A 288,358-nucleotide genomic window follows, 5' to 3' on the forward strand; every position below is an offset into this window, starting at 1 on the left:
TTCTTGTAGGCACGCCAGGAGCGCATTCTCACGCTGCGCAGCTTGCTCCTCCATCTGGATGTGTTTTTGGCGGTAGTGCTGTTACCCTTGCATCTGTTTATCTATAATGAGGCGTAGCTGCCGCTGCTCCTCAACGATCTGCGCAAGCAGGTTGCTGTTCGATTATTGCCTCTTTCACCTTTGCCGGGGCCCTGTTAAGCTCTGGCTTCTAGCATTTTCTCGACAACTCTGCATTGTGTCACTCTCCATTGTGTCACAGGTTGACAGCAGAGCGTCACAGGCATCAATGCCTGCTGAGGCACCCATGGCAATGTGTGCAATATCTTCATCCACGGTGGTGGTTGCACGCGGTCCCTAGTTTCCACTTGTGTGGCCACTCTCCATCCGATGAATTACTTGAAATGAAAATAAAGTTTACTCACAGCCTTCCTTTGTGGCAGCAAGCTTGATCTTAATTATATACTGTCGAAAGGCCGAGATGTAGAAAGATAAAGTTTACACCCGAATGCGTTTCGAACACAGGCCGGCGCAAAGAGGTCCGTTTCAGTGGCAACTTCATTAGAGCACTGCGCCGTCGCAGCAGCACAAAACAGCGCGCGTCTAACTGCCAATCTCTCACATGCTGGGTTTGGATATCGTCGTCTTCATCAAATTCCATTCGGGCGGCGCGAGCAGAACAGCTTGGCTGGCGACTGCATTAGATTAGCCAATGCCGAAGCCGAACGGCTTTCCTGCACAGTTTCGCATTCACAACACGTAAGTAGTCTTAGGTGCCCTTCGTGATTTTTATGTGCATTGCCTAGGAGGGAGCCCATAAAACAAACAACCGTGTACTTCTGTTGTATTCTCTTCTGTTGACAATTTCTCTTATCACAGTGGTCCGGAAACTGTGTGAAGAGGGCAGGCTTTGTTAGGTTCGAAGCCTTTCGCGTTCCCTTCTATTTTAACTTTATCTGTAAGCAGGAAAGGAACCATTAAAGAATCAAAGCTTCATTACAAGCTTAAAAAGTTGGGAGCACTCAAGACTACTTATTAATGTCAGTATTATCGTCTCATGTCAGTTCAATTCAATTAATTTATTTTCAACTAGTGGTTGAAGGCCCCCAGGCGAAAGAGCTGTTTTACGATAGCTTGAAAAGTTCCTGCGGGCCCATACAAGGCAGTAGTGGTTCCTGACTAAATTACAGTGTGAGTACAGATCTTCAAACAATCATTCAAACAAATATAGAGTACAATAATTAACAAGACAATTGTTATTCATGAAAATTTCAGGGAATCGGCGTTCTGCTTCAATCAACCCGGAACATTGGAAGACATTGCGGAATTCATATATATCAATCGGACTCTAATACGATGTTATTACAATTATTGTACATAGGTTGTTTAATGGGTTACAATATATTGTCGCAGTTGTTTTTTACTGAAGCTCTCGAAATATACATCCCTCTTTTCATCATCATTCAGAAGAAATGGAAGCAGGTACTGTAGGGGCTGACAGAGATAATCGGTTTGGTTTGGTTTGGTTTATGGGATCTAACGACCCAAAGCGATAATCGGTACGCCGGTGTGGTACAAACCATTTGTCACAACTGCGAGTACGACCGCCGCTTTTTGTTTACTTAAACTTGCGGTACTCTTTTAAAATGTTTGAAGGGCATTATTTGCAAAAAAAAGGTACTCAGTACGCGAAATTCTAAATAATATTCTGCTTTTATTGTTTATACCTTAGAAACAGTTCTTCTGTGAGATGTTTGTTGGTTGTTATATTACGAAGAGTTTTTTTTCTGTGGAAGGACAATTTCGTTAAAGTTGCTGATCGCTGTTGCTGCCCAAACAAGCAAGCAATAGTTTATTTAGCAATATTAATATCGTCAGTTGAAAGTCAGCCCTCGTGTTGTCGTGTTTGTTCCGTCCTCGTGTTTTTTCCGCGCTGTTTTACCATGGATAGTAATAACCAACTTGCCCACCTTTCTGTACTTCTCAATAGTTTAAATTTGAGGTGAATAATGCGGGATAAATGTGAACCTTTATTTTTTCCGCGAGATAATATCGGCCCCTGTCAAGTGCACCCGGAGTTGATGCGCATCTAACACCAAAAAAAGTGTGGCTTGTGAAAACGTTTATTTGGGGCCTGCAGTAGAACGCGCGCTCGCGCGCGCGCGCTCCGGACGGGGCCTACGTCGTCCTCTGGGCGCCGGCCGCGCGGCCTGGGTCCCCGCTCGCCGTTGCCGGCTCGCCGGGTCTCTGCCGGGCCAGCGCCTCGATGACCTGCTAAAAGGCCCAAAAAATTATTCCGCAATGCTTACTGTAATTTTCTGAATCCCAGACCATTATGCTGCGCTTTCCTACTATTCTGGCAGTTTCCAAGTAACTTTGTATATGGGCGTAAAACGTTTAGCATGTGTGTTAGCCTTTGGAAATGTAATTACCAGCTTTCTTAACACCTGCATATACTACTTGAGCTGGAAGTATTAGTTCGAATTTAATTCACGAATTGTGCCTCGATGGGGCGTGCGTTATTCTGTCTTAAACATTTTTGGTGTTCTAGGTAAGTTATCTCCAATGTTCCTTGTTACCTTTATATTGATGGCACCCGAGAGCGAGAAGCGATTCTTATAATTATCTTCGACGTCTGCCGAGTACGGTTGCTGCCGAGTGAACTCGTTTCTACCGCTACTGCGATGTGCTTTTTTTATTTGTGGGCACAAGTGCCCCAACAGCCTGCAGTTTTTTGTACATGGCATCGTTCTGGCCTCTGCATACTTTATACGCCTCGTCTCACCTCCCAACCTCGCTAAAGCCCTATGGCATCCCATTCATTACCGGTTAGTTCCACTAACAGCGCTGCCCGGCTAGCCTCACTGGATGAGGTTCTGGCGTCAAATGTTGCCAGGTTCAGCAGCCAGTGCCGGCCTGTCCGGCGCCAGAGACAGTAGACACACACCTTTAGCTTGCCGTGTATCGTGTTACTCTTACCGTTACCGGAGTACCGGTAGCTCGCCAGCTGCCAATGCGCACGCGCAAATCACCCAGACGGCGCCAGATGGCGCCAGGTGCCCGGCAGCATCGGTCAGAGCGTGCTCACGGGTGGTGGACGGGCTCCCGGTACTGCGGTAACGGTAGCGGTAACACGGTACACGGTATGCTAAAGGTGTCTACTTAGGATCCTCCGCTGCGTGACAGATCTGACCGCTGCCTTGGCCAGTTGCTCCGCAGCCGTACCCGCAGGGCTGTGTTACGTGTCTTGAAAGCCCGTTCTCCGCCATCGGCATGGCAAGAAAGAGACCGGGCCGCTCGCAGTTCACGCAGCAGGCGCTAACAGAAACGACTGGGAAAGGCCTCCCGCACGAACGTGGCCCAAGATGCGTCTACACGAGTTGTGTAAATCGCACTCGCTGTAATAAAGCTCTTTTATGGCGTCTTTCTTCCTTCCAATCTAACTTGAGTTTTTATCCAGTGTAAGAAGAGAACATAAAACGGGAAGAGTTGCACAGCTGCGCTCCCAATTACAACAGCATCGCTTTCTGTTTCCGTATAGCCTCTGGTGCGAGCCTGAGACTTTGTGGACACAACCTCGCCTGAAACTGAGTAAATTACCCGTTTTTACTTTCTGTCCCTCAGTGCCATCGCATCAAGAATAGCAATTCAGCGGGCCACCTAATCTGCGTTGTGGGTGAGTACATATGAAGAGCACTGCAGAAAATGCAAAGACATGCCGCGTTGGCTCAGTATATTTGGCATTCGGCTGCTGATGCGAAAGTGGCGGGTTCAAAATCGGCCGTGTGGCCGTATTTCTATTGAGGCGAAATACGAAAACACCCTTGCGTTGTGCGATGTCAGCGTGACTTGAGTGAACCCCAGGCGACTTGAGGGAAATCCATCCGCAGCCCCCCACTACGGCGCCCGTCGTCGCTTCGGGCAGATTAGCCTCACAATTTCAATTGATGCATATTTGTTTCTTTTAAAGAGTTTAGCACTTGTAAAGGGTTTAGCCACTTGGAGTCAAAATAACCAGCTGGTAACGAATACAAAAGAACTTTTATTATTTTTCATTTCCATCATAGAAAAGCCATTAATGCCACTCCTCTTTGCTTGAATAAGCACATAATGCGCTTTGAAATATACTCCATTTCTTGGCATAATACCAGACGAACATGTGAAATTTAAGTTGCAGCATCATTATGGAAAAACGTTGCATTCGTTTTTCTTCTTCTAGAAACTAGAGTTCTTGTTGCATTCGGTATTAGGTTTCTTCTCAGGACACGTCATTAATTTCAGCCACAGGTTTCTCGTGCCCTTTATTTTGCATTTATACACAGTCACCTAACTTATTGCATGTATTTCGGGGGATGACGTATGCTACACATGCCTGAGGCATCCGCCATTAAAAAAAAATCGTACAATTCGATTAATTACATTTTCCACATTCACTATTTCAGCTGCACCGTTGTACCTAAATTTTAATATACCTCCTTTATTGAGTCTACTTCAATTTATTTATTTTTATTCAAATACCTCACGGGCTCTGACTGGAGCATTATGTGAGGGGGGTTACATAACTGGGGTGCGAAAAAGAAGCAAGGAGTACATGGTTATTTTAAAATCGTTATGCAATAGCTAGCAACCAACCAGAAACCAGAACTACATTGAAAAACACACTACAGATCACACTTCAGAAAAAACACATTACAGAACAAAATACTGCTTACTTTTTCTTTGAAAATAACATAATCTGAGATGTGAACAATGTTGTCAGGAAGACTATTTCAATAAATGATTGCACGGGGCAGGGCTGACGAGTTGAATGCAGTGGTCCTTCCCGAAAGGTGTTCAAATCTGAGGTTATTATGCAAACGGTGAGATCTGCGGGCCGGTTTTGTAAGAGGTAGTCGGAAGGAATGATGGCTGTAAACAATTTCATGGAAGATGCAGTTAAGTGCTATTGTTCTGCGAGATTCTAAGGATGGAAGGGATAGCGAAGCCTTAATGTCAGTTATACTTGAATGTCGGCAATAGTTGCGAGAATTGAAGCGAGCGGTGCGATTCTGTACGCGCTCTAGGGAATGAATTAAGTACTGTTTGTGGGGTGACCAAATGGAAGATGCGTATTCAAGTTCAGGGCGCACAAATGTCTGATATGCCAGCTGCCGTGTGGAAGAAGGTGTACTCTGAGGTTGCGTTTTAAATACCCTAATGTACGTCTAGCTTTGGCAGTAATTTTTTCTATGTGGGTTTTCTATGAGAGATTAGGTAAAAAGTGGGAAAGGTAAAATTACCTTAGTTCGTTTTCAATGCTCGTAAGGTATACATTGCTATTACCGCACTCTCATTATCTTGCCTCAAAACAGTCTGATGTGGCCAATGGGCCAAGGTGCGTTCAGGAGCCCCGGCCAGTAAACAGGCCGCATTCACCATCACGGTACTTTTTTCCCCTTGAGCGACGAGGACAAGCCACGACACACCTTACACACTAGTAGGCTAACACACGCACGTACATACGCTAAGTGCACTCAAACAATTTAAGGCGGTTAAGCAAGAGGAACACCAACGTCCTACTGCCGGTTCCGGTGCGCGCTGCTCCGTCGCACTGCCTCTGCGTGCTGCAGGCGCACGACTGTTGACGGTTGTTGCCGGCAACGAGACACACGACGGGGCGGGTACGGCTCGGTCAACGGGGATGGTATCCGCAGGCAATAGGCTCGCGGTAACGTCCTTGCTACCAGGAGGCCGCCATCAGCAGGCAGGAGCGCGTCGGGAGACCGCCTGGCCACGTAAAGGTAGCCGTGAGCCTGCAGCATGATAGCGTGATGTTGCGCGCCAAGCCAGACCCCGGACCTCGCTGCCCATCCGGTGCTGGCTAGCTGGCGGCCTTACGAAACGCAGAGCGCCGAAATGGACGTCCCGCCACTCAGCCACACACTGCCATGAGTGTCCGGATGCCGAGCTTCGGCGTTCAATCTTTCAAGTGCACCGGCTCGCCCCGCACGCGGCCAAACTTTTTTCGTTGTCCGCCCAGAACCGCCTAGTCGCACAATCCACATCATCGCGAACAGTAACCCGGGCAGATTTTCTCAGAGTCCTATTTGCTGCTTCGAGTAGTTAACACCAATGATGGCAAGCAAACCCTTATGTTCTCAGCACTGACATTTTGGAATTTACTACCTCCAGGCTTTAAAACAGTTTAGCCATTAGGGATTTTATTAGTAGAGTCAAAACGTTTTTGTCACAAAACTTGTAACTACATTGTGCTGATCTTTGTTTACTAATTTTATGTATTCCTCATTCCTGTTCTGAAAAGTGTGTTGTTTATGTATTGCAACAGAATTATCGTCGCGAATCATTGTAGTGTTTGTGCATTCCTTAAAGCTGCTGCTACACCGCTATATCGCCTTGTTTACGATGCAAGACGCGAATAGATTTATCTCGATTGGTCGCATCAAGGCGGATCCGATTCTGCCTTGTTCCAGAACGTGCACGTGTATCTGGAAAGATCGTCATAAGCTTTAAATTGTGTGTTGCTCATAGGGGCAGGGATTCTTTTTGATGACCGCCGCGTACGCTTGTTGCTACGCCGCTGCCGACTGATTCAGTTCTTTGTGGACGCAAGTCAGCCTAATAGAGAGTTTCGTTTGGGAACACTTTTCGATCTTTTCCTGCACGCCTGACTGCCACGACTACTGCGCGACATGTGGTGAAGGGGCGAGGCAACCGTTTGTGTACCGGACACCCGCTCTAAGCCTTGACGCCAGCCCTGTGCTTTTCGCGCCGGAGGTCGTTTCACCCGTTCACCGAGCCACCCGACGTCTCCAAAGCGCGCAACCTGAGTTCGGCACTCTGCCAGGCCGCACCCGGCAGTGAAAAGACGCTGCTTCGTGCACCACAACCTCGCCACATATGTCGACCTCGATCATCCTGCATCGGCTGCGGGTGCCGCTAATTCTAATGGATCCCTAGGCGAAGACCTGGTGAATGGTTGTACCAAATAGAGCGCGTGGCATTATTCAACAATTGGGATGAAACGGCGAAAATTGGACACGTAATTTGCTCTCTGGAGGGCTCAGCACGTCCGTCGTACGAACACCACGAGTCGTTCATGAAGGTATGGAGGATATTCGACAGGGAACTTTCAAAGGTATTCACCAGTTTTGTGAGGAAATCTAGCCGAACGACTCCTCGAGTCCAAGATCCAGCTACCGAACGAGCCCGTCCGCGGTTATGTCAGAGAGGTGAAGCGCCTCTTCCTTTGCGCCGACACTTAAATGACCGAGGGAAAAAAAGTTCACTTTCGCAGCGAAAGCTACGCTAGGCTTGCAGAAGCACATTTCGTGGTGCCTGCAAAGGCCACAACTGCGCATGCGCCGTTACCGTGGCAACCAATACCCTGACAACCATGGCGCCGCTCCAACTGCCAATCATAAGAGAAGAAAAGAAGAAAATTGGGCAATCGAACCCGTGCCGCTGTCGTTCGAGACGGGGACGCTGCCACTCTGCGACGACATTTCGACGTTTGAAGCTGAATAGAGGCGCGCCGAGTGAATTCACATTGCTTAAAACACATATCTTCGAGATATATATTAAGGCCTAGAACAAAAATTATCATCATGCTATTTACAGATGTCGCAATCGAACCAGTCCCAAATTTCCTCCGTTTCCGGGAAATTTCCTCCGTGCACGGTGTGTAGCAGAAGTGCCAGAATGCGTCACCCACTGAAAACCCTTCTCGCAATGTATGGCACCGGCCCAGCAATGGCGCAGGTGCCGGACCGTGCACAACATCCGCGCCGCGTTAAAACGAGGCGAGGAAGGCTAAGCGAGCGCCCGAGACGCACGAAGAACGAGAGCAACGTTTCTCAAACAGACGCCGCCAAGCTGCTGAACGACAACGACGGCGTGTCGCTACCGAAATGTCAGTAGACGAAACTGCTTTCGATAGTATGTCCTAGCCTAGCTGAGCTAAGTCATTTCCAAGTTTTTAATGCGCGGCGTAAAAGAACAACTCTTTGTCAGCCTCGTCCACCAGCCACGGGAAACCGTCGAGAAATGCATGCAATAAGCCTGCACAGTCGAGGAGACGCTCGACGTCCGGATTCGACAGTACAACTGCCCTTTCCACCCTTGCAAGCTGTTTATATCGGTGCAATTGTTCCGGACACTTCGACCACCACCAGCGACAACTTGCGCGAAGTTATCCGCGAAATCATCGGCGAAGAGCTATTATGACTGCTGCCAACTTACCCACAGTCTCAAGAAGCGACTCTCGCGGGTGTGGCGCGAGAAATGCAACAGGTACTTGGCCCTGCGACTCCAACTGCCACAACTCCCCAGGCCGTCATCTAGCCGTCTCTCCCGCTCACCAGCACCGTCCACGCCACGGATTGCGTCGCTGGGCCGCAGCTACGCAGCGGTTTTTCGCACATGGTTCCCTAGCCCTCGCAGAGTAAACTACAGAAAGCAACTTTTGGATTTGGGGTTGCTCACCAGCTAAACCATGAAGGTCCTCCACCGACCACTCCCCATCAGGGCGCCGAATCCACTGCGTTGAAGCGGCACACAAACACATGCTTGACCGCAAAGCAAGAGGAATTCAGAATTACGACCCCACCAAGAAAAGCCTCGACGCCACGCCGTACCAACGATCCACAAACCCGGCGAAGCCGTGACCCGACGCCGAGGACAACCTGCAAAGCAAAAGTCAGCACATCTGACTTAGAGGTGGCTGCCAACAGATCGAAAGTTACCGCGATAGTCGAAGAACTGAGGATTGGGCGAGTTGGTGGTGATCCATCGTACAAAAACCAGCGCTTACGAACACGGACAGAGGACAAGTTGTAAGTTGAGCGCCGTCAGTCTATTTCACCTTGTTCTCTGTCCGTGTTCGTAAGCGCTGGTTTTTGTACGATGGCTATAGTCGACATAGGGGCCGATTATTCAGTGATGAATGGAACATTCGCTGCGCAATTCAGGTAAGTCATTACGATTTGAAAGCGCCCACAAGATCTCACCGCAGGGGGACACCTCGCTGCGTCATCAGAAAGATGCGCAGCGCGAGTGATTATCATCGGCCATATCTATCCGGCGACCCTCGTAGTTTCACAGCAATGCTCCCGCGGAGTAATATCGGGCATGGATTTTATAGCTTTGTTCTCGTGTCTCGAAATTTTCAGCTTTATAATTCAGTGCTGCTGACAGCGGCAGGGATTCTTTTCGACGACCGCCGAGCATACTTGTTGCTACTCCGCCTTCGAGTCATTCAGTGCACGTGGGCGCGTTCGCCTAAGAGAGAGTTTTGTTTGGAAATACATTTAGCTCTCTTCCTGCACACGCCGGACTGCCATCACTACAGCGACATTGTAACGTTGTATTTCTGGCAGTTTTCTCGTGTTTGTATTAGGCATTTTGTACAGGAGGTCTCCCTGACAGCTTCGCTTTGGGACCTCCTACTGCACCAGTATACCAAACCACTCATTTCTGTAACAAATTTCTGTCAACAAAAAAAACCTGAAACCTGAAGGCGACTCAGGTTTAGAGGGACAACATAGTGGAAGCCTCCGGGTAATTTCGACTGCCTGTGTTCTTTAACGTTCACAAGTGTGGCACATAACATGGGCGTCTACTATTTCGCTTCTATCGAAATGCGACCGCCGCGCCCGGGATTGAACCCCAATTTTTCGAATCAGCAGCCGAGCACCACAACCACTGAGCCAACTCGGTGGCTCGTTTTTGCAAAATAAAAAGAAGAGCTCAAGTCCACATGGCGATGTTCTGCGGGTACGAGGCTTGGCAGGGATGCGGTCTTCGACGTCACCCGTATTATCTCCCATACGTAACAGTTACTCTTTATCTGATGAGTGTTGAAAACAGACGGATCCACACGACTATTTAGAGCACACGCTCCGTCGAACTGGGTGCTATTTTCACGCGTTACTAGTTGCTAGTTTTGACCCGATAGTCAAGCCTGTTTAACTACACATATTTGTCTGAAAGAATGCTTGACTAACGCGTCAAAACTAGCAACATCCGACCCATCGCTTCCAACACAGGCCCATGCCGACACATTATAGACAGCAAAACGATTACAAAGAGTCTGGGCTCGCCACAGCAAGACATATGAAACGTTACACGAGTACAAGCCCTCGGCACAGTACAAAACCGTCACCTGAACGCAACGAGCAGCAAAGAATCCCAAAAAGACTTCAGACGACACCGGAGATTCCCCACTACGTTCAAGAAAACCTCCAAAACGTCTCGAGGAATATGTCATCGAGTAACGCAACGTGAATGCACCGCATTGGTAGGACGGACGCAATGTTTTCGAGGCCGGTCGTGTTAGACTGAGCGCGGGCACTGTTCCGCCGCTTCGTGTAGAACTATGGCCGGCTAGGAAGGTACGCCCAAGCGAGGAGCGGACGATAAAGACATGATGCGAGAGGGCTATCAGGAGACGGGACGCTCAAGGGGTTCTTTAGATTACGCGGGCGCCGAAGCGAAGGCGGTCGCTGTGTCGCGTATCGTGATATCGATAACAATGTAACCCAGTTTCTTTAACTGAAATTCTTATCTATGTAATTGTGTCTTTGCACGACCACTGACGACTCGCATACGCCGATTGCTAAGAAAACACTAAGGAGAACGAAAAGATGGCGACGGGACACGCTAGACAACAACTGAAGTTTATTTACTCGTAAGCGAAAGGCTTAAAATGTGCATGAACGCATGCGGGAGTAACACGGCTTTTTGCTTCTTATACAAGACAGTTCGAGATTGTTGATATACAGAAAAAAAAAAACTGAACACAGTTGACACCACGTTGGGGTGCGTGATTATTGCCAGGTAAGGAAATTCTTCTGTTTCGAGGGCTTTTGTAGGGGTGCTCACGCAGCAGGAGACAAGCGTACTCTTTAGTGTCTTGTGCTTTTTTTTCTGTACGTATATCTGCAATTGCGCGTTAACTTGTATAGAAAGAAAAACCTGAGCTTCTCGAGCATATGCGCTGATGCGCATTGTGAATCTCTTACTTACGTGGCCAATGAACTTACTTGATGTCTAGAGTGCGTCGCGTTCATATCTTTTCGTTGTCCTTCCTCTTTCTTTAGCGCTAGTTACCATGTCGCCGCGGGTTTGTCCCGAGCATCAACTAGCGCGACTTTTTTTTAAGCACAAAACTTCTTTGTGCCTGCCGACAACTGGTGAGCAAATTCTAAATTTTAAGGGAGATTGTCGTTTCGGAAGTTGGGTTTTTGGATGGTAGGTGTATGAATTTAATTAGCTGCAGTGATTATACAAAAACTAATAAACGTAGTAAAAAGTGTGTATTTGAGCCGTAACCAGAGTACTAAGACTTGCTTCCCATACAGGGGCAGATGTAAGGTTTTTCTTATGGTGGCGGATGTCTGACAAGCGAGGACGTTTATTTATTTATTTATTTATTTATTTATAAAAAACTGCGAACCTTAAGATGGGTTCAAGCAGGAGAGGCAAAAAATACTGAAAAAGAAGCGCCGCAAATTACATAGCAGAAAACTAACATATGAGGCGATATCAACATTGACACCCATCGTACCACTACACGTTTAACATGCCAATATCTAGACGTGCTGTCGAAATGGGGTATCCAAAATACCATCCACGAAGTCACGCGTGAAGAGATATTATCTAACCGTCTGGTTGTCTCGTGTATTGACCATATCAATGTTCGTGCTCACAATCTTGCAACGCGTTGTTGTCCGTCAAAAACTTGCTGATCACTACTTCATTTGCTGGGACTTCGCCCAACCGTCTTGCCTGGCGTCTACTATGAATTGCAGAAAAGAAATTACTATCACAGACCCTAAAATATTGGACGAGCACAATACGACTGGTACAATTTCTTAAAAATCGTTTGTGACGGAACAGCGCAAAACACCGGGACAAGAGACAAGCGCTGACTTACAACTGGTTTTTATTTCGAAGAAACACTGCTTCTTATACCTCCTTCCCCCTAAAAAAAAACACAACAAATGCGTCACAACCATATCGTTCAAGCGTCCAAAAAAAAACATAAGATAAATAATCACAGAGATTTATAATCAGATTTTTAACATTTCAAATTCTTTCTTAGTCAAAGCAACAGACGGCGTGCTGACACAATCGTCGCGCAGACTCGCTATCGAAGCTGCCTCGATTATTTCCCTGACTAACTGGTCTTTGTGATTAGCCAAAGCTTTGCATTTCTGGAAAACAGGTGCGCAACTTGTTGAAGGGCAATCTCTGCAATGAATTCCCACGTTCCGGCAAGCTTGCTCGAAATTAGTTTTGTGTTCTAGTAGCCTTTCGTTCATGCACCTACCAGTCTGCCCTATGTATTGTTTACCACATGCCACTGGCAACGAATAAACAAGGCCTTCGGTGCACTCGACAAAGGGGGTTCGATGCTTTATCGTGCATCCCTGCTTCTTTTTGGTCGGGTCGGAATTGACTCGTCTCTTAATTGAATCGTGCCTCCTGGTGATATGTATGAAGAATTCGTTAAATTGCTCAAAAAATTTAAACCGGCCGCCACGCGGTGTCTCCATATTAAGCAGCGCAGTGTTGATAGCGGGTGGATGTCAGCGGAAATATTGACCGTAATTAAAGAAAAAGAGTTACTGTGGACGCAAGTAAGGCGTGCGCCTTCTTGCGATGAGTTGCGACTCAGGTTTAAGATATGCAGAAACAGAGTCAATGCGATGGTTAGGCTTGCCAAGCGGATACACTGCCGGAAAACATTTTTCGATGCACGTTCTGATAGCAGATGAACGTGGAGGCTTGTCAACGACTTACGAGGTGAGAACTCTGCCATGTGCAAGGACAGGTCTATTCTGGGACATTTTTCGAGCGATGCTGAAACGGTTGTGCAAGAATTTAACAGTTACTTTTCGCGTGTAGTTGGCGTAGCAAGGCCACATCCGAACACATGTTCCTTGAAGCACTCTTTGGCAGAATCCGCCTACCTGCCTCTTATTTCCGAACATGACCTTCAATGTCTGCTGGCAAGCCTAAAACCCAATAAATCTCCTGGCATCGATGGAATCTTAATTGCTGGTTTATGCAGAAATTTTCATGTACTTAAATGTGTGTTACTGACAATACTGAATCATATTATTTCAACAGCCGAAATACCAGTCCTAATGAAAACCGCCATCTTCCATGTTTCAAAAATGGAGCACGCAATGGGGTAGAAAATTATCGACCCATCTAAATTTTGCCAGCGATATCCAAAATACTTGAAAAACACTTGCTTCAGAGTATGCAGGGTTTCTTGGATAGACATGGTGTCATTTCTTCTGCCCAGTACGGATATGAGCAGAGCAAAGGCACCCAGGTTGTTCTTGAAGATTTCGCTGATACTTTGAATTTGGCTTTCGAGTCTAACCAGGTTGCATGTGCATTGTTTCTAGACGTGAGTAAAGCTTTTGACAGTGTTTGTCATAGCCTGCTCTTAACTAAACTTCATATGTTAGGATATAGAGGCTTGTTTTTGTTACTGCTTACTAATTTCTTACAGAACAGACGACAGCTAGTCTCAGTCGCCAATTTTCGCAGCAGTTGTAGTGATATCAACACGGGTGTCCCCCAAGGGTCCATTCTGAGCTCTTTGCTATTTAATCTCTTTGTAAATGATATTGTTGACACAGTTCCCGGTCGTTTGTTTCAATATGCTGATGATACCGTTATCATTTCCTGTGCAAAGAACTTTTCTGATGCTATCAATGATCTTCAAAGTACTTCAACAAAAGTTATGGACTGGTTCGCCCACAATCTTATCAACGTTAACGTATCCAAAACAAATCTGATATGCTTCTGTAACCCTTTAAAGAAGTTGACGCTTGACCGGTCTTTACTTTTACATACTTCTGATTGTGCCCCTTGCTCCTGTACACCTCTGGTTTATGCTTCCCGTGTAAAATATCTCGGTTTGCTGTTTGATAGTGACTTATCTTGGAATTCTTACCTTCACCATGTTTGTCAGAAATTACGGGCTCTTTCTTGCCTGCTGTTCAATATTAGATACTGCATGCCTTTTTCCGTTAGAAAAGTAATAATTCATGCCTTGGTTTACAGTGTTTTAAGGTATGGCATAACAGTTTATGGGCATTGTGCGCTTCGTTGGCAAAACAGACTGAACTCCATATTGCGCTCAATCTCAAAAAACAGGGTTTACGATTTACAGCTTCCAAATAATGTGATGTTTTTAGTTTTCTAAGGCTCCCAAACTTTAATGCTGTCTTATTTGAAACGGTTGTACTCAAACATTTTTGGGAAAGTGCGTATAAAGTTGAGTATGTTCCGAGTAGAACTCTCAGACCAAAAGAGAGATATAGTATTCCCCGCTGCTCCACTCGCTATGGTAAAAGAACTCGTGCATTCTATGTTCCTTCGTCACTAAATGTGTTGCCGTCAAGCGCATTTTCTGTGAGTACAAATTATAAACTAAAAAAACTATTGCGTTCATCCGTTTTCATCTGACCTTTAACTTCGTTTTTTGGTATTATTTATCGCCTGTTTTGTCTCGTCGTCCCTTTCATGGTCATATTCCTGGACTTTCATCGCCTACATTGCCTGATATGCATTTGTTGTTCGTGTAGTTTAGTGGATTCAGCGTTTTTTCCAGTTAACTGTGAAGTGTGATGTGTTTCAACGTTTTTTTTTGCTGTTCCTATTTTTCTGTTGCTTTCTGTTAATCTTAGTTTGTAAAGCGCCGCACGCGACTTGCCGCTACCTGCCAGGCGCTGCCATACAAACCCAATGAGGCTTCGGCAGGCCTGAATCTGTAAAATGTCTTTGCAGTGCAGAATAAACTGATTGATTGATTGATTGATTGAGTAATAGAACATAGTAAAGAACAATAAAAAACAACTCAGCAATTATCAATAAGCAATTTTCTTAAAGGCATCGATGCTGTTTACAACCTCAGGCGGGAGTTCATTGCATTCAGTTATTGTGTGAGGGAAAAATGAGTATTTTGTAGTGTAGCAGCCGTGCTCTCTCACTGTGGTGAACTGTGGTAGTGAAAGACGACGACGATCCATAGGTGTGAAGCTCGCTCGCAGCCCGAACGTCTGGTTGAACCTTTGCTGAACGTTGCAGAGCGACCTAGGTTCTGCTGAGTCACAACCCCATCCTACATTTGGTGGAGGCTGCTGTAAGTTCCCCCTCTCGTCCTCATCCTGGAGCTCCGTAGCCGCACCTTACCTTTGCCGCCCGTTATGCCTGAAGTCCCCAGCTAGACAGCCCCCATCGCGTCGCCTACTATCCTCTGTTCTGGCGGGCTCCGGCAGCGAGATCCCAGCGTCTTCAGCGGCGCCGACGACCACGATGTTGACGACTGGTTGGTGACTTACGAGCGCGTCAGCGCCCACAACAAGTGGGACGATACCACCAACCTTGGTAACGTGCTATTCTATCTCAGCGACGTTGCCAACTTGTAGTTCCGCAACCACGAGGCCGACTTGCCTACCTGGTCGTCCTTTAAGACCAGCTTCCTTGGAGGTATTCGGCCGCCCAGCTGTGCGCAAACTGCGCGCCGAACAACGCCTCCGCGCTCGCACTCAGCACGCCACTGAAACCTTCACCAGTTACATAGAAGATGTTATGAAGATGTTAGATGATATACCTGTGCAAACGCATCAATCCATCCATGCCGGAGGCCGAGAAAATTAGTAACATCTTGAAGGGCATCTCAGATGACGCGTTCCAAATGTTGCTCGCCAGGAATCCACAAACAGTGGTGGATGTCATCCAGCTTTGTCAGAGCTATGACGTCCTCAGGAAGCAGAGGAATTCTACTCACCGACCCGGCGTGCTCGACGACTCCCTTCCTGCGCCGGCAGTCTGCAGTCTGGTCTCTGACTCGGCCTCACTGCTTCCCCAGATCAAGGCCTTCATACGGGAAGAGGTGGCCCATCAACTGTCCCTCCTGCCTGTGTCTCGCGACCATGCGCCAGCCCTCGATCCAGCACTGCGACGCATCATCCAAGAGCAGGTCGCCGACGTTTTGCCCTCTAGCTCTCGGCTTCCGCCTGTGGCTGCCCCCCTCACCTGCGCTGAGGTTTCCACCAGACCCCGGCGCCACGACGCCTATGTTTCACAACCATCTGTCGTGCCGCTGCCACTTCCGCCGGCACCTATCCGTCGTCGTCTGCCGCCTCGCCGTGCCGTCATGAACCCATGGCGGACCCATTACAACCGCCCCATATGTTACGCCTGTGGCTTGCCGGGCCACATCACCCGACTTTGTCGCCAACGCACGCCGAGTTTCCGGAACGAGGCAAGCCCATTAGTGACTGCGACATTGCAACTAGCGAGGAAAGCACAAGGACAGCGACAAACGGAACCGACGGGACAGCACGCTAGTTTACTTCATAGTTTACTTCAACTGACGTTTTAATGCACACATAACACATTTTTAAGCATGAAATGCTTTTAGCCCCCGTTGTCGGCAGTGTGGTGACGTCACGCCTAGACCGAGAGCCATCATCCGGGCACTGAAATCCACTCATCCGGGCACTGAATTCCAGTCATCCGGGCACTGAATTCCAGTCATCCGGGCACTGAATTCCAGTCATCCGGGCTCTGAAACGAGAACATTCGGGCACCGTACGAGACTTAACGAGATTTAACGAGACTCTCTAAGCCATCCTACGCGACCGGCATGCAAGCGCCGGTTGGTCTCCAAAGGAGTCACAAAAAATAACTGCTGCCAGTGCCTTCTCAATGTTTATCAAGATATCACTCGAGCTGTGCGTTTGACAATGCACGGAATTATAATTTCCGATTTCTACGTGCAAAAAGCACATAAATGTTACGATACACTTCGTTGTCATACGTGATCTCTTAGGGGCTTCGCGCATCGAAGCAAAGCCGCGCAGGCACACAGGGGCCCGGGTGAGAAGCGCTGCGTTCAAAGGGCAAGGCATCGCGCCGAACGGGTGGTGGCGTTCCTCCCTTCCATTACGGTGCGGTTCGGGTGTCCACCGAGATGGCAGAGAATTACTGCGCCATTTTCTTTCGTCAAAAAACCTTGCGTTCAAATGGCAAGGCATCGCGCTGAGCGGGTGGTGGCGTTCCTCCCTTCCTGTACGGTGCGCGTCCACCGAGATGACATTAGGCCCGTAAACATTTCATGCTTACTCTACTCTCGGTTACGGGAGAGGCAGAGATTTTTTTACACTTGGCGCATGCTCAGGAGACTGTACCACCGCCCTCTTCTCTTTATCACGAAGCAGGTTGTCATAACAAAGAGTAAACATTTAAACCAAATTGACGCGCAAGGTTTTTGATGGATAGATTATCTCTTTTTTCGTGAGGGCTACTGAGGGTGTGCTCACGCGCTTGTCCCCTGCCTTATGAATGCAAAATGCTTCAAATATCTCCCTATCACCCTGCCTATGAAGCCGCCTCAGCACTCTCGTGTGGCTAAAAAGTGGAACGCATTTTTCTTCATTACCGCCTGTTGTTTTTACTTTGCATTTGCGGCAATGTGCGGCCAAATGGCCCCCCGCCATCAGAGCTGCCACTGTAGTCCGGTGTTCTCGTAGCCCTTCGTTCAGGCACTGGCCTGTTTGGCCAATAGAACATTTACCACAAGTCAGTGGGATAAGATACACCACACCGATGGTGCAGTTCACAAACCGCGTGGCGTGTTTTGTTGCGCAGGTTTTTGCCTGGTAAGCATTGTTGACCATTCGGCACATCCTAGACAGCTTTTTTGGGGCTGTCAAAATGACAGGGATGCCGCACTTTCCCGCGGCCTTTTTGAGGCGATGGGACAAGTTGTGCATGTAGGGCACAGACACCGGACGTCCCCCCGGGCCGTCATTGCAGCAGCCTGCTGTCTTGCGTCCCTGTCGGAGCTCTTTAATGAGGCTCTCAGCGACAGACGCGAGTATGCTGTCAGGGAAGCCAGCGCTACGCAGACGGAGGACCTGCTGCTCAACACTCACGTTCACTTTGTGTTCACAAGACTTCTGAAGACTTCTGTCCACAAGACTTCGTCGGTTCCTTTTGTCGCTGTCCTAGTGCTTTCCACGCTAGTTGCAATGTCGCAGTCACTAACGAATTCACACCAACTAGCCCAACTGTCTTCCATGATCAAGCCCATTCCACTACGACCCTGCGCCTCCTTCGCTACCAGTTCCCTCCGGTACCACTGCGGACTCCTTCCATCATGACCGCTCTTCATACTCTTCACGCCGATCTATCTCTCCCATGCGCCGGCGATCATCGTCTCGTCCGGAGGAAAACTAGAAGGACGTTAAGTTGGGCGAGTTGGTATGGGTTCATGGTTGAAAAACCGCGCACAAAAGACTACAGACAAGAGTGAAGGCGTATAAAGAGAAGTTTATTTTTTCTAATGTCAACAAAAGTACAAAACAAAACGGCTGAACTCAATGCTCTGATCAGTCAAGCACATGCGCAGTGACGCAGCACTGAGCACGTCAATAAGGCAGTAAGAAAGCCGACACTCGACCGCCGCGCAGGACGATGAAATATGTCGACCATTTGCGCAAGAACTCTGCCTCACTCATTGACAGTGCGTCCACGCATGCTTGCTCAAAGAGCCGCGTGCGGAGGCGCTGCAACATTGGAAACATTGCTCTTTGCGGACGCCCATTTAAGGAAGCCGCTCCACGCTGCCGCCACAAAACGAACATGCCGACACACAAGAGCATATTTGTGAACAGTTCGCGTGAACTAGTGCGCGCTTCGAGGCGGGTTAAAAACATGCGTGACACCAGTATCCAAAAGGTGCGCGCAACTAAACACTCAAACACAGCGTGCCGCAATGTTTCTAAGAGACCGCATTGCGGGCATCGGGCGGAGGGCGCCACGCCCCAAGCCGCAAGGCGGTCTCTAGTGGGCAGGACCCGCCAGCCTCGCAACCAGCCGAAGTCCCTGATATCTGCAGGAAGTGCAGGTGAGGTCAGTTGGCGCCAGCGCGCCCGTCTCGATTTCTGGAGTTGTTCGCGGGTGAGCTCTGCTACCGTTAGTGCCTCACACACCCTGGAGGGCGGGGTTTCATCAACATCCAGATCGGGCACGCTGGCAGACAACGACGCCAGTGTGCGACGCACATTAACGAAGAATGCCGGCGGCTGCTCGGCTGTAGGGCCAACCACGTGTTGTGTAAAAAACACGTTACGCGCTGTACCCAGAAAGTATGCGATGAGTGTTCTCCCGGGATAGTCTGGGTTGCGCACAAGATCGCGTACTCCTCGCAAGGCGAGCACATTACACATGGTGCGGATGCAAGGTATACCAAACCCACCCATGTACGATGGAAGGCGCATGAACATTCGTGACACAAGTTCTGTTTTGCCCGCCCAAACGAAAGAGCCACAGGCCGAGGTTAGCCTGCGAGCAAACGTGCGCGGTGGGTTTGCGACGCGGGCGACAAAAAAACATGCGGCTAGGATTGTAGACAAGAGTAAAGGCAACGACAGGACAAGCGCTGAGCTCACAACTAAGGCTTTATTGCGAAAACCTGGGTATATAAGGAAGGCATAATGCATGAAAACAAAATTAAACATACAAAACTAGGGCAATGATAAAACTAGCGTGAGCCCGAAGCCCAAAATCTGCCAAGAAACGTGATCTCGTTATCACTTAAAGCAACCGAAGGTTTTCTAACGCAGCCCCGTTGCTCCGTTGGGATGAAGTATGCTGCTGCTACTTCCCGCGTGGTTTAGTCTCTGTGAGTATACAACACCTTTGCTTGACTTAACGAAGCAGCGCACTTTTTCTTCTTGTTTTTCATCACTGCGCACTCCTTACATTGAGTAACAAGATAAGATTGGTCATTGCCTTTATCTAAATTGTTATTGTGTTCTTGCAAACGCTTTAGAAGAACTTCTTGTTGGGCAAGTTCCTTCATTGCAAACGCTTGCTCAAGCAACGGCCGGTCTGTCCGATGTAGCGGGCTCCGCAGGAAAGGGGAAAGCTGTAGACCACACGTGCGGCAGTTGACGAACAGATCTGTGTGCGCGGCACCGCAACCTTTTTTCTTTTTCGACACTTTCTTCCTTTCTATCGCAGCACAAACTTGTTTAAGCTTGACAGGAGCAGACAGCAATACATCAACGTTGAACCTTTTTCCTACATTTTTCAGTCCGTGGGAGACCTGGTGCAAATAGGGCACAACTGAGGTGCTTTTCTTTTCTTTTTCCGGACTGTTGAGTGGTGCATTCAGGGCCATCTGTTGCTTGAAGCACTTAAGTAATCTTGAGCAAGCCTCGTTCACCATTGCATCATGGTAGCCGGCATTCTTTATCCTCATGAGTGGTGATCGGAAACTCAGCAACACCGTGGTGGCAGGATTTTATCAATGCATACCTCAGGCAAGAACTTACAATGCAATTCTTCACCAATTTTAAGTGCCCCGATTGGGAACTCAGCAACGGCTTTACAGACCTTGGGTTGTATTGGTTGGTTTATTGGGGTTTAACGTTCCAAAGCAACTGAGGCTATGAGAGACGCCGTAGTGAAGGGCTCCGGAAATTACAACCACCTGGGGTTCTTTAACGTGCACTGACATCGCACAGTACACGGGCCTCTAGAATTTCGCCTTCATCGAAATTCAGCCGCCGCGGCCGGGATCGAACCCGCGTCTTTCGGGTCAGCAGCCGAGCGCCGTAGCCACTTAGCCACCGCGGCGGGGCCCTTGGGTTGTATTTCCAGCAGACATGCTCACGGGCGAACCGCAGTTGCAAATCTAAAAACTGTAGTTCATCGCTTATGGGCAACTCGAAAGTGAACAGCAATCCAGACCCGCACTTTTTTAAATACTTCGACGATGTCAACCACACTCGCATCGAACCGGCCGCGTTGTGGACGATTATCTGGTTTTCACTGAACGCGGTCGGTTCGATGCGAGTGTGGTTGACATCGTCAAAGTGTTTAAAGTGTGCGGGTCTGGATTGCTGTTCACTTTCGAGTTGCCCGTAAGCGGTGAACTACAGTATTTAGATTTGCAACTCCGGTTTGCCCTTGAGCATGTCTGCTGGAAATACAATCCAAGGTCTGTAAAGCCGTTGCTGAGTTCTCAATCGGGGCACTCAAAATTGGTGAAGAATTGCATTTTAAGTTCTTGCCGGAGGTATGCATTGATAAAATCCTGCCACCACGGTGTTGGTGACAGTTTCCGATCACAACTCATGAGGATAAAGAATGCCGGCTACCATGATGCAATGGTGAACGAGGCTTGCTCAAGATTACTTAAGTGCTTCAAGCGACAGATGGCCCTGAATGCACCACTCAACAGTCCGGAAAAAGAAAAGAAAAGCACATCAGTTGTGCCATATTTGCGCCAGGTCTCCCACGGACTTCAAAATGTAGGCAAAAGGTTCAACGTTGATGTATTGCTGTCTGCTCCTGTCAAGCTTAAACAAGTGTGTGCTGCGATAGAAAGGAAGAAAGGGTCGAAAAAGAAAAAAGGGTTGCGGTGTCGCGCACACGGATCCCTTCGTCAACTGGCGCACGTGTGTCGTCTACAGCTTTCCCCTTTCCTGCGGAGCCCGCTACATCGGACAGACCGGCCGTTGCTTGAACAAGCGTTTGCAAGAACACAATAACAATTTAGATAAAGGCAATGACCAATCTTATCTTGTTACTCATTGTAAGGGGTGCGCAGTGATGAAAAACAAGAGGAAAGAGTGCACTGATTCGTTAAGTCAAGCAAAGGTGTTGTATACTCCCAGAGACCAAACCACGCGGGAAGTAGCAGAAGGATACTTCATCGCAACTGAGCAACTGGGCTGCGTTAGCAAACCTTCGGTTGCTTTAAGTGATAACGAGATCACGTTTCTTGGCAGATTTTGGGCTTCGGGCGCACGCTAGTTTTATCATTGCCCTAGTGTTGTATGTTTAATTTTGTTTTCATGTATTATGCCTTCCTTATATACCTAGGTTTTCGCAATAAAGCCTTAGTTGTGAGTTCAGCGCTTGTCCTGTCGTTGCCTTTGCTCTTGTCTCTACTCTTTTGTGCGCTGTTTTTCAACCATGAGGAAAAATAACAGACAGTTACGGAGGCAAGAACTGCGATTCCATCGAACTGCCCAAGTCCTCCGTCTTCACCAGCCAATGTTATTGAAGTATTTGTTGATGGCGTCGCCGTTGCCGCCCTTGTAGACACGGGCGCTGCTGTATCCGTTAGTGCAGCCCTTTGCCGTAGACTCCGTAAAGTGACGACGCCTGTTTCGAACTTTTGCCTCCGCATTGCAAGCTCGCACCGCAGTCAACCTCTAGCGTCATGTACAGCTCGCCTTGTTATCCGGGATGTTATGTATATCGCCGAGTTTTTCGTGCTGTCCTGCTGTTCTCATGACGTCATTGTGGGCTGCGACTTTCTAACCCTTCATCATGCGATCATGTACTGTGCCCGTACCAGCGTTGAACTGTCTCCGCTCTGCGCTACTCTGCCGTGCGACATCTCTCCCCGACTCGATAAAATGCTGGTCGCTGCAGATACTGACATCCCTGCCTTCTCTGCAGCACTGGTTCCCCTCTCTTGCGCCTGCAGTCCTGATTCGACTGTTCTCTTTACTCCGACTGATGCTGCGGTCCGTCGCCACTGTTTCCTCCTTCCGTTCGCTCTTCTGACTGTCTGCGATGGCCACAGCGCAATCTATGTCACGAACCCTTTTGCTTGTCCATCAACGATTCTCCGCGCCGAATGCCTGGGACATGTCGAATCAGTCGATCGCGCTCTTCCACACTCCGTCTCTGAAGAACCTGCCCCTCTCCAGATAGATGCCATTGGTTCGCCTCCTGCTGCGCCAAACCAAGACACCGTTTCTGTTTTTTCCCGATCTAACGATGCCAGCCTTTCGCCGCACCAACGTGATCAGCTCGTCGCATTACTTCAACGTGTCCGTCCGTCCTTCGACTTCCCGCACAGTCTCTTGGCCGCACATCCGTCTTCACACACAGCATTGACACCGGAACGCATGCCACTTTGCGCCAGCGTCCTTATCGCGTGTTGGCCCCTGAACGCACCGACATTACCAAAGAAGTGGACGACATGCTTCAGCGCGGCGTCATCCAGCCTTCTCACAGCCCCTGGGCCTCTCCCGTTGTTCTCGTGCGGAAGAAGGACGGATCCATCCGCTTTTGCGTTGATTACCGTCGCCTCAACAAGATTACGCGCAAGGATGTGTATCCTCTTCCCCGTATTGACGATGCCCTCGACAGCCTGCAAGGCACGGAATTCTTTTCCTCATTGGATCTCCGCTCCGGCTACTGGCAGGTGCCCATGGCTGCCGCTGATCGGCCAAAGATGGCCTTTGTTACGCCCGACGGCCTCTACGAATTTAACGTCATGCCGTTCGGCTTGTGCAATGCGCTGGCCACATTCGAGCGCATGATGTACACAGTTCTCAGCGGACGCAAGCGGCACACGTGTCTCCGCTACCTGGACGATATCGTCGTCTTTTCTCGAGACTTTTCGTCCCACCTGGTCCGCCTCGAGCGTGTCCTGCAATGTTTGACCGACGCCGGCCTGCAACTGAATTTGAAGAAATGCTGCTTCGCAGCCCGGCGGCTTACCATCTTGGGCCACGTCGTCTCCGAACAAGGCGTCCTTCCCGATCCTGTAAAACTGCGCGCAGTCGCCGAGTTTCCCCAACCAACTTCCCTGAAAGCTGCGGAGCTTCATCGGGCTGTGCTTATATTTTCGCCGCTTCGTGCGCAATTTCGCTTCCATCCTGTCTCCCCTGACTGATCTGCTTGCCGGCGACACCAGCCTCTCGTCTTGGACACCAGACTGTGACGTGGCGTGCACCACGCTTCGGCGCCTCCTTGTGTCCCCTCCGATCCTCCGCCATTTCGACCCCAGCCTGCACATTGAAATTCACACTGACGCCAGCGGCGTGGGCCTCGGCGCCGTGCTGGCTCAGCGGAAGCCCGGCTGCGCCGACCATGTTGTCACGTATGCCAGCCGCACTTTGACGAAGGCCGAGCGCAATTATTCCGTGAGAGAAAAGGAGTGCTTGGCAATAATTTGGGACATTGAAAAGTTCCGACCATACCTATACGGTCGCCCATTCTCTGTCGTTACCGACCACCATGCTCTCTGCTGGCTGTCCCTCAAAGACCCCTCAGGCCGTCTTGCTCGTTGGGCGTTGCGCTTACAATAATACGACATTGAAGTCATCTATCGATCTGGACGTAAGCATTCTGATGCCGACGCACTATCACGGTCCCCTCTGCCTCGTGACTTAGACTCCACATCTTCCACCACCAGTGATGCCTCCTCCCTTGATATTTTCGACATGCCATTTGAACAACAACAGGACCCCTGGATCGTTTCCCTCCTCGCTCTCCTGTCTACACCATCTCAGCGACCTGCGACCCGCACTCTCCGCCGTCAAGCCCGCCACTTCGCAATACGGGAGGGCCTCCTTTACCGCCGCAACTACCTTCTTGACGGGCGCAAATGGATCCTTGTCATTCCTCGGCACCTACGTTCCGACATATGCGCCTCTTTCCACGCCGACCTCCAGTGTGCTCACGCCGGAGTGGTGAAGACCTACACGCGCCTTCGACTCCGCTTCTACAGGCGGGGAATGTACCATTTCATCCGACAGTACGTTCGCTCCTGCCCGAAATGCCAACGCTACAAAACCCCTTATCGCCGTTTTATTCCTCCGATGCAGCCTTTGCCTTGCCCCACGCGCCCATTCGACCGCGTTGGCATCGATCTCTACGGGCCCCTTCCTATCACTCCGGCTGGACACCGCTGGGTCATAGTGGCAGTCGATCACTTTACCCGCTACGTCGAAACGTCATCCTTGCCATCCGCGTGGGCGCCCGACGTTGCATCTTTGATCCTGCATCATCTCGTTCTACGCCATGGTTCCCCTAAGGAGCTTCTCAGCTTTTCTTTTATGCGCACAGAAAGACGACACAATAAGGCAAGGTAGACAGGACGGAGCGCAACCGTCCTGTCTACCTTATCTTATTGTGTCATCTTTCTGTGCGCATAAAAGAAATCTGAGTATGAACCAACTAGCCCCACAACGTATGTTACTGGATTAGCTTCTCAGCGACCGCGGCCGTGTCTTCCTCTCAGACACCGCCGAAGTCCTACTTCGCCAATGCCGCATTGTTCACCGCTCTACAACGGCCTACCACCCTCAAACGAACGGCATTACTGAACCTTTCAATCGAACATTGACCGACATAATCGCCAAGTATGTTGCCTCGGACCACTCAAACTGGGACCGCATTATCCCATTTGTGACATACGTATGCGTACAACACTGCCACACAGAGCACAACTGGCTTCTCTCCGTTCTTTCTTCTTTACGGCCCCGAGCCTACCTGTACCATGGATACCGTGCTTCCGTATTGCCCTGATGTTTCCGAGTCTCCTACCCTTTCTCAAGCAGCGACCTATGCTGAAGAATGCCGCCAGCTTGCCCGCTCTTTTACAACGTCAGATCAGAATCGCCAGAAGCACCTTAGCGCCTCTACCAGTCCGCTTCCGTCCTATACCCCAGACTCGCTCGTGTGGCTTTGGGTTCCCTCAACCAGTCCCGGTCTCTCCACTAAACTCATTTCAAAGTACCACGGCCCGTACCGCGTCGTCTGCCAGTCCTCTCCAGTCTTGAGTATTGAACCGTATTGAACAGTATTGAACCGCTTTCGCCACCCCAAGATGCACGCAGTCGTGGCCGTGAAACAGTGCACGTTGACCGTCTCAAGCCGTACTACGACCCGCCTACCGTGTGTGCGCCCTAAGTCGGCAGGATGCCTCCTTTTTCGCCGGGAGGTAATTAATAGGCGAGGAGGAGGTGTACTAATAGGTGTTCATCATTCTTATCCTTGTTCCGAGATTAAACTTGATTCCCCTCTCGAACTCCTTTTCATTAAGTGTCATGCCTCGTTCCCTCCTGTTATCATTGGTGTTTGCTATCGGCCCCCTGATCTAACTGATTCCTTTGTTGCCCACTTACACGAAGCACTCCGCGTGATAACTACGTCCTATCAGCACATACCCATTCCTTTTTATGGTGACTTCAATTTTCCTGACATTACCTGGTCCGATCTTCCCACCATTACATCAAAAAATAACATTGTAAGTGACTTTGTTAACACGTGCCTAACCTTTGGCTTGTCTCAAGTCGTATCTGAACCTACTAGGCAAACTGATCATTCCTCCAACATTCTCGATCTCATTCTCACTTCCCACCCTGATAAAGTTTCTACGCCACTTCATTTACCCGGACTTAGTGACCACTCCATTATGCTAAGCACATTTTCATTCCAAGTCCCAAGTTTGAAGAAAACCAAAAAAACACTTACATTATACGACAAAGGTAACTACGCTGCCATGAACACAGAACTAACCGATTTTGGGGCGTGGTTCGTCCATGACTTTTCAAACCGGTCAGTAGAAACTAACTGGTCCCTTTTCATACACAAAATGCATCAACTAATAGATAAGCACATCCCTACTATCACGATCACAGAAAAATCATCGTCACCGTGGTTTAACAACGATCTGAAGCGCCTTAATAACAAGAAGAAACGGCTTTTCCGTACAGCCAGACGTGTGAACACTGACTGCTCATGGAAAAAGTACCATTGTGCTGAAAAACATTCCAATCTCTGGTAAACCAAACTAAACGTTCCTTTTTTCATCAGTATTACCTTCTATGCTTCTCACTAATCCTAACAAGTTTTGGAAATCCATTAATCCTTCACGCAACACACCTATTACTTTACATGATGAGGACCATAATCTCATTCCGGAACATGATGTCTGTCGCGTTCTAAATTCTTTTTTCTGTTCAGTTTTTACTAACGAACCGGACGGCGAATTACCGCACTTCCCTGTCTTCGATCATCCAGCTATGCCAGACATTTTGTTCGATAGCAATGGTATTAGGAAACTAATTGAATCATTGAAAGTGTCATCCTCATCTGGCATTGATGGCTTGAACTCTAAAGTGCTAAAAAATACTAAAAACGTGGTTAGTGTCATTTTGTGCCATCTTTTTCAACAGTCATTATCATCAGGCGTGCTACCGCAAGACTGGAAAATCGGTAAGATCGTTTCAGTCCCCAAGAAAGGTTCATCGTTTTCATTTAAAAACTACCGCCCTATTTCTCTTACGAGCATCTGTTCAAAACTAATGGAACATATTATTTATTCTCACATCGTTAAATTTTTAGTTTCGCTCAAGTTTTTTCATCCTAACCAACACGGCTTTCTAAAAGGACTTTCCTGTGACACCCAACTATCCCTTTTTGTTAATGATCTTAGCTCTCATCTTGACCTAAACATTCCCGTTGACACGCTCTTCCTTGACTTCGAAAAAGCTTTTGATAAGGTACCCCACAAAAGATTACTACTAAAACTTTCACGTCTTAACCTTACCCCCTTGGTGTTAAAATGGCTACAAAATTTTTTGACCAACAGAGAGCAATTTGTCTACGCCAACAAATCATCGTCACCTCTTTCCCCCGTTACTTCAGGTGTACCACAAGGCACAGTGCTTGGACCCTTGCTTTTTCTAATCTACATTAACGATCTTCCCTCTAACGTCAACTCGAACATCCGATTATTTGCCGACGACTGTGTAATCTACCGCCCTATTACCAGCAGAACTGACTCTGACACCCTCCAAACTGATCTAACCCAAATCGAAACTTGGTGCAAGCATTGGCTAATGTCCCTTAATATTACTAAAACATGCATGCTTTCTTTTCATCGCAGGCAATCCCATATTCCCTCAAAATATGTTCTTTTCGGTTCTGAAGTATCATCAGTTCTTTCCTGTAAGTATCTTGGCATCACCTTAACTCATACCCTAACATGGTCTTCGCAAATCACGAACATCGCCAATGACGCTAACCGCACCCTTGGCTTCCTACGTCGAAATCTTCGTTTTACTACCTCTTCTATCAAATTATTAGCTTATAAAACATTCGTCCGACCTAAACTAGAATTCGCGTCAGCAGTATGGGATCCTCATCAATCTAACCTTTCTATAATCCTTGAAAAAGTTCAAAACCGCGCTATCCGTTTTATTTATTGTGACCACTCTTACTACACTAGCGTGTCCTCTTTAAAATCCAGAGCATCCTTGCCTAACCTTGAAACTAGAAAAAAAATCTCTCCACTATGCCTATTCCACAAGTTCTATCATTCACCTTTAGGATCATCTATCATATCAACAGCTCATCGTCCTTCTAGCCGCAACAACCACATCAAGACCGTATACCCACCCGCTGCAAGAACAACATCTCATTTCCGTTCTTTTTTTGTCATATCATCTCGGGACTGGAACGATCTGCCGCTGGAAGCCGTACTCATCGTCAACTGCATCGACTTCAAGAAAAAGATTGAGGCCATCCTTATGTAATCAGTAATCTTTTTGTATCCTGTAATCTTTATGTATCGTGTAATCTTTATGTATCCTGATTTTTATGTACTCTGTAATCTTTATATAATCTGCATGTAATCCGCCCATCCCTCATGTAATGCCCCACAACCGGGGCCTTTGAGGTAATAAATAAATAAATAAATAAATAAATAGTGTAGCACCCGCGCTCTCTCACTGTGATGAACTGTGGTAGTGAAAGACGACGACGATCCTTAGGTGTGAAGCTCGCTCGCAGCCCAAACGTTTGGCTGAACCTTTGCTGAACGTTGCAGAGCGACCTAGGGTTGAGTCACAACCCCCTCCTACAATTTAAAAGCATTGATTCTAGCGCTTTACGGTGTTAGTGATTCCGTTTGACGATGTCGTGTTGGATTGTAAAACATTTTATTCGCCGGAAAGAGCTTGGCAAGAGGTCGCGTCAAGTGGTCGGGAGTACATGGCCCTCGACGACTTTGTCAGCCCACTCCACCGCCAAAACTTGCGTTCTGGGGTCAGAGCTAGCCAGCACGGTCTCCCACCGCTCGAGAGAAGGAGCTGTAACTAGATCACCCGGAGGTGGCGTGTTAGTCGCGTTGTGATCGGTTTAAGAAATAAATCAGAGCACGTGGAGAGTTTATTTTTGAGTAGGAAAAGAAATTTCAATCGTTGAATTTTCCTTCGTGTTTGAAATGTCTGTATGTTGTTTTGTGCCATAAGAGTGGTTGGAGAGCCAGTTGAACGATATTTATTAAAGATGAATCTAACACACTTTCGCTGGATCATTTCCAGTGCCTCAATGTTATGTTTGGTGTAAGGGTCCCAGACGGTGAATGCGGACTCAAGTTTCGGTCTGATGATGGATGGCTAGAAGCTTTGCACTAGAAGGGGCACCTTTTAATCTATGCCTAAGAAAGCACTGTTGCCGAAAGGATGACGTACGCATGTTGGTTATATATTTATTCCAGCTAAGTTTATTGGTTATAGTAACTCCTAAGTATTTGCATTCGTTAACTTCCTGAAGCGGATGATTTGGAAGGGCATACAGAAATGTTAGGCTACTTTGTTTATTGGTCACTTTTATAAAGACTGTTTCGTCATTGTTAAGCTCCATCTCCCATCGACTGCACCATGAATGAATGTTGTGAAGGTTAGAATTAAGAAATGACTTAGTCTTCGTACGATCTGACTTCATGAAGCAATACACAATCACCGGCAAAAAGCCTGATTTGCACTGGTTCACTAATTACATTCACAATGTCGTTGATGTAGGTCAAAAACAGTAATGTTCCAAGCACACTTCCTTGCGGCATGCCAGAGGTGACCGGAAGGTAGTTTAAACAATGGCCATCAATACTAACCAACTGGGCGTGGTTAGCAAGGTAAGCAGAAACCAAGGTAATTATGAAAGAAGGAAGACCGATATTTTCAAGCTTATATATTAATTTGGCACGTGAAACAAGGTCAAAAGCTTTCTTAAAATGTAGAAAAATGACGTTCATCTGCCCTGACTTGTTTCGAATGTCAGCAAAGCTATGTAGAACAGATGTTAATTGAGTGACGGTCGAAAAGCCCTTTCTCAATCCATGCTGGTGTGAGGACAGAATGTCTCTGTCAATCAGAAACGAAGTTATATAAGTGGCTACAATGTGTTCGATAAGTTTGCAAGAAGATGTAAGTGTTATTGGACGAAAATTAGTAACAGATGAGGCTGTACATTTTTTCAGTATTGGCACAATCCGCGCAACTCTCCAATCCGAGGGAACAGTGCCGGTTGATAGGCTGGCATGAAACATTATGGCTACGAATTGGGATAAATGTTCACTATAACTGCGCAAGAACATATTTGGAATTCCGTCTTATTAATCCTGCTTGAAACGTCTACAAAAGGGTGTTGAATATGGGAACTCAGCCCAGTTCTGCAGGCTTACTCACGCCCCCATTGTTCAAAATAGTTATGGGAATGAAGAGTCAGCTCGGCTTCATTCAGCAAATATGCATTAAAGGCACTTTCATGGTTGCTGACTAAAAACTGGAAGGAGCCTAGGGCCAACATCCTGACCCCTCAACCCTGTATCAGCATCTGTTCCCAGTAAAACATTCTGAGAGGTGCCAGCGCTCTGTTTGCTAAAACCGCCCTGAGTACTGCTTGCTACATCTGGAGAATGTCGATGTTTCAGACGCTACCGGGTTACCGCAAACCAGGAACGCGTACTGTGGCTATTGCGTTAACTCGAAAAAAATAATGAACGTCCACTCCCTTCCAGCATTTTAAAAGCCACTAGGGGAAGATTTGCAGCAGGTATTCATGCCAGATTTTATAACGCCGATATTTGAAGATAAAATGCATTTGCTTACTTGGCCCTTGTTGATCCTGCAACTTATGAAGCAGTAATCGCTACGGTTCTGTGTACAATGAAAGCCCCCCACAATTAGTAAACACTGTAGCACTGCAATACCTCATACCTCATTGTTGCTTCCAATGCCTCAGAGATCTTGCATATTCTTTGCAAACACTGGCTTAGCTTGCCCACAATTCACGTAGAATACTTTTATTTGTAATTCAGCTGCTGTGAGTGATGGAACTTCGAAAGTGCCAGAAAAAACTCGCAACAAAATTTTTGAGAATTCCAGCACTCTGCTGATGCATGGAAGAAAGTGTCTGCATGTTATTGAAGGAGAAGTCACAAGTATACGGCCTTATTGTTTACTCAAGGTGTCAAGCTCCTGCGCACATCACAAAATTTAAGTCTGCGGTTTTTTTAAGTGCTATACAAAGCAAGAGCAGATGAAATACGTTTCCATTGCAATATCTCAAAATCACCCTGTTTTTTAGAGGTTTCATCACCTTTTCGCAACATAAAGTACATCTTTATTCTGATTTTAACCCTAAGATGAAATGCAAAACGATGTATTCTACGCCCACTGCAGTGCACAGTCCTCTCGCATATCTCTCTAACTCACCCTGTCTTATGCTAGTGGCGACCAACCTATCTCAGCGAAGTTTTTTTGTCTCATACGCCAACCCAACTTTCTGCCGCCTCCCGCCATGCTTATCCACTCCGTTACCCTTAACGACCAGCGGTTATCTTGCCTTCGCATTACATGCCCTGCCCAAGCCCGCTTTTTAGTTTCGACTAGAATATCACTACGGGTGGTCTGTTCCCTCCTGCCCAGTTACTCTCGCTTAACGTTACACCTATCATTTTCCTTTACATAACTCGCTGCGTTGTCTTGATTTTAAGTGGAAACTTTTTCTTTAGACTCCATCTTTCTAGGTCACATATCAATACCTTTAAGATGCAGATGTCAAACATTTCAAGCGACATTCACGATCTGAGAGAACCTGCTAAATGCGCTGCACCTCATTCTTAGTGTTCCATCTATTTAACACTCGTGAGACGGATGAGAGGCCACTGCCTGCCCTAAATAGACGTATTTCATTACAACTTACAGTGCGTCGTTATCCAATGCAAACTGCGGTTAGCTTCCGAGATTGTAGGACACTGGTTTGATTTTCTGCCTAGTAATCTTAGACCCACCGTTCTTCTCTGCCTGTCTAAGCCACTGATCTTGCTTTGCAGTTCATTCATTGAGTGACTTCTACACAAAAGTGCACCTTCTTCACCAAATCAGACGCGTCCTAACATGCCAGACAATATAATTAGGATGAAAAGAACCGCCGCTGGAACTCGCCAAGTCATCAATACCCCTTCCTTCGTTAAATCGACCCACAGCTCAAATCAAGACTACCAATCGGATTTCCGCGCCATCTATGAACAGTTTATCAACGTCTTAATGTTACATTTACGAATAGTCTACGATGCCGTTTCAAGCAGGCAGACATTCCGTATTGGCGCAACTGCAGCTCAATTGAGAATGTACCGTATTTCCCGGTGTATAACACGCAGGTTTTTTTCAAAAATCTTGCTGGTGCGTCCTATACAAGGGTGCGTCTTATATGCGAATTTAACGTTTTTTATTGCGAGTTCAGAAATTATTCAGCTTCATGTTCAAGCTTTTTTTCACCGAAAAAATATTACAACCAATAATGCGATTGTAACATGGTTAATACTTGAATACGGGGACCGCCGTGCGCAACTTTTTTAGGTGAACTTTATCAGGAAACGGCGGAGTTGACCACTTCCGGGATCTTAAACACGCGGCCGTTTCGGAGGCCCCAAGCAAGGGTAATCTGAAATGCCAAACGGTGGCGACAGTCGCGCTTCTCGCCATTGTCAAGACAAGCCAAGAGAAGCCGATGTTTTTTTTAGTCACCCTTTGCAAGTACGTAGTGCAAAGAGAATGCTTCAGCCGCGTTGCCTTTTCAATAGCGCATCCGAAGATGAAGACTTTGAAGGTTTTATGTAAAAATAAATTGTTATGGACATAAAGAGAGTTCTTTCGCCTTTTTTTGCTTTTGTGCTAAAACGTGGGCAGGTATGGCCTGAGTGTTGCCTTTTTCGATCACTTAGCGTTACTTAAGAACTTCTCACACGTGCGGTGCATTTTGCGATGGTAAGCATGTTTAATTAAGCCTCACTAGCATAACTGGGTAAATTGGGGTGCGTCTTATACACGGGTGCGTCTTATATACCAATTTTTTCAATGACAGCCTGCATATATGGCGGGTGCGTCTTATACATTTTCCGTACTTCGTATTCTCTTCGAATGCCTAGCGTACGCCAACGAATGTGTGCACTAAGAACAATGTATGCAGTCCGTCACCCAAGTGCCACTCACCGTAGACGCTATATTGTGTCCTTGAGGCTGCTACAGACATCAGGCACGTACAATGATATTCTCATTTGCCTACTTAGATGCTATTGGAGTTTCAGACAAGCTAAATTGCCTGAACAATTGATCACCCCAGTGTACACGCATAGAACCCGACTTCGGTATCAACCAAAGAAGCTATCATAAAGTGAACTATTGCGTTGCAACCCTCTTCAATAACCGCACCATTTTTTACCATACTTCTCCTATATTTACTCCCCTATTCTCTCCCTTATGCAGAGTAGAATGCAGCTAATCTTAGTTTTTCATTAAGGAACTCCCTCTCTCTCTCTTACATTCGCGACTGCACATATTTGTGTAGAACTCTCTGGTTAGGTTATACAGGGTGCCCAGGCTAACTTTAGCCAAGGGTTAAAAATAAGGTAGGCCAGGGAAACCACTTACATACAACCACCAGCCGGCTTGCGTATCTAGGCAATTTTTTGTATTGCTGTTAATTAAGGAGTAATTAAGAGAACTTTTCTAAATGCGCAAATATTGACTTTATATCGCAGGTGTGAAGAGCGAAGTTGGAGGGCACCTTCAGAAGCTCCCACTGTATTTATTTGCGATTAAGAAAGCCTCGCGTGTATATTTTTTCCAAGCTCCAAAGAAAGTGCGCGAAATACCAAAAAAAAAATTACATGACTAGCGCATTCGTGCGCCACGATTGTGCTGCTCTCAATGCTGGCTTGAGTAAACGAAATCACCTGCTGGCAAGGCGCGACGACCCCACTGCTCCAGTGCAGACTGAATCAGCAAAGTATACAGGGTGTCCCAGCTAAATGTAACCAAGCTTGTAAAAAAGAGGATGTTCCTTACCCCAGTGAGACCAACTGAGGGTTGTTGACAGTCGCGTGTCCTAGTGTAGGGTAGTTTTTCATTACGCAAAAGTAATTAATTAGCAGAGACTAATCAGCTAACTTTTTAATTATTGCCTTCAGGAAGAAGGTGTCAATGCAGGAGTTGTAGATCCGATAGGAAAATAACCATATGCCGTATTCGCAACCAAGTACCACAGCTACAGCTTCTTTTATTTGCCTTAAAAGAAAGCCCGCGAAAAACAAAAAAACAACCACGTGATAGGGAAGCAGTTTCAGCGCTGCCAAACGACCGGTCAAGCAACGACATCCGCTTATGTTTGCAACGCTGTCCCGAACAGGGTTCGGCGTTTTGAGGTGGTGGCGAGATATGCGCCAGGTACTTCTTATGAGTCATGGGAAGTAAGTGGACGCTGCTTTTCAAGGAAGTGAAGCGCGGCTCGCATGGAGCGTTTTTCACTTGAAACCTCGCCTCGAGTGATAAGCATGTGGCCGTGCCGCCGAACTTTCACCGTCACGCGCTGAAGAAGCGGTCGCCCTAGCGCCCATGCGAGAGTTGCTGGCGTATATCTCGCTATCATCGCAAAACGCCGAACCCGCGTTCGGCACAGCGTTGGAAAGATAAGCGAACGTCGTTGCTTGATCGATCGTCTTTGAGCGCTGAAACTGCTTCCCTATCTCGAGATTCTTTCTTTTTGTATTTCGCGGGCTTTCTTTTAAGCCAAATAAAAGAAGCTGTATCAGTGATACTTCGTTGCAAACCCGGCAACCGGTTATTTTTCTATGGGATTTACAATTTCTGCATTGACCCTTTCTTCCTGAAGGCAATAATTAAAAAAGTTAGCTAATTAGTCTCTGCTAATTAATTACGTTTGCATAACAACAAAACTACCCCAGACTAGGAGACGCGACTGGCAACAACCCTCAGTTGGTCTCACTGGGCTAGGGCACTTCGTCTTTTTTAAAAGCTTCGTTACATTTAGCTGGGACACCCTGTATAAGACACAAAGGCAGCACAATCGACTCTTCCGGTCTCTACAAGGGAAGTCCAAGAACAGGTGCAAAGAGCCTATACAAGCGAGAGTTATCCTTCAGCATTCCAAACTACATACATAAAATGCTGAGCACACAAGTGATACGATCAGAGGCTTCGATGCATGCAAGAAAGCAACAGTAAACACCGAAAACAACCTATCAATACAGCAGTGACGCAGGTGTCAGTAAGTAGAGTTACTGGGCATTTGGTCAGAAAAGTGCTTCTTTTAGAAGCTGAGTGAACATTTCAGGTGTGCTTTGTTTAGTAATTCGTGGGTCCAGTTTGTTCCGCTTAAGTACTGCGAGTGGAAAAAATGAAAAGAGAAAGGTATTGTTCTTGAACGAGAATTCCTGAAGTATGACAGCCTGTTTGTGACGTGTAGGTCTAGAGCGGTTGACGGTAATGAAGGCTGAGGGATTATTCTTAAAGGAATAGCGAAGTAGTAAGAACAAAAAATGGCAGTGGTTTAGCTCTGGTTAAACCTGGTTCTGTTAAGCAACGGCTACCTGGCTACTCCTAGGATTCGCTTGTGGTTAGGCGTTTCGGCGTTCTGGCATACCTCTACTTTTTATACACGAAGAAGACACATAGTTCAGCATTGGTTACTACGCACAACTGACGAAGCGAGCGGCGGCAGCGGCGGCAGCTGCTGCGACGGTTCAAGGTCATTCGTGGAGTAGCCGCCACGGCAAAAGTGCGGCCCCGCTGAAGAGGCGAAACGGTGGGCGTAGTGTTGCTTTCGCAACAAAAACTTAAACCGATGTACCTTTGCTCGATTTGTCAGCGTCGGTAGGCCTGCGCGGCACAGTAGTTCAGATGGGGAATCAGTGCGGTGGTATCTGTTGAATATAAACCGAACACACTTGCGCTGCACGCTTTCTAACGTGGTCACATCGCTTTTGACGTATGGAAACCAGGTTATGTTAGAGTATTCAAGAACAGGGTGAATAATGGTTACGTATGTGAGTTTCTTTGTGCTGGGGTAGAATGACGTAATGCTCGTTTGAGAAAAAATATTTTGTTTGTAGCATAGTGATGTTTCGAACGTGCGCTGACTAGCTAAGATCTGGTTTTATCGATACACCCAAGTACCGATATTCATGCACTTTACATAATGCGATATTGCTGAGCCGATATTCAAAATTTAACGGTGTCTTCTTCATTGTAATTGAAATGGTAATGGTTTTATCTGTATTCATAATCATCTTCCATTATTGCACATCTGCGCGACAAGGTTCAAGTCGTTGTTGAGGCTTACTTGGTGACCGCGGCTTTTTATTTCACGATAAATCACGCAGTCGCCTGCGAATAGGCGCGTATTGATATTGATGTAAAGTAGCAATAAGAGCGGAGCAAATACTGAGACCTGCGGAACAGCGGATAGTACACGAACCGTGTCCGAAATGCAGTCGCCAAGCTGTACGAACTGGTAGCGATTGGTAAGCTAACCTTCAATCCAACAAAGAATCGGTCCGTCTCCCAATAAGTTCTCTAGTTTACAAAACACTTTGGTGCTAGACACGCGGTCAAAGGCCTTACAGAGCGTGGCTTTTTGGGCGTGTTGGTATATAGTTTCAATACGCTGTAGCGCAGCAACAGACGAGGACACAAGAGACGAGAGACTGACACCGCGAGCACTCTGTGTCGTCTCTTGTGTCCTCATCTTTTGCTGCGCTACAGTGTATTGGAACTATGTACCATGACAACAAGCCCAAAAAGCCACGCTACTGAACTAGGTTTCTAGTACAACGGGCCCGGTTTTTAATGTTCGCCATAGCGCTCGTGGTGTTCGTATCTCGTCTCGTGTGTCCTCGTATTTTGCTGCGCTACAGTGTATTGGAACTATGTACCATACCAACAAGCCCAAAAAGCCACGCTACTGAACTAGATTTCTAGTACAACGGGCCCGCTTTTTAATGTTCGTCATAGCGCTCGTGGTGTTCGTCTCTCGTCTCTTGTGTCCTCGTCTTTTGCTGCGCTGCAGTGTATTGGATTTACAGAGGTATAAAAAATTACATCAATTTGCGATTGGTTGTTTATGCCTAATGTGAAGTCATAAAGGGTTTCAATCAGCTGTGTAAGGGTAGATAAGCCGGATCGAAAACAATGTTAATTGGGATTGAGCAGGCTGGGTCTTTATACAAACTCTGTGATGTAATTTAAAACTATATCCTCTAGTAATTTACAACACGTGCTGGTTAGGAAAATAGGACGAATGTTGGCCGGCGTGAATGAGTTGCCTGATTTGTGCGCGGGGACTACTTTAACGATTTTTCATTCCGATGGTAGGCGGCCTTGACGGAGTGATTTTGAAAATACAAGGGAAACAAATTTACTGACCGGCTCAGCATAACTTTTCAAAAAACAATTCGGAATTCCGCCTGGTCCTTTGCTTTTCTTCTGGTCTAGGTTTAGCTGTAGCGATAACAGTCCTGCTTCAGATATAGCAGGTACACCCGACAGCTTGGCAAGGCGAGTTTTGCTGGAACTGCATTCAGTAAGCTGACCATTGTCTGGCGTAAAAATTGACTGGGAGTACCGTTTGAATGAATTCGTTTTTTCTCTACCTTCCTGGGGAGATAGTGGCGGTTGAGGGTTAGGATGCTCATTTATGCACAGCCAAAACTTATCCGGGGTGGTATTGATAGCGCTCGTCCCTGTCTACTTCCATGTCCGTGTGTTGTATTGCGCAGCTGTGTCCTCCTGGAAAGGTTTTGATAAAATTGTTCAAAGTAGTGCTGCTGAAGAGTTCTTTCGCGCTTCGAATTTTATTCTTGAGTGAATGTGTTAATTCATTTATCTGCGAGTGGTTAGCTGGGATAGCTCTAGTCTTGGTAGATTTGCGTACCCTTTTTATTTTGCGATTCATATGCTTTATATGCCGCGTAATTCACGGATTCTGCTTCCAGAAGACCTTTGGTATTAACGGTATGAAACTGCCGATGTAATATTTAATATGAGCCTTGAATTGCACCTAGGCCTCATCTATGCTGTTTGTTCATTCTTACATAGATCACAGAAATTAGGCCATTCGTGTGCAAGGTATGTGAGTATGGCTGCGTCATCTGCTCTGCCGAATACTTGTTCAGTTTTGTTTGGACGTTGAGAGCGATGGATATTTGGAAAATGTAAAGCACACGTCACCATTGCATGGTCAGAAAGGCCTTCCTCTGCATGATTGTCAAAAGTACCGCGAAGAAAGTGGTCAGAAACAAATATTAGATCGAGAACTGTACTGGACGCACTCTGGACACGACTGGGGGCAGAAACAAGCCGTCCTACATTAAACCTGACTAAGAAGACAAGCATTACGCTTCATGACACAGTTCCTGCATCCAGACAGCTCCAGTCTATTTGGTTAAAGTCTCCTGCGATTAGTATCCTGCCGCCAGACATATGCTATAACTTGCAATCAAATAAGGCGGTCGAGGCACGTATTTTCTGCGCTTAGTGGCCGATAAACAGCGCCAACGTGCGCGATGTTATTTGTCAGATAAATATTACACCAAACTGCTTCAACTGTCGCGACGTCCGGCATGACTGAGTTTCTAATGTCCCTTTTAAGAAGCAGAGCAACACTTCAAAGGGGTGGAAATTTAGGCTGGTTGGTGCATGATCTGAGGCTAAAAACAACGCAAACGGGGACGAAGCAGAGAGAGGGACACGACGCTGACTAACAACCAAGTTTTATTGCACGTTCACCGGTTAAATACCTCTCGTTCGTGCAAAAAAGGAAGGAAAAAGAAGAAAAAAAAGAGAAAACGTCATGTTTTAGACACTCATGTTTGTTGGCGGTACGGACCACGAAGCAAAAAGGGACTGCTTCCTTACACCTCAGCCCACTCCAAGATCATCAAACGGGGAATAGTGAAAGCAGCAATGAAAGCCGCATTGACAAGATCTTGCCATCATGATGTACAAGCTAGTTTCGACGCCCAAATTTGTCGGCTGGAAGCAGCAGGTTACCCGACGCAGCTACTGTCCAGTGTCGCAGAAGGAGCACTGCAAGAGCTTAGAGGCAGGAAAAAGATCAAGGCCACAACACAAGAAAGGAAGCCGTATGCAGTAATTCCGTACATTCATGGCTTTTCACACAACTTCAAGAAGGTAGGCGAAAACGTTGGCGTAAAAGTGCTGATGTCAGCACCTAACAAGTTAAGGAGCATGTGTGCCAAGGTAAATAGTGAGCGAACGGGAAGGAAGCAGTGCCAAAAGAAGCACAGGAACATGCACGTGAAATGTATTAAAAACGTCGTCTATCAGATACCGAAATTAAATCTAACGTTCGACGAAAACTCGACGGACCACAAGTCACCGGACCACCGGACCACAAGTCACTTTATTTCAAGCTTCTCTGCCACAATGGATCCGCTCCCGCCTTGTATGGTCTCCGGAAGATCCATAAGCCTAATGTCCCGATGCGACCGATAGTTGACTTTACACGGTCGCCCTTATATCGCTTGTCGGGCTACCTGCACAAGGTTTTGGCGCCACTCGCTGTTAAGAGCTCGGCTTTCATACGTGACTCTTTCGATTTCATTGAAAAAGTACGTGACGTCACGGTGGAGGACGACGAGGTCATGGTGTCCTTTGATGTAAAGTCGCTGTTCACCAGCGTACCCGTGGATCTGGCTGTGGATGTGTGCCGTTCAGCGCTGCAGAATGACGACGGATTGTGTGATAGAACCCCTATCGAAGCATCAGATCTCCTGAAGCTGTTGCAGTTCTGCCTTGAGAACACTTACTTTGTTTTCCGGGATGCAGTCTACAAACAAGTTCACGGAACCGCTATGGGCGCATCTATATCGGTGACAACCGCAAACCTTACCATGGAAGCAATAGAAGCCCGTGCACTGACCACCTTCGAACCGCACCCAAAAGTTTTTGTACGTTACGTAGATGACTGTTTCTGCATTATCAAAAAGGACGCATTAGGTGCCTTCACAGATCACATCAATAGCATGGAAGACTCCATTCAATTCACGGTTGAGGAGGAGGCTGCTTGCCGTCTACCTTTTCTGGACGTTTTGGTCGAACGCCGTAACCACCGCCTTTCTTTCAAAGTTTATAGAAAGGACACCCACACAAGCCGGTACCTTCATTTTAATTCCGTGCACCCGGTATGCCACAAACGCTCCGTCGTGGCTTCCCTCGTCCGACGTGCCAAAAACATCTGCCCAAGACCAGAAGATCGGGCTGATGACCTACGCCAAGTGCGCCGAGAACTGAGTGAATGCGGCTACCCGAAGCACTTCGTAGATTCCGTTCTTCAACGGTCATCACGCCCGTCAGAACCAGTTGGTCCCCCGCGCCGAGCCCGAGCCGCTATCCCATATGTACCGGGCGTGAGCGAGTCTCGGGCTCGCGTTTTACGCACTTAGGAGTACACGTCGCTCACGTTCCGGCGTGCAAGCTGAGGCACGAGCTGGTGTCTGTCAAAGACAAGATAAAGAAAGAGAAGTTTCCTGGCGTCATCTACAAGATTCCCTGCGCAGATTGCGACTACTGCTATATCGGCGAGAGCGGGAATTTCGAAAGACGATTGAGGGACCACAAAAACGACGTCAGGAACAAGAGGATTGCTTCTAATGCACTTGCGGAACACGTGGAAGCCGCGACGCACAAAATAGCCTGGGAAGAAGCTTCAGTCATCGCAAGAGAGAAGAATTGGCTGTCACGTCGATATCTGGAATCCCTAATAATTCAATCAACAGAAAAAACCCTCAACCACAACGCAGGCAATCTCCCGCCTACGTATGCAAGATGCCTGGGGCGATTACTGTGGCGCACTTAAGCGATGTGCTTTGGGCTTTCCGCCCAGTGATCAAGGCTTCCGTATGGAAGCCGAAACGTCTTCGTCTTCATATTAAACAACAACCTTTTGGTCGGCGTTCCTTCTATTCAGGCCATTCTTCTAAAGTTCCTTCTATTGACTATCAGATACCACTGTCATGCGGGCACACCTACATCGGCCAAACAGGGCGCTGTTTAAATGAAAGGCTGCAAGAGCATCAAAGATCTTTGAAAGGCGCCATCAGCAGTGAACTGGCAAGACATTGCCGAGAGCATGAATGTGCTCCCCAACTTGGCAACACCACAATCATATCTACCTACCCAGACCAACGGACGAGAGAAATTGAAGAAGCCATCAACATTCCGCAAAATGGTGAAAAGAGTGCGTCAGCATCCCTTCCATTTCACTTCGCGACAGCGAAATTAACTATCTATGTATGAACGCATAATCTCATGCCACGTGGTTTTTCGTCTATCACGCCTTCCCTCTTTCTCTTTTTTTTTCTTCTTTTTCCTTCCTTTTTGCACGACGAGAGGTATTTAACCGGTGAACGTGCAATATAACTTGGTTGTTAGTCAGCGTCGTGTCCCTCTCTCTGCTTCGTCCCCGTTTGCGCTGTTTTTTAGCCTCAGAGCAACACCCCTACGCCTTGATTCTCTGTCTTTTCTGACAATTTTGTAGCCCGGCGGCACCATTTCATGGTCTGAAATGTTTTTGTGCAACCGTGTTTCCGTGATCACGACAATGTCGAGTTTGAAAGGCCGCTGAATAGGTTGAAGTTCATGCTGTTTATTTATAATACTGCGCGCATTTAAAATGAGAGGAATTAGTGGCACTGACTCCTGTTGACTCGTTTTTCGATACGTTCCGCACCTTCGTTTTTTGACTTAACTTCCCCAATGTCACCGCAGTCCATGTGAGCAGCTGACCATTTATTTTTACTTTGTCATATACTAGACAGACTTTTTCTTTCCTGTCAGGAAGCTCTTCAATTGGGTCTCATAATTTTTTTCTAACATACGTGACAGTAAGTGATGAGACCACGAGCGCAACAAATGGAACCTTGAACGTCAGTTTCATCGCGTATTCTTGTAAGTTCTGCCAGCTAGAACAGATCAATGTTTATAAAAAAAAAATTTCTTCGACTTTGAAATGAAGTGAGAAAATCTTAAGGAAGGGAGAAAAACCATTGAAAACAAACGCAAGACCTGGAGAAGACACAGAGGCTGTCGCCGGAGTTAATTAAAACTAATTTATTGCCGGGAATCTTTGTAATGTCTGTTTGTTCATTCTTCTAAGCCGCCGGCACACCGCTTTAAGGCGCGCCTATATTATCTCGATTGATCGCATACAGGCCAATCCCATTCTATGTTGTTCCAGAATGTTCTAGTAATTTCCAAGCTTTATCTCCGATGATTGCTATCAGCTTTAAAAAGGGCACGGCGTTGACCGGCTGCCATTCTGTTCGACGACCGCAGAGCACGCTTGTTGCTACGGCGGAGCTCGTCCAGACCCAGCGAATTTTTTTTTCGGCGCTGGCTTCCTGAGAAGTTTCAACAACAGGTGCAGGCGGGCCCCGGATCCACTGCGACCCGGAGCTACCGCAACCAGCCTCCCAGCACAGGCGCCGTGCCTTTACAGGTGCTCGGGAAAACTATGTGAAGTTCGTGCAAGCATCAGCCTTGCCGGCCGCCCGTGACGTCATGAGAGGCCCGGGACCTGCTGCTGCTCCGGTGTTCCGTGCGCCGCCCCGAAGGCGCACTCTTTTGCGTTTACAGTTACTTCCGACGCGACAGCTGACGACATCGTCGACGGCATCGAGTCGGTTGTGGGCCCGAAAGGGCTAGAGAGCCTCCAGCACCATGGAGGCATGAAGTTCTGCGTCGCCATGGCCTCGGCTGCCGCGGCGGAGAAGATGCTCGTGGAAGGCGCCTTCAACGTGAACGGCACTTTCGTCCCAGTAGCATGCGTGGGTCCCGCCGTGGTCCACTTGACGGCTTTTCGAGTGCCGTTGTTCATGGGAGACGCGGCGCTGGCGGTGGCACTGAGCTCCTACGGCAAGGTGCTCGACATCACCCATCTCGTCCTCAAGGGCCGTCGACACGTCGCCAACGGGACGCGCGCGGTCCGGATCGAGATGAAGCAGGCGGTGCCGAACTTCCGACCGCCCAGGGCCATCGCCTCATATTTGACTACCCAGGCGTCCGGAAGATGTGTTCCCGCTGCGGGCAGGACGGCCACATTGGCGCGGCGTGTCGAACGCTGCGGACCGGCTTGGAAGCGCTTCGGTGGAAGCCACGCCACAGCGGACTGGCTGCGGCCAGGCTCCTTTGCGGCGGCCGCCGCCTCGTGAAAAGCCCCGAGCAAGGATAACGTGGCCGCAGAAACGTGGAGCACACCAGCCGTCCGGACGTCGGTTGCCGACGAGGACCCTACGACCAGTCGCCCGAGGGATCCCGAATCCGCCCCCGCGACGGAGGTGCCCGGGAAGGAGCAGAACCACGAAGTGTCACCTTCAAACGACGTGGAGCCGTTCGCTGCAGTTTTCGCCGAATCCTTGCCGCCGCTTCCCGGCACAGACACCTACGACACCGTGAGCAGCAGCGACGAGTCGAGCGCGACGTCTGACGAGCTGGAGGAGGTAGCGGACAAAGGCACGCCGCTTCGCCTGACAGGCGACCTGACGTGCGGGCAGGCGTCAGGGCCGACGACTCCTCATGGTGCGGACGACGCGCGCTTTCCATCACCAGCTGGCCACAATCTCCCGTCGGCGACCCTGGCATCGGCATCCGCTCCAGCTGCGAGCGTCGCCAAGATCACGCAGCAACCGCTGAGCGAGGCCACAAGCGCCGACGACCCCGAAAAAATGGACATTTCCAGACCCGACTACAAACGTGCCCACCCTCAATAAAAAAAATCCGAAGGACCCGTTAAAGGGCAACTCCGGCGATTTTTCGATGTGCATCGATTGAAATGAAATTTTAAGTCTGTATTCTTTATGATAGTCTGATACCTGGTGTAAAATTTCGCACCTGAAAACGGCGTAGTTTTTCCGCAAGCGAATTTTGAGGACAAGCGCTCATAGACGCGAGCGGCATCCACTGATCGAGAAACTTCTACAGGCCACCCTGTTCTGTGACGTCACTGGCGGGGCGGCGTGTCAAGGTTGGGCGCGCGCTGGCGCTCGCAGTGTATGGTAAAACTGAAAATTGGTTTTGAGGAAAGTAAATGACGCTGTAACAGACACCCGAACCGCGACGTAAGTGAGGAGTGAAAGAAGAAAGGAAGAAAGAGGTGCTGTAGTGCAGGTCTCCGGATTTATTTCGACCACTGTGCTATTTCGCGCCATCTCAATTAACGTGCCTGATGTCATGTGTACGCCAGAGTGATGGGTCAAGGCAACTTCTGATGTGCTGTGGGCTGCACAAATTCTTCACCTGTGACAACGAGCGTGATCTACCATATATGTCCTAGCGATAAGAACCTTCGCGACAATTGGTTTAGAGCTGTCCGCCGTGTCAACTGGTCTCTGAGGAATCATTCCCGCTTGTGCTCGGAACATTTCGCGCCAGATTGCTATGAAGACAGCGTGTACTAGAGCTTTGGACTCGCTAAGGCTTCGTTCACTGGCGCTTGAAGGAATATTCTGTGCCAACGTTATTCTAGTACAACCGCGGTATGTTGGATTGTAGAACTGTAGCTGGCGTGAACTCACTTCCAAAATCTCGCCGTCGAGACAAAGCTTCGCAAAGAGGACTGTTGGTGATGCATGCCCCTGTAAGGACGTTGTGCACCGCGGAAACGTTCCGGCAGCAGATTTTTTCTTTTTTTTAATAATAATATTTTTATTCATTCATTCCAACACAAATGCGGGCCTGCCAAAGCCTTAGAAGGCTTGAGTGGGAACGCCCGGCAGCAGACGGCACACAACTCATGCACCGAACACACAAAGTGCCAAAAAACAGAAAGAAAAAGTGGGGGATAAGAAAAGTAAAATAAATTCAAAGAGCGGAGTAAAAAATGCAACACACGGAAAAATAAAGAACACGTAAAATCATAGAATCATAACAGAATGCTGGAACTAACAACGAAGTTTCATCAGGCTGGCCGGCCGGCACTGGCCACACGAACAGCTGTCGGCGGGAGCATCTCATTAACTTTTGTTCTGACGACTCTGTCATAAATGCATGCTCGAGAAATGACTCAAGTAATCACTCCTCCGAGCTCAGACCGTCTCCGTGCTGCAAGTGACGCGGCCTGTGGTGTGACTCGGCTGGCTCGCGCGGCGGTGGATCATACCTGAAAGGAGACTCATCCAGCCCAAAATCGTCGAATGAGTCGTCTTCTAAAGACTCGCTGGTCTCGGAAAAGCTGTCCTCCGCGCTTTCAGTCATGTCGACAGCGCGGCTCAGGGTAGTTGGATATCTTCGGGGTCTTCATAGCGCGGCGAACCCGCTCGTGACGTCCCAGTCAATACCGCACGAAGGCACCTCCCCGGTTTCGGTTTTGCGGTTTCGGTTTCGAGTTTTGAGCTTTTTGTTGTTTAAAAATTATTTTACGGTTGCTTTTGAAAACCTTGTATAATACACATTACAGCAGGTTCTTAGGAACACAAAACAGCCATTAACTTAAAATGGCTGAAAAATCGCCGGAGTTGCCCTTTCACGAACGTTCTAGTAAAAAAGACCGTGCGCGTCAAGCGCCGCCCATGGCAGCGCTCTTTGCGTTGCATGTCATGCCGTCGGTGCTCGTGGCAGTCATGGTGGTTGTGCATCTCCTCTCCCTGAATGTCCGGGGATTTCAATCCGTAGACACAGAGAGAGGTGATGCACTTTGCCAGGGCTAGTGGCGTCGACATCCTGTTTTTACAGGAATGCAATTTCAGTACTTCACTTGATGTGCTGAATTTCACCACCCGGTTTTCTGTTTTTGGTTACTTTTCGTTGACTGATTCTCATATGTGCGGTGTTGGTGTCTTTTTTGTAAACTCCTGCCTGCGCGCGGGTGCTCATTGCACTTTCGGGCTGGATGGCCGCACTCGTGCGGTCGATTTCACACTAAACCAGCGGCGGGTACGTGCGTTGGTTGTATACGTGCCAGCATGGTAGTATAGTAGTTCCTATTTTTTTCAGCGCCTCGACTCATTCCTCCTTGATCCCTTCCCCACTTTCATCATCGGTGACTTCAATTGTGTTCTCAACATCGACCGTGACGTCTGCGCTCAGGGTCACGGTCGCCGTTATTCCGGTGCCCCCGCCCTCCGCGATCTCGTGACTCAGTTCCGCTTGCCAGACGCCTGAGTGCAGCTTCACGGGGATGGCTTCGGAGCGACGTGGGAGAGAGCACAGTCCGTCAGTCGGATAGCCAAATTCTTGGAGCTCGCTTCTTTTGTTGTTAGCTGCGAGGTTCTCGCGTTCCCTGCAGGCACGCCGGTGATTTCCGATCACCACCCCTTGTCAGTCAGGCTCGACTTTGGTGAGGACACCCCACGTTCTGTTACGTCGCGTATGGACACGAGCCTACTGGCAGACCCGGAAATCGTGGCTTCGCTGCGTACGGCGTCGGCCGCATTTTGCAAGAGCTTCGTTCGCACTGATTCATGGGACACACTCAACAGTCGTTGGCAGGCAAGTCTGGTGGCGGCCGGTCAAGAGCGCGGACACCGGGTAACGCATGCACTGTAGACACCCTCAAGCGCATCCGTATAGTGCAATCTTTGCTTGCTATGAGCGATTACCTCAGCCTACTTAAAGCACGCTACCACGTGTCACTCCGCCAGTCATCACGGGCAGTTTGTCCCGCACACCAGCTCGGGCGGCCGATATCAGACCCGGCTGTGCTACGACAGGTATGCGCAGGCACTGTAGAGGAATTTGTTCCCGCTACTGTGCCTTTCGTGACACTTCGATCGCGAAAGCAGTCGATCGGGTGAAACACTCGTATCTGTTCGGGGCCCTCGAAGCATTCGGATTCCCACTGCTAATTGTCAACAGGCTGCGCTTACTATACGCAGACCTGAACGCTCGTCTATCCGTAAGCGGCCACCAGAGCGCTCCCTTCTCAGTCACCCGGGCCTTAGGCAAGGATGCCCTCTCTCCCCAACGCTTTTCGTGCTATGCCTGGATCCACTGATCCGGCGTATTATCGACAGCACATTTATACGCGGCTTCCCTTTGCCTGGCCAGGGCCAAATCAAAGTTTCGGCCTACGCCGACGATGTGTCGCTTTTTCTCAAGGACTAGGATTGCCACGCCGCTTTTTCGCGGCTGTTTCACGAGTATAGCAAGACACCGAGGGCCCTATTGAGCAGGGGAAATAGCAAGGCGCTAAGGTTTGGCACCTTCACACAGAACCTTGCGGGCGAGGTGGAGTGAGTGCAGGGAGTGAAAGTCCTGGGAGTAGTATTCCTCGCCAGCGGAGAAGTAGCCCGCGAAACCTGGACTACCCTCCCCGCAGGGGCACCTTGTGTAACGAAGTGCTGGTACTTGGCGCCACCACGGACCCTTAGCCCCCATACCGAAGCTGTCATCCGTACCGTGGCGATAGGTTGAGAGGTGGAGGGTAGAAACCATGAACGGTGGCGGTCGAGGAAGTAGTCAACACTCGGCCGATGGGCTCCTCGTCTGTCTACCAGGCTGGGAGTCCCGGGACCTTCCTCTGTGTATAAGGGTGAATCAGAGGCGACAAAGTATAAGGAACCCTTAGTCAGTACATGCCGTATGGATAAGTCTGCAAAAAAATCTGATCGGCCCCCAAAAAGGGGTCGCACCGATGTGAAGAAATTGAATCCACATAAGCCAGAAACGTTTGCGAAATTTTTTATGGTTCACTCAAACACTGATGAACCGGTAGCCAACCTGTTTGCATTTGTCATCGCCAACACCCTAAAAAGCTGTGTAGGCAAAGACTACAAAGCCAAAAAGCAGAATCTTGGAGAAATGAGTGTGCAGGTAACCCCGCACCGCACCCTGAACCACTCAAAGGGCGTCATATCTGAATATGATCTCCTGCAGAGTACCGATGCGGAAATGGGAGAACTAGCTGAACGAGGAGTAATAGTAGCCCGACGAATAACCATCCGGAGAAACAATGCTGAAATCAAGACCAAACACATTGTCCTCACTTTCAATAGCACAACTCTGCCTGATTCCATCCACGCCGCATACCTCCATTGTAAAGTCCGCCCATACATACCGAATTCGAGACGATGTTTGAAGTGCCAGCGCTTTGGACGCAGCATGTTGGCTTGACGGGGTAAACTCACTTGTGTCACACGCGCAGAAAACGTACATACAAAGGAAAGATGCGAACGCACACCAAAATGCATCAACTGCAATGGCGCATATGGCGCGTACTCCATGTCGTGCCCAGTCTGGAAAACAGAAAAACAACTCATAACTTTGAAGACCACAGAAAACCTTTCCTACCTTGAAGCAAAAAAAACGCGTCTCTTTCCAATAGAAAGGGACATACTCATAAGCGGTGACGCGGGGACCGCCGCCGCCTTCGGCTTCTGTCGGCACACAGGTCGATCCGATGGACCTGGTGTCGACTCCCAAGTCCCCACCACAGAAGTCGGTGACACAGTTCACAGGGCTAAAAATTTCGCGAGAAGACCACGCGATCCTTGCCGGAGGCCCTCAGGCCCCACTTTCAGCAGCGGCATCCTCGGCGACAGACACCCAGAACAGCTCTGCTGAACTCGGAGACATGTTACACAACCGATCACTTTGTTCGCTTTGAGAACACAGTCCGGGAAGCGTTCGTCCACAACCAACACTGTATCGGGGTCTTCTTCGACCTGGAGAAGGCTTACGATACCACGTGGAGGTTCGGTATCCTCCGTGACCTAGCTGACCTAGGTATCCGCGGCAGGATGCTGGGCTGTTTGAGCGACTTCCTAAGCAACCGCACGTTCAGAGTCCGCCTAGGCGCAACCTTCTCCTACACTTTTATTCAAGAAACTGGCGTACCCCCGGACTGCATCCTCAGCATGACCTTATTCATCATCAAAATGAGCTCCATAGGAAAAGTAATCCCAAAATCCATAATGTACTCAGTTTAAGTAGACGACCTCCAAATGGCATGCACGTCTTCCAGCATAGCTACCTGTGAGCGACAGATACAAATAACAATAAATAAACTGGCTATCTGGGCAGATAGAAACGGATTTAGATTTTCCGCTCAGAAAACAGTAGCGGTTCTGTTCTCCTTGAGACGAGGCCTACAGGCCCACCCCACACTATATCTAAACCAAACCCCATTACCTGTCAAACAAGAGCATAAATTTCTAGGGATAACTTTCGATAAAAAGCTCACTTTCTTGCCACATATAAACAGCTTAAAGAAAAAAGCTTCCCAGGCCCTCAATGTGTTGAAACTACTGTCAAGGAAACGCTGGGGGTCTGATAGGGCATGCCTGTTACATATATATCGTTCTCTGGTTCGCTCTAAGTTAGACTATGGGTCCATCGTATATGGCTCAGCAAGACCGTCCTAGATAAAACGACTGGATCATATCCACAATCTTGGTTTAAGGTTGTCTTCCGGTGCTTATAGAACTTCCCCAATAGCAAGTCTGTATGTGGAAACTAATGAACCTTCCTTAAAAGATAGAAGAACTGCGCTAACTTTTACATACATCCTCAAAATCCTTTCTCAGCCCAAACATCTCTGCTACCCAATTGTCATGAAATGCCCATACCGAATACTCTTCAACAACAAGCCTCACGCGATTAAGCCGTTGCTCTCGCGCTTCGAAGAAAAATGCCAAGCCGTGAACATACTAAATGAAATTAAAAGTATTACCCCAAGACACGAAGCGCTACCACCATGCTACACTCTCCCCACACTGTGTGACGTCACACTAACACGACTCAGGAAAACCTGTACACCACACGACCATATAATACAAGAATATATAACACTACAAGAAAAAAATATACTGGAAGAAATTCTACTGCATTTTATACTGATGGGTCAAAAACTCATTCTCATGTAGGAAGCGCAGTAATACAAGGAAAAAACAAAAATGTAGTAAGACTGCCCTCATGTGCAACAGTTTTCACCGCTGAGTGTTATGCCATTTGTGTTGCTGTACAGAAAATAACAAATGAAAACATCAAAAACAGCATCATATATACAGATTCACTGAGCGTCCTTACAGCATTAAACTCCAAAAATGCCACGGAGCCACTGATAGGAAGCATCATACACAATATAATAAAGGTCACAACACAAAAACATGTTATAAAATTCTGCTGGGTTCCCAGTCACGCTGGCATTAGGGACATTGAGAGAGCCGACATGTGTGCTGCACAAGCCAGAACCATGGAAATAAAACATGCGAATTTGCCTCCTAGGGATTACATGAAGTTAGTACATAGCAAACTAAGAGCCAAGTGGCAAGCTTCCTGGGGAAATAAAGGAGACAAGTTGCATACTGTAAAGCCCATTTTAAAAGAATGGAAATCAAGCCGCCATAAAGAGCGTTTTTTCGAAGTTATTTTAGGTCGTTTACGCCTAGGTCACACACACATCACCCATAGATTCTTATTAACAAAAAAAGACAAACCTGTGTGTGAAACGTGTGGTGAGGAGCTCACAGTTAATCACATTTTAATTTCTTGTTCGCATCTCGAAGAAAATAGAAAAAAAAATTACTGTATTTTATAATGAACACATCCCATCTCATCCCGCATTGGTTTTAGGCGAGCAAACACTCGTGAAGTTTTCACTTGTTTGCAAGTTTCTAAAGAAAGCCAATGTTTTAAATCTAATATTAAGCAACACCTATACACTTAATATTACATCATCTAACCTTGTTTTTGGCGCACGATAGCCACAGTTGCTTAAGCGCCATAAAACCCCATATAACTAACTAACTGGACTAACCTCCGCACGAACGCTGAGAAACGCTTTCGCCTTCTTCAACGCCTTCTTCAATGGCACAGCGCAGCTACATAGTGAAGTCCACAGTCCTAGCCGCATGTTTTTTTTTTTGTCGCCCGCGTCGCAAACCCACCGCGCACGTCTGCACGCAGGCTAACCATGGCTTGTGGCTCTTTCGTTTGGGCAGACAAAACCAAACTTGTGTCACGGTTGTTCATTCGCCTTCCGTCGTACATGGGTGGGTTCAGTATCCGTTGCATCCGTACCATGTGTAATGTGCTCGCCTTGCGAGGAGTATGCGATCTTGTGCGCAACCCAGACTATCCCGGGAGAACATTCCTCGCATACTTCCTGGGTACAGAGCGTAACGTGTTTTTTTCACAACACGTGGTTGGCCCTACAGCCGAGTAGCTGCCGGAATTTTTCGTTAACGTGCGTCGCACACTGGCGTCGTTGACTGCCAGCGTGCCCGACTTGGCTGTTGATGAAACCCCGCCCTCCAGGATGTGTGAGGCACTAACGGTCCCTCAGCTGACCCGAGAACAACTCCAGAAAATGAGACGGGCGCACTGGCGCCAACTGACCTCAGCTGCGCTTCCTTAAGATATCAGGGACTTCGGCTGGTTGAGAGGCTGGCGGGTCCTGCCCACAAGAGACCGCCTTGCGGCGTGGGGCGTGGCGCCCTCCGGCCGGTGCCCACAATGCGGTTTCTTTGAAACATTGCAGCACGCAGTGTTCGACTGTGCAGTGGCGCGCACCTTTTGGATACTAGTGTCACGCATGTTTGTAAGCCGCCTGGAAGCGCGCACTAGTTCGCCCGAAGTGTTTGCAAATATGCTCTTGTCTGTCGGCATGTTCGTTTTGTGGCGGCAGCGTGGAGTGGCTTCCTTAAATGGCCGTCCACAAAGAGCGATGTTTCCAACGTTGTAGCACCTCTGCACGCGCCTCTTTGAGCAAGCAAGCGTGGACGCACTGTCATTGAGCGAGGCTGAGTTTTTTCGCAAATGGTCGACACACTTCATCGTCTTGCGCGGCGGTCGAGTGTCTTCCTCATTGCTGCCCTACTGGCGTGCTCAGTGCTGCGTCACGGCGCATGTGCTTGAATTTTGAGGCCATTGAGTTCAGCAGTTTTGTTTTACATTTCTGGGTACATCGAACAAAATAAACTCCTCTTTCCACGCCACCGCCGAGACATTCAGTTCTTTGCGAGCGCAAGTCAGCCCACATAAAGATTTCCGTTTCGAAGACATCCTCGCTGTTTTCCTGTTCGCCGGAATGCAGTCACCACTACATAACATCTGGTGGAGGTGCTAACGGATGTCCCTGTCGTCCTCACCCCATGGGAGCCGCCAAAGCAGCCCGAGACGTCTTGAAGAAGCACAACGAAAGGAAACTTCAGACGCCGTCCCAGCCGAAGACAAAGGGTGAAGCAACCGTCGTCTCCAGAGGCGTTCACCCAAATACTACTACTACCGGACCGTACGCGAGCAAAGAAGATTCCGACGTCAGCCATGGCTACGCCATCAGCCCGCATTATTTTACGCCAGGCCCGACTGCTGCACACGTTCAACTATCCACCGGACGAAGATCCCGAAGAATGGTTGGAACAGTATGAGCGTGTCACCGTGTTCAACAGTTGTGACGACCAGAATAAAATGAGCCATGTTTTCTTCTTCTTGGAAGGACCAGCGAGAATTTCGTTCGAAAACATCGAAGCTTCTCTAGCGACGTGAGAATCATTCAAGCAGGAGTTCCTGAAGACAATCAAAGCATTGTCAGGAAAGAAATAGGTCTGCTGCTTCTACACCCATGCATCCAGCACCCGAACGAGACAGTGACCGCATACGTAGAAGACATGAAGCGCCTTTTTAGACGCCTAGATCCTGACATGACGGAAGAGAAGGTGGAGCTTCTGATGCGTGCTGCTAAAGACGTACTTTTCGTGGTCTGGCCCGCAGTTCATCGAGACCCATCGTTGAATTCACCGGCGAAGCAGCCACTATTGATAAAACTTTGGAAGCACAAGCGCGCCATTTCCCCCGGCAGCTCCAAGTGGCCTCCACAACCTTCTCGGATGACACAGCATTCGGAGGCAACCTGCGGTATGTCATCCGAGAAATTGTACGGGAAGGATTGCGTCGCCTATTACCATCTTCCGACCACCTTCAAGTTGCGATCCTTGAAGAAGTCATCTCTAAAGCCCAGCATTGTGCTTGGCTCCCCGCCATCTTCGCCTCCAGCTGCAGCTCCAGCCTTAACCTACGCAGCTCAGTACGTAGTCCTCAGCCCCAACGACACAGCCGAATCCTCCTTTTGGTTGTGAACCTGCTCTTCTCGAACGCCGCTCCCCTGCCCGCGCCAGTCCAATCTACGGACGACGCTCAAGCCCCAGGAAATGCGACGCCTGGGGGACTTCCGACAACTGCCCGGTGTGCTTCCATTGCTGTGAAGCGGCTCATCTTTGTGACTGGTCGTACCGCCTCATCGGTATTCGTGGCTCTGCCTTTGACGCGCCATGAACACAATTCAGCCAACGTCCGCAAGCGTTCGACGAGTACGTACGTCGAGAGGAGTATGGGGTGAACTGCCCTTCGCGCTAACCATCGCCGACAGCTTCACGTTTTGCGTCGCCACGCAGCAGCTATTCAGCTGCGGTACGAGGAAGGTCCCACAGCCCTCGTAGGGGAAACTAAAGGCAGCCACCTCTGGAGGTGAGGTTGCTCCGCTTACAATGACATCCTCGAACACAATGCGAACCGTCTTCAAAACGACGCCGCCACCCAGGAAAGCTGCGACGACACGCCCTACCCACGATTCACGCACTCGACGAAGCCGTGACCCGACGCCGAGGTCGGCGTGGCGTGCAACGCAAGGCTAAGGACATCCGACTTGGAAGTGGTATTGACGGCCTGAAAGTTACCGCTTTAGTCGACACAGGGGCCGATTACTCGGCGATGAATGGAACATTCGCTGCGCAGCTGAGAAAATTCACGACCGCTGTGGACAGCCCACAAATTCGCACTGCAGTGGGCCACCTCATAATGCCATCAGGGCGATACACAGCGCGAGTGACTGTAAAGGGACGTGCCTACGCCACGACCTTCATTGTGCTACGGCAGTGTTCCCGCGAAGGGATCTTGGGCACGGATTTCCTTAATGAGCATCAGGCCATCATCGACCTGCGATCCAAGCTGATCACGGTTTCAATGGACGAGGCCAGGCGTTCGATGAGAACTCCTGATTATCATGCTGCGCTGAGTGTCCTGGAGGAACAAGTGAGCGTCCCACCCCGCTTAAGCGTCACGGCCAGTGTAGGCGCCACGAAAGCCGATAACACTGAAGGAAGGAGGGGAAGATGCAGTTGCTTCTAGACCGAGGAATTAGCATCGCAAGAGGCATCGCACGTTTCCGCAATGGCCAAGCTGAAGTACTGCTGACAAACTTCATTGAAGAATACCGGCACGTTAACAGAAGAACGACGATTGCTTTCTTCGATGAAATGTCCGACTCATTCGTAGAAAAGCCGTACCAAGAGAATTCTCCCACTTTCGACATCAACCCAGCTCTTCCCCAGGAGAAACAAGGCCATATCTGCAATCTGCTAATAAGCTACAGTGAGTGCTTCTGGTCATCGCCGAAGGTCCGACGAATGCCGATTGCCAAATCAGGCATTATAGCGGACCAGCACGCCCTACCTCTCCGCCAAAGCCCCTACCGAGCGTCGCCGCGAGAACGACAAGCCGTCCGGAACCAAGTGGAAGAAATGCTTCGCGACGACATCATGCAGCCTTGAAAGAGCCCCTGCGGGGCACCGGATGTTGTAGTCAAGAAGACTGAGCACTTCGATTGTGCGTTGATTGCCGCCGCTTCAACAACATAGCGAAGAAGGACGTCTACCCCCTCCGCCGCATCAATGACACACTGGACCGACTCTACAACCCCAAGTATTTCTCATCAGCAAACCTCAAGACCGGCTACTGGCAATTTCAGGCCGATGCAAGAGATCGCTAGAAGACCGCATTCATCACTGCGAATGGCCTCTTCGAGTTGAAGGTGATGCCGTTTGGTCTCTGTTGCGCACCAGCGGCATTTGAGCGAGTAATAGGTACAGTGCTGGCAAGCCTGAAGTGGCAGATTTGTCTGGTATATTTAGAGGACGCCGTTTTCTCCGCCTGGAAGTTTGAAGAGCACATAAAAAGGCTTCGAACAGTACTAGACGCAATCATGTCGTCCGGCCTAAGCTTGAAAGGAGAGAAGTGCCACTTTGCATACGAAGAGCTGCTGTTTCTGGGCAACATCGTTAGCAAGGAAGGAGTGCGCCCAGACACGAAAAAAAAAGCTGCTATCGCAGTATTTCCTTCGCCGGCCGATAAGATAAGATCGCAGATTCCTCGGCCTGTACGCGTATTACCGACGATTTTTCAAGAACTTTGCGCGCATCGCCGAGCCACTGACCCAACTGAGAAAGGCAGAGGCGCCATTTAAATTTGAAGGCCCCAAGTAGAAGCCTTCAAGTAACTGCAGCGTCGTTTACAGTCCCCACCGATCCTCGCGAACTTTTGTGAAATAGCCGGGACTGAAATTCATACCGACGCAAGTAGCGTGGGCCGAGGCGCTGTCCTGGCTAACAAACTTGACAGACGCGAGAAGGTAATTGCATACGCTAGTCATTCCCTGTCCAAGGCCGAGCCTAATTATTCGACAACTCAGAAGGAGTGCCTTGCCATCGTCTGGGCTACGTCGAAATTCCGCCCCTACCTGTAAGGACGACCGTTCAAGGTGGTCAGCGGTCACCACGCACTGTTCTGGCTTGCCAGTTTTGAAGGACCCATCCGGACACCTCGCTCGACGGAGCCTGCGCCTCCAGAAGTTTGACCTCACCGTCGTTTACAAGTCCGGACGCAAGCACTTTGACACCGACTGTCACAAGCCCTATAGGTGCACCGGCGTCGGACGACTATGAGGACGCCTTCCTGGGACCCATCAGCTCCAGCTCTTTTGCAGAGCAGCAACGCATGGACCCCGACCTTAAACACCTCATCGAGTACTTGTAAGGGAAAGTTTCTTTACCCCTCGCCTCGTTCGAGCGAGGATTTTTATTGCGAAAGCAATACTGCTTGCAGTTTGAGCCCTTCAGCGTCGTCCCGGCGGTGTTACTACGTTTGACCTTAGCATGACCTCCGCTGTGACGTGACGCCAGACGGAGAGAGACAGAGCCCCAACTCGTCTCTTCGCGGTCGTCCCAGCGTAACAATGGTGCGCCGATCAGCAGCTGCGCGCCGCTGCCGCGAAGAGGCGCTCGCTATGATGACGTCACGCCAGACGGAGATATATCGGGCTTCCTGTGTTTGTTTGTTTGTTTGTGTGCGCAACGCCATCCCAAGAAAGGATGAAGTTGCTTTCGCAGTTTCCGGGCTTAACCAAACTTCGTTCTGTGTACAGATTGATGTCCCCGTGAAGAACTTTGCAGGGAAGAAAACAGGCTACCTCCTTGTTGCTCCTGCAAGTCTGCGCCAATAATTTCTTCAGGCCGACAGCTGGACAACTTGGGCTCTCTCCCACACTCCACCGCATTCAAGACAAGCATTACTGGCCCCGACTGTCTGCCGGTGTCGCAAATTATTGGGAAACCCCCGAGATTTTCACAGACGAAAGGCTCCTTCCCACCGACCAACAGGATTTCTGAACCCCATGTAACCTCCGTCAAGGCTCTTTCAGCAGATTGGCATGGACGTGATCGGCCCTTTCGCGAAGTCAACGTCAGGAAATAAGTGCATCATCGTAGCGACCAACTACCTAACCCGCTACGCCGAGGCGAAAGCGCTACCGGACGGAGCAGCACCAGAAGTCGCCAAATTTTTCGTGAAGTGCATTCTTGTCTGACATGGCGCCACCGATGTGCTCATCACGGACAGAGGAACAACAGTCACGGCGGAACTGACGCAAGCCATCCTGCGATACAGGAGAACCAGCCACCGGAGGACAACTGCATACCATCCGTACATCAACGGACTGAGCGAGCGGCTGAACATAACCATCGCCTCTATGCTCGCCATGCATGTCGATGCCGAAAACAAGACCTGCAACATCATCCTGCCTTACATCGTCTTCGCCTACAATACCGCAGTGCAGGACACCACCCAGTTGACGCCTTCCAGGCTCGTCCATGGCAGGGAAGCCACGACCACGCTAGACGCCATGCTGCGCAGCGTTACCGAAGAAGATGACGTCGACGTCGACGCCTACCTTCAACGCGCAGAAGCCGGAAGACTTGCCCAATTACGGATCAAAGATCAGCAGCTGACCGACGCCAGACGCTTCAACCTACGAAGAAGCAACGTGGAATACACGCCAGGCGACGAAGTCTGGGTCTGTACGCCCATTCGCCCCCACGGATTGAATGTAAAGCTTTTGCGCCGCTATTTCGGCCGGTACAAGGTTCTACATCGGCTAGGTGAATTATGAAGTCGTCCCTGACCAAATGATTGCATCCCAGTGACGATGCGTACGACTAGAAGTGGTCCATGTCGCCCCATGAAGCCCTATCATGCGCGCTAAAACACGCTGTTTCCACGCTCGGTGTTGATTTTTATTTATTTATTTGTGATGCTGAGTGTGCCGCGCGGCATAAAACGTGGTGTTAGTGATGAACGGTATAATAAGTTACAAAAACGCATGAAGCCCGGTTGCGTGTAAAAAGTCACATAAGCTTCGGGCGTAAATGTTTTTCCTTATCCACACGTGCAAAGTAGAGTCATTGTTTGCAGACAGGCCTGCCTCTTGAAGAACTCGAGCGCGCACCAGTGAAGTTCCTGGACGTGCCTAGAGTAGGTGGTGGACATTGGTGTCGGAAGCCGGTGCTTCGCAGTGAGGGCATTTTTGCGGCGCAGGAATCTTGTCACTTTGCAACTGGTTACTGCAGGCGTAAGGCTCCGACACGCAGCCGCCTCAAAGAGACCTCCTCCACCTGTGATAGGTTGGGGGGAAGGGGGTAGGTACACGGGGGAATAAGAGCACGTGTACGCTGCCTGAGGGAGGCTGAAGATGTTAGATGTGTCAGAAGTGGATGTGGTGGCAAAGAGGCAGGTGGGGTTGGTGGAATGACAGTTACACGAGATATCATTTCAGGTGCGATGCTCTGGACATCTGTGCGAGCTTGAACCCACTGAACGAGTACAGGAACCGGGTAAGATTTACACAGCAGCATGTATCGCCTGGGAAGCCCGAAGGGTACTGTGGACTTTTTTTAGACGCTTCACGGCTTCTTGCGAATGGGTACATAAGTGCATTGGGTTATAGGGAGGATTGTCAGGTAAAGCCGCTATGGCATTTAATATCGCTTGCAGCTCCAAAGAAGGAGATGATGAAGTGTGAGTAGAGTAGGTTTGTCGGCCGTAGAGTTGAGGGTGTGTCGGGCTTAGAAAAACAGTTGATCCTCCTTTTGGGGCTATGGCGACATCTGTGTTAAGAGTGTAGCTGTCATATTGCGTAGAAAAAGCTTGTGGTAACGGCGGTGAGAAGAACTCCGACTTCTTATGACGAGCAGGCTTGTTTGATGTAATGTGACAGTAGTCCCATGGAGGTGGTTGAGGCGCGAACATCGGACGAAGAAAAACTTTCCGTGCTCTATTGGTTTGTCGCTGAGTAACTAAATCTTTCAGTGTGTTGATCTGCGCATACTCCTGCAGCAGACAAATAGGAGTTGCTCGGGGTAGGCCATTAATGACTCGCCTGGATTCGTGGTTGAGTGCTTCAAGTGTGGACAACTGTCGTTTAGTAAGTTGTTGGAACTGAGCCTGGTATAGGAGCCGAGGTTGAAAGACAGTACGAACAAGTCGACGAGCTGTATCTGAACGGGCACCTCCAGAGCGATTCGCTATCCTGCGGATGAGGCCAAGTGTGTTTATAGCACTCTTGCGCATAGTTGACAACCAAGCCGTGCCCTTGCCTGAAGTATGAACGTGCAGGCCTAAAACATTGGTATGTTCCACCTCAGGAAGTGGGGCATTGTCAATAGTGAGCACGAAAGTACGGCGGCCAGCTTTATTTCCCACGGGGACATAGCAGGATTTGTAGAGGTTGAGAGAGAGGCCAGTGTCGACAAGAAAGTGGTGGAGGATATTGTCACGTTGTAGTGACGGCAGTCCAGCGGTCAGGAAGACACCAGAAAGACTTGTAAACGAAGCTCTTTATTTGGGCTGACTTGCGCCCTCAAAAGAACTGAATCACTCGGCGGCGGCGTAAGCAACAGGCGTGCTCGGCGGTCGTCGAACTACGAATGTCCGCCGCTCGCGGCATCGCTCAATTTAAAGCCGGCAAGAAAACTTCCAGATAACAGGTCAAGATCATCTACGGTAATCTGGAAAAACCTAGATGCAGCCTTTCATGGCTGCGAACAATCGAGATTAGTCTGGTCGCTTCTCGCGCCACGAACAAAAGTGTTAACAACCCTTTCCTGCTGCCTTGAGCGTGAACGAACAAACACTGCAATGATACGTGGCATTACCCCCCTTCCAAAGAAGCATCGTCTCGATGCTTTAAAATGAAAATAATCACGGAGAATGAAAACTTCCAGTCCTTTAGCGTTCATAATAAGGTTTAAGGGCAGCGGTAAAGCTTCAAGTCTGGCCGTGTCGTCGTCGTCGGTGTCATCGTAGTTTTCGTCGTCGTAGTTGTCGTCGTCGTCGTAGTTGTCGTCGTCGTCGTAGTTGTCGTCGTCGTCGTCGTAGGGATCGTCGTAGGGTCGTCATAGTTCTCGCCGTAGTTCTCGTCGTAGTTGAGGCATAGTCCTGTGTTTTCGTCGATGGAGGACCTTAGTTCATGCGCTCAGGCGGCTTGGCGATGAGCATTCTTCCCGACGCAAAAAACTCTTCTGTTTCGGCTGGTCGCTGGCCGGGTCGGGGTCGTGGGGCGCCGTAAGAGAACCCTCGGATGCCCATTCTCCTGTATGGGCAGTACCGGAGAATGTGACCGGCTTCGCCACAGTGGAAGCATAGTGGGCGGCGCTGGTCGGGACTTCTCCACTTGTCGCATTTCCTCGGCTGCGCGCGTCGCTCGTAGGACGGGCGGGTTGGGGCGAGTGGGCGGCGGTCCAACGCAGCTGGCTGAGGGTGATAGGGGCTTGGGTCCCGTCGTTGAGGTGCAGGATGGCGCACAGCTGCGGCGTAAGTCATGGCTGGGGGCGGCAGAGGCTGCGTGGGTGTCGATTGGGGGCGGCAGAGGCTGCGTGGGTGTCGGCATCACACCCAAGGCCTGTTGAACCTCGTCCCGGATGACGTCAGTGAGAGATGAAAGTTGCGGCTGCGTTCCCGTTGGCAGCAACCGCCGGAGCTCCTCTCGCACAACTTCACGTATAACCTCCCGCAGGTTATCGTTGTTAGCGGTGTCCATGCAGCTTGCTGACATAAAGCGCTGCTGGCGGTCATACTGGCGAGCTCGGGCGTCAAGAGTTTTCTCCATTGTGGATGCCTCTTCTACGAATTCCGCGACGGTTTTCGGTGGGTTGCGAACGAGGCCGGCAAATAGTTGCTCTTTAACTCCTCGCATAAGCAACTTCATCTTCTCTTCTTCCTTCATGCTCGCGTCGGCACGCCGGAAGCGACGCTTCATTTCCTCAGTGTACACAGCAACGGTCTCGTCTGGGTGTTGTATGCGAGACTGTAGCAGCTGCTGGGCTCTCTCCTTTCGCACGACGTTCGTGAAGGTCTTTGGAAGCTGCTGTTTGAAGGTTTCCCAGTTCGTGAGGTTAGCTTCCTCATTCTCAAACCAGACTTTTGCTGGTCCCTCCAAGGCGAAGAAGACGTACCTAAGTTTCGTGGCATCGTCCCAGTTGTTGAAGATAGCCACACGGTCGAACTGCTCCAGCCATTCTTCGGGGTCGGCGCCAGGCGAAGCGTCGAAGGTTGGTGGCACCCGGGGCTGGTGAAGAATGATTGGAGTCCTCTGGGGCAAGCTCATGGTAGACGTTGCGGCTGGCTTCCGCTTCCGGGTATGGTCCGGCAGATTCCCGAACTCTGGTGCGTCCCCTTGCAGGCGTCGGCTAGCGCGGTGGACTGGACTCAGGTCCTGCGGTTGATGACTCAGAGGGCTGCCGTCACGGCTTGTAGAAGGTGTCCGGAACATGGAAGGCTACCCAGCACCTCCACCAGATGTCACGTTGTAGTGACGGCAGTCCAGCGGTCAGGAAGACACCAGAAAGACTTGTAAACGAAGCTCTTTATTTGGGCTGACTTGCGCCCTCAAAAGAACTGAATCACTCGGCGGCGGCGTAGAAAGAGAAGTTTATTTTATCTGTCATAGCATAGAAAATACAACAAAACAGATGAACTTAATTCTCTGATCATTCAAGCACATGCGCAGTGACGCAGCACTGAGCATGTCAGTAATGCAGTAAAAATGCCGATACTCGACCGCCGCGCAGGACGATAAAGTATGTCGACCATTTGCGCAAGAACTCAGCCTCGCTCATTGACAGAGCGTCCATGCATGCTTGTTCAAAGAGGCGCGTGCGCAGGAGATGCAACATTGGGAACATTGTTCTTTGCGGACGCCCATTTAAGGATGCCACTCCACGCTGCCGCCACAAAACGAACATGCCGACACACAAGAGCATATTTTGAAACACTTCGGGAGAACTAGTGCGCGCTTCCAGGCGGGTTAAAAACATGCGTGACACTAATGTCCAAAAAGTGCGCGCAACTACACACTCAAACATTGCGTGCTGCAAAGTTTCAAGCAGACCGCACTGCGGGCATCGGGCGGAGGGCGCCACGCCCCACGCCGCAAGGCGGTCTCTTGTGGGCAGGACCCGCCAGCCTCGCAGCCAGCCGAAGTCCCTGACATCTGCAGGAAGCGTAGCTGAGGTCAGTTGGCGCCAGCGTGCCCGTCTCGTTTTCTGGAGTTGTTCGCGGGTCAGCGCAGCGACCGTTAGTGCTTCACACATTCTGGAGGGTGGGGTTTCATCAACATCCAGATCGGGCACGCTGGCAGTCAACGACGTCAGTGTGCGACGCACATTAACGAAAAATGCCGGCGGCTGCTCGGCTGTAGGGCCAACCACGTGTTGTGAAAAAAACACGTTACGCGCTGTACCCAGAAAATATGTGAGGAGTGTTCTCCCGGGATAGTCTGGGTTGCGTACAAGATCTCGTACTCCTCGCAAGGCGAGCACATTGCACATGGTGCGGATACAAGGTATACCAAACCCACCCATGTACGATGGAAGGCGCATGAACATTCGTGACACAAGTTCGGTTTTGCCCGCCCAAACGAAAGAGCCACAGGCCGAGGTTAGCCTGCGCGCAAACGTGCGCGGTGGGTTTGCGACGCGGGCGACAAAAAAACATGCGGCTAGGATTGTGGACTTAACTATATAGCAGCGCTCTGCCATTGAAAGGCGGAAAGTTGACGCCACCGAGAGGCGTTTCTCAGCGTTCGTGCGGAGGTTAGTCCAGGTTTCGCGGGCTACTTCTCCGCTGGCGAGGAATACTACTCCCAGGACTTTCACTCCCTGCACCCACTCCACCTCGCCCGCAAGGTTCGGTGTGAAGGTGCCAAACCTTAGTGCCTTGCTTTTTCCCCTGTTCAATAGGGCCCCAGATATCTCGCTGTACTCGAGAAACAGCCGCGAAAAAGCGGCGTAGCTATCCTCGTCCTTGAGGAAAAGCGACACGTCATCGGCGTAGGCCGATACCTTGATTTGGCCCTGGCCAGGCAGAGGGAAGCCGCGTATGGATGGGCTGTCGTTAATGCGCCGGATGAGTGGATCCAGGCACAACACGAAGAATGTTGGGGAGAGAGGGCATCCTTGCCTTATGCCCCTGGTGACTGAGAAGGGAGCGCTCTGGTGGCCGTTTACGGAGAGACGAGCATTCAGGTCTGCGTAAAGTAAGCGCAGCCTGCTGACAATTTGCGGAGGGAATCCGAAGGCTTCAAGGACTCCGAACAGATACGAGTGTTCCACCCGATCGAATGCTTTCGCCTGGTCTAGTGAAACAAAGCACCCGCTGAAGCCCGTCCTGCTGGCAAATGTGAACAGTGAGTGCCAATGCTTCAAACACAGAGCGGTCAGGCACGCTGCTGGTTTGAGCCCGGTGGATTAGGTGAGGTAGGATCGTCCGCATTCTTGTGTTCAGTAAAGATGTGACTATTTTGTAATCTGCGTTTAAGAGGCTTATGGGCCGCCATGCTTGCGGGTCGGAGGGGTCACCGCCCGCTTTCGGAATGAGTATGATGCGACATTCGCGGAAAGAGTTTGGACGTAACCCATCCGCGAGGAAGCCGTTGACCATCTTCAGGAGCGCTCCTTGGATCTCGTAAAAAAAGTTTGAATAAAAACTTGTTGGAATGCCGTCTGGACCGGGGGCAGAGGCTGCATTCATACTCTGCAGGATGGCGTGCAGCTCTTGGCTTGTGGCTGGTGCGCAAAGGTTTTCATGGAACTCTTCAGCTACTCGTGGCAAGTTTCCAAAAAAACTTTGTAGAAGCCCGTCATAACCATCTTGAAGATGTAGCCAACTGTCCGTAGAGAACAGGTTCGAAAAGTGGCTTGCGAAGATCGTGCAGATATCGGCCGTGGTTTTGCTTTGGGTGCCGTCTGGGAGTGTCACAAAAGGCACAGTAGCGGGAGCGAATTCCTCTGCCGTGCCTGCGCGTACGTGTCGTAGCACAGCCGGGTCTGATATCGGCCGCCCGAGCTGGTGTGCACGACTAGCTGCCCGTGATGACTGGCAGAGCAACACGTGGTAACGTGCTTTAAGTAGACTCAGGTAATCGCTCATGGCAAAGGTTAAGGGTGCTCCCCTTTGCACTATACGGATGCGCTTGAGGGTGTCATTCAGTGCATGAGTTACCCGGCGTCTGCGGTCTTGACCGGCCGCCACCAGGGTTGCTTGCCAACGAGCCTTGAGTGTGTCCCATGAATCAGTCGCAACGAAGCTCCTGCACGATGCTGCCAACGCCGTACGCAGCGACGCCACGCTTTCCGGGTCCGCCAGTAGGCTCGTGTCCATGCGCCACGTAACAGTACGTGGGGTGTCCTCACCAAAGTCGAGCCTGACTGACAAGGGGTGGTGATCGGAAATCACCGGCGTGCCTGCAGGGAACGCGAGAACTTCGCAGCTAACGACAAAAGAAGCGAGCTCTGGTGGTAAATAGAATTTGTCTATCCGACTCGCTGACTGTGCTCTCTCAAACGTCGCTCCAAAGGCATCCCCGTGAAGCTGCACCCACGCGTCAGACAAGCGGAACTGAGTCACGAGATCGCGGAGCGCGGGGGCACCGCAATAACGGCGACCGTGACCCTGTCCGCGGACGTCACGGTCGATGTTAAGTACACAATTGAAGTCACCGACGATGAAAGTGGGGTAGGGATCAAGGAGGAATGAGTCGAGGCGCTCAAAAAAATCAGAACTATTAGTCCGCCGTGCTGGCGCATATACAACCAACGCACGTACCCGCCGCTGGTTTAGTGTGAAGTCGACCGCAAGAGTGCGGCCGTCCAGCCCGAAAGTGCAATGAGCACCCGCGCGCAGGCAGGGGTTTACAAAAACGACACCAACACCGCACATATGAAAATCAGTCAACGAAAAATAAGCAAAAACAGAAAACCGGGTGGTGAAATTCAGCACATCAAGTGAAGTACGGAAGTTGCATTCCTGTAAAAACAGGATGTCGACGCCCCTAGCCCTGGCAAAGTGCATCACCTCTCTCTGTCTGTCTACAGATTGAAATCCCCGAACATTCAGGGAGAGGAGATGCACAACCGCCATGACTGCCAAGAGCACCGACGGCATAGCATACAACCTAAAGAGCGCTGCCATGGGCGGCGCTTGGCGCGCGCGGCACTTTTTTGCTAGAACGTTCGTTAACAGTCCCTTCGGATTCCGATGACTGGGGGTGGGCACGTTTGAAGTCTGGTCGGGAAAAGTCCATGTCTTCGCGGCCGTCGGCGCTTGTGGCCTCGCTCACCGGTTGCTGCATGCGTGGTCTTGGCGACGCTCGCAGCTGAAGCCGATGCCGACGCCAGGGTCGCCGATGGGAGGGTGTGGCTGGCTGGTGACGGGAAGCGCGCGTCATCCGCACCTCCAGGAGTCGTCGTTCCTGACACCTGGCCGCACGTCAAGACGCCCGTCAGGCGAAGCGGCGTGACCTTGTCCGGTACGTCCACCAGGTCGCCCGACGCCACGCTCGACTCATCGCCGCTGCCGCTCTCGGTGTTGAAGGAAGCTGTGCGGGGTAGCGGCGGCAAGGGTTCCGCGAAAACCGCACCGAACGGCTCCACCTCGTTTGAAGGCGTCCCCTCGAGCTGCTCCTTCACGGGCACCTCCGTCGCGGGGGCGGGTTCGGGCTCCCTCGGGCGGCTGGTCGTTGGGTGCTCGTCCGCAACAGGCGTCCGGACGGTTGGTGGGCTCCGCGTTTCTGCGGCCACGTTGTCCTTACTCGGTTCCTTCCTCGAGGCGGCGGCCGCCGCATAGGACCGTGGCCGCAGGCAGTCCGCTGTGGCGTGGCTTCCACCGCAGCGCCTGCAAGCCGCTCCGCATCCGGCCGTGTCGTGGCCGAACACCTCGCAGCGAGCGCACCGCGGCGTTCGACACGCCGCGCCGATGTGGTCGTCCTGCCCGCAGCGGGAACACACCTTCCGGACGCCTCGGTAGTCAAACATGACGCGGTGGCCCTGGACGGTCAAGAAGTTCGGCACCGCCTGCTTCATCTCGATCCGGACCACGCGCGTCCCGTTGCCGACGTGACGACGGCCCTTGAGGACGGGGTGGGTGATGCCCAGCACCTTGCCGAAAGAGCTCAGTGCCGCTGCCAGCGCCGCGTCTCCCACGAACAGCGGCACACGAAAAGCCGTCACGTGGACCACGGCAGGACCCACGCAGGCTACTGGGACGGAAGTGCCGTTCACGTTGAAGGCGCCTTCCACGAGCATCTTCTCCGCCGCCGCAGCCGAGGCCATGGCGACGCAGAACTTCATGCCTCCATGGTGCTGGAGGCTCTCTAGCCCTTTCGGGCCGACAACCAACTCGATGCCGTCGACGATGTCGTCAGCTGTCGCGTCGGATGTAACTGTGAACGAAAAACAGTGCGCCTTTGGGGGCGGCGCACGGAACACCGGAGGGGCAGCAGGTCCCGGGCCTCCCATGACGTCACGGGCGGCCGACTGGGCTGCTGCTTGAAGGCCAGGAAGTTGCCCGAGCACCGGCAAAGGCACGGCGCCTGGGCTGGGAGGCTGGTTGCGGATCCTTGGGGTCGCAGTGGATCCGAGGCCCGCCTGCACTTGTCAAAACTTCTCAGCAAGCCAGCGCCGAAAAAACTTCGCTGGTTCTGGACGAGCTCGGGCAGCAACAGGCGTGCTCGGCGGTCGTCGAACTACGAATGTCCGCCGCTCGCGGCATCGCTCAATTTAAAGCCGGCAAGGAAACTTCCAGATAACAGGTCAAGATCATCTACGGTAATCTGGAAAAACCTAGATGCAGCCTTTCATGGCTGCGAACAATCGAGATTAGTCTGGTCGCTTCTCGCGCCACGAACAAAAGTGATAACGACCCTTTCCTGCAGCCTTGAGCGTGAACGAACAAACTCTGCAATGATACGTGGCAATATTGAGGGCATTTTGCAGGGAGTCTCGCTGCATCTGAGCTGAGCGATTTGTGGACCAGAGAGTGATATCGTCTGCATATGCTAGAATCTGAACATTATGAACGGTGGATAGACTGTGTTTCAGAGGAATGAATGCGATGTTAAATAGAACTGGGGCTAAAACTGTGCCCTGCGGTACACCCCGATTACAAATGAAGCGGCCTGTGGGTTTACCATTGACGCGGATAGCAAATGTTCGTTGCTAAAGAAAGGCATGAATTGCTCGACAAAGCTGCAAGGGCATGCCAAGTGATGCCATAGTGTTGAGAATGGCTGCGTGGAGAATTTTGTCGTAGGCCTTCGTGATGTCTGTTGCCAGGACTGTGCGAACGAGACGGCTGTGAGGTGAGCGACGTATCACGTCGTTGGCAAAGCTGTCAAGACCATCCTCAGCTCCGTACCCTGGTCGGAAACCAATTTGAGCAGACGAATATTTCTGATGATGGTCGAGCCACCAAGAGATTCGAGTGGCAAGCAGTTTTTCATAGAGTTTACAAATAGTTGGGGTAAACGAAATCGGTCGTAGGGCTCAAAGAGTTGTGGGTGGTTTTCCGGGCTTTGGTATCGGAACAACCACTGAATGTTTCCAATCGCATGGCATTTCACTGGATGTCCAGATTTGGTTAAAAATTCTGATAAGTGAAGTCAATGCTTCACCTTCCAGATTCCGGAATAGGGCATAAGGTGCAGTGTTAGGGCGGATGTCTTCAATGGCAGCTATAAGCTCCGCCATGGTGAACGGGCAGGTGATCTCATCCTCTGCCTCATGTTTGGGACTGACTGGAATAGGCGCAGGTGAACAATCATAATTTAGAAAGAACTGAAAGGCAGCTTGCGAAGCGAATTCATCTGGAGAAAGACGAAGGGCAAGGCGAATACTCTCGAAAGAGCAAGGTTCCGGGCTCGTTGGTAATGCATTTAAACGAAGAAACAGCGCGACGAAACACGGACACACGAAGAAATGATACACACACGAGCGCTGACTCACATCTGAAAAATTATTCTGGTGGAAAGACACTTAAATAGAAAACATGAGGGGGTGGGTAACCGGGCTGCTCAGCGATAACCGGCAGTCAGTGTGGTCGCGTCACAAGATGACATAAAAACACAACAGGGAACAAAAGAAAGTTATAAGCAATAACAAAACGGTGTAAAGGGCCGCGTAACAGTGGTCAGGTAGGTAACATTAACAAAAACTATGAAAAAGTAGCCAAAAGGGCGGGGAAAGGTAAAAACTATGAAGGACACAGGTGAAAATTATACAGGTGAAACCATAAAAATATAACAAACGTAAAAACGTGAATGAGGTAAAAGTTTTTAAAACACGTGCCCAAAAGGGGGTGTGGAACTAAAAGCGAGATAAAAGCGGCAGCAATGAAGATTCCGTGAATTAATAAGCTGTGTGTGGCGCACCAGAACCTTCGGCGTTAGTCAACGCACCCAGAGCTAGATTTTCTGGGTGCGTTGACTAATATTAGTAAGACCCCGACAGTTCCACTGTAGCACATGGGAAGTAGCGTTAGTGGCCATTCGCTTGCAAACCAGATGCAATCATCTGAGGCAGTTGCTGCAGCAGGATAAGCAGGGATGACACAGGGAGGGATTGCAAAATTCGTTTTGCTTGTTACCTGTCGCCTTATGATTTAAAGCATCCAGTCGATGCTTTTTTGAGAGGAGAATAATGCCGGGAATCTTTGTAGTGTTTGTTTGTTCTTTCTTCAAAGCTGCCGGTAGACCGCGTTATCACTTTTTTTTGTGTTGCAAGAGGCGCCTAGATTTATCTCGATCGATCGCATCCAGGCGGAGCCGATTCTACGTTGTTCCAGAGTGGTCTAGTAACTGTCCAAGCTTTATCTCGAAAGATCGCTGTCAGCTTTAAAAACAGCACGGCCCTGAGCGGCGGACATTCTGTTGGACGACCGCCGAGTTCGCCTGTTGCTATGGCGCCACCTAGTCGTTCAGCTCTTTGCGGACGCAAGTCCGCAAAAATAAAGAGTTTCGTTTAGAAGCCATTCTCGCTGTTTCCCTGCTCGCCAGACTCCAGCCACCACTGGGAGACATTAATGTTGGTTAAACCACGTATTTAAAGCCACTTACTTGCGCACTTGCGCATACATGCCGCATTTTAGCAGCGATGTTGTTTAAGCCGAAGATTGTTCCGTTAGTCATGCGCAGCAGCATGTTTGTCATGCCCAGCTGTGGCTGTGTTGACAATAATGTGGAAGCCTTTGGAAATATAAGCACTTACCTCGGTTCGGTAAAGAGAACATGGACCCGAGGCCACCATCACTAAGGTCTCTGGTTGAAACGGGACCTCCTGGCTTGCACAAGCTCCTTATTTATTGAATGCGTTGTGAAAGCTGATGTGAGTACAGGAATAACCGCGAACTTGGACTAGATTTAAGAACGAGAAGAAGACAAGACGAGCGGTACCACTCGTCCAAGTTCGCGGTTATTCCTCCCCTCCGACATGTCAGACCAACTGGCCCAAAGCGTCCCCTTGCTGACGTAAGTGGTGCGGGAAAATAGCTTGTGCTGGCTTCTGATCCAATAGAAGAGGGATCGCCGGTGCTCGATGCTTCTCATAACGTCATTTACAAGCTTTTCGACGTTCTCAGAAAATAAGTCTCCAAGTGGTATTTCCTCGAAATGCTCCACATGCTTTATTCATTGCGGATGAAACGCCATAGTGGCTGTAAGGTGGAGGTGTTTTGATGCGACACACTCTGTGGTGGCCCTTCCGTGCCTTGGTAGTCTTCACCATGCAGTTTGCATTGGCTTCCTGTGTCAGAGCAATGCAGCGCTCTGCTTTTTCTTTATATTATAGGATGTCAAGTAGAGTCCTGAAAGTCGAGAACGTTATATGAAGTGCAACTCTTTGTAATGATCAGGAGGATGTGGATAGGGTTAGATGCTGACTCGTTAAATCGATGAACAATGCCTACTCAGAAATTCTCGTCGAGCGCATTTTTCGAATGTGAGGTTGTATTACGAACTCAGTTTGTTCGGATATTGTTAGGTTACACCATTAGAGAATGTATCCGCAGATCCCTTCTTGCGACACTTACAGATTTTTGCTAGCTATTTAGAAACACGCACTATATCGATTTTCTATGGCAGCCTTTGTTGTGTGAGCGCGAAACCAAGCACGCGTGTTGTTATCGCGTACTGCCTGCGCATGCTCCCTGCTCTGCTCTCTCTTATCCGGTAGTCCGTGCTGGATTTAAAAGACAGCTCGCACGGGCGCAGCGCGCTCGGTATGTAATCTATTGGCTTCCTGCCAAGTAGCAGGGATAAATGTTCCTTCGATGCTACGTCTACGCCGCCCAATTCTTATTTGCCAAACATGACATATTGGTGACGAGGATGGGATGACCGCCGCATGGAGTTCGCAGTGTAAAGAACCTGGCCTCTGTGTAAAAAAGCTTCCCGCCACGAAGATTTCCCTGCGGTGAAATTCCTGAAATTGGCATCACGGCGGCCGAAACTTCAAGTGAGTCATGGGTCACATTGGCCACATTGAACCTTTGGACGAGACCACGAGCGACTTGCGCTCGTGCTGTCCTCGAAAGGTTCAATGTGGTACAAGGAAAGGTTGAAGGCCTATCTTTTGGTCAACGATGTTCCAGTAGCAAAGAAGGCTCCTGCTTTTCTAAGTCTCTTCGGCGCGAAGACCTACACGCTGCTCAAGTCGCTGACGGCACCGGACGCACCGTCGTCACGAGAGTTTGACGATCTTGTGAAACTCCTGAGCGATCACCTGGCGCCGCAGTCGTCCGTCATCGCAGAGCGTGCGAAATTTTACAAGCGGTCACAGCAAAGCGGTGAGTCCATTGCCGAATTTGTCACGGAACTTCGAAGGCTGGTGCAGAGTTGCGAATTTGGAAGTTTCTTGGCTGAAGCGGTCCGGGACTGTTTCGTTTGCGGCCTGCTCCGCGAGGACATTCAGCGTGTGTTGTTCACGGAAGACAAAAAGCTAACCTTCCAGAAGGCCGTACATAGAGCTCTTGCCATGGAAACTGCAACGAAAAGCGCGGCGTTCACGCATAGCAGCGTATCCCCGGCGCACGAAATGAATAAGGTTCGCGGCGAAAAGCAGTCTGTGATGTCGCCAAGCTGCTTCCGTTGCGGGTCACCCAATCACTCTAGCTAAGCATGCCCTCATATCGGCGATACATGTTATAATTGTTACCGAAAAAGGCATATTCAATGCGCCTGCAGGAAAGGAAAGAAAGCTAGGGAGGCAAAGCCTCGGAACCGTGTGAAGGTGCTCACGTCCGTCCGAAATGAGTCGCCTGTCCCACTTCAATCAGTCAACCAAGACCCATTTACTGTACCCGTGAACGTTGGCGGTGTCCTACTGACGATGCAGCTTGACACCGGCGCCGCCGTATCCATCATATTGTGGCGAGAATTCGAGAGGCTGTTTCCACGCAAGCGACTTGAGCCAGCGTCGTTAAAGCTGCGCAAGTATACTGGGGCCAGGGTAAAACCGAAGGGCCTGCCGAAAGTCGTCGTGCACCACAACGTCCAGAGCGTGGAGCTTCCCCTGTACGTCTTGGACACTACAGGACCAGCACTCCTCGGCAGAGAATGGCTGCAAGATATTGGTCTGGATTGGAAGAGCCTAGTTTTTTGAAGCACCTTGGTTCCTCTCGAGAAATGTCAAAGCGCTGGCAAGAAAAACTGGGAGCCATGCTAGACAGCCATTCCGAACTTTTCAAGGATGAGCTAGGTACCATCGGGGAAGAGCAGGCCGAGCTTGTCGTTCGCGAAGGGTCACAGCCGAAGTTTGTAAAGGCAAGAAGCGTTCCCTTTGCTCTGCAAGGTGCAGTAGAAGTTGAACTTGTGAAAATGGAGAAGCTTGGCATCAGAACGCCTGTTGCTACAAGCGAATACGCGACGCCCTTGGTACCGGTAGTGAAGAGGGATGGAAGCCTCCGACTGTGTGGCGATCATAAAACCACCGTCAACACCTGTCTGGAAGTTGACCGCTACCCGCTACCTCGGATAGATGACCTTCTAGCAGCGCTTGCAGGAGGAGAGTAGTTTTCGAAGATCGACCTGAGGAGAGGCTACCAGCAGGTAGTTATGGTGGAAAGCTCCCGGAAACTACTTCGGTAAACACGCATAAGGGCTTGTATACTATGAACCGTCTGGCTTTCGGCATTTCGTCCGCCCCAAGCATATTTCAAAGAATTATGGACAACATGTTGAAAGAGTTGGAAGGAGTAAGTTGCTACCTTGAGAAAAAAACGTATTGGCACTGCTAAATGCGCCTCTTCCAAAAGACGAGCAGCAACTGCAGTCATTCTTTTGGGATGGTCAATTTTACGGCAAGTTTGTTCAGCGTCTCTAGACTTTGGCACATCCGTTGTACAGGATGCTAAAGCAAACAACGGAGTGGACGTGGGATGAGTCCTGCCAGCTTGCTATCACGGAGATAAAAGCAGCTATGGCTTCCCCTCCAGTTCTTGCCCATTATGAACCGAAGCGACCGCTGCAACTTGCCTGCGACGCATCTCAGTACGGCATAGGCGCAGTTCTTTCGCAGAAAATGACAAATGGCAGTTCGACCGGTTGCCTACACATCCCGCACATTGTCAAGTGCCGAAAAGAACTACAGTCAGATCAAGAAAGAAGCCCTTGCCCTCGTATTCGGCGCAAAAAAGTTTCACTTCTACGTCTACGGAAGGTTCTTCATGCTTGTAACTGACCATTAACCACTGCAAGCAATTTTTGGCCCGAAAACAGGCATTCCCGCGATGGCAGCTGCCCGCATGCAGCGTTGGGCGCCGACGCTGTAAGCCTGCAACTATGCTCTTCAGTTCAAAAATATGCCGATAATGCGGAAGCAGACTGTCTATCACGCTTGCCGCTCGACAGCAGCAAAAATCAATCGGCAGAAGAAAGCGAAACTTTTTATTCGCTTCGTTTTGAAACGCTGCCTGTCACAGGCCAAGACATCGCTCGTGGAACGAGGCGGGATCCTTTACTAAGCAAGATACTGAACTTCACAAGTGCTGGCTGGCCGTCTCATGTCGCTGAAAAGGAGTTGAACCTTTTCTTCGACAAGTGTTTGGAGCTCGCAGTTCATCAAGGGTGTTAATGTACAGCATGAGAGTAGTCATGCCTCCAAAACACCGAGCCTTCTTGCTTGAGGAACTGCATCAGGGTCACCCCGGTACCGCAAGATGCAAAGACCTCGCGAGGAGCTACATCTGATGGCAGGGTATCGACGCGTACCTAGAGGAACACGTGAAGAAATGTGAAGTGTCAGGAGCAAAGGAACGAACCAGCACCGTGCCGCTTCATCCATGGTCATGGCCGACTTCGCCGTGGCAAATAGTTCACTTTGACTTTGCTGGACCCATGAAAAACAAAATGTTCCTTCTTGCTGTGGATACATACTCAAAATGGCCGGAAGTTTAAGTCATGCAGAAGACTACGGCGTACCACACAATTCAGTGTCTCCAAGACAGGTTCTCTCGTTTTGGCGTACCCGAGACCATCGTGACCGACAACGGACCACAGTTCGTTTCCGAAGAATTCAAGAGCTTCGTCAAAGGCTTCGGTGGTCGTCATATAATGAGTGCAGCGTACCATCCAAGCACGAATGGCCTTTCGGAGAGATTTGTACAGACAATGAAATCTGCATTGCGGAAAGGACGACCCCAAGACTTCTTGCAGGCAACCTTACAGACGTTCTTGATGACGTACCGCAACACGCCGCATGCGACTACAAGAGAAACGCGAGCAAACCTTTTCATGGGTAGACGACTGCGCACGAGACTCGACGCAGCCAAGCCTGAAGTTGCAGTTGTAGTTCGCCGGGACATCGTTGCTGACAAACGCGATGCCACGAACGCCAGCATAGCTTCCGCGCCCAACGAACTGGCAGGAAGCCCCAAACTTCGTGGTGAACGCGGCTAGTATGTGCGCTGTGTTGTCCGCCGCTCACCGCGTGATTCCTGCGTCCCGGCATGGCCCCACTGCACCCTAACGAGACGAGTGGGAGGCGCTGTATCAAGGGGCTTTAGGAGGTGCTGCCGTCGCCCGTTATCTAAAGCCCCTGGAAATTTTTAAAGTAACGACAACCTTTACAGAGCGCCGCCTCTCCCTCTCCCGCGCCCTTCGCCTCTTCCCATTGGTCGATGGTTTCGCACTCAAAAGTCCTTTAATTCGCGGCCGCAGACGCCATATTGTCCGCTCCCACCGCGCACCGTAGGTTCGGCAGGCGTCGTGGCGGACACTGCGCTTTTGCTTGCTGTGAAGAACCGCGGCTTTTGTTTTGCTCGGAACGTGCGTCAGTCACCCAACTTCAAGCCGTCTATCTGTGCTGCATGACGGGCTGCTGCGCCTTCGGGTGCAAGAACCGTCACGACGGTGGAAAGCGGTTCTTCGCGATCCCATCATCGAAAACCAACGCGGGCCGGGGGAAGGTTTGGTTACACAGAATTGGCCGGGCGAATTTTAACGCAACGCCATCGACCAGACTTTGCGAGCTAAGTGACGTGCTTTCAATAGCTGCTGAGTTTTCCTTTTTTTTTTTTTCAAGCTACGCTGTGCAGTGGTTTGTTCGCGATCGAGCGTATGGCCGCAGTAAGCTCGACATAAGGGCGCTTGCGTTGAGCGCATCATGATTGTACGCACGCAAACGTGTAAGTGACGTGAGGCACACGTCTAACTCCAGAGTGACGTTCGTTAAATTTGAGCGCGTGCCGCAGTTAGACATACATGCGTACTATAAGCGCAGATCAAACTGCGCTCTGAAGTGGTGAAGCGTATAAATATATATATATATATATATATATATATATATATATATATATATATATATATATATATATATATATATAATTACAGAAAAAGACAAAGAGAATTATCGCTCCGATATGCATCGTCAAGGCACCGTAGGCACCACTGGTGGAAAGACCAGCTAGCGCGTGCTGGCTTGCGTTTACTCTCGAAATATGACCAGTAACTGTGGGTATGCGTGATAGTGCCCATCGTAAGTTGGTCGCGCGTTTCCTGTCACATACTTTGTAACATCAGTTCCGCGTTCTCGCTTCCCCTTAACGCCTAACTAGTTAGGAGGAGGCTACGAATTCGAGCAAATCTGTGATAATCTTTAATGCTAAAACGTTTTTTTTTTTGTTAACGTTGCCCACAGTGAGGCCTCCATTATCTCCATCTTAAAAGTTGTGTACCCGCTTTTTTTTAAATGAGATCAGCAGGCTTTGGCTTTACCGATGTGCATTTAGTACTCGGGCTGTTTACGAGCCTGAGCCGGGCATGTCTACCTCGCGGGCCGGGCCGGGTTCGGGCCTATATCGAAAACATCGGGTCCGGGCGATGGCGGGTAACGAAAAAGGTTGACGGGCTCGGGACGCGTGAATAATTAAGGCCCGTGCAGTGCTCTAATAGCGATTATACGAATATGGAAGATTGCCGGACAGATGTGTTATAAGCGAGGTAGGTTTTGCTTCTCACTAAATGACTGATGCCGAAGAAACATTTACGTAGAACTTTATTATCCCATTGCTGGCAGGCGAATGTTATTTGCAAGGTAGGTTTTCTCCTTACTAAGTAACTATTCCTAAGAAAATTTTAATGCGGGAGTCTATATCCTTACAGTTCATGCACGCGAGAGAAGATTATACGATGCACAGATAAGTACACACGTAGCGTGGCCTTCATACCGTATTTCGAGCACTCCCTCAAGCGTCTTACCTGGTCCGCGATACACTACACCAGACCAAAACCAAAAGCCACTAGAAGAGCGGATGAACTACGGGCATTTAGAATGCCTTCACTTGCAGGTGTCTTTTTGAATGTGAAACCTGTGCATCCGTTGTAGCACGTCCAGCGTTCCGGCGGGGACGGTCGTTCTGTTTGCGTACTCCTCTTCACCAAAAGCCGCCGCGGTTGCTCAGCGGTTACGGTGCTCGGCTGCTGACCCGAAAGACGCGGGTTCAATCCCGGCCGCGGCGGCTGGAATTTCTTTGGAGGAGAAATTCTAGAGGCCCGTGTACTGTGCGATGTCAGTGCACGTTAAAGAACCCCAGGTGGTCGAAATTTCCGGAGCCCTCCACTACGGCGTCTCTCATAGACTTAGTCGCTTTGAGACGTTAAACCCCATAAACCAAACTAAACCAATCCTCTTCACCAAAACAGATCACCACAAATTCATACTACGGCCTCGTGATTCACAGTCATGTTCAATGCACGCCCCACTTTCGATATCAAACTTGGCACGCCGCATAAAGCCCGGCGCACCCGGACACGGTGCGAGTGCGGCTCTATTAAAACAATCCATCTATGCGTGCTCATTATTGCCTTTAGGCGATTCAGTGAAGCATGCAAATGTTTCTCCTAAGTCACCGATGTATTTATGCAGCGCAACGCACGGTTAATGCGGAAACATAGAGAGCTCGGCAAGTACGGGAATCCAGCGCAACCAATTGTAAAGGGGCGTTAGTTCCTTCTGAGCGGGCTAGAGGTCGCCACCGCAGTCAAATGAAATCAGAAAGAAAACAAAAGTCGTTCGCCCTGCGCGCGGGGGAGGAGGAGAGGAGAAAGAGGGCATTTTGTCGCTACTTTAATTTTTTAGGGGCTTTAACGCTATCTGTTGGGGCCATGGAGGAAGGAAAAAGAGAGGAGAGGCCCTTTCCACACAACACCATGGGAGAAAAATGTGGAGGAAATCACGTGGTTTTTTTCGCGATCGGGAGGCCACCTAGTCCGGGCAGCTTAGCAACGGCGTCGTAGTTGCTGCTTGCAAGCCGGGCGGTAGCAGACGACCGCGGCGTAGCAGTTGCGGTGCGGCGTACTTTTCTCAACTGCTCGAGTTTGTTTTTGATCGTGCTCACAAGCTTACGTTGGCGCCGTTCACTCATATCTCAGGCGGAATTCGCTGCAAAACTCTCGTTGTTGCGTGCATTGATTTCATCGTGCTCGACCACGATCGCACGGGCAGTTCGTCAACTGCGTCACTGCTCGGAGCCGTCGGGAGACCGCCGCTGCTTACTGAGGAGCACTCGCGCTGTTCGTTTACCAGTGATTCAATACGCCGTGCGCTAGAGAGGTCGTCGGCGTATTGCGTGGACGTTTCGCGTCCTGTGCGTGCAGTGTGCGTGTGCCATTCGCGCTCCCGTTTTCATCGGCAGTGAAACCTCGTTGCTATTAGGCGTGCTCTTGCAACGCTCTAGCGATCGTCACTGGTGTTAGTGTAACTATTTTCGTTTTTCGCGATTGCGCTTGTGTGAGCAGCGGGGGCCATGACATCGGTGGAGGGCGATATTTTAAAGGAAGCCGCTGCGCTCGCTTTGCATATGCTTGCACGCCCCTGTTATACGCCGCCGGTAAAAATGAAAAGAAAGAGACCCTGCGCTTAAACAATACCTTAGAGTTTTTTTTCTTTAATAAAGGCGAAGGGTTAGTTTTGTTCACTGCAATATCTACATAAAGATACGAATGCACACAGGATGCCGAGAACTTCATTTGTAAAAAACATTTATTTTCTCACAAAAAACAACTCGCACGAAAAAACGTGGCTATTTAAAATATCTTCACATCATATACAACAACACAAAAGCTTCTGCTCTATAACAAAGTCATCAACTGCAAACAAATGACATTTGTCAAAACTTCAACCCCATACGCAAACCTGCGCTCGGCTGCAGGTCCTTTAAAAAAAAGCACTTTTTATTTTCGCGATACCTTCATTTGAGGAGAATGCAAAGGATTAAAAAGTAAACTGACGTAAAAAGGTCTGTTAATAATGGTGTGAGCTGTGCCTGGACGGGCGTTGCCAAAGGGGGGCCACCGCAGTAATTGAAAGCGAAGGTCACTTCCCGCGCTTGCAAGAGCTGAGATAAGCATTTTTCTCGGCTGCTACTAATTGTGACCAGGGCCGAGCAGTTGGAGACGGCGCGTAGACGACGCAGTACTAAACAGTAACTGAAAGTAGCCGCCTGTCTCACACGGGTATTTCCGCTTTATTAACTTTTCCGCTGACGAACACCGGCATAGGGCGCCCTAAACCGGCCGGTAAGCAGCCAAGCGCCACCAGCGCGGGGATCTGTGCCCCTGCGGTAGCACGCTCCTTCGTTGGCTTTGAAACGCGCGCGCAGTAGTCGAGGGCGGGACTTATGCGATGACGTCAGCCCGGACAAGATGGCGCCGAGCTGGTTTCCGGCTTCACAAAATGTCACGTGACGGCCTCTCCTCTCTTTTTCCTTCCTCCATGGTTGGGGCAGTGACGTACATTGCGGGGAGGAGGAGGAGGGAGTGGTTGTAGTGGGCGCCGCCTGATGGCGCTACGTGCGCTCCAAGCGGAGGATGCCTCCATGCCTGCCCGAACGGCGGCGCGGCGGGCAGGCATCGAGGCACCCTAGCCAAGCGAAGAGGAAACGTTGCGGAAACGTTCTTTCATACTCACTTGACTGCGACTTCTGTAATTTCCATGCTCATAATTACTATTATATACCACAGTACACGTCTCCAACGCACCCTTCTGAGACAACACCGTATTCACTAGACGAGCCTTTGTTCTTTCCAAATTGTCGAGTTGCCGTGGCAGAGTGGTTAGCGTGCTTGTCTCGTATTCCGGAGGCCTTGGTTCGGTTCTCCAACTCGACCAATTTCCTACTCGGCTTTATTAGTGCTTCTGGGACTTTTCGCTCACGGTCAACGCCACCGACGTTTCTGCGACACGGGGCCCCTTAACGCTATCGTGTTAAAATGAGAGCAAGTTCATATTAATTTACAACAGACGGGAAAGGAACGCAAAGGGAAGCGCCCATAAAAGGACAAACTTCAAAGACGAACTGAAAAGCGTTCGCGCCCGAACAACTGCTGCCATGTGAAGAGGGCATTGTTCTATTGGTTCTTTTATTGTGATACTGTCAACTTGCATAAGAACTCAAAATATCATGTCGTTTCGTTCGTTATACTGTATATGCCTCAGCATCAGGAGTTAACAGCGTCATGGCACAAGTTATTTGCATCGCAACGTGGGATCCAAGACCCATTTCCAGAGCATTTTACCGTAACTATGCCGAGCACCAGACCAAGCTCAAGCTTCTGCCCATTGTATCACAGATAGGTACCCGAAGGCACTGGGGATCGAAATCCGCACCTACCGCCTGCGAGGCGGATGCTCAGACCACTACGCCACCGCGGCGGTACCTTTCTGAAAAAGTGTTCGCCTACTTGTTCGATAATCCAAGAGAATGTTTTTGAATATTGGAACGCAGGAACTGCTTTATCTTCTTCCAGATTATATCAGTCTTGCAGATAGCGCCGTTGCGCAACATATGCAGCTCTTTGATAGTTTCCTTCAACTCCGCATTTTCTTCTTAAACTCGACTTTCAGAAGTCCTCAGTTCATTGTAGCCTTGGTTCATGAAAACCTGACTAAATTTATTATCCCTTGTGTCATATCTAAGATCTCTCTTTATGGTTTGACGCAAGTCACAAAACTCCTGTTGCAGCTGGCGCTTGAAGCCCTCAAATAACTTAGTTGATTAATTGAACATTTCTGAGGTACAGAGTTCTGACATCTAAACACAAAACCTTCGGAGCGGTACTGCGTACGTTAACTGCCAATCGCAAGTCAAGCAGTCGGATACTATTCAATACAAGTGCAGCAGGAGCAGCAGTTACAGAATTAGAATTCAAGTGCCTGAGTTCACATAAGTGCTGGCCGAAAACCTGTGTGGTAACAAAGTAAGCCCAGTGATGTCCGGATAGTGTAACTGCTGCTGCCAATTTTGAAGAGCCTTCTAGGAGTGCTGCTTTTGTGAAGCTTTTTCAGGAGTTTCGGCCGCGCAGACAGATTTGTTGCCGTCGTAGTCATGCTGTGGTCACGTACGGTGATTGGATGTGCACACCTTGCCCGGGCTTTGCCTTGATACTTCCGATGTACTGTGCTGCTCAACATGCGCGGGAAACACCTACGCTGTATCAGGGTACGCTCAGTCGATCTGCGGTGGCCGTAACTGCTGCTGCCTTCTGGTGAATAAATTAGTGCTTCATGTAAATGCCATAAAGACAAAAAACTTGGCCATACTTGGTTCCCAACGAGACCAAAAAAATTCTTAAAACCTTTGACAAGATTCCCGGCTGGCCTCATGTGATAGATGAACAGAAACTTTCCATCGTAGTGCCACGCGGATTTATAGCCAGCCTCACTGTCGCATATCTGTGGAGCATAATGGTTTTCTCTGATGCCATTGGTCACGTCACCTAAAATTTGCATCTAGGGTTCTCATGAATCTATTAGCCACGCTCATATCACTGGATCCCGATATGGTGCCCTGCTTTTCGCCTGCATTCAATGGTAGCCTAGGTAGAACACCACCAACCGAACTCGTAGTAAAGAGCCACAGATTGACTGCCCTTGTAATATCCTTCGCTTTCCTTTGTAGGTTACAGCTGTTGCTCACAGACCGCCCATTCAACGTTTCAGGGGCAGCAGAGACACGGTAAAGAATGGACGAAGTCATTGTCTTCACCCTTTACACCTTGGGGCTCTCAACGACGTTTTTTCAAGTTACTATTGCCTGCGTGCAGGTGAGTTTTGACGAATCGTAAGGAGCTTCCTTCTTAGAATTCATCGAGAAAAATATATTTGGTAATAGTTTCGAATGCCATATACGTTATAATTAAATATATTTTATTTGTTTACCTATTACGTAGTTGTGCAGTGTCCATAGTCAAACTAGCAGGGAGAGAATGACGAAAACATTTCTTAAGTTTGTAAAACCAAAAATACAACAACAAAAAGAAAAACTACAGAAGGTAACAACTCCCCGCTATAACACATATCTGATAAGAATGCACAGAAGCGATTTTCAGTGGACCCTTCAACGATGCCAGCACGCAAACTACTCTAGTCATCGATTTTCAGGGAAAAATTATATTGATGAATGATTGCATCCGTGCAACGTTTAATTACGAGCCTTAGGTTTCTGTTCAGCGTTTGAAATTGGATCCGATACGTCATTTCCAGCATGAAGTGTTTTCGGTGCTTATATAAAAAATTACAGCCAAAGTTGCGCTTAAGATATACAACGCGGGTTCAATAGCTTTTATTAAAATTGAAAAAGAAGGCATTTCATTGACTACAGCACAGCGCAGCAATATATGGGAAGGAAAAAGATAACATGACACAACGAAAAGTTAACGAAAACGGGGAATGGGCGTCGGAGAAGCATGCAGTGTGCCGAATTCAAAATTTCACCAGCGCTGCGACTAGGAACAAGAACAGGGAAGGAAGGACAAGGACAAGCGCTACTAACAACTGAAAGTTTATTTGAAAAAAACACAGATTATATGCACACAACTGACATCCCAAAGCGCCTGCGCTTCCCGCAAAAAGCACGCAAAAGACAGTTAAGAATCTAGATACAAAATTTCACACTCTTGTAAGTTTACAGATGGTGTGCTAACGCACGTGTCGCTGTTCTTGTGAATCTGATAGGCTTCACGCAGTTCCCTAGTGAAGCCTATCACATTCACAAGAACAGCGACACGTGCGTTCGCACACCATCTGTAAACTTACATGAGTGTGAAATTTTGTATCTAGATTCTTAACTTTCTTTTGCGTGCTTTTTGCGGGAAGCGCAGGCGCTTTGGGTTGTCAGTTGTGTGCATATAATCTGTGTTTTTTCAAATAAACTTCCAGTTGTTAGTAGCGCTTGTCCTTGTCCTTCCTTCTCTGCTCTTGTTCCTAGTCGCAGCGCTGGTGAAATTTTGAAGACGTACCAACTAGCTCAAACCACGATTTTGCTGCACTGAGCACAGCAGACGACCTGTCCCCATGTTTGCTGCCTAGGTCGGCTGAACATCCGCAAGGAGCAAAACAAGCGCAGCGTGACTCCCCGTAGAAGACGTCCATTCACGCATACCGTTCAAGATGCATCAGTTCAGTTCTAAACAGCGCCACACATGTATCGCTGAAACACTCGCTTCCTCTCTTTATTTATATGAAAGGCTTCCAACAGTCTCTTGTGATTTAGTATCACAGCTTCTGCCTGGAATATTTATCTTGTGCAACACTACCTCTATTTGCGGTGGGCGCAATACTCATAAAATTATTTTTTTTATTTATACATACTGTAATTCTTGTTGAAGACCTTAGCAGGGTAGGTACATGAACATAACTTCACATTCACAAAAGCAAAACAATATCAGTACATTGTTTCAGGTGCTCTCCAAAAGATTTTAATGATTTGTGCGTGACTGCGTCGTTAGTGAGGTTATTCCAATCAATTATAGTTCGTAGGAAGTAAGAATACTTAAAAGAATTAATTTTTGAATTTAGGGACAATATATTTCGGTCGTGTCGTGGTCTTGTTTTATAACCTGTCGAGAAAGTAAAGATACCAGAGGTGTTAATATTGTAATGTCCTGCCAGTAGCTGAAAAAGAATTTTAACCTACATATGCGATGTCTATCACTTATTCACGGGAAGTCACATTGCCGGATGAATTCAGTGATAGAAACACGACCATATTTATTGAATACGAACCTTGCTGCTTTCCACTGAATGCGTTCCAGTTTGTTTATGTTCGATGCGGTGAACAGGTCCCAAACTATGACTGCATATTCAAGTGCAGGGCGGATTATGGTCTTATATGCAAGATATCGTACAGTTGGTTTTGATGATTTTAAAGACCTTCTGAGAAAAAATCAGTTTCCGGAAAGCGGTAACTGTGGCAGTGTCGATGTGTTTTGTCCGTGACAAATTATTAGTGATCGATAGACCGAGGTACTTGTAATGCTTTACTTTTGGAAGAGTGAAGAGTGCGGCACAGGAACAAAAGGGGACTTTTCTTCGGCGTGATTCTCATGAATGCTGTCTTTTCAAAATTAACTGCCATCTGCCACTCTTCGCACCATGCTATCACTTTTGAAAAATCGTTATTTAATACTGTTTGGTCCTGAACAGTATTAATAGTTTTGTAGAGAACACAGTCATCTGCATACAATTTAATACAGACAGAAAGATTATCAGCAATATTATTTATGTAGAGCAAGAAAAGGAGGGGACCCAGTACGGACCCTTGGGGAACACCAGAATCAACAGGTACTGTATCAGAAGATGCGTTGTTTAACGAAAAAAACTGATGTCGGTCTCTTAAAAAAGCCGCGATCCAAGCGAATAGTTTAAAATTTCTTTTATATATCCCAATTTGTGAAGTAGTTTATTGTGTGACACTTTATCGAATGCCTTCGAAAAATCTATGAAAATTGCGTCTCTCTGCTTGCGTTCTTGTATTGATTTTGAGAAGTCATGAATAGTTTCAACTGCGTGGTTGTCGAATAACCGTGTCTGAAGGCATGCTGTGCTTTACAAGGAATGTTGTGTTCCTCAAGAAAAATGATGAAATGCTTATGAATTATGTGTTCGAGATTTTTCACGATGTTGAAGTGAGTGAAATCGGCCGGTAGTTTCGAACACGTCTTTTATCGCCAGCTTTGTGTATCGTTTTAATTCTGGTAGTTCTCCAGTCGTCCGGTAGGGAAGATTCACTGCGAGACTTATAATAAAGGACAAAGAAATATTTCGAGCACCATTCCGAGTAGCGTTTAAAAAAAAAAGCCTTAGGCATGTCATCTGGCCAAGGGCATTTTTTAACATCAATGTTCAGTAACAAGTTGCAAACATCAATCTCAGTAATCACTAAATCATGAATTAAAGGTAACGACATGCGAAATTGGGGCAGATGGTGATCATCTGTGGTAAAGACAGTTTTAATATGATTATTGGAAGCCAACCAAATTGCACTATAATCACATACATCCACACCATCTGCTGAAAACACATTCGGCGATCGGGAGCTTGGGGTTACAAGTCACCAGAATTTCTCGGGAGACGACTGAATCAAAGAAGGTAGTACCGTTATCCTTATCATGAGCAATATTAGATTTTAGTTGCTTAGTTAAATTTTCTTAGAGTGGTTTCAAATTGAGGCAACTAAAATTCTTTAACTTCTTTTTAAACCTTGTAAGCTAACGTTGGAACCGTAACGTGTCCCGAGTAATCCAGGGATTACGACACAGTGTTTTTTTTACAAATGTTGGTACAAATTGTTGCATGCATTCAAAAACAATGTCTTTGAACATGAGCCACATGCTTTTGACATTACAATAATTTATTCTGAACGCGTAGAAATGAAATGCCAGCAGATCAATAATTGATTCATCATCAGCACGTGAAAAATTTTGAAAGAACTGGGTGTTGTTGAAAGCATTGAAGGGTAAATGGTTCAAAGATTGTTTACGGCTTGAGTGAACCTGAGGAAGAATCCTCTGAAACGCTCCAGGAGGCAGTTGTAGATGGAATTCTAAAAGACATTCTTGACGTTGACATTGCGGGAATAGATAGAATTCATCGACTTGGTAGAGCAAAACCAGACGACGAGACTTACATTACACCGGCAATTTTTAAGCTGCATGACTACAGAGACAAAACGAAAATCCTTCAAAATTGCAAGAAGCTGAAAAATACCAGATACTCTATTGGTGAAGATTTTTCACGCAACGTTCGTGACATAAGGAAAAAGCTTTGGAATAAAACTAAAGAAAATCGGGACCGGAAAGAAAAGGTAATGTTAACTTATGATAAAGTTCGCATAGCTGGCCGTCTTTTTGCATGGGACGCAGAAAGCGACGCCATGGTTGAGGTAAAGCCAAGAAACGACGAAGTATCCAGCCCGGATCGCAAAATCACGCGATCTCGGCTAAAGTAACCGTTCTGAACTTAAACGCGCGAAGTCTTATCAACAAAGTGGAATGCCTGGAAGTTTTGTTGATGGCACTGAGCCCGGACGTGGTCACTATATCCGAAACGTGGCTTCACTAAAACGTCTCAGATAATGAAGTTGTTCCACCAGGCTATGCTATTCTGCGCAAAGATAGAGCATCGAGAGGCGGGGGTGTGGCCATTATCTTGAGGGATGATATATCTTTCATGCCTATGCCTGATGTACCGAATGTAGAAAGTATTTGGTGCAAACTAAACATAGAAGGATACGTCCTGCACGTTGGCGCGGTCTATAGGCCACCAAACGCTGATCCCGAGTACCTGGTTCCTTTACTTGACTATATGCACCGGCACATATCAGGTGACAAAATTATTTTGGCTGGGCACTTTAATATTTCAGAACCGGACTGGAGCTCTCAAATACCGAAATCACTTTATAATAATGCTCTCTCGGACATTATATTCGCATTTAACTTGATCCAACTTGTCCACACACCTACTCGCATTCAAGGGTCGTCCAGCTCGATACTCGATCTGGTTTTCGTTAGTGATTATTTTCCATCAACTGAAATAGACACTGAAATACTAGAAGGCTTGTCAGACCATAAGCTTGTGTTTTGCACTCGGCCTTTCCCTGTTCCTCTGGCTGTCAAAAAAGATAGATCGCCGATTTTAGCATTTGGAAAGGCAAATGACGCAGCCATTATGACATATCTCGTCCATGAATATGCCAATTTCCTTGAACTGTGTATGGATGGTTCGTCAACCAGTGATCAGGTCTGGGCATGTTTTAAGGTTCACGTCAGGCATTGCATTGACAATTTCATTCCCACTGTAACTAAATGCACAAAGAAAAAGAATCCATGGATGACACGCGATGCTATCCACCTCAAGCGTAAAATCAAACGACTGAGAAAATCAAACAAAATACGCCCGATTCCAAACTACCTTACTCGCCTTCACTCTCTAACTAACTTATTAAACAGCAAAATAAAATCTGCTAAACTGACTTATTGTAAAACCACACTTAATGGATTCATTAAAACAGCACCCAGCAAATTCTGGAGATATCTAAGTTCCCAACACACAAGCAGCAAGGCAAAATCCACCCAAGGACTTGACGCTGACACCTTTAGCATTCACTTTCAGTCAGTGTTCACACATGATAACAACTCCTCTGACCTAACCCCTGCATTCGAATGTAAGACCACGCTGTCAGGCACTCCTTCAATATTCGAGGCGGGAGTGCTTATGATGTTGTTAAACATGGATGATAAGAAATGTGATGGACCAGATGGAATCTCGAACAAATTTCTCAAGCGATATGCCGAGCCTATAAGTAAATACCTCTGCCTGATATATCAAAAATCAATCGACGAGTGTAGCCTTCCTGCAGAGTGGAAAGTAGGGAAAGTAATTCCGGTACATAAATCTGGCAATATTTCATCTGCTGCTAATTACCGACCCATATCACTGACATGTACACGCTGTAAATTACTGGAGCACATTATTTTGAAATTTCTGACAAATTTTGTTGAAGTCAATAACATACTCCACAGAAACAAACATGGATTTCGTAGTGGCTTGTCAACGACTACGCAACTAGTAGAAATTATGCATGATTTTGCGCAGAAGCCTCAACAATCAGTCACAAATCGATGCCCTTTTCCTGGATCTGTCGAAGGCTTTTGACCGAGTCTCTCATGCTAAACTCCATTTTAAACTTAGAATTACATTTGGTGATGGACCACTCGTACGATGGATTTATAATTACCACTCTGACCGTTATCAATTTGTACAATACGACCATCATGCCTCCAAGTTAGTACCTGTTCTTTGAGGAGTACCTCAGGGTACAGTTTTAGCCCCGCTGTTGTTTCTACTTTTTATTAACGACATATCAAATGAAACCGAAGTAAAAATGCGACTATTCGCGGATGACTGCGTGCTGTACCAAGAAATAAAGGACTCTAATGACCAGGAAAAACTTAACAATGCTCTAGGAAAAATTGCAGAGTGGTGTAATAAATGGCAGATTGTAATTAATTTCGAAAAAACGGTCTCTATGTCTATTACAAAGAAAAAGTGTAAATTAGATTATGTGTATTCTTGGAATAACATGAATATCCGTAGTGTGACCGAATATCGATACTTGGGTGTAGTCATCACTTCTGACTTAAACTGGACTACGCATGTTCAAACCATAGCCAGCAAAGCATTGAACAAGTTATTTTTCCTTAAAAGGGCCCTTCGTCATTCTACATCCGATACAAAACTTCTTGCTTACGTCACTTTTCTCCGTCCGGTCTCAGAATACGCCAACATAGCTTGGTTCCCCCACACTAAAAACAACATTAATACGCTCGAGATGGTGCAAAGGAAAGCCGTGCGCTTTATCTTCAACTGCTATGGCCGCATGCATTCAGCCACAGATCTTTTACGCACGGCAGGCCTTCACACGCTGACCAGCCGTGCCAAATTACACCGTTTAAACTTTTTGTATCTACTTCTTAAGAATGCGTTAAAGATGTCTCCCACAGATTTTGTTCGTATAAACACTACACTAGGAACACGTCACAAGCATGCACTCACCCTTGAAGAATATTTCTTTCGCAATAATACTTTCCAACATTCTTTTTTTCCACAAGTTGTTCGAGATTGGAATCAATTGTATCCATCAGTCACAGCCCAGCGCACCATAGACAAATTTATTACCCTCGCTGAGGGTTCTGTACTTTCATTCCTCTCATCATAACCTTGCTCGTATTCTTGTATTTCAGTACTCTTCTCAGTGTATTTATTGTAATCAAGTGACATCATCAGTTTGATGACGCGATTGCTTTATTTATTATTGCCATTTGTATTGCATGTTTTGCCTTTATTTTCTACTCTTAAAAAAATAGCACTGAACCTGTATTTGTATGTATTGCCCTCTCCTGTAAAAATCCCAAGATGGGATTGACAGTATTCCGAAATAAATAAATAAATAACATGACTGCTTCGTGATCCGAGATGCCACTCAGAACGTCGCAGGTGATCTCATCTCTTATTGCTCTGCTCACAAAGAAGAGATCAAGAATTGATTTTGTATTGCCTTGAGTTCTAGTAAAATTACAACCTGCAACAAGTGAAACGTGAAGGGAATATCTAACATTTCATTTTCAATGACGCTGTTTGAATATGATGTAAATGAGGGCCAGCTAGTGTTTTGTAGATTAAAATCGCCTGCTAGTATTAATGTACATTCTTGTTTCACATGTAGTTGTAGCTACGCTCTTAGATTATTTAGAACGGCAACACTATAGTTAGGAGTTCTATACACGGTAGCCAAAACGTATCGAACCATGTTTATATATACCTTGCAAAATATATTTTCTACGTCCTGAATGTCAGCCATTCTAAACAGTTTTACTGACAATTTGAAAACAATACTAACTCCTCCTCCCCTTCTGTCGCGATCCTTGCGAAACATTGCAATCTTTTGGTACAAACTCGCTGTAATAAATATCTGTGCTCAAGCACGTTTCGGTCAGGAGAGCGATATCCGCGTCTTGAGAAAATAGTAGACTCATATTGCGCATTTTAGCTGAAAACACTATGCAGTTAATGTTCAGAATTCTCAATGTCTGTGGGCACACTTTCCTCGTCATTCACTATTTCTAGAAATTTTTACTGCCTGTTTTCCTCTTGATTCTATGCACAGATGATGTTATCTACACTTATCGAAAATTAGTTTAACCTTGGCACCCTTTGCTGTTTCCTCAGACGAGCTCTGGCAAAGTTTCTTTCTGAGATCCCGAATTGTGCTAGAGAAGTCTTCCGTTACAGAAAAATGTGTTTCATTTAGGTTCTTGCATGTTTTTAATATCAAAATGTTCTCACTGTAGTACGAGGTCTGTTAGAAAAGTATCCGACTTTATTTTTTTTTGCGAACACCTGATGGATATGAGACAAGCGCGCTTGCATCAGGCGACCTTGAACCTTCATGCATATGCATGAATTTGTTCCCGCCTGCCGATAGCGTCAGTCGCTGGGAAGCAGCGTTTGAGTGAGGCAGTGTGCAGTGCTCTCGTCGGTTTTTTATTGCAAGGAAAATGGCGGAGTGAAAGGAGCAGCGCTACTGCAACAAATTTTGCCATAAACTTGGCGACAGCCAAGTGGAAACCATTCGAAATATTCAGACGGCTTTCGGTGAAGATGCTATGAGCAGCACACAGTTTAAGCAGTGTTACAATTGTTTTAAATATGACCGCACATCGGTAGAGAACGAGCCACGCTCCAATCGGCCATCAACATGCCAAAATGACCAGGTCATTGCCGAACTGAACGCTATGGTGATGCGGGACTGTCGCGTGACTATCCGAGAAATTGAGGAAGAGGTGGACATGAGCAATTTCTCCGCACATTCCATTATCACCGAAGATTTGGCCATGGAGAGAGTTGCGGCGAAATTCGTGCCGAAGCTGCTCACGGTGGAGCAAAAGCAGCTTCGTGTTGAAGTCTCACAGGACATGCTGGATTCCGCAAACAGTGACCCCGACTTCATCAACATCATAATCACTAATGACGAGTCTTGGGTGTACAGGTACGACCCGGAAACCAGATCCCAGTCGTCAGAGTGGAAGCATTCCACGTCACCAAGACTTAAGAAGGCCCGCCAATTGCGCAGCAATGTGAAAGTGATGCTGACTGCTTTCTTTGACACCCTCCGTGTGGCAGACCACGAGTACGCACTCTACAGGGTAAAACAATGACCAAAGAGTACTACAGGGATGTCCTCCGTTGCCTACATGATGTTGTGCGGCGCAAGAACCCGGAGCTGAGGTCAACAGGAAATTGGCGCACCCATCGCGCCAATGCTCCTGCACATTCCTCGCACTCGAATCAGATTTTTTGGTGAAAAACCAGACTCCTGTAGTTCAACAGACTCCTTACTGTCCTGATATGGCCCCTGCGATTTCTGGCTGGTTCCCAAAATCAAAAGGCCATTGAAAGGAGCGCGATTTCAGACAAGGAAGAACATTATGGCTGCAACGACAGCTGAGCTTCGGAATAGTTCCCACAATGGCAGCACCGCTGGGAGAAGTGTGTGGAGTCCCAAGTAGATTACTTTAAAGATGACTAGGTTTGCAACGCTCCAGTTATGCAAGTTTTTTTTCAACGGCCAAAGGTCGGATACTTTTCTAACAGACCTCGTATTTTAGTCTGATGTTAACTGGGCGGTCGTTAGCTTTCTTTTTTCCTAACCTGTCGCACCTTTAAATGCCGTTTTTTCTCGCTCGAAATTTTTCTTCAAATACTTATTTGTTGAGAGTTTCTGCAAGTTCTTCTATGTTTCCTCGCCCATTTCCTCCAACCCGTAAATGATCAAATTATTTCTTCGGCTTCGATTTTCTGGATGACCGACTTTGTGGAGCAGAAAAGAAACACTCTTTTCGAGTTTGTTCACCACCTGAGATCATTTACTTTTGTTTTCAATGCGTTTATAGCTGTAACTAGGACTTCCAACCGGGAAATGCATTCGGTAATGACAGTAAGTTTTTCATCAAGTACGCTTTGCTTCTACACAAGAGCATTTATAGAAGCAGTCATGGTGTTCTGGCCTTAAAGAAGCTGCCAGAGCATTTTGTCCTGTGTTGGGTCGTGGTCAGATTCAACATCTCCGATTATAAGTAGATTCTTTCTGAAGGATTGCACATGAGCTAGAAATTCACTGACACACTTTGGGCAGGGCAGCAGCAGCAAAAATCTGTTGTCACTGCGATAGCAGGGAGCAGGCAGGTAGGTACTATCTTGTACCATGAAGCAGAAGTGGTTCATGAACGAAGTGCCCATTGCGCTGCTGCCAAGCACACTCTTTCATCCCTTAAGGAGCGCAAATCTGCCCGTTTAATCGGAGAAACCGGGCAAACCATGAGTGCCAGATTAAACGGGCACCGGGCTGACACAACACGGAATGAACAGAAGGCAGTGTCGACCCATTTTAATCAACGCCATCACAAATTCGATGAACTCAAATTGTTCATTCTTCAGTCAGGCTTCAAATCGACTAGGGACAGAAAATACAGAGAAGCATTCCTAATCCACAAACTTAAAACACTGCAACCAACAGGGATTAACATGTCCAGAGGAAACCTGGAATCTCAGGTACATTTCAGGGTTAGCATAATTTTAAACTAACAAATGTCTTGCACGTGGTCAGACCATTTCCTAGAACCTCGCATAAGTATATTATCGCTCTTTGCACCCTTCCCACGTCATATCTTCCACCAGAATTCCGGCCTTCTCACCCTCTCCCTTTGTTCACTTTTTTTTCTCCCCTAATCCCCTACTATCAGTTCTCGGAAACCATGACATTCCTGTTACCCCATCCGCCCCCACCTTTTGGCTTTCTCTGAACTCGAGCCATCCCCCCCCCCTGCCTTGTCCTTCCTTAGAAATGGCCCCCCTTTCTTTCTCCTTCCAGTGCCAGCCTATCTTGTTTGCCTTGTTCTCATTTCCCTGTGCCACGCTGACTAATCCTCTTATCTGAGTTTTACAGGTCCACCCAGCGCCTCCCCCCCCCCCCCCCCCCCCCCCCCCCCCCCCGTCGCAGCCCCTTCAAAGCCTTTGTTCATTACACACCCCGCGGATATAAGTTTTTCCACTATAGCAGCTTAACGAATCAAGATTCACCTCCCTTCCCTTCCTGACACGCATCCCCTCTCACACCACTTTCCTTCCCACACCCGGGGCCTTCCTCCTCGGAGCGAAGGCCCTAACGCTTTGCCCAGACGAAGACAAGTCCTCTTGTCGAAACGTTGGCTCAAGCAACCTGAGGTTTTCCCCTCCCTTGTTCATTTTGTGATCGCCAAGGACCATCTACCACACCCTCTCTCTACCATGGACTCCAGTATTGGAGTCAGTAATTCGGAGAAGATACATTTTCTTCATAATGATTTTTTTGGTATCAAACCTGACTGGACGTTGTCTTATCCGGGTTCCAATCTATGAAGAAAGGTTGCATCAGCTTAATCTGCAAGCAGCACCAAACACTTCAGATTTAAATCGCAAAGAGGTGCAATAGGTGTAGGTATTTTGCTGCTAAACGGTTGGTGGCCATAGGCATCCGCTTAAATTTTTCTACGAAGATAGCAGCCCTGTATTTATCTGAGCATCTGATGACTAGCTTAAGGTGCAGAATTTAGTGAAGGCATTCATATCAAGAGCTTTAGCAATGTTTGGGCTATGTTGATTGTTTAATTATTAAAAAATGAGGCTCGCAGGAATGCCTGGCGTTTTGTTATCTTGCAAAGGGAGGTGGAGCGCAGACAGTGACACTAAGGAGTTGCCGATTTCCACGGGTATTTTTTAAAACTTAGGCATAGTTACTCGCGCAATTAAAAAAAGGCGCTATCAGGAATAAGGCGCCAATGCAACTGCGGTAACGATGCACAGTTATGAAAATAATGGAGTTATTTCATGACTAAGCCAGATGCAGCATACTGACACGCTGCTATTTGGTGCTTTGCATTGCTGCTGTCTCGTTTTCATGCGTGTTCCCTTCTGTTCTTTTCAAGTAGCAAATAATCCGCAAGTGGAGATGAATGTCGTTTATTTAGACTTGCAAGAAAGTAAACTTTCCAGCTTGGGGAGGGGAGACCACGCCGACATGAATTCATCCCTACGATAATGTAGTTATTATAAAGAGCATGGTACTGAAATGTGACAGCATGAAATGTGACTAGTGTCAGTAATCTCGATGGCATTTCGTGTTTAGTTTCGCAGGACCACGTACATACCCCATATCTGCTCTCCTATCAAGGTGCAGGTTTCATGTTCACTGGCCTGCTTTTGTAGTAAAACCCTCAGCGCTTCTCTGGGGTTTCCGCTGTTTCCAGCCTCCTGGGTGTTCCTTGCGGAAAATCTACATAAGGCACTATGTCTGCTGGGCTCTCTTGAGCGTGCTTTTATAGGCTTCGCTTAAAATAAGCCATGCTTAATTGGCTTTTAGCTCATCAGTTTTTAAAAACCAGTTCATCTTTCTTTCAATGCTGCGTGTTCTATCCGCCAGTACATGCTGCACATATATCTAGTTGTTTAGTATTGTTTGAAACACTGCTATTAGAACACAAACTCTGCTGCTATATCTTACCAGTGTTAACATGCTACATGATACAGTTGGTCAGAGTGCAGAAAAAGGAAAACTATATCAGCATGAATCTGTGAGAAGACTGCTGTATAGCCTTTGTCAAAAGTAGGAGCCAAATGGTTCGGCTTCTAAGCCATATAATAGGGCATGTGTAGTATCCATGGGCGTCCTAGCATTCACGCTGGTCAGGGCGAGAGTTTGTGTACCTTCGAGACCTGGAGTGCTAGCGATGCAGAAAAAGCCGCAGAAGCAAATTCCTTTGCTGTAAACTTTTGACAAATGCTTTAGTTGCATTATGTGGCAGAGTGGAAAGACACATGACTAACAGGAATAGCAGCATAGCGCTCGCCCGAGGAGCCATCACCCCACCGTGTTTCTCGTCTGCGCCTGGGCTAGTCATAATTTTTATCTTCTTGCTTCTAGTTCGGACAGCTTCCTGGAAACACTGTCAGAACTGTGTCATTTTTCTGTGTTGTAATAGTTTTCCTGTTCTGCTACAAGACACAGCGGCTGCAATTTATACAGTAAGAAAAAAATTCACAGGGATGACAGATTTGCTGAACAATTTATTTTTCAAATAAAAATGCCCTCAGACACAGGCGTTCAAAATTTAATTGTTTATTTATTCAACAAATTACCAGTTATTTAGTCTGATCAGTTGCCACTGGAACTTTTATCTAGAATTTTACTTCATTTCGTCATAAAGTGATTGTGATGAATGCCTTTCTTCCCATGATATAGAATGCCTGTACTCTTACTGGTTTGTTCTTTGGCCATGTGTTTTTCTTTGCTTCTAGTGCCGCCACTGAAAGTAATGCCACTTTGACTCGTTCCTTGTGTTTGAGCCTGTGTTGTTATTTGTTCGTTGGATTAAGACGCTAGTGTGCATGTTTCCATGTGTCTTCAGTCAAATTTTTTATTCCGGTTTTGGTATTGTAATTTTTTTGCATGTAAGTTATGAGTGCTGTACTTTATATTAGTGACAGACTCCTTGAAGTGGCTGGCTAAGATATGTTTCTGTGCTTAGAATCTTTCAGTAGAGCGTAGGCTTCCAAATATTGAGTGTAAAGGTTTGTTTTATTGCCGGTTTTTATGTGAATGTGTGTAAAATGAATGAATTGTACATGTAGACTTAACCAAAGCTTTCGACACAGTGGACCACGGCATTCTGTTGCAGAAATTAGAGAACATTGTATTTCGCGGACCTTACCTCATGTTTTCCTCAAACTACCTTTCAAATCGTGTTCAGGTTGTGCGATTCAAAGATAATTTCAGCGACTTCAAACCTCTTCTATATGGCGTGCCACATGGCTCCGTTTTAGGACCTTTCCTTTTCAATATTTATGTAAATGACTTGGCATATCTTAGACTGAATTCGGTACTTTACCAGTACGCTGATGACACAGCGCTCCTTGTTCCGAATGAGTCGTACAACAGGGCTGCAGAGCTGCTACAAACGGATGTTAAAAAAGTGTGTGATTGGTTTTCAGGTAACCACATTTACATCAACAAGCAGAAAACGGCTCTGGTTTGTTTTAGAAATCCGCACAAAAAGGTCATATTAAAGGAATCTGTTATGGTCCACGGTACTTTCTGCCCTAGATGTCAATGTGTTTCACTGCCCTTGTCTGAAAGAGTCAAATATCTAGGTATTCATCTCGACGCCAACATGTCTTGGTCTTCTCATGTTGAGCATCTCATCAAACGACTCCGTGTAACTTCTATGTATCTTTACAGAATGAAATTCAATACTTCTGTTAGGTTGCGTCAGCTTATGTTTAAGGCTATAGGAGAGTCTATATTAAGGTATGGTGTCACGGTTTATGGCTCATGTGCGTTGTCTAGAAGGAACCAAATCGATAGATTACTGCACAGAATTTCCGCAAACTTTTGTATGGGACGTCTAAGGAGACCTTAGATAGTGTTGAAAAAATGATTGCAGCTGATGTGTACTTCATTCAAGATTTATTTACACATGTAGTAATTAGTAGAAACTACTTCTCTAATAACTTTAAACTTCCTGTGAACAAACCTAAAATACTAAGAAAAGTAGAGCCGTTTAAACTTCCCAAGATATATACACACCATGGAAAAAGGTGCCGAATGTTCTACATCCCCTTCCTTTCTAACCAGTTTCCAAGAAAAATACTATCATTGCAGACGATCAAAGAGGTCAAATCAGAAGTAAAATCCTGGCTAGTTACGTCTAGAACCTTAAAAACGGTGGACTGACATAATGGTTCGAAACACTGTGAAGGTCTTGTTGATATGTGTTATGAAGCACGGTTGCTTTTTTTGTTGTTGTTGTTGCATCGTCGTAATCTATGTATTAAACCTACTTTTTCAGTGTGTACAAGTGTGATTGTTGTTCCTATCAATATATGTTTTTGTTTCTTTCTTTTTTGTCTTTTATATTGCAAACCATGTAATTTTGTCTGTACTGAGTCTGCACATTGTTTAATTGCCGTGGCCCGCCCAAAAGCGCCCTGTCTTGCGCTTCGGCGAGCACACAGACTTCCATGTGTAAATATGACAAAATAAATGTGTGTGTGTGTGTGTGTGTGTGTGTGTGTGTGTGTGGGGGGGGGGGGTGTTGTACAGGTGCGTCTTCGAAGCATACGTCGGAGGCTGTTGATCAAAGACGCGTCACGGCAGGCACACACCCAGGAGTCACACCGAAACCAGCACAGCACTTCGTTCTCCTCTTCGTCCCACCGCGTGAACGGCTGCCGGTCGTTCCCATTACAGTTACCTCCCCGGCGAAAAGAAGCCATCCTGGCGACTTACGGGGACGAAAGAATTGTCGGATCGTAGTAGGGCTTAAGACACTCGACGTGTACAGTTTCACGCCCCCGGCGACGATGATCCGGGGAAGGGTCAAGGGGCTCAACTACGTAATTCACGGGAGAAGTTTGTTGAAGAACGCGGTAAGGGCCGTGATAGCGGGAAAGCAGTTTAGTGGCGAGGCCGGGAGTGGAGGAAGGCACCCAGAGCCAAACGAGGGCGCCGGAGGGATATGACGCGGGAGGGTCCAAGGGGTCCCGACGGTGCTTCTGGTGCTGCTGGAGTTGTGTGGTGAAAGAGCGCGCAAGTTGTCGACATTCTTCGGCATACATGTGGGCTTCGGAGAAGGATGTTGTCTCGGAAGAATCAGGGCGATAGGGAAGGATAGTGTCCATTGTGGAGGTAGGCTCACGACCATATAAGAGGAAGAAAGGAAAGAATCCCGTCGTTGTCTGCGTAGCCGTATTATACGTGTAGGTTACGAAAGGAAGTACTTTATCCCAGTTGGAGTGGGCGGTATCAACGTACATGGCGAGCATGTCACTGAGAGTGCGGTTGAACCGTTCAGTCATGCCGTTGGTTTGGGGGTGATAGGCGCTGGTACAGCGATGAACGATTTTGCATTCCTTGAGCAGTGCCGCGACGACTTCCGAGAGAAAAACACGGCCACGGTCACTGAGCAATTCTCTCGGGGCGCCGTGACGAAGAACAAGACGGTGTAGGATGAAAGAAGCAACGTCCTGTGCGATCGCAGATTGGAGAGGCGACGTTTCTACGTAGCAGGTTAGGTGGTCAACGGCCACGATGACCCAGCGGTTGTTAGCCGAACTGGTGGGAAGCGGACCGTAAAGATCAATGCCGACGCGGTCAAAGGGGCGGGCAGGGCAGGGTAACGGCTGCAATGGGGCGGGGGTTTTTGCGGGGAGGGTTCTTGCGACGTTGGCAGGCTGTACACGACCGAATGTACTGTCGTACGAAGCGGTACATACCGCGCCAATAATATCGCAGACGCAGGTGAGCATACGTCTTCAATACGCCGGCATGGCCGTATTGTGGGTCTGCGTGGAAGGAGGCGCAGATCGCAGCACGGAGGTGGCGAGGAATCACCAACAGCCACTTCCGCCCTTCGGACAGGTAGTTACGCCTGTATAAGAGGCCATCACGAACGGCAAAATGGTGGGCTTGGCGACGAAGAGTACGGGATGAAGAAGGTGGCGAGGGATTATAGAGGAAGGTGAGGAGTGAGTTGATCCAAGGATCCTGCAGTTGTTCGGAGAGCATATCAGGGACACCGAACGACTAGAAATCATAGGCACAGACGAGGGCAGAGGCGGAATCGCAAGGGAGTGGTGAACGGGAAAGTGCGTCGGCGTCGGAGTGCTTGCGTCCAGAGCGATAAATGACGTGAACATCAAATTCCTGCAGACGTAAAGCCCAGCGGGCAAGTCGGCCAGAGGGATCTTTGAGGGAGGACAGCCAGCAAAGAGCATGATGGTCGGTGACGACATAGAACGGCCGGCCGTAGACGTAAGGGCCGAACTTGGCAATCACCCAAATGATGGCGAGACATTCTTTTTCTGTCACTGATTAGTTAGATTCCGCCTTGGTGAGAGTGCGGCTGGCGTAAGCGACAACATATTCTGGATACCCAGTCTTCCGTTGGGCAAGAACTGCGCCCAACCCCACACCGCTCGCGTCAGTGTGAATTTCGGTCGGACAGTCAGGATCAAAATGGCGCAGTATGGGGGGGGGGGGGGGGGGGGGAGACTAGGAGGCGACGTAAAGTGTCGAATGCGGCATCGCAGGCGGGTGACCAAAACGAGAGGTTCGGGCTGCCGGCAAGAAGCTGCGTTAAAGGGGCGATGATACAGGCGAAATTCCGGATGAAGCGGCGGAAGTAGGAACACAAGCCTATAAAACTGCGAAGTTCTTTTAAGGTGGTCGGTTTGGGAAAGTCAGCGACGGCGCGGAGTTTGGCAGGGTCAGGAAGAACACCATCTTTGGAGATGACATGACCTAATATCGTCAGCTTCGTGGCACCGAAGTGACATTTCTTTAGGTTTAGTTGTAGCCCGGCTGCAGTAAGGCACGTGAGAACACGCTGGAGGCGAAGTAAATGGGAAGAAAAATCTTTGGAAAAAACGACAATGTCATCCAGATAGCACAGACACGTTTCCCATTTGAGCCCGCTGAGAATATTATCCATCATTCTCTCGAATGTGGCTGGGGCATTGCATAGGCCGAATGGCATGACATTGAATTCATACAGGCCGTCTGGTGTGACGAAGGCGGTTTTTGGTCGGTCAGCAGCAGCCATCGGGACTTGCCAGTATCCAGAGCGTAAGTCTAAGGACGAAAAATACTCCGCTCCCTGCAAGCAATCCAGTGCGTCGTCGATTTGGGGTAGAGGGTAAACGTTCTTGCGAGTAATCTGGTTGAGACGACGGTAGTCCACGCAGAACCGGATGGAGCCATCTTTTTTCGTCACCAAGACAACAGGAGAGGCCCAAGGGCTGTGAGAAGGCTGTATGATGCCGCGCTGTAGCATATCGTCGACATTGTCACGGATGACGCGGCGCTCTGTGGGCGAGACGCGGTACGGTCGCTGGCGCAAGGGGGCGTGCGTACCTGTGTCAATTTCGTGAGAGACGGCGAACGCACGGCCCAAAGAAGGTTGGGAAAGGTCAAAAGACGTGCTGAAGCGTTGGAGAAGTTGCAGTAGCTGGTCACGTTGAGCGGGCGGAAGGTGGGTAGCGATGGCGCGATGAAAGACATCGGCGGGACGCGGATCGGACGTGGTCGCACAAATGTCCAGGAGAGCAACCTCGGAACATGCACGGTGATCAGAGAACTCGTAGGCAAGTGCAGGGTCCAGTTCTTCGATACGACCGAGGCATTCGCCGCGAAGGAGAGAGGACGGGCAAGCAAAAGGGTTGGAGACATAAATGGCACAGTGACCACCGGAAATCGTGAGAACGGCGAAAGGAATCAGAAGGTGGTGACGGCGGGTGGCAGCAGTAGTGGGTGTGAAGAGAACAGGGCTGCTGAAGGCAGAGTCAGGTAAGAGCGGGACGAGGACAGAAGAAAAGGGAGGTATGGTGGTGTCGGCGGCTACGAGAAGTTTAGCGGAGGGCACAGGCAGGTCGCACAGGGAAACGTTACACACGGAAGATAGCGCAAGTTCAGCACGAGCACAATCAATCACTGCATGGTGGGTTGACAGGAAGTCGCATCCTAGGATATCGTGAGAGCACGCACTCAGCACAACAAACTCAATGAGATATTCTACGTCGTTGATAGAAACTCGTACCGTGCAGGATGCGATGGGGTGGATGCGCTGCGAGCTGGCCGTACGGAGCGAAAAGTCAGACAGGGGCGTCGTCACCTTGCGAATTTTGCGGCGAAGAGAGTCACTAATCACAGACACGGCAGCGCCCGTGTCAACGAGCGCGAGAACAGGTACACCTTCGACAAACGCCTGAACCACATTAGCGGGAGCAAACGGTGAGTTCGCAAAAGACGCAGTTCTTGCCTCCGGAACTGCGGCATTCAGTTTTCCTCTCGGAGAGGTTCCGGGCGCCGAAGCATTGGGGAAATTGAACGGCGGCGAGGCGAAGGCGAGCGGCGAGTCGAGTACTGGGGGCGAGACATACACGAGCCAGAAGAGCCATTGGGCAAGGTCGGCTCGTGATCGTATCCGCGATCGTACGGGTGCACAGCATCCCCATAGCGAGGCAAGCGCTGACGGCAGAGAAGTGCGACGTGCCCTGGAAGCCCACAAGCGTAGCAGATGGGCCGATTATCGGCGGTGCGCCAAGGGTTCGTAGGATGTCGTCGTGTGCGAGGTAACGAGGCTGGAGGAAGTGGCATGGACGGGGTTGGAGCATAATAGGCAGGGCTGCTGCGGTACGTAGGAGAGGCAAGCGAGCACGGTGTCCGTCTGACGGCTTCCGCATAGGTGAGTGGTGCTGCGACAGGAGGAGGCGGGGGGCTGGACGGCAGGACTGCAGCGACCTGCTCCTGAACAACACGGCGGATAGTCGGCGCAAGGGAGGGCGCAAGGTCGGCAGTAGGGCAGACAGGGTCTGGAGCGTGATGGAGAAGAGAAAGCTGGCGGGCTATTTCCTCGCGTATAAAATCTTTCACGCGCTCCATGAAGAGGGTTTGGTCCGAAGACGAGGGACAAAGGGCCAAGCCAGCAAGACTCTCGGGAGGCGCACCAGACTGCCGCGTAGAAGCGCGTTGCTTGCGCAACTCGTCGAAGCTTTGGCACAGCTCGATGACGGCACTGACGGAGGTGGGGTTCTTCGCCAGGAGCATTTGGAAAGCGTCATCTGCTATCCATACTGGTGAACAGCGCAAAAAAGGCGGGACAACAACAAGACAAGCGCTGACTATCAACTGAGTTTATTGAAGGACGGAAGGGTATATATACAAAAACATAACACAAAGAAGTAAGAAGATAATGTGAAAAGGGCCGTGAAAATCAAAAGTTATGTCACATGTGAAGTGATGTAAGCCAATTCCTTGTGGCTAAGTGCCACGGAAGGACTGCTGATGCATTCGTCACCTTGCCTGTGGATGTGATGCGCTTCCATTATTTCGCGCGTGAGCTTATCTTTATGGCGGAACAGAACTTCGGTTTTCTTGTACTCCGGTGCGCACTTGCACTTTTTGCAGCGGAACTTTGTGCGCGGAAGCCCGCCGTCTTGTTCCGATTTCCTTTCTTGCTCCCTTTCATGATGGCATTTGCACGTTTGACAATGATCGGCAACGTGGCTAAGAGGGTCACTTTTCCTTGTGTTTTCATGCTCCATGAGCACCGGAGTACAAGAAAACCGAAGTTCTGTTCCGCCATAAAGATAAGCTCAAGCGCGAAATAATGGAAGCGTATCACATCCACAGGCAAGGTGACGAATGCATCAGCACTCCTTCCGTGGCACTTAGCAACAAGGAATTGGCTTACATCACTTCACATGTGACATAACTTTTGATTTTCACGGCCCTTTTCACACTATCTTCTTACTTCTTTGTGTTATGTTTTTGTATATATACCCTTCCGTCCTTCAATAAACTCAGTTGATAGTCAGCGCTTGTCTTGTTGTTGTCCCGCCGTTTTTCCGCTGTTCACCAGTATGAATGCATACCAACTCGCCCAGATCTCAGCCTTACTCATCTGCTATGCCTTTAAGAATGTTATTAGCTTTGTCAGCCTCGGACATCGAAGGGTTCACGCGCTTACATAAATCAACAATGTCGTCAATGTAGCCGGAGAATGTTTCGGTCGGTAGCTGTGCTCGAGCACGGAGACGTTGCTCGGCGCGGAGTTTCCGCACGGCGGGGCGGCCGAAAACGTCGGCGAAGCTTGTCTTGAATGAGGACCAGGTGGGAAGGTCCGCTTCATGGTTACGAAGCCATAAGTTGGCAACGTCTGTGAGATAGAAGAGCACGTTGCTCAGCTTGATAGAATCGTCCCACCGATTGTAAGTGCTGACGCGCTCGTAGGACGCAAACCAGTCGTCGACGTCCTGGTCGTTCGTACCGCTAAATGGGGAAGGGTCGCGCTGTCGGTGGACCCCGGAACAGAGGACGGTGGCAGGGGTGGCCGGCGACGACTGCGTCGAAGTGTTTGGCATTGTTGGCGGTGCAAGTAGCGTTCCGCTCCTGAGTTCCAGGTTGAGCACCGGGACGGGGATCGAAGCACCTCCACCAAGTGTACAGGTGCGTCTTCGAAGCAAAGGTCGGGGGCCGTTGATCAAAGACGCGTCACGGCAGGCACACACCCAGGAGTCACACCGAAACCAGCACAGCACTTGGTTCTCCTCTTCGTCCCACCGCGTGAACGGCTGCCGGTCGTTCCCATTACAGTATGTATGTATGTATGTATGTATGTATGTATGTATGTATGTATGTATGTATGTATGTATGTATGTATGTATGTATGTATGTATGTATGTATGTATGTATGTATACATGTATGCATGTATGCATGTATGCATGTATGCATGTATGCATGTATGCATGTATGCATGTATGCATGTATGCATGTATGCATGTATGCATGTATGTATGAATGTATGTATGTATGTATGTATGCATGTATGCATGCATGTATGCATGTATGAATGCATGTATGAATGCATGTATGAATGCATGTATGAATGTCTGTATGAATGTATGTATGTATGTATGTATGTATGTATGTATGTATGTATGTATGTATGTATGTATGTATGCATGTATGCATGTATGCATGTATGCATGTATGCATGTATGCATGTATGCATGTATGTATGTATGTATGTATGTATGTATGTATGCATGTATGCATGTATGCATTAATGCATTAATGTATGCATGTATACATGTATGCATTAATGTATGAATGTATGCATTAATGTATGAATGTATGCATTAATGTATGAATGTATGCATTAATGTATGAATGTATGCATTAATGTATGAATGTATGAATGTATGTATGTATGTATGAATGTATGTATGTGTGTATGAATGTTTGTATGTGTGTATGTATGTGTGTATGTGTGTATGTGTGTGTATGTGTGTGTGTGTGTATGTGTGTATGTATGTATGTATGTATGTATGAATGAATGAATGAATGAATGAATGAATGAATGTATGAATGTATGTATGAATGTATGTATGAACGTATGAATGAATGTATGAATGAATGTATGAATGAATGAATGTATGTATGAATGTATGAATGTTTGTATGTGTGTATGTATGTGTGTATGTGTGTATGTGTGTGTGTATGTGTGTGTATGTATGTATGAATGAATGAATGAATGTATGAATGAATGAATGAATGAATGAATGAATGAATGTATGTATGAATGTATGTATGAATGTATGAATGAATGTATGAATGAATGTATGAATGAATGTATGAATGAATGAATGTATGTATGAATGTATGAATGAATGAATGTATGAATGTATGTATGAATGTATGTAATGTAAGACGGGGGTTTATTAAAGGCACTGGGGCCTTTTGAAGGAGCAGGGCGGCAAGTCTGCGGTCAGCCAAAGCGAGCCCAAAGCACGCGCAGCGATGGCACTGCCGCCGCTGCACAGAATGTTCGTCTTCGTCTTTACAATTGCCCCAGGGGAGAAAAGGAGCCAACCTGGCGACTCAGGGCGCAGGCAGGACGGCTGGGTCGTAGAATGGCTTGAGGCGCTGGACGTGAACAGTCTCGCGTCCACGGCGGCGGCGATCAGAAGATGGGTTGAGAGGTTCTACAGTGTAATTAACTGGAGATGTGCGCTCCAGTACGCGGTATGGGCCATGGTACTTGGCAAGAAATTTTGATGACAAACCCGGAGTATTCGTCGGAATCCAGAGTCACACAAGGCAGCCGTTGGAGAAGTGTGGTGTTGTTTGGCTGAGGTCGTGGCGGGATTTCTCTCTGCACTGGGTGTCAGTCGTGAGAGCACGGGCGATGCGGCGACAGTCTTCGGCGTGCTGGGCGGCTTCAGATAGACGCGTATACTCGGAAGCATCGGGTTGGTACGGGAGAACGGTGTCGATGGTAGCAGAAGGGTGACGGCCGTAAAGGAGAAAGAAGGGAGAAAATCCGGTAGTGGACTGCGTTGCGGTGTACGCGTAGGTCACGTACGGAAGGACAAGATCCCAGTTTGACTGATCTGAAGAGACATACATAGACAACATGTCACCGAGGGTACGATTAAAGCGCTCGGTGAGACCGTTGGTTTGCGGATGATATGCGGAGGTGGTTCGATTATTATATTGCACTTGGTGAGCAGTGCTTTCACAACATTATTTATTTATTTTATTTATTTATTTATTCAATACTGCAGGCCTTTACGGCCCAAGCAGGAGGGGCATACAAATGACATCAGCGTATAGAACGAAGATAGCAAATAATAATTTCAAAACACTTGTTCTATGGGCAATAGAACATGAGCAAAAGAAGGACTAAACGAAATGCAAACCGAGCTCTTCATTTGGGAAAGTGAAACATAAACAAACAGAAGTAAGCCAATGAATGAAATGAAATGTCAAACTTGCAGTAAGGCAAAAACACGATCAGTTTGGGCAACCAAAAAGCAGACAAGAAAAATATTCAAGAGCAATTCAAGGTTTCAATTGAATCAACGCTGGTTAGAAGAGGCAGAGGTAAGTTGTTCCAATCTGTTATCGTGCGAGGAAAAAAAGAATATTTAAAAACATTAGTTCTGGTGCTGTATGGCGTTAAAGAGTCATCGTGTCGATGTCGTGTTCGGCGTGCAGTAAGTGGTGTTATGTACGGATCAGGAGTTAGAGCAAGAAGGTTATTTTTAAGAAGGAACATAAATTTTAAGCGCTGAATTTTTCTTCTCAGTTCCAGTGTCGGTATACATTTTGTTTCATTAGTGCTGTCGGGGAATCAGTTGTACGGTACTTCGAAAAAATAAACCTGACTGCCTTACGCTGGATTCTTTCGACAGCCTCAATGTTAGTTTTGGTATAAGGGTCCCATACCACGCATGCATATTCAAGTTTTGGTCTTATTAATGATGTGTAAGCTAAAAGTTTGGTTTCGGCGGGGGCATGCTTCAATTTATGACGGAGAAGGGAAAGTTTCCGAAAAGCTGTGTCACATACGTTAGTTATGTGAGTGTTCCAGTTTAGGCTGTTTGTTAGTGTGACGCCAAGATATTTATACTCGCTGACTTCGGTTAGTGGTTCTGTCCCGAGGGCATAGGGAAAAGAAAGGTTATTAAGTTTCTTGGTTATTTTCATATACACTGTTTTGTCAGCGTTCAATTGCATATCCCAACAATGACACCAGGAAAGAATATTTTGTAGATTATTATTAAGAGTTATCTGGTCATCCTCGCTTAACACTTCCCTGAACAGCACGCAGTCGTCTGCAAACAATCGTATTTGGACGGGTTCGGTAATAACGCTCACAATGTCATTAATATATATTAAAAACAACAATGGTCCTAGCACACTGCCCTGAGGGACGCCGGAAGTACCTGGAAGTTCATGGGAGTAGTACGTATCAATATTAACAAACTGTCTACGATCAGTGACATACGCAGCAACGCAGTTAATAATGAAAGGAGGAAGGTTAATCATTTTAAGTTTTTCAATGAGCTTACAGTGTGAAACAAGGTCAAAGGCTTTCCTGAAGTTAAAAAAATAACGTCCACCTGGCCGGATTTGTCTAAAATTCTAGCAAGGGAATGGATTACCGTTGTTAATTGTGTCACCGTAGAAAATCCTTTACGAAAACCATGCTGCGCAGGTGAAAGTATATTGTTATCCTCCAGAAAATCTCTGATGAAGTTGGCTATGACGTGTTCAAGCATCTTACAACAAGATGATGTTAACGAAATTGGTCGGTAGTTAGTAATCATTGTGGGGTCTCCCTTCTTAGGCACTGGTACTACACGTGCCGTTCGCCAGTCAGGGGGAAGGGCTGCAGTGGACAGTGACGCACCGAAAATAATTACCAGAAAGTGTGACAGCATTTCTGCGTATCGGCGCAGAAAAACATTCGGTATATTATCCGGTCCTGGGGTAGATTTTGTTTTTAGATTAAGGATCATAGAAAGCACACCTTGAGCGGATACAAATTCAGGAGATACATTTGATAAAGGTGAAAAGGGAAGTGCAAGCTCTTCTGAGTTAATAAACACACTGTGGAAGAATGCATTAAAGTGTTCGGCGATACTTTGCTTTTCGACAACGGGAATGCCATCTTTAATTATTTGATCCACTGCCTTGTTCTTTTTGCTCAGAAATTTCCAGAATTTTTCTGGAGCCGTACGAATAAAGTGCGGCAAAGTGTTATTAAAATAATGGCGTTTGGCATGCCCAATTGAGGAGCTCAGCGTAGCTTGCAAGTTCTGTACTGTAGTTCGTGAGGCATTCCGTCGTCTTAAGCGTTTTATTTTTCTTTTCAAGTGAATGACTTCACGCGTTACCCAAGGGTTTTCATTTCCTGTTTTCTTTGTTTTCGTTGGAACGAAATTTTCGATGCAATAAGTGCAGATTTTTTTGAACTTGTCCCAAAGTTCTACTACATTGCTTCCTTGAAAGTTGCTTAGGTGTAAATCGAGGTAATCTAACACGCTTTCGTCTCTGGCACGTGTGAAGTCCTTCACTTGTACAGTTTTTGCCTTCTTAGCGGTACATTTTTTTAAATGACACGAATAGCACACCATCTCATGATCAGACATTCCATGTTTAATTGATACTGAAAAATGCTCGATTGTTTTGCTCACGAAGACAAGATCAAGCATTGATGATGAAGAACCATGCACTCGCGTTGGTAAGTTGACAACTTGGTGCAAATTGTGGCATAAGATTATTTCACGCATATAATTAACATGAGTGCTAAATTCACCACTAGAAGAACAATGTTCCCAGTTAATTCCTGGAAGATTAAAGTCCCCCACTAAAAAAATTTTTTTATGTACGAATGAACTGACATGCTCACGCAAATCACACAGGAATTGGGGTGGTGAGCCAGGCGCTCGATAAACGGCAAATAGCAAGAATGAATGTCCATAGTAAGAAATCTTTAGGCCAATAGTTTCAATGCTATCAGCCTGACACAAGAGAGTTGCTGACAAGTTTTGCTTTACCAGCACAGCCACCCCGCCTCCCCTCGTTGATCTGTCACGACGGAAAACACTGTAAGGTGGTGGAAAGACGTCTTCATCATCTATGCCACTGTGTAGCCAAGTTTCGGTCAAAACAACGATGTGCGGGTTGTAACCTAAGATAATAGCCTCTAACTGATCACTTTTGTTAACAATGCTGCGTGCATTTATATCTAATATGCGCATATCTTTCGTATCCTGCCGGAGAAGTCAGTCTTGTTTAGCACTGTTATATTTACCAATTTTTTTCCTACAGTTTTTAGCGTCATCCCAAATGTAAAGGTCGTTGTCGACTCGAAGTTTCTCGTTGATTAGTTGAACTTTTCTTTTGTGCTCCCTTTCCTCTGAAGTACTGTCCCACAAAAGCTTACGCTTCCTGAGCGTGTTTCGTGAGTAATCGTTTTGAACAGAAGTATTAGAACCTTTGAGTTTGAAAGCATTTTGCATGATACTTTTCTTTTCTTCGTAATCTTGAAAATATAAAATTACTGGCCGCGTTTTATCGCTCTTGGTGATCCGATGTATTCGGGCTACAGACTTGCACGTGATTTGTAACTTGGTAGAAAATATATCAGTTAGAACTTTACGACGCAGTACAGCCTCTGTCTCTTCTGGTTCCTCTGGTACCCCAAAAACCAGTAAATTCGAGCGTCTACTTTTATCCTCCAAATCAGTAATTTTCGCTTCTAAGGCTTTAACCGTGCTTTCAAGTGCTTCTACGCGCGCGGCTTGTTTCTCCATTTCTGTAAATCGAGTCTCCCAGTCCGCCAGACGTGTTTCCATGCTAGTTTGTTGTATACGAAGTGCTGCAACATCCTCAATTAATTTATTATGTCCCAAAACCAGTTTTTCAAGTAGTTCATTTGTGCTGGAACCTTCCGTGTCAGGTCAGGGATTCAACTCGATATCTCCGCTCAAGAGGAGCAAGCATACGCAGTACACGTCATACACCATTAATACAGCTTGCTGTGGGCACGGCAAGACCAAAAGACAACGGTTGTCGCTTTTAACAGAGCTGTAGTAAGCACTAACCTGCACAAGGCAGAAGAATGGTCTGTTAGGCTACATGGTCGCTCTCGGTCCGCCGTGCCCACTGAAGTCGAAGGCTTGAAGCTGCTCTTTTATATCCCAAAGCGACGAGGTGACGTGTCGTGATGGTGGCGCTGTCGGTGCATCACGGAACAGAAAAGATATCGCCAAAGGAAGAAGAGAGCTTCGGTTCCTTGATAATCTTGACGCAGCCGCAGATCGGGGATCAGCAACTGCATCTGGCAGGTTTGGAAGGTCGATCTGCCCGTCAGCTTGGTTGATTTGCTTTGTTGTTCCGACGAGACCAAAAGCAAGGACCTGCACAAGGCAGAAGAATGGTCTGTTAGGCCACATGGTCGCTCTCGGTCCGCCGTGCCCACTGAAGTCGAAGGCTTGAAGCTGCTCTTTTATATCCCAAAGCGACGAGGTGACGTGTCGTGATGGTGGCGCTGTCGGTGCATCACGGAACAGAAAAGATATCGCCAAAGGAAGAAGAGAGCTTCGGTTCCTTGATAATCTTGACGCAGCCGCAGATCGGGGATCAGCAACTGCATCTGGCACGTTTGGAAGGTCGATCTGCCCGTCAGCTTGGTTGATTTGCTTTGTTGTTCCGACGAGACCAAAAGCAAGGACCTGCACAAGGCAGAAGAATGGTCTGTTAGGCCACATGGCCGCTCTCGGTCCGCCGTGCCCACTGACAGAAAACATCCGACAGAAAGGCGCGGCCTCTGTCGCTCAGCAGTTCGCGAGGGGCGCCGTGACGAAGGATGAATCGGTTTAAAATAAACGAGGCCACCTCTGAGGCTGTGGCGGCTGGAAGGGCGGCGGTTTCGGCATACCTTGTCAAATGATCAACCGCGACGATAGCCCAACGGTTGCCGGCCGAAGTGTACGGGAGGGGACCGTATAAGTCAATGCCGACGCGGTCAAATGGGCGTGGCGGGCAAGGTAGCGGCTGCAATTCTCCAGCAGAACGATGAGGAGGTGGCTTGCGACGTTGACAGGTAAGGCATGACCGCACGTATTTGTGGATGAATGTGTACATGCCACGCCAATAATATCGTAGTCGGATGCGATCGTAGGTCTTGAACACTCCGACATGACCACACTCCGGGTCAGCATGAAAATGGGCGCAGACTTCCGAGCGAAGGTGACGAGGAATAACTAGCAACCACTTGCGGCCGTCTGAGGTGTAGTTGCGGCGATAAAGGAGGTTATCACGTATTGAGAAATGGGAAGCATGGCGGCGAAGAGCGCGCGAAGGCGAAGCAGCCGTAGGGTTGGCGAGGAAGTCAATAAGAGAAGAAATCCATGGGTCGGCACGCTGCGAGGAAAGCATGGCGCTGATGTGAAGCATAGGTAAGGAGGCGTCGAAGGCGGAAAGGCTGGAAATATTGGCCGGAAGTGGGCAGCGGGATAGAGCATCGGCGTCTTGATGTTTGCGACCAGTACGATACACGACGCGGATATCGTACTCCTGGAGGCGAAGGGCCCACCTCGCGAGGCGACCGGATGGATCTTTCAGAGAGGAAAGCCAGCATAGCGCATGGTGGTCGGCCATGACGTCAAACGGGCGTCCGTAGAGGTAAGGGCGGAACTTGGTAAGGGCCCAAACTATCGCCAGACACTCTTTTTCAGTGACCGAGTAGTTAGATTCAGCCTTTGTTATCGTGCGGCTGGCGTAGGCAACGACGTATTCGATGAAGCCAGATTTGCGTTGTGCGAGTACGGCGCTGATGCCTACCCCACTGGCGTCAGTATGGACCTCGGTAGGTGCGTTTGGGTCGAAATGGCGCAGTATCGGCGGTGCGGTGAGGATACGGCGCAAAGAATCGAAGGCGTCGTCACAAACTTGGGACCACTGAGAAAGATCGGAACTGCCGGACAGAAGTTGTGTCAAAGGTGCAGCAATTGAGGCAAAGTTGCGTATAAACCTACGGAAGTAGGAGCACAGACCCAGGAAGCTGCGCAGATCTTTGATAGAAGTAGGTCGAGGAAACGCAGCCACAGCACGTAGTTTAGCCGGGTCCGGACGGACACCGCCCTTAGAGACAACATGGCCTAAAATGGTAAGTTGGCGGGCGGCAAAATGACACTTCTTTAAGTTGAGCTGAAGGCCGGCATCAGAGAGGCAGGTCAAAACGTGCTTCAGGCGGGAGAGGTGAGTGTCAAAGTCAGGCGAAAACCGGACGATGTCGTCGAGGTAACAGAGGCAGGTCTGCCACTTCAGCCCACGCAGAATGGTATCCATCATCCGCTCAAAGGTGGCAGGAACATTACAAAGGCCGAAAAGCATCACAGTAAATTCATATAGGCCGTCAGGGGTTACAAAGGCTGTTTTGGGGCGATCGGCCTCTTCCATGGGTACCTGCCGGTACCCGGAGCGTAAATCTTAAGAAGAAAATATTTCGGCACCTTGCAAGCAGTCTAGCGCATCATCGATGCGAGGCAGGGGATATACGTCCTTGCGCGTGATCTTGTTAAGGCGGCGGTAGTCTACACAGAAACGAATGGAGCCGTCTTTCTTTTTGACAAGCACAACTGGCGAAGCCCAAGGACTGCTTGAGGGCTGAATGACGCCGCTCTTGAGCATTTGGTCGACTTGATCTTCAATGGCTTGGCGCTCGGTTGTCGACACACGATAGGGGCGCTGCCGTAGAGGAGCGTGGGCACGTGTGTCGATGCGATGTGTGACAGTCAAGGTTTGGCCAAGGGAGCTGTGATGGCAGTCGAAGGAGGCGCTGAACTGGTGGAGCAAGTTGAGAAGCTGCTTGCGCTGCGGCGGAGGAAGATCTGCGTCGATGGAGCGGAGAAACAGTTTTGTAGAGGAAGGAGTCGGCGTAGAAGATGGTGGGCTGAGCGCAGTGAGATTGATGTGCGATGTTTCGTCAGTCTCCTCACGGGTTATAATAGACGCGATGGTTTGGACACTGCTGACACATTCGCCACGGCGCAAAGCACTAGGGCAGGAGAACGGGTTACAGACCCACAGTACGGATAGGCCAGCAGATATAGTCAGAACGGCGTAAGGCAGGGGAAGACACTTCCGGCGGAGAAAAGTATGAGCGGGCGTGAAAAGTACAGTGTCATCACCGAGAGGGTCACAACAGAGGCGCACAAGGACGGAAGAGCACGGAGGCAGGTCGATGTCTTCGGCGGCGACGGCTTTAATACATGGCGACGAGAGAGCAGCGTCCGGCAGCGATTGGGGCAAGGCAGAGAATCCGACTTCAGCGCGAGCGCAATCTATGACCGCAGCATGGCGAGACAGGAAATCCCAGCCCAAAATAACATCGTGGGAACAAAACGGCAGGACGACGAACTCGATTGTATATAGGACGTCCTGAATCAAAACTCGTGCTGTGCAAGCTGCTGACGGCTTGATGTATTGAGCGCTGGCCGTGCGCAGCGAGAGACCGGCAATTGGCGTCTTAACTTTCTTCAAGCGGCGACAAAGTTGTGCGTCTATCACTGTAATTGCGGCGCCAGTGTCGACAAGGGCCATGACAGAAATTCCCTCGACCGAAACGTCAATAAGGTTCGCAGGTGACAGCTGAGGTCTTTGGTAGTTCGATGGGGACGCAGTTCTTGCCTCAGGAACTGCGGCATCTAGTTTTCCTCTTGAGAACTATTAGTTAAGACGACGCATCGGAGAGATGGAGCGTCGTCGCGGCGAAGGGGATCGGCGGTCGGTAATCGCTGAACGGTCGGGGGAGAAAGGACGACGGGACGCACGGGGCTCAGCAGACGCGGAGTACTGACGCGCTGGAGGCCAGTACCCGACCGGCGGTGCCGAAACTGGGAGACGGCGACGGCAATGGCGGGCTACGTGGCTGTATCGAAGTCATGACACGTCGAATCCCAGGGGGCAAAAAGGGCCCAGCTTTATTGAGCAGCGCCTTTTATACCCAGAGTAGGGCGAGGGGGCAAGCGCAGCGCTTCGGTTCATAACGCTTATCAGTTGCCCGTTTCAGCCGGCCTGGCGCACGCTGCCCGTCGCACATACGATACATCTTTCTTCTTCTATAACAAAGAACAACGAACTAAGGGAAGTTTGTAAGCACAGGATCAGCTCATTGCACAAGGAATAGCTCAAGACACTTGTTCAAAGTTCCCGCCGTATGCCAAACGACGCGGGGGTACCCGTTGTCTCTGCGATCGTCTTAACACCGGGGCGCTTGACACTGCATCACCATCCGACGTCACTGGTTGCGGCGGCGGTTGCTGTTGGTGGTGGTGGTGGTGGTGGTGGTGGTGGTGGTGGTGCGGCTGCTGCAGCTGCTGCCGCTGCTGCTGCGATGCGCTGTTTGTTAAGGTGTCCTCGCTGTCGTCATCAAGTTCACGCTGAAAAATTTCATTCGTAGGCAGCAAATGCTTTCGGTTGCGACGCAGGAGTCTTCCGTCCTCTGTGACAACATTGTAGGACCTGGGTTCTGCACAGCGCTGCACGACCCTTGCCTTTCTGTCCCAGAATAACTTCTTCACACGCACGATGTCCCCTTGGTGCAGAGATGGTAGTGCTTGCCGTTTGTTCGTTGTCTGACGATGCTTTACAACATGTAGACCAGGACCATCTTGAATGCTTGGCAGCGTTGTTCGGAGCTTTCTGCCCTGAAGGATCTCTGCTGGTGACTCGGCTCCTTCCAGCGGAGTTGTCCTGTATGCTAGCAAACCGAGCCAGAAATCTTGATTGGTTTCAGCGGTCTTCTTTAATATTCGTTTTACCACTTGCACCCCCTTTTCTGCGAGGCCATTTGACTGGGGGTACCTAGGGCTTGAAGTAATGTGGTGAAAATCGTAATCTTTTGCAAATGTGGCAACTGGTGGCTTGAAAATGGCGGTCCATTGTCTGAACACACTTCCATAGGTATGCCGTACCTCACGAAGATGGCGCTAGTTACTTGAATGACAGTGTCAGCAGAAGCATCTTGAAGAAGTTTCACCTCTGGGAAGTTCGACAGCGCGTCGTAAACGCAGAGGTAAGGCCTGCCGCCGTAGTAGAAAATGTCAATGCCAACTCGATGCCACGGCTGCTCAGGTACTGGGCTCATCTTCAGCGGTTCATGTGGCTGGCTGTACGAGTATTTCCTGCAGACTGCACATTTCTGAACAAAATCTTCAATGTCACGACTCATTCCTGGCCAGAATACCACTTCTCGGGCTCTTGCCTTGCATTTAGTAATACCCAAGTGGCCTTGGTGAATTTTGCCAGTATTTCACGCTTCATACTGGTGGGAATAACAACCTTGCATCCCTTTAACAAAATACCCTGGACTTGAGACAGCTCGGCATTAAATGGCTTCAGCTGGCCTTCGACCTGTTTGCCTTTTTCTAGACTCCCGAGTACACTGCTTAGGTATTTATCCTTGCTTGTCTCGGCTGCCAGTCGCATGAAAGTTTTGTGGCTTAAGCGAGCCGCAACCACACTCACGGCATGCACTTCTGCGTCTTCGCTGTCGATGCCGGCCTTATCGCAGTCGAATGAACCCCGGGACAGCATGTCGGCCAGGAAGAGTTGTTTTCCTGGAACAAAAACAATTCTGATGTCATAACGAAGCAGTCGCAGAAAGAAGCGCTGCAGCCTTGGTGGCATGTCACCGATTGCTTTATGGGATATCGCAATCAAAGGTCGGTGGTCGGTTTCCACGATAACCTTCCGTCCATACGTGAAATGATTGAATCGCTCACATCCATACACAATCGCCATCGCTTCTTTTTCTATTTGCGAATATCGCTGTTGTGTTTCAGTCAGTGCTTTAGACGCGTACGCGACCGGCTTCCACTCGTTATCTTGACACTGTAGCAAAGCAGCGCCTAAGCCGTTCTGTGATGCATCGCACGATATTTTAGTTTCCTTCGCAGGGTCGAAAAGCGATAGCAGTGGTTGTTTGGTCATGATGTCGCAGAGCTGGTGCCACTCCTTGGCGTGTTTTGCCGTCCATTCAAAAATTGTGCCCTGCTTTAGTAAGCTTCGCAGTAGGGCTGTCCTGTGTGCCAGCGACGGTAAAAATTTGGCGAAGTAGTTTGCTACCCCAAGCATTCTTTGCACAGACAGCTTGTCCTTCGGTTCCGGCATTTGCATCATACATTGTATCAGGGAGGGACTCGGCCTTACACCCTCACTGCTGATTACGTCGCCAAGGAATTCTATCTGTTTCACGCCAATTTTGCACTTATTCGCGTTGAAAGTCAAACCAGCTCGTTCTGCAGCTTCTAGCGCTGATCTCAGTCGTTTGTCGTGCTCGTGCGTTGATGTGCCCCAGACTAATATGTCGTCGACATATACCCTTACGCCAGGTAGACCCTCGAAGATTTCATTTAGGATCTTTTGAAAAACTTCTGGCGCTGAAGAAATTCTGAAGGGTAGCCTCAGGAAACGGTACCGCCCGAAAGGTGTTGCAAAGGTGCATATTTTTGAAGTTTCCTCGTCTAATGGTACCTGGTGGAAGCCAGATGTTGCATCTAGGCGCGTGAAAGTCGTTGCTCCGGCCAGTTCAGCTTCTATATCTGCTCGCGTCGGCATCTGGTAGTGCTCTCGTTTTATACATTCATTAATCTTCCTAGGGTCCATGCAAACCCGGAGTCTTCCATCCTTTTTACGTACTATTACAAGAGGGCTTACCCAGTCTGTCGGCTCAGTCACCTTGGCAATAATTCCACCCTGTTCCATGCGCTGCAGCTCCTCACGCAGTGGCTCCCGAAGGGATAGTGGCACCCTTCGCGCTGGCTGTACGACCGGCACGGCGTCATCGCGGATAACCATATGATAGCGACGCTGAAGGCAACCTGTACCGATGAACAGATGACGGAATTCATCCACTATTCCCTCTGTGGAGTTCTGCGATACGCTGTGCACTTGCCGGGAGAGAAGCTGGAGGCGTTCGCACGCTTCGAGTCCTAGTAATGCTTGTCCTTTCCGAACGATGAAAAATTTCAGGACAGCTTTGAGACCGTTTAGCTTCACTTCCGATGTAATTGTGCCAACATGTTCAATTTTGCTTCCGCCGAAGGACCGCAAAGTCGCGCCACTTGGCTGCAGTGGTGGCTTTGGCTGCATTTTGTTGAAGACACTGAGGGGTAGAATATTGGCTTGCGAACCGGTGTCAACTTTCAGGCTCACCAACCAGTTGCCAACGTTTGCTTGAACAAGCCAGTCGCGCTCCCTGACCTTGCTGCGCAAAGCCACGTCCAGTACGTCGAATTCCTCCTCGGCTCCTGTGAGCTCGCGGATTTGTTGCTTTGCTTTACAACAGACTGCAAAGTGGTTTCTTCCATGACAGTTGTGACACGTACGCCCAAAGGCAGGACAGCTCCGCGGTGCGTGTGTCCGTGCGCACCTTTGGCAGTTGTAGGACTGCGGCTCCCGACGAGGGGCAGAGCGCATCTTCTGAACTTTGTCTACTTGCTTATGGTCTTGTTCCCACATTTCTTGATGTGCTGCTGTTGCTTCGGCAGCCTTGCATATCTGTTCTGCCTTCTGTAGGGTCAGTTTGTTATCTCTTAATAACTTTTCACGTATTTTCTCGTCATTTGTGCCAAAAACAATTTGGTCCCTGACCATTGAATCGAGTAACCCTTCAAAGTTACAGAGCCGTGCTTGAGTCTTCAAATCCCGCAAAAAGTGCTCGAATGGTTCACCTGGTTCTTGTACACGCCTCCTGAACAAGTAGCGCTCGTACACTTCATTGCTTTGCGCCTCGCAGTACACGTCAAACTTCTTGACTACCGTGGCGTAGTCATTGCTGCTTTCGCCTTCGGAGAACGTGAAAGTGTTAAATACCTCAATGGCTTCTTCACCTGCGGTGGTCAACAGTAGCGCAGTTTTCGTTGCTGCTGGTCGCGGCTTTTCGGCGGGTTCTGTCGCCGTCAGGAATAGCTCGAACTTCTGCTTGAACAACTGCCAGTTCTTTGCAATGTCCCCTTTGAGGCGAAGTGCATCCGGTGGCCGTAGGAAATCCATCCCGCCGCTTGTTTCCTTAGTCTGTGCAGATTTTTCACGAAGTGGGCGTCAACGTCGGCCACTTCTGACACCATGTATCGAAGTCATGACACGTCGAATCCCAGGGGGCAAAAAGGGCCCAGCTTTATTGAGCAGCGCGTATTTATACCCAGAGTAGGGCGAGGGGGCAAGCGCAGCGCTTCGGTTCATAACGCTTATCAGTTGCCCGTTTCAGCCGGCCTGGCGCACGCTGCCCGTCGCACATACGATACAGTGGCCAGGGAATCCGCAAGTGTAGCAAATAGGCCGGTTATCCGTCGTGCGCCAAGGATCTCGGTCTCGTGGAGATGGTCGCAGATAAGGGGCCGGCGCTTGTACGGGCACTGACATTATAGGGTACGTAGGCGGCCGAGGTTGTGTGACGACCTCGGCGTAAGTCAGTGGACGGGCGGCAGGTCTTGGGGCGACGTTGGCATAACTCAGAGGCGTGGCGACAGGTCTGCGAGCGGCGTCAGCGTACGTCAGTGGAGCAGCGACATGTGATGGTGAATGGGCGGACGGAAGTGTCTCAGCAACCTGCTCGTGAATAGCATGTTGGAGAGCCGGGGCCAAATATGGTGGCGACCCCTGAGGGCTAGGCAAAAGAGAAAGCTGACGGGCCACCTCCTCACGCACAAAGTCTTTGACTTGCTGCAGCAGAGAGGAGTTATCAGCTGCGGGTGTCAGTCCAGCAAGTGACTCTACATGAGCTGTATGCTGACGAGTCAGGACCCTTTGCTTCCGCAGCTCCTCGAAGCTCTGGCACAGCGTGATGACTTCTGAAACGGTGCGCAAGTCCCGCGCTAGCAGCATTTGAAAGGCGTCATCATCAATACCTTTCAGGATCTGCTTTATCTTGTCAGCTTCCGGCATGCTGACGTTCACTCTGTTGCAGAGGGCGATTACATCTTCTATGTAGCTAGTGAAGCTTTCGCCGGCCTTCTGCGACCGTTCACGCAAGCGCTGTTCGGCGCGGAGTTGTCTGACGGCTGGGCGACCAAACACTTCGGGAAACTTCCTTCGTCTTGAAGGCCGACCAAGTTCCAACGTCCCCTTCATGGTTGCGGTATCATAAATTAGCGACACCGGTAAGATAAAAAATGACATTGTTTAGCTTAGTCTCGTCGTCCCATTTGTTATAGAGACTCACACGTTCGTAAGACGCGATCCAATCTTCCACGTCCTGCTCATCTGTTCCGCTGAAGACAGCCGGGTCCCGCTGGCGAAGGGAACCGGCACAGATGACAGTCGGTGGGCAGCCGATATCGTTACCCGGCGACTCCACCAAATGTAAGAAGGGGGTTTATTAAAGGCATTGGGACCTTGTTGAAGGAGCAGGGCGGCAACAGTCTGCGGTCAGCCAAAGCGAACCCAAAGCACGCGCAGCGATGGCACTGCCGCCGTTGCACAGAATGTTCGTCTTCGTCTTTACAGTATGTATGTATGTATGTATGTATGTATGTATGTATGTATGTATGTATGTATGTATGTATGTATGTATGTATGTATGTATGTATGTATGTATGTATGTATGTATGTATGTATGTATGTATGTATGTATGTATGTATGTATGTATGTATGTATGTATGTATGTATGTATGTATGTATGTATGCATGTATGTATGTATGAATGCATGTATGCATGTATGCATGTATGCATGCATGCATGCATGTATGTATGTATGTATGTATGTATGTATGTATGTATGTATGTATGTATGCATGTATGCATGTATGCATGTATGCATGTATGCATGTATGTGTGTGTGTGTGTGTGCATGTATGTGTGCATGTATGTGTGCATGTATGTGTGTATGTATGTATGTATGTATGTATGTATTTATGCCGCCGCGGTGGCTCAGTGGTTATGGTGCTCGGCTGCTGACCCGAAAGACGCGGGTTCGATCCCGGCCGCGGCGGCTAGAATTTCTTTGGAGGAGAAATTCTAGAGGCCCGTGTACTGTGCGATGTCAGTGCACGTAAAAGAACCCCAGGTGGTCGAAATTTCCGGAGCCCTCCACTACGGCATCTCTCATAGCCTTAGTCGCTTTGGGACGTTAAACCCCATAAACCAAACCAAACCAAACCAAACCATGTATGTATTTATGTATGTATGTATGTATGTATGTATGTATGTATGTATGTATGTATGTATGTATGTATGTATTTATGTACGTATGTTGGTTGGTTGGTTTATGGGGTTTAACGTCCCAAAGCGACTAAGGCTATGAGAGACGCCGTAGTGGAGGGCTCCAGAAATTTCGACCACCTGGGGTTCTTTAACGTGCACTGACAACGCACAGTACACGGGCCTCGAATTTCTCCTCTAAAGAAATTCAACCGCCGCGGCCGGGATCGAACCCGCGTCTTTCGGGACAGCAGCCGAGCACCATAGCCACTGAGCCACCGCGGCTTATGTATGTATGTATGTATGTATGTATGTATGTATGTATGTATGTATGTATGTATGTATGTATGTATGTATGTATGTATGTATGTATGTATGTATGTATGTATGCATGCATGCATGCATGCATGCATGCATGTATGTATGTATGTATGTATGTATGTATGTATGTATGTATGTATGTATGTATGTATGTATGTATGTATGTATGTATGTATGTATGTATGTGTGTATGTATGTATGTATGTATATGTTTCTAAGGTTATGATTGTTTCTAATAACAAACGCGAAAGTTGGAGTTTGGATACACGTCATAATTTACTGAAGATATAGAGGACTGCTTTAGAATTTCTATGTATACCATTTTTACTCCTGTAATTTGTAGATATGCATCTTGAAATTATCCACTTGGACTTAGACAGCGGTTTTAAGAAAATGATAGTTTGGTACGCAGGATTTGTTTAGATAATATTGTTTAAGCGCTCCAGTAAGCCTGAAGTGCAGCGAACAAATGCTGAAGTCATATATGCATGATTTTTCAAGATTTGCTCTACATCGTTTTGATTACTTTTAGGTGCTCATTTCAACTTCGTCCCTATCTCGAGTACGCGTCCAAAAATTGTGGTTGCAAATGTTGTTTACTGTCCTTTGTTTTGGAGAAATGTAAATTTTAATCTACATGTCTTCGTGGCGCTTTGTTTAGTACACACAGATATTCTATTTCTTTTCACCTTATCAAGCTTCTCATGCCATAGTTAAGCAGCCTTTGAAATGCTGCTGGTGTTAAGTTATCTTGGAACAAAGCACAACGCGAAGCCCTGCCTTGGGCAACGCGAAAGGCGTAAAGCGAGTGATGTTTTGTCGACATTTAAGTTGTGTGTAGCTTATGAAGTGGCAAATTTGTGATTATCCAGTGCTATTTGTAACAGCGGTCTTTGTAATTCAGTGTTATCGAACATCCAATGCAATGAACATACTTCGCATGCGCAACTGAAATTGTGAAGACAGTATTTTGAGGACGTGCTAGAAGCAATGTTTTTGTGAAATGTTTAAACAGTGTTGTCTCACAGAAATAATTGGTAACGAACTTATTCAACTGCCTTGCACATTGTAGGTGAAATTCAAGAACTGTGTTTTTGAGCGAAAATAAAACCACTGAGCCCATGTTTTTGTTTCACCGTTAATGGAGTCCTTCTGCTTATATATTGCGATTTCGAGGACTCATAGACTGGTTCAAAGTGGTACTCGAAGAACATCCATGATGAAGTTTAGCGCCAAAAACGAGGACAAAGAAGGAGGGAAGACACAACACGTGTTGTGTCTTCACTCCTTCTTTGTCCTCGTTTTTGGCGCTAAACTTCATCATGAATAAGATTCAACTCGCCCAACTTTCCACCTTACTACTCGAAGAACATTTTAAATGCGCCAGTGGAACACAGCATTCAAAATTTCATTGAACAGCTCATTAAGGACTGCCAAAATCATTGACCGAAATGAGCGGATTTCAAGCACACAGTATTGAAGAATATTATTTTCAAAAACTCTGAAGGGCAGACAGGTAGCAAACATTTTCTGTCCAATGTGGAGCTGGCCGCAGGTGGCTTCCATCTGCACTTTTCAGGGTCATTAACTTCAGGGTTCCGGTTTTTGTACCACAGTGAAGAGACAGTAAACTTTGATGAAAAGAAGAGAAAAGAATGTGTTGCAGGTATTTGGTACGTACATGTGTTGCGACCGTCTTGTTCTCGCTTTCTTTGCCCGCCGTCTCCTCAACTCCGCTTTTCGTACCCGTTGCGTGCCACCCCGTCAAGATACGATCGGCTGGCGCCGGAGCCATGTTCGCATAATTTTTATTGTGAAAGCAATACTGCTTGCACTTTGCCGCCATCGATGGTCGTGGCGCCTCCTTACACAGCGGCACGTCAAAATTTCAAAGCATTCAAAATTTCATTGAACAGCTCATTAAGGACTGCCAAAATCATTGATAGAAATGAGCGGATTTCAAGCACACAGTGTTGAAGAATATTATTTTCAAAAACTCTCATGGGCAGACAGGTAGCAAACATTATCTGTCCAATGTGGAGCTGGCCCCAGCTCCCGCCATCGATGGCGGAGGTACAGCCTTACACGCCAGCTGCGCCGCTCCACCACACGACCGCGTGCCGTCCCGACTGACCGAGAGCCGGGGCCCCAGCTCGCGCCATCGATGGTGGAGGTACAGCATTACAGGCCGGCTGCGCCGTTGCCGAGAGAGGGCGCTCGCTAGACCGGGATAAAACGGGGGAGGGTGGGGGGGGGGGGGGGGCGTGGCTGCGCTCCTCTCAGTGCGCTATGTCGGATGATGTGTACAAGGCGAGGCTGGAACGATCTGCTGCGGCCAAGCGACGGCGCCGCCCCGAAGAAACATACGAAGAACGGGAAGAACGGCTAGCTAAACAACGTGCGTATTGTTGGGACTGGGAGTCCGAGCCAGGAAACGGTCGAGGCGACGGTGAGTCAAATGTCTTTTATGTACAGTATGTACAAGGACTTTTACATGATACAGAGGCCAAGAGCACCACGGGCTAGCACAAAGAAACGCGGCCCCGGCGGCGAGCGTAGCTCCGGCGTGATGGCTCTTCTGCTGCCCGTCTGCTGCTCGGGCTCAACGCGGCTCCGTTTTTAAAGCCGCCGGTGTCCGTTGCGGCAGCCAGCCGTTCAAATCCTCCAATCAGGTCACGGCATTGGCCACCGTTCAAGTTAGACGAATAGTCGAGAGGCCCCCGGCCGTTGAAGGCTTGCCGACACGAACGGGCGGCCGGCGAAGCGCCGCAGGTGTTCGAGCCGACGGAGAGGAGGGGGAGGAGGAAGGGACCGCGCGAGGCACCGGCGAGGCGGGATGATTCACGCTGCAAGCCGCGACATGTCCGAGAGAGTCTGGGCCTGCTTTGAGCGACGGCGGGCACGCAGCGCTGGTTTCCAGAGAGGCCAGCCAGCGAAATGTGGGCGCCGGCACAACAGCACCACTTCCGTCAGACAATGCGCCCCGAAGACGAGCTACTTCCGGGTGGCTCGGATGCGGGGTGCGCTCATACGCCAGGCTCCTCCAAGTTCTCGTCCGGTGTTCAGCTGCAGGTAGCTCTAGGTTCCTTTCCGTGAACAGGTCCCGCTCGTCAGGACAGGATCACTGCTCCGCCGCTTTGTCGCCCAGGTGACTGTACCAGCTTCGCTCGGTCCTTCGAAGAGCTTGCTTCTCAGCATCGGTCGTTGATCGTTCTGCATGTTGCGAAGAACCGAGCGACAACAGGCAACACCCAACATGAGCAAGTGCCCTCTGTCACCCGTCAAAACACCAGACTTCGAAGTCACAAAACTCTGCTGGCGATATTTCTGTCCCCTTTTTGTTCCCTCTTCAACAAGAATCACATGTGGGATACAAGAACTCTAAAGTAATTAACCCAAACAAAGTGCCAAACACAGGAAACACTCGGAATGGAATGAATGCAAAATAAATTCGCTCTCTTCAGATCACTCGGCCAGAAAAACACTCATCTGAGGCCACAAATGAGGATATCAATTTTTCTCCGATCTGCGAGCGAACTTAACAGCTGTTCGCGAAGTGGCAAAATATAAGCCACGAGGATGCGTAGGCAGCCTTCCTCAGAGCGCACGGCTTAGTACGTCTGCGTTCGCGTTTAACTTGCTTCTAATGGACGTTAAACGACACCCGTTACTGTAGAAGCTAATGACTCTGCCTCTTTCACTGTGGCTGCGCTTTTCTCTCTCTCGGTACTTGTCCTTCTAGTTTCTACGGGCGGCACAGTACGAGAGCGATTCGCTTTCATTCAATAGTGTTGCGACCCGGGTAGCATGGCCGGGGACCGGACCGGTGATGGGACGAGGAGGATGGGAGACTGGGTTCGGAGGAAGGTAACGAAAAACTTCACACACATATTTACATTATTTACATAGAGCGGGACTGAGAGTGGCTCTCAGTGGAAGGGAACGTCTTCGTCAACCGTAGTCGACTGGAGCTAGCAGGCTTCTCTCGGCCACACTCACAGCCGAGTTAAATATGGTTCGGATTCCACAGATCCCTGGCTGGGGAATAATGTTCGAAGAGCACTGTCCAATCGGATGGACCGAAGTAGAGGCTGATGCTACCACCCACGGCCGGGCAGGTGCGGGCTTTTCCACTCTCTCGCAGCTGGGTCGATGGGAAGGGGGAGATGCTGACTCATCCAGCCCGGCTGGAAAGGAATCTCCCGCAGTCTTCCAGCAGGTGAATGAACCTGGCTCCCCGCCTGTTGTCCAGAACACGAGTCGGGAACCAGCAGTCTTGGAGACCGGTTCTGACCTTTGACCGAGTCGGACGTGTTTTTTGACGCTCCTTCGACTTCGGCCGGGCCTAGCTACGCCGTGCAGCAACCGGGTTGGGCCCGCATCGCCTGCACGTACGACCCGCAGGCAACGGACCTGGACCTAGGATAACCACCCCCCGTGGCCCCCCGGCCATGGAGCCCCACCAGGAGGCCCGCGGCCACGGAATGCGCAAGCCTAGGACTGTGCCGGACGGACCTCGTTCGCAGAGCGCACGCCGCGACCGGTCTATCGATTCATCTCCGCTACTAGAGAGATGGATAGAGTGCGTGCAACGCGCAACACAGCGCGCTGCCCTGACTCCGGAGACAGCGAAGGCAACGCTACGCACCTTGGCCCTTCCGGCACGTGCTGCTGCGATGGCGGCGCGCGCGGACCAACACGTGGGAGCCGCCATTGCCAGCCCGGTCCTGCAGCCACCACTCGGCGGCGGCTACATTCCAACAGCGGTGGAAGCAGCTGTAGAAGAGCCAGAGGGGGATGACGCCAAGGATCAAAGCACCCATCGCAAGCGGCGCCGTTCCACCCACTCTGAAGAGGGGGAGGGGAACAAAGGCAGCGGGGGCGAGGAATCTGCTGCTAAGCGCGAAGCGCTGCAGCTAACTGCACCTGACTCACTTCCCCCTCCGCGTCCTGAGGGAGCGACCACAGGAAAAAGAGCCAGGGAGGGGACAGCCGACAATGGCGTGTCTGCCAGTGCTGGCTGCTTTCCCCCTGCTCTCGCCGAAACGCAAGCCCCCACCCTGAGGGACCAGCTGCCGGTGACGACATCGGCTGACGCGGCGCAGAAGCCAGCAAACCCAGCACGTGACCCAGAGGCCGCAGCTGCGGCTCTCAGACGGAGCGCGGCGCACGCTGCCAGCGTGCCTGACAGCAACGAACGCCATGCCCCCCTGGCATCCTCATGCTCACTGGAGACCGCCAGCCTGATCCCCTGGCGCCAGGCTTCAACCCGAAGCACAGCGAAGGCGTAAGGCTGCCCTGCAGAGAGCTGCTGCTGCTGTGGCGGTCCATAAGGAGTTCCACTGGACAGTCCTGTTCCGGCCAGCGGAACGCGGCGTGGCCATAAGCAGGGAACAGGGCTGGGAGATTGCTGAGGAGCTGGGTCCACGCCCTGGCGTGCTGGCGGTTCGCGTTAACACGCGGCGGAACGTCGTGGCGGTGGACACCGGCTGCGCAGCTACCTTCGGCTCGCTTCTGGCCACGACTGTCATCCGTGGCCTGGCTGTGTGCGCCAGGGAGCCAGCTCCTCGCAACCAGTCCAGTGGGCTCGTGTTCGGCGTGGACGCGCGCCGCTCAGCGGACCAGCTGCTTGCCGCAGTGGAGTCGGCGGTGTCAGTGACGTCGGCGTCGCTGTCGGGAAGCACGCTGCTTCTCCGATTTGCGGCGCCGATCCCGCCGCCGCATGTGTTCATTTACAGGCGGCGCCTCGCTGTCCGGCCCTGCCGCCCGCGCCCACTGCAGTGTTCCCGCTGTTCCAGCCTGGGCCATGCCACCGAGGCCTGCAGAGCTGCTGCCCGCTGTGCCCGCTGCGGTGCACCAGCGGAAAATCGCGCTGCTCAAATTGCGGCGGTCGACACCCTGCCACGGACCCTTCATGCCCCCACTGGCAACGAGAGAGGCATGTCGCCACGATTTTGGCTTCGTCAGAGGTGCCTCTCTCACGACGGGCCGTGCGCGCGGTTGTACGCGAAGAAACGGCTCCGCAGGCTGCACAGCAGCAACCAAGCAAGCGCAGCCATGCGCAGGTTGCGGGCCACAGCAAGCAGCAGCAGCCTTCTCAGCAGCTCCGGCCTCAGAAGGAGCGGGGGCAGCATCCCAAGCAGCAGGCCGATTCCCGCATCGCACCAGTGAAGCCCGCACCGACTACCTCCGGTGGCTCCCCTCTGGACGCACGCGGCGCCTTAATCGAGCGCCTGCAGGCCGCGCTGCGAGCACTAAGCGTGCTCCTTCCAGAGGACTCCGAGGGTCGCCGCATCTGTGAGGAAGCGACAGGCCCTCCTGCACTAAACAGCCAACAACATGGCTAGTCGCCGGGCAGTACCCCGCATTCCCACAGTCCTGCAATGGAACGTTCGCTCCCTTGCAGCGCGATACGCTGAGCTCCGCTTACGCATAACATCCGAACAACCAGAGGTGATCGCGCTGCAGGAAACTTACGTCCGGCTGCGGGATGGGGAGCCCCAAAGGCGGCTGCCCGGCTACATCGGTTACCATTCACCAACGAAGTGTTAGGAGGAGTCATGTGCATCGATCCCCTGCGGCGACCCAGCCCGTCGACCCGGGAAATCGCGGGCCTCCATTTATGTGCGTCGCGACGTCCAGCAGGCGCTCGTCGGCACGGCGGCGGCGACGAATGACGCTCAGGAGTGCGTGGCAGTGACAGTGCGCGTCGGGGGTGTTGACACATTAGTGGCCAGTGTTTATGTGCGCCCAGCTGTGGCGTGGAACGCGCTGTGTTTTCGTGCAGTGTCGTCGTGTTGTGCCCCGCGCCAGCTCATAGTTGGTGACTTCAACGCCCATCATTGTGCGTGGGGCAGTGCGCGCAACGACCGGCGCGGCGACGACCTGCATGACACAGCAACGCAGCTGGGACTCACTCCTTTCAACACTGGCCAGCCCACCTTCCGACGGCGTGGATCGTCAGGCTCCTGCATCGACGTTGCGTTCGCGTCCAGCGGCATCGAGGCGACCTGGCGTCGTGCACCATCACTCTGGGGCTCGGATCACTTCTCCATCACCATAGAGCCCACTGCTAAAGAGGCGCGCCCCATGCGTACGTACGCAATCGTGAATTGGGGCCGCTTCCGCCAAGAGGTGGACGCCGCCGCTGCGTCCGGCGCCGATTACTTCACCAGTCTTGTCCGGAGCGCCCTCGCAGCCACGCGTCGCGCAGAGGTGCGGGCAGGTCAGCCAACACCCGACAATAAGCTGCTCGATCTGCGTGACAAAAGGAACAAGGCGGAGCGCAGGGCGCGACGGACGGACAAGCCAGAAGACTGGACGGTCTACAATCGGCTGGACGCAGCGGCAAGGCGTCACTCCAACAAGCTTTATCGACGGCAGTGGGCTTCTCTCTGCAACACGATGCAGAAGGATCGCAGCTCGCGGCGGCTCTTCACCACCCTGCGGCGCATCACTACACCTCAGGCGAACCCTCAGCCCCTGGCCGCTCTCGCCATCTCGAGCGGCCAAACAAACCAACAGCTGGCTGAGCAGTTCGCTGACCGATTTGCGCCACAGTGTCCCGCGAGCAGTGCAGTGACGACATCGGGCCCCAGTTTTGACGCCAGGTACTCTTCCCCCGCCCCGGATGACGGCCCGTGCAACGCGCTCTTCACAGCGGCGGAACTGAACGACGCGCTGCACCACTGCACCCGCCGCTCATCGCCCGGGCCAGACGGGGTTACGTACCAGATGCTGCGCAACCTGGACGCGGAACAACGTCAAGTCCTCCTGCGGCAGCTCAACCTGGTGTGGGAACGCGGGGTGCTACCTGAGGAGTGGCGCACAGCGGTCGTCTGCCCGATACCGAAGCCAGGCCGCCCACCCACGGAGCTCAGCGGATACCGGCCAGTGGCGCTAACGTCAGCGGCATGCAAGCTGATGGAGCATATGGCGCTCCAACGCCTGCATGCGCCGGCCGCGGAGGTAGACTTGTTCGACGAGCGTCAGACAGGGTATCGCGGGATGCGCTGCGCGGCAGATTCAATCGCGGACGTTGTCTCCGCACTCGAGCACGCCGCGGCGGCGCGGCAGGTAGCACTGCTCTTGCTGCTCGACGTGTCGAGTACGTTTGACAACGTCCACCGTGCGGTAATTCTCGCGAGGCTGGAAGAGGCGGGCGTGGCCGGTCGTCTGTTGCGTTATGTGCAGGGGTTCCTCAACGCGCGCACTATTCGCGTGCGCGTGGGAGCGGCTCTCTCTCAGCCCTGCCCGGTGGATCTAGGCGTGCCGCAGGGGTCGGTGTTGTCCCCGTTCCTCTTCAATGTGGCGATGTCGGCGGTGCCGGGCTGTCTGCCCACAGGCAACCGGCACCGCGTGTACAACTCCATATACGCGGACGACATCACTCTGTGGTGCTTGGGACCTCCGGGCGAGGCTTCCCGCGTGAGAGACTGTCTCCAGGGGTCCCTTGACGCTATCGGCGACCGGTTGCGGGGCCTCGGCCTGGCGCTTTGCGCGGAGAAGACTGCAGCCATGGCCTGCGCAGCTCGCAGATGCGCCCGCCTGGCGCCGATTACGTTGGCTGGGACGCCGCTGCCGTGGAAGAGCTCCGTGCGGTACCTCGGCCTGGAAATCGACCAGCGCCTCTCCTTCCGCCCCGCGGCGACCAGGGCCTGCCAGCAGATGAAGAGGACTACAGCCGCTGTGCACAAGCTCACCGCCCGGGGCCAGGGGATTTCTCAGCAGGCTGCGCTGCGCCTCTACAACGCCGCAGCCTTAGGGGCGGTACTCTACGCGCTGCCCCTCGTCACGGTGCGCAAACCATCATGGAAGGCACTGGAGGTGCAGCATCGCAAAGCGCTGCGGCCCTGCCTCGGTCTACCCGGAAACTCGCAATGCGAGGCGACACTGGCCGAGGCGGGCGCGTGGCCGCTGCAGCTACAGGCCACGCAGCGCTCGCTGCACCACATTGACCGCCTTCACCGCGCACCAGACGGCGAGGAACTCCTGCAGCGCCTTCGTCACTACCCGCGCTCAAGGATGGGCGCGGCACTGCAGGAATATGACCAGCTGACGCGCGCCACGCCCCCCTACGGCCTCTGCTCCCCCTGGCCCCTCACGACGGAGGTACAGCGAGAGATCGTCGGCATCGCGGGAAAACGCAGCACACCATTATGTGCAGTGCAGCAGCTAGCCGGAGCCGTCATCTACGAGCAACTGCGCGACCATCTGCTTGTGTTCACTGACGTACGGCTCCGTGGTGAGCGAAAACTGCTCGCTCGCCGCAGCGGCCACCATCCCCGCCCTGCAGCTGCACCGCCAGCAAAGAGTGGCTTACCTGGGCTCTTCGACCACGGCGGAGCTACTGGGTCTTCGCCTGGGCTTGGACCTGGTGCTCACCCTTACTCCGCCGCCACCCAGGTGTGCCCTGCTGTGTGATTCCCGTGCCGCCCTCAGCCGCCTGCAGACTCCCGCCCGTGGCACCCCGTTGCTGTGCGCGTTACGCGAGCTCATTGAGCGCCTCGCGGAGCGCAGATGCAGTATTCGCGTGCAGTGGGTGCCCGGTCACTGCGGCATCCGCGGCAACGAGCAAGCCGACGAGCTCGCCACCGCCGCACATCAGCTTCCTCCCAGCGACGAACCGCTCGCCCTGGAAGACGTGCGTGCGGTGATCTACGACCACCTCCGTCAGCAACACCCGGACCCTCGCATCGCGCGAGGAGAGCGCATTTCTCTCGTCGGCGCGCGCTCACTGTCGCGCCTCCAGCGGGCGATGATCATCCGAGTGCGCGTCGGCTGCGTGTGGCCCGGGGAAAGACGGGTGCGCCACGGACTTTCGTCGAGCGACGCGTGCGCTGAATGCGGCGCAGTGGAGACATTGGAGCACATGCTCCTTCGCTGTACCGCTTCTGCAGTGCCGCGTCGCGAGATGCTCGCGGCCTACAGGGCGCTGGGAATCATCCCGGACAGTCTCGAAGCGCTCCTGTGGCCGCGCGGCAGTGCGCGCACCCGTGACAGAACAATGGTGAGCCTCTGTGCGTTCATCGAGCAGGCGGACTTGACTCCCCGCTTGCTCTACGCCAGGTAGTGCACGCGTGACACGAACGCTCCGTGGGTGCTACCTCGGACGGTATACGCGGCCGGGCGCCCCACCCCGGCCGCTGGTGCAGTGTGCCGCGCGCGCGATTAATCCGAGACAGGACGCTACGTGCGCGCGGCTATGTACATACAGTTTACTTCTTGTGTAAGTGATTGTTCGCAGTGGCCGCTCGCTCGCACTTATTTTCGGACAATGCTTGGACATTAGCGCGCGAGCGGCGCGAACTTGATTACTTTTGTATTTTGTAAATAGTGTACAAAGCTCTACCCTGTCCTTTCTCGCTGTCGCTCCCCTCAATACTTCTCCTCACTATCATCTTCCTTTCCCTTTCGTTTCCGCCGGCTGCAGCTCGGGTGCTTAAGATATTAGATAGCAATTGCCGCGGCCGGCAACACTCTTTTGCTTCACTTTTTATTTTTTAAATAAACCACTACCACCACCACCCACCAGCAGTCTTCAATTAACAGCCAGCGTGACTGGCGCCGCCACGTCGCCTCCGCTTCGCTGTGGTTGCTCTGACAATAGCCCCTGCGCATCTCCTGCCTTCGTCGCTGCTGCCACAGTCACCTGCACTCCGCTTCCACTGGGGTTGCTGCTGACATTGGCTCCTGCCTTCACCGCTGCTGCCGCGGTCACCTGCACTCCGCTACACTAATCCATTTAGTCTCGGAGGGCGGCATTCCAAGCACCCCACTTCACCACCGCCGTCGCGAGGTTGTCGGCCTCGTCGATTGTTCACGGTTGCTGCTGGTCGGGCCCACGTGGCTAGAAGTACGGTCACGACGCTAGCGACTTGTCCCTTTCTTTGCGCTTCGCGCGCCAGTTGCGACGTCCCATAGCGAGTGCGCAACGCTTCCGGTGGGACCGTTCTTTCTTTCTCTTTGTTCGTGGTGGCAAGTGAGTTCCACGAGTCTTCAATTTCTCGCGCACCCTTTTGCCTCTCCGCTGGATTTAGTAAAGCTGATATCTGGGCGAGTTGATATGCATTCATACAGGTGAACAGCGCAAAAAGGCGGGACAACGACAAGACAAGCGCTATCAACTGGGTTTATTGAAGGACGGAAGGGTATATATACGGCAACATAACACAAAGAAGCAAGAAGATAGTGTGAACAGGGCCGTGAAAATCAAAAACTATAGGGAACCGCAGCTCAAGTTTGCCGTGGCGACTGCAGCGCCTTAACACACAGCATAGCGAGAGGAGCAAGCAGTTCTGGGGGGCGCTCTTGGTGCTATTCCACGCCACCTTCCTGAGCTTATTGGCGTGAGCTTCTGCGCGCTGTCGAAGCCACACGTGGTGCGTGTCAGTTATCGGGGTTATGTCTACAGAAGCGAGGCAGATAGTGCTATCAACCAAACGCGGGCTTCTAATCGTTCAGAATGTGCCCTCTCGATTGTAGCGGCCCAAGCGACTGACGGCAGCAGTTTTTAGTCGAACAGTGGAATAACTGCAGTGCCACCTGGGCAGCGCACGTTCCCTATGTCACATGGGAAGTTATGTATGCTAATTCCTTGTTGCTAAGTGTCCCGGAAGGATTGCTGATGCATTCGTCATCTTGCCTGTGGATGTGATGCGCTTCCATTATTTCGCGCGTGAGCTTATCTTTATGGCGGAATAGAACTTCGGTTTTCTTGTTCTCAGGTGCGCACTTGCACTTTCTGCAGCGGAACTGTGTGCGCGGAAGCCCGCCATTTTGTTCCGATTTTCTTTCTTGCTCCCTTTCATATTGCCATTTGCACTTATTAAAATGAGCGGCAACGTGGCTACGAGGGTCACTTTTCCTTGTGTTTTCATGCCCCATGAGCCTTTTGTTTAAGCATCTGCCGGTCTGCCCGACGTAAACAGCACCGGAAGAGAAGGGAATTTGGTACACCACGTTTTCTGCGCATATTACAAAGGCTGAAACGTGGCGTACCTGGCAGCCTTTCTTCTTTTCTTCCTTTGCCTTTTCAACCTGCTTGCACATGGAGCTCAGTTTGTGGGGAGCAGAAAACACAACATCGACATCACACCTGCCGGCAACCTTTTTGAGCCCCTGAGACAATCCGTGCGTGTAAGGAACCACCGCTGGTCTTTTTACCTTCTTGCCTTCATTGGGTCGGCTATTTTTTCAAAATTTTATCAACTTTTCGCTGGATGTCGGGTTCGCATCTACACGGCCTTTTGATTTTACGCCTACTAAGTGGCGTCATCTCGAATCGCGGCGTTCCATCGCGATACCTATGCTTGGCCGAGCGCTAAAGCAGTTTTTTCAAGCCAATTTTCCTGACCCTGTCACTGCGGCCTCGTACAGTCTTTCGCCTATTGAGCCGTACACGCGTTTTATCTGCGCGCGCGTGCCGCTTTCTGTGGGATCGCGGTTTCTTCCCTGACTGCAGCGGAAAACGAGAGTCTTCATGAGAGTACGCGCCTTTGCGTGTCTTGCTCTCTTTGTGCTCGCGGCAAAATTCTCTCTTGTCCCGCTCCTTAAATTTTCGCCTGTCACGCAGCGCTCTCTTGAATTTCGGTTTCCTGCGAAGATATTCTTTCCCGCGCATATGCTTGTATGCTTTCTTTTTGCAGTTTATTCTACTGCCTAGATCCATGTGCCTCGGCACACTTATGCACCTCGCTTTGCGCGATAATGATGCCTCGCACATTTCTTTAGCTCTGATTCCGACTCTAGTTTCAGGGCTAACAACGTGACTGACTTTACTGGAGTCATTTTGCCGGCGACGCTGGCGCTTCCGATGGTGGCAACCCATTTCGCGCGTTTTCCCTTTCTCTCTCTTCGACAACGCCCGTCTTATGCCTGCCTTTCATCTCTCGGCGGCACCGCTCTTTCTTTTGCCTGCCTTTCACCGTCTTTCGGTGACAGCTCTCTCTCTTGAGCTTGCCTTAACTGTCCTTTCGGCGGCAGCACTGTTTGTCTATCACGTTGTGGTGATAGCTCTCTTTTCGGAACTGGCTGTTACTTTCCTTACGGTTGCACCTTTCTTTCTTATGCTTGCCTTTCCTTTTTCGATGGCAAAACTGTTTCGCTAGCTGGTTCTTCGAAAGCACATGCTGCTTCGATAGCCTAGGTTCCTGCTGTCTGACAATACCGCTCCGATTGTCAGCCGATTCACATGTGCTACCTAGATCAGGCCTGCCTTTGGCGCCTTTACTAAGTTCCTCAAAGCTGCGCTCTTCCTGCTCAGCGTCTTTGAGAGCGCATTCTTCCTCATCTTTCTCGTACGGGTTGATGGTTAGCGCCGCTATGTCGTCTGGGACGTTCTGTTCTCCACGGTCGTCCAACACCTTAGTTTCTTCAGGCGCAGACGAACCAGTGTTTTCTACTAACTTTACTGCTGACACGCAGCTCTCGTCATGCTCCTGACGCGTTTCAGCCAATTTCGGATGACGGTCGGCTCTGCACTCAGTCGCGGTGCTCTCGCTACTGCAGCTGCTTTCTGGAATATCGCAAAGCTCAGAGCAGTGCGAAAGCACGGGACTCGTTTCGCATCGCTCGCCAGAGACACCAACGCACAACTCAACGTCCACAAACTCTACATGCACCCGCTTCCGTTGATCGTAAGTGTCGGGTTTCTGCATTTCTGCCGAACGCGATGCACAACACGGTGTGCCGTCCTCGTTTACTTCGCTTGCGTCGGCGCAGGCGTTTTCATGAATGTCCAGACGGATGTCCTCTCTGCCCTGTTCGGCATAATAAACAGATTCACAACAGCGCTACGGAACAAGGACAGAAGGAACACGAAAAACACAGGACGGGCGCTGACTACCAACTCTTTATTGCGTGAAAAACCAGCACAGATTTATACTATTTCCTGGACCACGTGATGCACTGTCAGCCACGGGACACAGCGAAGGAACGCTTCACACGTTTGGGGGAGTCATCACACAACTCGACAGAACTCATAAAACGTGCATGCACTATCAAAAAATATAGCATTACCAAGCTAATGATAAAGGGACTAACAGATACAAAGATGTGCATGGACCAGCTACAGCCAACTACGGCAACTTCTCCTTATTTTGACACGCTAGGAGATCCGCTTTCCGGTAACTCCGGGACAATTTAAATGGGCGAGACCTCTGTAAGTGCATCGTCCGATGCTGTAACTACCTTATCCGATGTTATAGAGGTTTTCTCGGTTGGCGAATGCGGGGCAATTCCCACTGTTACAGCAGCAGTTACATCTGCCACGTACGGACTACGTTCCTCTGTGCCGCACTGGCAGGGCTGCTCTACAGCGACGCACTCTACCTCTGTGTCGCGATCTTCCGACCCTTCAGCATTTTCGAGGCACTCTAAAATGTTAAACTGGTAGGGAAAATCGTAAAACGATGGGGTGCTATTCTCTCGCAGGTACCTTTGGCGAAGGTCCAGCGGTGACACGTTATATCTCGTCAGTAAGAAGCTTTTCAGCTCATCGTAGTCCGCCAAGCCGCCGTCCAACAGGCGCTTGACAACGTCATACGCTTCGCTGGAAAGCAGGGCTACCAACTTCTGTGCCCAACCATTCCGCTCAACGCGCTTTCTGTCGCAGACGCGCTCGAACTCCGCCAAATATTTCGCCATATCTTCGGCGATCACGAAGCGCCGCGGCCTGTCTCTCAGCTGCTGACCGTTGGTCTCATGCAGAGCGGACAATGTTCTATATCTCTCGAATCCGATCTGATCCGCTTCAAGCTCCAGGTCCATCAGTTTCCTAGCGCGAGCACGCCGTTTTATCTCAAGCTGCCTCTGTTTTTCTGCCTCTTCGCGCTCAATGCGTCTTTTGGCCTCCTCGCGCTCACGGCGTTCTTTGATCTCATCCCAGGCCTCATTGGCTTCCTCAGATGTTACTTCCTCTGCCCGCATGATCTCAAGAATCCCATGCTTTCGTTTTGCGGGGCCCAAATCAATGCCCAACTCTTCACAAATTTCGATGAGTTCCTTCACTTTGAAGTTCTCCATCGCGCACAATAGCCTCTTGTAGTTCGCCCTTTTATTAGAATTTCTTTGCCGTTCACTACGATAGTGCTACTAGTATGACACGCGCAAGTAATTCTTTCCGAAACCGCCTTGTTTACTCCCTCTGCACCAGCTTCTGTTTCAAAGCGCTCCGACTTGGCTCTAAACAGCAAAGCTCTCTCCAGTGCAAAACACAGCCCTACTCTAGACTACAATCACGTGTGCTAGAGCAGTCTGGCGAATTGAGGGGAAAGCATCAGGCACTCACCGCGCCGAGGTAGCTGACTCCGATCGATCCCGCAGCTGCCATCCACTGTTGGGACCTTGGGGCATCCCACCGCTGCTACCACTGTTGGGACTGGGAGTCCGAGCCAGGAAACGGTCGAGACGACGGTGAGTCAAATGACTTTTATGTACAGTATGTACAAGGGCTTTTACATGATACAAGAGCCAAGAGCACCACGGGTTAGCACAAAGAAGACGAGCGGCCCCGGCGGCGAGCGTAGCTCCGGCGTGATGGCTCTTCCGCTGCCCGTCTGCTGCTCGGGCTCAGCGCGGCTCCGTTTTTAAAGCCGCCGGTGTACGTTGCGGCAGCCAGCCGTTCAAATCCTCCAATAAGGTCACGGCACTGGCCACCGTTCAAGTTAGACGAATGGTCGAGAGGCCCCCGGCCGTTGAAGGCTTGCCGACAGGAACGGGCGGCCGGCGAAGCGCCGCAGGTTTTCGAGCCGACGGAGAGGAGAGGAAGGAAGAAGGGTCCGCGCGAGGCGCCTACGAGGCGGGATGATTCACGCTGCTAGCCGCGACATGTCCGAGAGAGTCTGGGCCTGCTTTGAGCGACGGCGGGCGCGCAGCGCTGGTTTCCAGCGAGGCCAGCCAGCGAAATGTGGGCGCCGGCACAAGAGTATGCAGCAGCCTGGCGAGCACGCCGGTCAACATCGCTTGATACGGGTGCATCTACAAGGGGAGGGCCAAGTTTAATGAGTGGTGTTTATCTTTCTTCATATCTTTCCACTCTCTTCTATCTGCACGTGGCAGCGGTGGTGGCTCGGCTGGAGCCAGTAAGCGGGCCCGTGCACTTTCCTTTTCATCCTTCTCTCAGTCGCAACCAACCAACCATCGGTGCAGAGCGGCGGCAGACACGGCGGATGCGGGCTGAAGAAACGGATGAAGTTGCTTTCGGAATTTTTGGGCTTAACCAAGCTGAGCCTCTCCCATTTTTTATTTTTTTTACAGAAGTGCTGTATACACAGCGGAGTCTAATGAAAGATGTTTCCTTGTTTCATTTCCGCGGAGTGCGCTGCGACGTGGCTGCGGCGTCTTGTGTATGCACTGCGCCACTATTTTGCCACGCAGGCTTCCAGGAGAAAGAGGTGAAGGCAGCGGTCCGATGCATTTTTCGATTTTTTTTGCTTAAAACAAAGAGCTCGTAGTAAACTTTGAATGGATCGCATTGAATAATCGTATGCAACGTACTATTTTTCGTACTAGAACTGAGAGTTTGAGGCGCTTTAAGGTGCAGGTGGGGTTAGCCTTGCGGTTTTTGCTGGCAATTGCTCCACCACAGCGACACCTGCAGTGACTAAATCACTGAATCCGGCACCAAAGTCACAAACACAAATAATAGTCACTCCTGCTCTCACCATGTGGAGACTAAGCACGTGTTCAGTAAATACTTTAAACGAAGACGTGAGGCCTTCTTTCTTCAGAATTGGTTCCCGCGCGTGAAAACAGTGTCCTGAAGGGACCTGTCAAGGAGTCCTGCCTTCTTGAGAAAACTGAACAACACGCACATTTCCGCGCTGGAAAGGGTACAGCACGTTAAATAATGTCCTATATTATCGCGCACACCACACGTTGAACATGATGGAGACTACGCCAGGCCCGTATTATGCATCCACGCAGGATTACGAGCAGAGCCCATGCGTATGCGGCGCAGTAAAGGTGCTTGGGATCTTTAGAGACCCTTGGCCACACATGGCTTGTTGGGTGAGCCCTTCAAAGACGTTAAGTGACGCAGCACTGTCTCTCTGAAGAGCCTCTTGGCATCTTGACAAACTTTTAGCCGACAAACTTGAGCTGATATAGCCGATGACAGCTATATGATAATACACCCATTAGAAGCGTATATAGAAGCCTCTGCTGCTCAGATTATGCAACAAGCGTAGAGAGCTAAGACACAAAGCATCAGTAGGGATCCCACGCTGTAAATTTTGAAGGGAAGGTGTTGAATCCGGAAGGATAACAACAGGTTGAGCCGTACAAGACCCTGGCTTCTTGAGAGCCGCCTGAATGGCAACGCTTTCGGCCGTTGTGGAGGGCACGACTTCAGTAGAGCGAAGAGATTAAGTACTCTTCAAAAAGCGAATGCTTCCAGTTCAAAAATACCTTCAAGGTGCTGAATTGTCTCTCTCCATGGAAAAATCTGGCTTTGTCTTGTTTCCAGACGTAAGAAGATGCTATGCGCGGCTGAAGATAGACCTCGATAACTCTTGCATTCCTCATTACACTCACATGCGCTTTTTGGGCATTATTATTGACTACTTTCTACAGTCGCGACGGACTGTGCACTCAATTGTGGCATCATTTTCTTCGCGTCTGAATGTGCCCCGCAGAAGTGCGAGTAAGCAATGGGGAAATCGCCCTTCTTCAATTATCAGGCTTCCCGAAGCACTTGTGACGAGTCCCATAATGTATAAGCTTCCTTTAATTTCTCCTCCGGTATCACAGCTTCCCCATCGGTATCACAGCTTGAACTTCTAGAAGTATTGCTCAAAAAGGGCCTCAGGAAGCGCCTGTCTTGTCCACTTCTGTGTCGTCCGTGTCCTTTTTTTGTGCTATGTTTTCGAAGAACTGTTACCAACTATTCCAAACCAAGCTACTGCCTCAGGAGAGCTCTTGGCGTTCCAGAGACTGCTCCTAACAATGCAGTTCTTTATGAGTATTTATCGAATCTTCTTAGCCTTGTCACTTCATAGAGGTTATTTGTGCAACTTGGCTGCCTCAAAGAGACGGTAGCCGGGCGAGCCCTTCTACAGCGCTTCGAAAGAGATTCGAGTCTCGAGTGTACATGGCACAATACCCTTGGTTCGCTGGGTCTTGACGTTCGAGGTCGGAGCAATAGGTTGGAACCACCTTGGTCATTTGCGACCCTCGACTTTTTGTTGACAATTCCTCATCTTCGAGCTCAGCGGAGTTTATTTATTTATTTATTTATTTATCATCATACCCACAGCGCCATTGTCTGGCATTACAGTGGGGGGGTTGAAGAAAAAGTACACAAATGCCACCGCGTGCAGGTGGTTACAAAAAAAAGATAACAATGAGATAGAAAGAACACGGAATTATTATACACAAAAAATGTCACAGCATGGAAGAAAATGAATCATTTGATAATATGGACACTACTTCCTCAGGCAGCTTGTTCCATTCCGAAACCGTTTTGGGGAAAAAAGACATTTTAAAAAGGTCAGTCCGGCACCTGTATTCTTTAACTTTAAGTGAATGATCTCTTCGCAAAGACACGTAATCAGGGTTGGCTATATATTTGGTTCTGTCTATTCCAGTTCTAGAATGAAATATATTATGAAATAATTTTAAACGTAGCACTTTCCTACGTTTTTGAAGTGAGTCCCAACCCAAAGATTTTTTTCGCGCTCGTTACACTAAAATATCGCCCATAGTTATTGAAAACAAAACGAGCGGCCAAATACTGAACTCTTTCTAGCTTTTGAACGTCAAGAAAGGTTTTCGGATCCCAGACTGTGCAAGCATACTCAAGTATGCTTCTAACATTTGTATTATACAGCAGTTCTTTAGTCTTTAGAGGGAAACGTATAGCGTTACGTCGCAGGAAGCCTAAAACACGACAGGCTTTGGCAGTAATGAAATCCACGTGACGATGCCAAGACATTGAACTTGTTAAATATACACCAAGATATTTAAATTCCAACACTGAAAGCAGTCTGCTATTATTTATGTTGTAAGTGAAAATATGGGGAACCTTCTTTTTTGTGAAACATATATGTACAGATTTTTGTAAGTTAATATGCATTCCCCAGCGGCAACACGATCGCTCGTATTCGAACACATTGAGTACGATTATGCTCATCTTCAGATTTTTACTGATGGCTCTCTGGCCATCAACAAGGCCAACAAGGCCAGAGGAGCTAGTGCTACGGCTTTTGCGTACTGCCGCAAGGACCTGGCTATCAATTTACAGATTAATATATAGCAAATACCAATTTTTGCGAGTTTTGAATTTATTTGGAGAGGTTGATGGTGGTGATAGTGGATTTTAATGGCGCAAGGGCATCCGAGGCTGAAGAGCGCCAAACACAAGGTAAAAGGTCGACTCAAGTCAGTCTGACGATTCGCGACTATTGCAGTCGAAACAGGTTTATTGGTCCTTATACATTCTAGGCCATATAGGAAAATAGATGAGATGCGTGCTAAATAGAAAGCTATTTCTCTGACATTTTTAGAGGTCTTATAAATTTGTGCTGATTTCTATATGTCTTCATATAGAACTGAAAATAATTTACTGAGGTTGTTAAGTTTGTAGATAGAATGCTGCCAAATGTTGCGAAAAAATTGTCATGGCTATGTGTAAAAGGTCTCATTTTTCATAAAATTTTTCTTCAACTAGGTTTTACTGCTGCAACTAAGCTTATTGTTGGGCTAGTTGGTGCGCATCTAAAAGGAGGAGAACAGCGCAAGGAAACATGGGAATTGGCAAGAAAGAGCGAAACACCTCTAAGCAATCTACACATAAACACGGACAGCGCTTGTCCAGGTGTCTTTCCTCCCTCCCATGTTTTCGTTGCCCTGTTCTGAGCCTTTTAAAGGCGTTTCACGGCGTTTTAGTATGAACAGCGAACATAGGATGGCGGCTGAGAGGAGAATTTTTTTTCTCCCGTAATCAACATCAGAGTTGTTGGAGCAGTAGCACAAGAGGCTGTAGTTTAAAAAAAAAATCTGAGAGAGTCGAGCGCAAAGTGGTGGCTATTTTATGTGGAATGACCATGCAACGAAAGAAGAAAGAGATCCGAGTAGGCGAGGTTACAGGCGGCTGTTAATGACATACTGGTCAAAATTAAGAAGAAAAATGTGCATCGGCACTCCATACTGCGCAAAGCAAAAACAACAAGGTAGGCGCAGCTGGTACAGGACATTGTCAGTTGGAGGGATACTAGGGAGGCCTTCGTCCTCCACCGGAGTCTGTTAGACTAATACTAGGTGGGAGTTAGAAAAACAATAGGAAAAAGAAAGGTGTCGCGGCCCGTGCCACCCAATATAACGACCTAAATACAATACAAAGGAGAAAAATAACACATAATAAAAAGAATTTCTCACAGCAGACAAGAAAGAAACAAAGCAAAATATAAAAATTATTTGTACTGCTAGAGCCGAAGCCATCGGAGTGGCTGTTAAGGAGAGTTATTGTATGGTGAAAATAAACAATAACTTTTTTTGGTGGCATAGCTTAGCTGATAAAATTTAGGCGATATAATAAGCATTATGAGAGAGCCGGACTTCGGCATGTTCGCTCCTGGTGGGCAAATGAAGAAATTCAAAAAATGATGAGAAAATTATTCTTGAGAATCTGGGGTCTTGCTTTCGTCTCTTGCGGCACTGGGGATATGTGTGGAGGCAGATGTGAAAACTAAATTTAAGAAAATATGGTACTATGAATCCTAGGTTTTGGCTGTAAGCTTTGTTGCGTGAATTATTGTGTCTGTGAGTCCTCGTAGTTTTAAAAAGGTTTGAAGATGCGTTTGTGGTATAGAATAATTATCTCAAGGTGGTATAGGAGTTTGGAAGAGGTTTCGGTTTGTGAATGTGCTAATTGTCTAGCGTTGCGTGTGTTTTGAAAGGGAGAGTATTTTGTTGGTTTATTGCGAATTATGTTATTGGATATTTTGGTCATTGTTATTTATTAGGTGGTTTGATATATATGGCGTCCAAATCTGAAAATGAATGTAAACTAGAATAAACGTGCAATCAAATTGGACTTCGTATGAACTGGATAAGTAAAGATAGTACTTAGATCAATGTTCTGGACAATTTCTATAGCTAAGGGAAGTAAAGTCTGTTATTGGTATAGGGAGCTTTATTAATTGGCAGGCCGCTTTAAGACACACAAATAATGATTTAAACCAAATATATAATTACTGTAAAGGGATTCTTTTAATGAAGGATTTTGCTTGTTTGTAACCTTTTTTGGGGGGGAGTTGTTCTAGAGGGCGGGAAGCAAAAAGGTTTGGTTTAGGTTTGGTTTATGGGATTTAACGTGTCAAAGTGACTCAGGCTATGAGAGACGCCGTAGTGAAGGGCTCCGGAAATTTCGACCATCTGGGGTTCTCTAACGTACACTGACATCGCACAGTACACGGGCGTCTAGAATTTCTGCTCCAAAAAAATTCAACCGCCGCGGTCGGGATCCAATCCGCGTCTTTCAGGTCAGCAGCCGAGAACTCTAACCATTGAGCCACCGCGGCGGCGGAAGCGCGAGAAGGGGAGAGGAAGATGATTATATACAAAATTTTCAGGAGGGCAGATAGACCATGAGGCAGACTCCCGTAATGTGCTTCGTAGTGTGCTTGATTGATATTTGATTTAGGGTAACGGAGAATGCCATTAGCGTCCTTCAGTTTTTCGCGCCTTGAAAGGCTAGGCAGAGAAGCACCATGAGGCTGCTTTTCTGACCGAATGTTTTTATGGGTACCACAATGGTACCATCTGGTACCATAGCCAGTTTTAGTGAACCTTGATTGGCTCTAACCCATGTAGACCCCGCCGGTCTACTCCGGCTCAGGCTTCGTGGAGTAAGCCGGAGTAGACCGGAGCCGGCGTAGGCTGAAGCTTACTCAGGCTTCGCGGAGTAAGTCTCTCGACTTGTCAGGGACCTGTCACTTTCCATGTGTCTAGTACAAGCATGGAACCGAAGTGTCTGAGTAGGTTTTTTAATGATGCCACTACTGACAAGGATGTCCCTCTCTATTGCATGCCAGAGCCTTCGGTTTAGTGCTGACTTTGTCAGCTCGCTCCCAGCCAGTTTCAGAAACACGACGCAACAGGATATAGGTTTTGGGCGCAGTGGGGCCCGCCCGATCACTTGCGAGGCTGTTCGAGGAAGGCGATGAGTTGCAACTAGCGCGATGCACTAAGGAGCTCTTGCACATTTTGTTACCCTCCCCGCCACAGGGACCACCGGCACTTTTTCCTCTGCTATTTTGTGCAGCTGCAATAGGCTGCCAAGGATCGCATGAAAATTGCTCCGCGAAGAACCAGGCGGTAAGTTCACTCAAACTATTGTAGTACTATCCACAGCGAATGTCACCCAACGTCTATGCTACAATTCGCTTCTGTTTAGACTATATATTGTGGTGAGGAGTCCGCTAAAGCTATGAGATTGCGAAAGCTAGTGTGCTTTGGGCCAAGAATGGTTAAACTGCGAGCAATTGCTGCACTGTGTTATTACCATTTGTAACCCCCCCCCCCCCCCCCCGCCATTGTGTAATGTAATGTAATGCCCTGTTGGGGCCTTTAAGGGAAAATAAATGATCTTGATGATGATGATGAAGAAGATAACGCAGGCTATCTAAAAAGACGAAAGATCAGATCAAAGCGTAAAAGCGTCGAACACCATAGATAGAATAGGACTGGCAGAGCTTTCAAAGTTAATTATTAAGTGCAAGGTAACTGACGTACTGAAGTTTAACATGAGATATAATCTAGCAAGCTCCAAAGAATGGAAGGAGCCTAAAAGCGGTGAACAGGAAACTAGGCATAGACAAAAATGAAATGAATGCGTTAAAAGACAATGAGGGCCGTGCCATTATCAATATAGATAAGACAGTTAAAGTAGCCGCAGGGTACTATACAAACCTATGCAGTAGGCAACGTAATTAGGAAGTTAATGAGAGAGGAGTAGCTCACAGCACTCGAACAACCCGCCAGTAATAAAGGAAGAAGTACAGGTATTTCTAGGAGCAATTAAAACGGGAAAAGCAGCTGGTGGGGATCAGGTAACAGCAGATCTGCTAAGTACAGAGTGGAGATTGTGCAAGAAAAACTAGCCACCCTGTATGCGGACCGCTTTAAGACCTCGAGCGCGCCAGAAGCTTGGAAGATCGCTAACATAACCTTAATATACGAGAAATAGGTTTACTGTCCGTTGCATACACGGACTTAGGTGATCGCCGACAGAAACAGGACAACCTTAGACTTCTATCCCCCCCAATCCTCAGGCAGGCTTTCGTAAAGGATACTCGACAATACACTATATTTGCGCTATAAATCAGGTGATCGGTGATTGCGATGAAGTATATTACCAGAAAGCATTTCGCTCGTATGAAGTTGGGCTAGTTGTTGCATATTCATAGTTCACGAGCGCAAAAAAGACGAAGAGAAGAAGACGATTGTGTCGTGTTGTCGTTGTCTTCTCTGTCTGCCTCATTTTCTCCCTCGTGAACTATGAGCATTTGACTCAGACGATGCTTCAGTAGTCATGTAGGCATTGCGTACTAGGTTATAGAAGAGGCTTACGTAAAATTGCTTGATGATATCTACAGCAGCCTGAGAGAAACCATATTACTCAATAAAGTAAGAATAAAATTACAAAAGAAAGCGAGTTAAAAGGAAGACAAGATCTCGCCAGTACTATTCACCCCCTGTATATAGGAGGTATTTAGAGCCTTGGATTGGGGAAGAGTGGGAATAAGGGTTAAGAGGGAATACCTTAGTAATCTGCGATTAGCTGAAGACAGTGCCTTGCTAAGTCACTCATGAGATGAGTTGTAAATTATTAGTTAGAGAGAGCAGCACTCTTTGTAAAAAATGAACATGCAGAAAACTAAATAACGTTCAACAGCCTCGAAAGGGAGCAGTAGTTTACAATTGGCAGCGAGATGCTGGAAGTGGTAAGGGAATACTTGTTCTTAGGGCCGGTGCTGATTGCAGATCCGGATCACGACAGGGAAAAAATTTTAGATCACCCCTCACTGGGAGAATGCGAAAGCATTGACGTCTCCTCGGCTCTCGTCACCTCTCTATCATTTTCTTTTTGCTTGTTAATATGTTAACAGCTTAATTAGCGTAATTAGCTTATGATTTAATTAAACATTTATTTATTTATTTGATTATACCTTTTTTATCAGAAACATTTTGGTTATTGAAATTTAGTGCCGTTGTCGCTTTCCCGTCTACTTACTACATCCCCATCCAGCCTATTCAACCGTGCAACGGTTTTTGCTCACAATTAATTAACTAATTTTTCCATGTCAATGAAATGTTTTCTTAGAGTAATTATCGTTTATGAAATACACTTTATTCATTTCAAAAAACTTTTTTTCACTCTTATTCCGCCTATTTTTCCACTATTTTGCCGTCCACGGCTGTTTTCCCGTTCACTTGATAGACGTCCGTGCTATTTCGATGTTTATTCTACATTTTTGGCTGTAATTAATAATAATAATAATAATAATAATAATAATAATAATAATAATAATAACTTGTTTATTTCCACCAGTGATGGGGGAGACTGCGGATAAAAGCCGCTTGACAACAAGCGACTTGACTGAAGCCCGCAGCCTCCCTACAAAGCAGGCAGCCACAGAACAACGAAAAAAACGCAGAAAGCACAATATTCAAAATTAATGCAATCACACCTGATAGTCACAAGAGGTAAATAACAAAAGGCAAGATAACACTTTTAGTTGTTATTGTAAGCAAGGATTGTTAATGAAATGTTGGCTCAGGGTTCCTACAGAAATTGTATGCAAATCTATACCTGATTTGTGAAATGAATTTAGAAGGGTTGGCAGTGTGTATGACACTTTTTGCCTGGAATAATTTACCCGCGCAGTGACCACCCTCCACGGTTCTGTGTAACGGGTGGTGTAGGAATGTGTGTTTTTATCGAGATTAATTACCGACATTTTTTTTGCGCAGCATCCTCACATCATCCTCTTTCGATTACTCCTCTCTTCTGAGCCTGTCGCAACAGTTGCAGGCACGTTTTGCGGACACGTTTTGGTGACACGACCCCGCCGACATGGCCTAGAAATTCTTCCGCATTAATAATCATATCAATAATAATGGGGTAGAGTACATTTGGCAAGTTCTCTTAGGTCATGAATGGCAGTTTACGAAAACCCCTGAAGTGTAAAGTATAGAACAGCTGTATCATACCGGTAGTCAGCTATGGGCGCTATCGAGAAACGTTCGACTAAAGTTAAGGACAGCTATATGGAAAGAAAAATGATAGGTGTGACGCTAAGAGACAGGAAGCGGGCACAGACGATCAGGGATCAAACATGGGCTAATGACGCCCTAGTCGAAATAAAGAGAAAGATAAGGAGTGCATGTAATGTGAAGGCATTAAGAACCGATGGTTCTTAATGGTAACAGAGTGCATTTCAAGAGAAGGCAAGAGTAGCAGGGGCTGCACAAAGTTAGGTGGGCTATGAGATTAAGATGTTCACCGGGATAGGCTAGCAGCAGCTGGCACAAGGCAAGGTTAATTGGAGAAAGGTATGAGAGTTCTCGGTGGTGTAGTGGGTGTAGTCAGGCTGATGCTTACGATGAATTGAAACCCAACTTTCAAGAATGGTCCATTATCTTCCATGCCAACAAATGTAGGTTGCTGAGCACTCGACGAGGTATTAGTGTCAGCATGCGCATGAGGCTATAAAAGTATACATAGTACGCAATACCTAATTCTTGAATTGCAGGAAAGGACGAGGGAGCAGATTTTTGAGCCAATGCCGCAAAGGGGATGCAAAAGGGGCAAAGTGTTTGCGGCTCATTCTGCTGGGCACCTTTCCTGTTGCTTCTACCCAAAAGCAAAGCCCGAGAAGCAAGGGAAGTCCGGCGCACAGGAAACGTTTATTGGCCACAGCTCTGAACGACATGTTCACCGGTCCAGCGGCGTGGGTATTGCCGGCGTAATGTTGCCGACTTTGAGACAGAGACAGGGGCCCGGACCAACGATGGCGATCATTAGTTTCATTAAGGCTAAACCCTTTTTTATTTATGTCGACTATTTTGTGTCATCAAAACGTGTCTGCAGCAGCTGTGGTGTTCTCAGAAGAGGTAGGATCAAACGAATGGTTGTAATGGATAGAGGAGGACGTGAGGATGATGCGCCAAAAAATTGTGCCCATATGATGAGCAGTTAATCACAGCCAAACTGACGAATGACCGTCCAAATAGCGCGGACGTCGACATACTGAGAGGAAAGAATAACAACCGTCAACGGCAAAATAGTGAAAACATAAGGAAAAGAGTGAAAATAAAGTTTGAAGTGGATTTAAATGTTATTAGGGATAATTAATCCAGCAAGAAAGTTTCATTGGCATTGATTAAATAATATGAACGATTGAGGTGACAATGGATGTAAACAGAGTGAATGCGAATAAGGTGGTTAATGGCGAAAAAATATAAAATGATGTGATTGCAATCGAGAACCGTGATCAATGAGAATGATTAATCGGTGGCAATAAAAAACAAATAAATAGCTAATTAATGTGCTCATGAAGGCCAGTGTGATGCCAATTAATAGCAAAGAGGGGCAAAGAGTATCAAAGAGAAGGAAAGAGGGGCAGAGAGTATCATATGGAGGCAAAGAGAGACAACGAGTGTCATGGAGGCGTCAATGCTTTCGTATTCTCCAAAAGCAGGGTTATGCAGTGATCTCTATCGTTCTTGGCGCAAGGGGAGGTTTTGCCCAAAAGCGCTATGCCTCAAAGTATTTAGCGCCTGCCTAAACTCCGTCTCACAAGTTGCTTGCCGCATTGCGGAAGGTGAGGGCACCCTGATCCAAAATGAATGGAGCTCAACGCAAAATTGTGATGCTGCGCGTCTGTCACCCCCTCCCCGCCCCCCCCCCCCCCCCCACTAATTTGGCACTGGCATGTCTCTCCATCGATGTGAAAAAGGTGTACCAGCATTTAGCTTTTATATTTCTGCAGCAGGTGGTGCTTGATGTCTTTTTTCTTTGTTTTTGTTGGTTTTTGTATGGGCGAAAGCTCGTTCCAAAGGAAGCGGCCCAACTTTTTTTTCTTTTTGCTACAACCAATTCGTAAGAGTTCTTTCGTTGTCATGTAAGGGTTCATTTCAACGTATCTTCTACGTGTATGTACAAATACTTCAGTGTGGCTACTGACCTTCGAAGCTAGGTCTAATAAAGGCCGGTACAGCCGTATATCGATGGAGGCGAAATGCAAAACAAGCCCGTGGGCTGTACGATTTTAAACGCACAAACGGTAAAATAAAAAAAAAAGTCTGGAGCCCTCCACCACGGCGTATGCCACAGCACATCGGAGATTTCTGGCCTGCATTTTCGTTACGTTCACTGCGACAGTAATGAATAATCCCGACGCGCACTCCACCGCAATGCATCACACTAATTCTGCCGCCTTTGCCACTGGCGCTTTGAATACCGCTGGACACTCCGAATCGTCGTGGTTCCTGCGCAGCCTGGATGGTCCGTAAATTCACACCCGACTACGCGTGTGGCCGGGGTTTACCCACGTTTCTTTGGTGAAAAAAATGGCCTTCCTCGCCGTCCCAGGTACTCTACCTGGCGAGGTACGGGTGGTGGTGGTGGTAAAAACTTTTTAATAAACAAAAGGAGAGTTTGCAGACCAAAAATGGCCCTTTACATAGGTGGAGTCCTTAGTCCGGGACCCCGCTGGTCATGGCCGCTACTCGCGCCCGTTGGACTAGAGCCCATTGAGACTCCAGCCCCGTGCAGTTGAGCAGGGCTGCCTCCCATGTCTCTCGGGAAGGGGAAGGATTGGGGGGAACGGAAGGATTCTTTTGACAGGCCCAAACCATGTGGAAGCTATCGGGTACTTCCCCACAGTGATTGCAGCACCCATCAATTTTGGGGTCGAAATGTTTCACTATTGCAGGACAGAACAGAGTTTTGGTCTGCAAGCTCCTCAGAGTTCGCTCATCAGCTTTACTCACGCCCTTAGCAGGGACCGGGAAAAGCCGATGGCGTTCGCAATAGTCGTCCAGAATTTCTCTGAACCGCAGAAGCGGTTGCACAATCTCCGAGCTGGAAGAGCCTGGATGGGGTGCCCGGTAGGTAAGCGCTCGGGCAGCCGCGTCCGCAGCCTCATTACCTCTAACGCCCTGATGGCCCGGAGTCCAAACTATGCGTTTGGGCGAAGGGTCCGATTCCCTCGCTGCGCGCTTTAATATACTGTAGGCTAAAGGTGAAATCTCGCCAGCCAGGTAGTGTTGACAGGCTCGACGCGAATCTGTCACGATTACCTTCGAATTCAAGTCCAAGGCGGCAAGCGCAATGGCTACTTCCTCGGCCTGCCCTGAATTTCGAGCTCAAAAGGAGAGCCCGTTAACGCATTGATCCTGGTGAGCTACTGCGGCCGTGTAGAATTCACTGGGCGACGGCCGTGCCATGTCAACGTAGTATACGCCCTGTTTGGATCCGTGTTGGTGTTCGAGGGCGCGAGCGAGCGCCTCTCGTCTGCCTTCGTGTGTATGTGTGCCCATGTTGCGCGGGAGTGGAGGGACCCAGAGCTTGTGACGCCATAGCTCCGGTATCCGACACGTCTCCTCTGGAGTACACTCGTGATGGATGTGCAAGCGGTCTAGCAGGCGGCGCCCGGATGCCGTCTGCGAGAGTCACGAGGTGGGCCTCCCGTAACTCCTGGTAGGAGTTGATCACCCCCAACGCCGACAACTTAGCATTGGAGGTGGGCACTGGGAGACCCAGTGCTCGCTTTGTAGCCTTTCTAACGATGGTGCCGATTCTTATTTCTTGTTGTTTCGTAGTGCGAAGGTAGGGAACGGAGCAGAGGATCCTGCTGGTCACGAAGGCATGGGCGAGCCGAAGCGCGTCCCCGCCTCGCAACCCGCCGCGCTTGTTAGAAACGCGATGGATCATGCGTCCGCCCTGTTCGCCTACGCGCTTGAGTTTAGCAATAGTGGATTCCGGGCTGAGCCTGCTATGGATGAACAGACCTAGTATGCGGAGCTCCCCGACCTCTTTGATAGGACCTGCCGTCAGAGAGATTTGCAAACTCGTGTTGTCTCTAGGATTGGATCTGATGTGCAGAAGTTCAAATTTTTCGGGAGCACATTGGAGACCACAGCCGACAGCGTAGCTATCGGTTGTGGTGGCGGCCCGCTGAAGGCGATCCTCCATTTCCCCAAGGCTCCCTTCGGTAGTCCAAATTGTTATGTCATCCGCTTAGAGTGCGTGATGAATGCCTTCCACCCGGGCCAATTGTTGGGAAAGCTGCATCATGGCAATGCTGAAAAGAAGTGGCGACAAGACCGCCCCTTGGGGTGTACCCCGTGTACCCATCGTGTATGGTCCGTATTCGTCGTCCTCATTCTTGAGGAAGGCCTGACGCTTCAAGAGAAAGTCTCTTACATATGTGAATGCCTTGCGCTCACAATCGGTGGTACTCAAGTTAGCCAAAATGCTGCTATGACGAATGTTGTCAAAGGCCCCCTTAAGATCAAGGGCAAGGATGGCCTTGTCGTTGTGGCGCATGGCATTGGGTCGTATTATATAGCGGTGTAACTGGAGGAGGACGTCCTGCGCAGACATATGCGGTCTGAACCCGAACATAGTGCCTGCAAAGAGGCCCTTGGTCTCTATGTGTGGAGAGAGGCGATCCCTAACCATCGTCTCCATAAACTTGCCCACACAAGAGGTTAGTGAGATGGGCCTCAGGTTGTCGGTATTCACTGGCTTGCCTGGCTTAGGGATGAAAGTGATCAAGGAGGTCTTCCATTCGGGAGGGAGCGGACGCCCGTCCCAAATCTGGTTAATGTACACTAGCAGGTGAACGTAGGCCGATTCTGGCAGTTTAGCCAACAGATTGACTGTTATGCGATCCCGACTCGGAGCCTTACCTCGCCGCATTTTAGCTAAAGCCGCCTTAAGGACGTGTAACTCAAAAGGAGCATCAATGTCGGGATTCGGCTTTCCCGCGTACTCGTACTCGGGCCCAACTGGGTCCTCTATGCGGCAGAGATATCTGTCGCACAGGGTGTCCGCGAGTTGAGCCGCCGTACCTTGGTACCCGTGCAAAGCCTACCGGAGCTGTCTTTGCGTCTTCCCTCTGATTTGAGCGGCGTCGATGAGACTGCGAAAGAAGCGTCATGTTCCTCTCGAGCTCATCTGACGCGCTGCCGAATTACACTTCTCTATACAATTTGAATCAGTGAGCTGGGCAGCATACGCCGCAGCCTGCTCCATGAGGTCGACAATGCGAGCCTTAAATTTGCGATTCAGCTTTTGCTTCTTCCACCGTTTGGTAAGACTCCGGCGAGCCTGCCGCAAGTGCAGGGGGTGATTGTCCACTGCAGGGATCTCTTCGGTGGTCTGAAGTGTCGTGACGTGTTGTCTTTGTAGTGTGTATAATTGCTTTGCCCACTCCGCATACCCGCCGGAAAAGAGCATGGAAGGTATCTGTTGTGTTCGAATATTATGCCAATTGGTCAATTCTTTTTGCGAGCCGCCTTCGCCAAAAGAGTAACCCGGAGAAGGCAGTGATGGCTACCAAGAGTCTTTCCCAGGTTCTCCCAGGTAGCGTCTCTGGTGTTCGTAATGACAGTCAGGTCAGGGCATGTGTCTCATGTAACCGAGTTGCCCACACGTGTGGGACAACACGGATCCGTGAGGAGTGTAAGATGAAGTGTGGAGATGAGCTCAGCCAGCTTGCGTCCTCTGGCCTTCTCAAAGTGGTAGCCCCAATGTAGGCTGGGAGCATTGAAGTCCCCAACGATCACTAGAGGTTCCTTGTCAGCCGATTTGAGCGCGCGGTGGAAGATTTCGTTGAAGGTGACGCGCGGCTTATGCAGGGGGCAGTAAATGTTAAGGACATGTATTGATGAGTCGCGGCGCTTGAGCGGCAGGACCTTGACCATACTGCATTCCTGTTCAGTCTCCAGTTTGAGGTCTACTGGGATTGCGGTGTACGCCTTGTTCACCAGGATGCACTTTGTAGGACCCCTTGAAACGAGCTATACCCTGTGAATTTAGCATCTGCGCCGGATTCCTGAAGAGCTAGGAGCGCCGGTGCGGTACCGATAGACTGCAGGTAGAGCTGGAGGTGCGACCGTTTCTTCCAGCTCCGTAGACCCCTGCAGTTCCACTCGCTCCGAATTGTTGTTGGCTTTCCGCTGGGGTCGGCTAGCCATCGTGAACGTGATTGTTTAATTTTGGGGGGCAGGTCCCACCCCCGAAGGTGATGGGGCCTCATGCAGATGCACCAGCACGTCCGGAGAGAGAGCGGCCGGAATGTTTTCTAGTGAGCCTGTGGCCTGGTGAAGGACCACCTTCCGCCTGCGGAGGTCTGGTCGCAGAGACCGCGAGCCGGAGCGGCTTTGACTGAGTTGAGCTCCAATTTGGCCCTGAACGACAGAGAGAGCTGTCTCAGCAACCTGTGTCCCTATAGCAGGCATGATTTTTGCTCATTCGGCCTGAAGAAGCTGCTGAATGGAGCCCCGGACCGCTTCCATGATTTTACCTGGCAGAGCATCAATTTCGCTCTCCAGATTGTACTGGCGGCTCTCCGCCACTGGCAGCCTACCAACCACTGTGCTGGCCGACTGCTGCGACACGCTAGTCAGCCCGGATGCGACCGAGGCATTCTCATCTCGGTCCTCCGGCTCGGCTAGTTCTGTAGGCTCGGAAGGACCAGCTTGAGGTTTTTTACGTCCCTCTAACTTAGCCTTCAGCTCCCGAATTTTCCGCGCGAAGAAATCTGTTTGGCGCCTAAGTTCAACATTTTGCCTCTGTAGGACGGCTTCGGTTGGAGAGATGAAGAGAGAGAGCCCTAGCCCCATCGCTCACCTTGTTTTGGGCGGTCGCTAGAGGCGGGAAATACCCAGCGCTGAAGTTCGGCGACCTCGCCTGGGTCCCGGACTTAAAGCCGCCTTGACAGGACTGGACTTGCCCGGCGCAGAAGTGGACTTGCTGTCTTTGGCATTGGTGGGCGGAGCTTGCTTCTGAGCCGACTTCCGCTTGCTTTCACTCCGTGATGGTCTTGGCTTGATCGGTTTCCGGTACTTGCCGACGCAACCTGCAGCACCGGTGAAGTGGGCACCCGCGCACAGCAGACATCGGGGGGTGCACTCATGTTGTGCCATGCCCTCGGGTGTGGTGGCCACCTGAGAGCCACAGAGACCGCAGCGTCCCGACTGAGGCCGCGGGCAGATGTCAGCTCGGTGCCCCACCGTGCCGCATCGATGACAGGCGGAGATCGTCTTCTTTTACAGTCTCACAGGGATGCCATGGTCGCTACAGAAGATTTGGCGGGGTACCTTCTTCCCTTGAAAGGTGACCACTGCGATGGCGGTGCCGCCCAGCTTACGCACAGAAAGGATTTCTCCGTGTCTTCACTCCAACTTCTGCCAACGTTTCGCCGGGGTGAACGTTGATCACTCCCTTTCAGACCTCGCCAGAAGCCTTGGCGTGCCCGCGAAACAGAAGCTGGCGGTCGCCGACCGTCAGCATGACATCGCCGAGGAGCTTCTCAGCGGCTGGCACAGAGTTCAGGGCACACACTAGCACATTTTGGTCCCTGTTGTGACGCAAGGTAGCAGATCCCACCGCTGCCACCAGTTGTTGAGACGCAAGGTAGCAGATCCCACCGCTGCCACCAGTTGTTACGGCTCGAGGTAGCGTGGCCAGTTGTTGCGTCACCAAGGGGGCTCGTCCGAGATGAAGGAACTGTCTGAACTTCAGATGGTTGGAGATTACAAAAACAAGCAGATTTAATGGCAAGAAACTGTGACACTTATTTACAAAAATTTACAAAGGAAGAACAAGGAATCAAAATTTAAGAGTTCAAAGCGTCGAGCGTCTGGATGAGCCTGTTATCCAAGGCTCAGAGCCACTGGATGAACCTATTACCCAAGGTTCAGAGCCACACTGGATGAACCTATTACCGAAGGTCCAGAGCCACACTGGATGAACCTATTACCGAAGGTCCAGAGCGTTCGTGCCCACTTTGGTCGCAGGTTATATAGCCCAAGACTCCGCCCCTGCACCAGGCGACATTCCATCGCGACACAAAAGATCGGCACCAGCACCGCCATCGAAGACCTGTTGAGCCTCCTCACTAGGCGGTAACTCATCGTGGCACAAAAGATCGGCACCACACGTCACTGCCAACTAAGACACCTGCTTAGAGCCCGCACGTGGGAACTGGCGAGTCCGCATTCCTAAGTCCGCAGTCCGCATTCCTATAGCATTGTGTCGTGTTGACGTCACAGCCGCAGCTGCGCAGGCTTCCTCTGATTCGTTCCGGGTTTTTTTTTTCAAGACGAGGGGCACCCTTTCTTCTCCTGTCGTCGGTTGCTTCTTGAAGGGGAGGTCGTTTTCGCCGAGCCGAGTGTGGGAAGAGCCTCATTGGCCACTTCCCAGAAAGTCACCCTTTTCTGTGAGGTCATCGTGGGGTCAAGTTGAAGTCAAACGACCCGTCAAAATTGCCGCTACGCTTCATCTTGGGTCTCAAGATGAATCGTAACAGCTACCTCCCCCACCAGACGAGTCTCGGCGAGTAGCAGTCATCGCTGCTGCACGAAGAGACGACTTGCAGAAGCATGCTAGAAGCCCTCTGCCGCTCGCAACGTGGTCTTCTATTACGCCGGCCAAATTCTTTGAGGCGTATCTGAAACTTCAACCACATGCACAAGCAAGCACTCAACTTCCCTCCGAGCAAACCAGTTCCAAAAGAGGGTGCTATAATCCGGTCAGTATAGCCATTGTGAATAGCTCACACTGAAAACTCCCAGGACCTACGCAAGCTGAGAAAACCCGAACCTGCTACTGTGCCCTTCACTTTCAAAAACGCACGAAAAAAACCTATAGTAGCAATTTTGGTTCATAAAGAGCATTCCGGACTGCTGTAGTCCACTGTAGTCCACTAACACCACTCAGCTTTACCACTAAAAATGGGAACTCGTTTGCCTTCACCCCTGTCTCGTTTTTTTACAGTGAGTCAATGCACCAAAAAAAAAAAAAAAAGAGGCAAACACTTATTCCCCGAATTGGACATTCTTTAGCCGCGCCCTGCGCGGTCGTGGTCGGATGGCCGGTCTACAAGCAGGTGCTTCAAGTAAACTGCGAAGTTGATTGGTTCCGCCTCTGCTCGACCTACTGCGGAAAGGGTGCCTCCTCCATTTCTCTGTCCCTGCCTGCCGCGACTCCCTCCGACTCACGCGCTCTCTGCGGCGACCCTTTGTGCGGCTGTCGAGCCCTATTCTTCGTAACGCAAAGCATGCGTCTCGTGTCCAACGACCACGCCGTCTGTCCCTCTTTTGGCCTGCAAGGGCAGTCACCTGGGCTTTCATCGGGCCTATCCGCCTGCGGGAAAATTTCACTGATTTTCCTTTTCGGTCACTAGCTTTCGTGGTGCCGTCCCTTTTTGATCTGCCGGCCTTTGCATCAGCATCAACACCTGCACTGGCACTTCTCAATTGCTTGTCGCGTTCGCGATGTTTCTTCGATGGACAATGGTGCTTTCGGCCTGCAAGGGCAGTGACCTTGGCTTTCCTCGGGCCCAGCCGCCTTCGGGAAAATGACACTGTTGGTTTACCCTTTCCCTCAACAGTTCTCGCGGTGCTGTCCCGAGTTAATTTGCCGGCCCTCGCATCAGCATTAACACCTGCCCTAGCCTTTCTCAGTCGCTTGTCGCGTTCGCGATGTTTCTTGGGTAGCGACGCTATTCGTGCTTTACTCTGAATGCCAGGCGACGGTTTAACTGACGGATTGTCTACTCCGATGGTTTCGTCTGAGCTGCAAAGCTCATTTTCCTGCTGTTTTACCATCGGAGCAGCATCCTCCTCATTACGGGCAACAGAAACAATCTCGTCTGTACGGCACTTTCCGGCGAGCGTTGCGCTCCTGCCTGGCGCTTCACTGTTGCCGTCAGGCAATTCCCGTTCATTCTTTGTGCCGCTTAGTACCGGCGCCTCAACTTCTTGACTGCTAGTGCTCGCCAGCTGCACCAGCGGTGTCCCCTCTCTGGCTCTGTCATTTCTTTCACACCGAACCTCACTGCATTCTTTCTGGCGCGGGACATCTGCCTTATCTACCAATGCGCCATCTGTCTCAGGGCTAACAGTAAGCGTTTCTCCCGTCTCATCTTCCTTGCATGGCTTCCCGTTCACTACCAGGTCATGCATGTAAGGTTTCAGCAGCTTCATGTTTTCATCGCAGTCACTGACAAACGAGAACGCCACCTTTTCTTTTCGGCAGTTCATTGCTATGTGACCCGGCTCATTGCATCTGTAACAAGTGAGCGGCCTCCTAGCCTCAAACGCGGCTTTTTCTTTCTGTGCTTTGGCCACTTTTGCACCCTTCTCACTGTCGTCCTGTTTTTGAGGTTTCTCGTAAGGAACCTTCCTTTCTTTCTTCTCGACTGTAGAGCTCGCAAAGTGCCTCTCGGGACGATAATTCGCACTCCTTCCGAAATTACTGGGCCTATCAACTCTAGTGGTGTTGCTAAACTGCCGGCGCGAAGCGTACTCTTCAACGAGTTCGGCAGCTTTCGTCGCCGACGCTACGTTGTCCCGGTCCCTTAGCCAATTTTTCTCCTCTTCAGGGAGGCAGTTGTAAAACTGCTCCAACAAAATTCTCTCAACTACAGCGTCCCGGTCACTATACGACTCCGTACTCTTTAGCCACTCAACCAAGTTCACTTTCAAATTGTATAAGAAATCGGGATAGCTCTCGTCCCTCGACTTCTTAGCTCCCCAAAATCTTTGCCTGAACGCTTCGGCGCTAAGTCTATACTTTCTTAGAAGGCAAGCCTTGACCTTCTCGTAGTTGTCCGCGTCCTCCCTACTGAGCCGCGCGACAACCTCCGCTGCCTCGCAGGGCAGAACCGTCAGTAACCTTTGAGACCAAGTTTCTTGACTGTAGGCGAGGTTCTCGCAGGTTCGTTCAAAATTTACAAGATACAGACCGATATCCCTTGATACCACATATGGCTGCATGTGCTTAGACATCTTGAACCCTGTCTCCTTGCTGAGAAGAGGTACCACTTGCTGGGGACAACTTCCCAACCTCTTGCTCAACTCTTCTTCTAATTTACTGAGCTCAGCCCTTTTCTTCAGTAATTTTGCTTCCCTCTCACGTTCGCGCTGACGCCACTTTTCCTCTCTTTCTCGCTCTTCCTTTTTTTGTTCGATGAGACTCCACTCTTCAATGAGCTCCTCATCATGTGCCCCCAAATCAGTAATGGCCTGAATTATCATGGGTTTTCGTGCCAAACCCCTTGTCTCAATCCCCAATTCCTCACACAACAGCAACAGGTCCGACTCCTGCAGTTTCTGTAGGTCCATGATAGTTCTGAGTCTGAGCTATTTCCAAAACAACTATGCAAAAATACCAAACCTGTAAGATTTAAGCACAGGTGTCTACCAGTTCTAAATTTTAACCCTCTCTTAGAACCTGGTCCACATCAAAGGAAAAGCCAAGCACTCACCCACACACGTGATCATGACCCGAGACAGCTGCACTCTCGCTGGCCGACCGTTGTTGTCGCTTGTGGCTTCAGAGTCCCATCGCTGATCCACAGTTGTTGGGTCTTCGTATCTCACCAGTCTTTTCAGATCCCAAGGCTTCGGATCCCAGGCTTCGGATCCCTCGGCTTCGGATCCCACCGCTGTTCACCAGTTGTTGTGACGCAAGGTAGCAGATCCCACCGCTGCCACCAGTTGTTGCGTCTCGAGGTAGCGTGGCTGGGATGAGGAACGTCTGAATCTTCGCAGTTGGCGATTACAAAAACAAGCAGATTTAATGGCAAGAAACTGTGACACTTATTTACAAAAATTTACAAAGGAAGAACAAGGAATCAAAATTTAAGAGTTCAAAGCGTCGAGCGTCTGGATGAGCCTGTTATCCAAGGCTCAGAGCCACTGGATGAACCTATTACCCAAGGTTCAGAGCCACACTGGATGAACCTATTACCGAAGGTCCAGAGCCACACTGGATGAACCTATTACCGAAGGTCCAGAGCGTTCGTGCCCACTTTGGTCGCAGGTTATATAGCCCAAGACTCCGCCCCTGCACCAGGCGACATTCCATCGCGACACAAAAGATCGGCACCAGCACCGCCATCGAAGACCTGTTGAGCCTCCTCACTAGGCGGTAACTCATCGTGGCACAAAAGATCGGCACCACACGTCACTGCCAACTAAGACACCTGCTTAGAGCCCGCACGTGGGAACTGGCGAGTCCGCATTCCTAAGTCCGCAGTCCGCATTCCTATAGCATTGTGTCGTGTTGACGTCACAGCCGCAGCTGCGCAGGCTTCCTCTGATTCGTTCCGGGTTTTTTTTTCAAGACGAGGGACACCCTTTCTTCTCCTGTCGTCGGTTGCTTCTTGAAGGGGAGGTCGTTTTCGCCGAGCCGAGTGTGGGAAGAGCCTCATTGGCCACTTCCCAGAAAGTCACCCTTTTCTGTGAGGTCATCGTGGGGTCAAGTTGAAGTCAAACGACCCGTCAAAATTGCCGCTACGCTTCATCTCGGGTCTCAAGATGAATCGTAACATCCCACACGGGCCATACAGAGAGTTGCACCTGTCCACAGTCCCGTATGATGTTGCGCACGGCAACTCCGGCTTCACCTGGAACGAAGGTGGCCTTCAGATCCAGCGTCTTGCGTGGCTTGAGCACCACGATGAGTTCGTGTCGTCCAATGCGCGGCGTCTGCTGCGGCCGCCACTGGGGTTTGCATGTTGCGCCCTTCAAGGCCGCGCCACCGACACTCCCTTGCGAAGCGTTCGCGGACCGAACTGCCGCCTGGTGCTGGGCGGCGGCTCCATTTGGCTTGGGAGCGTTCGTCTTCTGCCGGCATCTCGAGATTTTGACCATATCTTCCAAATAGTCATCTTCCGATGTTGGAAGGTCCTCGGGTTGAGCCGTTTCCATGCGTACGACTTGCATGGGACAGAGTAGATTGAGACCCTAGATTGGGTCTCTCCCGCACCACTGATGTATCGCGGGGCAGCGGATCATAGCCGGTAACCGTATTGGGAGCCGCCATCGCCGGGGAATCCTCAGCCGGGGCTGGCTAACGCCGGCGAACGCCCCGCCGCCGTTAGGCTTAGCGCCGTGGCGGTGGGAGAAATCTTCAAAATCTCAGAATTTCGTCAGAAATGGGCCCACCTTGATGGAAGTGGTGCCCACTTGTGCCGCTGATCTTCGCGGAGACGATGGTGCCAAGATTCGTGGGGTCCGAGTTGACAGACCGCAATAAGGAGCGATCAGAAGCGGAGCCGATGTGCGCACGTCTTCTCCCTACGCGCGCCCTCAGCGTCCCCGCGAGGTACCGGAGGCCACACTGCACGATATGCGTCACTTCGATCAGCAGTGCATTCCGAGAGATTTTTTTGCGAAAGCAACACTACGCCCACCGTTTCGCCTGTTCAGCGTGGCCGCACTTTCGCCATGGCGGTGACTCCACGAATGAGCTTGAGGCGTCGCCTAGCAACCGCAGCAGCTGCCCCCACCGTGCTTCACCAGATGGCGCCGCCGCCGCCGGCGCTCGGTTCGCCAGTTGTGCGTAGTAGAGGGGGAGTAGGTGTCGTTTCGAGGGTATATATACGGTTTGCCTCAGTGGAGACTAGTCTACGCCATAAATGCAGTAGAAACCAAGACACATTACTTTACTGACCGTCGAAGCGTATTCATTGGTGTAAAGAAAATTTTAACCAATGCTTAACTATGTGTCTTCGTGTATAAGCAATAGAGCTTAGCCAGAACGCGTAACCATAAGCGAATCCTGAGCGTAGCCAGGCAACCGTTGCTTTCACAGCACAACCACGTTTAACCACAGCTAAACCACTGCCATTTTTCGTCTACTGGAAGCCGAGCTTCTCCCGAGCCGAGCATCTGTTGCATCGTCGCTCTAGCCACGGTCGGCAGCGTGTCGTCCTCTTTGGTACGCAGCACCACCTTGGCGATAGATGGCCTTTCCCCTCTCTGGAAGAAGCTGTGCGCCACCCTATGCAACACGCTCAGGTCAACACTGTCCAGCTTCTTCGTCCGCTCATTGCCTTTTCTATACAAACGCTTCTTGGGTGACAGCATTATACCCGCCTTCTGCGTCTGCTCTGTACACTCGTAGAGCGTTCGCTCGCTCACCTTGGTGAGATATGCTGCACTCTTGGTGTTCGAGTTCAAACCTTAACAACCCGCGCGCTCGACGCAAAACGCTTCAAGAACGTTTAAATCCAACTGCTTCTTTGAGAAAAACGCGCACACTCGATTTACGGCACACAGGCGAGACGGGCCACACTATGGACTCAGACGGAGCCATGTTGCCGAAAGACTGCACATCATCATCACCTCGCAATAGGCCCCTCTGAGCTGTGTGCGCGCGAGCTTTGTCTATTGATTTCTGGACTGATTAATCTTGAAAGTAGTTCGGACGGCGCGAAGTGTCTCCTTTGTCTTTGTTGTTTTCGCGCCGTCCGAACTACTTTCAAGATATTGATACATGCATTCGAAGAAGAGACAGAAGTAGTGCATGCGCTAGAAGAGGAAGAAGTTAGTTGGCTCTCTCGCGCGCGCTCGAACCACTGGGTGACCGCCGCAGGTTTTTCGTCTCTGCGCGGGTGTTCTTTTTGGCGTTGCACGCTACAGTTTGGTGGAGCAGTGCTGGGTACGCTTCCCGACCTGCAAACTCCTTACAGCGTCACTACGGAGCTCACACCGGTTCACCAGCGACCCAGCCGCCGTCTCCGCGGAGAGTCGCCTGAATTTGGGCCCCTTCCCCCGCCAACAAGGACGACGCAGCCTCGACCGCCGAGTCCAACTGACATGGCCACTGACACCAGGACCCAGCCGCCGATCCAGCCTCTACCGTCGAGTCCAACTGCCATGGCCGCTGACACCAGGCCCCTGGCGCCGATCCTTTGCCACCCACCGCGAACACCGCCATCTTTTCACGGTGACGTGTTCGAAGACGCTGAGGACTGGCTGGAGACGTTCGAGCGGGTCGCACGCTACAACGGCTGGTGCGACGAGCGCAAGCTGAATAACGTCTACTTTGCCCTGGAAGAGTCTGCTCGGACGTGGTTTGAAAACCACGAGGCTACACTTCCCACCTGGGAGACGTTTTGCCGGAGTCTCCTGGCTACGTTCCCCAACGCTGACCGCCGGGAGAAGGCTGAAGCTGCGCTGCACTCCCGAAATCAGCGCACGAACGAAAGCGTGCGCATGTACACCGAAGACATGGCCCGTCTTTTCAAGCGCGCCGACCCCAACATGACAGAGGAGAAGAAGCTGCGCATAAGCTGCGCCATCTCATGCGTGGGGTTAAGCAGGAGCTGTTCGCGGGCCTCGTGCGCAGCCCACCCCGCACGGTGGCGGAATTTCTAACCGAGGCGACCACGATGGAGACGACGCTGCAACAACGGGCCCGCCAGTACAACCGGGACATCAACTGCATGGTGCCCGAAGGCTTTTCGTCGTGTCTCGGCGGCAGTGCAGACACCTTGCGTGAACTAATTCGCTCCGTTGTCCGGGAGGAACTGCAACGGATCCATCTGCCTCAGGTTGCACCTGCGCCGCTGGCAGCGCTGTCCGAAGTTGTCAGGGACGAGGTGCGACAGGCTGCGCAGGCACCTCCTGTCCCCGAAGCGCCATCCCGGTTCGATGAACGACCCACGTACGCATCTGTTGTACGTCGCACGACAGGCTACGGTCCCATTGCCCCAACGCCTGGCGTGAGCAACATCGGCACATGTCACGCAAGCGTGCCTGGTTACGGTGTGACCCCGTCGACCTCCGTGAGTAACATCGCCACGTATTCTGCAACCGCATCTGCTACAGCTGGGCCACGCCCTCGCAAGTCGGATTTGTGGCGTACACCGGACCGCAGGCCTCTCTGCTACCACTGTGGGGAGCCTGGTCACCTCTACCGCGCCTGTCCGTACCGCCAAGTGGGCCTTCGCGGTTTCCATCCCGACGCACCCTGCCCTCAGAACGGCGAACGACCGCATGAGATTGCACAGCATCTCTGGGCACGCCAGAACCCTGCCTACTCTGGAAGGCGCGAGTCCCGTTCCCCTTCGCCTCTCCGTTATCGCTCTTCCAGCCCTGGCCGCCAGAGTAGCTCTGCTGGCCGTCGCTCGCCGAGTCCGCGTCGGGAAAACTAACACCAGCGACCTCTGGAGGCAAGGCCGCTGACGTCGGGACGTGTCAAGATCCTCCATCGCGGAACCCTCGAGCCGACGATACCCGGACAGAGATAGGCAGCGACAGTATCAATATGAACCAACTAGCCCAAATCAAAGTACTTCTTGGACTGATTAAAGCGCTCTCAATATTTTAGGAATGTCATTCCTAACTACCTTTTAAATTTCTGTGTTCATAGTTTGAAGAAAATAGCCCTAGACAGGTGAAATATTTCGGGGACTATTTGCTGTGCTCCTGCAGCCGAGAAACAGTACTGCACCAGGCTAGGGGAAAGCTTCTACCTCCTGCATCGCCTGTGAACACCAGTGGCACTGCCGGCGGCAACCCCATATATCCCGTGTGCGAGGCGGATGCTCAAGCCAATAGGCCACCATTGCGAAATAATTTGCAGTTTCTGGTAGGATATTACTCCTTGCGAACATGCAAAAAAAATAGCGCAGGAACAGAACAGGGACAAGCAAGGACAAACACGAGCGCTCGTGTCCGTCCTTGCTTGTCCCGGTTCTGCCCCTGCTCTATTTTTGTTTGACATGTTCGCATGAAGTGATGTTCTACTAGAAACTGCAAATTACTACTGTGCGTTTTTGCTTGTGTCTGTTATGTTACTGCGCTTTTTTTGTTTCACATGTGTAACCAACAAGCCCAAACTGCCAGCTCCTTGCGAGCGATGGGTATTTTCATGGCATTTATTTATACGCGACTTTTGGCTTCTGCTTACCTTTCAGTGCGTTGCCTCCAGTGAATGCTGCGTGCCACTTATGTGCCTTGAAAGCAGATGTCGACTGACCTGGCGCTGACAGGAAGACGTCGCTGGCCGTCCTAAACACGCAAACAAGGAAGGCGCAGCAGGAAGGGCCTCATGCATATCTTTTCTTTTTTAATTGGCAACCATTTTGTCAAACTCCGGTCTCACATTGTGAGGTTCTAAAATAAATGCAGAAACGAAAAAGGAATGCAAATGATCTTTCTGGCTTTATCTCTGGCTCCCTTATTCAAGGACAGACCCCCCTGAGTAATAAAAAGCGGTCTCCAATGAATCGCTCGACAAAAAGAACAAAACAAGAACACATGCCGACCAGGCTTGCACCCGCAGTAGCGGCAGCCGCGCAGCGTTGAAAGTGTGAAATTTTCTTTCGCGCAAAATAACATAAGACTGATAACCAGATGTAAATAACCTTAATTTTTGTAGATATTTCTTTAGCTAATATATAACACCGGATGCAAATACGCTTTCTCGCCACATAGCCAAAGGCTTCTTGTTGGTCCAATCAACGAAACATACATAATATGGGCCACACGTGTGGACGCCATCGTGGAAAGTTATGACTCAGCATAAACCTGAGACAATTCACGTAACGAGGACGCGATGAATGTAACGAAACTATTTGCGAGAGGACAGTTTCGGTTGCAGCATCTTCTTTTATAAACAAATAAATTGGGACAACCGCAAAAAATAAAAATAAAAACAAATACGCACGAGTCGGTAACTTAGTTGTGCGCTGCACTACTAAGAATAATGAAAAGTATTTGAATCAGACACCATGCTCACCACAGGCATAAGAAATGACACCACGTATGCAATGAGGAGAAAAAGAGGCAATAACATCGACCTCACGAAACATGTCACGCATATTTTATTTATGGAAGAAACTACTTTAGAGAAGTTACTAGTTACTATTCTGAATAGTACTTTGACACCTTCCTTTTTTCATACAAGTTGTGGCTTGCAAGTAAGTTGAAGTAATGATTTTTCGCTGCCCTAGATGGTTTGTTTTCAACGCCGCCATGGCTACTTTTTTTATGGTAGGGACTCACCTTGAACCGTTGCAGTCCACTAAGGCGTCCACTGTCCCAGGGGGCCAGTTTTGCACCTTTCCTTTCTTTTGATTTGTCTGAAGGTGAAATCAAGTTCATTTTCCTTTCTTACAAAGGAGGAGCCGGGACCGAAAGCTGTGGTAACGGATTGACTGAAGATCCCGACTCCTTGAGACAGTGGCAGTACAGAAGGAAGGCGAGGGTCACATCATTCACATCAATTAGTAATGCCATGAGTATGCGATGCAGATCCACATTTACGAGAAGCGCGAACACACATGCAAAAAAATCGCAATACACACATGTACTCAAAGCAAATGTTATACATAACTACAATATAGAGGATAGATGTCCCAAACTTTGAACAAGGAAATTCATGTCTGCTTCTTTCACAGACTGAAATTGTCACGGCAGTAGTCACGGATATTGCTTTGAATTTCTGGTAATATCAAAATTTTCATGGCTTAGTTTGTTTAGTAAGACGCGAAGGTTGTAACTTAAGGACTGGTTCATAGAGTAAGTTCTTGGTGTTGGAGTGATCCAAGTTTCTTTGTTTGGCTTGGTTTGTTGGGGTTTAACGTCCCAAAGCAACTGAGGCTATGAGGGACGCCGTAGCGAAGGGCTCCGGAAATTTCGACCACCTGGGGTTCTTTAACGTGCACTGACATCGCACAGTACACGGGGCTCTAGAATTTCGCCTTCATCGAAATTCGGCCGCCGCGGCCGGGATCGAACCCGCGTCTTTCGGGTCAGCAGCCGAGCGCCGTAGCCACTGAGCCACCGCGGCGGGGCAAGTTTCTTTGTGTCTAGTGTTACGGCAGCGGTTTGGGTTACGGCAGTTTTGGTTTGGGCGCCCATTCGCCGCCTCGGATAAAGTGAATAGCTTATGAGCCGCTATTTCGGCCCGTACAAGGTTTTTCGTCGGATAGGTGAACTGGACTATGAAGTTGTCCCTGACGAAATGGCTGCTCAGGAGAGCAAGCTGCCGGGCTAGTTGGTGAAGCATCCCAGCGACGCCGATTACGACCGGAAGTTGTCCATGTCTTCCATACAAAGCCCTATTATGAGCGCTAAAGGACACTCTGTTCCCAGACTCTGTGTATATTTTTGTATCATTCATTTTTAATTGTTTGTAGACGCCATAAGTTTTAAAGCGTCGCGTCAATGCTTCCTTGACAGGGGAGGAATGCAGCGAATCCTGGAAGTGTTCGTTCACTCTTCAGAGCTGCTAGCACGCCGAATTATCGCTTTGTTTGTGATGCAAAACGCGCCCAGATTTATCTCGACTGATCGCATCCAGGCGGCGCCGCTTCTACTTTGTTCCAGAATCTGCTAGTAACTTTCCTAGCTTTGTCTCGGTGGTTAGCTATCAGCTTTAAAAGGAGGACGGCCGAGAGCGGCGGGAATTCGGTGCGGCGACCGCCGAGCACGCTTGTAGCTATGCCACCGCTGACTCATTCAGTTCTTTGCGCGCGACTCAGCCCAACTACAGAATTTTGTTTCGAAGTAACTTTCGCGGTCTTCCTGCTCAGCGTACAGCAGTCACCACTACGTGACAATATTATAGTCATCAGTTGTCATGCAGAAATGAGGGATTAATTCACATCTTCGACTATCGTTAGCCACGATTGGAACGCCACCTCCTCGTCTAGTAGACTGATTTACAAAACAAAAAACGGTTATAACCAAAATAATTTCTTATTTTGCTGTCATTGTAATACCATGTTTCAAACATAAGCCATAAGACAATGAACACTATCTTTAAAATACGATATCTCGTCCTCCTTATTAGATGCAGACCGGTCATGTATGCAGAACTAAAGTTTGCAAGGTGTCTGGCAATTTAAAATTATCAGGCATTGTAAACTCAAAGTATTTCATGTTTGAAGAGCAAGCTCCATTATCGAACATGTTCAGCATATTTTCTCGAGCTCATCCTCATGCTAGAATTTAATGATCGGCGCTTCGACGGAATTCCGGGCAAGGATCATTCCATTTTCTCTCCATACAGCCTTCCATTGGCGCTCTTTTTTTGCTCATGGCCTTTCTCAAAAGCATTGTGAGCGTGGGACAAGTTCAGATATGTATGTGGGAGTGGTCTCCTGAAATCCGAGCCCACCATTTTTCAGCCAAAATTTGCGCACCTTGATTAAAAGCTCTGTCGCGTTTTGCACGTCATTTGAAGAGAAAAATTATATTGCTTTTATCATCATCTTGCGTAGGCACACGGTAGCAGGCGTCCAGATCAGACTCAGATATGCTTTCGTTTTGAGCGAGCCAACTTGGGGATGATGTTGACAACGTTTTCATCTTCGTGCTTGACAGAATCACGTACGTACATCACTTACGTACATCAAGATTGCAGTTTTTTAGATTCTGTTTTGAGTTTACAAGGCGGATTTCCCGACTTGTTATTCATTTATTCATGGTCCTACATTGCCTCCAGAGGCCTCTGCAGTATATGTTACAAAATGACATGCAAACCAAGGCCCAATCGTCGAAACAATCATAACGAACGGCAAGTCTTCAAGGTAGCAGTGGAACAGTCAAGTGAGAAGACGACAAGCAGCTGGGCAGGCCTTGCGCAGGCAACTCGCCAGCAGTATACTGAGCTAAAGAAATGCTGAAAAGGAGAAATAAAATCTTTACATTGAAGCCCGTAGATGCGGCGTGAGCGGAGCAGGAGCTGGAAATCGCGATTTTTGTTTTCTAGAATAGTGCACTTACCAGAGGCGCACTTAGCCAAAGTGCACTTAGCAGGGAAACAACTAATCCTTCGGCTTTAGTAAAGCGGATAAATAATTCAGATATTATTTTGACGCATGCTCTCTACTTAGTATTATTTTCTTCCCAGTGGCGTATAACTCCTCGAAAACATTTTGTGGATACACCACTGACACTTAAGATGCAGCGGCTCATCGTAACTTGCTCGTTCTTTGTTTACGGCAGGTTCATTTTTAAGTTCGTATTTGAACTTTTCAGCAGTTCTGAAGGCAAACTTACGGCTTTTGGTAACGTTTTGTTGCTCCAGTTCTAGCTCCGTGATTTCACTGCACATATCCTGTTCCAGTTCATTTCGTTTCAACTAAAATTCCACCTTAATTTCCTCTTTATGTTTTGCCGCCTCTTTAGTGATATTCTGATCGGCAGACCACAAAAAAAAAAAAACACCCGGCGCACTGATACTTTGGCAGGGAGACGGCTGTTCAAAAGTGATTGCGCAATATCATGGTGTTGCTAAAAAGAACATCTCGACAAAGCAGTAACAGTGTTCATTTGCGTGCACTCCGCCGCTGCCGCTGGGGAAATGCGTGGTGGTGGGTGTCACTTGTTCCAGTAGGGCTGCCTAGAATCACAGCTTGGTGACGCTAGCAGCGGCCATTGATGCGACAGGATAGGCAATGCACCCAAGCCAAAGTACGCAAAGGACGCATTGGGCACAGGACTGGAGCGGCTGGTTTTTTGGCAGGTTTTCCTTCCGTGTGGGCCCTGAATTTGGTGTGCGAACGATGATAGCTGCAAAAAGCAGTAACGGAGTATTGATTTGCGTACACTCCCTGCCGCTGCCCAAGTTCGATAGCTTCATGACTGGTAACTTCATCTTTTATTATATTCCGCAAGGGTCCTCTGTTTACGTTGTCGTATGCACCGCTTATGTGCACGAAGAGTAAATACAGACGTTTGTTTTCCGCCTTAGCTATGTCTATACATTGGGTGACGACGAACAGGCTATGATCTATTCGTCTACCCCATCTGAACCCATTCTGATGTTCTCGGAGTATTTTGTTACTTTCTGATTATCATTATCAGCCTGACACAACGGCCTCTCCCATGTCTCTGTGCGTTGTCAGTTGCGGCCATCGTATCCCTGCAAACTTCTTAATCTTATCCGCCCACATAACTTTCTGCCACCCTCTCCTACGTTTGGCTTCTCTTGGAATCCACTCCGTTACCCTTAAGAACCAGCGGTTATCTTGCATTCGCATTACATGCCCTGCCAAAACCGATTTCTTCCTCTTGATTTTAACTAGGATGTTATTAACTCATGCCTGTTCCCTCACCCACTCCACCCGCTTCCGATCTCTTAACGTTACACCTATAACTTCTCTTTGCATAGCTCGCTGCGTTGTCCTTAACCTTAGCTCAACCCTCTTTGTTAGCCTCCACATTAGCGTGCACGTTTGCCTACAGCTGTTGTATACTTTTCTCTTGAGGGATGTTGGTAAACTGCCATTCATGATCTCAGAGAACCTGCCATATGGGCTCCACCCCATTTTTATTCTCCTAGTTATTTCACTCTCATAATTGGGATCAGGTGTCCATATCTGCCCCATGTAGACGTATTCCTTTACCAATTCCAGCACCTCGCTACCAATTGTGAACTCCTGTTTCCTTGCTAGACTGCTGAACATTACTTTGGTTTTCTGCATGTTAATTTTTAGCCCCACCGTTCTGCTCTGACTGTCTGACTCATTGGCCATGCTTTGCAGCTCATGTCCTGAGTGACTTACCAAGGCAATGTCATCAGCTAATCACTGATTACTGCGCTATTCTACATTAACTGTTCTCCTCAACAGTTCCTAATTGACGCCTCGGAATATATTGTGTAAAAATAAAGCGAATACTATTGGCGAGATCGTCGTGCCTCTCTGCCTGACACCCTTCGTTATTTGTATTTTATTGCTGACTTTATGAAGGACGACGGTAGCTGTGCAGTCGTTATAGATATTTTCCAATATTTCCCCATAACACTCTTCCACACTCTGATTCCGCAATGGCTTTATGATTGCCAACGTTTCGATTGAGTCAAATGCTTTCTCGTGATCAGTGAAAGCTCTATATAGGGGCAGGTTATATTCTGCGCATTTCTCTATCACCTGATTAATAGCGTGAATACGGACTATTGTCGAGTATCCTTTACGAAAGCCTGCTTGGTTGATTGAATTATAAGGTTGCCCTGACTCTTTTAGCCATTAGCTATTAGACTATGTACAGTAAGCTGATCAGTCTGCAATTTTTCAAGTCCTTGACGTCCCCTTTCTTATGAATTCAGATACTGTTAGCGTTCGTCCAAGCTCCTGGTACGCTCGAGGTCACATGGCATTGCGTATACATTGTGGCTAGTTTTTCTAGCACAATCTCTCTTCCATCCTTCAACGAATCTGCTCTTACCTGATCGTCACCAGCTGCTTTCCCCTTTTGCATTGCACCTAAGGCTTTCTTTACTTCTTCCTTCGTTACTTGCGGTATGTCCCATTGCTGTGCTCGACTGCCTCTCTCCGTAACGTTCTGATTACATTCGCTACTCTATAGATTTGTGTAAAACTCTTCGGCTACTTTAACTACCTTATCCATATTGCTAATGACATTGCCCTCTTTGTCTCTCAGCGCATACATCTGGGTTTTACCTATACCTAGTTTTCTCTTAAATGCTTTTCAGCTACCCCGGTTCTTTAGAGCTTGCTCGATTTTCTCCTTCTTAAAATTTCATATGTCGGCGACCTTGCGCTTATTAAATTAACTTCGGTAGTTCTTCTAGGTCTATTCTGTTTGTGGAATTCTACTTCCTCGTGCTTTGGCGTTTCTTAATCAGATCATTAGTCTCCAGAGATAGCTAGCCGGTATCCTCTCGAACCGTCCTACCACCTACTTCTGCGCCGCATCCGTACCGATAGCTGTGAGATTATCATTCATTGTTTCAACCCTACGGTCGTCTTCGTCAGTTAAAGCGGAAAATCTTTTATGCAGCCACATCCTGAATTCCGCTACTTTCCCTCTTAACGCCAACTCGTATATAGCCTTCCGCTTCACTAGTTTCCTCCGTTCCTTCGTCAAATCTAAGCCCTCCTTAACATATTGCGGCCGCTGCAGCGGACCTTTCCGAGGACCTCCACATCATCTGCAATGCCAGGGTGGGAGCTCAGTATGAAATTTACTTCATTTTAGTCGCACCATTAGGGCTCGTTGACGTCCACTTCCTGTTCGCTCTTTTGCGGAAGAAGGCATTCATGATCCATAAATTATTTCTATCTGCGAACTCTACTAATAACTCTACCCTGCTATTCGTAAAACCTATGCCATTGTCACCTACCGCCTCGTCTCCAGCCTGCGTCTTGCCTGTCTTCGCATTGAAGTCGCCTATTAGTACACTGTACTCTGATTTTACATTGGTCATTGCCGGTTCCACGCCTTCATAAACGCTTTCGCCGCCGCGGTGGCTCAGTGGCTATGGTGCTCGGCTGCTGACCCGAAAGACGCGGGTTCGATCCCGGCCGCGGCGGCTGGAATTTCTTTGGAGGAGAAATTCTAGAGGCCCGTGTACTGTGCGATGTCAGTGCACGTTAAAGAACCCCAGGTGGTCGAAATTTCCGGAGCCCTTCACTACGGCGTCTCTCATAGCCTCAGTCGCTTTGGGACGTTAAACCCCATAAACCAAACCAAATCATAAACGCTTTCAACGATCTGGTCATCATGGCTTGATGGAGGCGCGTAGGCCCGCACTACCTTCCGCTTGTATCTTTTATTAAGCCTAATTACGATAGAGACCACCCTCTCGTTAATACTATAAAACTCCCCGATGTTGCCATCCTGATTTATGCACATGACTGTATCTTTATGCCCATGACTGTACCAATGTGCACGTAACAAATGCTATCGTAATCGGTCTGAAGGATTGTCTGTGCATCATATCCCATTTTATTTTATAAAACAGATTATTGTACTGTGTCGCCAGCTGTGCGTAATTCTGCCAATTTGTTATGACTGTTTCCAATGCTTTTATCAGCGTTTCTTTGCTTCTTGGACCAAGTTGATTCAGAAAAGCCGCATGAAGTTTCTCCGAATGTGGCGAGAGCACGGAAGGAAGCGCGAGACGAGGAGAAATCACGGATGAGCGCTGACTGTCAGCTGAAAAAAGTTAATTGCACAAAGGTACAAGGTAAGACACATTCATTCTCTTTAAAGTATTCACTGCTGCTGCCCCGTGGGAGCATAGCGCCCCAGAGAAGAATTCCTTGGCGCGGCAAAGCCTCGGAGGTGCGAGCTCATCATTCGCTTGTAGGGTTGCTTAGGCCAGCACCTGGCTTCCAGGCAGACCAGAGGCTGGCAGCAGTCCTCCTTTTTCAGGCACTGCAATGAGTGAGGGGGTAAACAGTATCGGTACCTTTTCTATACCGGTTAAGAAAAAAAACAGGAAACAAAAATCTCCCTGCTAAAATGTGAAAGAATACCTAGGCGTTCGTTTCAAGACAATTATATTTTCGCAACTGGCCCAGAACGCACTTCAGGGAAGAAAACAATTTCCGCTGAATCACAGTGCCGTTATATATAAGGATCTAGAAGATATTTCTTCTGCAAACGAGTTGATTGTCACGATAAGCACCAACAACTCGACGGCCTCCTCGACAGTCTGTGGTTATTCCAACATCGACCAGAAGCATTTTCTTGGCTATAGAATGGCCGCTGCTCCCTAGACACAACGTCGTCATTCTTGTTACAATGGCCTCCCGGAAAGGAATAAGCCATCCTTGCGACTCAAGGAGTGATACACATCACGGAGTTATGATAAAGCTTTAGGCTACTGACGTGAGCTATTTAACAGCCGCGACGGTGGAGTTCAGAGGAGAGGGTCAACGTTTCCATGACATACTTCGTCGACGATGTTTGAGACACAGCGTGGTAGCGTGTGCAAAATTTGGGCAAGAATCTGTACGACAGATAAGGAGTGTCAAAAAGTATTCAGAGCCAAACGACTGAGCCTCTAGGTTGAGTGACGGGAAGTTGACCAACGTAAAGCCTTTCTTTCGATTTTGATCGTCCGATGTGAGGGAACGGGCTAGCTGGTGGCGTTCTTGAGCTTAATTTGCAACAACAGCGTGGTCGGAACACGGAAAAGAAAGACTGACACAAGCATAGGCGCTTACTGACAACATGGTTTATTGCCTTGAACTGGCTTATATAGGCCCAGTACCGTGACAACACAGGAAAAACAAAACACACTTCCCGTGGCACAGTTATATCGTTGGTCCGTAACCCTCTCTCTGTTACTGGCGTGCTCATGGGCGCTCAGAAAGATCAGCTCTTTTTTTTGCTAAGCTGTACGGATGGCTTGCTGACACATTTATCTGAGAATCTTGACATTGCTTGAACTTCTATTATCACACTTGTAGTGGTGTTGTGGCACTTGCGTAGAACGGCTGTTCTTTTAAAGGCAGGTGTGTAGTTTTACATTGGCACAGTTTTTGCTTAGCCCACCTGAGTTAGCATCTTTTAAATTTCCACGATGTTCTTGTAGCCTTGTATTCAGGCATCTCCTCGTCTGGCAGATATAGATATTACCACATGACAGCGGGATTGAATAAACATCTTTGTCACAACTCACAAGACGCGGACAGTGGTTCGTCACGCAGTTTGGCTTTCTAGTTACGTCAGAATTAACATTTCTACAAAACTGACGCAAATCATCTGGGGACGAAAAACCAACATGAATATCTGCTCTGTTGCCAATATTTTTGATGTTATGGGACACAGTACATAGGTAATGTATCACCGATGCCCTTCATCGAGAGTCATTTTCACTGGGTTTTATTTTTATTGAAGTATGCTTTAGGTAACAGCAATCAGAAGATGCGCTGGGTACCCGGCTTGCCGAAGGCGATCCGCTTGCTTTAGGAAAGAATCTTCCAGTAGATGCTTGCATGATTCTACAAGGGAAATCGTGAAACAAGACTTTACAATGGCTGTCTTCACTAGTTTAGAGTGTGGCGAGGCATACGGAAGAACTGGATTATTTCCCCTTGCTTCACAGGCCCAGCAGACGTGTTCAGAGCGGAAATAAAGACACATATCCAGGAATCGAATGTGTTCGTATTCCGGGCACTCAAGGTTATTGTCAGAGGCTGAAGGCAGTCTGTGAACAAGGTTACAACTTGAGGCACTCGTGTCTGCAAACATCCTTTTTCGTCTTTGAAAATTACTAGAAAATCATTTACAAACCTAAACACAGTGGAGACCCCCAGCTCGGGTCATCGATCCCGGGTCCCGGGAAGCAAGGTATATATCGCTCAGGATTGGTGCGACGCATGATCCTATACGAATTCCATTTCTTTGCGAGACGATGTTGCCGTCGAACTGCTCAAAGGTGGAGTTTAGGTAGGTGAAAGCAACTCGAAGGAACTGCCAACTGCCACACATGACGCATTTTGGAAGCGAACAGCACCATGGGCCTCAATATATTCACTTACGCTGTTCAGCAGGTCGTCGTGCGGAATCGAATAATATAAGTCGTTTATATCCACTGATATGGCCGAGAGCTTGTCGTTGTGCCTGTCTCTAAGATATTCAATTACCTGCTCGGAATATTTCACCTGAAAGGGTCGTCAATGGTGAGCACATTCGGATGAGTGCGTAGAAATTTTGCAAGGTTTTTCTGCCATGCTCAGTCCTCGGAAACAATAACCCTTAGCGGACAGTCAGGTTTATGGGTGTTTGCACTAAAAAATAAATCTAAGCACAGCATATCGTCATTTTGAATGGTCCAAGTCAGGTTGTCTAGGTTCAAACTTTCGCATAACCTTATGCCCTGTTGTCTAATTTTGCGCAGCGACACATCGTCGTCCCTGTCATACACCGAAGCTACTGCTTCATTTGTTCGCGATTTATAAGCTCCCCTTGACATAACAACAAAACCACCTTCTATGTCGGCCGGTAACATGTTCAGAGGTCTGTCCTTAAGGCATGCAACAACCTTATCAAACGAGAAGCCCTTTGCGTGACCACGGTGCCTCAAAAGCACGTCAACGCCTTCCGAAACACAGCTTTCAGTCAGCTGCAGGGGCTAGCCTTGAGATTTGTCTCACCATCGCGAGTTGTTCCGCGGCATTCTTTCTCGGTTACACGGCGAACTTAGGACCATAGTTGAGGATACATACGGCTGTGGCACCACAGGGATAGGGACAGAGACAGAGTGAGAACACAAGTGCTCACTAACAACTGACAAAATTTATTAAAAGCAAAAAATATATAGACAAAACCAATGGTTACATGCACAGTCATAACACGGTTACAAAGGTTACAGGCAAGAACACACGTTAAATCGCGACTAATCTACCTGTTATCATGGTTTAGTGTTCTTTGAAGATAATCAACCTCTGCGTCAAGTAGCAGCATGGATGGCAAACTCACGCACATCTGCCGACTTCCTTATACCGAAGGCCTCCAAGATCTTCCGGGAAGTCTTATCTTTATGCTTCCAGAGAACGCGCGTTTCCTTGAACAACGGGGCACACTTGTGGCTTTTTACATGCTTAGTCAGGTGCATCTCCGAACCCCCGTCAAGTGACCTGGCGGATCGCCTTCGGCAAGCTGGGTACGCAGCGCATCTTCTGATTGCAGTTGCTGAAAGCATGCTTAAATCAAAAAAGAAACCCAGTGAAAAAGACTGTCGAAGGAGGGCATCGGTGATACCTTACCTACATTCTGTGTCCCATAACCTCGAAAAGATTAGCAACAGAGCAGGAGTTCATGTTGAGTTTTCGGCCCCAAAGAATTTTCATCAGCTGTGTAGAAAGGGTATTTCTGACGCTACTAGAAAGCCAAACTGCGTGAATAACCGTCGCCCGCGTCTTCTGAGCTGTGAAAAAGATGTTGTTTATTCAATCCTTCTGTCATGTGGGAATATCCATATCGGTGAGATGGGGAGATGCCTGAATGCAAGGCTTCAAGAACATCGCAGAAATCTAAAAGATGTTAACTCGGGTGAGCTAAGAAAACACTGCGGCCAAAGTAAAAACTGCACACCTGCATTTGAAAGAACGGCCGTTCTACGCAAGTGCCGCGACACCACTGAAAGGGTGATAGACCAACGTGATCAACGAGATAACTCGCCACCGGAAGTGAGTTGCTTCCCTCTGTTGTCACGGGACTGGGCCTATATAAGTCACTTCAAGGCAATAAATCATGCTGTCAGTTAGCGTCTGTGTTTCTGTCAGTCTTTCTTGTCCGTGGTCTGACCGCGCTGTTGTTGCAATGTATGCTCAAGAACGCCGCCAACACGCCCGTTCCCTCACATCGGATGATCAAAATCGCAAGAAAGACATTACGTCACTCAACCTAGAGGCTCACTCAACCTCGGCATTCAACCTCCCGTCACTCAATCTAGAGGCTCAGCTGTTTGGCTCTGAATACTTTTCGACACTCCTGATCTGTCGTACAAATTCTTCCTGGAATTTTACGCACCTTGCGACTTTATGTCTGAAACAGCATGGATGAAGTATGTCATCGAAACGTCGACCATATCTGACGTCTCGGCTTCTTCATAAGTCACGTAACGCCAAAGACGGTGAGGCTTGAGAGGCGTCTTGGAAACGGCTCAAGGGGCAGGATGGTAGTCGGTAAAGAGAAGCGGCGTATGTGTGAGGGGCAGCGTCAGCTTACTCAGGCTTGCGGGGGAGGGTATCCACTCCCTGTGCCCGGATTGCCCGCTGAAAGGCAGGAGTCCGCTTTACTGATATGCTTCAGCTTCCTGCACGAGCACCAGCTGACAACCTACATCTCGCTGATGAACTCAGAGACCACAGGCGGAAAGTAATAAAAGTGTGAAGTCAGGAAAAGAAGACCTACTCGCTAGATTGGGCATGGTGGTACCGCAGTGAACATGTCGAGTAAACTTTCATCTTCTTGATCCAGGGGCTTGGTCTCCTCATTTCTTGCGACCGTTTCGTGGACGGCACCCGGACAATCAACCATACCGCAACAGCACCGCTTGCCCCGCAGTGTACCGAGTGCTGCAATGCTCCGCTGAACGAGCTGGGTCCCGCCGCATTCCTTGGTCGGCTAGACCGACTGGTCTACGCTCCCCTCGGAGGCACAGCGGCTTCCCCTGCGCCATCGTCTCCGCACACCTATAAACTTCGCGACGCGCCCGACAACGGCATTGGGCATGGTGGCACCGCACTGAACATGCCAAGTTAACCTTTCATCTTCTTGATCCAGGTGAGGCAGCCGCGGTGGCTCAGTGGCTATGGTGCTCGGCTGCTGGCCCGAAAGACGCGGGTTCGATCCCGGCCGCGGCGGCTGAATTTCTTTGGAGGAGAAATTCGAGGCCCATATACTGTGCGATGTCAGTGCACGTTAAAGAACCCCAGGTGGTCGAAATTTCCGGAGCCCTCCACTACGGCGTCTCTCATAGTCTTAGTCGCTTTGGGACGTTAAACACCATAAAAAAAATCCAGGTGGGAAATCGGTTCGGCAAATGTTACAGAAGTAGCGGCATTTTTCTTGTGGTGCTGCCTTGCCCAGGCGAAGTGTATACAATTATTTTAATAGCATAGCCTCTTTGAGGTACTTGCTGCTGCTTGCTGGGGATGTGGAATGTAACCCCGGACCTAACATGCACTAAGTCCTGACTGAAATCCGCAAGTTGGCTGGTGAGATAGCTGAACTAAAAAATGACAACAATGCTATAAATGAATCTCTGGACAGCATTCATGCGAAATTAGACACGTTGGCTCATCTCGAAGGCATAATCTCAGGTGTTGAGGATAATATGAAGAAATTTGAAAATATCAGTAGGAGACTAGCTCTTCTGGTTGATGACCTTGAGAATAGAAGTAGAAGATCAAACTTAGATTTTTACGGAATTACGGAAGAAGACGACGGGAAAACAGATGACCTCAACTCAAAAGTTACAGAAAAATTAATGGTACCCTTGGTGTCACAATCTCGGGAACCGAGAGAGTGCACCGCCTAGGCACCAAAGCTGAAACCAAACACGACAAGTTATTGTGAAGTTGCAAAGTTTCAGAGAAAAGGGAAACATAATGAAGAATTCTTACAAACTAAATAATTCCTGTGTTTCAGTCGTCGAAGATTTTTCTTTACGTGTACATGGCATTCGAATAACTCTGGGATAGCAGCAAAGGCAACAGAGATAGGGGTGAAAAAGTATCACTTATGTGCGACAAGATTAAAATCAATGAGCAGGTGTATGTCTGGTGCGACGATAAAGAGGCCAGAGTACCCGTGGCAAGAAACCAGCCATTCAAAGGGGGGGAAAACCGATCAAACATGTAATGCCTCCCACCTTAATGGTAGTGAACATAAACGCCAGAAGGGTCCTCAACAAAAGCACAGACCCTTTTAAACCGTGCAGCCTTTTTTCTGGCCAGTGATTACGACTTTCGACACTGCGTTTCAGCCATAAAGGAATCTCTAGGTTCGGAACTTCTCAGTAATAGGCGCATGCGCAGTACACTAGAAATGTTCTATCGCACCTATTTCAGCAAAACCGGGATTGACAAAACTCTGTATGTTAAGCAGCCACAATTTGTATCTGCACGTTGTGATCATGCTTTTACGGTGCGTGGAATCAAATGTCGAAAAAACGTTCATCAAAATTCCTTCTTTCCGCATGTCATATCAGTTTCGAACAAACTCCCCAAAAACGTCGTTGACTGCAGATCTGTTGAAGCGTTTCGGGCTTTTATTCGTGCTCTTGTTCATTCAATCACTTAATCTTAACTCTTTATGATTAATGTACGCGTGTGCGTGCCTGATTTGGCTGTTTTTTATGGCTGTTCCGTGTGTTTTAATGTCTCATCACTTATAGAGCTTGAATTTGCTGTACGCCCTCCCCCCCCCCCCCCCCCCCTGCAATAACGCCTTCGGGCGCTGCTGGTATCTGTGAATAAATGAATAAAAAATAACCTTGAACAGGTGAAAAAACCGGTGAATCGTCTTAGGTAGTAAACTGGTTAACTAATTTTAATAATTAACGTTTTAGCCAGTAGAGTTACGCGCCTAGTTGTAATTAGAGATTTGCAGCCTGTCGTTAGCAATAGCCATATCAGTTTTTAGAATATCGAAACTGCAATCATCCTCGCTCTGTGGCTCGACAAAGTTTGGCTGCAATGTGCAAAAATACAGGCGCCTTTGAAAGCATGTAGGATAACCAACCCCTCTAGTGCACGTAACTAGTCGAAAAAGCCAAATTTTTCAGCCACAGCGCCACGGCGCCATGAGCGTGAAATCCCGTACGAGCAGAAAGTGTGGAATACGCTGGGCATCGAAAACGAAAGCCGACGCCTGCCGCTCGATGTGGGAGTAATTTCCTTCCGAGGTGCTTAAGAAGCGCGAGCGAAATCCGATCAGGCGACATTCAGCATTTCGCCCGTGGAAAAGAGCTGCCCCGACACCTTCTGGAGATGCATCGCACTACAAGAACAGTTTTTCCCTTGGGTAGAAGGGCGCGAGCAGAGCGGCTGCAGTCAGCGCCTTCTTCGCAAAGCAGAACGCCCCGGCTTGCTGAGAACTCCATACCCACTTGCACCGCTCTTCAAGAAGCCGGTAAAGGAGGGAAAGCACTGTGACCATGTCAGGCAAAAACTTGTTAAGCTTTGCCATGCCGACAAAACAATGTAGCTCACTCATATTTTTGGGAGCGGGGACTAACCTGATGGCATCAATGTTTTTTTGTGTAGGATGTAGGTCGTTCGCGTCGATGTGGTGACCCAGATATGATACCGCTGGCTCGTCAGATCGGCACCTGTAAGCACACAGCTTGATGCCATGCTCGCTGAAGGGTGCAAAGACTTGCCTGAGCTGTTGTTGACCATTTTGTATTCCAGCAATAAGGACGCCATCCAAGCACGCTTTTACTCTCGGCAAGCCTTCCAAACAGTTTCTATGCTTCAAAGACACTGTAGCGCAGCAAAAGACGAGGACACAAGAAACGAGAGACGAACAGCACGAGCGCTCTCGTTTCTTGTGTCCTCGTCTTTTGCTGCGCTACAGTGTCTTTGAAGTATGTACCAACAAGCCCAAAAAGCCACGCTACTGAAGTTTCTATGCGCCTTAGAAATATGGCTGTTGGTGACGCAATTCTAAAAGGCAAGTGATTCAAACGAATCATCCCATTCAGGGTGTTAATAACGGCCAGCTTGCGGGAGTCATCACCCAGCGAAACCTAAGCATCACTCAAGTCCAAAATGCTGAATCGCTGCTCTCCTCTCAACGTAGCAAACATATCGATAACTGGCTGATAGTTTTTTTAAAGAATAATAATACTACTTTATTCCTCACACATCTATCCCCAGCTGTGTTCCAATTGACATGTTTTCTTCAGTCAAGCCTTAAACACCCCGTTCTGCGTGAATAGCAGAGGTTATTATGCCAGCTGCCACAAGCCTCTCTGGTTCCTGTGACAATTTATCGTGGAGAGCATAAGGTACTCTTCTCGCGTTGCAAAGGTTTGGCTGCGCTACTGACTTGACGTGCCGGTGGACTGTTCGACCTCTCAATCTTCCCAAGGCCACCTTCACTAGGCCTGCGTAGTCCTCAAGGACGGGAGGAAGAGACACAGGGGTCGAGATTTGTTCCTGTAGCAAAGAAAAAAACATGAAACGCCGCTGCTCCTCCCGCTACTAGTGTCCGCAACAAGTCCCGGTCGCGCAGTAGGGAGCCTTTGCAGTCTAAAACGATGAAGTTGCAATTGACAGCTGCTGTCTTATAGCCCACACGCATAGGGATTACTCCGGTCACCAGCAGTCTTCCTAGATAGAAACAGAATTTAACCTCCGGCTTCAGCAGTTCTGTTCATTGATTAGTGTGCTCTTCGTACGTTGGTCTAGAGACGACACAGACTGGCAAACCAGATAAACGTCCATTAACAGCTCGACGCCGTTGCAGATAAAAGTGCCGAATAGGTGGGACCAGATATTCCTTCGTAGTCAGTGACCATAGCTGGGCTGCACTACTTTAGCTGTCTCTATCCGCGCGCTGTGAAATTCACCGAATGGTGTCTTGCTTTTGAGCACTAGAACCAAATGCCCTTGTACCCCACAACCGTAACAGCGTCGATGATGCATTAAACAGGCAGCACCTTTAGGGACCCTTCTTTCTACAACTTTTGCTGTGCTTATCACTCACGTTAGGGTTCGCAGGTCAACGCCGTGGCGCTTTTAATGCTGGAACATCGGCCGAGCCTACATCACTACTTATCTTAAGGGAATCAAGCTCGGCGTTGTCGGATGCTACGGTCAGTATCTGCCAGCAACTGCTTTTGAAGGTTCTTCAAACGGATGCCACATACAATGTGATTCCTAAACATCCTGTTTAGCACTGATCCGAAGTTGGAGCTCTAAGCAGTGCGTCGTATTTCTATAATGAATACTTGCATTAATTCTCCTTCCTGATGTTCAGGGTGTTGACTTGATGCTTTCGGAAATCTCGTTCTGTATATGGTCGTTCTACCTGTTTAGCTCATTCGGAACCGACTGATAGCTCAAGTTTGGCTTCTTCGAGGCGACTTGTCCAAAAACATTGTCAGTGGTTCTTGACCCAAGTGCGGCGACTGTCAGGGCTCTTATATTGACATCGTCAGTTACATGGACAGCTTCGAAATATGCTTAAACTTTTACGAGGTACGATTGCCACCTATCTTTCCCTTCGTCAAACTCTGGCAGATGGTGACCCATACCTGCCGAAGGTGCGAAGCCTGAATGCTGTTGGCAACCTTTGTGTTCGGTGAACCAACGTTGCCACTCTCGCAAACGAGCCAGAACCAACCCAGGCAAGCACTCGCTGCAAAAGGACGACATCTATTCATTGGCACGGAATTTAATAGGCAAAAAAGAGGAGAAAGGAAACTGCCCAGAGGAGGGCGTGGCATTTGGCGAAAAGCGATGGACGGCGCACGCCATCCTGACGTAGCTGCTCAGTAGTTTGTAGCAAAAGTACAATCAAGACGACGAGATGAGGCTTGGGCATGTTGGTATGACATACTTAATTTCTCGAAAAAAGAGCTTGCATATCTGGCACGATAAGCAGATGGCTGTCGAGGGGGTGTGTGTCTTGTTGATGTTATCTTCGATCCTGTTCTTTGTTGCCTTTCTGGACATGTGTATGTATGCTCCCGATTTTTCAATAAACCGTCTGTTGAAAGTTAGCGCTTGTCTGTGTCTCCTCGCTTGTCCCGTCTTCTCTTGTGCGATATATATTTCCCTTAAGAATCAAGACGACGTTGTGCGATGCACGGCGCGATAGTGTGGTGGCATTGTAACACGAGGCGTGATCGGCTGCGGCGTAATGCTCCAATGCGGTCACCAGCGAAGCTGATCTGTTCGCTATGTCTCGGGAGCGGAGCCGAGTCACGGCAATATTTATTTTTTTTTTCTCAATAGGCGGTTGCTATGCTATGTTTTGAGCGAAGTACCCCTCAGGGTCACCTTCCATTGGCTGCAGCTTGTGCGACGCTCCTCCGAACTAACCCGAGCTCACCCGAATTACTCCGAAACTTCAAACAAAGTTCATGTTTGGGAGGCTGCTAAGTAGCGCTTTCGCACTAAAGCCTCAATGTCAGAGCAATTCGTGGTTCGTGGTTCTAAACTTGTGAACTTTTTATTTTCCCGTGCGCTGCTGTTCGCAACGACTAAAGCCGACATCAGCGCCACGTTGACATGCCTGTAAACCATCCAGCACAGTCGCGCGTTTTACGAGCGCCAGGAGCACGCATACAGACGATGGCTGCAGGCACAAATTCGCTCTCAAAGCGTCTAAGGCACTTATCTGTTTAAACACTTGCACAGAATGTCATGGGTGCAGTAAATACAGGCCGCATATACTCACAACACGATTCTCCGGAGCGCAGAGGATTTCCTGAAAAACCACATACGATGATATTAGTGTCTGCTAGCGATCTGCGTACCAGGCAAACAAAAACGTCACTGCTTACAGATTTACTCAAATTACTTATTTGCATTTAATTTCACCCAAAGAATTGGAAGTGTGCCCTGGATAAGAGACGCTTCCCCGCTGCTTGGCGCTCAGAAAGCCGTTGCTAGGCAGTGCTACCCCTGATTCGTGTGAACAATCATACGACGGTACAAGTGAAAGTAAAAACATTGAACTAAGGGGCACGCAGCAAGGAAACTAAAAAAAAATTCACACTTTTTCGTGCTTCAGGGCGTCTTTTTCTGCTATCCTCATACCTTCATTTGTACCGTGACGAAAAATGATAGTGAACTATCAAACAGCAATGTAGCCATCGATGAACCCACTGTTGTGAAGTCGCGTCATCACCAGCACTGTAATCAACCGCAAACTCGCACCAGCGCGAAATCAGGTGCTCTAATCTGCAGCAGGCCAATTTTAAAGACGCCGCCAAGCCCCTGCACGTCATTGGCTACTGTATTTCATGGCTACCAGCCTATAAACAACCAATTGTCGCAACAAGAACTCTTGAGTGGGCATGGAGACCACACAGAGATGTGGATGGCTGGTGTCTACCGTTACTTCAAAGCGGGGATTTTTGCCACCCCTGGCTTGCACTGAATACACCTTGTACAAACGCACAGTTCAGAACGCACGTCATAACCAGCACTTGAATAAACTACAAACTCGCCAGAGCACCAAAGAAGACGCTCTAATATCCCGCCAAACACCTTCACGACATCGACAACAGTGAGTCATGTTTACCAGCCTATAAAAACCAATAGTCGCGACTAGGACTCTTGGGTGGACATGGAGACCACAAAGAAATGTGGATGGCTGCGGTCTACCGTTACGTCAAGGCAGGCATCATTGCAACCCTGGTTTGCACTGGATGCGCCATCTACAAACACGCCGTTTAAAAACGCGCGTCATCACCAGCACTGGAATCAACTACAAACTCGCTACACGCCAAAGAACGCGCTGTAATCTACAGCACGCCAACTTTAAATATCCGGCCAAACGCCTTTGCGTCATCGACTACAGTGAGTGATTTGTACCAGACGATAAAAAACGAATATTATATCTAGGACTCTTCAGTGGACATGGGGACCACACAGCTATGTGGATGGCTTCTGTCTATGGTTACTTCGAAGCGCGGATCTTTGCAACCTCGGCTTGCACTGGATGCACCATCTACGAACACACCGTTTAGAACGCGCGTCATCGCCAGCTGTGGAATAAACTACAAACTCGCCGCAGTGCCAAACAAGACGCTCTAACCTACACCACGGCCACTTTCAAGATCCCGCCAAACACCTTCACGTCAACGACTACAGTGAGTAGTTCCTTCCAGCCGCTAAAAACGAAGTGTCGCCACTTCCACGTTTGAGTGGGCATGGATACAGCACATCGTTGTTGATGGTTAGTCAACGATACTTTAATGTGCAGATCTCTGGGTCCCTGGCCTCTACTGGATGCACCATCGACGAACACAGAGTTCTGAACGCGCGTCACCTCCACCCCTGGATTCAACAACAAACGTGCCACAGCGCGGAACAATACAGTCTAACCTGCAGCGCGGCAACGTGCAAGTTCCCGCCAGACGCGTTCACGTCATCAACTAGGGTTGGTCACTCCTTCCAGCCAATAAAAACCAAGCGTCGCCACTGGGACTCCTCAGTGGCATGGATACAGCAAAGCATTGCGGGTGGCTGTTGTCTACCGATGCCTAATTGGGTGGATCTTTTGCTTGCCTGGGATGCACGGGATGGACCATCGATGAAACACTGTTCTGAACTCGCGTCATCACCAGCACTGGAATCTAATGCAAACTCGCCGCAGCGCGAAAAGAGACGCTTTAATCTACAGCATGACGACTCCCGCCAAACGCCTTCCCGTCATGAACTACGAGGAGTCACTCCCCCATCCGATAAAAAACAAGTGTCGCCACTAGGAATCTGGAGTGGGCATAAAGACAGCACATCGATGCGGATGGCCAATGTCCGCCGTTTTCTTAGTGTGCATATCTTCGGGTTCCTTGCCTCTGTTTCGTCTCGTTGTCCAGTGAAGTGACGCATGCCAGTGTGAAGGGAACAATGCCGTGCTGTTTATTCAGCGAGCATATTTAAAGAGAAATAGTGGCAAGGGGGTTAAGAAAGAGGGGACACAATATCAAGTCAGGGCGAGGGCACAGCGCTATCTTGCGCACGCAGGTTGCGATACGATACATCCTCCTCCGTCACAGTTTTTCGCAGCACATTTAACGCTGGTGGCTGATTTGCTTGAAGTTCTCGTCGTAATGAAGGCGGTCAAGCGGCTTTCTCACACGTGCGGACCGGCGGGGTTGCTGGGGCGCCGGACTGGTGTCTCTGGTCGGCATAACCGGAGCCGCTGGTGCCGGTGGTAGGGTTGACGACTCTTCCCGGGCTAAAATGCTGTCATCGCTAGATTCATCGCTGTCTGAGGCCTCAGTGTCAAACTTCTCCTTTGTTGCCAGTAAATGTTGTCGATTGCGCCGCAACGTCTTGCCATCATTGGTTTGCACGTAGTAGGAGCGAGGAGCTGCCGCTGCAGTTACCTTGGCCTTGCGATCCCACGTTGTCCCCTTAATGCGCACGACGTCGTCTTTTTGAAGTGGGGCCAGGCATCGGGTGGCGTGACTCGCCTGCTCATGTTTCTTGACCCGTGTAACAGCCTGACGTCGAAAGTCTGGCAAAGTCGTGCGCAGGGTCCTCCCTTGGAGCAGTTCGCCGGGCGACCGGCCGTCTTCCAATGGGCTTGATCTGTAATTGAGCATACCAAGCCAAAAGTTTTCATTCGCCTCTGTGGTTTTCTTGAGGATACGCTTTACTACTTGCACTCCCTTTTCGGCCAGCCCATTGGACCGAGGAAACATTGGGCTTGACGTAACATGTTTGAAGTCGTACAGCTCAGCGAAAAGAGCGAACTCATGGCTGGAGAACTGTGGGCCATTATCTGTGCATACCTCCATCGGGATTCCGAATCGTGAAAACATGGCCCCAAGTTTTTCGATGACGCCGGATGCCGTTTGGTCGCAGAGCTCCTCGACATCTGGAAAATTCGACATGGCATCGTAAGCAATGAGGTAGTATTTTCCGCCATATTGAAATATGTCGATACCAACGCGGTACCAGGCTTGGGTTGGAGTGGCGCGGAGCATCAGTGGCTCTGATGGTTGGTTATAAGCATACTTTCTGCAGGTTGAACAACCCTCAATCATCGATGCAACGTCACTGTTGATGTTTGGCCAGTACACCAGCTGCCTTGCCCTTGCTCTGCACTTCGCAATGCCAAGATGCCCAGCATGAATGCGTTTCAATGTCTCGGCCCGCATGCTTCGAGGTATAACGACCTTCGTTCCTTTAAACAGTATTCCACCCACTACTGAAAGTTCAGCAGCCACAGATTTGAGCGGACCTTCAACCGTGACCCCGTCTGCGAGGTTCTGCATCACCACTTTGAGATAGGTATCAGCTCCCGTCTCACGCGCAAGTAGTGCAGCTGTTCTGTCACTCACCAGTGCAGACAAAATGCTGATGGCATGGACTTCAACATCTTCTGTCTCCGAGTGGCTGATGTCAGCAGGACCCGCCGACCTTGAGAGCATGTCTGCCAACTGCATCTGTTTACCCGGAACAAATGTTAGAGCGTAATCATATTTCAACAGTCTCAGGAAAAACCGCTGCAATCTCGGCGGCATGTCTGCTATGGCCTTTTTTGATATATTTATTAGCGGCTGATGGTCACTTTCAAGCAAGACTGGGCGACCGTATGTGAAGTGGTCAAACTTCTCACAGCCAAATACGAGAGCCATCGCTTCTTTTTCGATCTGTGAATAGCGCTGTTCACACTCTGTCAGTGTTTTCGACGCGTAAGCGACTGGCCTCCAATTTACGCCGTGCCGCTGTAGCAGAGCTGAACCGATGCCGTTCTGTGACGCGTCTGACGTCACTTTTGTTTCTTTCTGTGGGTCAAAAATTGCGAGTAATGGTGCCTTGGTGAGCGCGTCGCATATATCTTTCCACTCTCTCTCGTGATTGGCCGTCCATTCGAATAAAACATTTTTCTTTAGAAGAGAGCGGAGAATTGGTGTTCGCAGAGCTAGGGATGGCAAGTACTTGCTGAAGTAATTTACCACCCCGAGCAACCTGTGTACTGCCTGTTTGTTTTGTGGTTTTGGCATGTTCCTTACGCTTTCGACCAGGGCCGGACTAGGGCTTATTCCTTCGCTGCTGATCACGTCGCCTAAAAATGCTATTTTTTCGGCGCCAAACTCGCATTTTGCAACATTGAATGTCAGGCCTGCAGCTTCAGCTGCTTTTAGTGCACATCTTAGTCGTTCATCGTGCTCTTCTCTGGTAGTGCCCCAAATGAGAACGTCATCCACGTACACCCGTACTCCAGGAACACCGTCAAAGACTTCATTCAGCGCCTTTTGAAACACCTCGCTGGCGGACGCGAGCCCGAAAGGAAGCCGGAGAAAGCAGTACCGGCCGAAGGGCGTTGCGAACGTACAAAGTTTCGACGACCGCTCCTCAAGCGGGATCTGGTGAAAGCCCGCATTTGCGTCTAGACGAGAAAAGAACTTAGCTCCCGCTAACTCCGCCTCGATATCTTCCCGACGCGGCATCTGGTAGTGCTCTCTTTTCAGGCTGTCGTTGATCCTTCTCGGTTCCATGCACACCCTCATTTTTCCGTCTTTCTTGCGTGTAATGACTAGTGGGCTTACCCAGTCGGTTGGGTCGCTGACCTTTCTGATGATTCCTTCTTTCTCCATTCACTGTAGCTCAGTACGCAATGGCTCCTGTAAGGCAATGGGCACCCTCCGAGCAGCTTGAACGACGGGCACAGCGTCCTTGCGCAGCAGTATCCTGTATTCACGTTGTAAGCACCCAGTTCCTTGAAAGAGCCCAGGGTACTCCCTAGCCACTTCATGAGAAGAGGTCGAGGTGACGGTGTCCACTGTGCGGCGAAGTAGACCTAGCAGCTCGCTGGCTTGAAGTCCCAAGATGGCCTGGTGGTTTTTCTTGACTATGAAGAATTCAGTGCAAATTTTTCGTTCACCTACTTGCACCGGCGCTGAGCACGTGCCGCAGTGTTTGATGATACCACCTCCGTACGACCGCAGAACGGCACCACTGGGCTTCAGTGCACCTGCATTTAACGTCCGAAAGAGTGACATAGGTACAAGATTCGCCTGGGAGCCAGTGTCGACCTTGAACGTCACCTCCTTGCCGCCAAATTTGGCCTTCACACACCAGTCGCGGTTGCTTATGACACTGCCAATGGCTATGTCCAGAACGTCAAAATCGTCACCTTCGTGCTGTACTTCTTGAACGTGGGCATTCGCTCTGCAGCACGATGCGAAGTGGTTGGGCCTGCTGCACGAATAGCAAGTCTTGCCATAGGCAGGGCACTGTCGTGGGGCGTGAGTGCGGTCGCATCGACTGCACCTGGAAACTCGCCTCGAGAGCTGTTGTAGCTTCACTCCGGTTCTACTCGAAGAGACAGCGTTGATCTCGGGCAGTTTCTTTGTTCGACTCCAGAACTCGTTCTGACGTGCTGATGTTTCTGCCGCCTTGCACAAATCTACGGCTTTTCCCAGAGTTAGCTTCTTTTCCCGCAGCATTTTTTCTCGCAGTTTTGGAGAGTTCGTGCCGAATACAATTTGGTCGCGAACCATATCGTCTGCACTTGTCCCAAAGTTGCAATTCATGGCCTGCTTTTTTAGGTCGCGAAGGAACTGTTCGAATGGCTCTGCTTCGCCTTGGATCCGTGAACGAAACACATACCGTTCGTGTACTTCGTTCTGTTGCTCGACGCAGTATTCCTCGAACTTCGCAATGACGGTGGCGTAGTCTTCTCTGTCTTCCCCGTCGGCAAACAAAAAATTATTGAACACTTCAATTGCATCCTCACCGGCCACGCTAAGGAAGAGTGCAGTTTTTGCTGCTTCTGATGCTGGCTTGCTGGCAGTGGTTTTTTCTGCTTCTGATGCTGGCTTGCTGGAACTGGACGTTGCTTGCAAAAAGAGTTCAAATTTCTGTTTGAACAACTTCCAACTTCGACCGCCGTCTCCTGTTAGACGCAGTGGTTCTGGCGGCCTTAGGCGCTCCATTTCTTGCTTCCAGCAGCACGCCGCCGGCAGCCGTTCCAGGTCCTAGGTGCAGGGGCGTTCCTTAGGCCGAGCCTTATCCCACTTCTGACACCATGTTTCGTCTCGTTGTCCAGTGAAGTGACGCATGCCAGTGTGAAGGGAACAATGCCGTGCTGTTTATTCAGCGAGCATATTTAAAGAGAAATAGTGGCAAGGGGGTTAAGAAAGAGGGGACACAATATCAAGTCAGGGCGAGGGCACAGCGCTATCTTGCGCACGCAGGTTGCGATACGATACAGCCTCCACTGGATGCCCCATCGACGAACACTTCGCTTCAAACGCGCATCATGTCCAGCCCTGGATTAACTACAAACGTGCCACAGCGCGGAAACAGACCATCTAATCTTCAGCGCGGCAGCTTTTGTGATCCCGCCAAACGCGTTTACTTCATTGACAACAGTGACCGCGTTCCTACCAGCCGATATAAACTAAGTGTTGCCACTACACTCTTGATTGGGCATGGATACAGCGCAGTGATTCACTCGCTTACTGTCTACCTCGACTTCATTGCGCATATGATTGCAACCCTGGCCTACATGGGATGCGCCATTGAACAATACACTGCTCTGAACGGGTGTCATCACCAGTATTAGAATAAACAACAAATTCAAGATTCCGCCAAAAGCCTTCACGCCATCGAGTACAGTGGCGTCATTCAAAGCAGCCGATGAAAACCAAGCATCGCCAGGAGGACTCTTCAGTGGGCACGGAGAGAGCACGGCGATGCTGATGGATAATGTCTCCTGTTACTTCTTTGTGCGGATGTTTTCATCCCTGGCCTCTCCTGGATACACATTCGACGAAAATACCGTCATCTATGCGCGTCATCACCAGCCCTGCAATCAACTACAAACGCGCAACAGCGCGCATCAAAACCGTCAGATCTGCAGCACGGCAACGTTCAACTTCCCGCAGAATGCGTTCACGTCAACTCAAGTCACGTCAAGTCAGCGGCCGTCAACTGATCACTTTTTGCCTTACACTTTGCAATACACCAGAAGGTGCAATTTTGAAATACATGGCTTTCCCGTTGAACCCAATGTGGACCTCATATCTGCACTTGGACAAGTTGCAGAAAAGCTTGACATACAATAACAGCCTTCGGACGTTTCTGTTGTACACAGGTTACCGGCTCGCAAGGATTCAATTCCGGCTATTCTCGTCCAAGTGCTGACTGTTGCAGTCAAACAGAAGTGGTTGGACGTTCGCAGGGGTCTTTTAGACCCTGTTTTTGATGACCTAGATCCGGACCCTCGTCTCTATTTCAATGATAATTTGAAGCGTGCCACCAGGGACTTGTTTCATCAGGCTCGCAAAAGGGGAAAGGAAAAGGATTACAAATTCGTGTAGACGCGCAACGGAAGGGTGCTAGCTAGAAAGGCTGAAGGCGCCCCTCTCGTTCTCATTGACGCTCCAATCGACCTAGAGAAACTCGTCTAAATATGGACGTCGTCAGTTCACTCTCGTTCCGTGGTTTTTCAGAAGCTCATAACTTTTTCATCCCCAACGCCACTAATGGTTTTACTGCCAGACGTGTTAACATCCGCAGCATCCGAAAACATCGGAATCATTTTTGCACTCTAACTTCGTCTGTCCTGTCTATTTGTGATGTATTTGTTTTGACCGAAATTAATGTTTCTGCCGACATCATTGTTTCTTATTCTATTCCCGGCTATCAACTGTTTTCATTTACTCGCACACAGCGTAGCGGAGGGGGCGTGGCTGTATTTTTGAAAGACACATGGTTTGTATCCGAAATAGTACTTCCCTTTTTGCAAGCTGAAGTGGTTGCCTTGCGGCTGAGCTCAGCTGATATTCCAGTAGTTGTATTGTCTGTTTACCGGCCCCTTTGTAGCAACGTTCGTTTATTCTTTTATCCCGGCCTTTCCCCCTTTCTGTATCTCTCTCTCTCTATTCTTATAAGAACGCGGTACAGCATTATCATCCCTTTCTCTAGAGGACAACGTGTGTGATAGGTGATATTAACATGGATACATTACGCCCCACTTCGCCACCAGTCGCCGACTATCTTGATCTCCTATCGAAGTGGGGATTAGAAGCTGCTGTAAATCAAGCAACACGGGAAGAATTTTTATCTCGGAACTTGGTTAAATCCTGTATGGACCATACTATTGCCCAATGCTCCAGCCTTGCGTCACAGGCAGCGGTTGTTGAAACTAAGGTCGCTGATCATTACTTCGTCTGCTGTCACCTGACAGAATGTTCCAAACCTTCGAATGCCACTGCATCAAAGAAGAAAATTTCCGTTGTTGATCCCACGCTCTTCGACAAGTGCATCACAAAGCATGACTGGCAATCTCTGTTGTGTACAGTTTCTCCAGCCAATCTTTACGACCATTTTGTTCACATACTCCGTAACTATAGGGGTAAACGTACCCGTTCTTTAAAAGTTAGATTACATCGCGATGAGAATAAATGGCTGTCACTAAAAATATTAGCTGCAATTAAGGAAAAACAGCTTATGTGGGCCCAAGCAAAACGGGCTTTTAACCGTCGTGAGTTGCTGATGAAATTTAAAATATGTAGAAATCGAGTCAATTCCATGATTCGGTTGGCAAAGCGAAATCATAATGGCGGCAAATTCAGTGAAGCTCGTTCAGACATCAGAAAGACGTGGTCTCTTGCAAATGAATTCAAAGGTGTATCTAAACTTGGAGGTCACCAGCTATCACTTGTTTCACATTTGTCTGCAGATGGCGCAACTATTTGAAATAAATTTAGTACATTCTTCTCGCGCGTTTTTGGCACTGCTGAACCACACCCTGATTTCTGCACTTTAAAAAACAGCGCATGAAAATCTGCGCATCTTCCTGTTCTGAAAGAATGTGATCTGAGATAAATCTTTTTCAATTTAAAATGTAATAAATCACGTGGCGTAGACGGCATTTCCGTGGAAGAGTTACGCAAAAATTTTGGTGCTGTTAAGTGTGTGCCATCAGCATTGCTGAATCGTATTTTAGTTAGTGGTGTTATACCTACAGAAATGAAAAAAAGCCATTGTAATTCCTCTCTTCAAACGAGGTGCACGAAATAAGCACGAAAATTACTGACCTATCTCAGTTCTGCCGTGTATCTCTCCAATACTAAAAAAACATCTGCTGCTAGTCATGTCCAAGTATCTCGATGCTAATAACATTATTTCAAGTGCGCAGTACGGCTTTATATTGTCACGCTGTAGTGACGGCAGTTCAGTGGTCAGGAAGACACCAGAAAGACTTTAAAACGAAGCTCTTTATTTGGGCTGACTTGCGCCCGCAAAAGAACTGGATCACTCGGTGGCGGCGTAAGCAACAAGCGTGCTCGTCAATCGTCGAACTACGAATGTCCGCTGCTAGCGGCATCGTTCAATTTAAAGCCGACAAGGAAACTTCGAGATAACAGGTCGAGATCATCTAGAGTAATCTGGAAACACGTAGATGCAGCTGTTCATGGCTGTGAACAATCGAGATTAGACCGGTCGCTTCTCGCGTCACGAACAAAAATGATAACACCCCTTTCCTGCGGTCTTGCGCGAACGAACAAACACTACAATGATACGTGGCATTACCCCCCTCTCAAAGAAGCATCGTCTCGATGCTTTAAAACGAAAATGAACACGGAGAATGAAAACTTCGAGTCCTTTAGCGTTCATAATATGGCTTCAGGCGTACGACATGTACGACTTCCGGGCGTGGGTGGCGTCGCTGAGATGCTGTCATGCCGTCGGGGATGACTTCATAGTCGAGGTCACCGATGCGGCGGAGAACCCTGTACGGGCCAAAGTAGCGTCGCAGCAACTTTTCGCTCAATCCACGGCGGCGAACTGGCGTCCATATCCAAACCCGATCACCTTGCTTGTAATGCGTGTCTCGTCGGCGCAGATTGTAGCGTCGGGCGTCGGTGTGCTGCTGGTCTTGAATGCGAAGCCGCGCAAGTCTTCGGGCTTCCTCGGCGCGATAAAGGTAGGCAGTGACGTCGAGGTTGTCTTCGTCGGAAACGTGCGGGAGCATTGCGTCGAGTGTTGTCGTGGGCTTCCTGCCGTATACCAGCTGGAATGGAGTAAACCTGGTTGTCTCCTGGGCGGCAGTATTATAGGCGAAGATCACGTAGGGCAGAATAGAGTCCCACGTCTTGTGTTCGGCGTCGATGTACATGGAGAGCAAGTCTGCGATGGTCTTGTTCAGACGCTCTGTCAGTCCGTTGGTTTGCGGATGATAGGCAGTTGTCCTCCGATGGCTTGTCTGGCTGTACTTTTAAATGGCTTGCGTCAGCTCCGCTGTAAATGCCGTCCCTCTGTCTGTGATGAGCACTTCGGGGGCGCCGTGTCGCAGGAGAATTTGTTCGACAAAAAATTTTGCGACTTCCGTTGCGGTACCATTCGGCAACGCTTTTGCTTCGGCGTATCGGGTCATGTAGTCGGTGGCTACGATGATCCACTTGTTTCCTGATGAAGAGATCGGAAAGGGGCCGAGGAGGTCCATCCCTATTTGCTGAAAGGGCTTAGTTGGCGGTGGTATGGGGTTCAGGAGTCCGGCTGGTCTAGTCGGAGGCGTTTTGCGTCGCTGACAATCACGGCACGTTTTCACATAATGGGAAACGTCGGTAGCTAGCCGCGGCCAATAGTACTTCTCCTGGATGCGGTGCAACGTGCGAGCAATCCCGAGATGCCCCGCAGTCGGCTCATCATGACATGCCTGCATAATTTCTTGCCTAAGATTCTTGGGCACGACAAGAAGATGCACAGTCCTGTTGGACGCGAAGTTCTTCTTCAGGAGGACATCATTGTGAACGACGAAGCACGACAGTTGGCGCTTGAACCCTCGGGGAGGCGATGCGGTCTTGCCTTTCAGGTAACCAACTAGGCTTTGCAATTCAGGATCCGAGCGCTGCTGCTCCGCGAATCTGCTGGCGCTTACCGGTCCTAAGAAAGATCGTCGTCTTCTTCTTCCCTTGCTGCGTCGACAGGGGCTCGCGACAAGCAGTCTGCGTCGGAATGCTTGCGGCCAGATTTGTAGACTACAGCTATGTCGAATTCTTGAAGACGCAGGCTCCAACGGGCAAGGCGGCCGGAGGGATCTTTCAAATTGGCTAGCCAGCAGAGAGCATGGTGATCGCTCACAACCTTGAATGGTCGTCCGTACAGGTAGGGGCGAAATTTCGACGTGGCCCAAATAATGGCGAGACATTCTTTCTCGGTCGTCGAATAGTTGGCTTCGGCTTTCGACAGTGAACGGCTAGCGTACGCAATAACTTTTTCCTCTCCACCATTTTTCTGAACGAGCACCGCTCCTAAGCCCACACTGCTTGCATCGGCATGGATTTCGGTTTCGGCGTTTTCATCAAAGTGCCCGAGCACAGGAGGGGACTGTAATCGGCGCTTTAGCTCTTTGAAAGCCTCCTCTTGCGGCGTTTCCCATTTAAAAGGCACGTCCGCCTTGGTAAGTTGGGTCAAAGGCTCAGCGATGCGCGAAAAGTTCTTGACGAATCGCCGGTAATAAGCGCACAATCCAAGAAATCTGCGTATAGCTTTCTTGTCATTAGGCTGAGGAAACTGTGCGATCGCATCCGTCTTCTGAGGGTCTGGGCGAACTCCATCCTTGCTTACGACGTGACCAAGGAACAGCAGCTCCTCGTAGGCGAAGTGGCACTTCTCTGGTTTCAGTGTTAGGCCCGAAGACTTGATTGTTTCCAGCACTGTCCGAAGCCTTCTGAGGTGGTCTTCAAAGCTTGTGGAGAAGACAACAACGTCATCTAAGTAGACTAGACGAATTTGCCACTTCAAGCCTGCGAGCACTGTATCCATTACTCGCTGGAACGTCGCTGGGGCAGAGCAGAGGCCGAATGGCATCACCTTGAATTCGAAGAGTCCGTCTGGCGTGATGAACGCAGTCTTCTCGCCATCTCTTTCGTCGACTTCAATTTGCCAGTAGCCGCTCTTCAGGTCCATCGATGAGAAGTATTTAGCGTTGCATAGCCGATCCAGTGTGTCGTCGATGCGGGGGAGGGGGTAGACATCCTTCTTCGTAATGCTGTTCAGACGGCGGTAATCGACGCAGAAGCGAAGGGTGCCGTCTTTCTTTTTCACTAGGACAACTGGTGCTGCCCAGGGGCTCCTTGAAGGCTGGATGACGTCGTCACGTAGCATTTCCTCTACTTGCTTGCGGATAGCTTGGCGTTCTATCGGCGATACGCGGTAGGGGCTCTGCCGCAGTGGTCGGGCGTGTTCGTCTGTGACAATGCGGTGCTTGGCAATCCGGGTTCGTCGCACATTCGATGCTGATGAGCAGCAATCGCTGTACCTTTGAAGAAGACTGCGTATTAGGTCTTGTCTGCTCCGGGGTAATGCCGGGTTGATGTCGAACGTGGGTTGACGGCCTTGGTCTGATGGTTCTGCGGGTTGGTCGGGTAGGGCAAATAGGTCTCTGATGTCTGCCAGCTCGTCGAGGAAAGCGATCGTCGTGCCTTTGTTTAGATGCCGGTATTCTTCGGTGAAGTTGGTTAGCAACACCTGGCCTTGGCCATTTCGGATTTGGGCGACTCCCCTTGCGACGGCCAGTCCTCGATCCAGGAGTAGCTGGGTGTTTCCCTCGATGACGCCTTCGCCAGTTTCGACGTCTCCAGTACCTATGCAGGCGAGGACACTCGATCGGGGCGGCACGCTCAATGCTTCGTCGAGGACGTTTAAGGCAACGTGATGAGTTGCGTTCGTCGCAGCAGGTATGGCATTCTCCGTGGAAAGCTTGATCGACTTAGATCGAAGGTCGATGATCGCCCGATGTTCATTCAGGAAGTCCATTCCCAAAATCACGTCTCGCGAGCATTGCTGTAGGACCAGGAAGGTTGTAGCATAGGTTCTCCCATTTACAGTAACTCTCGCGGTGCAGCGTCCTGACGGCGTAATCAGGTTACCACCTGCGGTGCGGATCAACGGGCCATCCCAAATTGTTGTCACTTTCCTGAGTCGAACAGCGAATGGCCCGCTCATGACTGAGTAGTCAGCTCCCGTGTCGACCAAGGCAGTAACCGCGTGACCGTCGACCGTAACTTCAAGGTCACTTGTTCGCGTTTTCGTGCTACACGTGGTCTTCGGTGTACGATCTCGGCTTCGTCGGGTAGTGAGGCTGCGGTGGGCGTACTCCGACGTTACTTCTATGGGCAGCGGTAAAGGCGTCAAGTCTGGTCGCGTCGTCGTCGTCGTCGTCGGTGTTGTCATCGAAGTTGTCGTCGGAGGTGTCGTCGGAGGTGTCGTCGGAGGTGTCGTCGGGGTGGTCGTCGGGGTTATCGTCGGTGGAGGATCTTTGTCCTTGCGCTTAGAAGCAACCTCACCTCCAGAGGCTGCTTTATTCAGTTTAACCTTCGGGGGCTGGGGGAGCGTCCACGCACAGCGTAGCCTCGGCTCGGAGATACGAAGCGCGGAGGCGAAGGCGACGGGGAACGTGATAGGTGGCTAGGTGGTGAGCATTCTTCCCGACGCAAAAATTCCTCAATTTCGGCTGGTCGCTGGCCGGGTCGGGGTCGTGGAGCGTCGTAAGAGAACCCTCGGATGCCCAGTCTTCTGTAGGGGCAGTGCCGGAGGACGTGACCGGCTTCGCCACAGTGGAAGCATAGTGGGCGGCGCTGGTCGGGAGTTCTCCACTCGTCGCATTTCCTCGGCTGCGCGCGTCGCTCGTAGGACGGGCGGGTTGGGGCGAGTGGGCGGCGGTCCAACGCAGCTGGCTGAGGGCGGTAGGGGCTTGGGTCCCGTCGTCGAGGGGCAGGACGGCGCACAGCTGCGGCGTAAGTCATGGCTGGGGGCTGCAGAGGCTGCGTGGGTGTCGGCATCACACCCAAGGCCTGTTGAACCTCGTCCCGGATGACGTCAGTGAGCGATGAAATTTGCGGCTGCGTTCCCGTTGGCAGCAATTGTCGGAGCTCCTCTCGCACAACTTGACGTATAACATCCCGCAGGTCATTGCTGTTAGCGGTGTCCAGGCAGCTTGCTGAGAAAATGCGCTGTTGGCGGTCATACTGGCGGGCTCGGGCATCCAGAGTTTTTTCCATCGTGGATGCCTCTTCTACAAATTCCGCGACAGTTTTCGGTGGGTTGCGGACGAGGCCGGCAAAGAGTTGCTCTTTAACTCCTCGCATGAGCAACCTTACTTTTTCTTCTTCCTTCATGTTTGCGTCGGCACGCCGGAAGAGACGCTTCATTTCCTCAGTGTACACAGCAACGGTCTCGTTTGGGTGTTGTATGCGAGACTGTAGCAGCTGCTGGGCTCTCTCCTTTCGCACAACGTTCGTGAAGGTCTTTAGAAGCTGCTCCTTGAAGGTTTCCCAGTTCGTGAGGTTAGCTTCCTCATTCTCAAACCAGACTTTTGCTGGTCCCTCCAAGGCAAAGAAGACGTACCTAAGTTTCGTAGCATCATCCCAGTTGTTGAAGGCAGCTACACGGTCGAACTGTTCCAGCCATTCTTCGGGGTCGGCGCCAGGCGAAGCGTCGAAGGTTGGTGGCACCCGGGGCTGGTGAAGAATGATTGGAGCCGTCGGCTTGGGCAAGCTCATGGTGGACGTTCCTGCTGGCTTTCGTTTCCGGGTAGGGTCAGGCAGAATCCCGAACTCAGGCGCGTCTCCTAGCAGACGTCGGCTTGCGCGGTGGACTGGACTCAGGTCCAGCGGTGAATGACTCGAAGGGTTGGCGTCGCGACTTGCTGGGGGTGTCCGGTACATGGAAGGCTACCCCGCACCTCCACCAGATTTCACGTTGTAGTGACGGCAGTCCAGTGGTCAGGAAGACACTAGGAAGACTTTAAAACGAAGCTCTTTATTTGGGCTGACTTGCGCCCGCAAAAGAACTGGATCACTCGGTGGCGGCGTAAGCAACAAGCGTGCTCGTCAATCGTCGAACTACGAATGTCCGCTGCTAGCGGCACCGTTCAATTTAAAGCCGACAAGGAAACTTCGAGATAACAGGTCGAGATCATCTAGAGTAATCTGGAAACACGTAGATGCAGCTGTTCATGGCTGTGAACAATCGAGATTAGACCGATCGCTTCTCGCGTCACGAACAAAAATGATAACACCCCTTTCCTGCGGTCTTGCGCGAACGAACAAACACTACAATGATACGTGGCAATATCAGGCAGGGGAATGGAGGCTCTCCTGGAGGATATTTCAGACCTCATAAATTCAGCTTTTGAATCTAACCAGGTTGTATGTGCTCTCTTTCTTGATGTTAGAAAAGCTTTCGGCAGTGTATGCCATATAGTCTTTTATTAAATAAACTTTCATTAATCGAATTTCGTGGGCCTTTTCTAAAACTGCTCACTAACTTTTTAGAAGATAGAACACAATTCGTTTTCCATTGCACAGTACCGGAGTAATATGACTTCGATAAAAGCCGGAGCACGTCAGGGATCAGTATTAAGTCCGCTCCTTTTTAATCTCTATGTCAATGACCTCGCCGCTGCTATTCCTGCCCATACTTTTCAGTACGCAGACGATACTGTCATCTTGTCTCTATATTCCATTTTTTCCGATGCAATCTCCCGTTTGCAACATGCAACGTTCAGCATTATGAACTGGTTCAATAAAAATGTAATTCAGGTGAATGTCTCCAAAACGCAGCTTATTTGTTCCACAATTCCCTAATAAACGTTCGCTTAAACGTTCATCTGCTGGTCGACCTTGTTCTTGTTATCCTTTTACCTGTTCGCCCGTGCCATATGTTTCATGCTATAAATACCTCGGTGTCTTACTTGACAGTGACTTCACCTGGAATTCTCACCTGGCTTTATTTTTTTCTTTACAAATAAATAAATAAATAAGGCTGGTCCTCTCCTGGTCCACCTTCTTCTTGCTATCCTTTTACCTGTTCGCCCGTTCCATATGTTTCATCCGATAAATACCTTGGTGTCTTACTTGACAGTGACATCATTTGGAATTCTGACCTGGCTTTATTTTTTTTATTTACAAATAAATAAATAAATAAAGCTGGTCCTCTCCTGGTCCACCTTCTTCTTGCTATCCTTTAACCTGTTCGCCCGTTCCATATGTTTTATCCGATAAATACCTCGGTGTCTTACTTGACAGTGACTTCACCTCAGTTTGCTAGAGCCAACGTTTCGACAAGGGGACTTGTCTTCGTCTGCCCAGACGAAGACAAGTCCCCTTGTCGAAACGTTGGCTCTAGCAAACTGAGGTTTTCCCCTCCCTTGTTCATTTTGTGATCGCCAAGGACCATCTACCGCACCCTCTCTCTACCAGTGACTTCACCTGGAATTCTCACCTAGCTTATGTATGTTCAAGGCTTCGTGCACTTTCAGGAACTTTATACAGTATTAGATATTATATGCCGTTGTCAGTTCGTAATATGATTTTACATGCTTTGGGTTACACCATACTCCGCTATGGGATTACGGTGTTTGGCCACTGCGCGATTCGTTGGCAAAATAAAATAAACTCCATCCTTCTATCTATTCCAGCGCTGATCTTTTCAAAGCCTTAAGGTGCTAAAAATTTAACGTTCTTGCTGAAACGGCTATCCTGAGACATTTCTGGCCACGCAGGTATAAAGTTGAATATGTTCCTGCGCGTTGCCTCCGGCCTAAATACCGTTTTCGGGTGCCTCGCTGCTCAACCAGATACGGTCACCGCACACCTAATTACTTCATACCAACTTGCCTCAATCGTTTGCCAGCTAGTGCTTTTTGCGTGAAAAAGAAGTTCAAACTGAAAAAAATTCTCCATCGCATTAACCTTTAGTACTCTAGCCTTAAACCTTTCGTTCTTATTCTTTAAGCTCACTTAAATCATACTTAAATCATACCTAACTGCATGAAATCGGAGCCCTAGACGTTATACTGCTGTGCCACTGATTCTGCTGGCGCGTAAGAATAGTGCACGTACAGAGGAATTCATGGTTTTGATCTCCTTTAAACCTACGGATGTACGAATATTTGTTCCATTTCTCCGTTGATCGGAAATGTCATTGGTTACTTTTGTTCACAAATATTGACTGTTTTTATGTGTTATTCATTACATGACACTGGCTGGCTGCTCTGTATTAGGAGTGCTACCTCACATTACATTTCAGCGTAAGCATTTTGTTTTGTTTTTATAATTTCTCTCCCCATTGCTGCTAGTACTTTTCTTGTATTTGTTCCTGCTTAAACACAAACTGTGGGGTTCGCGGCATTCCACTTTGTTGCCGCCGCCTGCCGGGCCTGCCCTTCAAGCCCACTGCGGCTTTGGCAGGCCTACCATGTATTGCTGCTGTGGAAATCTTGCGTTAATAATGTTTATTATTTATTTAAAAATTTTAAAAAGCTATTGATCAATTCGCTCTCGCCCTACAATAAGCTTGGCGTCCCGGTTAGCTCAGTTGGTACAGCGACTGATCCGGTGAAGCGGTGGTCCCGGGTTCGAACTCCGGACCAGGACGAATTTTTCTTTCCTTACGAAGTTTGTGAGAAATCTTACCCTTGTAGCCGTGAGGCTGTGCTCGGGTGGATGTCAATGAATAATTGCTCCCTTATAACAAATTTACTCCACCTTGAGGATTTCCCCTAAAGATTTGACTACCACTGTTCCCACTTCGAGTTATTGATCAATTCGCTTTCGCCCTACCATAAGCTTGCCGTCCCGGTTAGCTCAGTTGGTAGAGCGACTCCTCCGGTGAAATTGGGGTCCCGGGTTTGAACCGCGGACCAAAACGAATTTTTCTTTACCTGCGAAGTTTTCGAGAAAGCTGTATAGTTTTCCCTAGTAGCCGTACGGCTCCGCTAGGGTGGATGTAAATGAGTAATTGCTCCCTTACTAGCCTTGCGAATTTCCCCTAAACATTTGACTAACACTGCTCCCTCTCCGAGTTAAGGATCAGTTCGCTCTCTAACTACCATAAGCTGGCCATTCCGGTTATCTCAGCTGGTTCAGAGAGTGCTCCGGTGAAGCGGTGGTCCCGGGTTCGAACCCCGGACCAGGATGAACTTTTCTTTAGCCACAGAATTACTGATAAAGCTGTATAGCTTTCTCTTGTAGCCGTGCGGCTGCACTCGGGTGGATGTCAGTAATTACTCTCCTATTAGAACGGAGGAGGGCATCGTTCCGTATGCGGCAAGCTGCGGCATCGTGTGCCGTCCCCGACGCCGCTCTACAGGAGCACATAACGGGCGCTACGTAAGTTCTTGACGCGACTGGGGACTGGCCAGTCGCCGCTTTTTCTGAGCCTTAGAGTGTTAAGTGCGCCGGTTGCTTCCCAAAGTGCTGCCGCGGAGTGTAAAGAGCCGGCGGATGACCATGCAACTCCGGCTCGATATGAGGCGCCGAGTTGAAGGTTGAAGGTTGAAGGTTTATTTCCGCAACTGGGTGTTGCGAGGACAGCCAGGGAAAAAGCTGTATAGACAGCTTGAGAGGTCCTGGCTTCCTCTTACAGTGCAGCATTGACGGTGGCGGAGTACGACATCAAACAAAATGTAAGTAAAGTATGTTAGGTACAGAGAATGAGACATGCACGTTCAATACGTAGTACATTGTGCTTATAAAAGAAAGAAGAATTACATTAGATCAAAGAGCCTATAAAGGCAAACACAGGGAGGAGAAAATAAATGACAGCAAAATTGACAGGTGCACTCAAAGTGGTAATAGGAAGAAAAAAAAACTACATGAACATTTGGGGCAATTCTTTCAGAGAAATATTGGATAGATCAAGATTCTTGTGGCAGTACAACTGGTTCAGAAGTGTCGGTAAGGTATGCTGCAACATTTGCTTGCCATAGTTTGTGCGGCATTTCTTAACATTCCAAGGTTCTGCTGCTCGGGTATCATACACAGTTCTGCTTTTCTCTAGCCCAGCCAGTGTAAGTAAGGAGTCGTCATTTTTCATTATGGCGAGTTTATATTTATAGCACATCCTATAGTTATACATGGACTTCATTGGTATGACGTTGTGTCGATGGAAAAGGCTCGCCGTGTGGAAGAAATATGGCACTTTACATGCAATGCGTATAATTCGTTTTTGTAACACTGCTGCTCGTGAGAACCTTGAAGCCCCTACGGGTACCACGGCGGACACTTTGCCTCCTCGTGTCAATGCTGGCCAGCAGTTTTTGGATCAGCGCCTTTTCCCACGGCTGATGAACCTGGTTCCGCAGAGGAGCCGCTTCAGAAGCGCCTTGCGTCCTGCGCTTCTGAAACGAGCGACGATGAGGACCCGGTGCGCAGCACGCGTCGCCGTCGGCGTCGAGCGTCGAGAAACGAGGAGAAGTGCCGACGTTCGCGGTCCGGGAGGCCTGGCGGTGGTTCTAAGGCGCCTTCGCCGACTACCGACAGGCACATGGAACTGTAGGCATAATTTTGCCGTCATCAAGGCTGCTTCCGCAGAGTTAATATTCGCAACACTGAATGTATGTGGCCTTTGGTCTCCGCAGAGGCAGCGGCAACTCCGCCGACTCTTCTGCAGCAGGCACTTTGATGTTGTCGCCGTCCAGGAGACGAAAACTGAATGTGAGGAGGATACCAAGGTGGCCCTGCAGCCTTTTTTTATCAGAATATAATGTCCTCGTGATGAATGCTGTTGGCTTGTCGGCAGCTTGCTGTTTGTTCCTGCGCATGACACGTCCTTGTTCTGGCTTGACCTAAAATGTCGATAATGAGGGCATGTTGATATGCTGCGATTTTATGCACTATGGAAAGTCATGGCGACTAATTAATGTTTATGCATTTAATACTGTAACGCAGCGCTTCACTATTCTTGAAAGCATAGCTAGTTTATTGGACTGTGACCGGCGCGCTGTGCTAATGGGGGACTTTAATTGTATGTGCGACCCATTTGATCGTGCCGGTCCTGACACACCCAGTGATACAAGCGGTGACATTTTGTCACTTGTTGCAGAAGATGCGGGTCTCATAGAAACCGGAGCTTCAAGTCCTGGTTCCCGCTTATTCACACGCAGTCATGGCCACTCTCAGGCTCGCCTACATCAAATTCGTGCATCCTTCGCAGTTGTCTCCCGAGGAGTCGTCTGTGACACTTTACCAGTTTCATTCTCTTGAATGGTACGGCAAAACAGCGCTGACGGACGGGACGGAAGAAGATGAGACAAACACATGCGCTGAACTAACAACCAAATGGTTTATTGCGAAAGAGGGGTGCAATATAAAACATAGAAGGGAAAACTGCGGTGTAAACATGACAAGGCATACATTCCGGATATCACCAATGATTAAGAAAAGCGATATCTGGAATGTATGCCTTGTCATGTTTACACCGCAGTTTTCCCTTCTATGCTTTATATTGAACCCCTCTTTCGCAATAAACCATTTGGTTGTTAGTTCAGCGCATGTGTTTGTCTCATCTTCTTCCGTCCCGTTCGTCAGCGCTGTTTTTCCGTACCATTCAACATAAACCAACCAGCCCGACTCAGCCCTCTCCTTCATTCTCTTATCACTGTATCGTGGTTGCTCGCCTCGGAGGCAGTGACTGTTCAAAATTTAGCTGAAATGGGCGCCTTGGAAGCAGAACTCATCACTAATTAATGATGAAGAATTTGTCATTCGTGTCCGCTCGCAACTGGAATCATTTTTCTCGAGCACGATGCCGTTTTTCACCGCTTGGGAAATGTTTAATCAGGACGTGCGTTCTATAGTTATAGAAATTTTTTCCGTGAGGTCGTTTTGCAGGAAATATCAGGAGCAGACACACACGAAAAATTTGTACAACCCGTATGAATTGGAATGCGAAGCTCCTGGCTTATATACGAATGTATTTGCTAGTCTAGAAAAGTGAGTTACAAAGATTTTATGTAGAACGCTACAAGGGTGCCCGTGTTCCATCTCGTATCAAGCGAGTTTTGCCACGTGAACACCCGACACGACAGGTTTGCTTGATGAGCGCCGTCATGCGGCAGCAAAGTTTATTTCGGGGATGCTCTCCGATGGCAAACTAGTGACTAGTACAAATGACGTGATGTCCGTGTTTGTGGATTATTGCACAGATTTCTTTAGTGTTTCTCCTGCTGCGCGTAATTCAAAAATTTTGGCGCATTTCCGCACCTTAGTGAGCCTTTTATCAGAAGGTGATTGTTGTCTTACTAGCGGCTCTTTTACGCAGGTATATGTAGAACATGCAATTGATCAGTTATTTGTCTCAAAACGCCTGGTCCTGGCGGAATTTCAGGCGAATTTTACGAGGCTTTTAATTCTATTCTCACTCCTGTCCTGGTGCAGGTCTTCACGATGGGGTTCGATATAGAAGCCCTTCTTCATTCTTTTCCAAAAAGCCACACAGTGATAATTTCGCCAGCTACTGATGAAGAAAAGCTGCGCTCCGTAGAAGGTTTTAGGCCCATTACATTGGCAAATGTAGATTGCAAAATTTTTGCTAACATCTTATCAAATCGCCTGCAGTTCGCAATGTCGGTACTCCTTGAGTCTCACGAGACGTGCGGTTTGAGAGGCTGCTCCAGTCAAAGCAATGTTCACTCTTTGCGTACAATTCTTGAATATTCCTCGAGCTCCCATGAGCAGCTTGCTCTGCTTCAGATCGACCTTGCGAAACCATGTGACTGTGTTGGCCACTCATGTCTGTTTTCACTTCTAGAGGGAGCAAACGTGAGGTCTACTGTACATAAGGCGGTGCCAGCTCTCGAACCCCGTACTGTTACGTTTCGGGCGTTTCGACGAACGACGAGCAAGCGGCGACACCGAAGGTTGTCTGGAATGCCTTTATTCCATCTCGGCAGACGGTCAGGAAAGAGCGGCGGAGCGCTCTGCCGTGGCGCTTATATAGCTCGCCCAGAACGCCGGCACGCGTCCCACTCGGCTGGCCCAGAACGCTGGCACGCGTCCCACTCGGCTGGTCCAGAACGCCGGCACACGTCCCACTCGGCTCGCCCAGAACGTAACAGTACCAATCCGCTCTTCCGTGAGGCAAGGCTGTCCGATGTCTTCTCTGCTTTTGGCTCTTTTCCTGGAACCGCTTTGTTTGAATGTTTTGCGTAACAGTAATATCCATGGGAACCGTTTTGGTTAATGAAGTCAAATAGCTGACTTATGCTTACGATCTTGCATTTTTCTGCATTGACAAGCCCAGGACTGATGATGTGTTGTCCGAGATAAATCGGTTTGGCATCGTTTCTGGTGCTCAAATGAATTGCTCCAAAAGTTCTGGCCTATGGTTTGGTTCATGGGGCATAGCTCCGCCCCTGCAGGCTGGAATAGGATGGTCTTGTGTGCCTCGTAAATATCTTGGTGCTCCACTTCATGCCTTCATATCCAGTGCGCATTACTGGAGAGAGTGGGTTCCGGCAGTTGAGCGTTATGCTCAGACTTGTTCCGCGTCTGCTTTCAACTTTTGTTCGAGCCCAGGCTTGGAACACCTTTCTGGCAACAACAATTTATTGCATACTCCAGGTCCTTCACTGCACCAAAGATTACATACAGCGTTTCCACCGTATACTTGCGACGCTTATTTAGTCTTCTAAATTTGAGCCCAAGCGGCGTGATGACATTGTCTGGGCTGTTTGTGCAGGAGGACTGGGCCTGGAGCACCTGTATGAGTGAAAGTTGTTTACCCGTTTCTTCTCTTTTCGTGATTTTTCCCATTCATTTATTACAGCATTCTTGCAGGTTATTGCGATTATTACATTATTACATTACATTCTTGCGATTATTACATTCTTGCGATTATTACAGCATTCTTTACGACTTTAGTTCCGAACTTTGTAGCTTGTTCCAATTTTACTGAACGCCCCTGTTCACTGGGCTTCATGCAGGAAGTTTATGCCTCCGTGGGAATTTTGACAGTTCGGTTTTCAAATAAGTACTTATATTGAGTTTTGGAAAAAATCTGTACAGAGATTTGATACCGACGCTCTTCCCGCCCCTACTGTGTCGTTCTGTCTAGAGAAGATCAGAAGAGCAAGGTTCCGGGCTAGTTGGTAATGCATTTAAAGAAAGAAACAGCCCGAAGAAACACAGACAACTCACAATTCAAATTAGCGGCAATCAGTGGTCGCGTCACAAGATGGCAAAAAAACACAGCAGGGAAGAAAAGAAAGTTATATCGATAAAGAGACGGTGTAAATGGCCGCGAAATTTGTTTTTTGCAGTCCTTCTCACCTCCCGCCTTAGCCCCTTTCCGAAGGCCACCAGGTAACGCTGTACACAGCGCAAAGTATCATGTTGGGCAGCTTGCGAGGAGACTAACCCGCCGCGACAGCCAATTCGAGACGTCCCGCGAGCTAAGAGTAAGGCACGTGTGCCTACTGAGGGTCGGCAATAGTACCGGTGCTAGTAGGGAGAGGGAGTGGACAGAAAGGGGCCACATCTTCAGGTCCTTCTGAAGGCCGTCATCTGCTGGTGACGGCTGAAAGCCTGAACCTTCCCCCCCCCCCCTCCCCCCCCTGCAGGCAGCGGAGAGTTATTAGTTTCAAGTTTTGCTCCGCAAAACCAAGGTCCCTGAGGATTTTCACTGAAGCTGCGGCCCAAACACCGCGGTAAGAGCTGGTCACCGCGGAAAGAATGGGTTTCCAGCTACCTGGCAGTTGTTGGATTTGTTCTGGGATGGCATACTTAACGGCCTAGATGTTATGGGCCTGTGCGAGCTTAACCCCCTTCCCCCCAACCACTTGGGCATCCAAAAGGACCATCTGGCCCTCTCTTTTGATGGCCAGGTCCAGAATCTTTGTGCCTTGTTTGGTCAGGAAGTGGGCCTTCGACTCTACCTCAAAGCCAAGCTCACGTGCACGCTTTGCATATACCGCACAATGGAATTATGCCGCGAGGTCCGGGATTGGTCAGTTCTATGACACATCTGTGTAACGTGTCCTAGTGTCTCAACGGCTGAACAACCAGCCCGACAGGGTTTAGGTACATCCCTGCCCCTTTTGATGCAGGCGAGAACAGGCATAGCGTTGTACCGAAACTTCACATTTATGAAATCGCGGCCGCTTCAAAGGTATGTTCCTTCCCGGAGCCAACTGTTGGCACCTGGGGCATTTCCTGCACCCCAGAGGGATGCATCGTCCGCGCTGGTGTACAACTTGTTCCTCCAAAACGCTTTGACCAATTTCCCAGAAGACAGGGCCGTCCCACTGTAGGTAATCATTTTCTGCACCCTAGCTACCATGTCAGTCACGTACGGCATCTCCGACAGCACTGTACAGGATACATTTGTTGAGTCCCGTAGGAAAGTCAGACTCTTGAGCTTCAGGAAGGGTACCGTAGAACGGACCGACACAACCCCCCGCCCGCCATCTTCAATGGCTGCGTGGAAAATGAAATGCGTTACATAATAGGGCAAGCGTAGCCAGCGTCGCAGTGCAGCTCGGGTAGTTTTATCAACTTTCGTCAACAATTTTGAAGGACCAAGCACCACGCGGTGCGTAAGCTGCGGTGGAAGGTATGTCCGGAGCACCACCAGGTGCTGCTGCGGCTTCAGAGGCGCCGCTCCAACCCGCTCTAGCCAGATCTTCAGCTCAGCAGTGATGTCCGATGATGTTATTCCTTGGGGCGAAAAAGTCAGCCCTAGGAAGCGCCACGCTGTGTCCACTGTGGCCTTTGGAATAGCACCACCGTCGATGTTAAACTGTAGGCTATCGTCTATCTTCGTGATTTTCCTCTTAGCGTCTGGGAGGTATGCCAGCGTCAGACTCTTTGTAGCATTGATGGCTAGTCCCCGCGGTGCGGGGTAGGCATACAAGTCATCCAGTTGGTCTTGGAGACCTGCCGACGTTGACGCCATGAGAACCAAGTAGTCGGCAAAAGCCATGACATTTACAACCAGTGAGTATATTTTGAAGCCTATCTCAAGTGGGCAAGCCGCCAACCAGTCGTCCAGCACAAGATTAAACAGCACTGGTAAAGATTGGATCCCATTGTCGCATTCCCCTTGTTGGCTTGACATACAGTGTGAACCCTTGGAATGCGAGAGCTGTCTCGGCGCCGCCGTAGAAATCTCTGATATAGCTTAGGAAAGGCTCATCCAATGCTTTACGTCGTAGTCCCCCCAGGATGGCTCCTTTTGTGCCTCGGTCGAATGCCTTAGCTATATCCAGAGTTGCCATGTACAGCGGACGATAACGTCGCCTAACGTCATGGATGCCACCCCCAAACAGATGAATATTTTCCGCGTAGCCGTCCATGAGCATAAACGCCCGCTGCTTGAGGTCCAGTGGGACGGCGCACTGAAGTCTTGCCGCAAGAACCTTATGGAAAAGCCTCACTAAAATGGGGGCTACCGTATTTGGCCTAAATTCTCCAGGCTCACTCGCGTTCTTTCTATGGCATGAAAATGGTTCGAGCTCCCTTCAGGCAGACTGGCAGTCGCCCCAAAAGCATAATCAATGACAATATGACCTTGAGCACCGAGACTGACACCACTCATAGGTCCTTAGCCGTCAAGCCATCGGGGCCTGGCGCTGAATTCAGTCTCGGCATTACTGCCTTCACCTCGCTCGTAGTGACTGTTTGGAAGATGGACACTTCTTTCACATCCCCTTCTGCTGTACCAAGAGGTAAATATGGTGGCTGCGTTTCCATAATCTGCTTTCAGGTATGAAGAAAAGCAGAGGTGTCGTGCACGTTGGCCTGCTTGGAACCGTCCACTACCTCTCGTGCACACCGCCCTTGGCAATTCTTGAATTCCTCTTGAACTCTGCCATACTCCATGCGCCGTTTCTTCTGTTTGCTAGGAGTCTTAATCTTGCGCTGTGAGTGTCGTTGCGCTTGCCGTGGTGGTTGGTCACGAAATAAGTATTCTCTCAGATAACTCTTAATTGCGGTCAAAGCATCCTGGCCGCCCAGGCATAACTGGGCAATCGTCCATAGATCAGCAGTCCAAAATAGTCGGCGACATGGTCTATTTACCAAAGACCGTAACTCCTCACGATTAAGTTCATGATCTGATTGGGTGGTTATATTATCTGATTGAGTGGTTTATTTATTTATTTATTTATTTATTTATTATACCCTCAGGGTACAAATGTACATTACAGAGGGGAGGGGCGGATGCAGAGGCATACACAATTTACACAAAAAAGTTATTAGTAAAAAATATACACAATCTCTGTAAAACCAGTACAAAAACGAAAGTAAGCATACAAAAAGAATGAAAAAGAACAAAGGTACAAAGAGTAAACTACGACATCAGTAACGGTGTTAATAAATACAGAAAAATATGGCAAGGAAAACAAATAAACAAGGAAAGCAGTTCCTAATAAACAAACAGTCGTATTGGGAATATGAACACCATCTATGAACGCCATGATGATGATATGAGTACTAGCTATGAAAAGAAACTGTGTAATGCTGATTTAAAGTTCTCAATTTCAGATATACTTGTTAGTGATGCTGGTAGGTTATTCCAGTCATTGCTTGTCCGAGGAATAAACGAGTATGAATATGCAAGCGTATTTGAGTGTGGAATATGTATCTTTTTGCTGTGGTCACGGCGAGTTGAAATGTATGACGGTGGTTGAACCCAAAGATAGCGCAAGGTTGTGTTATGATGGTATATTTTATGAAAGAGAGACAGGCGAGATAGCTTTCTTCGTGTCGATAAAAGTGGTAGTTGTAAGTAGGTTTTCATATTAGTAACACTAGCGGTCTTTTGGTAGTTGTTTAAGATAAACCGGGCTGAGCGATTTTGTATTGCCTCAAGAGAATGTATGAGTGTTACGTGACCGGGATCCCATACAGATGACGCGTATTCAAGTTGTGGACGAATGTAAGTTGTGTACAATAGTAATTTTAATGATGATGGTGCAAGGCGGAAATTACGGCGTATATATCCAATGGTGCTACTGACTTTAGAAGTGATATAATTGACATGCGATTTCCAAGATAGATTATTGGCAATGAGAACTCCCAGATACCGGTATGATGTCACCGATTCTAATGAGACATTATTAAGCATATAAGTGGGACTTATGTGGTTAGTGCGAGATACCCTCATTGATTTGCATTTGTTAATATTTAATTCCATGCACCATGTATTACACCATTCCACAATATTATTGAGGTCATTCTGAATTAATAAAGCATCTGAAGCATCAGTTAGTTTACGGTATAACACACAGTCGTCTGCAAAAAGACAAATTTTGGAAGAAACGTGAGAAGGTAAGTCATTTATATAAATCAGGAATAAGAGAGGACCTAGAACCGACCCTTGCGGAGCGCCGGATTGAACTGGGGCCCAGGGTGAGTTCACTTCATTAGTGGTTACTAACTGAACGCGGGATGCGAGGAAAGCATTAATCCAGTCAATTATTGCAGGGTCTATGTTTAGGAAGCTTAGTTTATGAAGAAGTAGTGTATGGTTAACTTTGTCAAAAGCTTTGCAGAAATCGAGGAATATGCAATCAATTGAAAAACCACAGTCTAGATAGGCATGCAAATCATTAGTGAAAGAGACTAGCTGAGTTTCACAGGAGAAATTTTTACGGAATCCATGCTGCACACTGGAAAAAAAGTTGTTATCTTCAAGAAAGTTAACTAGATGCGTGTATATAATGTGTTCCATAATTTTACATGGTACGGATGTAAGGGAAATGGGCCTGTAGTTGAGCGGATTATGTGTTGGACCTGACTTGTGGATGGGAATTACTTTTCCAGTTTTCCAATCATGAGGTATACTGCCAGAGTTATACGACCGAGAAAAAATCACTGTAGTATGATTGAACAGTATTCCACGGTATGTTCCAAAATTTAACATTGATCTCGTCGACTCCACAAGATAACTTGGGTTTTAATTTGTTTATTATGGCTTTGATGCCAGTTGCTTCAAATATTATGGGTTCCATGAGGTGATAATTGGCAGTATTTATAGCTGGCATCTGATTGGTAAGCACAGGGGATGAAAATGACTGAACGAATGTGTCGTTAAGTACTTTTGAACAAAGGTGAGGCGGTACTGATTCCCGGGAACTTGTGAGTCGGCGCCGGCTGAATTCCCTGTCATTAAATAGTTTCTCTCTCTCTCTCTCAGGTGTACTGGTCGCAACCTCAGCATCACTACTGGCACTAGCTGGCTCGGTTAGTGGCTGCAGTTGTTTAGCAAGGAGGTCTTTACCAACGCCTTGTATTCAGTCTGGCTCCGGTGCGACTTCAGACTGTAAAATGTTCGGTGTCTGAAGAACACATGTAGTCTCTCGTTCATGTTGTACAGATGTCCCCTATCCTCACTTGCCTTCTTCAAGATCTCAGCTTCGCGAAGAGCAAGTCTGGAGTTTTCCTCTGGCAGCCATCGCAGCTTCGTTCTTCTCACTACTATGTCTGCATTGTGCGCAGCTAGGTGGACCCGTTTGCGATGGAGACAGCCCCACCTTTGTGGTAAATGCCCTACCGCAGTCTATACACGTGCTATGACTAAGCTCAGCCGATTCATCGTCTGAGTCAGAACTTAACACAATGTTCTAAGTCCAGCAAGTTGGTCCTGCAGAGCAGAAGATGGGCCCGCGACAGACACTATGCCATCGGAAGTGCGTCTTGCGGCGTTACCTTCGCGCCCAGAACTGCTACTAGAACTAAGTGCCACGCGCCTAGCGCCAGGACGTTTCCGCACAACTATATCACTGTCAGAAGATGGAGAGTCCGACTCGGATCCGGACGCCGCCGGAGACGACCAACGATGAGAAACTGAGGAGTGAACAACAGAGAAATGGACGGATGGGCGGTATGGACTTCGCCCCCAACGGAGCGCCGTTTACGAACCACAGCACGACCACCAGAACGCTGGGAAGCATGGACCGCCTCTCGGAAAGTCAAGGCAGGCGCAACAGCACAAGTCCCCTCTGTATCGATGCCTGCTTGAGCCATCGCAAAAACCGCGTATGCCGGGGCGGGGGCCCGAGAAACCATGTCTACTTGGACGTTCTGTGTACTTTGGGCTCATGGGTCACGATGTTTTAAAGCGAGTGCGTAAAATGCCAATTTCTCCTTGCACCACAACATTTTGCTATAAATTACACACCAAAACTATACCTGTCAACATGTGGCTCGATAGGAAAACATTTTTGTGTCTTCTGTAAACTGCCACTTGTACAGTGTGCGTGAAACAATTGAACATTGTTTTATAGAGTGCAAAGACGCGATTTTGTTTTGGGATGTGCTGCAGAAGACGCTACTGACAGATTTTTTAATAAATTCCTTTAGTGTGCGCTACTTTGTTGTTTCTGAACCTGACTCGAAACCCTACGATATGATTCTTCTGATTGCACTTCATAGCCTTTTGAAAACGCGCATGCAAGACCGCAGAATTGAACCTGTTGTTTCGCACTGAATTTATTTTAGCTGAATGTTGCTGCAGGTAACGGACGTTTACGAAGAACTGGACTTTTTGCCGGATTGCTTTCCTCTCCTGATGCGCTCTATATCATTTCCGGCCTGTTCGTTCTGTTACGTTTTCTATGAAGTTTATGCCACATAGCGCCTACCTAGGAGCTCTGTAAATATTTTTGTCCACGTACCCACACACACACACACACACACACACACACACACACACAAACACACACACACACACACACACACACGCACACACGCACACACACACACACTCAGGCACGCGCGCACACACACACACACACACACACGCGCGCGCGCACACATTCTTTGTGTACATAACCATGTCGAATAAATACCATGAAGCAGAAAAAGACATTCGTGTTGCGTGCCCGCCTGGTATGCAGGAAGCCCTGGTCCGAACCCACATGCCCGGGAATCTTTGCTATGAATGACGTCAAGTGAGAGCTTCCTGTGGACGTATTTTTGTGGACACAATCTGCGTACCCTTCTGGTGACGCATTTTGCTTCGCATAAGGCTTATGTAGCTTTCGAATTAATAAAACTTGAAGTGACCTATTCGCACAGTTTAAACAGCATCGTTTTTTTTTTGGTAACGTGCAGAATACGTGCACTGTGATGCAATTATTTCGTCTCGGTAGAGCCCAGTAGCCCACGTAGGAAAATGGGACAAACAAACTGCCTTAAAATTGTTATTTCTTGAACCAAGCATGTCTCGTTATCCCAACGAAACTGTAAAGATAGCTTCCAGTCGACGCAGAGGACGTAATAGTGATTATGACAGTACAATGGTAACGAGACACACTTGCTCTAACTCGAAACAGATCATTTTCGAGCCATACAATATATGCAAAACTAATGCCATGTGCATCAACAATCCGTCGATATGTATCTGAAAAAAAGATTGTGTGTTCCTGAATCAGTGACACTCAATAATACCTCCCGCCTGAGTGTTGTGGGGTATTTTTTTTTGCTCGTCATGTTTTCTTCTCAACTGCGCCGCATGTTGAAAAAAAACCATTTGGTTGCTATTCTGCGCAAGTGTGCCTCGTACCCTTCATTCCCTCCTAAGCGCTGCTACCTCTGCTCCGTCAATCTGCGGCTACCAGCTCGCATCAGCCCAAATTTCTTTGGAGGAGAAATTCTAGAGGCCCGTGTACTGTGCGATGTCTGTGCACGTTAAATAACCCCAGGTGGTCGAAATTTCCGGAGCCCTCCACTACGGCGTCCCTCAGAACCTTAGCCGCTCTGGGACGTTAAACCCCATAAACCAACCAACCAATCTTCTGGTGCCTACATGTGCGTTATGAAATCGTTCTTACAAGGTATATGGGTCGCCTTGTGCTGAAAAAATTGAGTGGACACTTAAGCGTGGCCTCAAGACTATGATGGGATAGCGTATTCGGTTAATTCCCATATATGCAGAAGGTCATTTTGTACTTTACATTCATAGATACCTGGGAGCCATCATAATCTTCCAGGCGCAGTGGTGCAGTGCTTAAGCGATGCGGCACTGCCCTGCGATGGAAGGTGCACCCATTCTGGTTCTAGAAAAATCATGAAAAGCCAGAGCGAGGAACTGAACTTGGTGATCTACAGAGTAGCACAAATTCTGGGCATTATTACCAGATTCAGCCTTCAATGAGAAACTCACCCGCCGCGGCAGCTCAGTGGTTACGGCGCTCGGCTGCTGACCCGAAAGACGCGGGTTCGATCCCGGCCGCGCCGGCTGAATTTTGATGAAGGCGAAATTATAGAGGCCCTTGTACTGTGCAATGACAGTGCACGTTAAAGAACCCCAGCAGGTCGGAATTTCCGGAGCCCTTCACTACGGCGTCCCTCATAGCCTGACTCGCCCTGGACCGTTAAACCGCAATAAACCAAATAAACCATCAGCCTTTAATGAGGTGAAAAACAAACACGCTGCTGCATGTCCACATCCAGTAACAATAAAATATTACAAGAAACGTTGCGTTCCTCTTACAGCGAGACAGCTGCGTAACATCAGGACAGTAGTCGCCAGTGCAATTAGAGGCGCGCCTCTCATCTGCCAGGACAGCAGCTTGGGCATGTTGGTTATTCATTTGTGACGGAACGGCGCAAAACACCGGGACAAGAGACAAGCGCTGACTTACAACTGGTTTTTATTTCGAAGAAACACTGCTTCTTATACCTTCTTCCCCCTCAAAAAAACACAACAAATGCGTCACAACCATATCGTTCAAGCGTCCAAAAAACATAAGATAAATAATCACAGAGATTTATAATCACATTTTTAACATTTCAAATTCTTTCTTAGTCAAAGCAACAGACGGCGTGCTGACACAATCGTCGCGCAGACTCGCTATCGAAGCTGCCTCGATTATTTCCCTGACTAACTGGTCTTTGTGATTAGCCAAAGCTTTGCATTTCTGGAAAACAGGTGCACAACTTGTTGAAGGGCAATCTCTGCAATGAATTCCCAGGTTCCGGCAAGCTTGCTCGAAATTAGTTTTGTGTTCTAGTAGCCTTTCGTTCATGCACCTACCAGTCTGCCCTATGTATTGTTTACCACATGCCACTGGCAACGAATAAACAAGGCCTTCGGTGCACTCCACAAAGGGGGTTAGATGCTTTATCGTGCATCCCTGCTTCTTTTTGGTCGGGTCGGAATTGACTCGTCTGCACAGACTTTTGAGTTTGTTAGGAGCAGTCATCACTACATTCACGCCAGCTTTTCGACCTATGCTCTTCAGGCGATGAGAAACGTTGTGAATATACGGTATTGCTACTACCGGCCTCCTTTCTTTTTGTTTCTTTGCCTCATCTTGCTGCTCGGGCCTAGCCTGCATCAGGTGCTTTTTCATCTGCTTGGCAACAGAAACCAAAAGGTGCGAGGGGTAACCCGAGTTGCCAAGCCGTTCAGCCTGGCGAAGAAAGCTCACTTCCATTTTGTGAGCACATGATTTCCTCAAGGCATTTGTGAGGGACAAGTTCACAATAGCCCTCTTGGTCAACTTAGAGTGAGCTGATTGGAAGGGCATTGGCGCTTTCTCCCCTCTGGGCTCATAGGCCCAGCAGGCATGCCCTTTAGTGAACTCAAGTCTCAGGTCTAAAAACCTTAGTGACCCTTGAGCAGGAAGCTCGTGCGTGACAATAAGTGGCTGCAAAGCCTGTGCAAAGCGACCCACCTCCTCCATTACTGTTTCTAACGTATTCGCGCGTTGGCCATCACAAAGAACCAGGTAGTCATCAACGTACCTAAATACCTTTTTTACGCTTGTACCAGCGAGGGTTTCGTTCAGGAACCTGTCTTTTCGCGCCAAGTACAAATCACTGAGTAGAGGCGCTATGCACGAGCCAATGCAAACACCGCGTTTCTGGAGATACACTTTTTCTTCCCAGAAGAGGTAAGTCGACCTGAGGTACACTGATAATAGTTCCAGGAACCCTCTAATAGACATTCCACAGGCGTTTTGGAATGCAACAGCACCATGCGTATCTATGCATTCTTCTACAGACACCATTAGCTCGTCATGCGGTATGGAATAGTAAAGATCTTTTACATCAACTGAGCATGCGGCGAAGTCACTGCTAGAATTGTCATTTAAAAATCTGGCTATATCGTCCGAAGATTTCACCTGAAATGGGTCGTCAATTGTTAGTAGTTTTAATTTTGCTTGCAAGAAGACACCAAGAATCTTTTGCCAAGTCCCACCCTCAGAAATTATTGCCCTCGAGGCAGCTTCGATAGCGAGTCTGCGCGACGATTGTGTCAGCACGCCGTCTGTTGCTTTGACTAAGAAAGAATATGAAATGTTAAAAATATGATTATAAATCTCTGTGATTATTTATCTTATGTTTTTTTGGACGCTTGAACGATATGGTTGTGACGCATTTGTTGTGTTTTTTTGAGGGGGAAGAAGGTATAAGAAGCAGTGTTTCTACGAAATAAAAACCAGTTGTAAGTCAGCGCTTGTCTCTTGTCCCGGTGTTTTGCGCTGTTCCGTCACAAATCTCATCTGCCACCGAGCCTATATGTGGCTGCTCTTGTTTTCCGTCGTGTGGTTGTCTCCTCATTGGGTTTTCTACTGGGGGCCTCTTTAGGCTTTCTTTCGCGTGTGGGTTCGGCAATGCTTTGCACAACCATTTGAATTTATTACAAGGTGCAATAGAAAGCATATCGGGCTAGCGCGATGACTCACCGAAGCGTTGACTGCCCATCCGTATACGATGGCAAAAAAGTATTGAATAAGGAGCACCATGAAAGAAACAGATGGGGAAATATTCATTGCTTGGCACGCGTAGGTCTTCAGAAAGTATCCCTGAAATAGACAAAAAAATAAGAAACAACGGCTAATACTACAAAAGGATTTATACGAAGGACGAAATCCTCATTTCTTATTCGTTTTCGATTCTCGAGCTTCGCGAACCGAAAGTACAGCAAAGCATGGCTTGTATTTTTCAATAGCTGTCTGGACGCTTTCTTAGAAAAATCTTCAAAGTGCTAAAATCTAATTCAAGATGTGTACTCACGTCACAGGTGAAATAGGGTGAATAAGGCCGCTGAACTGGAACTTTTCGAATGCTGGCGTGCATTGCTTGTGTTTCTTCAGGGGTGATGCAGCCGATAGCTCGTGTAAGCACACAGCACCTCCGGCGTTAAATTCTGAGGAAAACAATTACCATAAGGCGAAACAATAACACAAAAGGACCCTAAGACGTCTTTTTGATCACGAAGCATTCATTTCGCATTCTGAAACAGCTGCGCCAGGGCATCGTGAACAAAAATCTTTCTAAAGCCAGAGTTTCTAAACTATTTCAGAAGGGTAGCGGATCGGGCTATACGGCACGCGCCCTTAACTCAACACAATCGTACCAAGACAGCATGTAAAAACGTGGGAGTGATGTCTGCTTTCAGCTTCATCCAACGAATAAATATTATCTCCGGACGTACGTGAGCAGGTAAGGGAAAACACGAGCACCAGTACCACTTTCATCTTTCTAGATTCGTGCAGTGGTTTAAAGAAGCAAATCAACTCGAGCGGTGTTCAGTAAACATCAGTTTAGATTCTTGACAACACAAAAACCGCGCAGGCCTCTATGACAGTGCTGCCACACTTCAGGCTGCTCCCACGTTTGCAGAGGAGGCGATGGAGGTCATAACGAACCTTCTGCACCAAACACGGTGTTTTATTTGGAGGCTCGCCTCATGCCCAGTTTGTGCTCCGTGGGTTCTCTCTCGAAGGGCTGTTTTTGAGTGTACAGCGGGTGACGAGTAGGAGAGCTTGAAAGGAGACACCACATAAGATAAGTTCATTCTATCTAATTCCATGGTTACATAAACAAAAAGCGCACAAAACTCGCCATTTATCGGTTTAAAATTATGTCTCCGAAATTCTTATCTTTGGCATCAAGTAAGGAACATAGAAACCAGTCCGGTCTTCACCCGTTGTATACCTTGGGCACTGCCTACCCTGAGAGACGTCATTCGCACGCGCTCGGAGCTGTCCTTGTAGACAAAAAGGCATGGACTCAAGAATGCAGGGTTCTAATTTAAGGTACTTCATTAAAACCTCTTTTTTGGCTAGTTGGTGGATACTTGAATTAGAGAAACAATAGCGCCAAACCATGCACACTGCACGAAAGGAAGGAGAACGAGAAAAAAGCGCTAAATCACAACTCACAACTTGATTTCAGGGTTGTACGTTGACAGAGGTCGACAAAAAAAGGTATTGCCACTGCAGAAACTGTCGCTCACTTAACGGAGGGTCTCCGTGGGAACACGTCAGCTTTCTCCACTAGTCGCTGTGAATTTCCTGCTGGGTAAAGGAAAGGTCGCTTCGGGGCAAAATAGCAGCACTTAGCACGGTGAGATAAGTGGTTGACGCGTACGCACGCGATAATTACGGCACATGTAAACTGGGAGCATACACGATCTCGCCAAGAGAAAAGCGTGCTGCCGTAGACGCGGCGTTCCAGGTGCTCGCATCCACTGCCACATTTTTTTGAAGCATCAACACAGAAACCGCCGTTGCTGCTGGCGTGTCAAAACAATAGGGATTGGTGAAGAGGAACGGGACGTCCCAAGCACATGGCTTCGCAAGGATAAATAGAACCCCCCCAAAGATCACACAACTACAATAGTGTTCACACCAATACACGATCCATCATTAGTCTACTGTGTCGTTACGCCATTCCACAATGATTAGTACGTGGTGCTTCTAAAGAAATAAGCAATTGCTCCGAAAAGACATTTGAAGGGAGAGTTAAGCTGCGCCTTAAGTGCCCCTTAAGTTTCTTTTCACAACAGAGCGCTCTGGAGTCCTCTTTGCCTACCACTTCGCAGACACGGACACTGTTCTTTCTTTCCCCTTCACATAACGCTAAACATAGCCTTCAATATACAATGCAATAACAATACAGATCCTTCCCGTGCAAGTACTCTTCTTTTGCCTAGGTTCCGCCTACATCCTCTCATATGCGGAATTGGTGATATTTGACATTCGTAGATCGCGGAGAGTCCTCATACCCCTTTGGCGCAGTGTTGCAGTGCTTACGCTGTAACGCCACCCTTTTAGCACCCGCAAGGAAGAGGAAGCTGTGGCCCCGCGCTAGATAGAACGCCTGGCACCTTGGCCTTAGGTCCCAAAATTATCCAAATACTCCACTCTTTGTGCATGAGTGCGTTTGTACCCGCTATGCACCCTGGTCAATCCCCCGCCGCGGGTATGCGTCATTAAGCCTGAGGCCATCATCGTCATCACCTTGGCCTCGGCCGTACGCTGCCGCCGCTGCTCCGCCGCTGTCTCCTCTCGGGCAGCTCTCTATAATAAACGTTGCCTCGGTCGCGTCTTGGGCGACCTCCACAGAGCGATACACCACAGCCCCAGGAGGTGGCTGGTTCAAACAAAGGCACCGTTGGGGCTTGGGAGCCTAGTTGATCTTCCCGAGAAACTTCTGGCGACCAATCACATTTTAGAAGAACGTCAATTTGGGCTAGATGGTGCATGATGCTCTGAGAGAGAGAGATAGAGAGACTCTTTAATGAAATACAGAGAATTTAGCCGGCGTTTAAAAATCGCTGGCACGCTACTCAGCGTAGGGAGGGGAATTTGGGAGATAAAGACAGAAGGAGAGCAGTGTGGAAGAGGTAAAAAAAACGAAGATAAAATGTGGCCATCAAATGGGTACTAAGGATGCAATGGCGAGTATTGATGTAACCTATGGAATGATGGAGTGCATAGCCCGACAAAGGGGCTGACGAAGTTCACTGCATGAAGAATGCATGAAGGTAACGTGCAAGTGAATTTAAAGCTTATCGCGATGTCCAATGTCTTTTAAATATGTAAATAGAAAGTTCATTGCAAGTCTCTGTTGCCTAAGGCAGGCTAAGGGACATAAAACTTTATCCATTGTTAGGGGCACTGGGCAGAGCTTCTGCATGCAATGATCATAGTAGGCACGCTCGTTAGCATACGCAGGGCACTCAAGCAAGATATGTTCCACAGTTTCTATCGAGGCACAGTTGTCACAATGCGGATATTTCATTTGTCCAAAACGGTATCGCAAGCCGTTTGTATATGCAGCATTCAGACGAAGTCGATGATAAAGTGTTTCCAGATGTCGAGGAATTCTGGGTGAGAGTCTTGATCTAACATGTGGGTCGATTGAGTGAAGAAATTAGTACTGATTTGTCGGGAAACTCCAAAGCCAATATGTTTCTTCGGAAGCAAAACTTTTAGCCATTTGGGGTGCATCAGATTTCGTGAAAAAAGTTGGAATGTATCCACGATGTTGATGGCCCTTACGGGCCGCTTCATCTGCTTTTTCATTAGTCTGAATGCCACAGTGAGCGGGTACCCACTGAAATGTTATGCAGTGGCCGGCGGCAATAGCTAAATGATGTAGGTACCCGATGTCAAGGGAAACTGGCTGGTGATTCGTTTTCTTGGCAGGTTGGCTAGGATCTGCAGAGATGTTTTTGAATCGGTGAAGATCACCCAACGGCCGACGGTTCGGCGCAGGATGTAAGAAACAGCTTCCTTAATGCCGTGAAGCTCAGCTGTCGTAGAGTATGTCCTACGCTGCAGCCGGTAAGAAAGGGCATGGCCTGTTGAGGGCACATAAATGCCACAACAAGAGGTTTTTTTAGTAGTTGAACCATCGGTTAAGATATGAGTGTGCTGCCTATATTCCTCGGTTAAGTATGCGAGAGTAGCTTGCAGAAGCGCTGCCTGTGGCATGCGGCTCTTTGCATTCACACCTGGAACAAACTTCTTCACCTTTAGAGGAGAGAGTGTCCATGGAGGAAAGGCCAGAGGTAGTAGTTTCTGTGGCTGATTAATAGTTGGGAGGGGCAGGAGCTGCACTGCCTGGCCAAAGCTAGAGTTGCTGTGAGTTAGGTGGACGCGGTGCAGGAAGTGCTTCTTCACTTGAAGGACATGGCGGAGATGGGTACGCATAGTTTCCTGGGCGGCAATCACCTCTAGTTGGAGACATCCTGCCTCCGCTACTGTTCCTGATGCAGAGGAACCCTTTGGGAGGCCAAGGCATATTCGCAGGCAGTTGTTCCGTGCGGCAACGAGAGTCTTATTGCTTGATGTAGATAATCTTTGAAGCACTGGTAGACAGTAGCGCAAGGTTCCTTTAACGTAGTTTTTTCAAGCAGAAGCATTGATCGGCAGTTGCTACCCCATCGTGTTCCCGCCATGAACATGAACACTTGCGATGCTGCAGTGAACCTCTCGCGGAGTTTTTTTTTTATCTGAGGTGACCATGACAGATTATAGTCGATTACAACACCCAGGAATCGCTGAGATCGAACATATGGTAGCGATCGTCCGCCTAGGAGCAGCGGATATCGGGTCATCGTTTTTCGTGTAAACGCCATTGAAACACTCTTTTCTGGCGAGAGACGAAGACCTCTGGAAGCCAGGTACATCGAAATGTGCAATAGCGCTCTCTGAAGACGTTGCTGGGTAATATAGCGCGAACGTGATGCGGTCCAGATGCATATATCATCAGCATAAATTGGTATGCGGATCCCTCGCGGAAGGTTTTTTCTTATGTGTATAAGGACAATGTTGAACAGGAGAGGGCTGAGCACCGCTCCCTGTGGTACGCCCCTCTCCACTGCGTGAAAGCGTGTTGCACCGTTTGGAGTGGTCATAAAAATTCGCCGTTCTTTTAAATAATGCCCAATCCTCTTGTATAGCTTTCCTCCAAGGCCAAGACTGGCAAAGACTGCGAGAATTGCATGGTGAAAGACAGAGTCAAAGGCGGCCTTGATGTCTAGGAAAACGGCTGTCGGGATGTACCCAGCATGAAGGTACTCCTCAAGATAAGAGACGAGGGCGATGATATTGCAACGGATAATCTCCGTGAAGACGACGCAGAGGAAGTGCCCGGTGTGTGCGCGCTTGCCGCTCGGGGCTAGCTGTGATCTGTACCCTGTGCTCCGGTCGTCCTTGTGCCGGCATAGACTTCGGGCCACGTAACATCTTTGGTGGAGGTGCGGGGTAACGATCTCCACGCCACGCAGCTCCGAAGCGGTCGTCAGGCCGGGGCTACTACCATCATGGCTCCACCCGGCGAGACACGAACCACTCCCTCTGCTCCCTTCGTGGTCATGGCTCCTCCCCGTGACCCTGGTACCTTTTCTGGGAACGACGGCACCGATGTCGACGACTGGCTCAGCCTATATGAGCGAGTGAGCACCTATAACCGGTGGGATCCCTCCATGATGCTAGCGAATGCGATCTTCTATCTTAGTGGCACGGCCCGGGTCTGGTACGAAACCCACGAAGAAGAACTGACGAGCTGGGACACTTTTAAAGAAAAGCTCCGTACTTTGTTTGACAGACCCGATGACCGGAAGCTCTCCGCGAAGAAGCAGCTCGCGTCGCGCGCCCAGTCTTCAACCGAAAGCTATGTGGCATATATCCAAGATGTCTTGGCGCTTTGCCACAAGGTCGACGCCGCCATGACCGAGTCCGACAAAGTGAGCCATATTCTGAAAGGGATTGCTGATGATGCTTTTAACTTACTGGTTTGCAAAGACTGCACCACCGTGGACGCAATCATAAAAGAATGCCGTCATTTCGAACAGGTTAAAAGCCGCCGAATTCCACAGCAGTTCTCTCGGCTCCCTAATACTGCCGCTACTTCTTCCTGTGAGGAACACCGATTACCGTCCCGCGCCTCTTCCGAAGATGACCCCGTTGCCGGCACTGTGACCCGCATCGGTCGCCGCGAACTGGAAGCACTTGCGCCTGTTCTGCCCCGTCCGACCGCACCTGATAACTCTCTACCCACCGTGTCGCTGATTCAGGCCGTCGTGCGTCAGGAACTCGCTAACCTGAACCTTCCTCCGGCTGTGTGCACCATCAGAAGCCCGGACACCTCCCAGCCACCTATCTCTGTTTATCGTCGCACCTATTATTCTCCGCAGCGTTATCGCAATCCAAATGAGTGGCGTAGGGCAGACGACCGCCCCATCTGCTTCCGGTGTTCTCGCATTGGCCACATCGCCCGACATTGCCGCAGTCCATGGTCTTCACCAGCCCGCAACGTCTGCCCCTCCTTCTACAGTTCTACCTCGACCCGCACCTTCTCGCCCGGAGCCCCGCCCGAACCATCTGAAGCAGCCGTTCCCCCTCCACGCCGATTCTCCCGCTCTCCGTCGCCCCAGGGCCGCCGCTCTCGCTCCCCACAGTCGCCTTCAACCAGCCGCTCCTATTTGGAAAACTAAATCATGCAGCTCCCGGAGGTGACGCTGCATCAACGACCCGGACCACAAATCCTCTCTCGACCTCACGACCAAATCTCCTGGACGTCTTTATCGACCGTGTTCCTGTGCGCGCCCTGATTGACACCGGTGCTCAAATATCAGTGATGAGTGCTGCCCTCCGCCGTCGCCTACGCAAAGTCCTCACGCCTGCAATGTCCCGTGTGCGTGTCGCGGGTGGTGGCACGCCTGCTGTCGACGGTACGTGTACCGCGCGCGTTACTATTGGCGGCCACAGTATACCGGTTCAATTCACCGTGCTGACCACCTGTGCCCATGACCTCATTCTTGGCTTGGATTTTCGGACTGACCATTCCGCCCTCATTGACTGCTCGGTTGGCGTCCTACACCTCGAACTTCCACTGCTGGATTCAGAACCCGTCGATATATCCCTGCGACTGTACAGTACCGATTACGCTCGCCTGTCATCCCGAACCGCCTCTTTCGTTCCACTGACCCCATCTCGCCCAGTTCCTGATGGCGACTATCTCGTTACGCCCAACCTTGACCTCCTGCTGACCCGTAACGTTGCCCTACCTCATACCATCGCCACCATCCAAGCTAACTCCCTCTCTCTGCCTTTCCTCAACTTCGGCGTCTCTTCTCAAGTGCTCCCGTCCGGCATCTGCGTGGCTACACTATCTCCTCTCGCTCCTTGCCACGTCGCTCAGTTGGCCAACACCCCTATTCAAGACACTGCCACCCCGCGCCGGCAGTCTCCACAGTCGCCCGACGCCTTCACGACCATGATGGCCACCGACCTCAGTCCCGACCAAACTGCCCAGCTTCGTGCCCTTCTCGAATCTTTTTCGGATATTTTTGATGTCAACAACACGACGCTGGGCCAAACTCTCGCCGTCAGGCACCGCATTGAAACCGGCGATGCCCCTCCCATCCGCCGCCGCCCCTATCGAGTCTCTCACGCCGAGCGTCAAGTTATTAATGCGGAAGTAACTAAAATGCTCGCGAAAAACATTATCGAACCCTCGCACAGTCCCTGGGCCTCACCCGTCGTACTTGTGAAGAAAAAGGATGGCTCCTGGCGTTTTTTCATTGATTATCGGCACTTGAATAAGATCACTAAAAAGGACGTGTACCCCTTGCCGCGTATCGATGACGCCCTTGACTGCCTTCATGGTGCCAAATTTTTCTGATCCATAGATCTTCGCTCCGGCTACTGGCAAATTGCTGTAGACGACCAGGACCGCGAAAAGACCGCCTTTGTGACACCTGATGGGCTTTACCAATTCAAAGTTATGCCTTTCGGATTATGCAACGCGCCAGCCACATTCGAGCGCATGATGGATGCCCTTTTGCACGGCTTTAAGTGGTACACCTGCCTGTGCTACCTCGATGACATCATTGTCTTTTCGCCCACGTTTTCCACTCATATCACTGACCTTTCCCAGATCATTTCCCTCTTTCGTCATGCCGGCCTGCAGCTCAACTCGTCTAAGTGCCGTTTCGCGCGCCGCCAGCTCACCATCTTGGGTCATGTCGTCGACAATACGGGGGTCCACCCTGACCCTGAGAAGATCTGAGCCGTCAAAGACTTTCCCCAGCCCCGTTCTTCTAACGACGTCCGAAGCTTCTTGGGGCTCTGCTCCTACTTTCGTCGATTCGTTCAAGGCTTCGCCGACATCGCCCGCCCCCTAACCAACCTTCTGAAGAAAGACACCACCTTCATCTGGGGACCCGACCAGGCACAAGCGTTTTCCAACCTGATATCGAAGCTTACTACCGCGCCAGTTCTCGCCCACTTCCATGTGACCGCTCCCACTGAAGTTCGCACTGACGCCAGTGGCTACGGCATCGGCGCTATCCTCTCACAGAGACAATCCGGAGAGCACCATGTGATCGCGTACGCCAGCCGTCTCCTCTCTGTCCCGGAGCGGAATTACTCAATTACCGAACGCGAGTGCTTAGCTCTTGTCTGGGCTGTTGGGAAATTCCGCCCATATTTATACGGCCGCCCCTTTACAGTTGTCACTGACCACTATGCGTTGTGCTGGCTCTCTTCCTTGAAAGACCCTACAGGACGGCTTGGTCGTTGGGCACTGAACCTGCAGCAGTACCATTACTGTGTACTCTACAAGTCTGGCCGCTTGCACGCCGATGCCGACTGCCTTTCCCGTTACCCCGTTGGCCCGTGAGCCAATCTTGGCACTGACAGCGTGGATGCTCTGTGCTCCCTCTCTGTCCTCGCTAACATGGCCGAAGAACAGCGCTGCGATGCCGAGCTGCGCTCCATTATCGACCGCCTCAACACCGCCCCATTCGACCCTCCGATGCGCCGCTTTGTGCTCCGTGATGGAGTTTTATACCGCAGGAGCCTTAGCCAAGATGGCCCAGACCTCCTTCCCGTTGTCCCCGAGCACCTTCGCACTGTTGTCCTCCAAGAGCTGCATGATCTTCCCACTGCTCGTCACTTAGGTGTCTCCCGTACTTACGACCGCGTGCGTCGTCGATTCTTTTGGCCGCGCCTCTACCGCTGTGTACGCCGCTATGTTGCTGCCTGCGATGAGTGCCAGGACCGGAAACGCCCCACCACTCTGTCAGCCGGTCTGCTTCAGCCCATTGACGTCCCACCCGAACCTTTCCATCGCGTCGGCTTAGACGTTTTGGGAGCATTTCCGGAATCCGCCTCGGGCAACAAATGGATAGCTGTTGCCACAGACTACGCTACCCGTTACGCGATCACACGGGCACTGCCCACCAGTACGGCTACTGATGTTGCCGACTTTCTTTTGACCGACCTTATCCTACAGCATGGAGCTCCCCGTCAACTTCTGACCGACCGAGGACGATGCTTTCTGTCCAGAGTTGTCGCTGACATTCTTCGATCGTGCTCTACGAAACATAAGTTCACCACCGCCTACCACCCGCAGACGAACGGCCTCACAGAACGCTTCAACCGCACTCTCACCGATATGCTGGCTATGTACGTTTCTCCGGACCATCGCGACTGGGATACCGCTCTCCCCTATGTGACCTTCGCCTACAACTGTTCCCGCCATGACACTGCCGGTTACTCCCCTTTTTATCTTGTGTATGGCCGCGAGCCCCTGCTGCCTCTGGACACGCTGCTTCCCACTTCTACTGCTCCGCCGTCTGCATACGCCCACGACGCCATTACTCGCGCTGACCACGCTCGCCAACTCGCACGCTCCCGGCTCCTCGCTTCCCAGACCTCTCAGCAGGAATTCTACAACCGCCGTCACCGTATGGTCACCTTCACCCCTGGCTCCCTCGTCTTGCTTTGGTCGCCATCTCGCCGCGTGGGGCTCTCTGAAAAACTTCTGTCCCGCTACATCGGCCCGTACCGTGTCCTGCGCCAAGTCACCGCAGTCACCTACGAGATCGCTCCGGCCTTCCTCGGTGCCACGTCCTCTCAGCATCAGACCGATGTTGTGCACGTCTCTCGCCTCAAGCCCTACGTCTTACAGTCCCCCTCACTGCCCTGATGAACACCGAGACGGTGCCTTTCCGACCGGGGGGCCATGCAACGGATAATCTCCGTGAAGACGACGCAGAGGAAGTGCCCGGTGTGTGCGCGCTTGCCGCTTGGGGCTAGCTGTGATCTGTACCCTGTGCTCCGGTCGTCCTTGTGCCAACATAGACTTCGGGCCACGTAACACTATTTTCAGTCGCAGACCTGTTTTGACGGAACCTGTTCATTTCTTGGGGGAACTCATTTCAACTTTCTAGGAACCAAGTTAAGCGTTTGCAGATCATGCGCTCCATGAGCTTACCTACGCAGCTCAGTAGGGCAATGGGCCGGAATGATGCGTAGCTTGTTGGCTGCTTACAGGGTTTCAAAACGGGAACCATTTTCGCCAGCTTCCATTCTTTGGGGACGTCACCAGTCATTCAGGGATAATTGTAATACTCCAGGAGTCGAAGACGGGAGGTGTGTAGTAGCTTTGCAATGGCGTCATAGGTCACCTCAACATGACCCGGAGACGTGTGTCTGCTTGTCTCCGCGATAGCTGTGGATAGTTCTCCCATTGCGAAATGCAGGTCTAACGCTGGCCCTGCCGCCTTTGGGATGCCTGTTTGACCATCTGCGGAGAGAGTCGAATGCCCTGACCGTGCCGACCGTAGCCTGGAGTATCCTTCTGAGGCTTCTTTTATAGAATTTTGTTCGTTAAGGGGGAGTGCAGCGAAGGGGTGGAGTTGTTGAAGTGTCGTGCGCATACCTCTAACTATCCGCCAAACATTGGTTACTGGTTGGCGCCCATCCAGCGTAGGACAAAAGTCACGCCACTTTTGCCGACTGAGTTTATCCATGTAGCGTCGAATGTGACGTTGTGCCCGTCGGCATGCACGTAGGTCATCGAGGCTTTTTGACCGCAGAGCTTTCCTTTCAGCTCGCCTGCGAAAAGCGCAAAGCCTTTGAAATGTGTCATCATTTCAGATTTATTTCAACAACATTTGGTTGCTGAGGACGCGAACAAAAAGGCAAACAAAAGTTGCCTGACGAAGCGTCCGCCCCCTTTACACTCTACCACTGAGCAGTGGGTAGGTTTAACCAAACAAAACAGATCATATTTTAAGGTAGGCCATCATTTTTAGCTGTAATTTGTGTACTCGCTCTCAGGCAATACGCCATTGTCGATGCTAATTCCTCATTCCGAGTTGCCGCAGTAACTCCTCTGCTTCCAGCGCCCTTGCATGCGTCCCAGTCTGTAGATTTTATAAGGAATTTCTTTGGGTTCCTCTGCGCATGGAAAGCCGATATGAGGATTGGGTAATGGTCGCTTCCGCGTGTCTCCAAATCAGTGCACCAGCCAAAGTTGTGGGCGAATGAACTTGTGACAAATGTCACGTCGATGCTGCTGGTAATCGTCAGGCCTCGGAGGTAGGTGACGCTGCAGTCATTTAATGGCTGAACTGAATGCTTGGAGAGACGTTTTGCAAGCTTGGCACCTCGGGCACATGTATGTGAGCTGCCCCAAATTTCATTATGAACATTGAAGTCTCCGCAAATAATATGCGGTAAGGGCGTCCTTGCTATCAAGTTTTCAAGTCTCAAAGTATCAAATGTCGTGCCTGGCTCAAGATATACTCCAATAAGAGTGTACTGTTGTCCGGCGATAACTGTGAGAGCGCGCACGTATTCATTGTCGCTGTGAGGCGGGACATGAACCGATGAGGCCGGGATATCCTTGCGAAAGCCTATCAGCAATCTGCTGACGTTATCTGGTCGTTGTGAATGATGGAAATAGTATCCGTGGAGTCGGAAAGTTTCCTCATCGCGTGATTCACAGATGACTATTAAAGGGGCTGCGAAACACTGCCTGGGGGAATACCGGCTATACTTCAGGTGGGTTCTCTATGTCACACAGATGCTGACTTAAAAAGAATTACAGGAATCGATGGACAGGAACGGGAGTTATTCAGTGGAGAAATTTCAAAATACAAGCAAACAAAACGCTGCCTTAAATTCGGTTTTGGCGGGACTTCCCACTCCTATTTCGCTCTCCCAATGACGGCACCTGGCGCAACCAATCAAAACAGCCAGCCAGAGCACGTCGCGGAAGTTTGTACTCCATGGTCGCCTGCTCTCTGTAACTCGTTCTTGCTGAGACTGGCAGCGTTGTTTCCATGCCACAGCGCCCCTGGTGGTGTATTTTTATTTCACTTGCATTGCAGGGATTTTATCTAAGGCAAGCAAGTTGTTTTTGTTGATCTAATATAAAACGCAGACAGGTGACAAAATGTGTCTCTATTTATTCACACAATTTGCAGTATATTTACTCTTTGTCCGGTCATCAAGCTCGCGCCAGGTGATGTCATATCCGCTGCTAAAAACCCGCCACTGTGTGGCGACACCATCAGAGCCATGAAGTTGTTTTTGGGAGGATATTAAAATATTAAAAAAACGGAATGTACGCGGTATTACCGAAGCTAATAGCACCATTATAACTCACTGTATGCAATCAATAGGCAAAACAGTTAACTAAGATTGTGTTTCTGGGCCCCTTTAAGGGGAAGCGGTACGCTTGCACGAGCTGTCGGAAATCTGAGTTTAGAGCGTAGCCCGCGAGCGTTCCACTGCAAAATGGTGCATGTACGGAAGATGTTGTGGATTGTCAGCTGTAGCGAAGTTCTCGCTGTTGAAGCCATGATTACTGAATTGTGGTATTACGCCCCTGCGGAGCATAGGAGACCGACACCAACGGCTCCATTGCAAGGACAGCTTCTACTTCTGGGAGTCCCCCTGACGAGAGTTTTGCACGGATAAGAGCCTTGATGGATGCAAACAGCATCGAAATCAGTAGGCATGTGATATCTTGTTCAGAGATTCCGGTTTGCTGCCTGTCGCTGATCTTCCTGTCATGTTGTGGCGCCTTAGGCTCAGAGCGAGCGACGCTGTTTGTCGGGTCTTGTGCAGTGCGTTGCAGCAGCTTTGATGAAGGCGAAGAACCAACGGACTTCCCACGCTTCTTTTTTACCACATCTGCGTCGGCCTTGTCAGCTGCTTTGCCACGCTGTGTTGACTGATTCTCGGAAGCAACTGCCGTAGTCGCGAAAACCACGTCGGGGTTAGGTGATGGTTCATGGCGCTTAGGAGGTTTCCCTTGTGCTTGCTGTGCCGTGCGAGCAACTTTGGCTGCTTTCTTTTTATAACACCCTCCATAGGAAGCAGGTTGTGGGCCACCGCAGTTAGCGCATTTAGGTTGCGCTCTCGAAGTGCATTCTTTGTGCGAGTGGGGGCCAGCACACATTTTACAGCGCACGGGGCCGTTACAATGTCTTGATATGTGGTCATGCCTCTGAAATTTATAGCACTCAGTTACTGCTCCGACGTATTCAGTTACACGGTAACTACAGAACACAAGCGTTACTCGTTTTGGTAGCGGCGCATCTTTTGCGAATTCCAATATAACTGTGCGACGGCGTACCTCTTTGATCTTTCCACCATCCTCAGGAGTGTAGGCGGTTAGCCTCCTTGCTGAAAGGACACCTTGGTCGGGTAGATATCCCTGCAGATCTTCGTCTGTGTAGGTTACAGGTACATCTTGTATTTTGCCATAGCTTGCCATGTAAGAGTATGGGACTGGGACCTCTACAGCCACTCCAGCCAGCTTAGTTACCGTGAGCAGACGGTTGGCGGCGGGCAGCGTCGATACTGTAACCATCAGGCTCCCATCCTTGTGAATGCGGTGGCTGAGGACTTTTTCTTGAGCCGATCCTACAACCGCCGAAGCCACAATGTTGGGGTTGGCTTTCCATAGGCTTCCTCCTTCCTCGGTGGGCCTGAAGACTACAGGAACACCGGTAGCTCTTTTTCTTGTACGAGATAACTGTGAACGATGCTTGGTCCATGTCCTCTGGATGGTCGGTCAGAGGCTCGTTGCTGGCTTGGTCGTCACGCAGTCTCTTGTTTGCCGGGCCCTTGTCTGTAGCCGCAGCTACAGGGGCCGCTGGACCCGCCGCTGCCGCTGCTGCCATCAGTGCAGCATGGAGTTCAGCTGATGGTGATGTTCCGTGTCGGCGTGGATACGGCGCACAGCGCCGTGGAGGTCGCTTGACGTGCTTTTGCCGGCGGCCAGGGACCCCTAGGTCGTCGCACGTCGAGGACACAAGCCAAAAAAAACTGAAAAACCTCTGAAGTGAGAAAATAAAGCCGAAAATTACGGACCGGTGTCAGACCGCCGGCCCACTAATCATCGTCTTCTTCATGATGCTCTGAGACAGAAATGGTAATAGCACTACAGCAAGACGTACAGAAGAAAGACTGACACAGGACATGCGCTGACTTCATATGAGTTTATTTACTGCAAAGCCAGCAATTGTACGAAAAATTTTAAGCATGCGCAAAAAACCGATATAACAAGGCACCATCAAAACCGCCCGCCTTTTGAAGACTGAGATATCAGATCTTGAATGGCTTTGTATGCCTTGTTATACCGTTTTTTTGCGCATGCTATAAATTTTCTATATATTTGCTGGCTTTGCAGTAAATAAACTCAGATGAAGTTAACGTATGTCTTGTGTCAGTCTTTCTTGTGTACGTCTTGCTGTAGCGCTATCACCATTTCTGTCTCAGAGCAATCGCATTTTACTTGTCGCCTGCGATAGCGGGTCATTTCCTAACACGTTAGTCTGAATGCCATTTGCTATGGTTGGCAGGTTGTGTTGACGTCCCAAAATCACGTGTCGCAAGTGAAAGGACGCCTACTTACGGCGGACACACTGCTGGAGTCGCGGCAGTAACGTCGTACCCAGAGGCCTGACGTAGAACGGACGCATACGTGGGCCTTGCGTCAAGCCGGCGAGGAACCTCAGAAAATTGGTGCTGTTGTGCTGCCAGGCGCACGTCGTCCCGGACAACTTAACTCAGTGGCGCGAAAGATGGCGTATCGGACGGCAACCGGAAGGCCTGCAGATTGGACCAGCTAGCGCAGAAAGGCAGTGTCGCCAACGAGAGGCATAGAGATGGGATCGGGCCCAAATGTTTTGACGTCGCGATTTTATTGCCGGGCTCGCTGTTCCAGTGTCTTCTCTTATAGCGACCAACTCGATGAGAAATACTGCCACAGTGCGCGGTGGGCTGCGCACAAGTCGAGCGGAAACCACTTGCTTGACGCCCCGCATGAGGTGGCGAAGCTTCTGGTCTTCTGTCATGCTGGGATCCGCGCGTTTAAAAAGGTGAGTCATGTCCTCATAGCACATGCGCACACTCTCGTTGTGGCGCTCGTTGCGTGTGTGTCTGTTGTGAGGCCCTTCGATGAGCCTCCGCCGACCTGCACTTCGAATAAACGCCAATACAGTATTTATATTATGTTAACACAAAGTAAAAAGAAGAGCTCGAAAATCTCTGTTTAAGAACGGCCCAATATCACCCCTTTTACGGTTGCGTTGTGTTGTGTTGGGTCTAAGGCTGTGGCTAAGGCTAAGGCTATCATGCGCCAAGCGCAAGGTATAGAAAAAAGTCTCGTGCAGAATCTTATAAGGAAGTGAAAAGCGATCGGTGGTGTAAAGGGCCTAAAATGTTACTACCGCTTATCGATGATGAAGGAAGGAAATCTTAGTAAAAGCTTAGTAATCACTAGTAAAAGCTTTAAAAGGGGTTGGGTAACCTCTCTGACCATCCTTGGCTGGGCAAGGATCTCGAGGCTCCCAGCCAATGAAGTAAAGGCCTCAACCTTTTTCTCAGGAGTGAGAAATTGCCTGAGGTGTATTGTAAAATCAAGCCGAGCAGTGGGTAAGACCTCAAAGTTTCTGAAGAAAACCTGTTTCTCTTAGAAAACAAGAAACGTAAGACGTGTCGACAATTGAATCATCACTTAAAAGCAGGACTGGATGAAAAGGTATGTATTCTTGGTAAAATTTAGTAAAGTACTTCTTTCTTAGTTTTTCTAGTTTTGAGCATGTGAATAAAATATGCTTTAGTGTGAGTTCCTCTCCATATTTTCCACAAACTGGTTTGTCATGTTTCGTCAGTAAGTAGTTGCGAGTCAAGTGTGTGTGTCCTATGCGAAGGCGATATAAGATTACTTCAATGAAACGTTGCTGGTGTGTGCATGACTTCCACTCCCCCAAGGTGGGCTTTATGAAGTGTAGTTTGTTGTTAAGTTCATTATCTCACTCTTTCTGCCATTTATTCTTAAATTTACTATGTTTAAACATCATGAAGTCTTTATGAGGTAAAAGGGTTGAGAATTGGGCGAGTTCGTACGAATTCATACTGCTGTGGCACCAGAAGGACAGGGGTAGAGACAGCGCACTTGTGTTTTGTCACTCTGTCTCCATCCCTGTCCTTGTGGTGCCACAGCAGTATGAATTTATGAGGTATGTTCACATTTTTTATTTCACCACTCAGAGCTCGTACATCAGCTGAGTCGGCTCTCTCGTTACCCTCTATGCCGACGTGGCTCGGGACCCAGCAAAACCTTACCATATGTACTTGTGTTGCGAATTTTTTTATGCTGTGTGCTAATGGTTCAACTGCATTTCTTGACTGTAGTGCGGTGAGTAGGCTCAAGGAGTCTGTGTAGATTATACTTTTTTCGATGTTCTCATGTACTATTTTGTCCACAGCAATGCACACCGCATCACATTCGGCAGTAAAAATTCACACATAACTTGTCAATCTTACTATTTTTTACCATTTGCTTTGTACTACTGCACTTGCAACGTGTTTTGTTATTTTGAAACCATCTATGTAAAATTCCATGTAGTCTTCATATTTCTCTTTCAAAGCGAGGTATTCTTGTAGTAAGTGTTCTGGTGGTGTTTGTTTTTTATGAAACTGTGTTAGTGTGAAGTCGCACGCAGCGGGAAGGCAGTACCACGGCGGCAGTGGATCCTCTCTCGGGGCGATTTCAGGTAGAGCATCTAGTATTCCTCGTTCATCACATGCATCTTCAAAGCGTAGGAACAAAGGTCTGATTGATTGTGGTTTATTATTGAATAGTGTTCTGAATGTACACTTACTAACTATGGGGTAACAAAGATGTTTCGGTGAGGATATTATTTTCAGTACATATGCACAGGTAAGCATTGCTCTTCTGTTTGCAAGAGATGGTTCATTTGTTTCCACCTATAGACTGCTTATGGGGGATGTTCTGTATGCACCAGTTGATAGACGGAGACCCAGGTTTTGTACAGGATCTAGTTTTTTGAGGTATGATGGCCTTGCAGACCCATACACAATGCATCCATAGTCCAAAGTGGACCGTACTACGGAGCGGCAGAGCTGTAAAAGGCATAACCCATCTGACCCCCACTGTTTTGGTGAGAGTACCTTCAATATATTTATAGATTGGGAAGCTTTCTTTTTGAGCGTGTTCATGTAGGGTAAGAATGTGAGCTTTCTACCAAAAGTTAGGCCTAGGAATTTATGCTCTTGATTTACTTGTAGAACAATTTGATTCAAGTGTAGGGTGGGATCAATCTGTACACCTCTTTTCAGTGAGAAAAGGACGGCAACTGTTTTTTGTGGGGAGAACTTAAATCCATTTTGGTCTGCCCAAGTTGCTAGTTTGTTGAGTGTAAGCTGTATCTGTCTTTCGCATGTTGCTAAGCTGGAAGATGTGCATGAAATTTGGAGGTCGTCAACATATACGGAGGACATGATGGACTTTGGAATCATTTTCGATACTAAGTTCATTTTTACAATAAAGAATGTGGTACTCAGAATACACCCCTGCGGTACACCATTTTCTTGGATGAGCAAGGTGTGTTGCTGGGCGAGTTGGTTGGGATACATCGTGAGAAAAACAGCGCTTGCAGACAAAGGACCAGAACGAGAAGGACACAGAACTGCGCTGACTAACAACTTTTATTTCGGAAGGGAGCCGATCCGCACCTTTTATACAGAACTGGAGGGAATGATGCGCACGCGCAAAGATCAGCAAAGTGGGAGCACGGAAAGAGCCAACATATAGACCAACTATTCTATCGTCACTGATAACCAATAACGCAGCCAAAACAAACGAGAAAAAAAGAGGGGGGGGGGGAAGGCTGGAACGAAAAAAAAATGAATGTTTTCGAAACCGTCCAACCTAGACGTACACGAAATGAACGATCAGAAAGAAAGTCTTTTAAACAGTTCAGCATCCTGCCACGGATACCTAGATCCGCGAGATCACGAAGGATCCCAAACCTCCACGTAGTATCATAAGCCTTTTCCAAGTCAAAAAATACTGCCAGACAATGCTGTTTGTGCATAAATACCTCACGGACTGCGTTTTCAAGACGGACGAGATGGTCATTTGTAGAACATGCTTTTTTAAATCCACGTTGGTGGACATCAAAAAGTTTGCGCAATTCAAGGATGAACATTAACCGAATATTTAGTACACTTTCAAAACTCTTAGCAAGACAACTCGTAAGTGCTATTGGCCTGTAACTACCAGTAGAGGTTGGCGGTTTCCTGATTTCAGAAATGGAACAATCACGGACTTTTTCCACGCCTCTGGCATTTTTCCACATAGCAATATTTTATTGAAGAATTTCAGAAGAACTTCTACAGTATCTTGAAAGAGGTTAGCAAGCATTTCATAGTGGATTTAATCTGGGCCTGGGGCCGTGTTTTTGCCTGCCGACAGTACTCGACGAATTTCCTGTAGTGTAATTAAATTATTGTACTGCTTATTTGTACTACAACTTGTCGGTACTCTTTGTTTTTCAGCTGTGTTTAAAAAGACTGTGTGTAATGTGTGGAACTGGAAATTGTAGTGGAATGTTCTCCTAGTATGTCTGCCTGTTCTTCAATACTAGTTTGGTTACTAGGGGATGTCAGAAAAGGAACTGTAAATGGGCAGAAGGTGCCATTTGGTTTTCATTAATTAATTCGTTCATTTCCTTCATTCATTTATTGGTCTTTGTTGCTTTACAAATGTACGCAAACACTGCTCAGACCCATAGCCAACGGCTAGTAACGTGTCCAATAGAAAATAGTATACAAGCATGCAGGCAACAGTATACCAAAATAAAGACAGTAAGTTAGTATAAAGAAGGCTATACATAACTCCAAACACTTGTAAGAGCGTCAACAAAAGAAACACATATATTACATATTATATAAACTAAAAACTTACAGATCAAACAAAGCGCGTAGAACTTACACAAGAATTAAGGCATCACAAAAAGCTAGTGGAAAATAGCTGGTATTTACAAAGCATCGCAAGGGTACAGCATACGAGAAGAGGATAAAATGATTTCAGTGCACACTTTTCAATTACAAAACATTTCTAGAATAGTCGCAAATGTATAAATCTATAAATAAATCAAGGTATCAGGATTCGGCTTCATGCACATGATACCAAGCAAATATCTAAGACGACTAGTAAAAAATGAAAGTATGAACTCAAAATGTGTCATTCTTTATAAGGTAATAATTTTTTATTCCAAAGGAAAAGTTGTAGGCAGTCTTGAGGTCATATGGCAGATTAGTCGAAATTTTTACACCCGTAAACTGTAGGAGACGCTCTCCATATACATTTCTTTTCACTGGCAAGTTAAAATTGCCGTACGTGCGGCTCCGTGTTGGAAGTGGCGGGGTATTAAATATTAATATATCGAATGGGAGGTTGTTTGTTACTATTTTATGGACACATTCAGCAGTTCTTTTCTCACGAAGTAAATTGAGTGGTAATACGTATAGTTTAGTAAATAGTTCCTTACTGCGTACAGTGAAACTAGAAAATGGAATTGTTCTAAGTGATCGCTTTTGTAACTTTTTAATAGGCTCTAGGTAAGTACTATACGTCCAGCCCCACGACTCGATGCAATATGAAAGTTGAGTATGTATTAGTGTGATGTATAGGACGCGCAGGATATTGGTATCAAAGCATTAGTGTGTCTGGAGAATAGCATAACAACCTGATGCCATCTTAGTGCAAGTCGCCTGAATATGATGTTGCCAGTGTAAATATTTACCCAGTGTGACTCCAAGGTAAGTAAAAGTATTTGTTGACTCAAGTTGGGTCTGGTTAATAGTTAATGTAATATTAAATGAAAGAATTCATTTTTCTTTGAGTGGACAGTATGTATTTAGTTTTCTTAGCAATGATTGTTAATTCGTTTGTGAGAAAGCAGTCACATTTTTTCCAGTTCTGTATTTGCTATGTTTTCAAGTTCGACCGTATGATGAGCAGTAACTACACTGGCAGTGTCATAGCATACATGATGGCTTTGGATGAAGTTAATACCTTGGGCAGATCATGTACGTACAGTAAAAAGAGCAGAGGACCAAGAGTAGACCCCTGTGGTACTCCTGTGTGTAGGCGCTGAACGGATGACGATAAAGATTTCATTGAAACAATTTGTTGGCGGTTTGTGAGGTAGCTAGAGAAAAAGTTAAGCACCTTATCGCGAAGCCTATATATTTTTAGTTTATTTAGCATAATGGCATGGTTAACTGCGTCGAACGCTTTTTTAATGTCCAGAAAGATAACTGCCGCGAGTTCTTTATTGTGTAGAGCATTATTAATTGCTTGGGTAAGAGTGCTGACGGCTGAGCTGGTGGAGTGCTGTGGGCGAAATACGTGCTGCTCTGGGCATATAATGCTATATTTCTCAAGAAAATGATGAATACGTTTGTAAAGAATTTTTTTGAAAATGGTATTAATAACACTAAGTACTGAGATAAGTCTGTAACCGGAAGGGTCAGAGTAGTCGCCGTTTTTGAATACAAGAGTAACACGTGCTAACTTTAGGGATGATGGGTATATGCTGTTGAGTATCGAATGGTTGAATAAATGGCATAATATGGGTCCTAGAACATCAATATTTTTCTTAATTAGGTTCAGAGGAATGCCATCGTAGCCTGTCGCCTTGTTTGTTGCTAAGTCCATAACAACACACATCAGTTTACGGACTTGTTCCCACATTTTTTTTTTTTGTGTAGTTGAACTATTTATGGACGACACAGAGGTTTTTCAGGAAGTGTTTTCTGCATTTCGGCGGATGTGTCGTGCTTTTGCCCTCGCCTTTTTAAAATTGATGAAATTTTTGTGTGTGGGGAGTCTTCGAAAATTTCCCCAGGCTTTGTTTTGCCTCTTTTTTGCTTCTCTGCAATCTTGGTTATACCAAAGCTTGTTATTTTGTCGTACTATTCCTGATGATTGTGGAATAGCTAGACGTGCATCCGTAATGATACATGTAAAAATTTCATTTTGTTTATCAATGCTACGATTATCGGAAAATATTTTCTCCAGACTGGCATTTTGTCGAAACAGTGGCCAGTCCGCTAAGTGCAGCTTCCAATGACGTGGTTTAGATGGAATGGTGGATGGCGGTAATGAAAAGCTAATCACAACAGGAAGGTGATCACTTCCGTGCGGGTTGTCGAGAACATCCCACTTACAGTCGGTAAAAACGGATGGGGAGCTAAAAGACAAATCAATGCAGCTCATTTTTTCTGAAGATGGAGAGCAATATGTGGGTTTGCCTGTATTTAGCAGACAAACGTTGTTGCACAGAATAAAATCTTCTAAAATCCGACGTCTAGTGTCAGTCTGTTCGCTCCCCCAGAACCCAGAATGGGCATTAAAATCACCTTCTAGAAGATATGGCTCGGGTAACTGCTTAAGAAGTTCTAGATCATGAAGTATTACGTTAAGATGGGGTGGAAGATATATACAGTATATAGTACTTGTTCAAAATTAAAAACGGTGACTGCAACAGCTTCATATTTTGTTTGGAGCCTGATCTCACGGTTTGCAAGACCGTTCTGGACAACAACAACAACGCCTCCAGACAGCCTCCGAGCCTGCTCAAGGTCACGGCGGAAGACGTTACAGTTTTTAAAAATATTTTTATTCGAAGGTCCCAAGTTTGTCTCCTGTAGACACAGTGCTACATGAGATAAGGAATTTCAAAGGTCTGTTGCATCACTGTAGTTTTTTATTATTCCACGGCAGTTCCAGTAGATAAGGAACGCCATGATTGTTTTTGATGGATGTAAGTATAATTTTAGGTCCCTCTTTGTTCGGGGCCTGATATTAAAACCTTTTTTCGCTTAAGCGAGCTCCGCAGCCGCTGCGGCTGAGGTGAGCTCTGATTTGTGTCCATCGCCTCGACCGAGGCGATGGAGCTCCGCGAAGAGCCCGCGGGCTGAGGGGGTGTGAGCTTCTCCCGACTGGCGGGAAGCATTGCGGGCAGCCGACTTGGCGGCCGGCAAGCCCTTTTTTGGGGGTGGCATAGCAGCTCTCGCTGCATCTGCCTGGGGCGCGGATGGCCCGGCCTCAGTCTCACATTGTGTGAGCTGGGCAGGTGCCGAAGGCCGGTGCAGTGTGCCGCGCCCACGCACCACATTGACGAAGTTTGTATGTGCAGTGAACCAGAAAGTGCCTCGAGACATTGCGTACCGCTGTCTTGTCTTGCCTCTTTAAATATTATATTTTCTTTGGTCTTGAATAAGTGGTGTGATCGCCTTCGCAGTTCGCGCAGGGAGTTGCAGCGTCGCAGTCCGCGGATTTGGGATCATTTGCGGCACATTTGGCACATGTATCGCTGCCGCGGCAACTTTGGGAGCCGTGACCAAACTTTTTACATTTGAAGCAGCGTCTTGGGTTGGGGATATATGTTCGGACGGAGATTTTTGTGTACCCAACCTCGATTGATTCAGGTAGGGTGCACGAAGCAAACGACAGGACGAGGTGTTTCGTTGGAATTTCTTTGTTTTCTATGCGTATTTTTATTCTGTAGACATTGGTTACATTTTGTTCGGGCAGTCCTTCCAGCATTTCCTCTTCTGTTAAGTGTAAAACGTCGTTGTCGGAGATGACACCACGTACTGTGTTTAAAGATCTATGGGGTGTGACAGATACAGGGATGTCACCGAAAGTTGCTATGTCTGCTAGTTTCGAGATTTGAGTGATGTCAATAAGCTCTAGCAGGAGATCTCCGCTAGCCAGTTTGGTCACTTTGTACTTAGGGCCCAAGGAATCTGTCAGAACTTTTGATACTGTGAAAGGCGATATGAATCTGGCTGTTTTTTTTTATCACTATGAACGATGTGGTATTTTGCAAAATACGTTTTCTTTTCGTTAAAGAACTGGGCGGTTACATCGGTGCGCCCTCTTTTCAGAGGACGATCATTGTAAATTAAAGAGGCGGCCATAGAAAAAAAAATATTCTTCGGCCATGGTGCCACCCACCCACCGCGGAGCCCAACAAGGGGACGGGGCAGGAACTTGAAAAACAAGCGCTGCCCACGCCAGCTGTACACCACTGCTATAACCAAATATGTCAAAACCTAGGTTAGTTCTCCACACAAGGTTAACCCTAGCCGCCAGGAAAAAATAAAAAACCAAGAAGGGAGGAGGATACAGGATAGTTATAAGAAGGAGATAGGAAAGTGAAAGATGTAGGGGAGGACAGGAAAAGGCGGCTGCCGATTTCCCCCGGTCGGGTCAGGCCGGAGGTGCCATCTACAGGAATCTGGAGCCAAAGTGGTGTGTTGCCTCCGCCGAGGGGCCTTAAAGGTCCAAACGCTCTGCATCGGTTCAACCATCAGAATCCCCTTTTCCCCGGCCACGGCGATGCCACGCACGGCTAAGCGCGGATGCTCGGGTCCCTGGTGGCGTATTGCTCCCCATCATCCCCCTGCGGGGATGTCCCTGCGGATGCTCGGGATACCCCGCGGTGTCGCCACTCACCAACGTCCGCATGCTGCAGACGCCTCCCTGCGGGGACTTCAACTGGCAAGTGTGCGATTTGGTCGAGGATGCAGACTTGCCCACCGTGCACCTTAGATGAAAAGGATGCGTAAAGATACCAAACGCTCGGCGATGGCACTGAGCAGTAATAAACTGCGTGGCCTTTTCGGGTACACAATGTTGTTACTTCGAGACAGATTGGCGGTATTTGCGTTTTGCACGTTGAACAAGGTACGAAGCTATCTTCTGTTGGGAACGCACTTCAGAACGTATTTAGGTGTCGATGTGGCACGCACGTGAGGTCTGAAACGACCAGCACTCTCTTCTACACATTGCGTGACACATCGAACTTGTCATGCATGAACTGCTCGCAGAGCAGGCATCCGCCCTGGCAGTAGGTGGTTGTTCTCGCACACGATGACGTCTCACTTCGCTTACCTTTTCTATCCTGGCCTCATGTTTCTCGGTAGTTTCGCGGCGCACTGTCATTGGGCCGTTTGAGGCGTATACGTTTACTTTCTGGAAGCTCCTCTACATTGTGTGGCGATCGCCAGCGTGGCTCCATGTCCTGTGACAGGGCGATTTTAAGGTCGGCACGACAGCCGCGCACCACTTAGCCGGCAGCTTGGTAGGTTAGCACCGGCTACCGCCAATCCAACTGTGAACAAATGCTCATGCGCTTGGCGCTGCATCGGCAGGGTGCTAACATGACCACCGGCCGCTCGGTTCGCAGAAGCCATTTGGTTGTGACCGAGCCTCTTTAGATGGATACGTACGTACATCACGAAATTGGAGAAAGCTAGCCAAAGAATGCTTCGCACCAATAGTGGTAGTCACGGGAATACCTTACATCTCCCGGCACACGAGGACTGAAAACTGTCGAAGCTACGACAGTCTTACGGCCTCATGCACAGGATGCCTGAGGTGTATGAAGAAATGCGGGCAGCTTTGTTGAGAGCCATCTTGCTCTTTGAACGAGCATTTATTCAGTGTTTATTAGCGCCATCTCATCAGCAATCAACATTAAGACGCAAAACTGGTCACGTCATCTAACAACTGTTCTGTGTACGAGGCGGAACTTTGTGTTCGGGCGACGACCTGACGCGCATCACCTGGGGGCCTGGCCTGTAGTTGGCCTCACCGCCGCTCTCGCCCCAGGCCGGGTTGTCTCTTTCGCTCTCCTCAGGGCCGCCAGCCTCGCGTGAGGACCACGTGGCTCACAGGTCTGTGTCACTTGGAAGCACACAAGACGGTGACAGCAGTCCGTGTTGTACAAGCACTGCGAGAAGGATGAAAACGACCAGTGGTTTTGAAGCAATCTGCGGTTTGAACAATAGTGCATGCTCAGCTTCTCTGGATGGTATGAGCATACAAGTTGAAAAGGGTGGTGGCAGATGACAGGAGACTATGATTTATAATATAACATCTTAACCTTCTTCTTCGCTTCAGCCTCAATCATGGAATATACCCTTCAAGTAGAACAATCAGTTTCCTACAGGGTGTACCAAATTTCACAACAAAATCCTGTGACTATGCCACTTGCCCCCTTTCTCGCCGATTTTCACCGACCTCTGCAGTGAACGCCCTCCGTCGTTATCTATCACTCCAGAAAAAAATGACGCGCCCACAAGCGATTTAAAATCGGTGCCATTCACCTTCCTTGACTGTTGTGAAAGTGGTCTTTATTCTATCAGACTGCACTAAATGTCTCAAGTGTCAGTTCGACTAAATCGCTCCGCCTCAAAATACTGCTCCGGCATCTGGGGGATGGCATAGGCAACGAAACTGATACAGCGACACTCCAGAAGATAGGTGCACATACATGTGAATTATCGCCTTGCTAATAATTTTTTATAGTTTCCACTTTCAAAGGCACCCTGAACTCGCTTCAGACACTAGGGCACTGGCTTCTGAGTAATCATGAAGTCAGTACTTCTAAATTTTGCGTTTTTCCCTTTTCATATACGCTCATACTCGGAATCTTTCCGACAGATTTTACCCTTTTCCTTCCCGCTACCTCTGTGACCTTCCTTTTAATGCTCTTTTTCACTCCGTTCTTTTACTCTCGTACCAACTGGTCATTTCTCTGTCTTCTTCCAATGGAAGTCAACGATCTTTCTTTAAAAAAATAATTATCACCGCTTTTTATCTATTTATCGCCGCCGGTCTGCCTACGAGATATTTCTCTGCGTGCTTCGAACGATGTGTATTCCATGTCCCCCTTCACTACCACATTAGTGGCTTTCCCCTCATCACCTAATGGCAATCGCCCAACTGTAGTATACTTCTAGCTCACTTGTACTCTGGACTGGAGGCGCCAAATCCGAATTCGAAATTGTAAGCCGTGGCACCATTGCTGGTTTCAAATACCTACCACATCATACGCCTCCCCGCAGTGTTATCCACATCATAACCGCCGTGCGTTTCGCCGCCCTTTCAACCGAGTCGGCTGTTGCTCCTCGCGCGCGCGCGCGCGCGGACACACACACCCATACACACACCCACACACACACCCACACACACACCCACACACACACACCCACACACACACACACACACACACACACACACACACACACACGCCCACACACACACACACACACACACACGTGCGCGCACACACACACACACCCACACACACACACACACACGCGCGCACGCGCACACACACACACACACACACACACACCCACACACACGCGCGCGCGCACACACACACAGACACGCACACACACACCCACACACACGCGCACACACACACAGACACACACACACACGCGCGCGCGCGCACACACACACACACACGCACGCACGCACGCACACACAAATACGTTAAGTAAAAGGAGGAACATCGCTTCATATCGAAGCATTTATAAGGTCCCGACGTTTCGGCCAGAAGCTGGCCTTCATCAGGTGTGAGTATGAAGGAATTGCACATGGGTTTAAAAAGGGGGGGGGGGGCAGGGAAGAGGGGGAAGAGAAGGAAAAAAGGGGGTGGAAAGCAGGGAAGAAAAATATAGATGAAAAAGCCGCGGTGGCCAGGTTTGGACAACATTGTTCCCTTATGGCCTGACCAGGTGAGAGTAACATTCCGTCCTCGCCCGGTTAGTTGAACTCTTTAATGAGCCTAGGTCAGCAACCCCAAAGGACCAGCGCTCCAATCTCATTTTAACTTTCGGAGGTAACCTTCCAAACATCAACAGAATCTTAAGAAAAGACTTCAACATCATCCAGCAGAGTAATCGACTGTCCAAAATTTTCCCAACAGTTCCGCGGGGTACGTACAGGCGGACAAAATATTTAGAAAATTTGGTATTCCACTTTGCTATCAGTAGATGAAAGTATGCAGGCTGCCTACCTTGCGGAAACAATCAGTGTCAAGTCTGCCAGAACATGCAGAAAACAACGCTAGCTCAAAGCACACGTTCCAACTTCAAACACTCCATTCGTGAAAATTTGAATTGTGACAGCAGCAACGTTGTGTGCATGCTCGAGTGTGGCAAATGCCAAATTCAATACATAGGTAAAACCGAGAATTCATTCCGAATTAAAATTGATAACCATCGTGCTCACGCGAAATCCCTTCTTGACTTCCCTCTGTGGAAGCACCTTGGACAAAAAAATCCGGAGTTCGAAGAGCTGAGGGTTATGCTACTACAGAGCGGTTTTCACAGCTCCCGTGAGCGGCAACAACGGGAGTCATACTTACTTCTAAATTTAATACACTGCAGGGCGGGATAAATGAAAACCCCGGCATCCTGTCCGCCCTTGAGAGGCCAGAGACCTGATGAAATTCCGCCCCCATATCGCGGCGCCAACACTTTCCCCCTACAATTACCATTCAGCTTACTTCCCCGAAGCAACAGCCTCCATACGCATAAAAAAGCCTCCTGCCTGCGTCACCACGGGTCATGCCAAATAAGATGCCTGCACGTGCCAGCTTTCGGCCTTTATTTCCTCCCTTTTTTCCTCTGCTTTTCGCCTGAGCCTGGCCACCGTGGCTTTTTCCATGTATATTTTTCTCCCCTGCTTTCATCCCCCATCCCGCCCCCTCTTTTTCCTTTTCTTCCACCTCTTTCCTCCCCCCCCCCCCCCCTTTTAAACCCATGTGCAATACGTTCATTCTCAGTCCTGATGAAGGCCAGCTTCTGGCCGAAACGTCGGCCTAATAAATATTTCGATATGAAGTGATGTTCCTCCTTTCACTTAACTTATTAGCAGCAGTCGAGAAAGTTTTTCTTCACAATATATATTAATTTATTTATTCAAATACTCTAAAGGCCTCCTGGGAGGGTATTGTATAGGGGGGAAAGAAACAAAAAATATACACCTTTTTTGAAGTACAGGAAAAAAAACACTACAGGGCAAATAGAAAAGCGTAAAAATTGAAACAGGTGAGATTCAGAATACAAAAACAACGCGGACAAAAAAAAAACCCAATGGCAGTGCAGTTGAGCTCACAACTACAAAAAAAAATTGTAAAGTAGTGGTATTCGAGGGAGCAAAAAAGGAAGGATAATTTACTTCATAAAAATTCGGTTGTGCAGAGGGACTTCAATTTCTGGTGTGAGTATGGAGCATTTTGTGAAATTTGTCCGGGTGAACCTCGGTAGCAATATCTGATGGTAGGTTATTCAAGTCCCTTAAGGTTCTAGGTATGAATGATAGCGCGTAAAGAGATGACTGACACACTGGGCGACTGACTTTGTAGGGATGATCACGGCGAGGGAAAATGAAGCAAAGTGTCTGAAAGAAGTCGTCAGGTAAAACGTCGTGGTGATAAAGCTTGTGAAACAGAGATAGGCGAGCGTGTTTTCGACGTAGCGATAGAGGATCTAATTCGACACGATTTTTTAAAGATGTAACACTGGTGTAAGGAGAGTAGTCCAAGAAATGAAGCGAACAGCACGGCTCTGCAAGGATTCAATGTTCCGTATGATGTAATCCTGGCTCGAGTCCCAGATTGCACGTGCGTATTCAATTTTAGGTGTGATTAAGGTGGTGTATGCGAGTGTTTATAAGTGTGAGGGTGCTTGCCTTAGTGTGTGTTTCATGATTCCGAGTGAGCGATTAGCGGCTGCAAGAGTAACGTTTTTTATGCGTATATATGCAACTTCGATGTTAAAGGGGCCGAACGAATACTTTTAGGTGATTTCAGTCTTCCTCATATTAACTGGAACACATTGCACCATACGAGTAATTCACCTTGTCCTGATGTTGTTTCTGAAGTATGCTTTCTTTTAACCTATAGCACATGGTAACAGAACCAAACCGCGTACAAGGAACCAGCTCTATTATCCTAGATTTAGTTTTCCTCAGTAGCCATTTCCCGTACCAAGAAAAAAACGAGAAAATTCTAAACGGCCTGTCTGACCACAAACTAGTAATGTGTGCTGTCCCGCCTCACTATGATGCACCTTTTTTGCGATCAACAGTTGTGTACCCTGACTACAGCCGAGCTGACGACACTGCCATGCGTGATACCTTATCAAATGAACTAACATCATTCGAACAAATCTTAGATGTCCTATATACTGACATAGAAACATTACGGGAGAGGTTCAAAAATGTTGAGTCATTTTGTGTTTCTGATTATGTACCTACGAAGACTAAGAAAATACGCAATCCTAATCCATGGATACCCCGAGTCGTAATACATGCGAAGCGACAGGTTCGACCACTGAAAGAAACGCACAAACGCCATCCATCACAGAGAACAATTGCAAATTTAACCTTGGCCATCAATGGTTTGAAATCCAAAACAAAAACAGCTAAAGCATTTTACTTTACAAATACGCTGACTCGTTTCTTAAAAGATTTTCCCGAAAATTTCTGGCGTCACCTAGACCTTAAATCACGGGATGAAAACCAAGCGAGTCCAGAGGAAAACCGAAATATTGCAACCCCACTGAATAACTATTTTTGTTCTGTTTTCACCACAGACAACGAAAGCGCCTTGTACTAGCTTTTGCACGGAAAATGATCTAGGACCCGTTACTGTGATTGAATCAGGGGTCTTAAACCTTTTATAAACCTTGACACAAAGGAAGGATCAGGACCTGACAACATCTCCAACATATTCCTGCGCAGGTATGCCGATTGGGTAGCAATATTCTTGGTAATACTCTTTGCCTAGTCTTTGTCATCCCCCACCCTACCTAAAGAATGGAAAAGAGGTAAAATAACACCAATACACAAAGCAGGAAGCAAATCAGATCCATTGAACTGCAGAAAAATTTCACCAACAAGCACACTTGGCAAGGTACTCGAGCACATTATCTTAAAGCACATAAGAGCCTATTTAGAAGAAAACCAAAAAATTACACCTTTTGAGCGCGGCTTTCGTAAATGACTCTCTACTGTCACGCAAATAATTGAAGTAACACACGAAATATCTTTGGCTATTGATCAGCAGAAAGAAATTGACCTCATTTTCTTAATTTTTAGAAAGATTAAACTTAGAAAGTTTAACTAAGTTTAAAGTTAAACTTATAAAGAAACTTATTAATTTTTAGAAAGATTAAAAAGACTAAACTTATTATGAAACGTGAAGCAACCTTTGGAGCCGGCCTCGTTGTACACTGGATTATTGATTACACCCCTGACCGTACTCAATTCGTCGAAATTAACGAGAAATCCGCAATACCCAATGTAACATCCGGTGTGCCACAAGGAAGTGTTATTGCCTGAGTATTATTTTTAATTTTTATAAACGACTTCCCTGCGAGTATTTCTCACAATATTAAACCTTTTGCCGACGGTGTGTACTTTACCAGGAAATTAACACTGTCAACAATCATATAACTTTAAATAACCCATTAACCGCAGTGACCAAGTGGAACGAAGAATGGAAGATACTATTAAGATACTATTAAGATACCATTAAAAAATTTATTTACGTATGTACACATGCCAAGGTTACCAGATACATTCACATTTACAAGAACACATGACATTAAGCATGTAAGGCGAGCCAATTAAAGAGGTACCATAAACATCTCTAAGTAACTAATAGGAATGGGCGATGTAAAATAGGATAGCATATATACCTATTGAAAGAAGAGCGAAAAGGCAATAATTTGACATTGAAACATTGCAAAGGAGACCTTAGCGCCAGTTTGGCCTAAAAACCAGTACAAGACGACCGTTATTTACAGAAATGAATGGGCATGACCATTGCCGGAGAAACTCTTCCTCACCCAAGAAAAAGAGTTCCTCGGACAAAAAACAGATCAGCTCCCGTCGGAGACGGCCGAGAATTGGCCATACAGCGCGGCGTCGAAAGCCACTAGCGACCGCGGCGCATCGACTGCGGCATAAGCTAAAAAGGCCTGCAACTATTAACAGGCGAGAAAAACGGCCGCTGGGGAAGCGGCCGCGGGAGACGAAGCACGAAATGCCCTGCCCACGGAATCCCGCATGAACCGCGCGCCAAAAGACGCGCTACAACACAGGTGACTGTAGCGTGGCGATTAGATTCCGGGAGCGGGGAATTCGGACAGGTACTGGAGCGTAACACACCCCACCGCTCTAACCGATCACAAGTAGGGAGCACTGCCCAGCCAAGATACTCTTCCTACTACATATGAAGGGCTGTTTGTTTAGGTTGCTCTTGCAATGCTCTCAATTCTAAGGCGATATTAGACGCCCTACTAGCGACTGAAGAGAGTACAGACCTTGGTTGCTTGGGCGTAAGGAAGATGCACAATGTAAGTCCAAGGACTCAGCCAGCAGAAGAATGCACATTTTGCATTGGATTGATTACTCCTTGAGATGCGGCATACACTCACGCCCCTGAGACAGCACGTTGCTCTAAATTATGCGCAAAGTTGGGTCACTTGGTTATTCACCTATGAACATTTGGACCACTCTAAACAACGAGGACATACGACCAACAGCCCAATGAGCATGAGCGGCTGTACCCTGTGTGCTTCTTTGTCTTCGAATTTTACACTCGTCCAAAGCACCAACGCATCATAACATATTGCTCACATTGATAGCACATTACCGATCAAATAACTAAGCAGATATTACATAAGAATGCTGCTGGTATTCGCAAGCTTGCAGAAGCCGCAATAACCTGCAAAAAAGAGCAACGCTTTCAAGTTTCATCCTCAAAATATAAGCAGTTTTTTTCACCCAACATAGGAGCCAAAAATGTAATGTAATTAGATGATGTGCATGGTTTACGTACCTTGCCTCCCTTTTTTTCGCAAAGATAGCCATTAGCCCCTATGAAGCAGGAAGTCAACAAGGCCACAGTCATTGCTCCAGGTATGCTAGGGGCCTGCAAAATAAAACAGCATGTTATATCGATTAACATCTCGTAAACAAGGCTCAATGGTTGTGTGCGCTCTCAGTCACCCTTAGAACATGTGAGCGTAGCGGTTCCAGTTTCTGAGGAGATGCCCCCGACTGAGCGTGGCATTCTCAGCTGGAAACCAGCCACCAGGTGGCTCAGGGAGTTGCCGGTGAAGTAAGACCTGGGTCCTACAACTCGTTGCAAATAATTTTTTGACGTGGATGTCCCACCAGATGATCCTTCTGATCAAATGAAAGTCATGTTCCAGCTTCTCAACGATGTAGGCGTACACTGCTACATTGAAAGCTCGCGTGATCAGGCTGAAGTACGTAAAAGTAATTGAAATTCGTGTCAGGTAGGTGACTGCAGTCCGCCGAGCTCGAAAACAGCGATAATGGCTTCTAAACGAAACTTTATTTGGAGCGACTTGCGCCCGCCAAGAAATGAATTACTCGGAGCCGGCGTAATAGCAGGCGAGCTCGGCGGCCGTCGAAGAGAATACCCGCCGCTTTCGGCTGTGCTCTTTTATTGCGAAACCAAGACTACGCTAGTCGCCGAGCCCTTTTTCGGAGCTCTAGAAAGGCCTAGCTGTGCATGCGCGAGGAGCGGGTGACGTCACACGGCACACCACTGGCGCGCCGGGGACCCCGCCGGAGCCGCCGCCGCCGCGCGCTCTCTATCACCTCGCCGACAGTTTTCCTCTCTCCCTCTGATGCGCAGCAGCGATTGCGCATCGCCATCTGCGTGGTTTGTGGTTTATATGAAATTGGCAGTGGCTTAGCTCTGCTATGCCAGGATATACGTATGAGGTGAGGGCAAGGTGTCCACATCTCGGTGGACACCTGAACCAGAGGGAAGGCGCATAACTGCCCTCTTGGAACAGTGGACACCTCAACAATGCTTGAAGCTAAGTGGTGGTAGTGTCAGGTGTGCGCTGCATGCGTTGGAATTGACAACATTGTGCCAAAAATGCGGCGCTGAAGCCATAACGTTGTCTATGCCAACGCATGCAGCGCACAGCTGACACTACCGCCACCTACCTTAAAGCATTGTTGAGGTGTCGACTGCTCCAAGAAGGCAGTTATGCGCCTTCCCTCTCGCTCAGGTCTCCACCGAGACGTTGTGCCAGAAACGCGGCGCTGAAGCCATAGGCATACCCGCCGCGGTGACTCAGTGGTAAGGCGCTCGTCTACCGAGCCGGAGTACCCGGGTTCGAACCCGACTGCGGCGGCCGCGTTTCGATGGAGGCGAAAGACAAGACGCGCCCGTGTGCTGTGCAATGTCAGTGCACGTTAAAGAACCCCAGGTGGTCGAAATTTCCGGAGCCCTCCACTACGGCGTCTCTCATAGCCTTAGTCGCTTTGGAACGTTAAACCCCATAAAACCATAAAACCAAAAGAATCGGTCAGGTCATAATAATTTTTGCCATCTGCTAGCGCTCTCCTCCCTATCCGTCCTTATTTCCTGATGAACCCTATGATGACATCAATCTTGCTTGCATGAGATTTTTCTCATCACCCTTTCTTGTAGTCGCAAACATTAGCCTTCCTACTATCTCGTGAGCTGCCCAGCAGCCCTGTTCAAAACAGCCTTCGTCACAATCTAAGGAATTCTTAGACCTCCGTGCATTATCTTCACTATCTCAGTAATGCAACCCACTAGGACTGTTACAAACCGTGCGAATACGTTTTATTTAGTTTTAGCCACTAATCAAGGGTTAGGAACAGACCTAACGTTTCTACCAGTGATCAGTGATCGCCTACTCAATGTATTCATTTAGAGGCTGTGTCCCAAAGTAAATAAAAATAAAAACATACCTTACAAACAGGCTAACTTTGCTTCTATGAGTAATGAACTATGAGCAATTATTGATCGCTTTCTCGATTATTTTGACAGTCCATCTTTCGAAGAAATCTCGATGTTGTTCAATATCGACTTACAGGTACCCGATAAGTATATCCTTGTACGAATGATCATCTCTAATCAGCAAGCACCATAATTAGTATACACAATAGGCGATTATTTAACAAAAAGCAACGTTTCTGCTGCCTTGCAAAGCTTTCAGCTCCTATAGGCAATCAGCGACGCACAAGTCTGCTTCAAACAAAAATGTTAACGCGCTTAAAATAAGAAAGAATAACTTTTTTCTTCCACGTACCATCCGTCTATACACAATGCACATCACCCCTTATTTGCATTACATGATACCCATGGTAACATCTTACTTAATATACTAAATGACACATTCATTGAAGCTCCCCTCTGCACAATTTCCATTCTGTAACAAATACCGTGGATGTACCTTGCATTTCTGAATCTTTCCAGTCTCTAAAATTCTTTTCCTTTTCCTGGATATGATGCAATTACTCGTAAGTTCTGAGACAGTACTTGCGATTATCAATATATTATAATAAAACAATTTTTATAAAAGTCGCTCGGCTCATCGAGTCTTTCTAACGACTCGAAAATCGAGAAGGTGGCTCAATTGCACATGTGCGGTGGTAAGCAGTAGACTCAAAGTCGTCGCTCCAGTTTATTCACTAGCCCATGCTGCAAATTACTAGAACATTTAATCTTTAAAAACATAGATGTATTTCTTGATCACAATTCTTTACGAGTCAGCGCAGCTTGGTTTACGTCAAACGTGTTCATGTGAAAGACATCCACTTTCATTCAGTGGTAAACTACATAGCATACATGACAAGTAATATTGCGCAGACCATTTTTAGCGTTTCCGATAGCTTGTGATAAAGTGCGCCATAACTAGCCACTTCGTTAGGTAATCTTAATCTGGATTCTAGCAACTCCACATGGATTTAATTTTTCGTTCTTAACTTCTGGCAGTTCGTGATCGCTATAGGCACTACCTCATCGCTTAATAATAAAATATCTGGTGTAGCACGACGATACGTCCTTCGACAAGTCTCATTATTATTTGATTTTATTGACCTTCCTTGCACCGAATCTTCTGCCGCCCATCTTTTTGCAGAATACTGCTACACAGCGGCACAGGCATTCTTGTCTAAACCAATCTACCTATGATTTGGTTTAGACAAGAATCATCATGGTTTAGACAAGAATCATGCTCCTAACTGATGCACAACATGGAAATTGGAATTAAACATTAAGAAATATAAGTTCACGCGCGTTCCTTCCTGCGAATTATATGAATGGAATTCCTGTTAATTTGGTTACATTATATGTGTCTAGGCGTTCGTGAAAATGTGGGCAAAATCATAGGTAGATAGGCTCGATAATATTGGCGAGGAATTCTACAGAGCCTAAATAATCGGGAATGAAGTGATGGTTGTAATGAGTGGTGTTTAAGGATGGGGAGATTGCGTTAGGAAACTGACAATCCTCTATAAGCAATGCATGAAGCCCTTGGACATATACAAACATTCTACGAACGCTCGTATCTTAATCTATACGAAACGAGATGTCACAGACTTATTTAATTTCAGGTCCATTGGCTTACTGTTGTCTAGAAGGTATTCTAGACGACAAAAGACAACCACAAAGACAGCGCAAACAAAACAACCACAAAGGAAAAGAACACACTTAAGACAAGGACAAAGGCTGCACTCACAACTCATTTAATGCACCAATGCAATGTAAACATACATTCTCCGCCGCGCATACGCAAAGAATACAGAAGGAAAGAAGGGAGAAAAGGAAGACAAGTGCCACCCCCAAATTAGATAATTTTACATCGTGGGAACATGTTATTTATCTGGCTGAGGAAAGGTCGCTTTCCTATCTGTACAAATGAATTGAAGCATCGCTAACACATTTATCGCCCCTTTTCTTTGTATTGTGTGCTTCTAGTAACTCACGTGCTGTTTCATCTCTGTTTTTTCCTAAAATCCTTGAAGTATCAAAATGCGGTGAACAATCGTTGCAAGACCTGCAATGCAAAATGAGTCTAACATCTTCGTTGTTCTCAAAACATCGTGCGTGCTCCCTTATCTGGTCGTTGACGCATCTGCCAGTTTGTTTATATTGGCTTTTCTGCAGGACATTAGAATTTCTTACACCACTCCTGATTGGCACTGCACATAGGGCTTGGCATGCTTTTTTCCGCATCTTTCCGCATGGTGGAGATACGATGGCACAGTTGACCGAGCTTTATCAGAGCTTAAAAACGAGCCACACCCGAAACTTGTTCGCCACTTTCTTCAAGTTATGCGAAACTTTGTGCAGGTGGGGGGCAACTTGGGGTCTGAAGGTCCGCTCAGCTTTCCCCGTCTTCCCGCTTTTAGTGCTCTTTACCTTCTTCAAAAGGATCTCGGCAACAGCCGTCACGGCCGATAGAGGGCTGCCTGAATACAAAATTCTTGCCCTTTGGCCGTCAAAGCCGTCCTGCATTTCATGTTCGCATGATTTCTCCAGCGCTGATTCGAGGCACAAGTTCACAGTGCTTCTTTTTATTATTTTTCAGTGTGCTGAATCATAAAGTAACAGTTGGTTTTGCCAATGTTCATAACGGCGCTTCCCCAGCCATGGTGATGCGCATGGAAATCTGCCAATATATGAAGCTCTGAAACCCTGTCGAGTAGATATTTCTGTCGTAGGGCGTCAAATTAACCCCTTGTTGAGATGTAGTCCCCTATACCAGACATTGTGCGCTCACTCAAAGTCACAGTGATTGCTACATAGTTGTTGCTACTGCCCCCAAGAATTTGATGCCGAACGTAAGTGAGGTCGCGGTGGATGCAGACTAGTACTTTTCTCAAATGCCCATCCGCTTCAGAGAGGAAATTCTCATAACCGGACAGTCGAAAAGGAGGTGTGACATTCGGCTCACATATTATAAGCACAGGAAATAGGTACTTAAAAATCCTCTGCCTGAAATCTGCTGGGCAGCCTTGCAGACCTCGAGTATTAATAATAATAATAATAATAATCTTTATTCAGCTTAATCTGAACATACAAAGAAACGGAAGCGCCGAAGCCACAAGTGGGCTTGTGCGGCGACAACCGGCAGCCGCGGCAATCTTCGCGCTACATCAGAGCTCCATTAGAGGCAAAAGAAAATTAAAAGACGTAAACATGAAGAACACAAAAATTTTGGCACGGAAAGAATGAAAAAGCACTGATAAGATTTTAGTACATGCTAAAGATTCTCTAACGCTTGAACTGCAACACGCAGTTTTTTGCGGGTTGTTAACGAAAATAAATCATCCGGTAATTCGTTAAAGATAGCTGGGACGTAATATTTTCTAGTTGCTTTGCCGTAGTGAGTGCGCACTCTCGGTTTATGATAGCGAGGAACATGTCTCAACGGTACCGGTTTCGTATTTATGTGTCTGTATGCGCTATTCCAAAAATATTTCAGTACTACAATTTGTTTAAAAAGATTGTCAAAAGACGGCAAACCGGCTGCGGTAAAGACACTGTTGGGCAGATTTTCCTGCGGCAAGTAGAGAACGCTTGTAGCAATGTTTTTCAGAATCCTAATAACACGACATTTCCATGTGAAAGAGCACTTAAAAAAACAACACATACCGTATCTCAAGACACTATACCCCAGAGCCTGGGCGACTAATTTTCTCACAGAAAATGGCATCATAGTTCGCAAATTAAACAACAAGCATGCAACACTTCTGAGTTTCTTACAAATGTGAGTCATCTGAGTATTCCATGCCAAATCACTGTCTATGTATATACCAAGATACTTAACCGACGGGACGCTAATTATAGGTTGACAAGAACACGAAGAGCAGTATGAGGTGTGTAAATATATGGAACCTGCACTTGGTACATCTTTATGCGGGTTACGAAAACAGACAAGTCTGGATTTGGTGTTATTTATTTGTATTAAATTTGAGGCAAACCAATCACTAACTTTAATAGCGTCCTCCTGAAGGTTAGCCAGGGCATATGAAAAATCAGGGTTGCTTGAGACTAGTAAAGTGTCATCGGCGTAAAGGAATATGGTGGATGATTTCACATGGTCACATATGTCATTCACATATAAGTTAAACAACAAAGGAGATAAAATGGACCCTTGCGGGACACCACACAGAACTTTTACAGCGTCACTGCAGATAGGCCCAAACATGACTGCTTGAGAACGATTGTAAAGATAGTTTTCAATTAAAGACAAAAAAGGACCCCTAAATCCATACGAGTACAGTTTAGAACACAAAATTTGATGATTTACCGTGTTGAAAGCTTTTTTTACGTCCAAAAAAAGTGCGAATGCTACCTCATTGTTCTCCAGGCTTTGATGCAGCAAATCGGAGAGATTTTCCAGTAGCACCTGTGTTCCTGACCCGCTGACAAAACCGTACTGATTCCCACTCATTAGGTCATGTTTAGTAAGAAAAGCATTCATTACAGAAAGTACATGTTTTTCCAATATCTGGGATACGCAGGAAAGGATAGATATAGGGCGGTAGTTTGCAATATCATTCTTTTTTCCACTTTTGTACAGAGGAACAACGCGAGCGCTCTTCAGTGATTCTGGCCATGTACCACTCTTAATTATGCCGTTTAAGATAAGCAGCAAAACATTTTTCAGAGCTGTAATGTTTCTTATCAGATCACCTATGAAAATGTTGTCAAGTCCGGCAGATTTGTTACGTTTCAGACTAGACAAAATGCTGAAAAGATCAGATTCTGTCATAAGAGGAAGGAAAGCCGATGGCGATACGCTTTTTGTCATTTTCGTCGAACTCACAGTTTCGACTGCGACCCGTTGCTCAGCGGAAAAAACGTTATTAAACTCATTCGCCAAAATATGTGACACAACACCGAAATTGTTCTCCACTGATTCTTGAACGGAAAAGCGTTGGTTACCACGTAACTGATTAATCAGAGACCAGGTGCTCCTGACATCGCGACGAGTGCTGCGAAACTGCTGTGCAAAACATTTTCTCTTTGATAAGCGAATAAGTGCAGTTACCTTTTTTCTGATGCAACGATATTCCGCTCGAAGTTTGTCATTTTTTGGTGCCCTGCGGCATCGAGACCAGATAGCTTCTTTTTCTTTGATGGCAGCCAGGATTTCAGCAGTCAGCCACTGACAGCCAATTTTACGTTTCTTCACAGTCAAAGTTTTTTTACACATTTCCTTTATTTCAGAAGGGTAGCGGATCGGGCTAGTTGGTGTAGATTTGACATTTTTCAAGCGCTAAGACAACACGGACGAAGAAGGAACAGACAAGCGCTCGTCCTTGTCTGTTCCTTCTTCGTCCGCGTTGTCTTAGCGCTTGAAAAATGTCAATTCCTTTATTTCGCCTAATACCTTGACGAAACTGTCGTACGCGGTATCACTAGTGTTATGATGAATAAATGAATCCCAATCATATCCAGTAACATGATTATCGAACTTTTTTTGGTCTAAAATGGTCACGACACACCTGGTAGAGTCGGTGTGTAGCGTAGAGACTGTTTTCGTAAGGCGACATGCAATGTAATAGTGATCTGCAAGTTTCTGTCTGATCACGGCTCCGGATACTGAGATGTCCGACGCACGGACGTTAGCATGGTCAATGCAAGTAGTTGTGATGCGATTGTTAAGAAATTCTTCTCTGGTAGGATCGGCGAGCTGTGGTTCAATGCCAAATTCCGCGAGCATGGTTAAGTAGTTTTCAGTGCCATAGCGATCGCCCTTCATCAAATCGATATTAATATCCCCTATCATGCACAGATTTTTCCCAACAAAATGGGTTTTGAATATTGTTCGTAATTCTTCAATAAATGCCGACGCATTTAGACTAGGAGGTCGATACATAACAAGAAAGTAAAATGAAAAAGCGTGAGTGGATATTTCAAAGGGTATGACCTCCACTGTGCCGAAGGAAACACTAACCTCGGAGACCATCAGTGATTCTTTGAAGAATACCGCAATGCCACCACCCCTGCTGTTGCGTGTGAGGAAGTAGGCATGGTAACCGGGAAGCCTAAAGACATCGGTTAGAGTGCCGGTAATTTTAATTTCCGTTAATGCAAACACGTCCACAAAGTCACTGAGAGCACAGGCCGTAACCGCAAATTGATCCCAATATTTCCTGATGCTCCGGATATTAATGTGAAGGATGGTGCAAGAACAACCTAACGCTGGCTGAAAGGTCTTAACAAAGGAGTCGAAATCTGGAAACGACATACTCTATTCAAGGAAGTACAAACCTTAAACCATGTTATCAACGTCACTTATTGACGTGATCTTTAGAGCAGTAGCACCCTCTGTCTTCCTCGCAAATATTTTCCCGTTTCGCACCCAGACATACTTATATCCCTTTGCTTTGCCTTGAACCCTAGTCCTCCAAAAAAGTTCACTGTTCGCACGAGTCAGATTCTCACTGAAGAAAATGTCAGGAATAGTTTTATTTCCAGCCAACGCCCTGAGTCTACCCCTTGCCTGCAGCCATGTGTCCCGCAAGCCTGGCGACGTGAATCTTGCCAATACCACCGGTATCTTTCCCTGGCCTGCTGATAAGCGGTGAACAGAACTTACTTGTTCCGTCGTGTGGTCATTCAAATTAAGCTTTACAGCTAAGTCCGACAAGACTGCCTGCAAGTCCTCATCTGCCGTGACCGGTAATCCGCTTATTTCCAGGTTAGCTCGGCGAGTATACTGTTCAGTGTCATTTAGCTGCGATTGTAAGTCACTGATCTGTTTTGCTCGCTCCAATACAGTTTCCTCAAGGCAGGCCACTTTCTGATCAAGTTTCATCGTTGCTTGCGAGTTGGTGTTACACTGTTCCAGAAGCTTGTCGTATTGGGATGACATGAACGTGACTGATGCTTTTAATTCAACAGTCGTAGTCTGCAGGGTCTGACAAGTGAGTGTCAACTTATCAACGTGCACTGGTATCAGTGCAAGACTGTCAATGACGTCTTTCAAACCCAGGATAGCTGTCAACTTGTTTTCAAGGGAGGCTAACCTTGCTAATATGCCTGACGAGTTGTCCTGCGGTAGCTTTTCAGAAGCGACAGTAGCTCTAGGGTCTCCGCGACATTCACGACAACGCCATTTATCTCGTTTCGCAGGACCAATTGACGTGTATGTAGACTCAGCAATACCAGAACAGTGCTGCCCAAAGTGATAACACAAGCTGCATTCTGCGCAAGTAATGCTACACTCATCCTTTTCAAATGCCACATTGCACAAACCACACTTTGCATTGCCATCGGTCATAGTACCAGATCAAACAACTGCACGAAGAAACGCTTTGCAGTCAGTGGCGGGGCAAAAAAAAAGAAGACATATATGTATATATATTGTCACGTTGTAGTGACGGCAGTCCAGTGGTCAGAAAGACACCAGAAAGACTTGAAAACGAAGCTCTTTATTTGGGCTGACTTGCGCCCGCAAAAGAACTGGATCACTCGGTGGCGGCGTAAGCAGCAAGCGTGCTCGTCAATCGTCGAACTACGAATGTCCGCCGCTCGCGGCATCGCTCAATTTAAAGCCGGCAAGGAAACTTCCAGATAACAGGTCAAGGTCATCTACGGTAATCTGGAAAAACCTAGATGCAGCCTTGCATGGCTGCGAACAATCGAGATTAGTCTGGTCGCTTCTCGCGCCACGAACAAAAGTGATAACGACCCTTTCCTGCTGCCTTGAGCGTGAACGAACACACACTGCAATAATACGTGGCATTATGCAGCTCACCTGTCAACAATCAGAGTGACATTCAGAGCGCTGCAACAGACTGCCGCGGACTGCAGGGTTGAAGCGGGTCGCGCAGCCTTTTATAGCTGTTCCAGCAGCGCCTTCCGGTGGGAATTTCCTCGTCCTTTACTCTTGAGTTCCCCTGGTGTGAAGTGGTGGAGAGCGACGGCCCGATGACAGCACAATCTTGATGACGGTGATAGCTTGAATACGGTTGCAACTCTGTCCCTCACTTCAAGGCGAAGGGGTGGTTATCCGATGAATGCTGCCAACAATCAGAGTGACATTCAGAGCGCTGCAACAGACTGCCGCTGACTGCAGGGTTGAAGCGGGTCGCGCAGCCTTTTATAGCTGTTCCAGCAGCGCCTTCCGGTGGGAATTTCCTCGTGCTTTGCTCTTGAGTTCCCCTGGTGTGAAGTGGTGGAGAGCGACGGCCCGATGACAGCACAATCTTGATGACGGTACGTGATAGCTTGAATACGGTTGCAGCTCTGTCCCTCACTTCAAGGCGAAGGGGTGGTTATCCGATGAATGCTGCCAACAATCAGAGTGACATTCAGAGCGCTGCAACAGACTGCCGCTGACTGTCTGAAGAGGATCTCTCGGTCGGCCGTATTCCATTGCAATACGGTCGACCGAGAGATCCTCTTCTGTACTGAGGTTGCTGACTACGGTAAAACCATAAGTTCTTACGGCAGTTAAAGAGTGGCAAGCACCGGCTCAATACAGTCTAAAATTTTCACAGCAGGCATAGCAATGGGCGTGTCCACTCCAGCAATTATCAGCCATAAGGTGCCTATCGAATGCTTCAGCATCGCCGTGATTTAATCATGTGTTTTAGACACATCGCGCGGACGCACAGGAGGACGTGTCACAAAGCTTACAGCGCACGATAGCAGTGGTGGCCCCTCCGCGTAGTGCTCCTGGGTGGTTGGAATACTTGTCTCTTGCGGAGCTGGAGGCAGTGGCTTCTGCGCGGCAGACCGTTCTCGTTCCTCCTAGTGTGCTGTCACTCTATTTACTAAATTCGGTTTCTTCTGCCGGTTCCGTGTCCCACTTCTCTAGCGATATACCGCAATTGCTGCTTCTCGGTTTCGGTTTCGGTCTTACTGCGACGTCAACGTGAGCTTATAAGTGTAACACGAAAACACAGCAATATAATCGATCCTTGTAGACAAGCTGACATTAATACGTCTGTGTTGTGTCCCCTTATTGCTTTTGTGTGTGTGCGCCCCCGCGTCCTCCTCCTAACGACCACTCGCATCCTCCTCCTAACGACCACTCAATCCTCCTCCTAACGACCGCTTGCCCCTCGTCGCACGCTGTCGCCGGATGCCCCCCCCACGGTGCGCCCCCGCACCCTCCTCCTGTTCTGGGAAGCCACTCCCTCCCGTGGACGCTTCTCAGCTCCCTCCTTTCTTCGGGCGGCCAGTTCGGCTCCTGCCTCGGTCGACGCTGGTCGCACCCTCATCGGCTTTAAATAAACGAAGTCTTAAAGTACCGTGTGCGTCTTTCGCTGCATTCAACACAGCGACCGGACACGACAGTCTGTTAATGCAGCCTGGCTATAGCATTGTAGTGAATTAAAACAGCGAAGCAGCGGTTATAGCGCAGTTTTTCGTGCCTCATGTCACTTACACCAATAAATACATGTTGGCTCCGCAGTCATCGTTCGGCTCTTCAAACCGAAACCGAAACAATATGGGAATGAAATGCGGTTATAATTTTTTTGTGGATTGTACGAGAACACCACGTGGCAATCTATGTATAGTAGTGCCTTCAGCACCGTTACAAAGAAAAAAACGCGCCCCAAAATTTAGGTCTCTATACTCCTTTAAGTTGTGGAACATGGGCTTCCAAATTCCGTATGCCCGGAGGATTATCTATGCATAGACTTTCAAAGTGATGCTGCAGATTCTAGGAGATATTTTGTTACCATTCGCCTTTTTTCAGAGATAATGGCTCGAAATGGAACGCCTTCATTATGAGCCTTGACAGCGAAGAAAATTTGAAGCTGCAGGTTGATAGTTCGGTTGACTTGCGCACACAGGTTCTCCAGATTTATGTTTCAAAGTAGAGAAAGGGCTTGTTTTTCGACTGCGGTCTGTGAAGGATGTTTCCAAATTCTTCTGTAATGCTTGTCTTGTCTTGACTTGATCATTTCCTCGGGAATTGTCAGGAAGTAACTCTCTTTGTCGGACAGTACAACCCTCAGGTTCAGTGAAGACATCCAGTCAGAAACAAGACTTACTAGACTGCGCTTCTTTCATGCTCCCTCGCTGCTATGCAGAAAAGAACCACACTTACGCATGTCAACGTATCCACCAGTCTTGACTTTCAAATTTCTTTTGCTGCCAAGGCTCATCATGAAGACGTTTCATTTCGAGCCACTGTCTCTTGAAGAGGCACGTGGCAACTAAACATCCCCATGTACCTGCAGAATCACATATCGAGTCTATACACAGATGATCTTCTGGTCATAACGAATTCGGAAGCCCTTGCTAATTGTTATAAGGGCACGAACCCGACGAAATGCAAGCTCTTGAGTATGACGAAGAGGATTTGTATTATTCTATGCCACAAAGTCACTACCACCGGCAACTGTGGGATATTAGCTGATATTTTTCTAGAATTACTCCATGTTTATCTACGTTGTGCCTATGTTGGCTGTGTTCGCACAAAAAACGAAAGTTGGTATCGGGTCTATGTAGCCCGGTACTAAGCGAAACCTTCTTGAGCCATGTGGATAGATGCCCGGAACTTCCGCTAGTTCGGCATCACCAAAAACATTGAGGTTTCTTGACGATTAGCTGATACTTGCAGATTGTTCGCGTTTCAATGCCAAGATGATCAACGTCATGGTAGTTTTCAGGGAATGCGGCTGTGAACTGACGTTAGCACTTGAGGCCGCCCAAGATCTTCTTCATTGTTTTGACATAGAGATCAAGCTGGAAATAAATAATGTGTGCCGGCACTATCATACAAGCTCAGTAAAACCGATTCTTAGCTTTTGCAACCCCTTAGCGAAAGCTAACAGGTTTGGAATACACGATGGGATATTGGGATTTATATTGTGTTTCAAACATATTTTGTATTCACGACTTCACTAAAAATACGTGGGAAATGGGTTTCTGAATTTTCATTCTTGGTATTCCGTATATACTCTGATAATTTGCCAAAAATACCTTACTTAAAGCGTACTTCGAGCCCGTTTCAAATACGGGAAAAAATATTGTTACGAAGAAGACGAAGCTGACCGCGGCGCGGGACGGAGCGCTCGCGCTAGGCCAGTGGCCATTAAATAATCTCTTATCCATCGTTCATCACCCCTCATTCTTCGGCTGGCCGCCACGTTACATTTGGTGGAGGTGCTGGGATCCCTTCATCGCCACCCTGGTCCCGGAGATTCGGCGTCCTGCGCCTGCCCTGTACGTCGGCCGTGGGTACTTGGTCCTCCCAGCACGGCCGTGCCCCAGCCCGCCAGACCCGAACCAACCTCGCCGCTCGCCCCAGCCCAGTCCCCTGCCCGGACTACAAGACACGACGGCCTGACACCGTTGCCGCGAACATAATGACCCGACCGACCCAAGACCCTGCCCACACGTGAGGACACCGCCCCCCTGCCCCTGCTGTTCGGTGCGTCCAAGGACCTCGGCCGTGAGCTCCTGGCACCCTACGGCCCGGATGCTTCGTGGACCGGGACTCATCCGCCTATCATCTCATCCACCGTGGCGGCCAGACTTCATCACCTTGCCACTTCTTTTCTGCAATGAACGCCATCGCTGAATTACGCATCCCTTCATCCACGTATTCCTCAGTTTACGATCGGGACGATCGCTCGGTGGCCCCGGGTAATGTTACGAAGAAGACGAAGCTGGCAGCGGCGCGAGACGGAGCACTCGCGCTAGGCCAGCGGCCATTAAATCATATCTTATCCATCTTTCATCACGCCTCATTCTTCGGCTGGCCGCCACGTTACAATATGTACGCGGTTTTAGCTTCTTATGAATGTATTAAAAGTGCACTTTCGTAAATAAGCAATTAATTCGTCAAAAGTATACTTAAATTCTAAAAAATGGGCACTCGGAGCAGACATATTGGCATCACACTTCAAGCTATCGGAGAACAATCTTGGACTCGAAATGACGTTTCGGAGAACACTGAAAACTCTCCCTTTCCAGTAGCCGTTTCCTTTATGGTAACTTCTAGCAAAGAGGTAATCACCACTTATTTACATTGCATGTGGAGAATGTGATATCATTATACCAGCAAAGGCGCCTCGGGGGCCCTAACGTGTTTGAGAAATGGACAACGACTGGCAAGGCCGACCGGCTCCATTAGACGCCAGTGTATTCATTGGTTGACAGTTCGACTCCTCACCTTTGGCTGACAAAACTTTCGACGAGCAGTTCGGTTCTAGGTCGCCGCCAGATTCTACGCGACCAGTAGAGCACTTCAGCAACAGTTTGGGGGCCCATAGTCTTTTTGCGAAAAACGCCTCACTGGACAAGATAATGCACTCAAGTAAAACTTGTTGCTGAGCGAGTTGGTGCATAGTTGGTGCATGAGTTGTCAATAGCGTGTCGTCCTGTCTTTCTTTCTTGTGATTGTTTTTTTGTGTTGCGCTAACTTTTTTCAGAAGCCAAGATAACGCACCGTTTCTCGGTGGGTACGTATAAAGCAAGCCAGGTAGGGCACTTGCCGGAACACTTTTTGTTTTCTGCGTCACTTCGCTGTGTGGAGACATCTTTCCCGTTTCCATTCCTTCACGTCACCTTTCACTGTCATAGAGCTCTTGATGGTAACCACGCGTCTTCTCAGGGGTCGGCTCCTTATGCTTATCGCCTATAGCCGGGTAAGTGATTAGTTCTGCTGTTGGCAGGATCAACCCGTCTCATCTGCAGAAGCCGGCTAGTAAGTGGGCCTTTTTAAGCCGAATATATTTTTAATGCATTAAATGTTTATTTTAGAATTATGGTAATGTAATGTAATGTAGTTACTGTTTATTTTTTGTATAGTTTAATGCACAATATATATGGTTTTCAGGCAAAGGTGTATTTTTGACGTACTTGTAAGAGCATTCCAAATAATATTGCTAGTATACTTAGAAAGCATTCGTCTTGCATTCCAAGCATAGGGACACAAAACACGTAATAAATACGAAATTAGCACAATATGTTCGAAATGCATTTTTAGAACATCCTTTTTTTCCATAATGGTCAGGACACAGGAAAATAATCAAGAACTGCGCATCTAAAAGATGCCTCAATAATGAACTGGAATGTCGTGTTTCCACTTAATGGACACCAGGTTCCGTGCTCCGATTAGCAGAATAAAAAAAGCAGGCTACCCGTGAGCACTACAAAAGTGTTGTACGAACACATCGAGGAGACAACACAGGAGATAGTTGAAGCGCATCATATTACCAAAAGCCGCAACACTCGCATAAGCAAATCTGCATTATTTCTTGCAAATCATGAAGCTGAATTGTCTATAAAAGTTTATTCTGCTGTGCACTGCTAGTTTTTGTTGTATCTTTGTAAACCTTTTGATGTTCTTCTTTGTAATTATCTGACTACAGCTGGTCATACCTGTAAGAACCGTTTCGACGGCAAATGAAGTCAGTTGAGAACTTGAGAACCAACGCTGCCCGTGTGTCCTTGCTGCCGTGTGTCCGTGTGTCCTTTTGCGTTGTTTGGTATAATAGACAACTACTAACTAGCCCAACTCGCTCTACTTCTACAGACAAGACTGTCGCTCCTAATACAAAGAAATTTGCTACGTGGAAACGGCAGCATTTATACGTCAGCCGTGATGCAACTAACGGCAAGAGTAAAGGGGAAAAGGGACTTAACGAGGTAACGAGAAGAACGAGGTAGCACCTCTCTCGTATAATCGGTTACTTAGGCCCCATTCCACGTGTCACGCAGGTCACTGGTGGCCAATAAAAACTGCACTTTGCACGCAATAAATGTCTTGGTAGTTTCAGACTGTCAATTCAGTTGTTCCTGTTGGTGCTAGTCTCTTCCTGCCACCTCACTCCGCTATTCAGAGCCAACTCGTCGAAACCAAGCTTCCAATTTTTGCCCCAACACGCCACCTTTTTCCGCCCATTATAAGCTGTGAATTCTCAGTATCGAGTAATAAACTGCATGAAGAATGTCTTTGTCGGTGCCCTTTCTTCACAACGTAAGCTCGCTAGCGCATCCGAAGCCGAAGAGACGAGAATGAATTCAGTGGCGGTCGTCGACCGTTATTCGAGGCTCGTAGGGACTGCTCCGTGAAAAGGCTTTCCAGTTTGCGCTTTAAACTGTAGCACGCGCAGACTTTTTGCCTTGATCTTAGGCGAGTGAATGGCCGCTGCTGGTGCGTATCTCCAAAGTCATAACGCAGCTACATCATTTCACAGCAGACGGCACTCCTCACTTGCCAGGGCGCAACGGAACTAGCCACGGATTCACCTGGAGCGGCCCGAATGGTCCCGTGGAGAGCGAATGGATGTTGAAACAGATTCCACACTTATTAATTAAAATCAGCTACCAATCTGAGGCGGCAGTCATAAGGAGTGAACTTTTCAAAATTGCTTTCTTGCAGATATCCTAAAAAGAAGTACGCTGTCACTCATTCTTCCACAGAGTGTAGAAGGTTTGGTTTTGAGTGGTTTTGAAAGAAATTTTGAATGCCAGTGCCAGTCGCTTGTGCCACGCCACTAAGGCTGAAATAAGAATTCGCCATACCCATGCAAAAATACTTTTCAGTTTAAATTGACGTTTCATTCAGTCTGCTCAACAGAACCTTTTGATTGTATATTAACCGAGTATTGAGATTTGCTATTTAGTTGCTACAACAAATTGGCCACCGAGTTGAAAATGAAGCACGATACAGAGTGGCAACAGAGACTGAGTTGACCGCTCTAGATATTTTCTATCCTGTAAATTTGCAATGTGAATTGAATACCTTCACTACTACGCTCAGCAGTAAGAGCCTATATTGTCACGTCGGTGTAAAGACGAGCTAAAGCACTAGGCGGTTGGGAAGGCTTCCGAGAACGTCCGCGGCCGACTCCGAGGAGAACTTCGTTGTCCTCTCTCTTACAGTCCTCACGTCGTCTTCTCTTGCGCTAGCGTCATTAGCCCCCTCCCCCTGTCCGGAAAGCATCGGCCCGATGCTAAAAGGAACCCAGCGTCAGAAGGAGTGTCACGGTGTCCTTGCGAGATACGGTTTCAGGCGAACACCGCGGACCACCTCGAGGCGCGCGTCGCGTCATGAGCGTGGGGTTTAACTACGAACGACTTCATAGTTGAGATCGCCGATGCGCCGCAAGACTTGGTAGGGGCCGAAGTAACGACGTAAGAGCTTGTCGCTGAGTCCGCGGCGGCGGATTGGGGACCAAACCCAGACAAGATCGCCTGGGAAATATTCGACCTCCCGTCTCCGCAGGTTTTACCGCCGGACATCATGGTCCTGCTGAGCGCGAATTCGCACCCGTGCTAGTTGACGAGCATCCTCGGTGCGCTGTAGAAAGTGGTCAACGTCGGCATTTGGGTGGTCGTTGACGTGGGGGAGCATGTTGTTGAGTGTAGTGGTCACCTGTCGTCCATAGACGAGGCTAAACGATGTCATGTTGGTGGTTTCCTGGACGGCCGTATTACAGGCGAACGTGACAGAAGGCAGGACTTCATCCCATGTTTTGTGCTCCACGTCCACGGACATCGAAAGCATGTCCGCGAGAGTTCTGTTCAGACGTTCGGTCAGGCCGTTCGTCTGGGGATCGTATGAGGTCGTCCTGCGGTGGCTTGTGTGGCTGAAGGCAAGAATATGCTGCATGAGATCAGCAGTAAAGCCCCCTCCTCTGTCGGTAATGAGAACCCGTGGTGCGCCGTGGCGCAGGCAATTTGAAGCACAAAGAATTTGGCCACATCGATAGCGGTTCCACTCGAAAGAGCGCCCGTCTCCGCGTAACGCGTGAGATAGCCTGTGGGGACTATTATCCACCGCTTTCCGGAGTTTGATATGGGAAACGGGTCGAGCATGTCCATCGCGATTTGCTGGAATGGTCGGGACGGCGGGTCAATGGGCTTGAGGAAGCCGGCGGGCTTGGTAGGAGGAACCTTGCGGTAGTGACAGTCACGGCAAAAGCGAACGTAATGCGTAAAGTCTTGTCCAAGACGAGGGGAGTGGTATCTTTCGCTCTTCTTGGCTTGCGTTCTAGTGACGCCAAGGTAGCCAGAAGCAGGTTCATCGTGGCAGGAAAGTCAAAATTTCGGCGCATAGATTCTCGGGCACGACGAGCAAATACTCGCGACTGTTAGAAGAAGACAGACTTTTTGAAGAGTGCGTCGTCACGCAGGCAGAGGGAAGATGAAGCGCGCCGGAAGGCGGCAGGTACTCTGTCACTGGCACCTTCAAGATAATCAATGGTGTCTCGAAGGTCCGGGTCGGCACGTTGTTGGTCAGCAAAGTCGGCAGAGTTTTGGGCGGTCACAAAGGCGTCGTCGTCCGCAGCGTCGCCAGGAGCTGGTTGTGCAGGGGCACAGGAAAGGCAGTCGGCGTCCAAGTGCTTCTGGCCGGATTTGTAGGTTACAGAAATGTCGTATTCCTGCAGTCGGAGACTCCATCGTCCAAGGTGCCCTGAAGGATCCTTTATGTTGGCCAGCCAACAAAGGGCGTGGTGGTCGGTCACTACTTAGAAAGGCCGACCGTAAAGGTGTGGTCGAAACTTGGAAATTGCTCACACGATGGCGAGGCATTCTTTTTCGGTGGCAGAGTAGTTTCCTCCGCCTTAGACAGTGCACGACTGGAGTAGGCAATTACGCGATGTTAATTTTTCTGAATCTCAACTAGCACTGCACCCAAACCAACATTGCTGGCGTCGATGTGTACCTCGGTGTCAGCACATTCATCAAAGTGCGCCAGAAGGGGTGGTGACTGTAGGCGGCGTTGAAGCTCTGGGAACGCCTGTTATTGCAGCGCTTCCCACTGGAACTGGACATCGGCCCTTGGTCAGTTAAGTAAGGGGCGCAGTGAGTTTAGAGAAGTTTTTTTTACAAGCGGCACATACGCACATAGTCCAAGGAAGCGCCTAACTTCTTTCTGATCGCGCGGCGGCGGAAAATTCCCGATGGCGACGGTTTTCTGAGAATCCGGAAGGACCCCTTCTTGGTTCGCGAGGTGGCCCAAATACTTCAACTCCTCGTAACCGAAGTGACTCTTCTCGACTTTTAGAGTTAGACTAGAGGATTTTATGGCCCGAAGCACCGCCTCGAGGCGACGAAGGTGCTCACAAAAAGTTGGGGCGAATACGATCACATCGTCCAGGTACATGAGGCAAGTGTGCCATTTCTGGTCCACGAGAACTGTGTACATAAGCCCATGAAAGGTAGCTGGGGCGGAGCAAAGACCAAAGGGCATGACCTGAAACCCGTACAACCCGTCCGGAGCGATGAATGCTGTCTTCTCGCGGTGCCTCTCGTCTACCTCTGTTTGCCAGTAACCAGACTTCAAATCCATGGAGCAGTTTGGCGTTGCATAAACGATTCAAAGCGTCGTCGATTCTGGCCAAAGGGTAAACGTCCTTTTTAGTAATGTTATTCAATCGCCGGTAATCACCGCAGAACCGCAATGTTGCGTCATTTTTCTTTACGAGCAGGGCAGGTGCGGCCCAGGGGCTCCGAGACGGTCGAATGACGTCGTTATCAAGCATTTCTTTTATTTACGTGCTGATGGCGGCGCGTTCTCTGGAGGAAACACGGTAGGGTGACTGTGGCAGTGGGTGCGCCGTGTCGTCCGTAATAATGCGATGTGTAGCAAGATGTGTCCTGCCGACGAGCGGAGACGATGCAAGTGCGTGTCCGTAGCGATTGAGCAGGTCGCGCAGCTTCCCTTGTTGTGGCGGCAATGTCTGATTAATCTCATACTTGACGTCAACGATGTCCTCTGGTTCCGTTCGCGAAGCACAGTCAGGCTTTGTGCGCATTTAGTTTCAATGACGGCATCTATGTGCGACAGTCGTCCCTTTGTTCAGGTGCTGGTGCTCATTGTTGAAATTAGGAGTACATTAACTTTGCCGCCTTCCAGAAATACTACCACCCGAGGTACTGCAATACCGCGGTCGAGAAGCAAAAGCTGTTTACTCTCGACTATACCTTCAGTGTCTCGAATGGTACGCGAACCGACAGTCACCAGTATACTGGAGCGGGGAGGCACGGTCACTTGCTCGTCAAGAATATGGAGCGCCAACGGGAGGGCATCTGTGGTTTCAATGGCATTCTCTGTCGAAAACTGGATGGACTGGGACTGCAGGTCGATGATGGCGCCGTTGTCCGTTAAGAAGTCCATACCCAGCAGAACATCACGAGGGCAATCAGCTAGGACAGCAAACATTTCTGCGAAGGTTTGCCCTTGTACCGTGACCCTCGCCGTGCACGTTCCTTTCGGCGTAATCAAATGTCCTCCAGTGGTATGTAACTGCGGGCCGTCCCAAGCTGTCATAACCTTTCAGACCAAAGCGGCAAATTGTTTACTGAGTACAGAATAATCGCCGGCAGTGTCAACTAAAGCAGTTCGACTAAAGCAGTGTCAACTAAAGAAGCGGTGTCGTCTACTGAAACGTCTAAATCGGCCGGTGGTGTCGTCTTGCCGCACAGACGAGGAGTCCGATCGCGGCTTTGGTGCGTCGAACGGATGCGGCGTCGAAGAGAACCGTCGTGATTACGAAGAAATGCGGCTGGTTGTCGGCTTGTCTTAACATGCTGTAGTTCGTGGGTCGTCGGGTTCGGTCTGTTGCACGGCATTGGCGATGTGCCTGGCAGCGCTGGGGGGTCTTGTACTTGTCGTCGAGCAGCCGCACCTCCAGAGGCTGCCGCGTCGAGTTTCCCCTACGGGGACTTCTAGACTGGCCCTGGTCGCTAGGTCCCGGAGAACTGTAGCGGTGCGGAGATGGTGATCGGGAGATGCGGCGCTGGCCGGAGTCCGCGTGGAAGATGTAATCTGCGATCTCCCGTGGTCGCTCTCCAGGCAGCGGACGGGGAGCATCGAAGGGGAATTCTCGAAAACCCATCTGCTTGTATGGGCAGCGGCGCCAGATGTGCCCAGGTTCCCCGCAATGGTACCACAAGGGTCGGTGGTCCGGGGTTCTCCAGACGTCAGTTCTGCGAGGCCAATGTCGCTGGACAATGTTCGACTGGGAAAGTGGAAGCTGGGGAACGGCTGGCCAAGGTGCTTCGTATCGTGGGGTCAAGGATGGAATGAAACGGCTTGCGGCGGCAGCATAAGCCAATGTTTGTTGCGGCGGTGGAGTGGCTGCCGGAAGCTGCGACGTACCTATTGCTTGCTGGACCTCCTCGTGAATGGCATCCGTAAATGAGGCAATCTGGGGCTGATCAGGAGTCTGCTGCAAAGCTTTCGCCAGCTCTTCCCTTTCAATGGCTCGAATGACCTCACGCAGTGATTCTGCTGAGGTTATGGAGGTTCCCTCAGTACGGGACCAGAGCATCGATACGTTGGTGCACTCGTACTGCCGTGCCCGCATGTCGAGCGATTTCTCAATGGATGTTGCTTCCTTGACGAAGCCATTTTCTGTTGCGGGTGGACTTCGCACCAGGCCTGCGAAAAGCTGCTCCTTTACACCCTTCATCAGCAACCGCACTTTCTTTTCCTCCGACATGCTTGGGTCTGCGCGACGGAAGAGGCATGTCATCTCTTCCACGTACACCATCGCACTCTCGTTCGGAAGTTGGATGCGATTCTGCAGAAGAAGGTCGGCCTTCCCCTTGCGATATGTACTGGTGAACGCCTTGAGAAATTCTGTTTTGAGCGTATTCCATGCTCGGAGGCCAGATTCATGGTTTACGTACCATGTTCTTCCAGAGCCTTCGAGAGCAAAATAGACATGGCGCATCTTTGACTCCCCGTCCGCAGAATTGAATGTGGCCACCCGCTTGAACTGGTCCAGCCAGTCCTCGGCGTCCTCATGAGGTAGGCCGTGGAAACGCGGCGGATCCCGTTGGTGGCGGAGAAGGACAAGCGCAGTTGATGCTGGAGGATTCATTGTAGCAACGCCGGCACTCCTTGTTGACTTGAGGTGGGGGAGCAGGCCGAACTCAGGAGATAGGCCTTGTAGCCCGCAGGTGCCCTGGTGAACAGGCGTGTCTACCTGGGGTGGTCGACCTCTGCTTGAATCGCGACTTGATGGGGGCGTCCGGTACATGAAAGATCTACCCCGCAATTCCACCAGAAGCCACGTCGGTGTAAAGAGCTCTAACGCACTAGGCGGTTGAGAAAGCTTCCGAGAACGTCCGCGGCCGACGATGATGATGATGATGATGTCCTCGGGCTGAATGGCACACCGACCGAGGTGAACTTCGTTGTCCTCTCTCTTCTTCTTCTTCTTCTTCTTCTTCTTCTTCACCTCTTTATAATGGCACATACCCACGTGGGGGGATTGGCCAAGGTGTAGTGGTATACATAAGAAAATTTTCATAGGATTAAACGTGAATTTTGAAAAATGTATTCATGAAAAACGACAGAAGAATATTTGATGTGAAATAACAAAGAACATTTTGGCGAGAATAACAATAATTAAAAAAAAACAAAAAAAAAACTCCGAGACTTTTAAAGGAGTTAGCAAATCAACCTACCAGTTGCAATTATGTAATCATGTAGATTCCCACAAATTGAACTCACAGTCCTCACGTCGTCGTCTTCTGTTGCGCTAGCGTCAATATTATGGTACGAATACGATACCACGACTTCATAAAGTTATTTCTTTGGGTAAGAAGAAACAAATTACTTAGTCCGCCATGCATTCTAACCTTTCTAAAACAACACGAATGCATTCCAACGATGCGCTATTCAGTTTCGATGAAACCAAAAATAATCGCGAGATTTTACAGCAATTTCAATCTCTGCTAGGACTATAGAACCAGCAAGTAGGAAGTTTGTGCAGACGCATTACAACAACGCACAACAGTAATACGCACACGCTCTCACCTCTGTCAAACGTGCGCGCTCACGCTTATATAGGTATACTCACTATGAAGGGCGTTCTACGACGCTTTAGTGTGGGCTACCAATAGCAGCACATTTTGAAAACTGTGTGCGTGGCTGAAAGCAAGAGGTTTAACTGCAAAGTCATGTTAGTTGCCATCAATCCCAAGTGCAAGAACAGCGAAAAAAAAACATAGTGACTGGCTAGTTGGTTCTGCTTACTGGAAAATTGCGGCTAAGGAGTAACAAGCACGAGACGAGAAGGACGCAAACACAGCGCTTGTGTTTGCGTCCTTCTCGTCTCGTCCTTCTTACTGCTGCGCTGCAATTTTTCAGTAAACAGTGAAAAAATATGTCTATATATATGCCCTCGAAATCGATCCACATATACATCTACATGTATCGAAAGTTTTTTGTTTGCCCCTCTGCATCTGTTTTTCAATGCATCAGGGGAATGTTTATTAAAGGTGTTGATGAAACATTCTGCCTTCAGCACTGCTAATAAGCTTTTTACTGAGCATTCGTTGAAAAATTACGTGGTAGGGAAATAACTACAAGAAAAAATAATGGATATTCAGCCGGCTCGTCGGCATTTGTCTTCTAGTTAGCTCAAATTAAAATGCTACTTAATTCTTCCGTAAGCAATTCACTGCCTGCTGACTCATATCTCTAGAGAACTTTCTGATGTCTTAACAAACGAGCTGATAGAGCTGGAGTTTTTATTGAAACTTTTTAGTTTCTACACGAACTCAACTAGCGATCAAATGAAACTCAGTTTGTATTTTTGTAAGGAATAGTGCGTCTGAATACCGCCGCTGTCACAATTGTAATGCAATTTTGCTTGTGTGGCTGCATTTTTAACGAACACGTGATCTTGATGAACCGAGATCGCATTTTTCATTCCTATACCTGCTGAACATTGAAGGTCGCGCTGCCTTTTCGTCCTCTGCGCTCCCTTCAGACCGGGCTACTCACAGCAGGCGTTGGCTCTGATGCCTGCAACATCAGAACTAACAGCGGCCCCTTGACACTGCAGTTGTGTTTACTTTAGGCGTAGAGGAGGCAAATCTAAACGCCAGATGCTTTATAATGAAATGCTGCTGCTCCGACGGTGCTTTCGCGGCCAGCTATGCAAAGGCAAAGGCAACCACACGGATTTCAGACAACGAGCGTTATCGCTATAAGTCGGGAGAAACTACGACGCTGACGACATTGCATTCTGTAAAAAAAGAAAAAAATCATGGTGCCCACTCGTCGATGTGCCACTAGTAAGCGCGGAAGAAAAATGGACATATTTTACCCAGATTAACTTACCACTGCATGAACCATTGCGTAACTCGGAAGAGACAAACTTGTAGCTATGCTCAGGACGACGATAGTTTTCAAGATGACCTCCATTGCCCTCAAGCTGCAAAAAAAGTGATTGCTGCAATGAATACACACAATTTTCACAATTCATGGGACTTCTACATAGTTCAGTGCCCAGAAGTCCTGTTGAAATTAACTCACACTACACAATGCTAGCGACACGCATACTTGTCATATACCATCATCACAAAATTTTTGACCCAGGGCACAAACGTCCTGTGATGGCCGCCTCATAAAATATTTCCCATCGTTTTAGAGCACAATATTTAGATGCTGCAAGGTTTTACTTAAACTATGCGCTGCCAATTTTTGAAGGGCCGCTTCGAAATTCAACACTCGCCGGTTGTTCTACCTCTGTCATCCGAAGGGTAACATTTAAATTCTGCTAGCGAAAAGCAGAAAAATGGTTCGTGCTGAGCTGGGTTTGGTGGCGCGTGAGCGAAATTTGTAGCAGCATTTTTCAAAACGATTACGAACATTGCCAAAGAATTGGGACAATTCCACGTAATAAAATATATACATATAGTGTCTAAGTGTTACCAAAGGCTTTTGGAGTTGTCTTTAGCGGAATTTTGACCCCAACTTCACAGTCTTTGACGTGCAGATGACGGAGGAGAATCACCTTCCTAATATACTTGCAGCGAAGCCGTTTTCCCGAGCTGTGTGCAATCTAGCATAGGAAAATAAATTTATTTTTAGACTGCGTAACCCTGAGACCGTAAAGATTTTTTTTCCTGGAAATAAACTTATCGTTTTTTTCTGCAGGTATTCCATGTTAACTTTGACCGACATAAGTGGTCATTCCTGCAAACGCGTAAAGTGCCTCTGCTCTAGTTGCAAGCTTTCGGTCTGAATTTTCTAGCCCAACTGCTCTCCTTTCGTGCCGGTGCATGTGCCTCCTGCAACGTGGTAACAAAGATGCTGGTCGCGTAGGGCTACCACATGATAACCGCTTCTTTGAACCGCACCCCGCTCTACACCACTCCGGCGAATTCAATTAAGACCATCTGCCTGAGCTTGTCGCATATATAACACTGCCACTGCAAGACCATGAATGTGAGTCTCACTTGCGCATTTTCTTCCTGCCCTTCCCGCCTCAACTTGCATATGGTGAATACAACGGGGGGTACTGCGCACAAAAAGACATGGACAAGAAGATAACACAACAAGCGCAGACTCGCGACTGCGCTTGTTATCTTCTTGTCCATGTCTTTTTGTGAAATGTATTTACCATGTTTGACCGACTAGCCCAACAACGTATGCATATGGTGCATCTCAAGCCGCTCATATCTGCAGCTCCTGTCACAACTTTTATTGCGAAGCAATACTACTTTCGCTACCACCTCAGCCCGTGCCGTGCCGCGGCCGCATAGCCACGCTTGACCTTTCGCGTGACCTCGCTGCGTGACGTCATACCATCTGTGTAAAAACGGGGCCCCATCTCACGCCGTCGCCTTGCGCGGCGCATAGCCGCGGCCTGACTCCCGCTCCTCTCACCAGGGGCGCTGCGCGCTATGTGACATCATACCATCTGTGTAAAGACGGGGCCCCATCTCACGCCGTTGCCTTGCGCGGCGCATAGCCACGGCCGCGGCATGACTGCGCTCTTCTCGTCAAGCCCATGAGATGCCGTGTGTGTTGTCATTCTTGTCTGTGTGTGTTTACCCATGCAAAATATAGCAGAAACATAGCACAGCCAAGATTATCACCATAGCCATACTAGCATAAGCATAACCAGAGCATCACCACAAGCGGTACAATAGCAGAACCACGTATTGGTTCGCAATTACCAGGCTTAACGAAGCTAAGCCACAGCCAATTTTTTTTTCTGGAGTCTGCCTAGACCAAAACGTGTCCTTTTCATCCATCGACGTGCAGGTGCCGTAAAGTTTTTGTTCTTCTAGAGAGCGCGAGCACCACGAAACAGCTGGGTAAAACTGCATTCGGAATCGAGCCCATTCGCGGTGCGAGTTTATGTATGTATGTATGTATGTATGTATGTATGCATGTATGCATGTATGCATGTATGTGTGTGTGTATGTATGTATGTATGTATGTATGTATGTATGTATGTATGTATGTATGTATGTATGTATGTATGTATGTATGTATGTATGTATGTATGTATGTATGTATGTATGTATGTATGTATGTATGTATGTATGTATGTATGTATGTATGTATGTATGTATGTATGTATGTATGTATGTATGTATGTATGTATGTATGTATGTATGTATGTATGTGGTTTATTGGGGTTTAACGTCCCGAAGCAACTCAGGCTATGAGGGACGCCGTAGTGGAGGGCTCCGGAAATTTCGACCACCTGGGGTTCTTGAACGTGCACTGACATCGCACAGTACACGGGCCTCTAGAAATTCGCCTTCATCGAAATTCAGCCGCCGCGGCCGGGATCGAACCCGCGTCTTTCGGGTCAGCAGCCGAGCGCCGTAACCACTGAGCCACCGCGGCGGGGCGTATGTGTGTGTGTGTGTGTGTGTGTGTGTGTGTGTGTGTGTGTATGTATGTATGTATGTATGTATGTATGTATGTATGTATGTATGTATGTATGTATGTATGTATGTATGTATGTATGTATGTATGTATGTATGTATGTATGTATGTATGTATGTATGTATGTATATGCATGTGTGTGTATGTATGTATGCATGTTGGTTGTATGTATGTGGCTGTATAGAAGGATGATTGTGTGCAGCGGTGAGGTGGAATACGCGACAGAAATTTAAGAACGGCGCATTCCTTCCATGTTCACAGGTACGAAAAATGCGGAATTTCCCACCGTCCTGGCACACGCGGCCGGTTGAATTTCTTTGGAGGAGAAATTCTAGAGGCTCGTGTACTGTGCGATGTCAGTGCACGTAAAAGAACCCCAGGTGGTCGAAATTTCCGGAGCCCTTCACTACGGCGTCTCTCATAGCCTTAGTCGCTTTGGGTCGTTGAACGCCATAAACCAAACCAAACCACAAATGAGAATTGGCCAGCTGAATTAAAACATCTTAAAAGGTATCATAATTTCAAACTTCAAAGTGTCTCAATTAGCTCCTTCTGCACAACTTCCGCTGTTAAAATCAGGTACATGTAAAAAATTTGGAGAAAGTTATTGATGAACAGGAAATTAAACGCGAGGTGAGTGTCTCACTTCTAGGTGGACACCACCAGGTGTGATGAAAAAAGGGACAATCTAGACGCGTACCTCAGGCGATTTGAAAGGATCGCGGGAAGCCAGAATTGGTCAGATGGTGAATGCGCTAGCGTTCTTAGCACGTGTCTGAGCGGTGAAGTTTTTTGTTCTGCACTCCACTGTGAGCAGGAACGTTGATCACGAAATCCGAATGGCGAATGGAGATCGAAGCAAGGACGTGCTTACTGTCTCGCCCGCGAAAATAAAAAAAAATGACAAAAGAGGGCAGACATAAAAAGAAGCCAAATGGATTCCGTGAAGAGATGGAGCGCAAGGGTAAACGGTACTCGCTGTAGGTATTCGCAAACCTCACAAAATGCAATGGCTTCAGCACTCTAAGAACTGGAGGCTGTGGTCAATTTCAAGCCTGCAACGCAAAGTACGGAACAAGACAAGGAAAATGCCCCATATCCACACCTGCAGAGAAAGTGAAGTAGGGACCGTCACTGAATGCCTGCAGATGGGCCCACTAAAACTTGCTATTAGAGTGAAAAGGAAGGAGGCGAGTGAAAGAAAATGAATTGACGAGGGACGTTTGGTGGCGCCAAGAGTCATAGAGCTGAGCGGAAGGTCAATGGCACCGTGGACCCATTGGACCCAAGGATCGGTGAAGAGCGCGTAGAGACAGCGTACTCAGCAAAAAAGACGTTAAAGGTCGAGTGCAGGAAACGGCGCGCGGAGAACTTGCGCAGCCGCTATACGCGTTGTGCAGCTGTCAAATTTTCGTGCACTTACGCGTGCACTCTCAGACACCCTAAAGCTTCTGGGTGTAGTGTTCTCGGTCACAGAGGCGATGCCGGTGACTCAGTATGGCAAGCTCAGCTACAAAGCTACCAAGTGACAGCAACCAAGCGACAAGGGAGGTGGTCATTTGGTGCCCAGCTTTCACCGGTCACACACGAGAGAATGGGTGGGAGCCAAAGGTTCGCAAACGGAACAAAGTTCATATAGCAAAGAGGCGATACAAAGGATTTCAAAATCACTCGTACGAGCACATACAAATTGATCTACACTACAATGCAACTCGTACGAAGAAACACTCGGGAGAGACTACAATAAAAGGTTTGGCCGCTAAAGTGCACGAACTCAGACAGCGATAATCAAATGAAACATAATTTGTTCACCGGGCACTGCGATAGTCTGATTACCCAAGGATCAAGATGCAGCCGTTCCGCAGGCTCGCGAACGCTGCCTCGCTAGTCCAGGGTTGGGCGAGTGGTGCTTACCCGGGAGTCGGGCGGGCGCGCTTCTCTGAAGCTCAAACGGTGGTGCGAGCTGACCTGACAGTGGTTAATGTCCTTTATGTATAGGCTCGCGTCGCTTCTATTCGTTTCTCCGCGCCAAGGCAGGCACGCACATACACATTGCCTGTATAATTTCCTTCTTACTCTCGCGCCGGGTACGCTTCCGCATTGTTCAGGCGCGGAAACGATTTTCCGGAAAGCTCTAATTCTTTCGATGCGCCGCCACCAGCGAGAGAGCGAAGTGGCGAGGGCATCATGAGCTGGCTCAACGCTTCGCCCTCTCCGTCAGTAATGAGTAGCATTTACTCCAACCTTTTCGATTTTTCGATGGCGTTCACGGCCATGTTTCCGTGAGCGCCGCGCCGGCAAGCGAACTGGAGAGGGCAGGTACACACACAAGGTTAGGCCTCTATGGCGCGCATTTGCGAGTCCTCCCCCGCCGGTCTTCCGAATGTGCGCCAAAATTTGCGACACTGCCACTCCCTTTAAGAATATTGTTACTACAATATTCACCCCACAGAGAAGTCGCACGCACATGCATGCGCTCACAAACTCTAATCACAAATGCAGAGATACATACATCAATGCAATGATGCTTGCACGTGCATCATCATCATCAGCATGACTACGCCCATGTTCTTTCAGTAAAACAGCAAAAGAACAACAGCTGCGATTCCAAACCAAAAAAAAAATAGGAACGAAGGCTGAAGCAGGAAGGAACGCAAACTACGGCTGTATTGAACCATGGAAGAAAACGGCGCTAGATTATGTCATCCGGTGAGGATATTCATGAAGCTCACTTTGGTTGCATTCATTCCAAGGTAAAGTAAAGCCTATTTTTCGAAAGGGCATCTTTTTGTATAATATTGCCGCGCGTGGTAGGGCAGAATACAAGTTATTTCCTGGTGCTCAAATGTGCTGATGATGCCCTGTCCGTATTGCTTGCTCGCCAGTGGTGGCACATCGGAAGAAAGAATTCGAGCTTTCTGATAAACGCTTTCCACTTTTGACCAATGGAGACACGTGCCGGGTGTCAATACTGTGTGCATTTGCGAGCATGCCTTGACGCGGAGAAATGAACAGACGCGGCGCCAGCTTGCATATAAGGGAGGTTGACCGCTGTCCGCAGCCCGTGCAGCCGCTTAATTAAGCTTCGGAGATGCGTGACCGCATGACTCCGGGGTAAGCACCACTCGCCCAACCCTGGAGCAGCAAGGCCGCGTTCGCCAGGCTGGTGGACAGCTCTTTCGTGCCTGGTGAACAAATAGTGTTTTGTTTGTTTATCGCTCTCTGAGTTCGTGCACTTTAGCGGCAAAGCCTTTTATTGTATTGCAGTCTCTCTCGACGGTTGCTTTGCACGAGTTGCATTGTATTGTTAATCACTTCGTGTTCATAAGGGTGACTGTGAAAGCCTCTGTATCGTCTCTTTGCTGAAGAAACTGTTTTGTTTGGGAACCTTTGGCTCCGACCCATTCTCTGATTTGCGACCGGCGAAAGCTTGGGGCCAAACGACCAACACTCTTGTAACTTGGCAGCTGGTTTCTGGCTGAGCTTCCCAAGCTGCCTTGAGGGCATCTTCTCTGTGACCGAGACTGCTACATCCAAACGTTCTAAGGGCGTTTGGGAGTGCGTGTATAAGTGCGCGAAAAGGTGACATATTCGGACACTTACGACAGGCTCTTTGGTTCTTTGTAGGCGCAGAGAACGGAGAAAGATGGAAGGAGTTTACGAAGAGGTCGTAAGCGAGTGTTAGCAGAGCAGCGATATTGCGAGGTGCATCAGTGCAGCGTTTGTAGAGGTCCACCGTGTGTAGAAGGTATTTGTTTGCTTTAATATGGAGCTCGACATCCAAATATGAGCTTGAAGGAGCTAGGTCAGGTTGGAATGCAGATGGGGATGTCCGTAGCCGAACTGCGTAACTGGGTGAACCAGGAGTGAGAGAGAGGACTCAAAAAGGAAGACAGAAGGCTCTACACGAATCAGGAAAACAAAGAAGGAAAGATACAGAATTCCAGCATGAAAGAGCGAGAAAACTTGAACGCGAAAAGCAACTACTTGCCATGAAGCTTGCACTGCAATGTGCTGCAAACCACTCAGCGGAAGTTCATTGCGCAAGGAAGGTGCGGAGCTCAAATACAAAGCTATGAGAAGCTGAAGGAAAGGCCAGAGAGTTGTCACGGTGACGCAGAAGCGCCGAAAGCAGTGCGTGAAAAGCAAAAGTTGGCACAAGAAGACAAGGTGTCAGGAATTTCTGCCGAGCGCACCATAGGGCAGGTTGTGGCGATGTTAATGTTCCTGTGCGCATTGCTTCAGCTGTCTTTCGGTCGTACGGGCAAATTCTGGAAAGACACCAACCAAGAGGGCGTTCACACCGACCATTATCGTGAGTCTGCGTTTTGACGCACGTGAGTGAGGGAACAAACGCGGGTTAATGAAGCAGAACTTTTTGCTGGGCTAGTTGGTCCATTCTCAGATTAGTGAAAACAGCGCGTAAGAAGAAGCCCGAAGGCGAAACGAGGAAGTGACAGGAAAGAGCGCTGACTGACAACTGAATTGATTGAGCGAAACTCGCGCAATATATAGGAAGCAGTGGCAAAGATGCGGACGATATTCAAGTGAAACCTGTAAAATTTGCCATTGATGTATTAGCACCTTGTCTTACCCACATTTTTAATATGTGTTTGTCCACAGGATGCTTTCCTCAAAAAATGCAGCGAGCAAAAGTGACAGTTGTGTTTAAGAAGGGAAATAGAAATGACATGTCAAACTACCGCCCCATATCCGTTTTACCTGTATTCTCCAAAGGTTTAGAGAAAATAATTCTGAAACGCTTGACCTCTTTCACTGAACGTTACAACTTAATAACGTCTGCTCAGTTTGGCTTCTGCAGGAACAAATCTACGGAACTCGCACTGCTGGCCCAAAAGGAGTTCATTCTCGAAAACTTTGAGTGTAAAAATATGGCACTTGGGCTGTTTCTGGACTTTTCCAAAGCCTTTGACCTAATTAATCATGAAATTCTCCTTCAAAAACTCGATCACTACGGCATAAGAGGCATTTCGCATCAATTAATATCGTCTTACTTACAATACCGTACTCAGTTTGTCGTCATTGAAGGAAAACACTCCACATCAAAGTCAATCAAAACAGGTGTCCCACAGGGAAGCATCCTGGGACCATTTCTTTTCATTCTTTATATTAACGAGATAGTTCGCGTTGATGCAACGGCACATTGCTGACGACACAAGTTTATTCTTTTCAGGCAAATCGTGTGTTGATCTAGGTATCCGAGCGAATAGAACGTTGTCCGAGATTAATGCCTGGGCTCAAATTAACTGCCTAAAGCTAAACATTAATAAAACGAAGGCTATTTTATTTCACCCCCGACACACACATGTCGAGCGACCTTCCATTTTTTTAAATAACACTGAAATTGAAGTGGTAAGGAGCTTTAAATCACTGGGCGTGTATTTCTCAGAAAACATGACATGGGATGATCACGTAAACTATATCGTTGGTAAGCTATCCAGGACAGCTGGCGTTATGCGCCGTTACTGTTACAATTTTCCCATACCTGTTAACATGCTCATATATAACTCTTTATTTTCCTCTTTATTAAATTACGCGTTTTCTGTATGGGCAACAACAACAGCTGGAAACATTAGCAAACTTACTGTCTTGCAAAAAAGGGCTTTACGCCTCGCCTGTAAAGTTCCATATCGCTTCCACACAGCAGGCCTATTCAAGAAGTACCACATAATACAAGTTTCATCGATGAACGATCACAGACTGTGCCGCTTATATAAACTCAGTTTAATAAAAAATAATGATGCCATCACTAGCCTAGCAAGGCTAGAGAAAAACATTTCTGCTTATAATGTGCGCCATCCTGAGATGTGGTATGTTCCAAAATGCAGAACCAATTACGGAAATCAAATGATAAAATTTAAATTGCCTACACTTCTGAATCACATGATAAAGGATGCTAACATTGACATATCAGATATAACACCAAAAGAACTGCGTTTATTGTTTGTATAATGTTGTGATATGATTTTCTAGTTCTTCTTGCCTGTTTTATACTAACTTTTTCAACGATGTTGCCATATCCGACTGTGTTCTCTTGCCGCACGCTTCTGTCCTACCCCGTGTGTTGGGGGGTCAGGGCTTTTCAAGCTGTTCACACAGCTTTTCTCCTGTCCTCCTCGCAGCATCTTTTTGTTGTGGAATAAATTTCAATTTCAATTTCAATTTCAGTCAACGTCACATGGTGCAAAGAGCCAAAAAGTGATAAAAGCAAAACAGGGTGATAAAGCTAACAGTGAACTTAATCTCAAAAGGGATGGTAACAAAATGAAAACTACACTCAGTGACTATACACAGTTAATGTCACATGGTGTAAAGAGCCATAAAAGCGATAACAGCATAACAGGGTGAAAAGGCTAAAAGTCAGCAGAATCTCAAAGAGATGGTAACAAAAAAATACATGATGACTTAAACAGTTAGTGTCACAAGGTGTAAAGAGCCATAAAAACCGATAAAACATCCATAGCAGGTAACAAGGGTAAAACCAATAAAAACTGACGAAATGGAATTGTGGAAAGAGTAAAAACTGACTGAATTTGACACCGTAAGGCTAAAAAAAAGCACAGACTTTAACAATAAAACGATGCAACAGTGACACTCAACGAGTGAAACACGCGTAGTCAACAATAAAAATTTAGCAATGTTGTTCCAAAAAGGCAAGTTCACTCCCGTAGAAAAGTTTAGACGCGTCACTGACACATTCCAAGCCCTCTCTTTTTATAAAGAAAGCTTCCTTCAACTCCCGGGCTACGCTGTCTCTACTATCAAGAACAACAGTTTCGCGTAAACGAGGCATGCATTTACACTCTTTGCAATGAAGCGCTAGATTAGAGGCAGCGCCTTTTTCAAGTGAGCGCTCATGTTCCCATAAACGTTCGTTCAGGCACCTTCCGGTTTGTACAATATAAACTTTGTCGCATGTAAGCGGAATCTGGTAAATCATCCTTTCCCTACCCCTGACGAACATGTTGGCATGCTTTACGCCACAGGTTTGCTGTCTTGGCTTTTCGTTATTTATCCTGTGACACAACGTAGCTAGCTTCCAAGGGGCAGAAAAGACTACGGGAATCTCATATTCATTTGCAACCTTTTTCAAATTATGTGCTACCCGGTGGGAATACGGGATAACGGCTGGCCTCACCCTCCTATTGCTTACCTGAGTAACGTTTTTGTTCTTGACTTTAACTTTCTGAAGCAGAGTTTCAGTCACTGCCGAAATCACAGTCTGCGGAAAACCTGCCTGCAGTAACCGCGCGGTCTGCAGTTGGAAGCTCTCTCTCGCATGCAATGCTGGCATGATTTTGTTAGTGGAGATCCTAATCCTGATGTGGCTATGGCTCGTTTAACTGTTTTTGAGTCAGCTGACTCGTAGGACAACAGCTCTTTTTGACTTCGAGGCTTGTACATCCAACAGAATCTATCTCGTTCCAAGGATAGTTCCAAGTCCAAAAACTGTAACTTGTTGTTTTGTGGAAATTGACAAGTGAATTCCAAACCATGGCTCAGTTCATTAAACGTATCTAGAATTTCTTTTACAGTGGCTCTGTAAGCTGGTGCGTCTTGCTTGGTTAACACAGCTAAAAAATCGTCGACATACCTGAAAACGTTTAAGACTTTGCTCTTGTCGAACCTATCGTCCAAATTTTTGTCAACTGCTGCGAGAAAAATATTACTTAACACATGGCGCTACACAGGACCCTATACAAATTCCTTTCTTCTGTATGTACACCTGATTGTCAAACTCGACCGCAGTAGCACTAAGGTAGAATTCCAACAAAGAAAGAAAACTCTTCATTGAAATACCCGCTGAATTTTGAAACAACACACCTTTCTTGTCAATGCAAGACTGAACAGCTGAGAACAATTCTTTGTGTGGAATGGAATAGAAATGGTCCTTGGCATCTACCGAAAACACACTTCCAATGCCTTTGCAGGATTGAAAGAAAGCTATAATTTCCGTCGAGTTAGGGCACACGAGCACCTGTCACTGAATAGGTGTATTGTTGGAAATGCATCCCCGGAGAATCGTGAGCGCTGCTTGCTGGACGGAGTGGATGCTTTGTCAAGAACAGTATCGAAGAAATCCCCAAGCGACCGGTCCGGAATCAACACCGTCGTCACATTTTTCAAGGATAGACATCTGCGGTTACTGCAATCTGACAAGGAAGGAGGGTTTGTCGTGGTGCCGCCCGGAATTTACAGAGAAAAGACCCGCTGTGCGGTGGAAAAGAACTTCACTGAGACGAGCCTCAAGCCGAGTAAAGTGAAATCGCGAGCTGTCGCCCTCTGCAAGAACTTGGAACTGGAGCAGTTGGCAAATACTACAAGTAGTGCAAGGAAAAGACTCTTAGCATGTTTTTTACTGCAAAGGCTCATAAAGAGGAGGTTCCGTTCCGGTGTATTGTTAGTGAGCGCTACACTTACCAAAGGCTTATTAGCCAATACCTGTTAAGGCATTTAAACTCGCTTGTCGTTGATGATCCCTTCGGTACGAAGAACTCGACGGAAATTATAGCTTGCTTTCAATCCTGCAAAGGCATTGGAAGTGTGTTTTCGGTAGATGCCAAGGACTTTTTCTATTCCATTCCACACAAAGAATTGTTCTCAGCTGTTCATTCTTGCATTGACAAGAAAGGTGTGTTGTTTCAAAATTCAGCGGGTATTTCAATGGAGAGTTTTCTTTATTTGTTGGAATTCTACCTTAGTGCTACTGCGGTCGAGTTTGACAATCAGGTATACATACAGAAGAAAGGAATTTGTATAGGGTCCTGTGTAGCGCCAGTGTTAAGAAATATTTTTCTCACAGCAGTTGACAAAAATTTGGACGATAGGTTCGACAAGAGCAAAGTCTTAAACGTTTTCAGGTATGTCGACGATTTTTTAGTTGTGTTAACCAAGCAAGAAGCACCAGCTTACATAGCCACTGTAAATGAAATTCTAGATACGTTTAATGAACTGAGCCATGGTTTGGAATTCACTTGTCAATTTCCACAAAACAACAAGTTACAGTTTTTGGACTTGGAACTATCCTTGGAACGAGATAGATTCTGTTGGATGTACAAGCCTCGAAGTCAAAAAGAGCTGTTGTCCTACGAGTCAGCTCACTCAAAAACAGTTAAACGAGCCATAGCCACATCAGGATTAGGATCTGCACTAACAAAATCATGCGAGCATTGCATGCAAGAGAGAGCTTCCAACTGCAGACCGCACGGTTACTGCAGGCAGGTTTTCCGCAGACTGTGATTTCGGCAGTGACTGAAACTCTGCTTCAGAAAGTTAAAGTCAAGAAGAAAAACGTTACTTAGGTAAGCAATAGGAGGGTGAGGCCAGCCGTTATCCCGTATTCCCACCGGGTAGCACATAATTTGAAAAAGGTTGCAAATAAATATGAGATTCCCGTAGTCTTTTCTCCCCTTGCAAGCTAGCTACTTCTGAAGGAACCAGCGCACAAAACACAACGGACAAGAAAAAGGCGGAACACGACGCACTAGGCGGAACACGCGAGGCACTAGCATTTTAACTTCCCACCTTATGCATCCGTATTTTTTCCCGCGAACTTTATTCCGCTATTTGATACACAAGACTTAACCTTATGTTTCTGTGGGTTTTACCTTTTAGCTGTTAGTTTTTCCGCGGTGTTTTCTTAATTTTAGCTGTTAGTATTTTTGCCGTGTTACTTGTTGGCATTTTATCTTTTTCATTTCCATGGCCCTGTTTACTTTATTGCTTTTATCGCTTTTATTGGTTTTTACCTTTTTGTTTTTATCAGTATCAATTTTCATCTTCACGAGGTCCGGCGTTTTTCCTTGTTTTTTACCTGTTGTTTTTCTTGCCTCCATTGAAACTTCTCACCTTCACTTGTTATATTATTTAAGATCTTTGGGTTTGCTTGTGTCGCTTGTCTCTTCATGACGTTGTAGATTCCACTTGTTCCTTCTTTCCTTGTGTGGCACGCCCCCCCCCCCCCCCCCCTGACATGGCTATATATATATATATATACGTTTCATTTGTACTTCCGAAATAAAGTTGTAAGTTCAGCGCTCCTGTCCGTCGTGTTCCGCCTTTATCTTGTCCGTTGTGTTTTGTGCGCTGGTTCCTTCAGAAGTATGTATTACCAACTAGCCCAACAACAAGTGTTGCTCAAAGCTAGCTACGTTGTGTCACAGGATAAATAACGAAAAGCCAAGACAGCAAACCTGTGGCGTAAAGCATGCCAACATGTTCGTCAGGTGTAGGGAAGGTGTGATTTACCAGATTCCGCTTACATGCGACAAAGTTTATATTGGTCAAACCGGAAGGTGCCTGAACGAACGTTTAAGGGAACATGAGCGCTCACTTGAAAAAGGCACTGGCTCTAATCTAGCGCTTCATTGCAAAGATTGTAAATGCATGCCTCGACTACGCGAAACTGTTGTTCTTGATAGGAGTAGAGACAGCGTAGCCCGGGAGTTGAAGGAAGCTTTCTTTATAAAAAGAGAGGGCTTGGAATGTGTCAGTGACGCGCATAAATTTTTCTACGGGAGTGAACTTGCCTTTTTGGAACAACATTGCTAAATTTTTATTGTTGACTACGCGTGTTTCACTCGTTGAGTGTTACTGTTGCATCGTTTTATTGTTAAGGTCTGTGCTTTTTTTTAGCCTTACGGTGTCACATTCAGTCAGTTTTTATTCTTTCCACAATTCCATTTCGTCAGTTTTTATCGGTTTTACCCTTGTTACCTGCTACGGATGATTTATCGGTTTTTATGGCTCTTTACACCTTGTGACACTAACTGTTTAAGTCATCATGTATTTTTTTGTTACCATCCCCTTGAGATTCTGCTGACTTTTAGCCTTTTCACCCTGTTATGTTTTTATCGCTTTTATGGCTCTTTAAACCATGTGACGTTAACTGTGTATAGTCACTGAGTGTAGTTTTCATTTTGTTACCATCCCTTTTGATATTCAGTTCACTGTTAGCTTTTTCACCTTGTTTTGTTTTTATCGCTTTTATGGCTCTTTGCACCATGTGACGTTGACTGCATCTGACTATCTTTGGCACTGCCTTCCTATATATTGCGCGAGTTTCGCTCAATAAATTCAATTGTCAGTCAGCGCTCTTTCCTGTCACTTCCTCGTTTCGCCTTCGGGCTTCTTCTTTCGCGCTGTTTTCACTAATGTGCGGGTTCATGACATCGTAGTGAAAATCAAGAGGAAGAAATGGGCTTGGGCAGGGCATGTAATGAGAAGGCAAGGTAACCGCTGGTACTTAAGGGTAACGGAGTGGATTCCAAGAGAGGGCAAGCGTAGCACGGAGCGGCATAAAGTTGGGTGGGCGGATGAGATTAAGAAGTTTGCGGGGTTACGGTGGCCGCTACTGATTGGGAAGACATGGGACAGGGCTTTGCCCTGCGATTTGTTTGCAGGTGCAACACGCAAAAACTAGATTTTTAATGTCATTCTGGACCAGATCGTCGAAAGGTTTTATTGTTTTTAGCATGTGTTTTACACTAAACTCTCCGTCACCCGCCGGGCGTAGGGCGATATTGAAATGAACGACACAGTTTTTATAATTCTCGCCTGAGACATTTAGTACCTTTTTGACCGTTTCCTCGTTCATCAAGCCTGAGTTCCCAATTTTCTTTGTGTGGTAAAAAAATAACGGTCGATTTTCGTAGTTTAGAAAATGGAAATTAGCCGCGCAAGCCCTATGAAGTCATTGTTTTTGATTAGCTACAGTGGTTCTGGATTTTTTATCCTCTTTAGCGCTTTGCTATTGCTGTTTGATTGAACTGGTACATGAATTGTGTTCTCTGTGCTGCGTGTGTTGGAATGGCTTCGATGAAGCACAATAGACACGTGATAATATTTATTACTCTCTTTCTACATGAATACCGGTGACGGCTGCCGCTGTCTATAAAGTCCGCTGGCGTCTATGGTGTTGCGAGAGGAAAAGCGGGTGGCCTACGTGTCTACTGCAGCACTTGACCCTGTGACCTAATCTCAATCTGCCAGGTGTATCAGGTGTTTCACCACTTTTAAAGAACACAGAGTTCGAGGTAAAGAGCAGCGTATTGCGACATAGCTAACATTTCCTAAATCCATAACGTTAGCATTACCTAAATCGCTAACAACGCTAACATTGCCTATATGTATAAGAAAGGACATGAAAAATTAGCACGGTCATCTTACTGCCCGTTGCCTACAAGCTATTTACTAAGGTAATTGCTAATAGAGTCACGACTACCTCTGGCTTCAGCCAACTGAGGCAGGTTTTCATAAAGGCTACTCGACAACAGAGGACATTAACACTGCCAGTTAAGTGATAGAGCGATGCGCATAATATATCCAACTCCCATATTTGGCCCTCATAGATTACTAGAAAGCATTCAACTCTGTCGAAACCTCCGCAGTAAAGCAGGCATTGTGGAATCATGGCGTAGATGATCACAAAATGAACAAGGGAGGGGAAAACCTCAGGTTGCTTGAGCCAACGTTTCGACAAAGGGACTTGTCTTCGTCTGGGCAAAGCGTTCATCATTGGCAGGGATTAAATAGGGCCTTCGCTCCGAGGAGGAAGGCCCCGGGGGTGGGGAAGGAAACTGGTGTGAGAGGGGATGCGTGTCAGGAAGGGGAGGGAGGTGAATCTTGATTCGTTAAGCTGCACTAGTGGGAAAATTTATATCCGGGGGGTGTGTAATGAACAAAGGCTTTGAAGGGGCTGCGACGGGGGGAGGCGCTGTAGGACCTGAAAAACTCAGATAATAGGATTAGTCAGCGTGGTACAGGGAAATGAGAACAAGGCAAACAAAATAGGCTGGTACTGGAAGGAGAACGAAAGGGGGGACATTTCCAAGGAAGGACAAGGCAGTGGGGGGGAATGGCTCCAGTTCAGAGAAAGCCAAAAGGTGGGGGCAGAGGGGGTAACAGGAATGTCATGGTTTCCGAGAATTGATAGTAGGGGTTTAGGAGAGAAAAAAAAGAAAAAAAAGGGTGAACAGAGGGAGAGGGTGAGAAGGCCGGAAATGTGGTGGAAGATATGACGTGGGAAGGATGCAAAGAGCGATAGTATACTCAGAAGTAATTGTATTTGGGCATGTTGGTTCATAACTTTTCAGGAGGACACAGGGGCGGAACAAAAGACACCGACATAGAAGCAGACAGGGACAAGCCCTCGTCCCTGTCTGCTTCTATGTCGGTGTCTTTTGTTGCGCCCCTGTGTCCTCCTGAAAAGATAATATACTTATGCGAGGTTCTAGGAAATGGTCTGACCACGTGCAAGACATTCGTTAATTTAAAATGATGCTAACCCTGAAGTGTACCTGAGAGATTCTAGGTTTCCTCTGGACATGTTAATCCCTGTTGGTTGCAGTGTTTTAAATTTGTGGATTAGGAATGCTTCTCTGTATTTTCTGTCCCTAGTCGATTTGAAGCCTGACTGAAGAACGAACAATTTGAGTTCATCGAATTTGTGATGGCGTTGATTAAAATGGGTCGACACTGCCTTCTGTTCATTCTGTGTTGTGTCAGCCCGGTGCCCGTTTAATCTGGCACTCATTGTTTGCCCGGTTTCTCCGATATATTGTTTCTGGCAAAAGGAGCACTGGAGCATGTAGATAATATTGGACGATGTGCAGTCAAAACTGGTCTTTAAGTTTCGATATAAAGACCACCCTCTCCCTTTGTTCACCTTTTTTTTTCTTTTTTTTTCTCTCCTAAACCCCTACTATCAGTTCTCGGAAACCATGACATTCCTGTTACCCCCTCTGCCCCCACCTTTTGGCTTTCTCTGAACTCGAGCCATTCCCCAACTGCCTTGTCCTTCCTTGGAAATGTCCCCCCTTTCGTTCTCCTTCCAGTGCCAGCCTATTTTGTTTGCCTTGTTGTCATTTCCGTGTACCACGCTGACTAATCCTCTTATCTGAGTTTTTCAGGTCCACCCAGCGCCAACCCCTCGTCGCAGCCCCTTCAAAGCCTTTGTTCGTTACACACCCCCCGGATATAAGTTTTCCCACTATTGCAGCTTAACGAATCAAGATTCACCTCCCTCTCCTTCCTGACACGCATCCCCTCTCACACCACTTTCCTTCCCCACCCCCGGGGCCTTCCTCCTCGGAGCGAAGGGCCTATTTAATCCCTGCCAATGATGAACGCTTTGCCCAGACGAAGACAAGTCCCCTTGTCGAAACGTTGGCTCAAGCAACCTGAGGTTTTCCCCTCCCTTGTTCATTTTGTGATCGCTAAGGACCATCTACCACACCCTCTCTCTACCATGGCGTAGATGATCGTTATGCAAAAATACCGGAAGATGTTTTTAAACTCCGCACAATTACCATAGTGCTCATTAATGTAAGCATCAAAATTTCAGTAAGTATGAGTCGGGAGACATGATTTGCAGAAAATATCTTAAGAAAATATTTAGAGTTGTGGACTGCAAACATTTAGAGTTAATGTCCGTTCGTTCGTTGTTCGGGTCACAGAAAAACTGCGGTGAAGTGCAATAACTGATTTAAATGGCTTATTGCGAAATAAGTAAAATGTACAAAAAGAGCGCTAGACACGACTTCGTTTGTGGGCTTCGGACGCGCGCGCCTCTCTCTTCGATTGTTCGGCTCAGGGTCAATGTCTCTCTTGGCTGTGCTCTTATTCTCTTTTGTTTTATTTATGTTAGGGTACATCTGCCATCTTTTCTGCCCTGACATTTAATCGAAACACCTTAGTAATCTGTGATCACAGTACCGATACCACAATTGCAATGCGTGACCAATAACTCAGACAGGCAGAGCAGAAGGGTTGGTGGGTTGGTCTAAAGAACAATGTGAAGAAAATCAAAGTAATGTCCAACAGACTCGCAAAACAATCGCTATTTGCAATTGGCAGCGGGGGCGTGGAAACGGTAAGGGAATGCATCTATCAGCATCTATCCGGATCAGCGATCGCTGATCCGGATCATGAAAGGGAAATAACCAGAAGAATAGGATTGGGTAAAGCCCATATGGCAGGTTCTCTCAGATTATGAAATGCAGTTTACCGATATCTCTCAAGGGAGAAGTATGTAACTCCTGTATCTTACCGGCACTTAACTATCAGGCAGAAACGTGGAGGCTAACGAAAAATACTCCGCTTATTTTAGGGCGGCGCAGCGAAGAAATAAGTTTTGCTTTATGTGACTAATGCTGGAATGTACGCATCTACAAATAACCTATTTCCGAAGTATGGGATCATTCGTTTCCAGCGCAGTTATGAATATCAACTCTTAAATAGGCTTTATTATTCATCCGCTGAGCCTGCAAATTTTCTCAAAACTGTTGAACCATTACAACAGCGAACAACACATGTATTGAAGGGGGACCCCCCACACTGGCTAGTTCCCTATTTTCGCACCCAACACAAGTTTCAGTCGTTAAAGCATAATGTTCCATCACTTCGAAACAAATATCCAAAATGACTTTTTCCGTCTAAGAAAAATTATTTCTGTAACCTCAACTGAACTCCTACATTTAACCCTGATTTCTTGTGTCTTGCCTTAGTGTTAAACTAATTGTCCTTTGGCCGTGTGCTTCCATGTCAACAAATGATTTTCCTTTTCTTTTCATTGAATCACTGTTTTTTTCATGTGTAAGTATGCTTTTGGGACCTGCTTCACTACCCATATATTGTCAATGTGATTTTTGATGAGTGCAGTTTCTATTGTTAGTCTATGTCGACTGCTGTCTTGTAAGGTGGCACCTGGACCTTCGTCAAGTTGCTCTGCGCAACTTTTAGTCCAGGGGACCATTCTGAGTTTCTATTTGTACCGCTCTGGAAATTAAACGAATTGAACTGAACTGAATTAACTAATGAAAGCAAAATGATATGCGTAAGGGCACCAAACACGAACAGGGCAGAGTGCGCCACGGAACGAACATGGGCAAATGACATCCTTGACGAAATCAAGAGGAAGAATTGGGCTTGGGCAGGGCATGTAATGCGAAGGCAAGATAACCGGTGGTCCTCAAGGGTAACGGAGTGGATTCCCAGAGAAGACAAGTATATCAGCGGCGTCAGAGAGATAGGTGGCTGGATTAGATTAAGAACTTTGCAAGGGCAGGGTGGGAGAGGCCATTGGCCTTCAATGGTAGTAGTCAGGCTGATGATGATGATGGTGATGTGAATATATTGAAAGCCAAGTCCTTCTTGCCTGCGTGTTTTATTCCACACTCCCTTGATTTACTGCAAGAATGCCTCTTCCACAGATCAATACGGGTTCAGGAAACGCTGCTTTGCGCGGTCTGGATGCCTTGCCTGATAGCTCTCCTGTATCATGTAAACTTGAGATGTGCGGATTCCATAGAGAGGATCGCAATAGCCCTCTTGGAAATATTTTGTTGGGCGGAACCAAAGGGCAAAAAATCTTAGCTCTAGGCAGAAAGCGCATGCAACCAGGCCTTTGTTATGCCTTCATGTCAAGGTCTAAAAATTGCAAGTGGTTTTGATCAGGTAACTCGCACGTGCAAGAGAGCCCCTTAGCATATCCTCCGTTTAAACAGTTTTAAATTTCCTTCTCAGTTTCCTCGCGACAATCTGTGTCAAATTTCCAAGAAAGCACTAAGAAATGATCTGCATTTCTAAAAATCACGCGGACAGTTCCGTCTTCAGCTAGTGAAGCAAAATTGTCGCCAGTTGATGTAAGAAAAACGTTACACAAAACTTGAACACCACATGATTCGATGCCCTGGTTCTGTAGAAACCGCTGGTTGTCAAGCTGGATTGAAATCGCGCGCTTAAAAAACTCAAGGTGATATGAAATTTTCTGCTATTACACCAACCGTGTTCTGCAAGGCAGTTGTGCCATTTCTTTCTGTACATTGTCCCACAGCACAAAGAGATCTTAGGGTTCACCGAATGATATGGATCCTCAACATCTGTAGAGGGCGCGTTCTAATTTTATAGGTTCAATATACCGGGTGTTTTTTTAACTGTTCACAGATCGTTTTTCAAACCCTGCGACAGGTACTACGTCGCTGCGGTCTGTGCAGGTGGATTGTAGAGCAAGGCGGACATTATGTATTTGTTAGAGCTGTCATTAAATGATTAACTAAAGTTAACTAATCAACTTTTTTACTGCTTATGCTAGGGGCCAAAATTATCTTAAGACATTTAAGGCTGTCAGCATAGTGTTTAAATTTTCTTTCGGCACTGCATTACGAAATATTTAGTCAGAAATACCACTTTTTTAGCTCCTAAAGCTGGCTTTTCGCAATGCACGTTTTTAAAATGTTACCTCTGGGCTCGGTATTGTCGCGGAAATTTAGTTAACTGCTTCTAAGGCATTTAACTGGAAAATGGTTTCCGTATTTGATGTATTAGAAATGAGGGCAACGCCGTTTTTCAAATGTGCATTCCGGGAAGCCAACATTACGAGGTAAAAATGCGTATTTTTGGCGTTAAATATTTCGAACACGAACGCCGATAAAGAAAATTTAAAAACTGGACTCGGCTTCCACGTTGACCGCCTTCGTCTTCTTAATAATATCTTTTCCTCTAAATGATCAGTAAAAAAGTTCATTACTTTATTTTAGTTCATTAATCGTTCAATCACTGAGCTCTGTCACGTGCCTAATGGCCGCCTTGCTGTACAATCTACCTGCACAGACCGCACCGACATATGTGTAGCTGGGTTTAAACAAAGACTTGTAGACAGTTCAAAGGTATATATAGACCATCCGAAAAGGATGGCAAGAAGTACAGTGCACCATGTGAATTAAGAATGAAGTGGCCCATGACCAGCAAAGGCGTCCGGCTGTGGAACGAAACACGGACACCGTAAGTGCGGCGGCTCCAGCGTTCCCTTGGAGGCGACACGCAAAAGGCGCCCGTGTGCTGCGCGATGTCAGTGCGCGTTAACGACCTCCACGTGGCCGAAATTACTCCGCAGCCCTCCACTACGGCACCCCTTTCTTCCTTTCTTGTTTCACTCCCTCATTTAACCATTCCTTAGGCCATGGTTCGGGTATCCACTGAGATACCAGAGGCAGTCACTGCGTCATTTCCTTTCGCAAAGACCAATTTTATATGTTTTTTACTGGAACGCACTCTTCGTGGACCACTGAAGGTCCTGCAAGAAATGTTCCGGCATTTTGACAGGGTAAAGGTAGTAGGGAAAAGCTAAGATCAGACCACGCATAAGTTTTTGGCAGCCTACCATATAAGAAGGGCGCGAGAACTGCGCAAGCGATGCTTTGATATTCTTACGTACCTCGGAGTAAAACCTTTTTGCTGTCACGAGGTAACATATGCCTTGCTCTCTGCCGTTGGCAAGTGTCTTTCTCTCTCTATTCTGTGAACATGCGCGATGCAGT

At 48.5% G+C, this 288,358-nt stretch overlaps 1 long non-coding RNA gene and 1 pseudogene across 1 annotated transcript; one reads left to right on the forward strand and one right to left on the reverse strand.

Annotated features, from left to right (window-relative positions):
• Positions 1 to 3,613: 3,613 nt before the first annotated feature.
• Positions 3,614 to 159,313, forward strand: LOC149325022 (uncharacterized). The gene is made up of 4 exons (XR_016285909.1): positions 3,614 to 3,673; positions 79,776 to 79,920; positions 139,359 to 139,448; positions 159,086 to 159,313. It is a non-coding gene; the product is annotated as an uncharacterized LOC149325022 (long non-coding RNA).
• Positions 144,834 to 149,391, reverse strand: LOC149325023 (uncharacterized; annotated as a pseudogene).
• Positions 159,314 to 288,358: the final 129,045 nt, after the last annotated feature.

Source organism: Amblyomma mixtum, chromosome 10, assembly GCF_055824585.1.
Source record: "Amblyomma mixtum isolate Tamu chromosome 10, ASM5582458v1, whole genome shotgun sequence".
Lineage (NCBI taxonomy): Eukaryota > Metazoa > Arthropoda > Arachnida > Ixodida > Ixodidae > Amblyomma > Amblyomma mixtum.